This window comes from Loxodonta africana, chromosome 2, assembly GCF_030014295.1.
Source record: "Loxodonta africana isolate mLoxAfr1 chromosome 2, mLoxAfr1.hap2, whole genome shotgun sequence".
Taxonomy (NCBI): domain Eukaryota; kingdom Metazoa; phylum Chordata; class Mammalia; order Proboscidea; family Elephantidae; genus Loxodonta; species Loxodonta africana.
In genome coordinates this window covers 164,611,803-164,895,052 of record NC_087343.1, presented here as the reverse complement: position 1 = coordinate 164,895,052, position 283,250 = coordinate 164,611,803, and the positions used below count along the sequence as shown (strand labels likewise).

The 283,250-nt window shown below is 47.7% G+C and overlaps 7 protein-coding genes and 1 pseudogene across 16 annotated transcripts; 4 read left to right on the top strand and 4 right to left on the bottom strand.

The window, feature by feature from the left end:
- Positions 1-11,852: 11,852 nt before the first annotated feature.
- SLC6A7 (solute carrier family 6 member 7) lies at positions 11,853-35,674 on the bottom strand. The gene is made up of 14 exons (XM_003404600.4): positions 35,642-35,674; positions 26,988-27,171; positions 25,028-25,159; positions 24,613-24,847; positions 22,810-22,948; positions 20,985-21,119; positions 19,771-19,874; positions 19,523-19,647; positions 18,505-18,617; positions 18,205-18,336; positions 17,617-17,716; positions 17,328-17,428; positions 16,635-16,802; positions 11,853-12,157 (listed from the first exon to the last, which is right to left on the bottom strand). Exons 1-14 carry the CDS (start codon positions 35,672-35,674, stop codon positions 11,948-11,950), a joined length of 1,911 nt encoding a protein of 636 aa, XP_003404648.2. The 3' UTR covers positions 11,853-11,947.
- An 8,559-nt stretch (positions 35,675-44,233) lies between these two features.
- On the bottom strand, positions 44,234-62,924 carry CDX1 (caudal type homeobox 1). Its single transcript, XM_003404599.3, has 3 exons — positions 62,480-62,924; positions 45,545-45,690; positions 44,234-44,440 (listed from the first exon to the last, which is right to left on the bottom strand). The coding sequence occupies exons 1-3, from the start codon at positions 62,922-62,924 to the stop codon at positions 44,234-44,236; spliced, it is 798 nt and encodes a 265-aa protein (XP_003404647.1).
- Positions 62,925-74,377: 11,453 nt separating this feature from the next.
- Positions 74,378-118,299, top strand: PDGFRB (platelet derived growth factor receptor beta). 2 transcript variants are annotated; one of them, XM_003404598.4, is made up of 23 exons: positions 74,378-74,988; positions 92,767-92,812; positions 94,031-94,354; positions 94,875-95,138; positions 96,046-96,173; positions 96,293-96,467; positions 97,050-97,242; positions 97,927-98,042; positions 99,713-99,836; positions 100,424-100,635; positions 103,879-103,973; positions 104,837-104,969; positions 105,542-105,646; positions 106,154-106,264; positions 107,772-107,931; positions 108,984-109,144; positions 109,705-109,823; positions 110,058-110,180; positions 111,047-111,158; positions 112,261-112,360; positions 113,029-113,134; positions 114,356-114,585; positions 115,872-118,299. In XM_003404598.4, the coding sequence occupies exons 2-23, from the start codon at positions 92,773-92,775 to the stop codon at positions 116,131-116,133; spliced, it is 3,393 nt and encodes a 1,130-aa protein (XP_003404646.2). In that variant the 5' UTR covers positions 74,378-74,988; positions 92,767-92,772; the 3' UTR covers positions 116,134-118,299. The 2 variants fall into 2 exon arrangements, with proteins under 2 accessions (XP_003404646.2, XP_023406380.2); XM_023550612.2 differs by lacking the exons at positions 74,378-74,988; positions 92,767-92,812; positions 94,031-94,354 and having other exon boundaries at positions 95,025-95,172.
- Positions 118,300-139,751: 21,452 nt separating this feature from the next.
- CSF1R (colony stimulating factor 1 receptor) lies at positions 139,752-175,301 on the top strand. 2 transcript variants are annotated; one of them, XM_003404597.3, is made up of 21 exons: positions 139,753-139,954; positions 144,275-144,532; positions 144,949-145,233; positions 146,996-147,129; positions 147,803-147,962; positions 152,342-152,528; positions 156,331-156,446; positions 156,626-156,746; positions 156,889-157,076; positions 160,202-160,317; positions 166,280-166,406; positions 166,537-166,641; positions 167,134-167,244; positions 167,970-168,132; positions 170,426-170,517; positions 170,620-170,717; positions 171,732-171,854; positions 171,936-172,047; positions 173,126-173,225; positions 174,128-174,233; positions 174,331-175,301. In XM_003404597.3, exons 1-21 carry the CDS (start codon positions 139,906-139,908, stop codon positions 174,499-174,501), a joined length of 2,922 nt encoding a protein of 973 aa, XP_003404645.2. In that variant the 5' UTR covers positions 139,753-139,905; the 3' UTR covers positions 174,502-175,301. The 2 variants fall into 2 exon arrangements, with proteins under 2 accessions (XP_064134188.1, XP_003404645.2); XM_064278118.1 differs by lacking the exon at positions 166,537-166,641 and having other exon boundaries at positions 139,752-139,954.
- Positions 175,302-175,367: 66 nt separating this feature from the next.
- On the bottom strand, positions 175,368-229,522 carry HMGXB3 (HMG-box containing 3). Of its 4 annotated transcripts, XM_064278112.1 has the most exons (21): positions 229,112-229,220; positions 226,049-226,187; positions 224,730-224,904; positions 221,105-221,602; positions 219,900-219,998; positions 211,757-211,888; positions 205,664-205,810; positions 205,392-205,567; positions 202,566-202,738; positions 202,333-202,430; positions 198,747-198,845; positions 195,510-195,659; positions 191,528-191,829; positions 190,889-191,016; positions 188,625-188,756; positions 187,546-187,730; positions 183,421-183,640; positions 181,925-182,058; positions 181,085-181,201; positions 177,977-178,186; positions 175,368-176,865 (listed from the first exon to the last, which is right to left on the bottom strand). In XM_064278112.1, the coding sequence occupies exons 2-21, from the start codon at positions 226,183-226,185 to the stop codon at positions 176,398-176,400; spliced, it is 3,780 nt and encodes a 1,259-aa protein (XP_064134182.1). In that variant the 5' UTR covers positions 226,186-226,187; positions 229,112-229,220; the 3' UTR covers positions 175,368-176,397. The 4 variants fall into 4 exon arrangements, with proteins under 4 accessions (XP_064134182.1, XP_010590130.2, XP_064134181.1 ...); XM_010591828.3 differs by having other exon boundaries at positions 205,392-205,810; positions 229,112-229,522; XM_064278111.1 differs by having other exon boundaries at positions 195,516-195,659; positions 205,392-205,810.
- On the top strand, positions 201,450-202,356 carry LOC135228895 (peptidyl-prolyl cis-trans isomerase NIMA-interacting 4-like; annotated as a pseudogene).
- Positions 229,523-229,599: 77 nt separating the features above from the next.
- On the top strand, positions 229,600-235,605 carry TIGD6 (tigger transposable element derived 6). Of its 2 annotated transcripts, none has more exons than XM_003404596.4 (2): positions 229,600-229,820; positions 233,207-235,605. In XM_003404596.4, exon 2 carries the CDS (start codon positions 233,290-233,292, stop codon positions 234,862-234,864), a length of 1,575 nt encoding a protein of 524 aa, XP_003404644.2. In that variant the 5' UTR covers positions 229,600-229,820; positions 233,207-233,289; the 3' UTR covers positions 234,865-235,605. The 2 variants fall into 2 exon arrangements, with proteins under 2 accessions (XP_003404644.2, XP_023406373.2); XM_023550605.2 differs by lacking the exon at positions 229,600-229,820 and adding an exon at positions 229,827-230,144.
- A 7,040-nt stretch (positions 235,606-242,645) lies between these two features.
- SLC26A2 (solute carrier family 26 member 2) lies at positions 242,646-274,256 on the bottom strand. 4 transcript variants are annotated; one of them, XM_064278126.1, is made up of 4 exons: positions 270,028-274,256; positions 257,091-257,223; positions 254,459-255,191; positions 242,646-252,656 (listed from the first exon to the last, which is right to left on the bottom strand). In XM_064278126.1, exons 3-4 carry the CDS (start codon positions 255,161-255,163, stop codon positions 251,142-251,144), a joined length of 2,220 nt encoding a protein of 739 aa, XP_064134196.1. In that variant the 5' UTR covers positions 255,164-255,191; positions 257,091-257,223; positions 270,028-274,256; the 3' UTR covers positions 242,646-251,141. The 4 variants fall into 4 exon arrangements, with proteins under 4 accessions (XP_064134196.1, XP_023408461.2, XP_064134192.1 ...); XM_023552693.2 differs by having other exon boundaries at positions 254,459-255,188; positions 270,028-274,255; XM_064278122.1 differs by having other exon boundaries at positions 254,459-255,188; positions 273,916-274,255.
- Positions 274,257-283,250: the final 8,994 nt, after the last annotated feature.

Here is a 283,250-nt window from a genome sequence, read left to right as displayed (position 1 = left end):
GAATTATCTGGACTTTTCTTTGCTTCCCTCCCAAACCGAGCTTCCCAAGGTTTCATCCATCTGTCCCCTATGTCCCCCACCCACCTCTGGGGGACCATGAAGCTTGCGTTCCCCTTGGGGTCTGACAGCCAAAGCAGACACTGGGAATTTCTCCTCTCCATGCCTCATCCTGAGCCTTGGGTTCTCATTCTCTCCCTTCTCCTTTCTTGTCCCCTCTCCCCTGGGACTGACTGGTGTGGAATGCCTTGGCTCATTCACCCGGACCTACTGTCTGCACTGTTTTCTTTGCATGACTTTATATGCAGTATGTTGAAAAAAACAAAAAGAAGAAAAAGCACTCAACAAAATCAATCTTTATGTTTTGGACAAAAAAAAAAAAATAGAGGTTGTATTCTCAGTGTCTGACTCGGGATTATGTTGCTGCCTCTCTGTGCTTTTGGCCTCTGTGTGGCCGTGTTTTGCCAGCATGAGATACTGTCCCCTCTGGAGGGCTTTAGGGGAGGAAGAGTCATATCCCCAGTGATTTGGAGGAGGCTCTGGTTCCCCCAACCCTCCAGGGAGTCCCCAGGGGGTGTTGGTCAGAGCTGGACTGATGAGGATCTTTGATCCAGAACTTTCTGAGTTTTCTCTGGTCACGCACTGTCTGCTGGGCACTTTCTCAACTCCTGCTGCCTGGGCCGAGGAAGTGAGAGGGTAGGTCAGACAGGCTGGGCTGGAGCTGCAGGCCAGGAGGAGGCACCCAGGCCCCCTAGTTTCTAAGCTGGACCCTCATCAGCCTCTGTCCTTGACAGAGACCCTGCTGCCCAGGCTAGGGGTGAGCACTTGGTGTGCTCTGGGCCCAGAGGGCTTTGCAGTAAGGCCCATCCATCACAGTGCCCCAGCCCACAACCACCTGCCTCGCCTGTGTGCCCTCCACTTCCCACAGCCATCCCCAGGCCAAAGGTGGGGTGTGGCCTCCACCAGGGGATGCTGCAATTACCATGGCAAGGCCTGGTCCCCCCTCTTCAGCCTCAGTCTCCCTATTGGCTAAAAGGGTTGAAGGTTCCTACCCAGCCTACACTGCAGGGCTAGTGGGGGATCGGACAGCCCCACGGTGTGAAGCCCAAAACAGCTGTGAGGGCTTACAAGGTTGGCCACTGCCTGGAGTCCTGTTTCACTCTGGGCCTGGCCAATCCCCTCCTCTCTCCCACCTGCGGCCCCTTGTTTCCCCTCTTTGGTGCTTGTCAACTGCTTATTAGCAGTGGACTGCAGGGGAAAGAGCAGTGGTTTGGGGGTTAGTAGGCTTCGAATTCCAGCTGTGTGACCTTGGCTAGGTCCTTTCCCCTCTCTGGGCCTCGGTTTCCCTACCAGAGGAAACTGAGCTGGAGGACTCCAAGGTCCTGCTTCTCAATGGGTGACACGCCTCCTGTCCACTGTGTCCCTGTCTTCCTCTTTTTTCTCCAAGTGCCAGAGAGGTGGAGGCAGGTCCCTACCCAGGCTGAGATGGCCCCACTGTGAAGGCCACTCCTGGGCTAAAAACCAGGATGAACTGGTCACCCCAAAGCATGCCCCACCCAAGAGACCCAGACCAAGGGCATGTGCCCATGGAGCCCACACCCCACACTAGCCACCTGGTGTAGACCACAGGGCACTGGGCATTACCTGGAGGCAGCAGGCAGGTGACACTGGCAGAAAAAGCCACCCAGAGCCCACCTAAACTGAAAACTCTGTGCTCCTCCAAAATATCCTTTAGATGCAAAAAATCCAAACCCAAGCAAAAACCTAGGCTCGGGCCTGCAAATGCGTTTATGGGAAAGTATTCTTTTGGGCTTGTGCCCACTGTGTGGCACATCCTGACCCCTGGCCTCCTGTCTCCCTTCAAAGGGAGACCCTTTTGCGGGATGTATTTGCCAGACTTCCCGTGCTGGCTTCTTTGTTACTGTTTGTTTGGGGGTTTGTTTCAGTTCCTTTTTTTTAAATATGTGGCTGTGAACTTGAATGACCACTGCTCAAACTTTCTGCTACTGGGGGGCTGGGTGGGGGAGAAGGGGCGTCTGTTTTATTCTTGGTGTTTTCAGTGCAATAAATAGCTACAAACTTCTGTGTACTTGGTGTCTGTCTGCAGGGGGCACTGGGAGGCTTTTTTTTTTTTTTTCTGTTCTAGGTTCCACCACCCCCACCCCCACCACCCCCCACCCCCAGTTGCAAAATGGAAGACCTGGTCCTCGTTTCGATTGGATCAGCTTAGGTCACATGCTCAAGGATTAGCCAATCATAGCGGCATTATACCGGGACCGCATGACCTAACCTTAGAGCCAGGGATGGGCTCAGCTTCCTGGGAGGCACCTGGGGATGCCCTGAACAAGAGGAAAGGGAATGAATACAGGTCGCCATAAACAGTCAACAGCTGAAGTCTTCCTTGGGGGCACTGGGGCAAGGTCCTTCTCCTCAAGGCTTCAGTTTCCCTTGTACAATGAGGGGGTTGTTCCAGGAGAAACATCCCTCCAACCACCACCATTCTCTTCTCTCAGCCATTGAGCCTAACAGACAAGCCTTCAGCCTCACAGCTCCTGGAGAGTGGTTTGGAGAAAGAGGAAAGAGAGGAAGAGCCTCTTTGCCCATAAAAGTAGTTGTGGATCAAGTGCCTGGGGCAGGGGTCTTGGGCTTGGAGAAAGAGGTGTGGAAGTGAGGCCAGTTTGGTTCTCTGAGCCCAAACTGCTCGCCTCTGACCAGGCCTGGCGAGAGTGGTGATGCCCAGAGGCTATGGCCCTCCCTGGGCCGTGTTAGGGTGGCTGACAGCCCTGGTTTGCTCGCAGGGGACTTTTAGTGCTAAAACCAGGATGAACCAGTCACCCCAAGCCATGCTCCACCCAAGAGACCCAGACCAAGGGCATGTGCCCACGGAGCCCACACCCCACACTAGACCACGCTGTGTGCATCCAGGGCTCTAGAGGTCCTTGCCCACGGCCTGCACCTGCCATGTTCCGGGTCTGTCCTCACTGCTGGTGTGAGGATGTCCAGGGAGAGTGTGCCCCCCACACACACATGAACACCTTTGCAGTGAGAGCAAGGCCAAGGCTGGGAAGACAAGAGGGCAGGCTGCAGAGAGCCTGGGAGCTTCCATTTGCACTCTTGCCCTGGACACCACAAAGGTTAGTGCCAAACCTCCCTCCAGCTCCGCCTTCACACACCTCAATGAGTGGTTTCCTAGGATCTCTCCCCTGGGCAGTTCAGAAGGGCTTGAGGGCTTAGGCTGCTATTGCAGATACTGGCCAGCTGGTGGCAGCACAGGAGAAAGTTACAGGAGGTCCTTGAGCCCTGTGAATGGCTTCAACTCTCAAAAACTATCAACTCCATTTTAAAACACAATTACACAGGTGCAAGGCCATTTCTAAGTTCACGAAGTGCTTTCACACAAAGTGCTTATCCCAGTTATTCCTTACAAAAGAAAGAGGAAGACACTGAGACTCAGGCAAAGAGGCTTCTTTCAAGACTCAGAGCCAGGACTCAAGCCCATCCGCCCAGCCTTCTAACTCTGAGGACAGGGCTCTGTCCCTTCCTGGGGCCTCCTTGCCCTACTCTGGACTGGGGTGATGTTAACTGTGTTTCCCTGTCTCTGGGTGGCCAGCAAAGAGTGACTGAGATTCTTAGAAACCCTCCTCCTTCAGCCCCCCACCCCGTTCCCTTCCAGCAACTTGCTCATCTCTCAGTTGTCTATACCTGCAGTCTCCTCTGCACTCTCCAAAACCCACTGCAGAGGGCTGCTTCCCGCTCGTCTCTGCTCAGCACACCTCCTCAGCCTTCCGGACACAGCCCCGGTACCTCCTCCTCCTCCTCCTCCTCAGGGAAGCAGGGCCCTCTCCCTCCTTAACCTCAGTTGGGTCTCTCTCTGGGCTTCCACAACACCCTCTACCCACATCACCCGAATTCTGTGGTTTGAAGTCACCTGGGTTCAAACCCACCCAGTGGCTCTGTGGGAGTAAGACCTGGCGATCTGTTCCTACGATTACAGCCTAGGAAACCCTATGGAGCAGTTCTACTCTGTCACATGGGGTGGCTGTGTGCCAGAATTGACTCGACACCCCCTAACAACAACAAGCAAGTGTCTGCAAAACTGTGTGCTCCCTGAAGGCAGGATGGTGTTTTGCTCACGCTGAGGACTCACACAGCAGGTACCGCTGTTCTTGCCCAGTAGACCCCCAGCAAATAAGTGTTGCTGGCCTGGGGAAGGAGTGGGCGCCCTGTGGACATGAATATCAGCACCTTCCTCTGTGAGGGTGGCTAACATTTACTGGGCACTGACCACATGCCAAGCGCACCCCACCTCCTTTATTCGAGCTCTCTCTTAAGCTGTGGGCACTATTACTCCCTTCATTCTATAAATAACCAGCCTAGGGTGCAGAGGGTGGAGGAACCTGCTCAAGACAGCCCAGGTTTAGACTTTCGGCTGCCATACCGCAAGCCTGCTTCCCTGGGCACAGACCTGTTTGTGTGTCTAGGTGAGATAGACCTGTGTCCTGCCCCTCAGGAATCCCTGACATCACCCAGGAGAGCAAGAGACTTGCAGAGAACCAGAAGCCAGGCATGCTGGGATGGGGGCTAGATCTGGAGTTCAAGGGTGCCGGAGCCCAGAAGGAGGGGGCGAGAGAAGTGGTGACTGTAGGTTCTGGGGAGCGTTTGCGGAGGCTCCCAACAGGTTGAGGTGGGGGGAGGGGGGGAGGCAAGGGTGAAGCCTGAGGGCCCAGGGCAGTGGTTCATGTAGATGTGGGGAGAAAAAAGGTAGGAGAGGAGGCGGAGGCCAATAGGGGGCTGTGATGTGGGCGTGCCCTTCCAGGGCCCAGGTGAGCTCTGTCTGCCACAGGCGGTTCCCCCAGCAATGGGAGGTGGCCCTCCCAGACCCAGGCTGTAGTAAATTTTTTAGGAAACATCCCCAGCAGGTGCTGGGAGTATTTGAACTAGGCAGGGTGGGGCAGGCCCAATCCTATGGGAATGCCCCCCTCTCCTTTTTCTTCCTCCTAGGCCAGCCCCACCCTCCCGTTTTCTCCACCTGGGCCTGCCAAGGTCTCAGAGCCACTTCCTCAGGGCAGCCTGGCCCAGTCATCCCTTCCTGGAACCAGGGTCACAGCTGGGAATGGAATGGGCAGGGCCATCCAGAGGGGTCTATTCCTTTCCTAAAGAAAAAGGTGGTCATCACCATTCTCTCCTAGTGCGGCTATGGATGAGTGATCGTCACCTTTCTGGGCCTCAGTTTCCTCATTATTACAACAATAGGGTTGAACCTGTGGTCCCCCAAAATTGTGAGCTGAACTGGCTGCTGCAGATTCACCCAGGGAGTTTACCAAAAATGCAGATCTTTCAGGCTCCGTCCTTAGAGAATAGGATATACTAGGGCTGAGTAATGGTTTTAATAAGCACCCAAGTTTGGGATCCTGCATCGAGCACCCCTTTCCCAGTTCCCACAGTCAGACTGGGAGCCTGAAGATAGAGTTATCGCCAAGCCCCACCCCAGCCTTCCGCTTCCCCATCCTCCTCCCCTGACTCAGCTAGATCAATATTGACCATTGGCCCCTCCCCTGCCTCTAGTTCCCCACCACCTCTCCAGCCTCCAAGTTCTCTGAGATCCTGACCCTGGGTCAGCAAAGTCAGGGTCCGAGCCAGCCCTGGGGCCCACGGATTTTACTGCTGTGCCCACTCCCTACCTCTCACTTCCATATGCCTTCTGGTTTGGCAAGGAATCCCTAGGTGGCACAAATGGTTGATATGCTTGGCTGCTAACCGAAAGGTTGGAGGTTCAAGTCCACCCAGAGGCACCTCAGAAGAAAGGCCTGGTGATCTACTTCCAAAAAATCAGCCATTGAAAAACCTGCGGAGCACAGTTCTACTGTGACACACATGGGGTTGCCATGAGTAGGAGTAACTATGACAAGTGGTTTGTTTTTGTTTTGTTTTGTTTTCCCTGGTTTGACAGGGTGTCCCAGCTCGCTGGAGAAACCATCAGGTCCCCTAATCATTAACCTCATCCTGCAGGAGGAGTGAAAACTTCCTTCCACCAGGTGCAGGCAATCCCCAAGTCCATCTCAGAAGAATGGGACCACTGCTTCCCTCCATAGCTCTCCCCAGCATGGCACCGAGGGTGGGGGCATAGAGCTCCCTCTTGCCCATCACTCTCCCTCAAGGTACCTCCATGGAGCACTCTGACCCTGTTCAACCCTCTCATTTTACAGGTGAGAACACTGGGGTCTGGCCCCCAAGATGCCTTACCATGGGACTGGGTGGTGTGGGCAAGCCTTGGGCCTCAGTCTCAGCCTGTCCCCTGCTCCAAGCACGCCAGCCTCTTGACCACCTTCTTCCTGGGCTGGTTGGAGGTGGGAGCCAGGCCTGAGTTTTCTCATCTGTGCAAGGGTCAGCTGGCTAATGACAATCACCCCACACAGAGGACTTCATGTCACACTTTATGCTAAGCACTTGGATCATTTTTTAAAGTATGCATTGAGCATCCAGGTTATCTCATTTAATACCCTGCAATTTACATGCGCAGAAGCTGGAGCTCAGAGAGGGGAGGCAGCAGATTCAGCTGTGTCACATGGCATGTAAGCCACGGCTGTGTGGCTCTGGCCAGCAGATGTCCAATTCCACCTTGGTTCCTACTGCTAAAATTCTTTAGGGGTTGCAACTCACAGATGTCGTGGACTTTAGTGGGAAAGGCCTTCTTTCTCCCACACAAAATGTGATCCTGGACGAGGTGCTGGAAGGAGGCCTCTGTGTGGCCAGAGGGGGTGGTGGTCACTCTGTCCTGGGGGAGAAGGTGGCAGGAAGTCAGACAGAGATGGGGCAGGAGGGGCAAGGCTGTCCAAGGACCAGGGGCAGGCAGCCAGCCCTGGACACCCTCTCAGAGTAGGACCAGCGTCATTGAGGTCTCAGGCCTGGAGGGAGTGGCCTGGTTCTTGAGGAGCCAAACTTTCCGTGAGCCACCAGCAAAAAATGAATCTGGAGGACAGCATTCACCGCAGATCCGAGACTCAGCAACCAAGGGTCATATGGAATTCGAAGAGGCCAGAGGCTGGATATCCCTAGAGCCAACCAACCACTTTCAGTTTGATGTTCCTTTGTGTGGAGCTGTGGGCTGGCACTGTGGGGTCAGGGTGGGAGGTCCACAGGTCAGAAGCCCTGTCTCTTCCTTAGAGGAGCTGGCGGTGGGGAAGAGGTGGGGATGCAAACATAGTCCTTCAATCAACAACTGTATATCCACTGCCCACCAAGCAGCAGGCCCTGTGCTAGGGCCCACATCGTCTTAAACCTGGGTGACATTGCTGCTGTAGGAGTCCTTAGCCACATTTTGCTGGTTAAGAAACTAAAGCTTAGAGAGGTTAGGTGACTCCCCAAGGTCACACAGCCAGGGAGCGGCAGAGCTGAGACCAATCCCAGATCTGAGTGACAGAGTGACCCCAGCCCTCCGCTAGTGCCCTGTTGCCATCCCAAAGAGCTCCGGGGTCCATGGAGCAAATTATGAGTCTCAACTGCTGCCTCAGAAGACCATGAGTGCCCCGTAAAGGCAGGGCGGGGCTGTCAGGGCTCACACACCAGTTGTAGGACTGAGTCAGACCCCAGGGGTCCACACCTGGTTGGAGACTTAAGGAAGGAATATTTAAGAGGGAACTAAAAGAATGGATGGATTCCCTGGGTGGTGCAAAGGGTTAACACATTTCGCTGCTACCTGAAAGGTTGGAAGTTCAAGTCTACCCAGAGTTGCCTCGGAAGAAAGGCCTGGCAATCTACTTCTGAAAAATCAGCCATTGAAAACCCTATGGAGCACAGTTCTGTTCTGACTCACATGGGGTTGGCTTGACGGCACCTGGCTTAAAAAGATGGAGAGGATTCTGGCAGGAGGGTGGGGAAGACACGCGATCAGGGTGGGAGGCACTGCCTGAGCAAGGTCGGGAGCCCAGCCTGGGCCACTCGGGATAGGATGGGAGTTTAAGTTGCTTGGGTGGTGGAGGGGAGCACAGCAGCAGAGCTTACTGAGGACCCAGCACCAAGGGAACCACTGGGGCCACTGGAGTTGTCTGCTGACCCTCACTTGACCTTAGCAATGTGGCTGACCCTGATGGTGTGATGAGGGGCCCCCACCCCAAGGTTTGCTCTTAGAGCCACTGAATAATAGGCTGGAGGTCACTGCAGACGCCCCAGAGCCCCATGTCACTGCTTCCCAGGCCCAAGAGCTGCGGTGGATGCCCCAGTACACCCTCTGACACACCCTAGGGGGCCCTATGCCTCCCTGGGGCACATGGATCAGCTGTGCCCAGGAGCTGAGGATTGAGTGAGTCAGGAGCCCTGGGGCTGGCCTCAGCTCCGGCACTTTCGCCTCGGGGGACCTCGGGCAAGCCCCGCTGCTTTGGGCTGCTCATCCCCTAACTGCAGAATGGCAGGCCTGCACATAGAGGCCAATGGGAGGCCCTGTTTGAGCGGCGCTGTTTTACATCTTCCCATGCGTAAAACTGAAAAATTTCTCATAAAAAACCAGGCTTCCATCTGCTCTTAAAAAGTCAGGTGGCTATGTGTCCACACTTCTGATGGGTAGCCTCCTAAGCTAGGTGTGCTTTCTTCTCTAGTTTGCCACAGTCCCCCACTACTCCCTCTTAACTCTCCAACGCTTTCTCAGTATCAGCTGCCACTCATCCTCCATTCACACCCAAAGCTTTGCTCCCTGCTCTGGACAGGGCTGATGTCCCCCTCCCCCCGCCCCGCCCCATCCCGAGGTGCCTACAGCCCTGTCTCGAATTCCCCCAGCTGAGGTAGCTGGTGCACAATAAGCTTACACTGCATTGGGGCCTGGCTGGAGTCTATTCTGAGCAAGGAAGACCCGTGATCAATAAAGGAAATGGGAAGGATGGTAGCAGCTGGGAGATGGTGCAGGCGGCAGCAGGAGGTGGGGGTAGCAGGAAGGGCTGTCTGGGAGCAGCGGAAATGGGAAAAGCAGGCAGATTGGAAGACTGGGCCAGGGAGGAGAGCAGCCCAGGAACCGCAGACCGAGTGGCAGGGGAGGAGGCAAGGAGGCAGCGGAGGCGAGGCAGGTGAGATGAGGCAAAGGGAGGTGAGGCAGGGATAAGTGAAGCTGTTGGATTCAGACTCCTAAACCATTGCCATCAAGTCGATTCCGACTCAGAGAGACCCTATAGGACACAGTGGAATTGCCCCATAGGGTTTCCAAGGTGGATTCGAACTGCCGACCTTTTAGTTAGCAGCCGAGCTCTTAGGACCCTCCAACGTCAGACGTGGACTCTGAGGAGAGAACCCTAGATAGACCCCAGGACCTTCCATTCCTGAATCCTGGGACACCTGGCAGCAGCTGAGTGGCTGGGTAAGGAATACGGACCAGATCCTAGTGCCCAGGCCTGCCCTCGAGAGTCCATAGCCGCGAGTCAGCCTCCTCCCCCGACAGCAGCACTGCTGCCAGGGGCCCTGCTAGCGGCTGGAGCCTGCCCCCAGGGTATGGGAAGAAGTACCTTGAATCCTGAAGGCTATTCCTGTATCCTCTACAAATTTGCAAATTCGTCTCTCTTCCCCCACCCAGAGCCCCAAACAAAGGGGGGTGGGAGGGGCAGCCTGGTCCTTTGTTAGGGGAAATTTATTAATATTCGAAATATGCAGGGCCCTTCATTTCCAACCCCAATCAAAGCCTTTGCAAACACCTGGACTTGCATTTAAAAGATCCTGGAGCTCTTTTATATGATAGGGTCCTGCTGGGAGCGGGTGGATGGAACCTGGAAATTCTTCCGGCCTGGGAAACTCTTGGCTCCTCCCAACCCTGGTCTTCCAACTTGGCCTTCACCTTCGGGGTGGGAGGGGGGAAGAGGGAGGAGCTGGAGAGGGAAAGAAAGTTGCCCAGGGCAGGGGAAAGGAAAATGCTGGTGTATTCTAGTTGCCCCGTAGCTCTGCCCCTTTGGCTGAGAGTAAATTTAGTCTCTTCTCTCTAGACCTCAGTTTACACACACGTGTATGGTGGCACGAATGGTTTGTGCTCTTCTACTAACCCATAGGCTGGCAGTTTGAACCACTCAATGGTGCCAAGGAAGAAAGACCTGGTGATCTGCTTTCATAAGGATTACAGCTAAGAAAACCCTATGGAACAGTTCTCCTGTGTAACACATGGGGTCGCCATGAGTCCAAATCAACTTGATGGCAACAAGTTTGGTTTTTTGGTAGGTGGCCTCTAAGGGCCTAGAGTTTGTCTTCCTTCCTTAGTCCCACCCACCCACCGCTGCCATGGGAAACTGCAGAACAAACATTAGAAGCCAGAAGAGCAGAGAAGGGAGGTAGGTGAACCTCCATTTCCTCATTTGTCCAGTGGGAGCTGGAAAGCCCTATGCTGCCCACCTCATGGCCCTCCAAGGTGAGGCTCCGAGGAGACAGGGCAAGGAGGATGACCTTGTTTGGTGTTTATTAACAGTGAAGCAACAGAGCACGGATGTGGGGGTTGGAGGGTGGGGAGACAAAAGGAGAGAGACAGGTGCAGAGTCGGGGCAGGACCCATAGGCCACAGCTGAGAGGGTGCCCTGCCCCCTGGGAGGATGCTTCGTGTGAGAGGCCTGGCCAGGCCCACTCTCACTGTCCTCTCTTAGGGAAAAAGGTACCCAAGGGCAGACCCCCCACACACACACCTGGGGGTTGAAGGTGCCAAGGACTGGCCACAGGCCTGGGATGCTGGCTACCCTCTTCTCTCTGCCTCCACCTCCATGCATGAGCCCAGGGTGGGCAGCATCGGATAGACAGCCATGTGGGGGGACCATGTCAGAGTCTCTTAGATGCCCACCTTTGCCATTTACAGGCAAAGCCAGTTTCCTGGCAGCCCTGGAGTTGGAGGAGGGAGCGAGGACGGGGACGAGGGCCAGGACACGGGAGCAGGGAGGAGAGGGGCCCTGGGACTTGACAATGACCCCTCATTCTCACCTCCATAGCTTGTGCAGCGAGGCACCTGTCCCCTTCCTAAACATGGCCCAGGGCTCCCTGCCCGCCACCCAGGGCTGTGATCCAGTGAGTGAAGGTGGGTCCTCACCCTCACCCTATACCCCAGCTCAGGCCAATAGCACCTCTTACTGTTCCCCCACAGAACTCCCACTTCCCTCTGCCCCAGCTAATCCACCCAGCACACAGACCCAGAACAACATTCTACCTAAAACACAACCAGATCATGCAAATACCCTCCCTGCCCACCCCCAGGTCCCTACTCCCACCCATTCTTCACCAGATGAAAAGAATCTTGTAAGCTGGTAACACCTACTCCTCCAGCCACTCTGCCCAGACAGGTCACTTTTGTGGGGCCTGGCTTCCCACCCACCCTCCTCCTCTCTCCAAACCTTCCCCTCTTCCAGGGCCCTGCCAGGCCCCACCTCCTTCAACCTGGGCTGTGCACACGGACCCCAGGTGCTTTCTCCCCACTTAACTAACCCTCGATGCCCAGGGCCTCTGGTCGCCCTGAATCTCCCCGCCCCAGCTCTGGTTGTGTTGACCTGTGTGGGGACAGGCTCCCCAGAAAAAAGAGTGCGCTCTTCCCTGAACAGAGATGGGTGGTGTTGTTGGCTGCCACATGGGAAGGGGAGCTGGCTGGGCAAAAGGTCTGGCGTCAAGTCCTCTCTGCCTTGTGACCTTAGGCAAGTCCCCTCTCTCCAGCCTCAGTTTGCCCATCTGTAGGGTGAGGGTTGGACTGGATCATCTTGGCTTTGAATGGTGAGTGTGTATATGTGTGTGTGTGTGTGTATGTGTGTGTGTGTGTGTGTGTGTGGAGAGGGGTGACAGAGATTTGAGGAGAGGCAGAGACCACAGGAAGAACTGGCACTGGGGGACACAGCAACCTCCCACAGCCTCTGGCCTCTCCAAACACCGGAGGGCACAGCTGCCACGCGCAGCCCCAGGACAGGACTGCCAGGCCCGGCTGGAGCCTTCATCTGCCCGGAGGCAATGGCCTGCCGCCTCACATCATGGACTCCTCTTCCTCAGCAATCTCGCGGTCCACCTCGATGGCTGTGTTCTCAAAGCTGGTGATGCCTCCGTACTTGCGCATGTGGACCATCAGCGGTTTGGGCGACTGGCTCCCGGCCAGCGTGGCCACGTACATGCCCGTCCGGTTCTCCTCCAGTGATGGGCCCCAGTCCATGGCTGGCCGGCTGGCTTGCTGGAGCCGCTGTGGGCAGAGCAACGACAGCGGTGAGAACGGCAGCATTTGGAAGCATCCTGCCAAGACCTGACCACCTGATTGAGTTCTTATAGCAACTCAAGGGGGCTGGAGGCGGCCCTATTACTTCCCTAGGGAGTGATTCGAGCTCACCCCTTGATGTGAATTCTACTATGCCACTTACAAGTTAAATGGCCCTCGGGCACAACACAGAAGTCCTCAGTGCTCTGCTTCCTCTTTAACTTGGGAATAATGATCCCCTCATGGGGCCGTATAGGAGTCCCTGGGTGGCACAGATGGTTAAGCACTTGACTGCTGATTGAAAGGTTGGCAGTTCAAACCCACCCAGAGGCACCTTGGAAGTAAGTCTTGACAATCTGCTTCTGAAACATCACAGGCTTGAAAATCCATGGCATGTGGTTCTACTCTGCACACACGGGGTCACCATGAGTTCAAATCAACTTGACAACAACTAACAACAACATAGGGCTGTTGCAAGGACAATGAGGTGATGCACTCAGCACAGTGCCTGAGTTGTTGTTGTTAGCTGCCATCGAGTCAGTCCCTAACTCATGACCACCCACGCACAATGGGATTGGACTCTTAGGATCCATAGGGTTTTCACTGGCTGATTTTTGAAAGTAGGCTGCTAGGCCTTTCTTCCTGGTCCATCTCATTCTGGAAGTTCTGCTGCAGCCCGTTTAGCATCATAGCAACACACACACCTCCACTAACAGGTGATGGCTGCACATGCGGTGCACTGACTGGGAATTGAGCCTGCGTCTCCTGCATGGAAGGCAAGAATTCTACCACTAAACCACCACTGCCCCACTGGAACAGTGGTGAACAACCAAAATTACCCAACCCGTTGCCATCAAGTTGATTCCAACTCCTAGCAACTCTATAGGACAGGGTAGAATTGCCCCACAGGGTTTCCAAGGAGCGGAAGTGGCTGCTGGAGTTGAACTGTTGACCTTTTGGTTAGCATCCATTGCTGTTAACCACTGTGCCACCAGGGCCTCGGAACAGGGTAGGAGCCTGATAAATAGTGGGTTTTGTCATGACTGCACTGTGGACCACTTCTCTGAGCATCAGAAGGTCAATCCAGGAGCTTACTCTGTGCCCCTTCTCCTAAATGGTGAGTCCTAAGGGGCTGGGGAGGGAGCCCTGGTGGCGCAGTGGTTAACTGCTTGGCTACTAATCAGAAGGTCATTGCTTCAAACCCAACAGCTGCTCCACTGGAGAAAGATGTGGCAGTCTACTTCCATAAAGATTTACAGCCTTGGAAACTCTTTGGGGGCAGGGTCACTATGAGTCAGAATCGACTTGACGGCAGTGGGTTTGGTTTTTCTGGAAGGGGCTGGGGCTTTTGGGAAAGAACCCTGGACTGGGAGAACTGAGATGGGGACAGCAGCTGGCCTCTAGGTCCCTTCCAGCCCTGGCATTCTGTCTCGTTCTGACTCCGAGGTCTGACCTTCCCGTCTCCAAGCCCCAGTTTCCATGGAAGTAGGGAGCTGACTAAGATGACGACTAATCCTGGACATTCCAGGATTTCCTCTTTCTGAAACCTCAAACCACATTCCCAAAGCCCACTGCCTGCCCTGCCAGAGAGGAGAGCTCTCAGACCCTTAAATTAGGGAGGCAGCTAACATTAAGTGGAGCCCTACTGGGTACGGGCTGCAAGAGACATAATGTGGGTAATGCCCTTAGTCAGGGTCTAGCGCAGCTTGTACTCGAAGCATGGTAGTATTTATTAAAATGTATTGACAGCATGTCACTCCACTGCTCAGAAACCCACCAGGGACTTCTCAACTCACCTGGAATAAAATCCAAAGTGCTTACATGGCCTACATGGCCTGGCGCATGGCTACTGCCCTGACCTCAGCCCCCACTTCTCTCCCTCCACTCACTCCGCTTCAGTCACACTGGCTTCCTTGCTGTTCTCAAGCAGCCAGCTCCTCCTGCCTCAGGGCCTTTGCACAGGTTGGTCCTCCTGCCTAGAATGCTCTCCTCCTGGATATCCACATGGATCATCCCGTCCATTTAGTCAAGTCTGTCACTCCCTCAGAGAGGCCTTCCCTGGTCAGCTTTGCTGAAATACCATCCATCCTCCATCACTCTATTTCTATACTCTGCTTTGCCTTTTTTTTAATTAATATAGCACTTACCACTACCTTTATGCATTAATTTGTTTATTTCCTGTCTCCTGCATTAAAATGCAAGCTCCTCAAGAGCAAGCACTTGTCTTTGTTTCCAGCTGAACCGAACACTAGAGCCTCGACCACGGCTTCTCAACCTGTGCACCACTCACATTTTGGGCTGGATAATTCTGTCGTGGGGGCTATTTTGTGCACTAGAAGTCAGTAGCATACCTCACCCTGCCCTCCCCATGACAACTAAAAATGTCTCCAGACAACGCCAAATGTCCTCTGGGGGTAGAATCACCGCCAGTGAGAGCTCTTGGGCTAGAATTGAGTCCTCACCATGTTCCATTCTGAGCTAAGCTCTGACTTATTTAATCTCTACACGCCCCCTACGCAACCAATTGCCATTCAGCTCATTCCGGGTCGTGGTGATCCCATGTGTGTCAGAGCAGACAGTGCTTCTTAGGGTTTTTAGTGGCTGATTTTTCAGAAGTAGACTGCCAGGCCTTTCTTCTGAGGAGCCAAGCATGTTAACTATTTGACCACCCAGGGACTCTATGTCCTTATGTTAGGGGTATTATTACTTTTACCCTCCCCCTCCACAGATATTATCTAAAAGTAAAGCTCAGAGAGTTTAGTTAAATCGGCCAAGGTCACACAGAGTGGGAAGTGGTGGCATTGGGACTTGAACCCATGCAGTCTGACCTCATCCTGGACTTTTGAAATATTCTGCTTTTCTACCTCCCACAGTGCTGGGTACGTTGAGGAGCTCATTTTCTTCTCACAGCAACTCTATCGGTAGATATCACTGCCCCCATTTTAAAGATGGAGAAACTGAAGTTCAGAGAGGCGCTGTAAGTTGCCTAGAGTCAAGCTGCTGCAAATGGCAGAACCTGGATGCAGATCCTAGTGAGTCGGTGCTGGCAGCCCTGGGCTGGGAAGGCAGCACTCCTGAGATGGCAGTGACTGCAGTGCTCACCCCACACCCTCATCAACATGCCCTGTGGCTCCTGGGGAGCCCAGCATTCCCGACAGCTCCCTAGCAAGGCTTGAGGATCATTAGCCTCCTGGGAGCTGGGGCCTTCCTCCTTGGGCAACTCCCTCCACCCCCAGGACACCAGGACACCCTCTTCTCCTTCGCTTTACGGACACCCTGGCTCTCGAGGGAGGAGACAAACCCCACATTAAGTAACACAGGTGGGGCTCCTGAGGCTCAGATAAGGGTTTCCCCACGTCAAGCAGCAGTTGGAGGCAGGGCAATGGCTGAACTCAGAGCGTGGACTGGGAGACGTGGCCACAGCCACTTCTGCCAGGGCCAGGGAGGAGCTCTAAGCTTCTCTCTGAGTGGGGACAAGAAGGTGGGGAGAGGGACAGCCGAGGGGCAGTGGAGCTGTATCAGGAATGGTGAGCCGACTGAGGATCTGATTTGTACTTGCCGATGTCCATGGTGTAAGTATCCCCACTGTGGTCAATTTCATGCTATCCATGGTTTAACTACTCACAACATTCCTGAATAATTATCAGTTAGCTCCACATCTAGGGCTTCCCAAGCTCTCTCCAGGTTCCAGGAGGCTTACTCCAGGACCGCGTACCATGACAGCCTCTTGCCACCAGAGGGCTCTATGCTCAAGGCAGCAGAAGTGGAAGACTGTACAGAGAGCACCCCTCACCCCACTTTGAGGAGGCTCAGATAGGGGCAGGATCTTGTGGTGGCCACACAGCATGTCAGCTGGCTCACAAAGGGTCACTATGCCCATCTTCTGAGCCCTGCAGATCCCCGTGCCAAACAGCTTGCTCTCTAAGCTTTCTGGGTCTCTCCACAAATCCCTGGCCATAGGCAGGGATTACACCATCATACCATCCCAGGCCACACATGGGTCACAGCAGGGCTCCTGGGCAGCAGAAGGGTGACAGCCTACTCCCTGGGGTCCCTCAGTGTTGAGTCCCAAAGGGAACTCTGGGCTGGTGACCCAAATATGAATCCTGATCCCTACCCCACTCACTGTGGGACCTTGGGCAAGTCCTTCGTCCTTGCAGGTTTCCCCAAGACTTGTGGAGATTGACTAACATCAGTGGTCTTTGAATTGTGCCCTCCCTCAGAGGCCCCATGTGGTGTGAGGGACTACAGGGCAGGACTCCAGCCTTTGAGCCTGCCTAAGCCCAAGCAGGTCTGAGTTGATCGATAGCTCAGGCTACTGGTTAGAAAAAATGGTTCGGGCTAAAGGAAGTTTGCAAAAGCCCAGGTAAGGTGTTGGTCCAGATGTTTTCTGTTCCATTGGGTGGGCCCAGGGCAGGCCCACAGGTCAGGGAGGCCAGGTGTAGAGAGGGTGGGGCAGACTCACCTCCCAGAGGGAGCCCTCCTCTCGAAGCACAGCCACCAGCATGCCGGCTGGGATCATGAGACAGGACAGCAGGCCCATGAGGATACCCAGCAGCTCCGCCCAGGCTGGGAAGCGGTAGCTGCCATACTCTGAGGGCTGGTACTTGACGATGCTATACACCAGCAGGGCCTGTGGGGTGGGGGGCTCACAGCATCACGATGGGCCACAGGCAGGCCCTAGGGCTTGGGATAGCCCAGGTCTGAGCTAACTTAAGGCCTGAAATAGCCCAGCCTAGGACCATCCCAAGACCTGAGAGAGCTCAACCCAGAGCTACCCAGTGTCCGAGAAGGCCCAGTCCTAGGCTGCACCAGAACCTGAGATGGTCCGGGCCTAGAGCCTTTGCAAGGCTTGAGATGGCCCAGCTCTGAATAACCTAGATGCCCGAGATATCCTATCCCTGAGCTGTTCCCACCCCAAGACCCAAGAAAGTGCAGCCCCAGGGTCCCAGTCCTGAGGCCTGAGAAAGCCCCACCCATTTTTGCCAACCACGAGGCTAACCCCAGCACAGCTACCATTCTGGTGCCCACCCACCCCTCAGCCCTGAAAGAGGCTCCACTCACGCCAAGGCAGCCCTACCAGGCTGAATGCCCAGAGGGAACCCCTGCTCTTAGTCCTGGAGCCCCAGCCAGCAACCTTCCCTCCCACCCCAATTACCAGGAGCGTGGCTGGGGACAGGAACAGCCAGCAGGCCCTGAAGTAGAGGCCGGGCTTGAAGCCCAGCATCATGTGGATGTCGCGGCAGAATCTCTGGATACCTGCACAGGGGAGGGGAGGAGGAATGGCCCCACCCACAGCCCCACAAGCACCAGCAGCCCCTCTTCCATCCCAGTTGCCCCGGCCAGAAACTCTGGCCCCAGGGACCCGGTTCCAGAGGGACTCCAGGGGAGACTCCTACTCCCCTACTATGGGGAACCTTGGCACCACCTCCCACAGCCTCTCTCACCATACACCCGGGTGACGGCAAGGCACGTGGTGATCACCACCACCATTAGCCCGAAGCTGGCGCTGTAGTCATCCAGAAGGACCAGCCAGTACATGCCTCCCTGGAACACAAGTCACAGCTCTGGGGTCTCTCACCTGGCCGCACTCTCTGCTGCAGCCCCCTTCTCCAAGCAGGAAGTGACCAGGCAAGCAGCTAGGTCCGCTGGGAGAGCAAGATGATGCCGGTATGACAGCTGACAGCTTTACATGCTCCATCTTATTCGACTTGCACAACAACCTATACACTGAATCCTCATTTTATTGATGGGGAAAAACAGGCTCAGAGACATTAAGTCACTTGTACCGCAGTCACTCAGCAAGTGCAGGAGCAAAGTTTCTATCCAAGTCTTTCAGACTGCAAAGCTCAGACTTGTAATCATAAGGCCAGGCTGTCAGCCCCTCCTTGGGAGATGGGGCCTGGGGTGGGGTAGGGGTCTCCCAAACAGGAAGATGTAGGTGGTTCAATGTTCGCTCAGCCCGGCCAGAGACACTGCTCCAGGCATCTGCCCCAGCCTCACCCTGGCTGGCCACCCCCTGCAGCATCACTCACATCCGTGGTTAGGATCAGCCCCATCAGGTACATGGCCACACAGATGAGCCCGGAGAACACAGCCTTCTTAGGCCGCAGGTAGTAAGGGAACTCGTCCGTCACAGCCGTCACGATGGTCTCCAGGAAGGCAAACTACGGGGGGATGGATTGGGGGTCACAGCTCTGCCAGACACACACGCACTCACACACACACATGCACACTCACACGTGCACTTTTTTCACGTAGCGACTCGCATTTGCATGTACACACACTCATATGCAAACACACTATATATACCCCGAGATGCCCACAAGGCTCACCTGGCTGTCCAAGCCGAGAGTCAGAAGCATGAAGAAGAAGAGGAAGGACCAGAAGGGCGACAGAGGCAGCATGGTCATGGCCTGCGGGTAGACAACAAAGGCCAGGCCGGGGCCTGGGGCCAAGGGCACAAGGGGTCAGCAGCCTGGGGCACGTGGCAGCCCCCACATTCACACTCACACATGCACAGTCACTTACACCCACTTGGGCACACTCGTTTAACCAACCCAGAGATGTACACGCAACACACACTTTCTACACTTTAACTCCTAGGACACAGGCTGGCAGATTGTAGGCGCTTGATAAACAGAGGTTGGTAGAATAAATGAATTAATAATGAGCACATGAATAAACACAAGACCCAAATCTAGAACCTCATTTGAACCCATTTACGTACACAATAATTTATGTAGTATCCCTGGTGGTGCAGCGGTTAAGAGCTACGGCTGCTAACCAAAAGGTCAGCAGTTTGAATCCGCCAGTCATTCCTTGGAAACCCTATGGGGCAGTTTTACTCTGTCCTATAGGGTCGCTATGAATCAGAATTGACTCAAAGGCAACTTTTTTTTTTTGAATGTACACAATCATTTGCACAAACAATTCCACTAACACGTATACTTATATACATCCATGGGCAAAGCCACGAGACACACTGATTCTCAAGATCCTTTGCACCCTCCATTGATCTGCACATAGACATCCTGACACAGGATAGGACTCACCTGGACGAACAAGGCGAAAAACTTAAGACAATCTCATACACAAACTGTTTACCCCCTCACACAGGCTGATGGACATTCATTTGCACATCTAGACCTTTTGCACATGGACACCCAGAGACCAGCTGAGACGCACTAGGTTTTGCACATGCATGTGTGTGCAAATATGCACACATGCACACACACAACCATGGCACGCTCATCACAACCTTGCTGGTCCACACATATATGCTCATTTTCCCAGCCCTGGCTGTGCCCCAACACACACCTTCACCCCACCAGGCCCTGGCAGTTTGCCCACCTGCTTTGGCTACTTGGTCCACAGGCACGCCCAGCTCCTGAGACATGTAGCCCAGCACAGAGAAGATGGCGAAGCCAGCCAGAATGCTGGTGATGGCATTGCCCAGCGTGACGATGAAGGTGTCTCTGCCAGCAGAAGTCCAGGCACAGGCCAGGGTGAGCCAGCCCCATCCTCACCCTATGGGGCCCTCCCAGCCATGGTCCTCTACCCCTCTCACCCCTGGGGTCTGGGAGGCTGCAGGCACTGACCTATAAATGTTCTGGTGAAACGTGTTGTAGGAGGCAAAGGTGAGGAGACCCCCAAAGCCCACACCCAGGGAGTAGAAGATCTGAAGGGCAGCCTCAATCCACACCTGTGCCGAGGAAGGATGGAGAGGAAGGACAAAGGATGAGTCGGTATGTAGTGGTGCCCATGGGGCCAAGGAAAGAAAAGAGAGGGGGTAGGGTGAGAAACAGTGGATGTGAGATGGCAAGGGAAGAGTCTGGCTCACAAGTCACACCACTGGGAGCAAGCGCCTGCTCCAACACTTACACTGCAGGAATTGGACAAGTATCTTCCCCTTTCTAGGCCTCAGTTTCCCCATCCAGGGTCTAGAGAATGATCTCTAAGCTTGGCCCAGTTCTGAAGGAAGTATTGTTTAATGTAAATTTTACAGTAAATTCATACTGACAATAATACCATGTAGCCCCTTTACTTTCTCCCTGGAGTCAGAGGGACCTAGACTTGGAACCCAGCTTCACCACTCACTAGCTGTATAACCCAGACAAGCTGCATTGCCACTCTGGACCTCAGGTCCCTCCTCTGTAGCAGGAGGATAGTACCAGTACCTACTTCATAGGGTGGTACAGTTGCTGTCAAGTCAATTCTGACTCATAGGAACCCCATGTGTGTCAGAGCAGGAACTGTGCTCCATAGGGTTTTCAAGGGCTGAGTTTTTGGAAGTAGGTTGCCAGGCCTTTCTTCCAAGGCACCCCTGGGTGAACTCAAAATTCCAACATTTCAGTTGTGGCTATCGTGGAAACCATTTGTACCACCCAGGGCCTCTCACAGGGTGGTAGTAAGGATTAAGTTACTACATATCTGTAAACCAGTAGAGCAGGGTCAGGCACAGAGTCATGGTCAATACATAATAAATGTGAGCTGTCATTACCATTATCGTTACCATTATTACTATTAGTGGTCTCATGGGGTTTTGGAGCAGACAGATGTGGTTTGAAATCCCAGCTCTGCCAGTCCCTAGCTGTGTGACCTTAGCCTTATCACTAACTGAGCTGGCCTCAGTGCCTTCATCTGTACAACAGGGAAAATTATGTCTACATCATGGGGGTGTTAAGAATAATATATGAAAAAGACACATAGGAAGTGCCTAGCACTAGGTGCTCACCACATGAACAATTCCTACCCTTTGCACCTGCTCCCTCCTTTCCCACTCCCTCCCCCACCTTAGCCCTAAGGGCCTCACCTTAGAAGACAGCAGGTGGTGGAACTGGGGGGTGAGATAGAACTGGATGCCCTTCCAGGCTCCTGGAAGGGTGACTCCTCGGACCAGCAGCATGAGCAGGATGAGGTAGGGGAATGTGGCCGTGAAATACACCACCTGAGACCATGGGTGGGAGCGAGGGCAGTGTGACCTTCCTTCTACCCCGCTCCTCCTCCTGAAATCCACATCTTGGTTATTCACCTCTCCACTCTTCGTCTCACCCAAGCTGAGAATCAGCCGTCATCCATGATGCTTCTCTATCCCTCCCTCCCTCCCTTCCTCTTTCCCTTCCTCCCTCCCTCCATCCTTCTTTCCTTCCACATATCCAACCCATCAGCAAAGTCCTGTCACTCTGCTTCCAAAGGCCATCCCAAATCCATCCACTCCATCTTCCTGCGGGCCTGGTCCAGGCCACCATCATCACTTGCCTGAATGACTATTGGAGCCTTCTTGTGGTCCCTCTCCCCTATGTCTACTCTCCCCCCTCCCCGCCCCCACGCAGCCCTTGCAAACCTAGTTCTAATGGTCATCAGACAGTCAATATTCCCAAACTCCCCTCTGCCCCTTCTCCTTCTTTTCCCATAGCTCCAGCCACTCCCCATCCATAAAGACACTATCAAGTCTCAACATCTTCGCTTGGCTCAGCCATGATTACCTCTCCTCTCTAAATGGTTTCTACTCTGTCTTTTCAGTCTTCCTTTTAATGGCTCTGTTCCTCTTGGATAACACTTCTCAGCACTTTGTGGATGGACAAGTTCTAATTTATAAATGATTGAGTAAACCCAAGCCTTCCAGAAATAGTTTTAACTCTTTCTTGCTCCTTCATAACCTAAAGTAGACATCTGTGGCTTTGCCCTTCCAGCATCTAGTTCACCTTCTTCAAATAACCGTACCCCAACTTCCTTTAGATGGGGCTGACTCTACCTCCAGCTCCAAGGGTGGGCACATGGCCCGGGCCCAGCCAATCAGATCACTCCACTCTCCTGTCTACAGTGATTGGTTCAGGAATGGGTACATGACCCAGTCTACACAATGAGACTCAACTCTGGGGCATTTTCAAATATGGGGGAAGAGAATTCTTCATTAAGCAGATAAAATGCAATCTAAGGGCTTTTCTCCAACCACGTGGAGAAATGCAGCCTGAGAAGAAACCAACCTAGAGAAAAGCATTACTGAGAGACTATGAGAGTCAAATTCCTAATAATATCCCCTGAACACCTACGGCTAGCTATGCCTGAAGCACGACCTTTGGACTTCCCAATTGACTGTGACAATTGGGTTCCAGTCACTTGCATCTCAGAGAGCCCTGACTCACATACCTACCCTCCAAGCACTCAATGTATATTTGCTAGGCCCCTCCAAAGTGCCAGAAACCCTGGTGGCATAGCGGTTAAGTGCTACAGCTGCTAACCAAGAGGTCGGCAGTTCAAATCCGCCAGGCGCTCCTTGGAAACTCTATGGGGCAGTTCTACTCTGTCCTATAGGGTCACTATGAGTTGGAATCGACTCGACGGCACTAGGTTTGGTTTTTCTGGTTTTTCCAAAGTGCCAAGCACTGGGTAAGGAAACAAACTTGAATAACACATGGGTCCTGGACTTGGCAAATTTCTAGTCTAGTCAACCAGCCTTGCCCACCATACATCCTCACCTCCACATCTTTCCTCAGGCAGCACTCCTCCTTTCAATCTTGATGCCCTCTCCCTTCCCTTCTTTTCAGTTGAAATCTGTTCACCCTCTCAGGCCAGTTCATGCACCACCTCCTCCATGAAGCCCCCACCCCAGACCTCTGGGGCCTCCTAGGCTTCACCTTGCCTGAAGACTTGACTCCCTTGAGGATGCAGAGGAACACGATGAGCCAGGCGAGCAGCAGGCAGAGGCAGAGGTTCCAGCGGATCTCCCCGGGTCTCCCGATACCCTGGCTCCCTTGGATGTGGAGGACGTATCGGCTGTGGGAGACACATGTGGAGTAAATCTGTGTCTGGCCTGCGAGGCTGTACTGGCGATTCTCCACGTGCCATCCCTCCCGATTCCTCTCTATCCTTCTCCAACCAGCTCTGTGCCCAGGCAGCTGGCCTCTATACCACCCAGATTCCCTGCCTCTTTGGCTTCCATGGGGGTTTGGCCAATGGCAGGCATCAGCAGGAGACTGGAGGGTGGGAGGAGTAAGGGGCTGGGGTATTTACTTGCACACGTGTATACACACACCATCCAAGTTCTGGACATGGTTTCATTCTTCTGTAGCCATGGCTCCTGTTGGGCAGGCCCTCTTCCAAGGCTCCAGTTCTCACCTGGTTCCAGTAACACAGTTTCCTACTCTTGCCTCTTTGGTTTAAGGGAGGGAATAGCTAATCCCTGGTGCCTCACCTTTCCTTGTTGATCTCCTTAACTTCTGTAAAGGTCCTTCATTAAACTCTCTTTAGTTAGACCCTTTGAGAGTGCCATCTGCTTCCTGCCTGCACCCTGATAGAAGCAGCCCGCTATGGTATTTCCATGCAGCCTCCAGCAGCTGCCAATGACCATGTCTTGTTCTTTGACTTTAAGCTGCAGACCTAAGCTGGTCCTTCTTTCTGGTCAGACATGCTCTTCAGCAGGTGCAGGCACTCGGATGGATTTTGAATGGACAAATCAATGTACTAAGTAATAAAGGCAGGTTGGAGATCAAGACATGGGCCCACAGAGGGGAAATTCCTAACAGCGGCCCTTTGCAGGTAAAGAGTTGGGGGTATCTGGTCTTTGTCCTGTGGACAGCCAATGGCCCTTACCTAGGGACCAGGTTACTCTGGATTATTCTAGAACAGGATCAGAATCTAGAGTCTTAGGCTCCCTGTCCCTGCCACTGCCACTAGCTACTAAGCAAGCCTCTGGACCTTGTTTTCTCAGCTGTGAAGTAGGCGACAGGATGGGTTGGATGGTCAGGGATGTCCTTCCAACACTCACAGTCAGGGGGCTGGCAGTGTTCACTGCAAAACTCTTTACCTGCATTACCTGTTTAATCCTCACAATGATCAATTACTGTGTTACAGCATTATCTCTCCTAGTGGATGAATTGGAGATAGTCCTTACTATGTATGGTTCAGGCCCTATGCTAAGGGCTTTACCTATTCATATAGAAGGTGCCCAATAAACATTTACTGAAAGAACGAATGAGTGAGTGAGTGACTTGTTGAAAAACATCCTAAGATGTAGGAACCAACACTATGCCCTTTTATAGAGGAGGAAACTGAAGCTCTGGAAGGTTACTGTTACTGCTGTCATCATCATCATCATCAGCTAGCATTTAGTGAGCACTTACTATCCACCAGGCTGAGCTGTATAATTTATATGGATTCTTTCTTTTAATCCACACAACAACCTCTGAAATAGCTCCTATTATCTCCCCCACCCCCGTTTTAAAGATAGAGCAATGGGAGCCAAATAAATCGTTAAAGGTCACACAGCTGGTTAGTTGAAGAGCTGGGATTAGAACCAAGAGTCCACCTAACACTAGCACATGAACTTGGCCTTCAAGGTCCATGGTGAGCCCCTTGGGATGCCAACTCACTCCTTCCCTTAGCCCACCCTTAGCAGTGCAGGGGGGTGGGTGTCGCTATCACCAAGGCCTGGGCCTGACCTCCAGTACTCCTCGCTGGGGCTGACGGTGCTGGTGAGGTTGAGGGGCAGGACCCCGTTGCCGCCCTTGGAACCTCTGTGCTCCAGGCAGAGGTCTGTGTTCCACCAGTTGCCGCAGTGCTCCCAGGGCAGATTACTGGTGAGGGAGGCGAAGAGGTAGAAGAGGACGTAGGCGATGATCATGTTGTAGTAGATGGCCACCAGGCCTACAATGAGCAGCATGGCAGCGCCGGCACCTGGGGGAGGGCAGAGAGGCTACTGGGCTGCTCGGTCAGGCCCTCCTCTGGGCCAGGCTGGGTGGCCTCTGGAAAGCCTTGGTGATCTTTCTAGGTCTCCCTCTCGCCTTGAGGATAGTGAGGGGCAACGTTTCAGCCTCCCCCAGGTCCAACCCCACCCTGGGAGCACTGAGGCCTCACCTTTGAAGAGGGGGCTGATTTTCCAGACAGCCAGGGGTCCCAGGCTGGAGAACTGGCCCAGAGAGAGCTCCAGAAAGAAGAGGGGGATGCCACAGATGGCCAACATGAGGAAGTAGGGCACAAGGAAAGCGCCTGCAGAGAAAGGGTGGCGGGCCTCAGGCAGGTCAGCTCTCCCCACACCCCAACTCAAGCTCTGCCCCTTCCCTGATCCACAGAGACCACCTGGGGCCCTGATGGCACACCTCTCCTCTGGACTGGGACTGTGCATGCAGGTCTGTCTTCTCTTTTACACCTGGAGATCACTGAGGACCCAAGAGGGTGGGGAAGGGTTTACTCACCTCTGTAGTCCCAGTGGAAACCCTGGTGGTGTAGTGGTTAAGTGCTATGGCTGCTAACCAAAAGGTCAGCAGTTTGAATTCACCAGGTGCTCCTTGGAAACTCTATGGGGCAGTTCTACTCTGTCTTCTAGGGTCACTATGAGTCGGAATTGACTCGACGGCAGTGGGTTTTTTTTGTTTTTTGGTAGCCCCAGTGCCCAGAACAGGGTAGAGCTTAGAGCCCTGGAGAAATACCCACTGAGTGAGGGGATGAACAAATGAGTGAATGTATGGGTGAATTTCCCACTGAAGAAAATGCGAACTCCTCAGGATAGAAATCAATGCCCTTCGGAATCTGGCTCCAATCTACCTGTCCTCCACCCCCTCCCCACGCTACTTGTGGTTTCACTGGCCCAACACCCCTTCCCCTTTTCTTGTCACATTGGCTCCCACCTCCTTTAGCGCACTGCCCACCGTATACCCTATATGGCTCTGGAAGGGCTGGCAGTCACACCAACCAGCTCCCTGAGGGCACGGAGCCTAAGCCAGGCCAACTGGAGACCTTCCCTGCAATACATAGATCCATTTAGAGAAAGGAGCTCTGGCCTTCCACTGGGGTTACTAAGCATGGATGACGATGAGGTCATTCCAAAGTTGTCTGTGGCCACGGCCCCTCCCCACAGCAGGAGGGCTGCTGTTTCAGGACAGAATGAGGTCAGCACACAGACAAATAGAGTTCAGAAATGGGGAGGGAGAGCGTCGAGAGAGAACTGTGGCCATTATTGGGTTCCTGGAGCTTCAGAGGCCAGCTCCAGGGCTGCACTTTCTGGTCGTATAAATTCACCTTTTCTGTGTTTAGTCTAGTTTTATTTGGGTTTCTGTCACTTTACCAGTATGGAGTTGTTTAATGTGTTTGGTAGAGATGAGAGGAGATATCGCTTCCTGGCAAGAGCACGATGGCTCTGGAGAGGACAGTCCTGGGTTGGAATTTTGGGTCTGCCACTGTGTCACCTTGGATAAGGTATCAGGCCTCTCCAAGCCCCAGTGGCCTGTCATCATAAAGGTACTTGCCCAGGAGGATTGTCTTCAGAGTTAAATGAGAAGGGGCATGGAAAGCACCAAGCCTGGGGCCTGGCATATGGCAAGTGCTCAAACCTAGCTACTGTTAATGAGACTCAACTGTAGCTGGATGGAGAAATTAGGATAAAAGAGAATTCTGTTAAGATGGGAGGGACGTAGCGTTTGTAGTCTAAGTGGAAGGAACCGGGAGAAGAGGAAAGATTGAAGATTAAAGGGAGACCAAATGATTGATGAACAAGGCTGTAGAGGAGGGGGATGGGGGACATTAAGAGCACAGTCATCGTCGGCAGGCAGACACAGCCCTGTATCATGAGCAGAGGCAGCCCCTTCTGGACCTAGCCTTAGGGAGAAAACTATGCAGGCTGTCTATCCCGGGGGTGACAGAGGGGGAGGAGGGGCTTGGGAGATAAAATCAAACAAGGCAGCCTCCCTCTTCCCAGCCCCAGGTCATTATAAACCACTTTCAACTAATTCTGCCCAAGGTCATGGCAAGGAGATAAACCTCGCTCCCAGAGCCTTGCCCATCACCCTGGTCACCCTCAGGCAGGACCTCAGGCCCATACCTCCCCCGTTGGTGTAGGCTCGATAGGGGAACCGCCAGACATTCCCCAGGCCCACGCAGTAGCCGATGCAGGACAGCAGGAAGTCCAGCTTGCCCGTCCAGTTCCCCCGATCAGCAGCAAAGTCCACATCCAGGTCTACATCACCCTGGTCACTGGGGGTCATCAGCAGGTCCGGGGTGATGGGCTGCCAGTGAGAGACAAGAGAGGTGAGGGAGAAGGGTGCGACCAGGCTGGAACTGTAACCCTAAAACAAGAGTATGAAATCGAGCAGAGCTAATGGTAAAGACAGTAGTCCCTAGGTAGTGCAAACAGTTAGTGCTTGACTACTGACCAAAAAGTTGGCAGTTCAGATCCATCTAGAGACACCTCAGAAGAAAAGCCTGGTGGTCTACTTCCAAAAAATCAGCCAATGAAAGCCCTATGGAGTATAGTTCTACTCTGAAACACATGGAGTCACCATGAGTTGGAATCAACTTGATGGCAACAGGTTTGGTTTTTTTCTTTCTTTTTTTTTTTTTTAAAGGTAAAGACACTGTATTGGTTCAGATAATCAATTGCTCTCATCTGCACTGACTACAAAATTACTGGACCGACAGGGTAGTTCAGAAATTGAGAAAGCTACCTTCACCTTAGCTTGGCTAATGCAGAGGCCAAATCAAGGGCTGGTCCTATTTTGATGGTGATGATGATGATAATGGTCTTAATAACCAAAAAAAGAAAAAAGAAACCGCATTGTCATCAAGCCAATTCCGACTCATAGAGACCCTACAAAACAGAGTAGAACTGCCCCCATAGGCTTTCCAAGCTGCAATCTTTACAGAGGAGCCCTGGTGGCAAAGTGATTAAGAGTTCGGCTGCTAACCAAAAGGTCAGTAGTTCGAATCCACCACCCAGTTCTTGGAAACCATGTAAGGCAGTTCTACTCTGTTCTATAGGGTTGCAATGAGTTGGAAAAGACTTGATGGCAAAGGGTTAATCTTCAAGGAAACAGACTTCTACATCTTTCTCCCTCCTAGTGGCTGGTGGTTTCCAATCACTGGCCTCTTGGTTAGCAGCCATGTGCTTAACTACTGCATCACCAGGGCTCCTCAATCTTAATAACAGCTACCCTTTATTAAACACTTACCCTGTGTTCACTGAAACTTGCTGTTGAAAGTAGAGTAGCTAAAGCAAATGGAAGTAATGATGAAGTAAAAGAGCTCAAGAAGACAAAGTATTATAATGACATGTGCAAAGACCTGGAGTTAGACAACCAAAAGGGAAGAACATGCTCAGCATTTCTCAGACTGAAAGAACTGAAGAAAGATTCAAGTCTCGAGTTGTAATAATGTAAAGAAGATAAAAAGAATACATAGAGTCACTGTACCAAAAAGAATTGGTTGACATTCAGCCATTTCAGGAGGTAGCATATAGCCAAGAACCGATGGTACTGAAGGAAGAAGTCTAAGTTGCACTGAAGGTGTTGACAAAAAACAAGGCTCCAGGAACTGATAGAATACCAACTGAAATGTTTCAACAAATGGATGCAGTGCTGGAAGTGCTCACTTGTCTATGCCAAGAAATTTGGAAGACAGCTACCTAGCCAACTGACAAGAAGAGATCCGTCTTTGTGCCCACTCTAAAAAAAAAAACCAAAAACCAAATCCAGTGCCGTCAAGTTGATTCTGACTCATAGCGACCCTATAGGACAGATTAGAACTGCCCCATAAAGTTTCCAATGAGCGCCTGGCGGATTCGAACTGTTGACCCTCTGGTTAGCAGCCGTAGCGCTTAACCACTACGCCACCAGGGTTTCCATTCTAAATAAAGGTGAAATTTCCAACAAAATGCAGAAATTATCCAAAAATACCATTAATGTCACATGCAAATAAAAATTTTCTGAAGATAATTCAAAAACAGTTGCAGCAATACATCGACAGGGGAATTCAAGCCCATTCAGAAGAGGACTTACAGCGAGGGACATCATTGCTGATGTCAGATGGATCTTGGCTGAAAGCAAAAAATACCAGAAAGATGTTTACTTGTGTTTTATTGACTATGCAAAGGCAATTGGCTGTGTGGATCCTAACAAATTATGCATAATATTGTGAAGAATGGGAATTTCAGAACACTTAATTGTGCTCACGAGGAACCTGTACACAGACCAAGAGGGAGTTGTTCGAACAGAACAAGGGGATGCTGCATGGTTTAAAATCAGGCAAGGTGTGTGTCAAGGTTGTATCTTTTCACCTTACTTATTCAATCTGTATGTTTTTGTTAGGTGCCATTGAGTCAGTTCCGACTCAGAGTGACCTTATGTACCACAGAACGAAACACTGCCTGGACCTGTGCCATCCTTACAATAGTTGTTATGCTTGAGCCCATTGTTGCAGCCACTGTGTCAATCCATCTCATTGAGGGTCTTCCTCTTTTCTACTAACCCTGTACTCAATCTGTATGCTGGGCAAGTAATTCAAGAAGCTGGACTGTATGAAGAAGAACATGGCATCAGGATTGGAGGAAGACTCATCAACAACCTGTATTATGCAGATGACACAACCTTGCTTGCTGAAAGTGAAGAGGACTTGAAGCACTTACTGATGATGATCAAAAACTACAGCCTTCAGTATGGATTACATCTCAGCATAAAGAAAACAAAAACCCTCAGAACTGGACCAATAAACAACATCATGATAAATGGAGAAAAGATTGAAGTTGTCAAGGATTTCTTTTTACTTTGCTGTACAATCAATGCCCTTGGAAGCAGCATCAAGAAATCAAATGACTTATTGCATTGGGCAAATCTGCTACAAAAGACCTCTTTAAAGTGTTAAAAAGCAACGATGTCACTTTGAAGATTAAGGCATTCCTGGGACCCAAGCCATGGTATTTTCAATTGCCTCATATGCACGGGAAAGCTGGACAAGGAATAAGGCAGACCGAAGAAGAACTGATGCATTTCAATTATGGTGGTGGTGAAGAATACAGAACATACTATGGACTGCCAGAAGAACGAACAAATCTGACTTGTACGGCCAGAATGCTCCTTAGAATCGAGGATGGCGAGACTTCATCTCACATACTTTGACCATGTTATCAGGAGGGACCAGTCCCTGGAGAAGGATACCATGCTTGGTAAAGTAGAGGGTCAGTGAAAAAGAGGGAGACTCTCAATGAGATGAACTGACACAGTGGCTGCAAAATGGGCTCACATACAGCAATGATTGTAAGGATGGCTCAGGACTGGACAGCATTTCGTTCTGTTGTACACAGCATCACTATGAGTCGGAACCGACTCAAAGGCACCTAACAACAACAACAACAAGAGTACTTAAGTCATATGGTTGTTTGGAGAATGAAATCCGGGAACATGAGTCAAATGTTTAGTGCAGTGAGTGCATGTTGTTGCTGTTGGGTCACTGGTCTTACAAAATTCTACCTTGTGATCTCCTGTGTTGTTTCTATCACCAAGGCTACATATTCCAAATACTTCTTCTTTGTTTCCAATCACCAGTAATTATCAATGAAACTTGATTACATGTTTGATCAATTTCAGACTGCAGAAGTTGATAAAAATCTTCAATTTCTTCATCTTTGGCCTTAGTGATTGGTGCATAAATTTGAATAATAATTATATTAACCGATCTTCCTCGTACGCATTTGAATATTATCCTATCACTGACAGCATTATACTTCAGGATATACCTTAAAATGCTCTTTTTGACAATGAATGAGATGCCATTCCTCTTCAATTTGTCATGCCTGGCATAGTAGACCCTATGATTGTCGAATTCAAAATGGCCAATACCAGTTCATTTCAGCTCACTAGTGCCTAGGGTATCTATCTTCGAGCATCCCATTTCATTTTTGCCATCTTCCAATTTTCCTAGATTCATACTTCTTACGTTTCACGTTCCAATTTAATGGATGTTTGCAGCTGTTTCTTCTTGTTTTGAGTCATGCCACATCAGCAAATGCAGGTCCGGAATGCATTACTCCATTCACATGATTAAGGTCGACTCTACTTTGAGGAGCTAGTTGTATTTTGAGTGCCTTCAAACCCAAAGGGCTCATCTTCCCACATTATATCACACAACGTTCCGCTGCTATGCCTAAGATTTTCACTGGCAAATTTTTTTAGAAGTAGAGTGCCATGTCTTTCTTCCTAGCCTGTCTTAGTCTGGACTCTCCACTGAAACCTGTTCACCACGGGTAAGCCTGCTGGTATTTGAAATACCGGTAGCATAGCTTCCAGCATCACAGCTACATGAAAGCTACCACAGTAAGACAAACTGACAGACATAACAGATGAGTGGTAGAGTATACTCTTCTTAGCTCCATTGTAATTTTGAGAAAACCTAGTCTCAGAGAGGTATCATGACACACCTAAGGTTTTTACAAAGTTGGTTAGCGGAGAATGGGGGCTCGAGCTCAGGTCTTCTTGATGTTAAAGTCCATGTCCTCAACTGCCAGTGCCAAGTGTTGTTACTCCACTCTAGGCACCATATTTTAAGAAAGACTAGGCAATTTGGAACATGTCCAAAGGGTAGGTGACCAGGCTGGAGGATGTTCAGGAAAAGAGGTCAGAGGAGGACAAGGGGAAGAAGCTGGAGCCCTTAGCATAGAAAGAGGAGGACTTGGAGGGCACACGGGCTGCCCTGAGGGAGGGATTAGATTTATGCTCTGTGACTTAAAGGGGCCTATCAGGCGCTATTTTTTTTTTTTTTTATCAGGCGCTGGGTAAATTTTGGCTCAGCAGCAGGAAAAGCTACTTAAGCCCAGTCTGCTTCAGAAAGTTGTGATCTTCCTGTCACTGTTGAAGAGATGAGTGCATGGAGGGGAACAGAGGCCAGCTGTCTCTCAGATCACTTTCCATGATTCGAGGAGAGGGAGAAGGTCCACTGGGCACTCTCACTTTGGGCTGGGGCTGGGAGATGGAGGCCTTCCTCAGTCACTTGGGATCCTAGCCCCGAGGGATACAAGTTAGAGTGTCCATGAGTTACCTGGGCTTACGGCTAGGAAGGAAGGCCAAAGATACCAGGACAACTGTCTGAAATTCAGACAGCAGTTCCCAACAAGTGGCCCCAGGGATGGGTTGGGGGAAAGGAGCAGTTGCATCTTTCTGGCTGTCTCTGAGATTCACACCCTACGTCAGAGAAGGATGGAACTGTGAAGGAAACTGATTATCAAATAAAGTCCGTGGTTTCCAGAGAGGAGAAAGGACCTCCTGCTTCCTGCTAAGGAATGCTTGTAGGAAAACAGTGATACCACTGGGCTGGGAGTCAGAAGACCTTGATTCTAGGTCTGTGCCAATTTACTGTGTGACTTTAGGAAAGTGTCTTCGGAGCCTCAGTTTTCACACCTGGGTAATTAGGGCATTGGATAGATCAGTGTTTCCAAAAGCATATCCTTTGGGATGTTCATTGGTGTTTGGCAGAAAAGGGTTGTGGGGTCAAAAATGTTTGGGAAAAACTGCATTAAAACAAAGTAAAATAGGTTTCTTTACTGCACGACTTGTCAGATCCTTTAATGGACTAATATGCATTGTGACCCTCCAACTAAGGGCTAGAATAGGCAGTATTCTCAAATTCTATTTCAGCAAAGCATCTCAAGGAGCAAGCATTCCGGGAATGCAGGTCGCAGCCATCTTTAATGAGCCTTCTGGCCCTGATGATCTGAGGCAGGATTCACCAAACAGACTTCACTGGAGACACCTGAGGTGGCTGAGGACTAGGGCAGAACCTAAGACAGGGACTCAGTAAATACCTACTGACCAGATTTGTTCTTTCCCCAAAAGTTGCCCTTTCTGGCACCAGACCAAGTGTGTGTCTACACACAAATCAGGCGGTGACAGAAGTGGTGTCACTGGGACTAGTCATATGAGCACAGCCCAGATGATGATGGTGAAAGGGGGGGAGGGGTGACATTGTGTTACAGGACTGAAGTGTCTGGCATGGCGACAGGGTTGGGGCAATGGGCTCGGGTGACAGAATTGGGGTAATAGTGCTGGGTTGACTCAGTGATACTGATGACAATGGTGGCGATCTTGCCTGAGGGCCACAGGGCAGTGGTGATGGGGACAGCCTGGCATGGTTATGAGTGACGGTGACAGAGATGAAGAGCATGATAGAGCTGTTTTTAAAGTAACTGAGCTCCAAGGCTTAAAACAAATATGTGCCTGGTGGTTCTTTAGTTGAGATCTCACACATGCTGGGGTGAGGGTAGCTACACCTCTGAGACCTATCTGAAACCTGCTTCCTCTCCATCTAATGCCCCGTTTCCCCAAGACTTCCTCTCCAGATGCGTGAGCTTCAGCCCTCTGGAACCACTCCCACCCAGGTAAGATCCAGGGGGAATGGGAGAACAGCCAGGTGATGCTAGCTAGCCCCTGGCTTTGGGTGGTGAGGCAGGCCTGTCACCCTGACACCCACCTGGCCCCATTAGGCCAGCTGGCAGGGGGGCCTGGTAATGAGGCTCCTCTGATCCCTCCAGAGAAGCTGCCCTTTCTATGCTCACAGAGCGGGTCCTGGCTCTCCGTTTCCATGGTGACAAGAGTTCCAAGAGCAGGATGCTGGCAGCTCATCCCCCTCCTCCCCCAATCAGACGGAAGCCTGTTCCTACTCCAGGGACAAGGGATGGGGTCTCCCAAAGCTGAGCCAATCAGGAGCCCACCTGGGCCCCCCAGCCCACTGCAGGACAAATCCCAAGAGGCTGGCACAATAAGGATGGGACTGGTTCGGAGATAAAGGGAAGTGACCAAATAAATGAGGCAGGGCTGGAAGCTTAATGAGTGGCTTCACACTCTGCCTGGGTGTGAGGCTCCCACTCCTGATCCCCCACCCCACTGTCACACAGAAACATTTGCCTGAGCTCGCCAGACTTGCCGTCACTCTTTTAGGGACCAGCAGATATAGGTCACCGCCAGTGGCAGGGGCTGGGAAAGGGGCTGCCCAAGCCCTAGGCTCTCTAACCTTCAATAGGAATCTGGTCTCCAACTTTATCATCGTGCAGATGGGGAAATTGAGTTTCAGGAGAAGGAATGAGCCCAAGGTCAAAACAGCATGTTGAGCCCCTGCCTTCCAGTCTGTGCTCATCTCTGAACAATGCTGCCCCTTTGCCGATATCTAGCATTTTCTCACTCCCTGTCCCCTTCTCCTTGAAAGCCAAGGAAGGGGACCCTGAAGGGAGGTGGTCCTATCCCTGCCCTATTGGCTCTAGAATGCTTAGCCCATCTTTGGGAAAGCAGTGAGCTACACCCCCTCCGTACCTCAACTTCCTTGTCTATAAAGTGGGGATAATAAGACCTAGCCCCAGAATTACCAGAGGATTAAATGAGATGGGGCTTGCTAAACTCTCAGCCTGTATCCAGCCAGTTCTTCACAGGACAGAGCTATTAACATAATGTTTGGACTAAGGCAATGAGGGGATAGGGCTTTTATGGGGAAGAAGAGCAAAGCGGAGAGAAAGAGAGTGGGAAAGAATGAATGAGGGCAGGCTCCAAGAGATTTACCCACAAATGGCCCCAATAAGCCATTCGTATCTGCCAATAAAAAACAACCCACACTCATCACAGTGCCTCTGCGCTCAGCTGCCCAAGGGCGAAAGCTTGAATGAGTGTGGCGGGGGGGTGGGGTGGGGTGGGGGGTGGACAAGGGGGATATCCATTAACACCAGCCCCAAGGAACAGTCCTCTCACACCTACCACCCCCTCGAGTTCACAACACCTCCCAGGAGAGTGGGGCTTGCTTTGGTGCCCCCACTCTGAGGATGGGCCAGTGGAAGTTCAGATTAGAAAATAGGCTTGCCCAAAAGTCACAGGGTAAGTAGGAGCAGCAGAAACTGCACCCAGGAGTCTAACTCCTTGGCTAGGACTGTGACTTTTAAACCAAAAGCCAGAAAACTTCCCCAATATCCCCCTCCCCCCCCACACACAAACAACTTGTCTGTGAAGTCCAGTCTCCACAGAACAAGCAGGGAGAGGCTGCCTTCTGGGCCCAGGGCGCCAGGAACGCGTAGGTTTGATTGCTTATAGCACAGCCCCCCATTTCCCTGAGGTCTCCCATTTCCCCCTCCCTGCCTGTGCCACCTTCAACCCTGCTGCGAGGCAGCCTGGGGTCCCAGCAGAGGAAGCTAAAGCTGCCAGGAGAATGAAGGGGGCGGCGAGGAAGCAGGTGGTGGGCCCCGCAGGACAGGAGCTGGGCAGGCAGGAGTGGGGGTTCCCTGCAGGTCCAAGGAGCTGCTTCAGTGTTAAGTACACGGATGGAAGCCAGGTCCACACTCTAACTCCCCAAATTAGTCCAGCTCAGGGCTGGCACTTGGCTATTCTAACATCACCACCCCCAATCAGCCCCTGGAGGAAATAGGCAGGGGAATGGGAAGGGGCTGGGGTCTGGCCCCAGCCAGCCCCTGCCCCGCGCCTCCTGGGACTGCACACACCTGTTCGCAGGGCCTGGCCCAGCGAACCCGGGGTCCCACCCTACTACAACCCGACCCCTAGATGGGGGGTGGGGTGGGAAGCCGGGTCGTACCCCCGCCCCTGTCCGTAATCCAGTTTAGCCGGCCTTCCCCGGGGCCCTGAGCCGGTCCAGGTGCCCTCTCGGACCCTCCGCAGGAGCCTCGATGGAGGCGGGCCTCTCCAGATCCCCCTCAGGTGCGCCCCCGCCCTCGGACCCTACCTTGCGGAGGTGAGCTCCTTGCAGCGTCTTCATTTTGGAGGACCGGTTGCTGGGGCTTCCCTGCTTGCCTGCCCCTGAGCGCAGGGAGCGAGCGACGCCGAGAGATGGTGCCGACGGCCGGCCACCGCGCCTTTGCCCCGGCGGGCTCCGCACACCTGCTGGGAAGGGCGCGGGCGCGGACACTGCCTTCTGTCGGCTGCTAGAGTGGGGCGCGGGCTGGCGCTGCGGACGACCTGCTTCTCCGTGCGCAGCGCCGGAGGCTGAGGAGGGGTGCACGGCTGCGCCCGCGTAGGTACCCAGACAGACTGGCTGACGGATGGACGGCGAGGGGATGAGCGCGCCCCCGCACGCAGAGCCGCGGATTGGAGAGGCCGGGGCTGAGGAGGGGGGGCGGGGGTCCGCGGCGGAGAACTTCTCAGATTTGCTGGCCTTAGTCACCGTCTCCTGTGTGACCTTGAACAAGTAACCTGCGCTCTCTAGGCCTCTTTTTCCCTAACTGGACAAGGGATGCCAAGCAACGCTCATGGACCTGGCCTTGGGCTCCGGCCGGGCATCCCAGCGCCTCCTCTTCCTTGCCGTGTGACCTTGTCAAAGTTACTTAAGCTCTCTGTGCTGCCGCTTCTTAGTCTGTAAAATAGGGATAAAAATCTAACTTCCCTCACAGAGGTGTGAAGAATTCGTGGACATTGTGCATAGAGAGCATTTAGCAAGGGGCCTGGCACATAGTGGGTGCTCAGCTAACATTTATTGGCCAAACGTAGGTTGCCCCCACACACCAAGGAAAGACCAGCGGTCATTAGTCAGATACCTATCCAACCACTCAGTCCATATTTGTTGAGCACTTAAAGTGTGCCAAATCACAAGCTAGGTGTCTTATTTACTGGATACAGTGACCTGATTTTGTTGTTGTTAGGTGCCATTGAGTCAGTTCTGACTCTTAGGGACACTTTGTACAACAGAACATAATACTGCCTGGACCTGCACCATCCTCACAATCATTGTTACGCTTGAGCCCATTGTTGCAACCACTAGGTCAATCCATCTAATCTTACGTATGAGGAAATGAAGGCAGAAAGAGGTTAAGCTACTTATCCAAGGTTCCAGAGGTCGTGAGTAACACCAGTGACAGAGCCAGACATGATGGACCTTTCAGGCTAGTGATCGTCTTTGACATCCCTCCTTTACCAGGGATGATAGTGAATTGGGGAGGATGTTTGGGTGAGGGGAAAAGACAGGGCAAGCTCCACTGTAACTTAGATGGTCAGCCCCTGAGTTCCTGTCCACCAGCATTGTGACCTTGGGAAAGTCACTGTGACTCTTCTGTAAAATGGGCCAACAGCCAGTGCCTGCTTGGTTGATCTCTCAGAGTGTTGTGAGGGTCCAATGAGCATATGATGAGGATGAGAAATTGTTAGCTAGAGTGACTGTAGGCACCACTGCATGTTAGTGGACCCTGCATCATCGAAGTTGGTGTTCCCCTCACTCTCAAAGGGGCCCCAGTCTAGAGATTAAATCATATGGTCCCTGTGATGGTTAAGGTTGTGTGTCAACTTGGCTGGGTCATGATTCTCAGTGGTTTGACAATTGTATGATGTTGTGATCACGTCCATGATGAGATTTGTTATACTGTGATCACCTCCATGATGGGATTTGCTGTGAGTAGCCAATCAGTTGAAAGGGAGTTTCCTTGGCCGTGTGGCCTGCATCGAATATATGTAGACATTCTGGCAAGGCTCATGGGCATTTGCTCACAGTGAGTCCTGGAGCTGGCTCCTGTTTGTCCAGGTTCTTGGGACTTGAACTAGCAGCTTATCTGCGGTTTTGCCTGCTGATCTTGGGATTCATAGATCTTCACAGCCTGTGAGCAAGAGCCCTGCTCTCTGACCTGCAGATCTTGAGTTCGCCAGGCTATGCGGCTACGTGAATTAGGAGAAGCCTCTATGCTGACCCACAGATTTGAACGCTTCAGCCTCTACAACCGCGTGAGCCATTTCCTTGATATAAATCTCTCTCTATATATATTTATACACTTTACTGGTTTTGCTTCTCTAGAGAACCCAGCCTAAGACAGTCACTGTACCATCAGGAGACATGATGAGGCCTTTGGGAAGTGGTGAGGATGAGGGGCTGCTGCTTCTCAGTCCCTGGGTTCTCCTTGGAGCTTGGGAGGAGGTGGCGAGGTTTTTAATCAAAGGCTGGGGTGTTCCGTTCTCATCTGTTCTCCCAAGGTCCTGTGCAGTTGCTTCTCCTTTTAAGCCTGGCCCCACAGGGACTCCTCCACCTAGATATGGGAGCTAGGAAGGGAAGGAGCTTTTATTGAATCCTACTGTGTGCATTGTGATGGCCTTTTCCATCCAATGTGGAATTCATAATTCTTTCCAACAGCCCAGGAAGACAAGTATGAGCATCCCCATTTTACACCTGAGGAAACTGTCTCAAAGGGATGAAGTCACATGCTCAAGGTCACACAGAGTACTGAGTCTCTGTGTTGAAGCCAAGAGGGGCTATGGGCCATGCCTGGGGAGAAGCAGAAGCTAGGGTTCCTGAATACCCGCCCTGCCCCTCCCCCAGGGCTGCCACAGGGTCTGTCACCACATCCCTCACAGAAGATGTGGCTGCCCTTCTGAGCCACCCCCTCCCACAGCACTTGGGCTTTATTAAACCCTTTGGAAGGCATAGAGAACCACAGGAACAGGGGGTAGGGTTGAGGTAGTTGCCCCAGGAGCCCAAGAAGACTGTCCTCTTTATGGTCCCCTCCCAGCAGCACCTGCTCTCTCTACCTAGAAGACCCAGTCCTGGAAGAGTGCAACCCTGGGGGGGCAGGGAGCAGGGCTGGGACTTTAGCCTTCCTTGAGCAAACACATCATGCAATGACCACGGAGCATAAGTGGCTGTCACTGGGGCTGTGAGGTACAAGTGGGTCCAGGCCTATGCCTTCTAGATGGCAAAACTGAGGCCCAGAGGAGGAGGGTGGAACTTGCAAGGTGATCAAAGATTCTATATAAGAATCCTGATCAAAAGGGGGAAAATGTAGAATAGAATCTCATACTCTCATGGAATCCAGACTTTCTGGAGCCACATGGGCTATACGAACCCCTAAAACTATTGCCCTGAGATAATCTTTAAACATTAAACCAAAAATATTCCCTGAAGTCTTCTTAAAATCAAATAATAGTTTAGCTTTTAGTAAAGACTGTCCACCTTAAGCATTGTGCTCTTTTAATGGGATGAAATTGACAACAACAACTTGAAAGATTAGACAGGAACCTTAAGGGGTAGTAAGTTTGTGTTAATAGGTGAGGAACAACTCAGAAAAGGAGGGTGAGAATGGTTGCACCACTTGAAGAGTGTAATCAGTGTCACTGAATTGTAGGTGTAGAAACTGTTCAATTGACGTGTGTTCTGCTGTGTATATTCTCAACAACAAAAAGTAAATTATTTAAAAAAAAAAGAAGAGGCGGGGTCTGGCCTGGAATCCAGGAGCCTGAGCCCACCCAGCTATGCTCTCCAGATCACACCTTTCTGCCGCCCTCTCTCATCTTGTTGGGAAAGTCTGCATTTCCATAAAACAAACAAAACGCCGAGATGTTCTAGAACCTACTTATCACAGCACACTGCCTGCGTAAAGCAATCTACACACTGAAGCCCCTTACAATCCCACAACTGGCCGTGAGTTCAGTTACCAAGCATGTTTGACAATCGCTACATCGTCCTCTCTGCCCCATCCCAGAGGGAACTGGGGTACTACTTGGCGAAACCACCACTAGTAATCCAGATCGGTGCACAATCTCCCTTTCCCCCTTCTCTGTTTCTCTTGGGCTCACATCAGACCAGGAGTGAAATGAAGATGCGTGATAATTTAAAGGAAGTGTTAGATGAAAATGTACTTTCTTTTATTATATAGGGAGATATTTTTAGATGCATATAAATAAACATTTTTAATTTGCTTAAATGCTGAGATTTTGTCACTGTGGAGCATGTGTTTTGCTACACCAGCAAGTGGTGACTGTGAAAAATGAGGTTCCAGGCTGCTAGTCCATCTGGTGCGATTCAGAAAAAGTGGTTCCGGAGCAAGCTTGCTGGAAGGGGATTACCCTCCAAAGCCGCCCTGCTCAAAGCCTCCCCCACCCAAGCTGTGCTCCCCAGTTCTGCATCCCACTCTCTGAGCATCTCAGCCACCCATGCCATGGCCAGACTGGTTTCCTCGAGCTCCACGGTCCTCCCATCCACCCCCATTACAGCCCAGTCAACACACACACACACACACACACACACACACACACGCACGCACACAGAGGCTCTGTGAGAGCACTCTACTCTTGATCCTCAGCCTCATCCCCAGAGTTGATATTGGCCTGCTCCGCTTGATCCACAGCAAATCCTTGGCACTGATGGGGTTGGGTCTTCCATGGGTTCTCAAAGTGGGGTTTTGGCCATCTCTGGAGCCTGAAATTGCATGCAAAACATAGGGCTGATGTGTAGCTTCTGCTTTGCTAGGGCCATGGCCAGGATGTGGGCCTTCGAAGACCAGGCCAGGTCAGATCTGATCTTCTTCTGCATCTCCCATCTCCAGCACCAGTGTGGGGCCTGCACCCAACTGGTGCCCAGGGAATACTGGCTCTACTGTATCAGAACTCAAACAATGGAGGCCTCTCGTTTATTCTCACCTTTGTTTCCTATCTGATTCTACCATGTTTATTGGCAAAAGAAGAGGAAAGAATAAAATCACTATATGCAAAGCAGCATTGGCCATTCCTGATAGGACTGGAACACCTCTTAATACTCAAGCCACTGCAGGGTCTGATGGGACCTGAGGGGTTGCTTTTCTGAGCCATTATAATACCCTAGCCTCTGGTAGAACTCTCTGGGTGTCAGAGAACTCACTACCTCACAAGGCAGTCCATTGCACTGTTTGGAAGTTCTCTTAGGTAGATTCTCTTTTTGTGGAGCTCAAACTGTAATTGACAGGTATCATCAAACTAACCCGTGGCCCCTCCCAGTCCCCTGACCTCCCATGTGGGCATCGGCTGCCGTTCATCTCACCTGCCAGGCCTGGCCACTGACCTCCTGCCAGGTGGAGATCTTCCTGTGGCTGGGGACAGACTGGTCCTGCCTCAAATCTTTGCAGGCACCATCTGTCCTCAGCACTGGGGATGGGGAGTAGTTAGAATATCAGTCGGGCCTGCCAGCATTGCCACGCTAGGACACAACAGCCCCATGAGCAGGTGGGTAAAACGCAAATACTATGTGCTAGGCCCTGTCCTGAACACAGCTCAGAGTATTTTGTTTCCATTTTGTAAATGAGGAGACTGAGGCTCAGAGAGGCTAAGTAAGTTGCCTGAAGTCTCACAGCTTGGAAGTAGAAACCCAGGCCATCTGACAACAAAACCTCCTACTAAACACTGAGTCACCACTGAAGGTACAGCCCTCTAGCTCAGAGCATCGAGGAGTGGGTGGATTTCAGTTGGATGCTAGTAGACATCAGTAGGGACTCCTGGATAGAAAAGTGTGGAGAAAGCTGGATTAAAGAAAATTCAAGGAGTTTCTTTGCAGCAAGACTTGTCACAGCCTTCGATGTGCTAATGCACCACTGTGACTATCCCAGAAGAGTTGAATCTGCAGGGCTTCCCAAACTTACTTGACCAGACCATTTCTTCCTTTTTTTTAACTTCCATTGTGCTTTAAGTGAAAGTCTATAAATCAAGTCAGTCTCCCACACATAAACGGATACACACCCCACTATACACTCCTAGCCGCTCTCCCCCACATGAGACAGCACACTGCCCCCCTCCACCCCCTACCTTCGTGTCCATCTGGCCAGCCCCCAACCCCCTCCCCCACCATCTCCCATTCAGACAGGAGCTGCCCACACAGTCTCACACGTCCACTCAATCCAAGAAGCTCACTCCCCACCAGCATCATCCTCCATCCCATAGTCCAGTCCAATCCCTGTCTGAAGAGCTGGCCCTGGGAATGGCACCTATTCTGGGCCAACAGAAGGTTCGGGGACCACGACCTCTGGGGTCCCCCCAGTCCCAGTCAGGCCACCAAGTCTGGTCCCTTTACGAGAAACCAAGGTCTACATCCCACCACTCCCCTGCTCCCCCAGGGGCCCTCCGCCACATTCCCCATCAGGGCAGCTACCAGCTGGCTGCAGCTGGGCACCATCCAGCCCCTCTGGTCTCAGGCTGGTGCAGTCCCCAGTGCACGTAGCCCCCTGTCTCCCGGGCCCACAATTACCCTGTATCTTTGGTGCTCCCCACTCTCCCCCACTCCAAGTGGGCCGAGACCAACCAATGCATCCCAGATTGCCACGTGCCAGTGCCCAAGACCCCAAACGCCACCCTCCAAAGTGGGATGCAGAATACTATCTCAACAGACCCCTTTATGCCAATTGACCCAGACGTATCCAGAAACCACAGTCCCCAAACCCCTGTCCCCGCCACGCTGGCCCTTGAAGTCCCCAGTCCATCCAGGAAAGCCCCCTGCCCCTGGCCTAGCCTAGCCATGAGGACTTCCCCTGCACCGCATGCCATTCCCCCCCAAAACAGCTCCCGTCCACCACCCAACCAGTGAACACCCCTCCGCCTCTCTCGCCCCGGCCCCCACAACCATCAAAGAATACCCCCCTCCCTATCCAAACCATTTCCAGAGTTCCCACAACAGTAGACCATTTCTTTTTAATAGACCTACTCCCTAGCTTCACAGATGGGGAAACAGAGACCCTGAGAGGGGAAGCAATTACCCAAGGGTCACACAGCAAATGTTTCTGAAGATTAAAAAACTATATTCATTCACTACCAGATACCCTTCCACCAACCCTTCTCTGTCTCCTCTTGACACCCCTGGCCCCTCTCTCTAGTACCAACTGGTTCCCATGCCTTAGTGAAGGAGAAGCCATGGGTGTCCCCCAGCTACTGGTAGGAGGAGAGAGAGAAGCGCCACGCCGCTTGTGCCAAGATTGGATCCATCTCATGTGTTGTCATCCCAAGGGCAAAGGGCAATGGCAGGCAGGCTGTGCAATTTTTACGGCCTGGCCACCTCCCAGAACAGTAAACAGAGAGGCAGGCAGCTGGCATGGGGAGCCCTCTAGGGAGAGGAGGACCCAGGGTGCAGACACCTCTGAAAAGCAGTTGAAGACAGCAGCTTCCCCCAGAAGTTCTAAAAAAAAATATTGCTTAAGTTCATATTGCCTATATTTTTTAACCTTTCTTCCCTTCTTGGCCAGACCACGGCTCATTAGTCCTTCAGGGCCTAGTTCAAGCATCAGCTCCTCCAAGAAACTTCCAGACCCTCCAGGATAAGCTAGGAGCCCTCCCTGTCCTCCTCTGATGCTCTCCTTGGCCCTTCTCCTGTTGTAGCAGTGTCATCTATGTACCAGGCAATCTCCCCACTGGACTGGGAACTTCTGGGGGCCAAGGACTGTGAACTCCCCAGGCCCAGTTGTGCCTGGCACATGGGAATACCCAGTGGATATCGTCTGTTGAAAGAAAAACCCGAACTGAAGGTATTCAAAAAATTCAAAGCACTGATATATTGAGTGTGATGATTCCACTCATAAAATAGACTCATAATTTTTCAGTCTAATAGACTTACTCTAACAATGTCCTGTTTTGATCTTTCAAATGCATTTTAAGATGACCTTGTTGTAGGCCTACACAGACTACAAGGGAATAAGCAGTTCTCTAGGGAAGGGTGAGGAGGATTTAGTCTTCTTTAAAATTTGTCTTTAATGCTACGTATGATGATTTTTATGCAATACATTTTTTAAAAGAAGAAAAACAATTTATTCTTGGAGCTGCATTCGAGCGATCCCACTCTATGTACACTTGTCCGGCTGTGACCTCTGCTTGGTCCAGAGAAAGTTCTCTGGGGATCCCTGAGACTGGGCCCTGATGGTCAACCTGGTGGGGTGGCAGGCACCTGGCAGGGTGGATTTTGTCCCCTGTTCTCCCTCCAGGCTCCTCCTTCCCTACCTGGAGGCCCCGCTGAGAACGGGAGGGAGGGGAGATGGTGCCACAGCCCAGAGAAGGGGCAATCAGGGCCTCCTCCTCAGCCCTATTCCTGTGGGCTTTATGCTCAGCACCCACCTGGAAAGGTTTCAGGGCATTTCACCATCGGGGTGGGTGAAGAGGCATGTGTGAGCAGACCATACTCTTCCTCCTCCTTCAGGTCAGGTCTGCAAGTATTTCATCTTCTCTCAGCCCCATCCCCTTTCTTCAGGGCCTGTTTGCTTCCTAGTCTGGCCACCCACCCTACTCCTTGAACCAATGGAGAAGGAAATGGGCTCTGGGGCCTTGAGACCAGCCCCTTGGGGCTTGAGTGCCCCCCAGGAGACAGACCCCCTCCCTGGGCTCCGCTATCCCCAAGGCCTAGAACCCAGGGGCTGGAAGAGCTCCTTATCCAGAGGCTCACTGCACAGATGGGCCAATGGATGCAGGGGCTGGGTGGGTGACTGGTCCAAGGTCACCTGTACAGTCAGTGGTGGCTGGGCTGGGCTGGGACTCAGACCAGACCTCCTAGGCCCGCAGCTGGAGCCACAGTTCCAGCACTGAGTCCTCAGGTCCCCAGGCTGGTGAGGCTGGGTAGGGGCTATGGCAGATACTCCTCCTTGACAGGTATGGGGGAGGAGGTGCCCAGGAGGCTGGTGGAACCGGAGCACAGGCCCTCCAAGGGTGGCCCGGCTGGGGCGGGGGTGACTTCCAGGGTGGGTGGTGGTGGCTGTGGGGGTTGCTGCTGCTGCTTCTTCTTGTTTACTTTGCGCTCCTTTGCCCGCCGGTTTTGGAACCAGATTTTCACCTGTGGGAACAGAGAGCAGAAATGGGGAGATACAGTGACAGTGAAAGGGGAAAAGAGGGAGGATGGTTGAGACTCATATTCATCAATGTGACATGCGAGGCCTCCCTCCAGTCACCAGATCTCAGGGATGATGAACACACTCTCCCCCCTCTAGACCTTGCTTTCTCTACTCCCCTACCCTCCACCCTTCTTTGTAGTCTTCTTCCTTCCCATCTTCCAAACCATGTTCTAATACCTCCTCCTCCAGAAAGCCTTCCCTGCTCTCCCTATAACTGCTACCTCCTCTAGATTTAATCAGCAATTACCTCTTACAGTACTGATTACAGCTTGCTATAGCTTATAGCTGGAGCCCTGGTGGCACAGTGGTTAAGAACTCAGGCTGCTAACCAAAAGGTCAGCAGTTCGAGTCCACCAGCTGCTCCTTGGAAATCTTATGAAGAAGTTCCTCTCTGTCGGTATCGACTCAACATCAATGAGTTTGGTTTGGTTTTGGTAGCCTATGGCTACTTGGATCCCCTGATTCCCCTGTTTGGGGGCAGGGGCAGATTATCCAATAAACAAGGTAAGCATGGGCTTACTTGTGCTTACTTACTAATCTGTAGTGAACAATTTCATATGGTTTCACCATTCCACATCAAAGTGAAACCCATGTGAAATTATTTGGTACAGGTTAGTAAGTAAGCACAAGTAAGCCCATGCTTACCTTGCTTACTGAGTCATCCGTTCCTATCAGGGACTGTAAATTTGAAAACAGGCTTTGATTCTGTAAGAAGGTGCTGTGGGGTTGGGAAAGAGACATGCCAGCCATACTTAGAAGCAGAATCTTTGGTGTGGTGAAAAAAAATGTGAAATTGTTCACTACAGGTTAGTAAGCACAGATAAGCCTGTGCTTACCTTGCTTATTGGATAATCCACCCGTTTGGGGGCAGGGACTGGGTTGAGTGAGGGGTGGCATCAGCTAGGTTTCTGCTGTGCTGTGTGACCATGGCTAGGATACTCAGCCTCTCTGTCCTCCTCCCTTGACTAAGCTCCCTGATCTGTCTAGCAACCTGGAGGCCAGACTCCCCCACTGCTCCTGTGGCTGAGGTAGGAGGGCCCACACACCTGCCGCTCAGTGAGCCCCAGATTGGCAGCCAGCTCTGACTTCCGCCGGATGGTGATGTAACGGCTGTAATGAAACTCTTTCTCCAGCTCCAGGCGCTGGTGGTCTGTGTACACCACGCGGTACTTGTCCTTGGTCCGGGTCTTACCTGAGAAGCAGAGGGGACAAGGAGGGGAGATGAAGGGGAGAGGGACCTGCAAATGGCCTGGTCAAGACCCCCAGGAGAAAGAACAATACAGGCACCCCTGAAGGAGGACCCCAAGGTGGGGAGGGACATAAACCCCAGCTCTCTGACTCACTCCCCCAGGCTCAGGCTTGGAGACTGACAACCTGGGAGGTTAAGTACTGCTCTCACGCCCATTTATGAAGGAGGTGCTGAGGCTCGGAGAAGGGAAGCGACTTGCTCAGGGTTACACAGCAAGTTGCTGATGGAGTAGGGGCTTCAGCCCACTGACCCAGAGCCCTAAGCTGATGGCCAGCTCCACCAGCTTTAAACCAGCGGTTCCCAGAGGTGGCCGTGCAATGGGCTCCCTCCAGGGCATCCCTGACTATTTGAAGGAGACAGTCTGGGAGTGGAGCCTGGAATCTGCATTTTAACAAGCTCCCCAACCAGCTGCCATCAAGTCAATTGCCACTCATGGTGACCCCATGTGTATTAGAGTAGAACTGTGCTCCGTAGGGTTTTCAATGGCTGATGTTTCGGAAGTAGATCACCAGGCCTTTCCATGTTGTGGACTCGAACCTCCAACCTTTCAGTTGGCAGCTGAGTACATTAACTGTTCGCACCACCCAGGGACTCCAACAAGCTCCCAAGGTAGTTCTGATTTGGGAGTTCTCAGACCTGGGGGTTGAATACCAGTGACGTGGAGGGGACAGCAGGCGGGCAAGGCGAGGTTCAGACCAATGAGCCGATAGCTGCTCCTTCTGCTGTGCATGAGAAGGAGAGCAGGGAAGAGCCACTGCAGGCACTGTTCTGAGGTGCAGGCTCCCCAGTTCCTGTGGAATGGCTGGTGGCTGCTGCTAGACCCCCAGGACCCATCAGGAACTGCAAGAGGCCCTAGTCCCAGATACCAGGCCCTGAGCTGGGGCTGCACCCACTCCCTGCCATCCACTCCCATCTGTGCCCCATGGGAACCAGGGAGGCACAGAGCAGGAGTGACTCAGCTCACTCTACAGATATTAACTGAGCTCTGCTGTGAGCCAGGGATTGGGGTACAGCAGGAGCTGAATAAACTCCTTGCCCTCGTGACGCTTAGGCTTTAGTGGAGGGAGGCAGACAAAAACAAAATAAATGTGGAAAACATTTGGTACATTCATGGGTGATAAGTATTTCAGAGAAAAGAAAGCAGGGAAGGAGAACTGAAAATTTAGAGAGGCAAGCTTGTGATTTCAAATAGTCAGTGACACCCTTACTGGGAAGGGGACATTTGAGCAAAGATCTAAAGGAGGTGAGGGAAAGAGCCATACAGAGACCTGGGAGGGGAAGAGAGCCCCAGGCAGAGCGAACAGCAAGTGCAAAGGCCCTGAGGTGAGAGCATGTCTGCCATGTCCGAGGACCATCGAGGAGGCTGGGGCTAGTGAGCAAGGGGTAGGGTTTTTAGTCCGACTGGTGGGGCTCAGCCTCAGGACAAAGGCTGGGTTTGAGGACCATCCAGGGTTAATGTCAGGGCTCTCTTTGGGGCTGGGATCAGAGGTCCGTCTGGAGAGAATATTAAGAGTCATGCTTGGCCTCGGCTGGTGTGGGGGCCTGGCTAAACCCAGTTTCCTTTGTAAGATGCTGAGCATGTGGCTATAAATAGGAGGCACACGCAAGCACTTCCAGACCCACACACGCATCCCACCAGGCAGTGCGGGTCTCTGAATAACCACTGACCCCCATCCCACACCATCAAAGTACCACCACAACAGCCTGGCTGCCACCTCCCTGGGTCACGGCTCTGGCCCTGCTTATCCCTCAGCTCCCCAGCACTAACTCCCCCTATCCCACCTCTGCCCCCTCCACCAAGCCCACGCAGTTTGGCAGAACTGCCACTGGGCTCTCCATGAGCCAAATGGTTTTGTGGAGAACAGGAGACAGCAGATGTTCCTGGGCTGCTTTTCCCTGGGTTTTCTGCCAAAGCGGCGGAACCAAACTGGACGCGACCATACTACTGACCTCAGCCCGGCTACCCGATGCAGCACAGGACAGCCTTGGTCCTTGGCCAGGCCGAGCCCAGGCATGAGCCAAGGGAGTGGCTGCAGAGGCCTTGACTCCAGACAGGGTCCCTCCTTGGCCTAGAAAATTCAACGTCGGGCTCGAAAACAGCTCTGCCTAATGCCACCACCAGCAGAGCCCAGCAGAACTCTGAATCCACAGCCCTACTGGGTCACTGGGCTGAGGCCATAAGGAGTCTTGGCAGTTTAGTCTCCTCCCAATTTAGAAATGAAGAAATTGTAGTTCAGGAAGGTTACGTGGCAGTCTGAGGTCCAAATAAAAGATGGCTGTTGAGTCCATTGGAGTCCTTGGGTAATGCAAACCGTTAATGCACTCTGCTGCTAACTGGAAAGGTTGGAGGTTCAAGTCTACCCAGAGATGCTGCAGAAGACAGGCATGGTGATCTACTTCCAAAAAATCGGCCACTGGAAACCCTATGGAGCGTAGGTCTACTCTGACATACATGGGGTTGCCATGAGTTGGAGTGGCTCAGCAGAAGCTGCCAATGTGAATTCATTTATGCCAACCTCCCTGTATAGTCAGGTCACCAAAGCCCCAGGCAGTTATGCCACCTGGTCTAAAGCTCTTGCTGTCTCCTGCAGTGCACAAATCTTCCCTACATCAGGCCCACAGAGCCCACCATGGAGCTCTCGCTAAATGCTGGTGACAGAAGCTCAAATAGCAGCCCCCGCCAACTTCTACTTCTGGGAAGGGGGGACCAGCCATGGGGAGGGTAGGCCCCTGAAGGCTGGGCTGGGGCAGGCAGAGGTCCTTTAAAATGCCCAGGAGACTCGAAGCCACCCCCAGGAGGAGGATGGACCTGAGACGAGGGATGAGGCTCCCTGCCTACCCAAACCTCAGTCTGAGAGGTAATAACCAGTGATATGGAGACACCCTTTCCCTCCGGCACCCAGCTTTTATCCCATCCTTTCTGATGAGTGAGTGCAGAGCCCATTACAGCCACGTCATAGGCAGGGAAGTGAGACTCAGAAAGGGGCACTTGCTGAGGGTCATCTGCCTGATGATGGTATGAGCTAGGACCCAGGTCTCCTGACCTGTGGCCCGGGTTCTTTCCACAGTGGATTGGGGGACTAGATGGGAGTGGGGCTTTAGCTGCACAATTGTTGCTTTCTGTCCTGCGTGGCGGCTGGTTTAGTCCAGGTCCCATCACCCTCTCTGGGCCACGGGGAGGGGTTGGTGGTTTAGGAACTCACCGGCCAACGTCTTTCTGGGAGAGCTGCTCGAAGTACACAGTTTTATTGCTAAGAGAATGACTCTGCCAAAGAACATAATGCTTGATGTCACACTGTGTGGCCCTGGAACCAGAGAATCCCACATGCTGGCCAGGAGTGATGACTAGAGCATCCTCCATGGGGCCCACCTTGGTGCTCTCTAGCCTCATGTAAGATGCACATACCTTTTGACCCATTAATACCATTTCCAGAAATTGAGCACACAGATGAATGCCCAAAGCCACAGCTGTTTCTAACAGCAGAAAACTAAAAGCAACGTGTCCTTTTACCACACTTATTCAATCTGTATGCTGAACAAATAATCAAAGAAACTGGACTATATGAAGAAGAACGAGGCATCATGATTGGAGGAAGACGCATTAACAACCTGCAATATGCAGATGACACAACCTTTCTTGCTGAACGTGAAGAGAACTTGGATCACTTATTGATGAAGATCAAAGACCACAGCCTTCAGTATGGATTACACCTCAACATAAAGAAAACAAAAATCCTCACAACTAGACCAATAAGCAAGGATTTCATTTTACTTGGATTCACAATCAACAGCCATGGAAGCAGCAGTCAAGAAATCAAAAGATGCATTGCATTGGGCAAATCTGCTGCAAAAGACCTCTTTGAAGTGTTCAAAAGCAAAGACATCACTTTAAGGACTAAGGTGCGCCTGACCCAAGCCTTGGTGTTTTCAATCGCCTCATGTGCGTGCAAAACCTGAACAATGAATAAGGAAGACCAAAGAAGAATTAACACTTTTGAATTATGGTGTTGATGAAGAATATTGACTGTACCATGGACTGCCAGAAGAACAAACAAATCTGTCTTGGAAGAAGTAGAGCCAGAACGCTCCTTAGAAGCAAAGATGGCGAGACTTCATCTCACGTACTTTGGACATGTTGTCTGGAGGGATCAGTCCCTGGAGAAGGACATCATGCTTGGTAAAATAGAAAACAAAAAAAAAAAAAACCAAACCCAGCGCCGTCGAGTCAATTCTAACTCATAGCGACCCTATGGAACAGAGTAGAACTGCCCCATAGAGTTTCCAAGGAACACCTGGTGGATTTGAACTGCTGACCATTTGGTTAGCAGCCGTAGCTCTTAACCACTACACCACCAGGGTTTCTGGTAAAGTAGAAGGTCAGGGAAAAAGAGGAAGACCCTCAACGAGATGGACTGACACAGTGGCTGCAACAAGGGGCTTAAACATAGCAACGATTGTGAGGATGGCTCAGAGGACCCGGCAGTATTTCGTTCTGTTTTACATAGTGTCACTGTGAATTGGAACTGAGGCGATGGCACTTAACAACAACAAAAACAATAGAAGTGTCTACCGGAGGAGAACTGGTTAAACGAGCTAGGGTACATCCACGGACAGAAGTATTATGCAGTCATTAAAAAGATACGATAAAGCTCCATAGGTACCAAGAGGGAGCAATTTCTAGGATACACTGTTAAGTGAAGTAAAGCAAGACATTGAACAGTGTTACCATTTTTTGTATTAAAAAGGGGGGCAGGCTTACACACACACACACACACACACGCACGCACGCACGCACCCAGGCACCCAGAGTTCCTTCTGAACGGATACACCTGTCATTAAATAGGGGCTGCCTCTGGCTGAAGGGCCAGACATAAGAGGGAGACTTTGGGGTGTTTAAATTTTTACCATATGCAGACATGACTGCATTTTCAATGACCGTCAGGTGCACTGGGCTCCAGTGCCAGCTCTGGGCCAGAACTGCACACTGGCCTTCCCAAGCCATCCTCCCCTCCCCGCTTCCGTGAGCACCCATGCTATGGCTACAGCCAGGGAGGGAGGGCACAGGGAGGTGTGTGAGAGCGGAGGGGTGGGGAGAGGGCCCGGGATGAATGATTTACAGGCTCCTGGGACACTGGGATAAGGGGGAAGTCCAGGCTCTTGTAACAGGTGTCTGGTGAAGGGCCAACCACTCCCAGCCACCTAATGAGTAACCCTCCTGGCCAGATGCCAGTGTGATCAAGTGGGAGGGAGGGGGAACCCCCCAGCTCGTCAGAGGTGAGCACAGGTGAGGAAGCTCTGGATAACTCACCCAAATGAGAGGCTTTCTCTCTGCTATGGCTTTGGGACATGTGGGATGATCCCGGTGATCAGGTTGCATGGGAGATAGCAACCTCCCCAACCCCTAAAGCTGTGTGGTAGAAGCTCTGGAAACCTCAGGCTGTTGGCTCCATATGCCTGACCAGCAGCCTCAGAACTGCCTGGGGAACTTTTGAAAAGAACAGATTTCTGGTCCCAGAAACTCAGATTCAGTGGGGCAGGAACGGGCCTCAGGGATTTGACGTTTGAAACATTCTCCTGATGACCCTGACCTCTGGGGTTGTGCAGTACAGCTTCTCAGTTGGCTGGGCAACCTATGACAGCCATCTCACCTCTCTGAGCCTCATTTTCTCTATCTGTAAAATGGGGATAATTGTTAGTATAAGAATGGCCAATGAGTTCTGAGCACTTAGCGCATGCCCCAGACTTTATTTACATCTCTCAACAACCCATGAGGTTGTGCAACTGTTTTCTCTATTTTACAGAGGAGAAAACCAAGGCTCAGAGAGGCTCACAAGTTTGGCAGACAGGATTCAAAAGCAGTCTGCCTGACCTCAGAAACAGCGCTAAAACCTATCACACTGTGCAAGGTCTAATTACCTCTAGCCCTCAGGTATATGGGGGATCGCTTGAGACGGGAACCTGGCACGTAGTAGGTGTGCAGGCAAGGGCAGCTCTTATTCGTTCCCAATAGTGGAGCCATGGCCATCTGGCAGGAAAGCAGAAAATGGATCTGAGCAACTGGCGGTGTGTTGGACGAGACCGCTTATTTATAAGGCCCCTTCCAACTTGGAAACCTAAAGCTCCCAATGTTTATTGATTCTCTGATTGTGTTTGTTATTGTTGCTGAAGAATTCTATGACCGATTTCCCAGTCTGAGCGTCTAGACTCTGCCTGCTCAGCGGGAGGATGGGGCCCGGGCCATGGCGGCCTGCAGCGCGCGGGGCCTCCCATCCAGCCGGAGCCAGGCAAGGACAGGGTGGGGCAGTGGCTACAGGAAAAACAAATTGGCCTCTGGATCAGCACTTCCTTTGCCCTCTTCCTGCTCGGTTTGTGGCCCTGAGGAATGACACAGCCAGCTCTGGTCCTCAGAACCTGGAACACAAATCCAGCTCCAAACCCTCCCTGACCTCTCACTGGGTGGTCAGCCCCTACCAGCTATGCATCAAAATCCTCTCCAGCACACACACGCACGCACACGCACACTCATGCGCAAGCAGGAGCGTGCTAAAAATACATGTTCTCAGCCTTACCCAGGGTCTGCTGCATCCTAATCTCCTCCCAGGACATGCTGGACCCCCAGCTAGCATGAGCAGGTTCTGGTCCCAGCTCTGTGTCATTTGGCTGTGTAGCCTTCAATAGGGCTCTTCCTTTTTCTTGGCCTCAATTTCCCTTTGTGCACCAGGAGAGGGTTGGGGTGCCCCCTCTGAGGCCCTCTGGACCCACCTAAGGACCACCTCTGGCAGCACCCATGGGGAGGGCATCCTCCAGCTCAGTGCCCCAGAGACCCACATCAGTGGAGTAGGAGGAGACTGGGTGCTTGCCATGTCTGTGGTGTCAGACTAGGGGTGACAAAGAGAATAGCCAACTATGGGCCTTTGGGAGCCCAGGGAAGGGAGGTGAATAGGGTCATCAGAAATTTCTACCTCTGAGTCCTTCTTTTCCGCAATGAGAAAATAGATGCAGAGAAGTTGTTAGTCACTTGCTGAGGGTAGCTGCAGGGCCAACAGACAAAAGAAGGAATGGGAAAACAGAAGGGCCACTCAGGAGGTGCCGGAGGATGGGTCTCCCCTCCTGCACCCCTGGAGTCTGGGTATCTTCTGGCCCTTGCCTCTCTCCGGAACCTGAAGGAGACTGAGGGAGTGCCCCAGGGGAAAACATTGGGCTTTAGAGGTGGAAGTCTTGAATTCTTGTCCCAGCCTGCCCCCTGACTCCAGGTGGGACCTTGGCCAGCCCATTCCCTGCTGTGGGCCTCAGTGCCCCCATCTGTCCAATGGAGAGCATGACTTGCGTTCTGGCCTGCTGTGAGAGGGATAAGAAAGCACAGAAACTGGAGTGAGGAAGGGATGAGAGATGTACTTCATTGAAAGGATAGTAGGCATTTTTAAAGTATATGATGATAAGCAAAGAGCTGCAAAGAGTTAAGCATGCAAGTGACTTTAATATAAAATCAGTGAGGTGTTATCCAGATACCATACGTAAGAGGGCTGCAAAAGTGGCAGGGGGTGGACTTCCTAGCAGTTTTAAACTCTCCTGAGATTTGGGAAAAGCCCAGGGTACAGCAGCTGAGTTCCCAGACTTTTTCCAGAGCCAGAGGCTTGAGTGTCATCCAGCCTGGCCACCCTTAGCTGGAGGATTACTGAGCCACTGAATTTCTCTGGGCTTCCCTTCCCCCTGAGGATCAGAATGGACGTGAAAGCAATTTGTAAAGGGCAAAGAGCTACAGAGACGAAAAGGAGAACTGAGCTATTTGCGGATGCAGATGTTGGAGGGCTCCCTTGGGAAAGGAAGGAATGTCACCTAATGGGGATCCACAGGGGAAAAAACACACTAGCCTGGGAGTGGGGTGATCTGGATCGGCCACCAGCTGGACATGTGATCCCAGCCTGGACACATTCCAACCGCCAGGGGGTGGGACCTCTGCTGTGGCAGCCTGTCCTCCCACTTCCATGGTGGGCCAGTGCTGGAGCCCTTTCTGGGGCCATGAGGCTCTCCGCTGGGCCTCCTACTGGAGCCTTGCCCTGGCTGGTTTGGTCCTTTCCTAGGCCCTGCCCCAGGCTACTCTATCCTGATTCCTCACTCAAGCCCTGGAGCAGGCATGAGGCTGGCGGGAGAGGGAGAGGAGTGGGGAATGGCCAGGCCAAATACATGCAGGAGCCCTGCAGTCTTAGCCAGGCCTCTTTCCCCCACTGTCGTGCTCCTTCCTACTCAGTTCTCAGTCAGCGTTGCACCCTCCTCCTCCTGGGCCACCTTTGCATCATCTCTGCCCTATCTTCTCCAATGAGGTCAACTATCTGACCTGGTTTTGGAAAGCAGCGAAGAGGATGGAGACTTTAAGGACAGATAGACCTGAGGGCTCTAACCCAGCCCAGCCATGGTTTGACCCCGGGCAAATCATTGAACCTCTTTGAATCTCAGTCTATTTATTCATCTATACAATGAAGACATGAATGCTTCCTTTGTACAGTTTAAATAATTAAATTGATATGATAATCTGTTTAACAAGGTGGGTATTAATAAAAGCTAGCTGTGATACTGATGACCATGAATATGCTGATGATGGTGAAAATGACTGCAGAGACGAAGGAGCCAGAAGAGCCAGGAGAGATTCTTCAACAGAGAACAAGGAGCCCATCTGGAACAGGTTACCATTTCAGGAACCCTTGAGAAGGATTTTCCTGCACTGTCCAATATGACAGCCCCCAGCCACATGTACTAAAAGATGTTTACCTGTGTTTTATTGATTATGCAAAGGCATTCAACTGTGTGGGTCATAACAAATTATGGAAAACATTGCGAAGAATGGGAATTCCAGGACACTTAATTGTGCTCATGAGGAACCTGCACATAGATCAAGAGGCAGTTGTTTGAACAGAGCAAAGGGGTAGTGCATGGTTTAAAGTCAGGAAGGGTGTACCTCGGGATTGTATCCTTTCACCGTACTTATTCAATCTTTATGCTGAACAAATAATCCAAGAAACTGTACTACATGAGGAAGAATGGGCATCAGGATTGGAGCAAGACTCATTAACAACCTGTGTTATGCATATAACACAACCTTGCTTGCTGAAAGTGGACTTCAGGCACTTACTGATGACAATCAAAGACCACAGCCTTCGGTATGGATTACACCTCAACATAAACCAAAACCCAAACCAAACCCAGTGCCTTCGAGTCGATTCCGACTCATAGTGACCCTATAGGACAGAGTAGAACTGTCCCATAGTTTCCAAGGAGGGCCTGGTGGATTCGAACTGCCGACCCTTTGGTTAGCAGCCGTAGCACTTAACCACTACACCACCAGGGTTTCGCCTCAACATAAAGAAAACAAAAATCCTCACAATTGGACCAATAAGCAATGTTAAGATAAACAGAGAAAATGCTGAAGTTGTCAATGATTTCATTTTACTTGTATCCACAATCAATAGCCATGGAAGCAGCAGTCAAGAAATCAAAAGATGCGTTGCATTGAGCAAATCTGCTGCAAAAGATCTCTTTAAAGTATTAAAGGCAAAGATGTCACCTTGAAGACTAAGGTATGCCTGACCCAAGCCATGGTGTTTTCTATCGCCTCATATGCATGGGAGAGCTGGACAATGAATAAGGAAGACTGAAGAAGAATCGATGCCTTTGAATTATGGTGTTAGCGAAGAATGTTGAATATACAATGGACTTCCAAAAGAATGAGCAAGAAGTACAGCCAGAATGCTCCTTAGAAGCAAGTATGGTGAGACTATGTCTCACATACATTGGACATGTTATCGGGAGGGACTAGTCCCTTTGCCTACTACCGTGCCTGGCACACAGTGAATACTTGGTGAATCCTTGCTGAATATATAACACACACCTACTATTTTCTTGTCTTCCTCATCTTGGTAAGTAGCACCTCCCATCTTCCAGCCATTCAGGCCAAGAGCCTAGGCAGCCCCTCTGAGGAACTCTTTTCTTACTTCCCACATCCAATCCATTGGTCTGGTCAGCTCAACTCTAAAAGACATCCTCTGTTCGTCTCCACTGTGTCTACAGCCTTAGTCCCAGCTACCAATCTAATGAAGAAATGTGCTGTCCTGGGGTCAGAAATACCTGCCTTTGAAAAAATGCAGAGCATATGAGGAGTGCTCAATAGGTGTTAAATAGATGTTAGTTCATATTATTATTATTACCATGGTAGACACTCCAAACTCATTGTCGTCGAGTTGATTCTGACTCATAGCAACCCTATAGGACAGAGTAGAACTGCCCCATAGAGTTTCCAAGGAGCGCCTGGCGGATTCAAACTGCTGACCTTTTGGTTAGCAGCAGTAGCTCTTAACCACTACGTCACCAGGGTTTCCTATGGTAGATGCTCAGTACTTATTTATAAATCATTCATTCCCCCTTTTCATTGGAGGAGGGCAGATTAAAAACAAACCAGCAAAAGAGATCATTACAGATAGTCATCAGTTGTATGAAGGAAAATGAGCAGGGAGCTAGACTAAGTGGGGAGCAGGGAGGAGAAACCATTCTTTACTTAGCTTCGAAGAAGTCTCCTGGAGGAGGTGACATTTAAGCCAAGACCTGAAGGTTGAGAAGGAGGTTTCCACGTCAAGACCAGGGGAGATTATATTCTGGGAGAGAGAACAGCCTGTGCACAGAGATGGGCAGAAAGTGTCAGCTCCCTAAGGGTGGATTCCGGCTGCAGTGTCCAGGCTGTATCTCCAGCACCTAAAAGAGCATTTGGCACAGAAGAGACACTCAGAGAATATCACTGCCTGAATGAATGAATGAGCAAATGGGAAATGCACCAGATGAGATGGGACAGCTCAGCAGGGCCTTGAGCGCCGGGGTCAGGGGTTTGGATTTGCCCCAAGAGCAAGGGGGAAGTCAAGGAGGGTTGCTAGGCCCGGAGCGATAACCTCGGCTTTCACTACTGCCTTGTCCATTTCTCTGTGGATGCTGAGGTGCCTCCTATAAGCTTAAGGGGTGAGCACAGCAGGGGTGGGGAGGGTTTAGCATGTTAACATGATAATGAACCTGACTCCAGACATCAATATTGTTTGCAAATCACAGAAGTTCTAGGACATGAACTTGTGAAACCAGCCCATTAAGATAACTTCCTACTGACAAGCTAGACTGAGCTGCTAACAAAGCCATTTTGGACCTTTAGAATTATTCCCCAAGCTCTAAGCAGCAATATCTGCCAAAGTAGGGGGGGAAAAAAACGCTCAACCAAAAAAAGCCTTCTGCCATCTCCTAACTGGGTCATTCCCCTTCCCAGCTACATCTGAGAGACAAGGTGTCAAACGTGGCTTCTGCCTGGAGAACCAGTTTTAAACAGCCTGGCCCCCACTGTGCATACCACCCGCCCCCTCCCCCGCCCCCTCAGCCTCTCATAGCTGATTCCTGACTGGCCTCCTGTTCCACCACCTGGGCTGGGAGGCTCATGGGGAAGGCCTCAGGCTCCTGTTCCTGAGCATGTTGCTGTATTTGACAGATACCTGAGGGGCTGTATAAAGTGATAGGCTGGGTTTGAGCCCTGTGCTACCACATCCTAGCTGTGTGAGCTTGACAAGCTACCTTACCCTCTCTGAGGCTCATTGACATTATCTGTAAAATGAGCCCAATAATAGGTCCTTACACCTCTTAGTGTTGTCATGAGGCTTAAGTGAGATCAGGCATGCAAAGCTCTTTGGCACGGTGCTTGGCACATGGTAACGACTCAGCAAACACCACAGTTGTTAGCCTTATCATGCACTCCCATTATAGGCAAGGCAGAGTAAGAAGGATAGAACAAAGGCTGGTTCTTGAGGGGAAAACAGATGGTAGGTGGTGGCTGCAACAGTGGTTTGGGGCCAGATCTTGGGAGGGGTCTGAATGCCACAGTAAGGAGACTGGTTTTTATTTTATGGCCATGGGGAACCATGGAACGCTCTTGTGCAAGAGATGTGCCTTGAGAAGGCAAAGTTGGCAATGGTTTAGAAGACAGATGGGACAGCAGAGAGAAGCTGAAGATGAGAAGTTGGTAGCTGTGGCCGTGGGCCAAGGGAGAGAGCCTAAAATGTGGTAGGGGAAGGATTCATCCCCTCTGTGGGCCTCAGGTTACCCATCTGAAAGCTGAAGGATCTGGATCAAGATCTGAACATTGCTCCAACAGTTTCATCACCTGAGTGAACACCTCCTTTTTGTGTGGGGTCTCAGCCACCTAATGGGCCATTAACTGGCTTTTTATTTATTCATAAGGAATTAGGGGCTGTTAGTTTTTTTTCCGACAGAAAGATGATTTATAACTCTCCTAATGAAAATGCTGATATTTATAGATGCAATGAGTGAAGATTTAAAAAAAAAGTAGAACTGCTTATAGCTATTTCCAATCCCAGCCACAGTCAAGTGTTACTAATCACCGGGAATTGATTAATATTTTGTTTATAGATTAAAACCTAATAGCCTGTCCTTCATCTTCCCCAATTTCACCGCCCCCTCCTTGGAATAAAAAGGGAGTTAGTCGGGGGCCTCAGCTACTCCAGCTCTCCAGGTGAGTCCAGAGCACTGTCTGAGCCAGGAGGAGGGAAGGCTGGACAGTCGTGTGTTCCAATCCCACAGCCAGGACCTCAGAAAACTGTCAAAGCCAAGACCCCCACCCATCCCTGCTTTTCCTAGGGTCTAACTGCCCCCACACTTCCCCCATTCACTCATTGAACAAAATTTATTGAGCACTTACTAAGTGCCAGGCACTGAGCTGGGTGCTAGGTATGGTGGGTAAAATGAATCTCATAAGAGTTTACCTCAGTGGGTGGATGGGGAAGAGACAATGGACAAACACACTTGTAAGGAAGTGAGTAAACTGAAATTGGGATTACTTCTCTGAAGGAAACATGGCAAAGATTATTGATGAGTTCCTGGGTAGCACAAACGGTTAAGCAGACAAACCAGATACAAACCAGAAGGCTAACAGTTCGAACCCACCTAGAGGTACCTTAGAAGAAAGGCCTGGCAATCTACTTCTGAAAAAATAGTCATTGAAAATCCTATGGATCACAGTTCTTCTCTGAAACACTTGGGGTCACCATGAATCGGAATTGCCTCAATGGCAACTTTATTTATTTGCTTATTGTGGAGGAAGCCTAATTAGGGCAATCACAGGAGGGCCTCTCTCAGGAGGTGACCATTAAGGTAAAACCTGAAAGGTGAGAAGGAGCCAGGCTTGCAAAGAATCAGGGAGAAAAGCTTCCCAGGAAGAGGGATCAGCATACACACAAGAGCTGAAGTAGGACTTGGCAAGCCTGAGGAAGTGAAAGAAGGCTGGAGTGGCTGGAGCTTCGTGGCCAAGGGGAGAGTGGCCTGAGGAAGGTCAGGGAGGCAGGCAGAGGCCACGGGCTGCACAAGAAGGAGTATGGATTTTGTCTTGTTTTTATGATGGAAACCATTGGAAAATTGTAAACCGACTCATCTGACATCTATCCCAGCTCAGCCTCCACTTGTGTGGAACTGAACAGTCCTCACAAGCCCTGGGCCTCATTTTCCCCATCTCCGTGACCGGTCTGTAGCTGTCCAATTCAGAAATTCTAGAATGCTGGCGGCTCAGAAAAGGGGAAGAAGGGGCTGGCCAAGAAGGATGGCAGGCTGAAGACCTAAGACTTGGTGGTCAGTGATGGGGTGGGGGGCATGCACCGACCTTCCCTCTGCTGTCCCAGACAACCCAGACAATAGAATTACACGGAAATGCGCTCAGAGACCTGTGCTTCATTGCCCAGATGGAGAAACCTAGGCCAAGGAAGGGCAGGTCTTGGCCTCTCTCCAAGGGAGGATCTGCACGCCATCCCAACTCTGCCCCCACCTCTGGAGCACTGGTTAGAGTCAGATGCCCTGAACAGACAGGCAGAGCTACTGGCTTCAAGAAGGCCAAGGCGCCTACGTCCTCCACAAAACTGATCTAATCCAGCTGCTCAGGCAGTCCCTTTCCTGGAGCCTTCAGAGCTCCCAAACCTCCCGTAACCCTTCCTTCTACTCTCTGGGAATAAAGGGGGAAAAGCTTTGCTTTTGGGTAGAGTCAGTCAGGAGCCCTCTATCTGCTTGGGGACAACAGCTTACAAATGAGTTTCAAGACCAGAGACTGAGTTGGCTCAGCAGCTCTTGTGCCCACAGAGACCAGGTGAGGCCCATCACACATCCTAGAAGCTTCCCTAGGGCTCAGGCCAGCCCTTTAATTCCCACCGGTCCATCCTTTCCCCCTCATGCAGTGGTGATTTCTCGCCAAGTCCTCGTCCACGGGGAAGCTCCCCATCCGTCTCCAAAGTGTCTGATGAGCTGGAAGCAGCAACTGGAATTGAGGAGCAGGAAAAGGGAGCTTCCTTCTCCAGGGTCTCCCAGACGCAGAACTGCAGGATCCCAAGGGTCAGTGGCCCCAGACACCTCCTCTCATGTAATCTAATGTAGTATTCTTAACTCGGGATTCATGGATACGGCTTCTGGGGGTCTCCAAAGGCCCTGAAATTGTCCATCCAACTACACAACATTTTTTTTCCTAGGGAGATTTGTATTTTCCATCAGATTTTGCAAAGGGATCATTTCGTAACCCCAAACCAAACCCACTAAACCAAATCTACTGCTGTTGAGTCGATTCCAACTCACAGGGACGCTATAGGACAGAGTAGAACTGCCCCATAGGGTTTCCAAGGCTGTAATCTTTAAGGAAGCCCTGCTGACACAGTGGTTAAGGGCTCAGCTGCTAACCAAAAGGGTGGCAGTTTGAACGAGGCAGTTCTACTCTGTCCTGTGGGGTCTCTATGAGTCGGAGTCAACTCAACGGTAACGGGTTTGGAATCTTCAATCTTTATGGAACCAGGCTGTCACATTTTCCTCCTGCGGAGCAGCTGGTGCATTTGAACCACCAACCTTTTGGTTAGCAGCCAAGAGCTTAGCCATTGCACCACCAGGACTCCTTAATTTTGCAACCCAAACAAGGGTACAAACCACTGCATAACTTCCCTTGCCTCTTATTTCACAGATAGGAAAACTGGGACCCAGAAAAGATGACTGATTTAAGAGAAGTGTGTGGTGAGCCTGCCTGGGTTCAAATTTCAGCTCACCACTTACCAGTTACATGGCTTTGGGCATTATTTAACCTCTCCATGCTATAATTCCTTCATCTTAAAAATGGAGATAACAGTACCTACTAAGTGGGTTGTTACAAGAGTTAAATGGGTTAACACATGCAATACCCCAGGTCAGTGCCTGGTCCACTGGCAACTGTTCCATGAACATTGTTATTGCTGTTGGTTGCCATGACTTGATTCCAACTCTTGGAGACCCCATGCGTGCAGAGTAGAACTACTCCCTAGGGTTTTCAAGGCTGTGAGCTTTCGGAAGAAGACCGCCAGGCCTTTCTTCCAAGGCTCCTCTGTGTGGGTTCAAACTGCCAACCTTTCGGCTGGTAGTTGAGCGATTAACCACTTGAGCCACCCAGGGACTTGTCCATAGACATTAGCTGGTATTATGTAGCCAAGGTCACAGAAGCAAGTGGCAGAGCTGCAGCATAAACCCCAGTTCCCTGAGGCCTGCAGGAAATAGGAGGTCTGTGTCCCTGTGACTCCCAAGAAGGACATATAATTACACCCAGACCTGTAGCTACTGGTCAACCCCTCCCCAGCATCTGCCCCTGGGGTGGGCTGGGTGTGTAAGGGGGAAATGGGGGAGGGGGAGAAAAGAGGTGGGGCAAATCCCAGGCTCACTCCCAGCTGGGGGAAGGGGAGGAGGGGCCGGACATCAAAGGGTGGGCAGGCCAGCTTCCCGCCCCCAAGGCCAGGTGGCCTTTGTCAGGACAGGCCGCACACGGTCGGCACAATAGGGCGTCGTGTTCTTTCCGGCCAACAGGAGTCACTAGCGAGTCAAGGCGCAGCGTATTACATGACAAAGGGGGGGGTCCATAAAGAAGGTCAGGCCACCCCTCATTAAAGCTGGGCTTTTGTCTTGCCCCCTCTCCTGCCTTTGAAGAGGGTGGATCAGAGGCCTGCCTGGGGGCAGGAGGTTCACAGGCTCAGGAGCCAAACAGTAGCCACCTTCCCAACTGCTCCTGCTTTCCCCTCCCCCAGGGTCAAGAGTTCAGGGAAGGCCGTGGGGAGGTAAGGTAAGGCCCCCCAATCTAACCAGAGAGAACTCTTTTTGAGCCCACAGGATATGACCCATCAATCTCTTCACTGTACAGATGCGGAGACTGAGACCTGGAAAGGAACGGGACCTGCTCATGTTCACACAGTCAGCGGCTCATCCCTACTGGGGCAGGTTTTCAGCCTCTGCTTGGGGCTGGGACAGGGAGTGGAAGAAACGCAGGAAGACCAGAGCCAGTGTTGCTAAAAGAACTCTAGGATGAAAGTCTAGGGGTTTGCGGTTCTAGTTCCGGCTCTGCTAATGCAGCCACAAGGCGCGTGTCTTCACTTCGCGGGCCTCAGTTTCCCTATCTATAAGAAAGAGGGTTGGGTTGTGCTTACCAAGGCTCCCTCAAGCTGGGATTCTGAAAGCAGAGAGTCGGCCTGAGGAAAAAGGAAGGTGAGAGAACAGTCCCCTAGGTCAAGCGTGGTGGTGGGGGGAGGGGGGCACTCTCCCCAGAACCGAAACAAGGCCAGGGCAGAGGTCAAACATGAAGCAGCCGGAGCCGCTCCCTAACACCTGCTGGTGCCTAGAGGAACCGTCTGGAGAAGCAGGGCGAGGGAGGGGTCCTTACCGCCACCACTGCCTCCTCCGGCCGCCACGCTGCGCCGCATCCACTCGTAGGGTGTTCGCCTTTGCGCTCCGGGCGAGGACGGTGCGCCCGGTCCGCCGAGAGGCTGCGCCAGGAGGCCCGGGCCGGGCCCAGGCGGTGCAGGCACCGGGCTAAAGTCCGGAGGGGGCCCGAATGCCAACGGGGCTGGGCTGACGGAGGAGGCCGCGGGACCCGGGCCATAGGCTGCAGCCCAGTCGTCCTTGGGCCCAGGGAAGGGCGCGCTCCAGGCCGTAGGGGGTGCCGGGCCCGGCTCCACGTGAGAATAGCCAGTGAAGTCGGGGTACTGCGGAGGCGCGGAGGGCGGCGGCGGGGGCCCATAGGCTTGTGGGCCGATGCCAAGACCCGCGGGCCTGGCTGGGCCAGGGTACACAGGAGAATCCTTGTCCAGCACATAGCCCACGTACATGGTGGCTGCGGGGCCCCCCGCGCATACTGGGCCTGGGAGCCGCCGCCGCCGGCCGCCCCGACGAGCAACTGCTCACCTGAACTCGCCGGCCCTGCTGCGGTGCCAGCCCCACCCAGACCTTTTATAGCTCCGGGCGGGCTGCGGCCCCAGCCGAGGCTGGTTTGCATTTCAAAGCGGGGTGAAGCCTCCGGGCCGCGAATCAAAGGGGGGAAATCCGTCGGGGGCGGGGGGTTCAAAAGGAGACAAATTGCCGCCCCAAGCGGGAGGTGGATGGACCGGGGTCTGCAGAGGGTGGGGGGCGCGAGGGTGAGTCCTGGGCGAGGGTCGAGGCTCCTGTACGAGTGGGAATCTCCTGCGAGGCGGGCGACTTTGCTACGGAAAACCTTGCCCTTCCCGCCCGCGGCCGCGTGGATCGCCGCTCGACCTCATTTTGCAAGTGGAGAAACGGGCTCGAGAGGCTGGGGAACCCCGGGCCAGCGTCGCATGCCCAAACCTGGCCTGTGGCGCACTCCGCAGAGACCGGCTTGAGGTGAGGGGGCAACGCAGACTTCAAACACGGCTCCGTGGTAAGGCAGTGGAGCCCTTAGTCTTTTTTTGTTTTTGGAGGAGAGGGCGGGTTCCGACCCAACGGAGCCTCCGATGAAAGCTGTGGTTGCTTTTCCCCGGGAAAATGTACATATGCACATACACGAGTCTGCATAGAGTCGGAGGGCCCAGGGATTGCCCGAGGGGGTTCCAGAAGAAAAGTTCTGAAAGGCGTGGGGTAGACGCATCTTCTGGGAACGTTCTGGGGCAACTTTACACAAATTCTCACAAAGACTCCCACCCTCTTTTTTTAAATCAGAAGTTTCAAACCTACACAAAAGTAGAATTGAATAATAAATTTCAGTATACCTATCACCCAGCTTCTACAATTGTCAAGACTTTGTCACACTTGTTTCATCTACTCCTTCTTTTGCTAAAGGATTTTTAAATAAACTTCAGAAGTCATGTCGTTTTATCCCTGCTTACGCAGTATGCGTCTCTAAAACGCACAGACCTTTTCTTACCTAACATGCCATTATCACATCTAACAAAATCAACACAAATTCCTGAGTATTAGCTAACACACAGTTTGCATTCGGAATACTCCAATTGACTCAAAAAGGTCTTTTTAAACAATTGGTTCATTTGAATTAAAATTCATCCAAAAACCCTGATCCATTTATTATACCTGAGGCCCCCTTGATAGCTTAAATACACAGTGTGCTGCTTCCCCCCAAACATTTCACAATTACCCAAGTGGAAGGGTAACCTGTTAAGAGGGGAAATCAATCACCAGGGAAGGGGGAGTAATGTTGAGGGGTTTGGGGGACACCTTCTTGAAGGACAGGGCTCTGGGTTAGGAAGCCTGGGGGATGAATTCCCTCCCCTTAGAGGGCTCAGTTCCAGGGAGCTGTGCAGAAATCCCCTGTGAAGTTCGATCTGCTGACTTCACAGGGGACCCCGCCCCTCAGTGTGCAAAGACACCTGATCTTATCAGTTCCAGCCTCTCTCCCTCAGGTCATATTAGCTTGTGCAGGTCGGCTCCATCCCTGGGCTGGGGGCAGCTCCGAGATGTGTCAGGATCCGGACCAGCTATGTAACTGGCAGGTCTAGTGCAAAATGAAGATGCGAGGTCCCTTGTTCAAAAATGATTAAGGATTTCAAGACAGCAACAGCAGAACATTGAACCAAGTGTGGGGCTCTTCCAAGCACTGGGCCCTGTGTGGCTGCACAGGTGACACATCTGTGAAGGTGGCCCTGGTCAGAGTCTTGCCCTTCTGGGACTCTGATGAAGACTAATGAAGCAGGAGACTCACTAAGCCCAGGGCTCCCCTCCTGGCTCAAAAGAACCCTTTCCATTGTACAAGTGGAAGCACTGAAGCTCAGAAAGGGAAGGGGCTATGCCCAAGTTTACACAGCAAAATGAAGGTCTCCCCTTATGGCAGAGCAGAAGAGGGGCTGCCTGAATCATCCCTGACCCAGATGAGCACATCGCTGCCTTGGAGGAGCACAGAGCTACCTCAGCAGACAAGGCTGTTTCCTAGGTCAGGAAGTGGACGCATTGGCGGAATTTTGCTAGAAGTCACCTGGAGCTCTGAGCTCCACTCAGGACCCAACTTTTCAAGGGTCAGTGATAAACTGGAAGTGTGCAGAGGAAGGAAAGGAGGCCTTAGACTGGACTCACCCCCTGAGCTGAAGTAATTGGAACTGCTTGGCTTGGAGAGAGAGATAACCTGCCGTGGGGCTTGAAGGTCCGAGTTTGGGGAGTGGGGATAAGGCAAACCTGGGACCTGCGTAAGGAAGCTGCAGCCACAGAGGCAAATTTCAACTCACCCGTCTTAAAGTGCTCTCCATCCATCATAAAATGGGCTATCATGAGAGAAAGTGAGCTCCCCATCACAGGAGGTATGCAAGCGACTACTGATGGTCCCTGGGCAGAGGTCTGTAGGCCTATCCTGGGAATGAGAAGGTTGGTGCCTTCTAGGTTCTCTCTAATTTTGAGAATATATTAAATCAGATCTTGATGGCAGGTTTATAGGTTGGGAATAGGGATTCATTTGCTCATTTATTCATTCATTTATCAAGTATGTATTAGCATGTCTATTTTGTGCTGAGACCGATTGTGTTAGGTGCTGCCCTCAGGGTGTTTTCAGCCTAGGTGGGGTGGGGGAAGCAAGTATGAATCAAATACTCCCACAAATAAAGGTAAGATTATATCTTGGTGAGGGCCAGGAATAAGTAGATTTGACCCAGAGGGAGCAGTCAGGGAAGACATGCAGGAAGAAGAGAGTCAAGGCCCTGCAGGAGTGGGGAGGGGCATTCTGGGCAGCGGGACAGTGTGAACAGAGGCCGTGATGCTGTGGGGACGCACAGTGTGCCTGGAACTGAAAGACCAGTCTGGAGTTCATGATGTGGTTATGGCAAAAGATGTGTCTGGTGAGGGGCAGAGCAAGGCCCTGTGGAATCACTGGCCTGAGGGGTTTGGGAAATTAGTGAGAGTTTAGAGCAATGAGGAGGTTGAAATATGACAGTGGCTAGTATGTGGGGAATGAGCCAGAGAGGTGGGGGAGCCCGGGGGCAGTGAGGAAGCTGGGCAGGGGTCCAGGAGTGATGAAGACACTGGCCGGTACTTAGGCTGTGGCCTTGAGATGGAGCCCAAAGTGGCAGGGGGCTTCCTGGGCAGAGCAGGGACTGTTTCAGTGATCAGAGAGAGGGCAGAGCCAAGGCCTGGGGGGAACCATCCAGCTGCTAGGTGGTCCCAAGACTCCCATCCTCTGGTCCAGCCCCTTAGCACTGTGCTCTCCAGGGTGGAGGTTTGATGTGCCTTGAGACACATCCCAGGGTGGCCCTCAACCATTCTTACAGGATCCTCCCTTTGGGCCCTTTTTTTTCGCTGAGCCCTGGGCATTGGGAAAGATAGGGCAGACTGGCCCTATTTGCTGGATGAAGAAAGAGGTCCAGGTTCCTGGCCAAGGTCACACAGGCACAGGGCTGAGCATAGAAGTTAAGTCTCTTGACCACACTGGCTGTGCCCGCTGCCCATAAAGAATGCTCAAGAGACCCTCAGCCCAGCCCTGCTGATCCCCCAACCATCACCCCTGGCCCACCCAGAGTCGGAGGGCAGGGACATCATAGGTTTCATAGCATCCTGACCGTGGAAGATCCTTAGAAAACCAACCCACTCATTTTACATATAGGGAAACTGAGGCCCAGAGGTTCAAGGAAAGAAAGGATTTTCCCAAGTTCCCACAGTAAGTCAGTGGCAGCACTGGAAGTAGACCAAGGTCTACTGACTTGCTTTCAGTGCCTCTCTCTGAGGTCGCAAGTTTTGGCCCTTTACTCTGGGCTGGAGTAATAATAATAGCAATTAGTTTAGTTAGTTGCGGTTAAGACGGCTGGGACTCATGGCAACCTTATGTACAACAGAATAAAACATTGCCTGGTCCTGCGCCATCTTCACGATCATTGGTATGTTCAAATCTGTTGTTGCAGCCACTGTGTATTTTGAGTGCCTTCCAAACTAGGGGGTTCATCTTCCAGCACTATATCAGACAATATTCTGTTGTGATTCATAGGGTTTTCATTGCTAATTATCAGATGTAGATCACCAGGCCTTTCTTCCTAGTCTGTCTTAGTCTGGAAACTCCGCTGAAACCTGTCTACCATGGGTGACCCTGCCGGTATTTGAAATACCGGTGGCATAGCTTCCAGCATCACAGCAACATGCAAGCTATCATAGTATGTAAAGTAAACTGACTGGTGGGTGGTAGAATAACAATAAGAACACTGATGTTAACAGTGAGCGTTTACTAAGTGGCTTCAGGATTGGAGGAAGACTCTTTAACAACCTGGAATATGCAGATGACACAACCTTGCTTGCTGAAAGTGGACTTGAAGCACTTACTGATGTAGATCAAAGACCACAGCCTTCAGTATGGATTACACCTAAACATAAAGAAAACAAAAATGCTCACAACTGGACCAATAAGCAACATCATGGTAAACAGAGAAAAGATTAAAGTTGCCAAGGATTTCATTTTACTTGGATCCACAATCAACGCCCATGGAAGCAGCAGTCAAGAAACCAAATGACACATTGCATTGGGCAAATCTGCTGCAAAAGACCTCTTTAAAGTGTTAAAAGGCAAAGATGTCACCTTGAAAACTAAGGTGCACCTGACCCAAACCATGGTGTTTTCAATCGCTTCATATGCATGTGAAAGCTGGACAATGAATAAGAATTGATGCCTTTGAATTGTGTTGGTGAAGAGTACTGAATATACCATGGACTGCCAAAACAAGGAACAAATCTGTCTTGGGAAAAGTACAACCAGAATGTTCCTTAGAAGCAAGAATGGTGAGACTATGTCTCACATACATTGGATATGTTATCAGGAGGGATCAGTCCCAGGAGAAGGACATCATGCCTGGTAAAGTAGAGGGTCAGCGAAAAAAAGGAAGACCCTCAACGAGATGGACTGACACAGTGGCTGCAACAGCCAACGATGGGCTCAAGCATAACAATGATTGTGACGATGGCACAGGTCCGGGCAGTGTTTCATTCCGCTGTACATAGGGCCGCTATGAGTCGGAACCAACTCAAGGGCACCTAACAACAACAACAAGCACGTTGCAGGTATTCTCAGTTCTTCTTCACAACAGCCCAGTGAGGTACGGTCTATTGTTATCCGCAGTTTGCAGAAGAGGCAGCTGGAGCTCTGAGAAGTGAAGTGACCTGCCTGAGACCACAGAGCAAGTCAGTGGCCTGTCTGGGAATGTTTCTCTTCTCCACAGCCGAGCCTGCCTGCAGGGAAAGTGGGCCTGTGTGTGCTTCCCCCGTTAGCTGGGTTTTTGCTTAAACAAATAGCTGGTTCCTTTTCCTCCTCTGACTTCTTCCTGCAAAAGAGCCTCAGCTCTTCTCTCTCCCCTCACTCCTAGGTGGACCCCCTAATCAGAGTCCTCAGCCAGTCGTGATGGGACATGCTGAGCTTCCCCCTCCTGAGGATGACACTGTAAACACACACACGGAGAACTCAGTTGCTGTTGAGTCAGTTCTAACTCATGGTGACTCCATGTGTGTCAGAGCAGAACTGTGCTCCGTAAGTTTTTCTTTTAGAAGTAGACCACCCGGCCTTTCTTCCGAGGTGCCTCTGAGTAGACTCAACCTTTTGGTTAGCAGCCCAGTGCTTTACTGTTTGCACAATCCAGGGACACTGTAATCTCTTTTAAAAGTCCCAGTCTGAAATTGCAAGTCCTTCCCTACCTTGGTCTCTGGCTTGCCTCAGACAGTGGTCCAGTGTGGCATGTGACTGCGTGTGGGCAGAGAAGCCCCGTCCACCATGTAGGCAGCTTCTTCCTCTCTCGACAGTCCTTTATCTCTGGGAACGGTTGTTTATTGGACCTCTCCTTCCCCCGAGCTCCCCGGGTGGGCCCCTCTTCCCCCTAGAAGCCCTCCCTCCTGGCTGCTCTCACACGTCTGACCAGGGCCTCCTGGGGTGCGGTGCAGAGACGATAGCCTCATAAAGATCTTGGTGATAACTTGGGTTTTGAGTTTATGGCCCTGGAAGAGAAAGAGTTCTGAGCTCAGCTTTCTGTTGGAAAGAGTGGGCACCAGCGCCAGTGCTAGGCCTCAGGCGCCCCCACCTCCAGCCTCTTGAAATACTCCCTAGGCTGCATTGGCTAGACAAGTCCCCAGACTCTGACCTTGAGCAAGTAACTCCCCCTTTCTGAGCCCTCTCTTCCACTTCAGAAGCTGCAATGGTAAGACCCACAGACGTGAGACCCACAATTGAGTGTCGGGGCTCCTGTGAGGCCTCTGTGCCTTCCAGACCCCCTCTCCCTTCCTCTCTCCTCCGGGTTTCCTTGCTTTTCTCCAGTCCCCTCCAGAGGCTGGGATCGCCACCTGCTGGCACTCAAGGGTACTGGAAGACTCGCTGGCCTAAAAACAAACCCATCGCTGGCAAATCAGTTCCAACTCATGGTGATCCCATGTGTGTCAGAGTGGAACTGCTCCATAGGGTTTTCTTGGTTATAATCTTTATGGAAGCAGATCGCCAGGCCTTTCTTCCATGGGGGGTTCGAACTGCCAACCTTTAGGTTAGAAGTTGAGAGCAAGCCACCATTTGCGTCACTCAGGGAACTTTCAATGTTGGCTAGTCTCTGTAATGATGGAATGCCATTCATTCCTCTCCGTGTGGGGAAACAGAAGCCTAGGGCAGGGGGACAGTTCATTCTCCGGTACACAGCCCACTTAGGGAGCAAAGGGGACAGTGTGTCCTCATCAGAAGGAACACCACATCTGACTCATTGTTCCCAGGAGACACAGAGGCCACAGAAAGAAAGAAAGGCCACACGGTGAGTCTGTAGTAAAGCACGGACAGGGACCCGAAGTTCCAGCTCCCTGTGGGGATGCCAATCCTGCAGCCTCTTAGATGGGTAGGGAGGCTGGGCATAGTCAACACCAACAATATTAGCCCCTGCTTCACCTTCCACCCCTTTAGCCCACCCTCCAAAATTCTGCAGTGGCCCCGCCAACCACTAGGCTGAAAGTCAGACTTCTCTCTGGGGCCCACAAAGCCTTAACGCCCGACCTGAATTCTCACCAGAGTTATACCCCGCCATAAGCCCTCTCCTGCTCCAGCCATTCTTTTGTTTCTGTTCATACACACCAAGCTCCTTCCAGCCTTCCTGCTTTGGCACATGCTGTTCCCTCTGCCTTGAACACTGTTCCCCCTCACACCTCACACCACTAGCACTGCATCGTGCGTGGCCTCTCAGGTCTCAGTTGAAATGTGTCTTCCCCAGAGAAGCCTGACTCTACCTAAACAAGGATCTCCATCCACTTAACCCATTATTCCTTACATCTCGTTGATCACAATTCTCAGAATTTGATATTATGACTTCATTTGCGGTTTCCTTGGTGTTTGCTGGTGAGCTTGATGAGGGCAGGGCTCATAGTAGGTGCTCAACTAATTTCTGTTGCATGGCTAGACAGTTGGAGGAACAGGGCTGCCTGGTAGTCAGAGGCCCCATCCTAAACTTGCTGTGTGTCCTCAAGCAGGTCCTGACCCTCTCTGGATGTTAGGACCCAGTGCGTCCAGTGGGTTCTACTGTTCTTATAATCCTTGAGCCATTTGTGTGCACCAAAAGGCCACGCTCCAGTTCCCTATGGTCACTGGGCACTGAGAAGAGGACAGAGGTGGGTGAGAGGTGGGAAAGCAGTTCCCTCCCTGTGCCTCTTCTGGCCCCCTGACTGTAGATACAAGCATCTACCTGGACGAGGGGTGAATTGGTGGAAAGGTAGTGAGGTGAGGGTCAGAAGTCCTGCATTCCAGGCCTCTGTTTCTCCACTAATCTCAGACAAATCCCCTCCACTCTTAGGGCCTCAGTTTCCATGCTTGTACAATAGACACATTCTTAGGGCCCCTCTGGCCCTGACATCCAAAATGATTGCTTCGATGCCTGGGATGTGTGTGCTGTTTCCTCACCTCCTGATGGGGGAGCCTGGGGAGGGGCCAACAGCTGGGAGCGTGGGAGAGCCAGATGTGGTGGCCGCTGGCCCTGCCTGAGTGAGTGCTGAGCTGGCCTACTGGGAATTCTCCCACTCAGGCTCCCTTTCCGGGCACCCCCTCCTTCTCCCTCCACCCCACTGAGCACTACGGCTTCCGGCTCAAACAAGCGTGGGTGAGGGTCTTAGGAGAGGAGTCAGTTGAGCCTGGTTCCCTCCTTTAGGGAAGATCAGGGGGCCGAGAGTCTAGACAAAAGCCTCGCTTCCAGTCCCAGTGCTGCCGGGGACACACCGGAAAGCCTTGCCCAAGTAGCTTTCCATCCTTGGGCCTCAGTCACCTGGGCTGTAAAATGAGCTGGTTGGAGAGCTTCCTCCAGCCCTGACTGTGGACTTGTGTGACAGCAGCTCCTGGTGACCCCTGACAACTAGTGGTCTCGGGTGGAGCTTTCTTACTCTGCTCTGCTCCCTGCACAAAACACCTTCTGTGAACCATTTTTTCAGGCTTCTCAACCACCCCTTGAAGTGGGCACATTTATCCCTTTTTACAGTTGAAGAAACTGAGGCTCAGAGAGCTCAGATAATATACTTTGTCCAGGGTCACACAGCTAGGAAGTGGCAAAGCTGGCTTGAAACTGCCAACCCCAGAGCCCAGGCTCTTAACCCTTGAGCAGTACCACTGTTCTTTGGGGAGGTGGTAGTGAACCCGAAGGCCCAGAGCTCTTCTCTCCCTCTGCACCCCCTGCCAGTCCACCTCAGGCAGGGCTCTCCAAGGTCCACGTTCTGCCCACCCACTTTGAGCCCAGGATGGCCCGAGGCCATGAGCAGGGGAGGACTGGGCGCCCAGCATTTGGACGGGTGGGAGAATGCTCGTGACATGCTGTTCATGGTGAACACCTCAGCATGTCAGTGTTGCGTTGCCCACATGACACCCACCCAGCCCCTCAGAGTGCACAAGGAGAAACTGAGGCCCAAAGGAGGAAGGGCTCTGACCAGAGCACACAGTGATGGTACGCAGCTTGAATGAGGGGAACTCACTATTTCGATTACATTCTAGGCACTGTACTAAGCCCTTTACATACATTACAAATTCACAATAATTTCACGAGTTAGCCCTCTTATTATCCATCCCCATTCTCCAAAAGAGGAAACAAATGTACAGGAGTTTAAGTGACTTGTCCAAAGTCATGCAACTTAGAAGTGGAGAACCTGGGATTTGAACGCAGCTCTGCCTTTTTTTCTGCCTCTGGCTCTAGAACTTTCCCTGTCAATCTCCACCCTTTTGTCCCAACTGTCCAGCCCTCAGTGAGTGCCCTGTGGTGCTCTCTGTGGCTCAGTACCCACCCCTATCTCAGCTGAGAGGAGCCATGACAGCCTGGTGCCCACCAAGGGTTAATGGTGGTAGGGGCTAAGTGCTTCCAGATGGGCCAGCCGGATGGCTGCGCTGGCCGGAAACTGGCTGCCGCCAGTGTCCCTGGGGAGCCACCACCAGCCGCCCCCTCCCCTCTGTACTGCATCGCTGGCCCCCAGCTGTCCCCCTGCCCTGGGGCCCCCCAGCCTCCTCTATTTAGCCAGGGTCCAGCTCTAAGGGGAACTGCAGACAGACCATCCTAAGGGCCTTCCAGCACAGTGAGTCCACCCTTGTTATGTACAGATCGAGAAACTGAGGCTCAGGGAGGCCAAGGGACCTAACCAAGGTCACTCAATAGGTCTGAGACTAGGTATCCTGATTCCAGACCAGCTTTTCTGGGAAGAAGGGAGTCGAAAAGCTCCATTGCTCCATTGCTCCCTCTGAGCTCTCCTGGCCCCAGCAGTTGGGCCAAATTTTCAGAGGCGCATGGCCAGCAAATGCTAGGAGTGGAGCTGTAAATTCCTGGTGAAGACTTTGGGCACAAGCAGTCCCTATGATGCCTGACCCTGTGGCCTCTGGGGTTCTCTCACATGAATCCGCTGCCACCAAGCCCTGCTCCAGGCTCTCTCTCTTGGGACATTTTCACAGTCCCTGTCATGTGCCTGGGCCAGTCTGTGGATCCTTCTTCCTCTATGCAGCCCAGCCCAGATGCCCAACTGGGGAATCCCTTTTGCAACAAGACCAAGAAATGGTTTCAAGATAGATTACTGCAGTTGGCCTGGAATTCCAGCTCAAGCAACTTCCCTGTCCATGAACAGTGATCTGGGGTGGGGGTGGGGAGGAGAAGGGGGTAGACAAAAGTACAGAGTGCATAGTGGAAGTTGCTCTGGGCAGAGTCAGGCTCTACCTGTGGACCTGGGACACATTTCTTCCTCTCTCTGGTCCTCAGGTCCCCCACGTGTATAGTAGTGGAGGCACAGGTTGGCTTAGCTTAACTCTAAGCCCTTTTAAAATAATGCCCCTTGGCATCGAAGGGCTAGGAGTCTGCCATCTTCTGAGCTGAGGAGGTAAATACGGAAGATGAGTGTGGGGGATGAAAAGCCCAATGTGGAGACCAGGAGCAGACCCTGGTGAGGAAGGAAGGCAGGAGAATGGAACATACCAGCTACTCAAAAATACTTGTTGAGTGACTGAATAAATAGAGACAAGGAAAGAGGTAACCTAGGAAGAAGGCAGGGCAGGAGGGCTGGTCTACACTGGAATATGGGTGTTGGGTCAGAGTCAGATGACCTGTGAAACTTTGATCATGTAACTTATGAAACCCAACTCTGCTCCAGCTCTGCCATTGCTGTGTGAGCTTGGGCAACTCATTTCTCTCCTCTGGGCCTCAGTTTCCTCACCTACAAAAGGGGCAAATAATCCTTCCCTGGTACCCCAGGGGCTCTGAGATAATAGAAAGAAACATGTCTGGAAATCTGGAGTGTGCTGGGTGACCTCGGGCAAACTGCTTTCCCTCTCTGTGCCAAGCCATGCCTGGGCCTTAGTTTCTCCTTCTGAAAGTAACAAATAACCCTGGAGAGTCTTTTCATCTCTTCTCTAATTTCCTCAATCATCAGTTAGGTGCCCTCTAAAATGCATCCCAGCTCCCTGTCCTCCCGTGGGGTACCTGTTTGCACATTGTCTGTCACTCCCACTAGTCTGAGCTTCCCTGAGGTCAGGGACTGTGTCTTACCACCGCACCCTGGAGCCTAGCACAGTGCCTAGCACATAGTCGGTGCTCAGTAATGCTTGTTCAATGAATGAATGTTGACTGAATCAATCATAGAGATTATCAGAGCTCCCTTTACAGATGGGGAAACTGAGGCACAGAAGAGCCGCCCCCCCAGGTGCCATGGCAAGGAGAGGCCACTGGTGACAAACATCGAATGGGGACGGGCCACTTTTTAATAAAAGTGACTCAGCGACTGGCTGGCGTGGGCTTCGGAATTTCTAAACATCCCCTCACGTCCTGAGAGAGCGGGAGACGGGAGGGAGTAAGAAGAAGGAAAAGAGGAAGAAAAACAAGAAACTTGGGGAAAAGAAAGAGAGGGGGGAAAAAAGTGAAATTGAAAACAGACGCACGCGTCCACCCTCCCTGCTCTGCCGCCCCCCTTCTCCCAGCTAGGCCAATCAGAAGCCGTCTTGCGGCCTTTCCCCCAAAGTGGAGGGGGCGGTGGAAGCAGGGAAGCCCACGGTGGTGTGAGCTCCTGGGGCTGCCAGCCGCCCAGCAGTCCCTACCCGCCCTGTCTGGGATCCGGGATCGCTCCGTGAGCAGCTCAGAGAGGAGGAGGACGCCGAGGAAGAGGAAGCCTGGCCCCTCAGAGCAGCCGCGGAACTGAAGCCCGTGCCCTGCGACCCAGCCAGCCAGACCCAGGGCGGCCCCTCCTGGCAGCTTGACTCCTACGGAAGGATGCTTTGGGAGTGAGGCGAAGCTGGGCTGCTCTTTACCGCTGCAGCCCCCCACTCTCTTGTTCCCCGAGGCTCTGGTCTACAGCCACCCTTCTTGCCCCCCTACCCAGCCACTGGCAGTCTGGAGTCCAGCAAAGTCTCCAGATAACTGGGAGAGGGCAGTGAGGAGGACTTCCTGGAGAGGGTGGCAGCCCAGAGCCTGGGACTGTGCTAACATTAGAAGACACCGCAGCAAGGTAAGTGCCGGGAGAGGGAGGACCCTAGCCCCTTGCCCTGTCCCCTTGTCCCAGCCTGAGCCTCAAAAAAATGAAAAATATTTTTAACAAAACCATATGGAAGGAGGCCTGGAGGCGGAAGACAATGTCAGGGCTGGAGGAGCTGTTTTTCTCCTTTCCTCTGCTCAGGCCGCTTCTGGAGGGGGGTGGTCCCTGCCTTCCCAACTGTGCTGCCCCTCCCCAGTTAAACAAACCCCAGAGGTTTCTTGGTGCCAAGTGGGGGCCTTCAAAGCACAATGGTGTCTACAAGAGGTGGGGAGAGCTGCAGGGGGCGAGAAAGTGGAACTGGGGGATGGCATGTAGGGTACATGGAAAGGGGACCTAGCAGGGGACTAGGGACCTCAGGGCCACAGCCCCTGCCCCCAGGCCTAAGCCTTGGCTCTAGGCCAGTCAGCCGCCAGGCAACCTCTGGGGATTTAAATGGATTTGCAAATTTTCCAGATTCCTAACATGTCCTTCCAAACCCCCAGTGACTGGGAAAGTTCGAGAATGAAGGGGACCGGGGACCGTGGCTGGGGGCAGGCTCAACCTTGCAGCTGGGGCTGAGGGTCTGGGACCAGGCTGTCAGATCTGGGGGCCTCCTGTAAAGAGGGGGTTAGCCAGCTGGACTCTTTCCTTGGGTCCCAAGTGACTGCTCGGGCCTCCTTGCTGTCTCCCCGTTTCAGGGCTTGGCTTCTTTTCCATTCCATTCTAAAATATAAATCTGGTGAGGCCACCTTCCTGCTCAAAATCTTTCTGTGGCTCCTCAGTGCCTGTAGAAAACCCCGGCTTCTAACAACGGCTGCCACTGATTGACACTTACTGCACGCCAGGCACTGTGCTGAGTGCTTCATGAGAGTGATCTCATTTAACGGTAACCAGCAGACCCAGAAGCAGGGACTGCTTTTCCCTTCCCTTTACCCACAAGGAAACTGAGGCTCATGGTAGCCACATAACTACAGCCGCACAGCTAGTAAGTGGCAGACCTTGGAGAGGTACTGACCCTCCACCCCCATTACTGCAAACTTGGGCCTTTTGTTCCTTCAGTCAAATCTCAGACATCCCAGAAGGAATTTGCATGATCCTGCCTGTGAGCCTTTGCCTTCCCCATTCTCCTGCCTGAAATGTCTTTCCTTATCACCTCCACTTTTCCTTCAAGGATCCTCCCTAGTCCTGCCTCCTCCAGGCAGCCTTCCTGGGCCCTTCCAGTCCTCAGAGCTTGCTCCCTCCTCTGAGCTCCCAGGCCACTGCTGCGCACTACATGCTGGGACCTTGTTGCTTGGCCTTCTCTTCCTGTTTGTGTTCTGTCCATCCACATGACAGAGAGTGTTCAGGCCCCAGGCCTCCTCATCTATGTTCTGTCCCCACTGCCCAGCCCTGGGCAGGCAGTAGGGTTGAGAAAATGTGCTGGTGAAAAGGAGGAGAAACTGGCCAGAACTCAAGCCTCCTGCTTTCCTTCACATGCCCTTCCAGACCATCAAGGGCTCCTCTAGATCACATTTCCCTATTTCAAATGGGGGTGGGGGTGGGGGTGGGGGGGAGTCCCTGCCTACTTCTGTGATCCCTGAGCACACAGGTCTCCAGCGAGAACTGCAGAGGTCAGGCAGGCCTCTCCTGCCTCCAATAGGAGCACCCTGACCCATAGCATTCATGGATGTGACCACTGCACTGATCACCATCATAGAGCCTTTGCCCCATGCCGGGCACAGAGGCTGGTACCTCACACACTTTGTAATACTCAGCGACTCTTTGACATCAGTATTGGGAGTACTCCTATTTTACAGATGAGGAAACTGAGGCTTAGAGGGGCTAAAGTGACTTGCCCAGGGTCACACAGCTAGTAGAGTTGGTATTTGAGCCATAGTCTGCCCAAATACAAAGTCTTAACCCCCACCCTACCAGGGAGCCGCTGGTCAGAAGGGGGAGAGTTCCCATTCTCTCCAAGGGCTGGACCCTGGCGTCAGCATCTTCCCCCACAGAAAGTTTAACCTCAGGTCTGATCGGCTTCAAGGTCTGCCCAGGCCCTGGCTTGGTCTTGAATGGGGAAGGGGACCATCTGTTTGGCATCCTCCTTTCAGAACAGTGGTTACTGCTTGAACATGGTTATCAGGCAGCCTCCCTCCTCTGGGGGTGGCAGCTGTTTCTGTGGGAAGAAGAGTTGGGACTTGTAATTGCCCACAGATGTGGGACAATGGAAAGCACCGTGGATTCAGCATCACGAGATCTGGTACTGGTCCTGGCTCCACTCCACTCACATTCGCTGTGTGGCCAGCCTCAGCCTCTGTGCCCTCTCTGGGCTGCTCCCTCATCTGAGAGGCAGTGGATACTGTGAATAAACAACACCAGGCTTCGGCACAGACCAACCAAGCTTTAGTCCTGATTCTGTCGCTTTGCCTCTCTGGGCCTCAGTCTCCTCATCTGTGAGCGGCAGGGCAAATATGTGAGCTCTATGAGATAACAGGAAACCCTGGTGGTGTACTGGTTAAGTGCTACGGCTGCTAACCAAGAGGTTGGCAGTTCAAATCTGCCAGGCGCTCCGTGGAAACTCTACCAGGCAGTTCTACTCTGTCCTATAGGGTCACTATGAGTCAGAATCGACTCAACGACAGTGGGTTTTGGTTTATGAGATAACAGCTTAGCCAAGCTCTGTACCTAATGCCATTCGCTACAAGGGGGCTACTGCTCTCCCCATCTCCCACACAGGACCACTTGGCTGTGAAACTGGTCTGTAACCTGTAAAGGACTGTGTCCAGGGAAGGGGCTTTGACTACTAAGTGCATTATAAGGGCCCACTTCCGTCCTCCATGCACAGTCCATAGCCTGGGTCTGAGGCCAGCTGCCTTCTGGGCTGGAGGAAGGGACTATGGGAGTTATGCTCAGGACAGGTTGCTCCATGTGGTGAGGAGGAAAGAAGGAATGAGAGCGTCCCTGGACACCTCCGAAATGCCCAGCACCTCCCCTTTTCATTTCTTTCACATGGTTCAGAACCTTGCGGCAGTGGGCCCTTGGAATAGAAGGAAATCTTTCCCTACTCTTCCCACAGCACCCTTCTCCCAGGAGGGAGAAGGGATGGAAGAAGTACTGGGTGCCTCCCCAGCGTCAGAGCTAGGAAACTGTGGACAGGATAACAGTGCCAGTAACTAACAATTTTTGAGCACTTTCTATGTATTGTCATTGTACTTTACATAAGTTACTCTGTAGTTCAGTGCTGTATTCCTGAGCACTTAGAACATGTCTGGCATTCAGTAAGTGCTTAATACTTGCTGAGTGAATTCATCACCATAACGACCTCAGGGAATAAGTATAAATTCTCCCCATTTTACAGATGAAGAAATGCTCAGAGAGGTTGAGTCAGTTGCCCAAACTCCCACAGCTGGGAAGTGGTGGGGCTGGGATTTGAACCCAGCATTTCTGATCCCAGAGCACCAAGGAAAGGCTGAATGGGGCCTGGACCACCCCCGGGGACCCAGTGTAAACTCTGTATAAACCTCTCAGCTATGGGGGCCTCTCAGAATTCCAGAGATGGTCACCAGACCACGGAACACATCCTGTGTGACTGTGGGCAAGTCAGTCCCACTCCCGGCCTTAGTTCTCCCAAAGAGGGGGTTGAACCAGAGGATCTCTAAGCCCCTTCTAGCTCCAGAATAATTCCAGGATTCCAAACCACACCAGGCCAGATTGGCAGCCGCACGAGCCCTGCTGTGTGCTCAGGATCATGCATATTTAACTGCACAGTGAAAGGGTTTCTCCTGCTCTTTCTCTACACATTACAGAAAGAGGTCGGGATCGATGACCACTAATGGAAAACTTTAACCTGCAATCATGAAGAGGAACTTTCTAACAATAAGCACAGCCAGCTAAAGGACGTGGCTTCTTGGGAAGCTCGAGGGTCTGGTGCCTACGAGGTTCCCACAGAGCCTGTGTGCCCATTTCCTGGGGAGACTGAGGAAGGAGGGCCAGGGAGCTGTACCTGTTGGGGAGTGACCTTTTGGGTCCCTTCCAATGCTAAGTTTTTGAACCACATGTGCTCTGCTTTCAAGGTGAATGAGACTAAGGGCATAGGTGGAAATTGGTATAAGAGGAAGCAAGGTTAACAAATGGTAGACAAATGAGAGGATCCAGAGACAGGGAGGAATGGACATAGAGACCCAACCCTGGGGGGAAGGGGTATGGAATCCGCATACTCAGAGTGTCCAGCATAGAAGCCCACCTCACACCGTTCTCAATCCTTGGGTCCATAGCCCTCAGGCAGAAGAGCTTCCTGAACCCCCAGACCTTGGCCCCAAGCCCTCCCTTCCCAGACGCATTTTGGGGCACCTCGCCCCCAGAGAGTGCAGGAGATTTAAAATCAAAGTCTACTGCTTTTGCTGCATTAGTGTCCTCTCTTCTCACTTCAGTTAAGGGCTATTTGATGTCTCAGGTGCCGGAAAGCTTTCATCTGTCAGAGATACCAGCTTCTCCACCCTGTGATAGAAAGGGCTGTCCCTTGGGAGCAGAGCCAAAGGATTGGAAAGTTCCAGAAGGTCACAGATTTAAAGGACTTTTGGGATCACCTGATTAAACCCCTTTATTGTATGGACGGGAAACTGAGGTCCAGGGAGGGGAAAGGAGGTACCAAAGCTTGTTCAGATCATCCCCGAAAGCACTGGGCTGGGACCTGACCTGCAGGCCTGGGCTCTTATTTGTACCACCACATATGCCACAGCTTCACCATCTCGTTACAGGCCTGGGAGGCCCAGGTGCACCTCTGTCGTCAGGGCTCCTCCTCCAGGTCTCTGGGGAAGTTGTAGGTGCTGCGGTGGGTGCGGTGGGTGAGACCAGGGGAAGAGTTGAGCTGAAGTGCAGTGGATGACATCCTGACAAGGGTGGGTACCCCTTGGGAAATTCCTGTACCGTGGAGCCTTTAGTCAAGTCACTTCTCCTCTCTAGCCACAGGATCCTCTTATGTAAAAGTGACCCAGAGGTTCCATTTATCTCTGCCCTTAGGCCTTGAGAGGCAGGGTGCTCATGGCTGTTCAGCACATCCTTGTTGCTGCCCTGGAAGTGAAACCCCAAGGGCTGTGACTCCACCAACTTCTCCACTCCTGAGGTTGGCAGGAAGGGCAGGTGATTTCCAAGGTCAGCCAGAGAGGGGCAGGGCTCAGCTTTATAAACATGTCACAGAAGCCCTGGCTCCTCCTAACCCAGGGTCACTGGGCTTGAGGGTAAAGGCCCAGGTGTGACCTAGTGGATTGTGGGAGACTCCCGTCTTACCTGTGTTTGTGTTCTTGTCAGCTCCCAGCCCACAGTCTGCTGAATGGCTAGTTAAATAGTGAATAGATAAATAAGTGGATGGAGAGTTGGATAAATGGATTAGTGGAAGGATGGATAAACAGATGGCCTCTCTTTCGTCACAGAGGGCCTGATGATTAGAAGTCCTGGACTTGGTGTAAGCTCTGTGGTCACCATATTGAAATGCTTAATAATTGTTTGAACAGGGGACCCTGCGTTTTCATTTGGCGCTGGGCTGGTCCTGTCCAGGAGTTCAGGCTGGGTTTGGAAGGGCTTCATCCCTGAAACTGGCCTTGTTGCCTCCATGTCCCTAACCTAATCCACATCCTCTCACAAAATGCCAACATGTTTATTTATGTCTCTGTCCTACGTGAGGTCCCCCTCCTGCCATTTTAGTGCTTGAAGATATACCGTTATTGCTGCCCACCCAGCAGCTAGCCACTCACTGTCATTGTCAATGCCTTGAAGAGGTGGCTTCCCAGTGCCTCTGGGCCAAAGCCCAAACCCTTTTTCAGAGTGACCTCTGCCCTCCTTCCCTGCCCATCACCTACCTCTTTGCTGAAGAGCCCCATTTTCTAGCCAAACAGATCTCCCTGCCATTTCTCTAACACGCAATTTCCCATGTCTCTAACTTGGCTCATGCAGAGCCTCTGTGGAATACCCTCTCCAGCATTGACCACAAAGGAACCCAACTGGACCCTGGAGGCCTAGCTCAAGACCGCCTCCCTCAAAAAGCCCAACCCCCCTCCCCACTGGAATAATCATAAAATCCTAATAGTTAGTGTTTGCTGAGGATATATTATATGTGTGGTGCTTTCGATCACCATCTCTAAAGCTCAAAGCCACAGAAAAGAAGGTCTCTGATGCTTTTTCCAGGAAAGTGGGGCTCAGAGAACTTAAGCTCAGAGAGGTCCCACAGCTCTATGACTAGGACTTGGACTCTGGATTAAGTAACTTCAAGCTGGAACTGCTGCTCCTAACCTGGCCAGGTTCCCATGCACTTTCCCCGTCCCAAGTGGCATCAGAGTCCCATATGTCTGTTCTGCCCCCTCACCAGCCCATCTCCATCACCCCCCTGGAGGGAAAGGCTCACCATCCATCACCTATCATCCCAGTCCCCCAGCCTAGTGAATCCTGTGTTAGGGGTCAGCCAAGTCCCTAGGCCTGAGGACCAGAACTGACCTTATACAACCATTCAGTCTCATGCTGCATAAGCATCAATTGAGCACCTACTAGGAGGTTAATCCCATATTCAGAACTTGCAGAGATCCCAAATAATTGTTAGGTGGGTTTCCCAATCTTGTGGAAAATAAATGGAGGGACTAAGATGAGTGTACAGGGAAGAATGAGTGGACGGGGAGTCATTAGGCTTGGACTCTGGTCCTAGGTTGACCACTAAATCCAAGTACTCTAGGGCAAGACCACCCCCCCACCCCCAATCTTCACTGTGCTCCTCTGTCAAATGACTAGGAAGGGCTGCTGCTGACAATACAACAATAATAGCAGCGACTCCTTCCTCCTTCCCAAGGGGCCATTTTGGGGAGAGGCTTTTCAGTACTGTCTCCTTTATCACGTGCTGCTCTTTGCTGACACATGGCCTAGCCCAGCATGGGCTCCAGCGGTGTACTCGGGGCTGAGGGAATGAGCAATGAGTGACATGTTGTCTCGTGAGTGAATGAATAATAATAATAACGTGACCACTAACTTTTCAGAGGGCTGTGTGCCAGGCCCTGTTGTGAGTGTTTTACTTGTATTAACTCATATGATAGCTTCGGCAACTCAATGACCAGCCCCAATTTACAGATGAGGAAACTGAGCCACAGAGAGCCAAGTAACAGTAAACGAGAGAATCAGAGGGTGAATGACAGAAGAAAGGGGCGGGAAAACACAGACTGAGAGAGAGGGTCAACGAGACATGGGAGTTTTCTCCCCTTCTGCTCTGCCGCCCAGGAGGGCTCTGAGGGGAATCTCAATGCTCCATAATTGGCACCAATTAATGGCAGGTTTTCTCGTAAGCTAACTGCCCCTGCCCGGCCTGTGGGCTCTGGGCTGGCAGGGGAAGGACACGTGCTGGTGGGTCAGTGCACCCTGCCCCCTGCCCACTTGGCTCTGAGGCCTCATTCTATTTCAGCCCCCACCCCAGCCCAGGGCTGATCCTGGGCGGCAGCAGCCCCGGGAACAGAAGGTTTGCTTGTCTGTGCCTGCTGCACTCCCCTCCCCTGCCTCAGCCTGGGACCCCTCTCAGGGGCTCCTTTGGCTGCCAGGGCCTGGCGCTCTCCGTTGCCATGGCACCGGCCAGAGATGAGGCCTTGGGGGGGTGGGGGGCAGGGAGGACGGCATCAGGATGGTGGAGGCCTGGAACCCTGTGCTGCAGAGGCCCTGGGTCTCTGTGAACAGTGGCAGGGCATGCTGGGGCCCTGGGAGGAGCAGACCTGCACCTGAACTCAGCAGGCCTAGGACAGAACTGGCCAGGCACCTAGCCTGACTGCTGGATACTCCACCTCAGAGGCCCTTGGGAAAGGCCTGATCTGTGGGAAATCAAATTAAGGGACTAAGACAAAGGTACAGGGAAGAGCTAGTTGACGGAGAGTAGACTGAGAGTCATTAGACTTGGGTTCTGCTTCTAGGCTGGCCGCTGAATCCCTGAGCCCCACTGCAGTCCTGGGCCCCTGCTCGACATTGTGCCTGACAGACCCAGGCTTTCCTCAGAAGGACACTCTCCCCGACCTTGAACTGACTGACTTTCAGACTCTGCGGTGAAGTTGCAGAAGGGTTCTGAGTTCTACCTTGAGTTCAACTTTCAAGTTACTGGGCCACCTGGGGCAGGCCCCTTGCACACTAAGCCCCTAAACAAGGGGAGGGGCAGGACTCTTTGACCTCTGAGGATCCACATCCGTGAGAGTAGAGATTCTGATGGACCCCATCAGGGTATGCCCCGTAAGAAAGTTTCTCTGTGGACAGACCTGTTTCTGGGCAGGGGACAGGCAGCCTAGTGTGGTGATTAAGAGCGCAGGCTTTGGATTCAGACAGGCCTGAGTTTGTATCCTGACTCCTTCGCTTATCGGCTGTGTGACCTTGAGCAAGCTGCCAAGCCTCTATGGGGCTCAGTCTTTTCACCTGTGAAGTAGGAATAATGACTGTATCCTCCTCACCTGGTTGTTGTGAGGATGAAACGAAATTCCCATGTTATCTCATTTTGAAGAGTGCCTGGCTTACAGCAAGTGCTCCAAATCACTAGGGCCTTTTGCTTGTTTTCAGGTTAGGGGGCATCAGAACAAGGAGTGGGAAGAAAGATGGTGACCTGGGTTGGGGGGTGTGGTAGGTAGAAGCAGTACCAATGCGTAGAGGACACAATGAGAGAGATCGTGCTCAATGTAGTGAAATTTGTTTCTACGGGCTGACCTCTGAGGAGCCTGAGCTGTCCAAGAATGGAATGGACTGCCAGGCGAGGTGATGAGATCCCCGTCAAGGGAGGTGTGCAATTGTAGGCTAAGCAGCCTCTTTTTTGGAGAAGGTATTAAAGAGATGGGAATAGGGGTATTTATCACCCCTCCCAGCCCTTACACTGCCAGGCTCTGTGAAAGATGGTGTGACTATCTGACTCCTCAAACTGTCAGCTTCAGGTTCACCCAGTTGGGAAAAAAAAGCATGCACAATAAAAACATTATAGTAATAAGTAAAGGGGGAAAACATAAACCCACAAAGTTAAAAAAAAAAAAAAAACATGAAATAATGAAAGAAGAAGTCAGGAAGCAAAGGGTGAAAGAAATCCCTGGCAACTGGTTAGCATGTGTGAGCTCGTAGTATGTGCTGGTCACCTGGGCTGTCCTCCCGTAGGCTCATCATTGCCTCCTGCCTTAGAGAAAACATCGCATGGGTGTTGAGCCTATGTGCTCTGGGGCCAGTCTTCCCAGGATTGAACCCTGGTTCCACCACTGCCAAGCTTTGTGACCTTGGGCAAGTGATTTTAACTTCTTTGTGCCTCAGTTTCCTCATCTGCAAAATGGGGAAATGGCATCTACATGTGGTTGTTTTAGCCAGAAGCCGGGTAACCAAACCCATTGCCAAGTCAATTCCAACTTATAGCGACCATATAGGACAGAGTAGCACTGCCTCATGGGGCTTCCAAGGAGTAGCTGGTGTATTCGAACTGCTGACCTTTTGGTTCAGAGCCAAGCACTTAGCCACTGTGCCACCAGAGAAGGTGGGTAATAAGTACTAAATCACAGGTAGCTTTTAAAAATTTTTTTTTATTGTGCTTTAAGTGAAAGTTTACAAATCAAGTCAGTCTCTCATACAAAAATTTATATACACCTTGCTATATACTCCTAACTGCTCTCCCCCTAATGAGACAGCACACTCCTTCCCTCCACTCTCTTTTCGTGTCCATTCCACCAGCTTCTAACCCCCTCTACCCTCTCATCTCCCCTCCAGATAGAAGATGCCAACATAGTCTCAAGTGTCTACTTGATCCAAGAAGCTCATTCTTCACCAGCATCTTTTTCTATCCCATAGTCCAGTCCAATCCCTGTCTGAAGAGTTGGCTTCAGGAGTGGTTCCTGTCTTGGGCTAATAGAAGGTCTGGGGACCATGACCTCTGGGGTCCTTCTAGTCTCAGTCAGACCATTAAGTCTGGTCTTTTAATGAGAATTTGGGGTCTGCATCCCACTGCTCTCCTGCTCCCTCAGGGGTTCTCTGTCGTGTTCCCTGTCAGGGCAGTCATCAGTTATAGCTGGGCACTATCTACTTCTGGTCTCAGGATGTTGTAGTCTCTGGTTTATGTGGCCCTTTCTGTTTCTTGGGCTCATAATTATCTTGTGTCTTTGGTGTTCTTCGTTCTCCTCTGCTCCAGGTGGGTTGAGACCAATTGAGGGACCTTAGATGGCAGCTTGCTAGCGTTTAAGACCCCAGATGCCACTCTCCAAAGTGGGATGCAGAATGTTTTAATAGATTTTATTGTGCCAGTTGACCTAGATGTCCTCTAAAACCATGGTCCCCAAACCCCTGCCCCGATAACACTGGCTTTCGAAGCGTTAGTTTTATTCAGGAAACTTCTTTGCTTTTGGTTTAGTCCAGTTGTGCTGACCTCTCCTGTATTGTGTGTTGTCCTTCCCTTCACCTAAAAATAGTTCTTTTCTACTATCTAATTAGTGAATACCCCTCTCCCTTCTTCCCTCCCCACTCTCATAACCATCAAAGAATATTTTCTTCCCTGTTTAAACTATTTCTCAAGTTCTTATAATAGTGGTCTCATACAATATTTGTCCTTTTGCAACTGACTAATTTCACTCAGCATAATGCCTTCCATATTCCTCCATGTTATGAAATGTTTCATAGATTCCTCACTGTTCTTTATCGATGCGTAGTATTCCACTGTGTGAATACACCATAGTTTATTTATCCATTCATCCGTTAATGGGCACCTTGGCTGCTTCCATCTTTTCGCTATTGTAAACAGTGATGCAATGAACATGGGTGTGCATATATCTGTTTGTGTAAAGGCTCTTATTTCTCTAGGATATATTCCAAGAAGTGGGATTGCTGGATCGTATGGTAGTTCTATTTATAACTTTTTGAGGAAGCACCAAATTGGTTTCCAAAGTGGTTGTACCATTTTACAGTTCCACCAATAGCTATTATTTTTTATGCTGTTGTTCTCAAGGCCTTCGGAGCCCTCATCTTTTCTAAAGGGACTGTTGGGGGCCCAGATGGGACCCAGAGAATCTAGGGATCCACTGGGCCTTGGCAGAGCCAGGCCATATGGCCAGGAGGTGGCTGTGGGGGCTGAGAAGGGAGGCCAGGGAGGCGCCGCAGGAGGCAGGAAGTGCTTGCTCGGGGAGGCAGAGCATGCAATGGCCCCCCTCCCTTCTCAGGCCAGTTCCCAGCCTGTGTGAGGACCCAGGCCACCTCCCCTGGGCCCCCAGCGGCAGTGAGGCACACACTGAGTGCTTTCCCACGAACCGTTCCAAGTAGCTGGGCCCACCCCCACCCCCAAGCACACATGCTGTGACGGGTGAGGGGGTGTGTGCTGCAAGAGGGGGGCTCAGGCTGGGAGGATCCGTCCGTTCTTTATCAGCCTGGCTCCAATCCAGACAAATGTTTCGCTTTATTTTGAACTTCCAGAAAATAGGTCATTTCTTTCCATTGTGTCCCTGGGGAGGCTGCCTGGGGAGAAGAGCACACAGTGAGTGACGAGTGTGGGGGCCTGACTCAGGCCCTCAGCAGCTGGGAGGGCAGCAACCTTCCTCCCTTAGTCGTGATGAAGCTGTCGGCAGGGTAGGGTGTGAAGGTTCCTAAAGGCTGAACTAAGAAGCCAGCCTTTACCTAAGGGCGATGGGGAGCCATGGAGGGGTGGGTGGGGAGAGCATGGTCAGATATTTTAGAAAGGTTCCTCTGGATGGGGTGTGAGAACAGGTTAGAGGGGGCAGACTGGAGGTAAGGAGACCAGGGAGGAAGTGAGTACAGGGGAGCAAGCCAGAGGCAACGAGCTTGTGTGGAGGGGCAGGGCTAGGAGGATCAGAATGACAGCACACGACAGTATATGTTCCTCCATCCACTTGGACTTGGACCCAGAGTGACCAGAGCCTGTGCCATTTCTGCTACTTTTGTCAGGGGTATTGTGTAGGTACCCAAAACATGAAGGCCCCCTGGGTCAAGAAGCAGCATGGCATAGAGAGTTGGGCCTGGGTGATCAGGCTCCATCACTGCGTGACTTGGGCTAGGTTGCTTACCCTTTCTGGCCCTCAGTGTGATCCTCAGGCTTGTGGAGAGAGTTGTTGTGAAGAGGTGGAGTGTTGAGCCTTCACCAACAGATGGAAGTGGGATGTAGGATTGAGGGGGCAGGTGGAAACCCCACAGCCTCAGTCCCTTCTCATTTTCCCCCTGTCCCTACCTCTGTCTTCCCACCTTATGGACTCTGCTCCCCTCCCTGGCTCCCAGGATGGGCTTCTGCCATTCATACTACAAGATAACACCCAGCTCTTGCCCCCTCAGCCCACTTGGGGTAAGGCCTCATGGCCCAGACCCTGGGCCAGGTCACTCTCAAACTCTCCTAGCTCTGGCAGGAGGACTCTGTCCCTGGCTCCAGATGCCTCTTGCCTCACACTCCCAGGCCTGGAGCTGGCTACCTTCTCTGAGCTGAGTCATGACATCCCAGCTGGGCCCCTCCCCGGCACCCCCACTCCAGCATTCCAACTCAGCATAGCTGCCTTCACAGAAGGGTCACAACATATCAGCCCTGTAAGTGTACCCAGGACAGCCTTGCCCACCCCACTGTGCTGATGAGAAAACTGAGGCCCAGAGAGGGGCAGGATGGCACTACAAGGAGGTAGAAGAGCTGAGACCAGAACCGAGGTCCCCTGAAGTTTATCCCAGGGGCTGTAAAAAGCCCATGGTGTGGAGGCAAGAACACTAGACTATGAGTCAGGAGGCTGGAGTCTGGGTCCCACCTCTGCCAGTAACTTAGCAAGTCACCCCTTCTGAGACTCAATTGCCAATCCTTGCCTGGCTGTGAGCGGGGAAAGTGAGTTTGATAACAAAAGTCTGTATGTAGCAAAGAAAGAGGTGTCCTGTGGGAAGCAAGGGGGCAGGAGCTGTAGTCTGAAGCTCTGGGGCCTTGAGCCACCAGCCTCACGTCCCCTGACCCCAGCCCCTTGCCCAGGAGCCAGGCCTGGAGGCTGGGACTGTCTGATCAGGTGAACTTCAGCTCGCAGCTCCCCATTGGTCATCTTGCCTAGGCTAAAACAGTGGGGCCTGTCCCTTTCCTTCTCTAGGCCTTAGTTTCTTCATCCGTGCAATGGGACACGGGAAGTGGGATGGATCAGATAGATGGCCCCCGAGGGCTGTGGAGCTCTGACATTCCAAGACTGACCCATGATCCTGTGGCCAGGCCTCCCTCCTCCTCCCTGGGGCATCTTGTTTATTCAGAGCATCCCTGGCCTGAGACTGCCTGTCCCTAGCACCCCTCCTCCCTGCAGCACGCCTTCCTCCATCCGCATCTGGCTGTTATTTCTGCCCAGCGTCTTCCCCACTTCCAGACTGAGCGTCCCACTGTCCTCTTGGGGGTCCACAGATCTCTCCACATCCTAACCCAGCTCCGCGATTGCTGCCAATCCTGCTATACCGCCTCATAGTCATCTCAAAAAATGGCATTCCCCCAACACACACACTCTTGCCCCCAGCATCCCAAACCAGAGACAGGAGCGGGGGTCATCTATGATACTTCCCTCTCCAGCCCCCAACATCTAATCACCATATTCTGCCAATGCTCAGCCAAGTAAACCTCAAATCCGTCTGTCTCTATGGGCCCCCACTGCCCTCTCCAGTCCCATCTAAGTATACACATAGCTCAGAAGGGTGGTAGAACAGGGTGGCAAAGAACACAGGTGCTGAAGTCATGCTGACTCCATTAAAATCTCTGCTCTGTCTGTACTAGTTCTGCACTCTGAGGCAAGTGTCTTTAGCACTCACTGCCTCAGTTTCCCCACCCATAAAATGGGCACGATCATTGGATCTACCTCATAGAGTTGACTGAGGAGCAATGAGTTAATACGCAGACATGCACATGAGAGTGCCTGGTGTACAGCGAATGCAGTCTGTATTGGCTTTGTGGCTTGCCTGTATGCATACATATGCATGTGTGTTCAGTTTGGGGTCCTGTGTGCACACTGCGTATGTTGTATGTGTAACCCATGTTTGGTGCTGGGTGTGATTTGTTCACTCGTGTGCCTCTCAAATGGGCATGTGGTCAGGCACACGGGCGGCAGTCTGTGGTGTGTGTGTGCTGGGCATGACTGGGAGCTGTGTGCATGTGTGTTTTGTGTGGGTGTGCAGATGTTTCGTGCCTGCGAGAGGGTTGAGTACACATGTGGGCTGTGGCACACACATGTGTTTCAGAGGAGCGTGTGAATGAGGAGTCTGTGCTGTGTGCACGTGCTTGCCGTGTGCAGGCCACACCTCCTGGCAGGGGGGCAGACCCCCCTCCCAGGCCTGCCTGTGTCGTGGGAGCCTCAGGACCCCGAGGGAGGGAAGCTGCGGCTGGCGGATGTGGCCAAGATGGACTGGATTTATTTAGATTAAGACGGTGGGAAAGAAGTGGGGATGTGTATGTACTGGAAGGAGGGGAGGCTGGGCTCTAAGAATGTCGCCTTACATGCCTGCCCCTTGGACTTGGTGTCCTCATTCTTCCCCCTGACTTGGAGGTCCTATCTCTGCTCCCTGGACATGGGGCCCTCATTCTGCTGCCCAATACTTGGGGCCTTCGCTCTGCCCCCCTGGACTTGGGGTCCTCACTTTATCTCCCTGGGCTTGAGGTCTTTGCTCTGCCATCCTGGACTCAGGGTCCTTGTTCTGCTTCCCCGTACTTGGGATCCTCACTCTGCCCCCTGGACTTGGGGTCCTCATTCTGCTCCCCCAAGGGGTCCCTGTGACTCACTGGGGGGAGTGAGGCAATTCCTCAATCTTTGCACCTCTATCTCACCCAACCTGGCCAAAATGAAAGACTGATCTTGAGGGCTTCCTGGCTCATAGCACCCTCCTCATGGGCAAAGGAGGGGCCCCTCACTCTCTCTGCTCCCAGGGCCTCAAAGGAGAGTGTAGCAGGTGGGGGGGAGGGGGTGGTACCTGATCCTAACTGTGACATGCACCTTGCCCCAGGTGGCTCCATCCCAGAGCTCAGCCCTTCCCCTGAAGAAGGGAAATTGTCCTGGGCAAGCCCAGGACTCCCAAATCAGCCACCTGGGCTTCTCTGGGGTTGGCTCTGGAAAGCACAAAGAAGGCCATTAAGCACTGGGGCAGCACTTGTGGGTGTCAGGAAGTCATCGGGGATGCTCTGGCCCTTCCTGACCTCTGGCCTGTTGTCTATGCCACCCTTCCTCCTGCTACATCCTGGGCCTCCATGTCACCAGTTCATTAGACTGGAAGTCACCTGAAGGACCATTTTCTAACTCCTAATTGAACTAACGGGGAAACCGAGGCCCAGAGAGGGAGACAACTTATCAAAATCCAAACAGCAAAGATGTGACTGAGACGAGGGAAATTCCATCCACAGAATGAGATGGATTTATGGATTCTCATGTGACTCCAGCCTCAGGAATGTGCCCCCCGCCCTCTCCCCAGCCCCCATCTCCTATAACGAACCCGGAGAAAATATGGTGACTCGAACCTTCTCTGTGACCAGTCAAAAAGGCAGAGTTTTAGAACAGGGACAGCTCTGTGAGATAACCCATCCAAACCTCTCTGTGTATGGATGGGGAAACAGAGTCCCAGAGAGGGCTGGGGACTTGCTGGGCTTATCGTGAGTTAGAGGCATCTGGGGATGGGAGCTGAAATGTTCATTTAATAAAGAGGGAAGCCAGTCCAGGACTCCGGGGCGTCTACACTCTCCCTAAGGTCTACACTTTCCCAGAACTCCTTTACCCAGTCTATCCTTCCCCCCACCCCAGCCTGAACCTGCCTTTCACTATGTGCTTGGGTCATGATTCTGTTTCTTTCTGGACCCCTGCTGCCCCTTCAGGAAGGGTCCCTCTCAAAGCCTCAAGGACTCTAAGCAGTCCCTGCCCCAGGCCCAGCAGAAGAGGGCCTGACTGAGATGGGCAGAGCCACGCTGGAGCCAGGGTTGGGGGCTGCGCACCCGAGGGCTCAGCCCACACAGCCCAGCCTTCCAGAGCCAGGCCCAACCCAAGTTGCAGTGACCTCCCCTCTCCAGGCCGGCCAAATTCCTCCTTTAGAATAATAAACAGTGTGGCCAGCCAGGGAGGCTGGGAGGGGAGGGGCAGGAGGCTGAAATCGCCCCCTCCCCCAGCGTCAGCCGCTAATGATTTTCCTTGGCTGAGATCTCTGGCCAGAAGGGGGGTAGCGAGAGGGGGCACCCATCGAGGGGCAGATGGGCCTCTGTGGGGGTTGCTGGCTCCGCCTCGGCACTGCTCCCTCCTGCCCAAAGGGAACTGGCGTCCAGCTGCAGGGGCTGGGCAGGAGGGACGCGAGCGGGGTATGCTGTGGAGGGGTGTCCAAAGGGCTGAGCATTAAGTCTGGAGCAATTAGGAGAGGGGAAAGGGGAGGGATGAGGGGGACCCTTAGGCAGGCAGGTCTGAAGGGACGGGGAGAAAGAGGTGGAGAGGAGCAGATTTGCTTAGAGAGCTTCTTGGGTTGATGGGCAGAGCCGGAGCTGGCGTCCACAGGCCTCACCACTATGGATAATACGGCCCTGATAGGTGGTATACTCGCCATCATCCCATTTTGAGAGCTAGAGACTGAGGCCACAGAGATAACTATGGCCCAGGATGCAGCAGGAGCCATGCTGGGGCTCTATCCAGCTCCCCAGCCCTGAATTGGATGCTGGAAAAGGGTGAAATGGGAGGGGGTCAGCTGGGCCAGCTGGGCAGTCCTCAAGAGGCAGCAGCCCACAGCATCAGAGGTTCCTTGTTGCCTTGTCATGTGGTCACTTCCCATGTTTATTGCTCTGTGACCCATCCACTCTGGCCTCCTTTCCATTGTTGCTGCAGGCAAACCCTTGGCACACCTGGTTATTGATGGTTATCTGGAGCCCACGGTGCAGCTGCCAAGGGCAGGGAGAGCAGAGACCAACCAGTTCATTCAGTCTGCCTCTCTCTTTCTGCATCCCTGCTTCTGTCTCTTTCGGCCTCCATCGCTCTGTGTTTCCATGCATCTTCTCTCTCCCTGTCCCTCTGTGTCTTTGTCTCTCTGCCTCTCTCGTTCTAGTCTCTGTCTCTCTCTCAGGCAGGCTCTGCTGTGTAACCTTGGGGAAACATCTTCCCCTCTCAGAGCCTCAGTTTCCCGTCTGGATACTGGGGGTGGGGATTCAGTGGTGCTCAAGGACCTTCACAGCCTTGCTGTTCTGTGGGGCCTGTCCTGGGCCCAGCCCCAGCCCCTCTCCCCTTGGGCCTCTGCGTGCTGCTCTGGGCTGAGTAAAGGGGGCCAGGCCTGGGAAGGTGGCCCCCCACACATTCCACAGCCCTGACTCCCCCACTTCCCTTCCCACTGCCGCCTCCATTTCCTGTTGTGCTTGTGGAGCTGCAGGAGTTCGCTGGGTTCTGGTTTGCCCCCTCCTTTTCCCCCAGGCCTTTCATCACACTTTCCCAAATATTTGTCCTGGCAGATAAGAGGCTGGTATTGGAGCTGTCACCCAGAGGACAGGCTGTCAGAGCTGGCAGGTCCCCTGACACTATCCAGCCCAACATCCCCACCCCCACTGTATATTCAGGGAAACTAAGGCCCAGAGAGGGGGCAGGGGACTCTGCCAAGGCCACCTGAAAGTTAGAGGCAGAGCCAAAGCAGGGTCCAGGCCGATGTCTGTGGGGAGGGAAGGGGACCTGTGGTCAGGATTGCTCTCTCAGCTTTGAGATGCACATGACCTTTAACCCCAGCCCCATGGACACAAAGGCTGGGTGGCTCTGCAGGACTCAGGTGCTAAGGTAGGCCCTGGCACTGCCTCTGCCCACCCTGGGCCCTGACCCCTGTTTAACTCTGCAGGACATCATGAAGCCTCCAGGTGTGATGCCAGCAATGGTCCTCAAAGGTAGGTAGGCTGGGGGCAGGGGAAGGGGCCCTGGGGAGCTGTCAGCAGCTCCCTGGAGCTGGCAGGGCTAGTGTATGCTAGCCCAGGGCATGGGAGTGCAAGAGCGTTGCTCTGCTCGCCCGCCCCCATTTCTTCTGTTTTGAGTGGGTCTCAGTGGAGGCTGCCTTCCACGCCCAGCCTTCAGCTCAGAAACCTTCAGTGAGTCCCTACTTGCCTGGGCCAACAACCCAAATCCTTTGCTTGGCCCCCATATCCCATAACTACCACCAACTGTCCCTACCCTAGCCCACTGTTGTCACTCCCATCTCTTCTCAGCACTCACAGGTATCAGTGCCTGGTCCTGGTCTGGGTGTGGAACCCCCTCACTTCCCCAGCCTTTTTGAGTCCCCTCCTGGCCCAGACCCCTTGCTAGGCTGGGAGCACCCGCAAGCTGGGCTGGGCTTCTCATTTCATCCACACCCTTCCCCTCACTCCTGTCCTGCCCAGTACATGCAGTCAGCTCCCAGTGACTGGCTGGTTGACCAAGCAATCGAGGGCCAGCCAAAGGTCTGCTGGACAGACTGTCAGATTGTCTGGCAGGATGTCTGACCAATGGGGCAGACCACCCACCCACCTACGTTCTGCTTTATCTTCATCACCATGGAGCCCTCCCTGCCCAGGCGGGGTGAAGGGGGGGCGGGAGGGAGGGGCTTGTCTTCTAAGATCATTCTGCAGGGCAAGGGGACCAGTCACTTAACAACCCCCCTCCAGTCCCCAGGGGCCTCAGCATCTCTCCTGCAACAGCCTGTCCCCTATGCTGAATTATCTGAGGCTCCTAAACAGGGCCACCTCTGGGCTTTGGGAGGAACCTGGGCAGCTGCAGGAAAAAGGCTCAGAAAGTGACCTGGGAAGTAATTCAGGAACTAGAGGCCTGGGAATTGCTTCCCGAGGATTTCCTGACGCCTTCTCTTGCCCATGGCCTATACACGGCACTTCTAAAGGATTCAGAAGCTGGGGGTCTAAAGAGACTGAGATTGGGAGGCCAGAGGAGTCCTTGGGGGATGGCACTGGGTGAGTAGGCCTCAGGGCCATGGGGGGAGCATTCCAGTCTGTTTTGGATAAGAGAGGTGTGCTTTGCAAGACTTGGGTCTGTGCATATATGACCTCTCCCCAGGGTCGGCTCTAGGGAGAGATCCTGAGGCCCCTGTGCCCTGACCTCTGATTCCTCCTCTCCCAAAGGCCAGTTGCTGTTGTTGCCCCTGCTGCTGCTGATGGGTCCACAGGCCTCTCAGGGCCTGGTTATCACACCCCCGGGGCCGGAGCTTGTCCTCAATATCTCTAGCACCTTCATTCTGACCTGCTCGGGCCCAGCTCCAGTGGTATGGGAACGGCTGTCCCAGAAGCCCCCGCAGGAAGTGATCAGGACCCAGGATGGTAACTTCTCCAGCATGCTGACGCTGACCAATGTCACTGGGCTCGACACAGGAGAATACTTTTGCACCTACAATGACTCCCATGGGCTGGAGCACGATGAGCGAAAGCGGCTCTACATCTTTGTGCCAGGTAAGGGGCCCTGGCCTGTGTGTCTGCACCCTCATGCCCCTTCTCAATTGCAGGCACCTAGGTGGGCGGTGGGCGGGTGGGGGGATCTCAAAGAAAGCTTTAGTGACATCGTGAAGCGAACCTAGAAACACAGCCGAAACATAGACCAATCAGTCAGTCCAGGAGTATAGTCATTCTATCCCTTGGTCTGATGTCTGCTCCTCAAGAGTCCACCACAGTCCTGGCTCCAACAGCTCTGAATTCTCACCTGGTTCCAATCTGCTCCTGCTTAGTCCCCAACTCCATTCTCTGCACTTCACGTACCAGCTGCCCTCAATTTCTGGCTTGTCTTCTTTCTCTCCCTGACATTGTCAATATCCAATGTTTGAGCTGGAAGGGACCTCTGACAGCATCCTTATTCTGTAATGGGGAGACTGAGGGCCAGAGAGGGGAAGGGACTTGCTCAAGGTCACACAATGATTCAGGGGATAGCCAGGTGCCTGGCTTCTCTGACCCTCAATCTTGGCCCCACTCCTGGCAGATCCCACCGTGGGTTTCCTCCCTACCAAACCTGAGGACTTATTCATCTTTCTCGTGGAAGTACCTGAGACAATCCCATGCCGGGTGACAGACCCACAGCTGGTGGTGACACTGCATGAGAAGAAAGTGGATATCCCACTGCCAATCCCCTATGACCACCAACGGGGCTTCTCTGGTATCTTTGAGGATAAGACCTACATCTGCAAAACCACCATCGGGGACAGGGAGGTGGATTCTGACCCCTATTATGTCTACAGCCTCCAGGGTAAGCCCCCTTTCTGGCCTAGTGCTCAGCAAAGGCAAGAATAACCCTTTGCAGAGGTATAGCTCTTTACAGGTTATAATGTATGCAATTGCATTTTTTCAATGGATTCTCTCTCACTATAGCCTTGGAAAGGAGGTAGTTTTTTTCCCCATTTTACAGATGAGGAAACTGAGGCTCAGAGAGAGGATGGAGTTTTCCCCAGGTCACACAGTGCTTAGTGACAGAGCTGGGCTATATAACATGGTGGGCAAAGGGACAGGTTTTGCAGCCAGCTGAGTCTGAATGCTAGCTCTCTTGCCATCCAAGGGATTTTGCACGAGGCACGTCATCTCTCTGAGCCTTCTTCTTCCTCTATAAATGGGGGTAATAATGGCTGCCTACCTCAATTTTTTACCTCAAGGGATTATTGTGGAGATTAAATAAAACAAAAAATGGTGTGTACTCAATAAATTTCTGCTGTACTTAGATCCCCAGGGAGTACTTTGATTTCCAGACTGTTAACCCTTCTAGAATGTCTTTTGCACAAGGGCAGGGATTTTGTCTGTTTTGCTCACTGCTGTGGAAACCCTAGTGGTGTAGTGGTTAAGAACTATGGTTGCTAACCAAAAGGTTGGCGGTTTGAATCCACCAGGTGCTCCTTGGAAACACTATGGGGCAGTTCTCCTCTGTCATATAGGGTCGCTAAGAGTCGGAATCGACTCGACAGCAATAAGTATCAGCTCACGGCTGTAGCCCCTGTGCTTAGAATAGTGCTTGACTTATAGTAAGTAGGTGGCCAGTAAATATTTATTGAATGAATGCATCTTCCACACCAGCCATTCCTTCCCTCTTTGGACCCCACCCCATCCCCCACGTGATGGTGGCCAGTGGCGACCTCCCCAGCCCTAAGCCAATCTCCCTCCACCAGTGTCATCCATCAATGTGTCTGTGAACGCAGTGCAGACTGTGGTCCGCCAGGGTGAGAACATCACCGTCATGTGCATTGTGACTGGAAGCGAGGTCGTCAACTTTGGGTGGACATATCCCCGCATGGAGGTAATGTCGGGCCAGGGGCTGGAGGAGGGGCTAGGCAGGGAGGGACATCTGGGTTTGCAGCCTGACTTCTTGCAGAGCCGTTATGATTTTTTTGGGGGGTGTCCCACCTGTCCCTGCAGAGTGGGCGGCTGGTGGAGCCAGTGACGGACTTCCTGTTAGATGTGCCCTCCCACATTCGCTCCATCCTGCACATTCCCAATGCCGAGCTGGGTGACTCAGGCACCTACGTCTGCAATGTGTCGGAGAGTGTGAACGAGCATCAGGATGAAAAGGCGATCAATGTCACTGTGGTCGGTGCGTGCCTTGGGCTCAGCCCCAATCCCCAGTCTAAGGTGGACCCAGACCCTGTCACAGTCCCAGGGTAATGTCAGTTGCACCCCTGGTCAGTGCCAGCCAAAGCCCTGTGTCAGCCCCCAATCCAGCCCTAACTCCAGTCTAGACTTCTCGCCTATTTCCAACCGCAGCTCCAATCCGACTCCAAATCCCAGCTACCATCCCATGTCCAGGCAGCCCCATCTCCAAATTCAACCTCGCGAGTCCCAGGCTCCAACTCACCGCAGCCACAATCCCGAGCCAGAACACGCCCATCGTTGTAACTGAAAACCACAACTTCAGTCCCAACCCCGTATGTAGCCCCAATACCAAAATCAGCTCTACATTCACCCTTGCTCGCAGACCCAGTCCCCAGACTTCAACCCCTGCTCTAATGACGTCATCGCGGGTTCACGCCCCACAGCCTGAAGCCCCGCCCCCAGAAAACTGGGTTCCTTTGGTTTTCAGTTGATGCCCCGCCTCCCCCTCCAAAAGGTACCTCCTCATTGGTGGCCTGGCATAGCCCCACCCCGGGCCCCGCCCCCTGACTACCCCCTCTTACAGAGAGCGGCTATCTGCGGCTGCTGGGAGAGATGGACCCTGTACAATTCGCGGATCTGCACCGGAGCCGCACACTGCGGGTGGTGTTCGAGGCCTACCCACCACCCACCGTCATGTGGTTCAAGGACAACCGCACCCTAGGTGACTCCGGCACCGGCGAGATCTCCCTGTCCATTCGCAATGTGTCTGAGACCCGGTGAGCAGCCGCTGGCCCACTCTATTCTTGAAGCTACAGCTCACTGCAACTGCCGGGCATCCCACGGCCTTCAGCAAACCTGGCCCGGCCTTTCCTGAGAGCCTACTACTTTCCAGGAGATGGGCAAGGCTCTGGGCATGCCACAGAGACCAGAGCAGACACAGTCCATCCCTCCCTGAGTTTCTGGTCTAGTGTGGGAAACAAACAGGAGTCAGATGAGCGCCCAGATGTTTAATTATCCTTGTGATGGGTGGAGCCCTCGAGGGAAGCCGCCAAGGAGAAGGCGGCCTGGTGATCCGGGAGGAGGGTGCCAGACGGGCCACGGCCACATTTGGATGATAGCCCTGAGGCTGGAGAGAAGCAGCCAGATGTAGGGTACAGTATGCTAGGATAAAGTGGTGTTAGGTCTTTCTGAGGGGATGAGATGTGGACAGGGCAGGAAATGGTGCTCCCACCCCATCCCTGCCAGTCCTCCCTCTTGGCTCATGGAGTTGCCCTTGGGTAAGGATTCAGGAGACTATGGGTTTGAGATCTGGTGCTGCTACTGACACCCATGGGACCTTGGCAAGCCCCTTCCCCTCCCTGGACCTTGCTTTCCTGTCTATACAATGAGGGTGGAGAGGACTGTAAGGGCACTTCCAACTCTGACAGCCGGGTCTCCTGGCCTGTCCTCCTGCTCCTCAGGTACGTGACGGAACTGACACTGGTTCGGGTGAAGGTGGCTGAGGCTGGCCACTACACCGTGCGGGCCTTCCACGAGGACGCTGAGTTGCAGCTTTCCTTCCAGTTGCAGGTCAACGGTGAGAAGCCCACCTCTCCCTTCCCTGCCCCTGCCCCTCCCTGCCCCCCTTCTCTCTCTCTTCCTGCGCTGTCCAACACCCTCACAGGAGGAACAAGAGAGGAAGCCAAGACTCAGGACCTCTAGACCCAGCTCTGACACTGACACACTGCTGTGGGACCCTGGCATGCCCTCTCTCTGGCCCCAGTTTCTGCATCTGGACAAGGAGCCTATCCGGCAAGATTGGTGTTTCCAAAACCTCTGGCATGCATGTAGCGCTACTACTTACTCTATACTGTTAATTTGATAGGTATTTACTGAGCACCTACAATATGCCAGTCCTGTTCAAGATGCTTGAGACCCTGCCTTTGTGTAGCTTGAATCCTAGTGGGGGAAGGCAAGCATTAAACAATAGCGGTGGGGATCAGGAAATTATATGGAAGATTAGTAGATAACGAGTGCTGTAGAAGAAATAAAAAGTAGGGCCGGAAGGATAGAGAGTCCTGTGGCAGGGAGGTGGTGAGGGTTGCAACTTTAAATAGAGTGGTCAATGTTGGCCTCATTGAGAAGATGACATTTGGGTGACAACTTGAGGAAACAAACAAACAAAAAACCCAAACCCAGTTGATTCCAACTCATAGTGACTATAGGACAGAGTAGAACTGCCCTAGAGAGTTTCCAAGGAGCGCCTGGTGGATTCAAACTGCTAACCTTTTGGTTAGCAGCCATAGCACTTAACCACTATGCCACCAGGGTTTCTAATGACTTGAGGAGGTGAGAGCATTAGCCAAGTAGGTGTTTGGGAGAAGGGTACCCCAGGCAGTGCAAAACCAAAATCAAACTCATTGCCATTGAGTTGATTCCAACTCATAGGGAACTTATATGACAGAGTAGAAATGCCCCATAGGATTTCCAAGGAGAGACTAGTAGATTTGAACTGCCAACCTTTTGGTTAGCAGCTGAGCTCTTAACCACTGCGCCACCAGTGCTTTTGGCAATGCGAAGGCAGGGGTAAACTTTGGAGGAATGGCAGAAAGGTCAGTGTGGCCAGAACAGAGTGAGGGGTAGAGTGGTGGAGATGAGATCTGGTAGTTACAGGTGTGGAGGGCAGTAGAACTTTGACTTCTACTGAGTGAAATGAGCAGCCCTTGCTTGCAGGGTTTTGAGAGGAAGGAGTGACATGATAATGACTTAATGTTTTGTCAATTGGCTTTCTAAAAATAAATTTATTTTGAAAGAAAAAATTCAATCTTGCAATTGTAAATGGAAAATCAGCATCACATGTCATAAAGTAACCACTAAAATAAACTCAGAGAACACAAAGTAATGTTATTAAATTCTAGCTTCACGCTCTTGTCTGCCCAGGGCTCTGGGCTTGAGGCCGGCTTTCTCTTTGTTAAAAGGGGAGATTAGCAACTCCCAGCCAGAGAGGTGTTAAAGACAGACTAGCATCCTACTGAGGCTTTCCCTTTGAAGTTAGCAGAAGGGGAATCCATCGGTTTTCACACTGCAATTCCTGGTATTTAATGTTCACCTGCAGTCTACAGCACGCACCCCCACCCCCACCTCACCAGGAGACTCTGGGCCAACCAGGTCCTCCAAGAGGGCCTTTCCCGTTTTTTTCCCACCGACTGTCTATTCTGACAGTCCCACCCCCACTCTTCCACCTGACCCTGTCTCTTCTCCACGCAGTCCCTGTCCGTGTGCTGGAGCTGAGTGAGAGCCACCCAGCCAGCGGCGAGCAGACAGTCCGCTGTCGTGGTCGGGGCATGCCCCAGCCGTACCTCACCTGGTCTACCTGCAGCGACCTCAAGAGGCGAGTGGACCCTGGGCTTCAGTTTCCCAGGATACCCAGGGCTGGCTAGAAGGACCCAGTGAAAGTCACCTAGTCCAGCCATTTCCTCTGGGCCCATTGTTCCAGGCTAGAACCATATCTAGAAGACAGCCTCCCACCTCCATGAAGCTCTGCATGACCTAAACTGTCCGTTTTCCTTACCTTGACCTCTGGGCTGTCCTCAGCCCAGCATAGTGCAGGGTCTGTGTCCCAGAGACCTCACCCACCCAGTAGATCTGCTCTGGACTCCTGGTCAGGGCAGATTCTAATGTAGTGGACTGAGGCAGGGTTGCGTTCAGGCTCTGCCTCTACCCGCAACACACTGTGTGACTCTGAGCAAGTAATTTCACATCTCTGTGCCCCAGTTTCCAAGTCTAGCAAATAAGAGGAATGTTTTGCAATCCGGTGTTCAGTTCTGGAGTGGGAGCGCCACCTGCTGGTCAGTTGAGGGACCGCAGGAGGAACGAGCTCAGGACAAGATGGTATCAGGGACCGGCCACGCCCTACCTCTTCCTGCTTTTAACCTCAGGGAAGGGGCTGGAAGGTGACGGGGCTGTCTTTTTTGGCAGGTGTCCGCACGAGCTGCCACCCACATCCCTGGGGAACAGTTCGGAGGAGGAGAGCCAGCTGGAGACTAACGTGACGTACTGGGCGGAGGAGCAGGAGTTCGAGGTGGTGAGCACGCTGCGCCTACACCGCGTGGATCAGCCGCTGTCCGTGCGCTGCACGCTGCACAACCCACTGGGCTACCATATGCAGGAGGTCATCGTGGTGCCACATTGTGAGTCGTCAGCCTCGGCGGCCCCTGATGATCCCTCAGGCCCACCCGGGCCCCCCATATTTGGGACTGTGTCCATACGCTCACAGAGGGCTAAGCGAGTCACTATTGGCACACAGGAGCTTGTGAGACACCAGAGTATGTCTCTAAGCACGTATAACACCCACCCCCACCCACACCCCCCCCCCCCGCCAAAAAAAAAACCAAACCAAAACATTGCCATCTGGTAGATTTCAACTCACAGTGACACCATAGGAAAGAGTAGACCTGCCCCACAGAGTTTCCAAGGAGAGCCTGGTGGATTCAAATGGCTGACCTTTTTGGTTAGCAGATGTAGCTCTTAACCATTACACCACCAGGGTTTCTAAGCGCACATAAGCACACACAACATTGGTACACATGTGTACATCCACTGTACACGCACAAGTATACTTCTATAAGCCGTGTATATAACTAGCACTGTCTCCTTAAGTGTTGTGTAAACTTTGTATGTATGTTGTAAGCCACATACATGAGGATACTTGATCCATGGACATGGGTTCAAATTCCCCAGCTACAGATTTGTAAACCATGTATGAAGAATGCCCAATCACCAGATACATGTGTAAAGCTAGAGTCTGTGTCTGTGAGCGTGTACTCAAGCATGCACCATCCCTGTCCATATGTGAAAACCCACTGAGTGTATGTTTGTAAACCATGTACATGAACGTGTCCAATCCCCAGAGATGTATATAAACCCTCAGAGTGTGTGTCTAGATGCACGTACGCACAGAACGGGTACACAATCCCCATACACATCTGCAAAGCTGTGCCCTCTCTGTGCAAACTGGTGTAGTACATGTCTGTAAGTATATAATTGTAGCACACCTGTCTATAAAAGTGTGCAAACACAAGTCCCATACACAGACACATGTCTGTTAGCAGATACACGTGCATGCATACTTCTTGTACAGATGAGCAGAGTGCCTCCCAGTGCCCAGGTGCTTTTGCATATCTCCCTGCCCTTCCCTGTGTGTGCATGTACCTGTATGCATGGCCTTGATTTATTCGTCTGTTTCTTCATTTAATACGTAATTACAGGGACCCAACTTCCCACTGCAGGCATAGAGATGAAAAGGCCCAGCCCTGCCAGCCCTCCTAGGATATACAGTCCAGAGAGAGGGGGCAGACAGGGAACTAGGCATTCCACTCTGGGGATCAGCACTTTAGGGGAAAGTCCGAAGGACAGAGGAGCCTTGTACCCAGCTGTGGGACTCAGGAAGGGGTCCTGGAAAAAGGAAACTTCAGATAACTAGGAGTTAGCCTGGTGAGGAATAGTGGTCGAGTCAGAGGGAACAGCCTGTGCAAAGGCCCAGAGACAAGGTGAACTCAGAGAAATGAAAAGAATTCAGTCTGGCTGGAGCATAGAATGGAAACCCTGGTGGCTTAGTGGTTAAGTGCTATGGCTGCTAACCAAAGGGTCAGCAGTTCGAATCTGCCAGGCACTCCTTGGAAACTCTATGGGGCAGTTCTACTCTGTCTTATAGGGTCGCTATGAGTCGGAATCGACTCGATGGCACAGGGTTTGGTTTTTTGGTTTTGGTTTTGTGTGTGTTTGTGTGTGTTTGGGGCGTGGGAGAGAAGAGATAGAGGGGAGGGGAGCAGTCAGAGATCGCGCTAGAGAGGTAGGCAGAAAGCAGATGAAGCAGGGCCTCGAAGGCTGTGTAAAGCATTATGGACACACTTATGCGTACACGTCGGTAGGTCCATGGGCTTGTGTGTGCCTATGTCTGTCTGCACGTGTGCAAACGTGTAAGTACACGTTACACTGCACCTAGATCTCCCTGTACCCAGCCCTGCCCCTTGCCCCTGCCCTCTAGTGGGATGAGCTGGGATTTTTAAATACCTTTATCTTACTCATAAGGAGCCCTGGTGGCGCAGTGATTAAAGTGCTCAACTGCTAATCAAAAGGCCAGCGGTTCAAAGCTACTGGCCGCTCCATGGAAGAATGATGTAGCAGTCAGCTTCTGTAAAGATTACAACCTTGGAAACCCTGTGGGGCAGTTTACTGTGTCCTATAGGATTGTTATGGAACAGAATCGACTGGACAGCAATGTGTTTGAGGTTTCTTTGTTGTTGTTTGGTTTGATCTCATGCATACGCCCACATATGCACATGTATCCCTGAGCAAGTGGGCCTCTGGCAACCAAGGTGGAACAGCCCGAACTGCAGACCAGCTCTGACCAAAGGCAGAAGTAAAGCTTTTGGGTGCTGCCTGATGGGCCACCAGCCCACCTGGCACTAGGATGCCTGGATTGAGGGCCCCTCCTTTAGCCAGAGATGGCTCCCTAGAGCCAGAAAGATGTAGGCTTCCTTCTGAGGACCAGGGAGAGGAAGGAGAGGAGTGAGGTTGGTCTGGGGCTCTGAGGAGGAGGAACAGGGCTCCTTTGGGCGCAGAGAAGGGCAGGTGGGGGACAGAGGAGGAGGACAGCTAGTCCTCTGGGGAACGTGTGGGTGGCCAGTAGGGCAGAACAGAAGAGATAGATGAAGGTCTGGCCTGGGTGGGTGTGGAGGTCTAGCCAGGCAGCTCAGGGAGCAGGAACAAACAGGAAGCTGGGTGGCGGAGAATCTGGGGCCTTGGAGATGGAGGAGACTCAAGGCTTGGGCCCAGTGTTAGCCCCACTTAGTTACCCCAGTTCCCTGGGGGATGCACTTTAGAGCCCCTATCACTACTGCCCCAACCCCACCTGGGGATTCAGAGTGAAACTGGGGGTGGGGGATGGGGGGAACAGCTTCACTTCTGCAGACTGGATTCCTCAGCCTGTTGGGGGCTAAGCTCACTGCTCCCTCAGTGGTCAGTCACTCCACCCCTTGGCCTGTCAGTCAGGCATAGAACATAGAGTCTTGTCCTGGCTGTGATGGCCTCAGCAAGGGCATGGCTCAGAGGAGAGGCAAGCCACAGCCCAGCTCTCAGGGACTCATGGCCTAATGGGAGCTCTAGGGAATGGAGCTAGGGCAGACAGGCCCAACTGACCCCAGCCAGGGAAGAAGAGATATGGAGGCTGATGGAGGTCTGAGCCGGGGGCAGTTCATGACGGGTATTTGCAGGAGAGGCTGCAGAGCTGAGAGTCTGACATCATGGGCCATTATGGGGTGGGACTTCTGTTCCAGGCAGAATGGGCAGATTTGGGGTGTCAGAGGTGTAGGGGGAAGGGCAGCTGCCAAGTACTCTGTTTGCTTATGGCCTGTTCTCGTCTCTGCCTCCAGCACTGCCCTTCAAGGTGGTGGTGATCTCAGCCATCCTGGCCCTGGTGGTCCTCACTGTCATCTCCCTCATCATCCTGATCATGCTCTGGCAGAAGGTAAGCCCCTCCTTGCCTGTGGGGTGCAGACTGACATACCATTTGCATGGACCTCCAGCCCTCTGTGAATGCTGCATGAGTTGACCATGTCTGGGGCCCACAAGGAACCCTGCTGTAGAGTGATGCTGGGTGTCTGAGCTGCCTCCCCTCAACAGCCTGGGCAACACCGGCCTGGTCCAGGCAACTTTGCCCATCCTAGCGGCAGAGCATGGGACCTGTGGGGTGTTCTATATGGGCTTCAGGATTCTTCCAATTCTTACCCACAGGCACTCCCATGATTCTACTGAAATGCATTCTGATCCTATTAACTTGTCATTTCAATGTTCTGGGATTTCACCGTTCTATGATTTCTGAATGATGACTGCAACACCCCATGATTCCATCATTCTAAGACTCTAGTTCTGGGATTCCAACATTCTATGATTTCAACACTCTTAGGTTACATCTTTCTGAGATTCCTGCTGTGACTCAGGCCCAACACCAGGAGGGGTCCACCTCCAGCAGGGTGTCCCTGCCTCATCTCACTGTCCTTTGCTCCCATCTGAGGAGCAGCTGAGGCTCTGGGAGTAGCTGGTGAGGAGGTTCTGATGAGCCAGACCCTCAGCTGTCAGCTGCTTCTCAGCCTGCCAAGTCTTGAAGGCTTCTCGGCCACCTCCCAGCCGGGGCCTCTTGGTGCCTGTTCCCTCTGAGCTCATGAAGGCCTTGGCTCTGTTGCTAACTTGTTATGTGACTTCAAACATGCCTCTGCCCCTCTCTGGGCTTCAGGAACACTTGACCATCTGTCCTATAAGGGGTTGGACCTAATGGGCCTCCAGACCCAGACCTCCCCTTAATGATCCATCGCTAACATCTCGGGCCTGCAGAAGCCACGTTATGAGATCCGCTGGAAGGTGATCGAGTCAGTGAGCTCCGATGGACATGAGTACATCTACGTGGACCCCATGCAGCTGCCCTATGACTCCACATGGGAGCTGCCGCGGGACCAGCTTGTGCTGGGTCAGTCCAGGGAGGCCCCATGTGGCAGTGTGGGGCCTTGTGGCAGGAGGGAAGACACTGGGGTCTGGTCCCAGCCTTGTCATGACTAACTTTGAGAACCCGGGCTGATGTCTCGCCTTCTCTAGGCCTCAATTTCCCCATCTGTACAATGGGGTGGATGAGATCCTCCAGAGACCACCCAGCATTAAGGTCCTATGACCCTGTGTCTCTGTGAGATGGGACCCTTGCTTTCAAATGGGGTGAGAGAGGAAGTATTAATTGAGAACAGGCTGAGAGCTTGGTTAGCTGGGGAGGTAGAGGGGCTACAGAGGAGCTGTGCTTGTCTGGGGAGAGAGGCTGGCTTCCAGGGACTAAAGATGGGGCAGAAAGCAAGCAGGACTTAGGTGACACACCAGAAGGACTAGAAAGCATTGTGATTTCAGGAGCCTTCTTGTGGGGAATGTCTTAAGTCCAGGGTGGTTTGAGGGATGTCTGGGTTGACCTCAGAGGGTGGTTTTGCCACCCTTGGGTGGGAAGGGTAGGGGACGCACCTTTCTGGTGGGCTGGGAGCTGAGAGACTGCCTCTACCCCAGGACGCACCCTTGGCTCTGGGGCCTTTGGGCAGGTGGTGGAGGCCACGGCACATGGTCTGAGCCATTCTCAGGCCACAATGAAGGTGGCTGTCAAGATGCTGAAATGTGAGTGCTGGGACCCTGCCCCCTCCCCTCTCACGTGGGTCCCCACTTCTCCCCTGCCCTCCCCACACATTCAGGCACTCCCAGAAAAAAAAAAAAAAAAAACCCATTGCTGTTGAGTCAATTCCTACTCATAGCGACCCTATAGAACAGAGTAGAACTGCTCCATAGAGTTCCCAAGGAGTGCCTGGTAGATTCGAACTGCCAGTCTTTTGGTTCGTAGCCATAGCTCTTAACCACTATGCCACCAGGCACTCCCACAGCGGGTCTGATTTCAGATATTCTTGGTGCCAGAAAGGCTGCGCCTCGAGTCTTCTTCCCCACCCTCCTCCTCCTCCCCTCCCTCATCTCCCTCCACCCTCACTCCCTTCCCCCACGTGTGGGTCCTCACCACCCTAGACTGGCTGGGTCCTATAGCACAGGGTGGGGTTGAAGAGCCAGAATAGGCTCCAGTGGGGCCTCCATGGGGCCTCAGTGAGGGGTCCTGCCTGAGGCTCCCCCTCCCCTCAGCCACAGCCCGTAGCAGTGAGAAACAAGCCCTCATGTCGGAGCTGAAGATCATGAGTCATCTCGGGCCCCACCTGAATGTGGTCAACCTGCTGGGGGCCTGCACCAAAGGAGGTACCAAACCCACTCCTCCAGAGGACTCTGGGAAAATGCCTGGTGGGCATGGCCTGGCCCCTACCCACCCCCTCCTCAGTTCCACAGACAACAGGATGCTCCAGCTAGAGGTACGCCCATCCTGTCCCGCCCAGTGCCCTCAGGCCACAGACCCAGATGGGCATGGAATTTAGAAACTAATGAAACTAAAAAAACAAAAACAAACGTACTGCCGTTGAGTCAAATCCGACTCATAAACGAAACCAAACCCGTTGCCAATGAGTCAAGTCCGACTCATAGTGACCCTACTGCACAGAGTAGAACTGCCCCATAGAGTTTCCAAGGAGTGCCTGGTGGATTTGAACTGCCGACCTTTTGGTTAGCAGCGGTAGCACTTGACCACTACGCCACCAGGGTTGCCATCCCACCTACTAACAACCCAATAAGACAGAGTAGAACTACCCCATAGAGTTTCCAAGGAGTGCCTGGTGGATTTGAACCGCCGAGCTTTTGGTTAGCAGCAGTAGCACTTGACCACTACGCCACCAGGGTTTCCATCTCAACTATTAACAACCCAATAAGACAGAGTAGAACTACCCCATAGGATTTCCAAGGAGTGGCTGATGGATTTGAACTGCCAGCCTTTTGGTTAGCAGCCGAATGCTTAACTGTACAACACCTTAAAGGCCACTGGTTCCAGTGCCAATGGTTCTCAGACTTTTTTTTTTGCTTCCGCAATACAATTTCAAAAGTGTAATCAAGAATAGCTCACACGACACTGAGATGAGTTATATACGCTGTGTGTGCACATCGGGGATCACCTGTGTGCTACCTTAGGAGCGGCTTTTCAGATCGTGGAATAAAGTTGCTCCTGCCAGCTGTGTTTATTGGAAGAGTAATCTGACTTCAAGTCAGGCTGCAAAACATGTTATTGTCATTTGCAGCTGGTTATTGTGTGATTTTGGGATTTTCCTCAGTATTGTGCAACCAGAACAAAATACAGAAGTACATTGCATGCATAGGACAGTTTGTGTCTGCAGTGACCACCCATTTCAAAATTTTTGTTTTCATCGATAGTTTCAAGCTCCCACCGGTTGGCTTTTAGAAAATGTCTTGTATTTGAATTGAAACAGCACACCGATAATAGTAAATCCTTGCTTTTATCTGCTTTATATAGTGGGCTCCAAGACAAGCTTTACTTTGAAAAAATATCAATAAAAGCTAAAGATCAATAACAGTGTATGCTTGCAAGGTGCCAGGCACTGAGCTCCTTTAGTCCTCACAACAGCCCCAGGAGATGGGTATTATTAGCCCCATTTAACAGACGGAAAAGGTAAGGCTCAGTGAGACAAAGTACCTTGCACATGGCTGCAGAGACAGGGAAAAAATCTCAGTTGGCCTGGTGCCAAGACTTCTTACTGCCGTTCCAAACTGCCTCTCTCACATCCAGCCTGTTCTTAGCCCCGTGGCCCTGTCGAGTAGCCTGAGCGCCCCGCCCCCAACCATCCCTGATTCTGTCCCTCCACAGGACCCATCTACATCATTACTGAGTACTGCCGCTACGGCGACCTGGTGGACTACCTGCACCGCAACAAACACACCTTCCTGCAGCACTGCTCGGACAAGCGCCACCCGCCCAGCGCCGAGCTCTACAGCAATGCCCTGCCCGTCGGGCTCCCTCTGCCCAGGTACCAGGAGGGAAGCTGGACACCTGAATCTTTGCGGGTCCCTGAAGAGCACTGACTCACTCCTTATTGTCCAGGATTAGAAACAGGCTGAGGAGGAGCAGTGCTGCTTCTGGAGCTAGGACTGTTACATAAGTCAGTCCAAGACCTGCGGGCTTGGCCACCCCAGGCTAGAGAATAATAATAAGGACAATGATAATAGTGGTGGACTTCTGCAGTGTGCCCGGCCCCGGCACTTGGCAGACGTGTCCTTCTTGAGTCCTCACACCTTCCCTGTGTTCTGGATGTCTTCCTCCCCTGAGCTGCTCCTGTCCCAGGGCACAAGGGAGTCAGAGGCAACGATCAGGCTCCCACTCACACTCCTACCCGCACTCCACACCAGTCTCTCCATTGCCCCCACCCCCGTGCCCCTCAGGCAACTCCATGCCCCTCTTCTTTCCAAAAATAACATTTCTTATTTATTTTGCTGATTACAAAAGCAATATGTGTGAAACTTCTGAAAAGAATACGGAAGACAGTAAAACTCTCTCCTGTGCTCCTCAACATTCTGGTCTGTTTCCTTCCAGTCTTTTTTCTACCTGTAGAGACACGTGTGCATGTAGTCGTGCAGCTCTTTTGGGAGCTGATGCAACAGGCAGAGACATTAAGGCAGCTCAGTGCCGCCCACACTGAGTTGTGGCCAGGCACTTGGGGGGCATCATGGCTGGATGGTGCGGAGAAGCCACATATAGGTGCCTATGTTCACACCCATCTTGTACTCCTTGTCCTGAGCTGATGTAATCGCCCCTGGGTGTGAGTTCTCTGGCTTTTATGTCATCTTGGCAGCCTGGGGCCCAGCTTGGGGCCTGACAGGGTTGAAAGGGCTCAATCCATGATCATAACATTATGACAGACTGAAGGAGGTGGGTGAGTGAGTAAGAGGAAACACATGAGTGACAGGGCCTCATAGGCCCCGGGGGTGAGCAGAGGGCCAGGAGGGGAAGGGAAGGGAAGAGAAGGGAAGGGAAGGGAGAGCTTTGTGGCCTCTCCCTTTATAATGCTCCTCTCACCCTCAGCCATGTGTCCCTGACTGGGGAGAGTGACGGTGGCTACATGGACATGAGCAAGGATGAGTTGGTGGACTACGTACCCATGCTGGACATGAAAGGGGACGTCAAATATGCAGACATCGAGTCCTCCAACTACACGGCCCCTTATGACAACTACGTCCCCTCTGGTTGGTGGATAGTGTCCTCATCTCATGCCTGAGCAGTGAGGCATTCTTTCAAAGCCTTTCACGTGCCCAGCCTTGTGACAACCCTGGGAGGAGGGCCTATTGTGCCCATTTCATAGATGAGGAAACTGAGGCTAACCACCTGCCCAAAGCTGCTGTGTAGGAGCCACAATATGAACCCCTGTTCATGGGCCTTGGATCCAGAGGCCTGCACACAGTCCACAGGGAGGGAAGGAGCTAGGGTGAGGCGCGAACCCGGCCACCTGGGGCCTCGGGGAAGAGCGATGTGCTCAGAGCAGCCCCCGGCTGGTCTAGTATCCCTCAGAAGCAGGCAGGCAGAGCAAAGGTGGCCCCAGAACTAATGCCAAAAGCTTTTCTGGCCAGTGAGGGTTCTGATAAAGTAGGGAAGGGTTAAGTTAGATATTAGGAATCGTTGTCTTTTCAGGGAGGCTTAGTGGTTCAGTTTTTTTAGTGGTTCAGTAGTCACCATTCAGTCTCCATAAGCCAGAGGGCAGGGGACCTGTGGGCAATAGAAAGGTGGGTGACCCTTTGCTCTCCTCTAGCTCCCGAGAGGACGTGCCGGGCAACTTTGATCAATGAGTCCCCAGTGCTTAGTTACATGGACCTTGTGGGCTTCAGCTACCAGGTGGCCAATGGCATGGAATTCCTGGCCTCCAAGAACGTATGTGTGTGTAGCTGGGGCAGGATGGGGGTGATGGGAGGTGGGTCACCCAGCCAGAGACCTCCATTACATGGTCCCATACAACAACTGTGTCCCCTCTGGTGGGCGGGAACAGTGAATGCTCTCATACTTGTGTGGCCCCTCACACCTGGACGGTGATATGTTTTTCCCAAAGCCCTTGGGTTCTTTTCCTACGATTGCCCCCAAGGCCTCAGCCCCTCTCCCCCAACCCAGTGTGTCCACCGAGACCTGGCGGCCAGGAACGTGCTGATCTGTGAGGGCAAGCTGGTCAAGATCTGTGACTTTGGCCTGGCTCGTGACATTATGAGGGACTCAAACTACATCTCCAAAGGCAGTGTGAGTACCTTCCCTGGTCCCTGTGGGGTGTCAAAATGGAGATCTGAGCCCAGGAACAGAGTCCCTCTGGTCGGTGTGACTGAGGCTCATGGAACATCAGCACTAGGCCTCATGCCCTGACCTGCCCAGATGGGATGGGCTCTGCCTGCTGAGTTGTGTGCGGAGGGATGGGAAGGGAAGCCACCTAGAGACACATGGAGTGGGAAGAGGCAAAGATACTTCAGGCTTGGGGGTGGGCAGGCTCAGATTTGCTGGTCAGGGCAAGAGGTGGGTAGAAAGAAGGAGCCAGCCAAATGTGTTCTAGCGGTGGTGCCAGGTGTGGCTGAGAAAGAAGCCCAGATGACATAAGAGACATGATTAGATTGCAGGCAGTAGCTGGGATTGATTTGGTTAAAATGTGGCCTTCCTGACCTCCCACGCATCTTCCCATTTTCCAGGTGGGACAATAGATCCCAGAGATGGAGGGGACGTGAGGCCCCCAGAGATCTAAGGCAGCCAGGATGAGAGCTGGGTGGGGCCTTGGCATGTCCCTGGCTCCCCTGCCCTATGCCCTATCCTACAAAGAGAATCTACTGGGGTCAGGATGGGGGACTTCTTCTGTGAGGAACCTCAGACTCTGGGTTTTTTTTCCCAGGGACAAGGGTTGCATGTCCCCTGCTAGTGAGAGAAGAAAGCCAGCTTCCTGTTCCTCTGGGCAGCACTGGGTTGGGTGTGGGAGCTGTGTGCAGTGGAGATGGAGCCCTCACAGGAACTGGGGAGTAAGAAAGAATCAGGGGTGGGAATGTCAGGCCCCTCCAACCATCCCGGGTGCAGGGAGCGAAGGGCTTTACTTCCTTACACTGAGCGTCTGCTCTGACCACCCACAGACCTTCCTGCCTCTCAAGTGGATGGCCCCCGAGAGCATCTTCAACAGCCTTTACACCACCCTGAGCGACGTGTGGTCCTTCGGGGTCCTACTCTGGGAGATCTTCACCCTGGGTGCGTTTCCTTCTTCCCCAGCCCTCAGTGCCTATGGGCACATCTGCCTGACCACTTATACCCCTGCCCTCCTGCCCACTGGGGGCTGGGGCTGTGGAATGGGTGGGTGCTGGGATGGGGTCAGGGGCTCTGGTTCAAGTCTCTGCTCTGCTACTTTCTCACTACTGTGTGAGAAAGTGCCTTAGCATGTGCCTTGCCCCATCTGAGTATTGAGGGCTTTGCACAGCGGTATCAAAACTCCAAGGAGCCCTGGGGACGCAATGGTTAAGTGCTCGGCTGCTGACCAAAATGTTGATGGTTCACACCCACCCAGTGACTTCATAGGAGAATGACCTAACAATCTGCTCCCAGTAAAGATTACAGCCTAGAAAACCCTGTAGGCAGTTCTGCTTTATCACATGGGGTCACTATGAGTTGGAATTGATTCGATGACACCTAACAACAACGATCACAATGCCCACCTGGCTTGGCTGTTCTCTGGTTTTCTAATTCTGGGGAGGGTTCCAGTCTATGTTCAGAGCCCATGAAGGAGCCCACTGTATTAGTTTTCGTGGGCTGCTGTAAACAATACCACCAACTGTGTGGCTTAAAACAACAGAAATTTATTCTCTCACAGCTATGGAGGCTAGAAGTCCAAAATCAAGGTATCATCAGGGCCATGCTCCCTTCAGAGGCTCTAGAGAAGAGCCCTTCCTTGCCTCTTCTAGCTTGTTAGCCCCAGGCATTCCTTGGGTTGTGGTAGCATGATTCCAGTCTCTGCCTCTGATTTCACATGACTGTTTTCTCTATCTGTGTCTGTGTCCAAATTTTCCTCTTCTTACAAGGACTCAAGTCCTAATGGATTTACGGCTCACCCTCCTCCACAATGACCTCATCTTAAATTGATTATATCTGCAAAGACCCTATTTCCAAATAAGATCACATCTGCAGAGTCCAGGTAGACATGAATTCAACTGTGAGCACTCATACTTCCCAATGTCGACTCGACGGCAGTGGTTAAGGGTCACTGCACCCTGACCCCACACCAGGGCTTCTCCCTGTCCTGTAGAAGAGGTACCCTGCCACTTTTCCAACCAGTCCATCTCTCCGACCCCCAACACAGGTGGCACCCCTTACCCGGAGCTGCCCATGAATGAGCAATTCTACAATGCCATCAAGCGAGGTTACCGCATGGCGCAGCCTGCCCACGCGTCAGACGAGATGTGAGTGGAGTCTCGTGCGTTTGAGAGGAATTTTGGGGTGCAAACAAGATATCCAACTCTAACCAGCTTAAACCAAAGATAAATATATTGGCTCAGAGATATGGAAAAGTCTAGGTATAGCTGGATCTAGGTATTCAAATGATGTCATCGGGAATCTCATTTTCTGTCCCTGGGCTCTGTTTTGCTCTGTACTGGTTTCATGTTCAGGCCAGCACTGCCCAGATGGCTATACCAGCCCCAGCCGTACATCCGTGCTTCTTCCGTATGGTCCTAGCAAAAGTCCCAGAGCTGACTTTCATTGGCTTAGCTAAGATCACATGCCCATCCAAAGCCAATCACTGAGCTGAGGGGTTGAAAACGCCTATTGAAACCTGAGTCATGTGCTCACCAAGGTGTGGTCAAGCCCACTGGAACCACGGGATTGGGATAGAGGGAGCGGTTCCCAAGGAAATATTCAGGTAGAGTAATGGGAGAACCCCAGGGAATATTCGGGTAGATTAACGGGAGAAGAGACGCTGGCAAAAACAGCACTATCTCCCATCCCTCCCAACTCCGTTGTATTGCTCAGCATGTTCTGAGAAGTGGCAGCCTCCAACTCCCCCACCTCAGCCCTGCCCCCCTGCACCCTGAGCCAGAGAACCTGACCCTCCTCTTCTGTCTCTCTGTAGCTACGAGATCATGCAGAAGTGCTGGGAAGAGAAGTTTGAGATTCGGCCCCCCTTCTCCCAGCTGGTGCTGCTTCTTGAGAGACTGCTGGGTGAGGGTTACAAAAAGGTATGTTGAGTCTGGTCCAGAAGTCAGGCATGGGTATAAGTCCCCCTTTGCCCTCTCTGGGCCTCAGTTTCCCTGCTGGTACTAGGAAGGGTTGGGTTGGAGCTATGTTTTGAATTGATTTTTGCAGCTTATTGAAACGAAATCCTATGTGATTGATTTGAAGCAGGGAGGGGAGCCTATGGCCCCATTTGTTGTGCATTTTGCCACATGCCTTTGTGCCCTTGACAAATCCTGGGGCTCCTCTGAAAGTTTGAACAGCCCCAGGCTAGATGACCACTAGGGGCCTGATCACTAGGACCCTGTTGCCGGTGCATACAAGGCAAATGGAGCCAGTGAGGCCTTAAACCCTCCTCTGCCCCACAGCATGGATTAGAGTGAGAAGGAGATGCAGATTCCACTTGGCACCAAAAAAACTAAAAAAAAAAAAAAACCTAAAAAACCCAAACCCATTGCCATCGAGTAGGACAGAGTGGAACTGCCCCCATAGGATTTCCAAGGAGCGCCTGGTGAATTCAAACTGCTGACTTTTTAATTAGCAGCCTGAGTTCTTAACCACTACACCACCAGGGTTTCCCCATTTGGCACAGACACAGAGCCTAACCTGGTCCCTCTCTTACCGCCGCCCCCACCCCATGTTGCACTACGGCTGAAGGGCCAGTGAGGTGCACTAGGGTCATCACTACCTCATAGCGAGAGAAACCGAGGCCCATTGAAGGAGTCTGAGACAAAATGGGAACACATACCTGTCTGCCCTGAAGTAGGGAAAAGCATTAGGGCCTCGGGTGCTGGTCTGCTAACTGCCCCCTCCCTAGGCAATCTGAGCTCACCTTGTCTTGTGAGATGCCAGTTGGGCAGACAGCTCAGCACCTGGCCTTGGGTAACTCCTCTCTGAGCACCACGCCCATTGCCATTGAGTCGATTCCGACTCGGTGACCGTATAGGACAGAGTAGAGCTGCCCCGCAGGTTTCCAAGGCTGTAACCTTTATGGAAGAAATACTGCCACATCTTTCTCCTGCAGAATGGCTGGTGGGTTTGAACCACCAAACTTTTGGTTAGTAGCTGAGCACTTAACCACTGGGCCACCAGGGCTCCTTCACTGGGCACCAGTTACTTTATTTACACAAGAAGAAAGGGGCTGGATTAGAACCTATATGATCTCAAAAAGCATTTCTTGTTCTGACTGTCCATGTTTCTCTGACCCTCTCTGCCCTACGGAGCAGAAGTACCAGCAGGTGGATGAGGAGTTTCTGAGGAGCGACCACCCAGCCATCCTTCGCTCCCAAGCCCGCTTGCCCGGATCCCGTGGCCTCCACTCCAGCTTGGACAGCTCCGTCCTTTATACTGCCGTGCAGCCCAATGAGGGTGACAATGACTACATCATTCCCCTGCCTGACCCCAAACCCGAGGTTGCTGATGAGGGACCATTGGAGGGCTCCCCCAGCCTTGCAAGGTAGCCACCCTGGCCTGGGGCCCAAGGCAGTAGTGTGCATGGTGTATGTGAGTGTGTCTGTGTGCTGTCAGATCTGCCCCAGGAGTAGCCAGTTACCCAGGATTAAGTACTTTTTCCTGCCAATGAAGAGTACTTTTTCCTGCTCATTTGACCTGTGATGTCCTTGGGTGGAAAGGACAGGCTGGTAAGAGAAAGAATGGGCTGGGACTTATTTGCAAAATAGTTGTTTCCTTTAAGAGCCCCATAGGCCATCTGTTCTTCCTCAAGGAGAAGGAGAAAACCTACTTAGCACCCCCAGTGCCCCAGTTGTTATTCTGGGGTCATGGCCAGCCCTGGGTCTATGGTCCATCCTTCTGCACCAGGCCTTGAGGGCCCCACGGAGCCTAGCATAGTTGTAGGAGGCAGAGACACCTGTAAGAGCTCAGGCCAGAATTCAGACTGGAAAGGAGATTCGTGCTTTGTTTTTGCCTTGAGATGTGGTCAAGTTCCAGTGTGGTAGGGATTTGGAGGAAGGCCCAGCTATTGCTTGGACTTGATGTTCAGACAGGATCTCGCCTTGGCTAGGGAGAAGAGCACCCCGAAAGGCCAGGCCCACCCCAAAACATGATCCACCCCATGGTGCAGTAGCCAGGCTGTGTTTGAGCCCAGCTCTGCCACTAGCTGCTGTGAGACCTGGGCAGGGGCCTTCTCCTCTTCAAGCCTCAGTTTCTCCATATGCACTAGGAGCACACAGGGCTTAGAAGGCCCCTGAAGGCCTCCAAAGGTCCTCTCTGCGCTGTTTAAGAAACTCACATTCAAAGACGCCAGGTAAACAGCGTGGAGTGAAGTTAAGCTCAGAACTCAAACAGCTTTGGGGTGCGGATAATGGCCCTGTTCTGTCCCCTCAGACAAACTGCTTCACTGCTCTGAACCTATTTCCTCATCTATAAAATGAAAACCCTAAGAGTGCTTCTGTTTGGGGGTTGTTGTGAGGATTAAATGAGGTGGTATACCTTCAGGGGAAGGACACTGAGGTCAGAAGGAGCTTTGGAGCCACCTGGATTTGCTCCAAAATCCCAGTCCCAACACTTTCCAGCTGTGTGATTCGGGGCAATTATGTAACCCCTCTGGGCTGCACGTTCCTCACGTAACCTGCCTTGCATGGTTTTTACAAGGATTAAATGAGCAAAAGTGCGTAATGTTCATGGCGCAAAGTCAGACTTAGAAAGTTCTTCACTAACGCTGCTATGATCTTACGTGGTTCCCTGCCAGCATTCCCTCCTCACTCACCTGCCTTTTCCCTCTAGCTCCACTCTGAATGAAGTCAACACCTCCTCCACCATCTCCTGTGACAGTCCCCTGGAGCCCCAAGAGGAACCAGAGCCGGACCTTCGGCCCCAGGAGGAGCTGGAGCCGGAGCCGGAGCCGGAACCAGAGCCGGAGCCAGAGCCGGAGCCAGAGCCGGAGCCAGAGCCAGAGCCGGAGCCGGAACCGGAGCCAGAGCCGGAGCAGCCACTGGGTTCAGGCTGCCCAGGTCCTCGGGCTCAGGCGGCGGACAGCTTCCTGTAGGGGGCTGACCCAACCCTGCCTGCCTGAAGCTCCCCCTCTACCTCCCAGCACCCAGCGCCTCCTGGCCTGTCCTGGCCCGGCCCCCTGCCAGGCTGCCCTATCAGCTGCCCTCTTTTGGAAGGCTTCTGCCCCGGTGTGTTGCGCCCCAACCCCAGGGGCTGAGGTGGCAAGAAAACTGCAGGGGCCATGACCAGCCCTCTGCCCTGGGGAGGCCACATGACTCTGAGCCAGGGTTCCCCCCGGGGCCATGGTTTCCCCATCTCTAAGAAGGGAAAGTTGGGTTTGGTGACCCACAATCTGAGATTGTCTTTCTGGCTGACAGGTGAGGAGACTGGAATCCCTGGAGAGCTTCTTGGGGTTAATGAGGCGGTAAATAATATTTTTTTCTCTTCAGCCAGCCAGCCTCAAGGAGCTGCAGTCTGTAGGCATTAGTTGATTGATGAGTTTCTCCTCGCACTTTTATCCACTCAAGAGCTGGGGAAGGGGCTTGGCGTCCCTCGCTCCTGGCTGGGCTGAGGCCAGGACAGTGTTGCCTCATCCGGAAGGCACCTCCCCACAATGCCAGTCTCTTCTTTCCCAGGCCCGAGCTGGTCTGGGGCCATCTGTGCTTAATTAATGCTGTTAATTAATGCTGGGCTTGGGCCAAATATAGGACAATCTGGCCTGTAGCTCCTGCCCGTGGCACACCCCCACCATGGAGAGTGCCAGTGTCACGTCTTCTGGCACTGTCAGTCCCAGGGTCTTGTCTTTAACACCCTTAGTCTTACTCCACCCACCAGAGTCTCCAGGGCAAAACTGGCCCTGTGTCTGTGATGCATGTTGCCATACCTGCAGGAAGTGTCCGTATGTGGCCCGTGTGTGGCACTGACTCTGCATTGGACCTGCTATGAGACCTTGGAGGAATCCCTTGCCTTCTCTGGCTGTTAGTTTCCCCTTTGAAAAATGAACAGGTTGGACTCATTGACTCCTAGTGCTCTGCAGCTTCCTGTAGGGGGCTGACCCAACCCTGCCTGCAGCTCCCCCTCAACATCCCAGCACCCAGCGCCTCCTGGCCTGTCCTGGCCCGGCCCCTTGCCAGGCTGCCCTATCAGCTGCCCTCTTTTGGAAGGCTTCTGCCCCGGTGTGTTGCGCCCCAACCCCAGGGGCTGAGGTGGCAAGAAAACTGCAGGGGCCATGACCAGCCCTCTATTCTAGCATTCTAGAATATTCCAGGGGGTTGCACACTTGCTTGACGAATCAGGGTCAAACACCCCAAACCCCTATCCTAGGTTGCAGCTGGTGTCTGGGAAGATTCCAGATTTCACATCACTTTCTAGGGATTTAGGAAATGTGCCCCTTCCCCAGGCCCTTGGCAAGTCTCAAGAACCCAGCTGCCGAGGCCTTGACTTGGAGTGACAGCCAGTGTCCTGGAAAGCCCCCGGCACTGCCCTAGGGGTGTGAGAAGACCACAGGACCCCTTTCGGCACCCGCAATGACCTCTCTGGAGCTATCCTGGGCCAGGGGGGCAGAGAGGACAAATTAAAAACCACCTCTGCGGCCCGCCCCTCCAGCACCTGCTGTCCAGGCCTACAGTACAGACATATGGGCAGTCAGGGAGCCCGGAGGGCCCTGTAAAGGACAAGACACCTCGCATGTGTGACCTGGGAAAGGGGTTCAACAGACGGAGCTGCGTGAATGTTCATCAGTCCTGTGGCGCAGTGTTTTTGTCACTGTTGTGGAACACTTTGGGGGTTGCCCACTTGCCCTCCAGCTGCCCCCTTGCCCTCCAGCTGCCCCAATCCCTGAGACAGTACCCCATGGGGGGTGGTTTTGCCACTGCCCAGGCCTGCTCTCCTCACTTGCTCTGCCAGCCACACCCCAACCTAGTGGGCATTGGAGGTGCCAAAGGAGTGAGGGCTTCAGCAGCGAGAGATGTGGAGAGGAGATACTCTGGGCACCAGCACCCAACCCCTTACTGGTTGGCCCAGGACCCCTAAAGCCTGGTGCAAGAGGGGAAGTGGATTCTCACTACGGTACCAAAGATGTAATCACCTAGGTTTACAAGTATTTTTAGGACTCACATTAACTCACATCTATACAACATTTTGTACGCTGTCAAGTTTTCCTATCTGTGTACTTTTTTTTTAAGAGAGATTTTAATATTAAATATGGTGCTTCTTACTCACAGACTTAATGGTCTCTCATGGGTTTGGTGACCTGTGCCCAGCTTACGGGCCTTCCTCCTGGGAAGTGGTGGGTGTGGAGAGGGGCAGACGGGCTCACCCTGGCCATAGACGCCTCAGACACGTCCCTTCAGCTCTGAGTCTCATTTTCTCCATCTATGTGGTTGTTAGGTGCCATCAAGTTGATTCCTACTCATAGTGACCCGGTGTACAACAGAGCAAAACACTGCCAGGTCTCACGCCATCCTCATCATCGTTGCTATGCTTGACAAGCTTATCGTTGTAACCACTGTGTCAACCCATCTCGTTGTGGATCTCCCTCTCTTTTGCTGACCACCTGCTTTACCAAGTATGATGTCCTTCTCCAGGGACTGATCCCTCCTGATAACATGTCCTAAGTATGTGAGATGAAGTCTCGCCATCCTCGCTTCTAAGGAGCATTCTGGCTGTACTTCTTCCAAGACAGATTTGTTCATTCTTCTGGCCATAACCGGTAACCCATTGCCGTCAAGTCGATTCCGACTCCTAGCGACCCTATTCTTCTGGCACTGCATGGTATGTATTCAATAGTCTTTGCCAACACTATAATCCAAAGGCATCAATTCTTCTCTGGTCTTCCTTCTTCATTGTCCAGATTTCACATGCATAGGAGTTGACTGAAAATATCATGGCTTAGGTCAGGCACACCTCAGTCCTCAAAGTGACATCTTTGCTTTTCAACTCTTTAAAGAGGTCTTTTGCAGCAGATTTGCCCAATGCAACATGTGGTCTAATTTCTTGACTGCTGCTTCCATGGGTGTTGATTGTGGATCCAAGTAAAATGAAATCCTTGACAACTCCAATCTCTTCTCCATTTATCATGATGTTGCTTATTGGTCCAGTTGTGAGGATTTTTGTCTTTATCTTGAGGTGTAATCCATACTGAAGGCAATGGTCTTTGATCTTCATCCATAAAATGGGAATTTTCATACTTCTCCACCCCTTAGGCCTCTCACTTTCCCAGGCTGTAAAATAGGATGGCTTTTCTGGCTCTGCAGTGCTAGGCTTGGGGTGGTGAGGAGAGCGTGGGTTGGCAGGACTGTTGGGAGGCTGTGGTGCTGAGAAGCCTGAGCCCTTCCTGCTGCCCCTGCCCCTGCCCCTGCCATGTGCTTTGGCTTTGGCCATTAATCTGGGTCACCCTCCCTGCCGTCCCCTCTACTCCGCTCTTGGGCCCAAGTTGCAGCTGGTGTGGCCAGCGAGAAACATCTGCCAGAGCACAATTCCAGGCCCAGGTGAGTAATGGTCGGGTCCTAGGTAGGAGCAGAGCAGGCAGGATGCCCAAGGGAGGCAGAGAGCAGGAGGAAGTGAGGAGAGAGGGCAAAGGAGAGAGAAGAGGAAGAGGAAGAAAGGAATGGGAGGGAAATGTGGCTAGCAGGCAGCCGGGGGAGGTAATGGGGCCAGGCTGTGACTCTGAGGGCAGAGGGCAGAGGGCGGTGTCGGCTGCAGCAGCTTTTGTGGTTTGTGGGGCTGGCATGGGTCGACATCCTGGGCACTCCTGGTCAGCCCAGTACTGGCCATAGGCTCCCACACCAAGCCCAGCCCTTTGGGCCTCTGGCAGCTGCCCAGGGCCAGGGGCAGCCAGTGTAGGTAATAGAGCTGTCAGGGGCAGGGGACAGAGGGCAAGAGTCCTGGACCCAGGCTGGAGCTTCCTGGCCCTCCCACCTGGCCCCTTTGGGATGGGCCGCTTTAGGTGGGACCAGTTTCAGCCTGAAATGTACCAGTACCTCACTATGTGACCTTGGGCCAGTTCCTTGGTCTCTCTGAGCAGGAAAAGGGGCATCTTAGTTTGTACTTCATTTTGGAGCCTCAGGTCTCCCTGGACTGCATCCAGGAGTCTGAGGCTGTGGCTACAAGTGGGGAGAGGAACAGAGACATAGGGCAGCTCTGACTCACAGACCCAGCCGCCAACTCAGGGACAGCTGAGCCATGCCAGGGGAAACCCCCTGCCCATCACAGAGCCTGGCCTTGCAAAGCCCACCCTCGCAGGTATCCTGGCTTTAGAGAACACCTGGAGCACGTGACCTCTTTTCTCCTGGCTGTGGGAGGAGGCGAACAAGCCAATACCCAGATCTGCCCTGTAGAGAGGATAAACAGCCCACATTCCAGGCAGAGATTATCCTTGCTCATGAAAAGTCTCCATCTGGAGGCTGGGAGACCTTGGCTCCCTCCATCTCAGGCCTGCTCTTTGCAGGACCTTGGGTGAATTATATCACACAGGGCCTCGATTTCCCCAGTTGTAAATGGAATTAGGAGTCTCTGAGTGGTGCAAATGGTTAAGGTGTTCAGCTGTTAACCAAAAGGTTGGAGGTTTGAATCCATCCAGAGGTGCCTCGGAAGAAAGGCCTGACAATCTACTTCAGAAAATAAGCCATTGAAAACCCTGTGGAGCACAGTTCTACTCTGACACACATGGGGTTGCGGGAGTTGGAATTGACTTGATGACAACAGGTAAATGGAGCTAATGATGTCACTGCAAGATTAAGGATAGTAAAACATTGGCTACTAGTTAGTTACTCAACAGTTGCTATGTGCAAGGGCCATCCTGTTGCTTCAGACACATTTTCTTGCTTAGTCCTCACAACAACCCAATGAGCCAGTACCTCTATTAGACCCGTAATACAAATGAGAAACGTGCTCAGGGAGGTTTTGAAGTGACTTGCCCAAGATCACCTGGTTGCTGTGGCAGGATGGGTGCGATAGGAGCCTGGGCCTGGCTTCAAACTCCTGTTCCCTGACTCCAGACTACTCTGGTGCTAAGTGACCCCAAACAAGAGAATTAGGAAGTGCTGGGTAAGAGGAAAGAGTTTAGTGAATCTGCCGTCAAATTGGCCCCAATTCTTGGTGACTCCATGCACGATGGAATTAAACACTGCCTGGTCCTGAGCTTGTGACTGGTTGCAAATAGGACCACTGTAACCCACAGGTTTTCACTGATTGATTTTTGGAAGTAGATCACAAGGCCTTTCTTCCTAGTCTGTCTTAGTCTGGAAGCTCTGCTGAAAACTGTTCAGCATCACAGCAACACGCAAGCCTCCACTGACAGAGGGGTGGTGGCTATATACGAGGTGCATTGGCTGGGCATTAAACCCGGGTCTCCTGAATGGAAGGTGAAAATTTTACCACTGAACTACCAATGTCCAATGAGGGTTAGATAAAAATAATAATAATAAAAAAGCTTGGTGGGGGGTTCAAGACTCTCAGACCCTTGTGTAGAGGGGGTGTGGGAGTTGGCGTAACCATAGGTCAGCTCCTGCTGGGCTCCTGGCTTTGAACTTCTCCACTCAGGGGGGCTCAGGGGAACGGGTGAGCCAAAATTTTCCTCCCAGACAGATGAGCCACTTGGACAACACAATTCTTCCGTCGCCCCACTCATGGCCAGGATCCTTGTTCCTGGAAAAAGAGGGAAATACTGAAAGGGGCTATTCTTGCTGGGGCCCTGATCTTCAGCTGATGAGGTACCTCACAACCCCCACTAATGTCCCTTCTTTGAATTAGGGCGCTGCCTCTAAAAGGCCTCTTTTATTTTAGCCTATTGCTCAGCTTTATAACAATTAAAAAATCAATTTTCTAAAAGTATTTCCGTAACACCTGCTTGTATTTAAAAAAAAAAAGGCCTATTACCAAAATGTATGATATAGAAATAGAAAGTCTTGTAATTCTGCTTCCCACTGTTAGTAATTTAGTACATTCTTGTAGTGGTTTTCTTCCCTGTGAATGCATGCTAGTATTTGCGTTTCTTATCTGTACCTATGTATATAAACACATAATCATAGTTTGAAACAAAGTTACCACGGATGCCATTTTGCACCTTCTTGTTTATCACTCAGCTGTGTATCATGGACATGCTCACAGGTCAGGGGTACCTAAGACCTTCTTTATCCACTTTGAGAGCTGCAGATAATTTGAAAGCATGCATGTACCATAAATTATTTGATAAATCCCCTATTGTTGGACATTTAGGTTATTTCCAATTTTTCAGTTACAAACTATGCTGCAGTGACCATTATGTTTGTGTATGTGTGTGTGTGTTTGTACATTTGAGTAAGTGTTTGTTTCCACAGAATAAAATCCTAGACACAGGCTTGCTGAGTAAAGGGAAGGAATATTTAAAATGCCACTGGAGTATAAAACGTCCTTTAAAACACGAAAAATCAAAGAGCTTCTGGGAGGCTAAGAAAATCAAACATTAAAACAAGAAAAACAGCCTTATTTAATTCTAGCTATGTGCCTCCTGGGAGAAGTCTTGCTTGAAGACCAGCACAAAACGTCTTCCTCCAAGAAGCCTCCCTGACCCCTCAGCCGGAGTTGACTTGTCTTCCCACCTCCCAGTCCTTGTTGGTGCCTCTTATTGGTCTTCATGATTGTTCAACACCCTCAGTCTCTGATGCCTTGTGGTCCTCCCGCCTCCAGGCCTTCGTCTGTGCTGGTCCTCCCTTGGAACATTCCCTGATCCCTGCACATCCTCAACTCCTCATCCTCAGGCTCAGCTTAGGCAGTGACTTCTGTGATCTCCCCCACAAGCTGCTTGGGTCACTTCCCAGCCTTGCCCCAGCTGTGAACTCCACAAAAGGCAGGACCCTGCCTGCCCTGTCCCCCACTGCATCCCCAATGCTGGGCACAGAGTAAATCCTCCATGAATAGCTGTTGACTTCACTCTCCCTGGCGTTATTGTCTCACTAGATCCGAGTCAATAACCTTTTCCCCACTTTACTGATGAAGAAGCTAAGGCCTCAAAAGACCAGGGACCTGGCTGTGGTCACACAGGTAGGAGTGGGGAATGCAATTTTTGTCTGGCTCAAAAGCCCAAGCCAGTCCCTCTACACTTGACCTTCTTGAGAGCCCCAGCCAGTGCGGAAGTTAAGTGGTTAACACGTGGGCTCTGGGTTCCCGAGTTCAAATCCAGCTCCACCACTTACCCGTTGTGTGACCCCTGGAAGGTCACTCAGCATCTCTAAACCTGTCTGTCTTTCCTCATCAGTAAAAAATACCATGCGATAACTATAGCTACCTCATAAGGTGGTTGTGAGGATCAAATGAGGTGAGCTGCGCAAAGAGCTGAGTCCATAGCGTGGCACAGTGGAAGTGCCCAGTGAACAGGGTGACTCAGAACTGTCCCTCTTTATGTGTCGCTTTACCCAACTGCCATTGAGGCAATTTCGACTCATAGCTACCCTACAGAACAGAGTAGAACTGCCCCATAGGATTTCCAAGGCTGTAAATTTTTACAGAAGCAGACTGCCACGTCTTTCTCCTGAGGAGAGCCTGGTGGATTTGAACTGCTGAACTTTCAGTTAGCAGCTAAGCTCTTAACAACTGCTCCACCAGGGCCCCTATGCCCTGCTTTATGCATTATTAATAACATCCCCTTTTGATCTCCAAGTGTCCCCAGTTGCGTGATTAAATTGTATCAATACTGATTTTGTTGTTAGTTGCCCTCAAGTAATTTCTGACTCATGACGGCCTTATGTATAACAGAATGAAGCACTGCCTGGTCCTGTGCCATCTTCATGATCGTTGCTATTTTTGAGTCCGTTGTTGCAGCCACTGTGTATTTTGAATGCCTTCCAACCTACTGGGTTTGTCTTTCAGCACTATATCAAACAATATTCTGTTGTGATCCATAGGCTTTTAATTGGCTGCTTTTCGGAAGTAGATTGCCAGGCCGTTCTTCCTAGTCTGCCTTAGTCTAGAAGCTCTCCTGATACCTGTCCACCATGGGTGACCCTACGGGTGTTTGCAATACTGGTGGCATAGCTTCCAACATCATAGCAACATGCAAGCCACCACAGTATGACAGACAGTGGTGGATCAATATCATCACCTGTGATGTAGCACCACATTTAAGTACTTGTCTTACCTCCCACCAAGCCTGGGAGTGCCCTGTAGGCAGGGAAGGGCTCTGAGCTTAATTAATTGATTTCTGAGAGCAGAGAATTTCCCCTACTCTTTCTTCATTTGTCCATCCGTTGATGGATTTATTCACGCACCCAGCATTGACTGAGCTCCTGCCATCTGTCAGGCCCAGACCCAGTGCAGAGGGTGTAAGGATGATCGGGAGAGATGCAGAGCCCATGCTTATGGGAGTGGGAAGTGAGAAAGAGGGTGCTAGTAACCACCCTTGCAACTGTCCTTGGGCCAACAGTAAGAAGAGTTGTGGAGCTGAGAGGTCCATGAGAAAGGATGGGACAAAGAAGTAGTCAGGTAAAGAGAGGAGGGATAACACATCCCAGAGAGAGGCAGTAGCATGTCAAACAGTAAGAAAGCGGTAAGAAAGAGCATGGTGAGTTGGGGAGCTGAAAGTGACACATTCAATATGGGGGGGGTGTGGTAGACGGAGAGAAGAGGAAGCAGAGATCAGCAGTGGACAGATTGTAAATGTGCCTCGGTAAGCTTCAGTACAGAGTTTGGACTTGATCTTCATTACTATGCTGGAAGGGACCCTGGTGGTGCAGTGGTTAAGTACTGTGACTGCTAACCAAAATGTCGTCAGTTCAAATCCACCAGCCGCTGCTTGTAAACCCTAGGGGGCAGTTCCACTTTGTCCTATAGGGTCATTACAAGTCAGAATTGACTCAATGGCAACAGATTTGGTTTGGTTGTGGCACTGGACTGGAATGTAGATTGATACAAATACCCACATAGTACTGTAAGCCATATACTACCAAAAAAAAAAATCAGTGACTCCACATGCGTAGAGTAGAACTGCGTTCCATAGGGTTTTCAAGATTGTGACCTTCCAGAAGAAGATCACCAGGCCTTTCTTCCAAGTTACCTCTAAGTGGCCTTGAACCACCAACCTTTAAGTTAATAGTCAAGTGCTTAATCGTTTGAGTTACCCAAGGACTCCTAGCCAGATATTAGAATTCATTTAACCCTTAACCATGGAGGTAGGTGTGGTGGAACCTCTCTGGCTTGGGGTTGAAGTGGAGCCAGCTGCCAAACTGCCCTGGTGCTTGCTCTCTGGCTCCTGGCTTGGGTCCTCTAATCCTTCGTGGAGAACTGCCTGGGTCTCAGGGCCTGGACTGGGGCTGCGGTTGAGTGGGCAGGAGGGTGGGGGTTAAGCTATCCCTGCTGTGGGTCAGGAGGACTCAGAGGCTAGGAACCAGGCAGGGAGATAAGGGCCAGCCCCTAGAATGTGCAGAGCATGACATGGCCCACGCTTCAGGATTTCCTAACGTGTGGGCTGACACATAACAAGCCAGTTACCATTGAAAGTCCCTCTCAAAGTTCCTCAGCTGAAGGGGTGATGTCAGTCTGGGATCCCTGCTCATCATTTTCCCGGCAGCACGATTGTGGCTTTCCCAGTCAGGGGTCACTCCACTGAGCCCCAGGGCACTTCTACCCATGCCTATGGACAGCATGCTCAATGCTGGGTCACTCTGTACAGTGTGGTAGTCACTAGCACAGGCTCTGCAACCAGGCTGCCCAGTTCCAGTCCCAGCCCTGTCACCCACTGGCTCTGGAGTCCTGGGTGAGTGACCTAAAGTGAGCCTCAGTTTCCTCATTGGCAAAATAGAGGTAATGAATAGAACCAGACTCAAAGGTTGAGAGGATCAAATGAGATAGATGTACAAAGAGCCTGTCATGGTGCCTGCACATAAACAACACTCAGAAAATGGTAGCCTTCCAAATGCCACATTCCCAGGAAGGCAAGTGTCTTTCTGCTCGTGGGCTTTTGGACACAGCGTTTATTCCTTGGCTCATTCATTCTTCAAACACCTGGAGACAGTGGAGCAGAATGTTAAGTATAGCACAGGCTCAGGAGGCAGAAATATTCTCACCTGCAGTGTGACTTTGGGAAAGTGACTTAACCTCTCTGAGCCTTGGTTTCCTCTTTGGTAAAACAGGCATAATAACCACAGCTACCTCTAGGGTGGAAGCCCTGGTGGCGTAGTGGTTAAGAACTACAGCTGCTAACCAAAAGGTCGGCAGTTTGAATCCACCAGGCACTCCTTGGAAACTGTGGGGCAGCTCTACTCTGTCGCGTAGGGTCACTATGAGTCGGAATCAACTCGACAGCAACAGGTACCTCCACGGTTGAGGATTCAATGAAAAAAATAACCCAAAAGTGCTTCGGCATGCTGCCTGATACATAGTGAGGACCCGATAAGCCTTTGAGGCCTGAGAAGGAGGAAAATGCTGCAATGGGGTGGTCCAGGAGGCCTGGAATGCACAGGAAGGACACCTACCCACATGGTAGGAACAGGAAAGCCTTCCTGGAAGTAGGGAGTCAGAAGGAGGCATAAGCGTTGGCTGGGCAGACAGAAATGACCAGGTGAGCAGTGCCGTCTGACCTTGAGGACAGAGGCGGGTCCTGCCAAGATGACCTGGGCCAGCCCTCATAGCTGCTGTGGCCCTCCCTCCCTTGCCAGTGACATCCCTTCTTCACCTAAACAGCCCCCACCAGACAGGGGTCTACACCAGCCCGGGTCAGGAACTTGGTAGGGATCACAAGAAAGCTAGGCTACCCAACCCAAAGCCAGACTAAAGCTTTGCATATGTGTTAGGGGTCTTCAGGCTTCCTCAAGACCATCCACAGGCTTTTGAGAACAGCAGCCTCAGCCGTGAGTGAGCATCAGAGTCCCCTGAAAAGCCTGCTTGTTGTGCGTTTTCCCACCCCTGTCTCTGATTCAACAGTCCTCTGATGGCCCTGGAATTTGCATGTTAATAGGCACCCCTGAATTCTGAGGCTGGGGTTTGTGAACTGTACTTGGAGGTAGACCCCTGAGAGGTTACCAAACCATTAAAGAACCATGGTCTATAGGAGAAAGCCCAAGCTCTTTGGACTCGCAGTCGAGGCCCTTTGCACTTGGCCTTTTGTACCCCCTGTGCATTTCTACCCTGCTCCATTCCTCCACACTTCTGGTCTACCCCAACCTGTGCCCCCACACCATTCCCTCTTTTGGAATGCCCCATCTGCCTGGCAGATTCCTGCTCCCACTCCGAGGCCCAGCTCTAATGCCAGGCCGCAGGACACCCTGACAGACTCTCCATCCCTCGCCCCACAGCACTCTCGGCGGGCCAGTGTCGCCACACACAGGGGCCCGCCTCTGACATGTTGGACTTTAAAAAGATAATGGCAGATTGATGACCCTGCGTGTTGTTGAAGATGAGGGCGAGGATGACAGATGTGCAGGAACTTGGAGACCATGTCCCAGGAAGCAGCCAAGAAACTGGATGGCGTGCTCAACCTGGAGCCGTGGTACCTCCGGGGGCCCCAGGGGAACTGCCCCCACATTGCTGGAGGTTCGTCGAGGGTCTTGGGGTCCAGGATGCAGCCCCAGGAGTGACAGGTGGAGTATGAGGCAGATCTAGCCCTCACTAGGGCAGCATGGGCTAACACCGTTGCAGCCACAGGAGGTGTGCGGATGACCTTTCCAGGATGCTGTAGAGGATACAGGATGGCGTTGGCCATGTGACCCAGGCGGCAGGGAGTAGTGCCCTAGAGCCTGAGAATTCTATTCTGACGCTGAGTCTTCCCCAAATTAGCTGTGTGACCTGAGATAAGTCACTCACTCTCCCTGACCTTCCTTTTTCTTATCTATAAAGTGCAGATAACACACACTGCACTGAGTCCCTGTGACCCAGGCCTACATGAGAAAATGGAAACGAAAGTGCCTTGTAAACGATAAATGGCTCCATCTTCCTAAGCAAGACACGGAACCCAGAAGCCAGAAATGAAAAGACCAACAAATTTGACTACAAACAAAGTAAAAACAAACTTCTGTGTAAGTAAAGACACCAAAAAACAAAAAAAGTTAAGAGAAGTGGCAGACTGATGGGAAAGTTTTCAGCGTATATAATAACAAAATTCATAGACGTAGTCCTGAATATAAGTAGTCACAATAAATCAATAAAAGGCAAAAACCAAACAGAAAAAATGGACAAAGGATATTTGTAGAAGAAATAGCAGTAGCCAATACACAGATGGGAAAAAAAAACATTTATTTCACCAGTAATCAGGGCTTGCTGCATATTAAAACATCTATGAAATAAACTTTTTTCTTCCTATCAGGTTTGAAAAAATTTTGGCGATATATAATATCCAATGTCAGTGAGAATATAATGGAGCTGGGTGTCCCACACACTGTTGGTGGGAGTGGATGTTTATATAGCCTTATTTGTATGACAATTTAACCATATCTCCAGATCTTAATATACTTACCCTTTGGCTATGGAGTCCCTGGGTGGTGCAAATGGTTAGCATGCTCAGCTGTTAAACGAAGTTTGGCGGTTTGAGTCCACCTGGAGGCACCTTGGAAAAAAGTCCTGGTGGTCTGCTTCAGAAAAATCAGTCATTGAAAACTCTATGGGGCACAGTTCTACTCTGACACACACTGGGTCTGGCAACTGGTACTCTTTGACCCAGCAATCCCTCTCCTAGAAATGGATTCTGCTCAAGTGATCACATATGTGCCTAAAGATTCGTGTGCCAGGTGTTCACTGCAGTTTCATTCGTAATGGAGAAAATTCAGAAGTAACTGAAGCATCTATACGTTCGAGAAAGGGTGAAGTCAATTATGGTAAATTCATCCCTTTGAATATAATGCAACAATTTAAAAATCAAGGTAAATCTCTACATACTGACATGGGAAGATCTCTAAGATACATTGTTAAGCGACAGAAACCAAGCTTCAAGGTAATAAACAAATAATCATATGGAAATATGATATTATTATTTAAAATGACAAACTATGGATGGGTAAAGACATAGATGAGCATGTACACGCAGGAGCCAGCATCATGAAGGGTATATACAACTCTTACAAGTGGTTACTGCTGAGAAAGGGTCTGCGTTTGAAAGGAAAAGGGGCTGGGGGACTTCCATTTTGAGGGGCTATAGCCCTCTTTATGGAGCCCTGATGGTGCAGTGGTTAGTTAAGCATTCAGCAGTTCGAATCCACCACCCACTTCTTGGAAACCCTATGGGGCAGTTCTAGTCTGTCACTATCAGTCAAAATCGACTTGATGGCAATGGGATAGCCCTCTTTATGTATAAGCAAACCAGACTGTAGAACATGGTAGGAGTAGGAAATTATTCCCATCATCTCCCTCCCCTAGCTTGGGTCATATATCTGATAAGGGACTTGTATCTAGAATATATCAAGAACTCTTACAACTCAATAAGAAAAAGTCAAATAACTCAATTAAAAAATGAGCAAATGACTTGAAGAGACATTTCTTCAAAGAAGATATGTAAATGGCCAATATGCACATGAAAAGATGCTCAGTGTCATTAGTCAACAGGGAACTACAAATCAGAACCACTACTTTACAACAGTAAAGATGAAAAAGACAGAAGCTAACAAATGGTGAGGTTGTAGACAAACTAGGAACCTTCATACATTGCTGATGGAAAGGTAAAATCGTGCAGCCACTTTGGAAAACAGTCTGGCAGTTCTTCAAAAGGTTAAACGTAGAATTAACATACGATCCAGCAGTATACCCAAGAGAAACGAAAGCATATGCCCGTGCAAAAACTTGTGCACAAATGTTCATAGCAGCATTATTCATAATAGCCAAAAGTAGAAACAACTCAAATGTCCATCAACTAATGAATGGATAAATGAAATGTGATATCTACATATAATGTAATATTATTCAACAATAAAAAGAAGTGAAGTATCGATGCATACTACAACATGGATGAACCTTGAAAACCTTATGCTAAGTGAAAGAAGCCAGACACAAAAGGTCATACATTGTGTAAACCCAAAAACCAAACCCATTGCTGTCGGAGTCGATTGTGGAACTGCCCATAGGGTTTCCAAGGAGTGTCTGGTGGATTCGAACTGCTGATGTTTTGGCTAGCAGCTGAACTCTTAACTACTACACCACCAGGGTTTCCCATATGTTGTACAATTTCATTTATATGAAATGTTGAGAATAGGCAAATCTATGGATATAGAAAGTAGATTCATGGTTATCCAAGACAGGGCTGGGGTTAGGGGTGGGGAAGGATAGAGAGACTGATAGCTAAAGGATATGGGGTTTCTTTAGTTGAAGATAAAAATGTTCAAAAATTGATTGTGGTGATGGATGTACAACTCTGTGAATATACCAAAAACCATTCAATTGTACGCTTTAAAAGGGGGAATTGTTTGGTATGTAAATTATATTGCAATAAAGTTGATATAAAAAAAAAATCCAGAACATAGAAAAGAGATGGGATTCTACATGGAAAAAAAGTAAAACTCAACCCCTCCTTTAACTAACGCACAAAAATCAATTCAGATGAATTATAGACCTAAATGTTAAAGTAAAGAAAATTAATGTTTTTTAACATAACATGGAAGATATCTTCATGACCTCAGGGTAGAGAAAGATTTCTTGAACAAGACACACACACAAGTAACTATAAAGAAAAATTGACAATTAATAACAATTAATGATTTTCATTCATCAAAGGACACAACTGTATTTTTATGCAAATAACACACACCTCCTACATTTGTTTAACTGTCGCCACCCCTGTGAGGTATTTTTGTAAGTGCACTATGCTAATTTTTACAGCAACATGTAAAAAAAATTGGCATAATTGCGCTTATGAAAATACCTCACAGGAGAAGGTCGTGGTTGGCAAACAAACATAGAAGGTGGGTGTTATTTTGGTAAAAATACAGTATATATATATCACTTAACTTTTGTCACATAACAAAGAAACCCCACAAAACCACAGTGGCATATAACAGTAAACATTTATTTTCTCTTGTCTATAGTATTCAGCTGATCTAGCTGAACTCAGTAAGGCTCACACATGCATCCACAGGGCAGCTAGACATGCTGCTTTAAGCTGGGCTTGGCTGGGGCACCTTAGTGGTGTTGCTCTGCTCCATGTATTTCTCCTCTTCGTCCTTCTCCTCCTCCTCTTTGGGCCAGTGGGCCAGCCTGACAACGTCTTTCTCACATTGATGTTAGAAGTATAAAAAGGCAAGGGGAAACATGCAAAGCCTCTTGAGGCCTAGACTCAGAACTGGGACATCCTAACTTCCACCTCATTCTACTGGCCAAAGCAAGTCCCATGATCAAGCTCACATTCAAGGGTTGGCGAAACAGTCTCCACCTCTTTTCTGAGAGGACTAGCCAGGTAACATGGCAAAGGGCTTGAGTACTGGGAAGAGTGAAGAAATGAGGTCATTAATGCAATCTACTTCAGACATAGAATGGGATTTCCAGAACACTTAAATGTGCTCATGAGGAACCTTTACATAGATCAAGAGGCGGTTGTTCGGACAGAACAAGGGGATACTGAGTGGTTTAAAGTCAGGAAAGGTGTGCGTCAGGGTTGTATTCTTTCACCATACCTATTTAATCTGTATGCTGAGCAAATAATACGAGAAGCTGGACTATATGAAGAAGAACAGGGCATCAGGATTGGAGGAAGACTTATTAACAACCTGCTTTATGCAAATGAAACAACCTTGCTTGCTGAAAGTGAAGAGGACTTGAAACACTTACTAAGGAAGATCAAAGGCCATAGCCTGCAGTATGGATCGCACCTCAACATAAAGAAAACAAAAATCCTCATGACTGGACCAATGAGCAATATCATGCTAAACGGAGAAAAGATTGAAGTTGTCAAGGATTTCATTTTACTTGGATCCACAATCAACAGCCATGGAAGCAGCAGTCAAGAAATCAAAAGACGCATTGCTTTGGGTTAATCTGCTGCAAAAGACCTCTTCAAAGTGTTGAAGAGCAAAGATGTCACCCTGAAGACTAAGGTGTGCCTGACCCAAGCCATGGTATTTTCAATCGCATCAAATGCATGTGAAAGCTGGACAATGAATAAGGAAGGCCGAAGAAGAGTTGACACCTTTGAATTGTGGTGTTGGCGAAGAATATTGAATGTAATGGACTGCCAAAAGAACGAACAAATCTGTCTTGGAAGAAGTACAGCCAGAATGCTCCTTAGAAGCAAGGATGGCGAGACTGCGTCTTACATACTTTGGACATGTTGTCAGGAGGGATCAGTCCCTGGAGAAGGACATCATGCTTGGCAAAGTACAGGGTCAGTGGAAAAGACGAAGACCCTCAACGAGGTGGATTAACACAGTGGCTGCAACAATGGGCTCAAACACAACAACGATTGTGAGGATGGCTCAGGACAGGGCAGTGTTTCGTTCTGTTGTGCATAGGGTCGCTATGAGTTGGAACCGACTTGATGGCACCTAACAACAACAACAAGAACAAGACTTCAGACACAGTGTTGTTGTTAGGTGATATCGAGTGAGCTCCGACTCATAGCCATCCTGTATACAACAGAACAAAATACTTACCTGTCCTCTGCCATCCTCACAATCGCTGTTATGCTCGAGCCTGTTGTTGCAGCCGCTGTGTTAATACATCTCGTTGAGGGTCTTCCTCTTTTTTGCTGACTCTCTCCTTTACCAAGCATGATGCCCTTCTCCAGGGACTGGTACCTCCTGATAACATGTCCAAAGTATGTGAGATAAAGTCTCACCATCCTCACTTCCAAGGAGCACTCTAGCTATAGTTCTTCCAAGACAGATTTGTTCATTCTTCTGGCAGTCCATGGTATGCTCAATATTCTTCACCAACACCGTAATTCAAAGGCATCAATTCTTCTTCGGTCTTCCCTATTCATTGTCCAGCTTTTGTGTACATATGAGGTAACTGAAAATACCATGGCTTGGGTCCGGTGCACCTTAGTCCTCAATGTGACATCTTTGTTTTTCAACAAAGGTCTTTTGCAGGAGATTTACCCAATGCAATGCATTGTTCAATTTCTTGACTGCTGCTTCCATGGGTGTTGATTGTGGATCTAAGTAAAATGAAATCCTAGACAACTTCAGTCTTTTCTCTGTTTATCATGATTTTGCTTATTGGTCCAGTTGTGAGGGTTTTTGTTTTCTTTATGTTGAGGTGTAAATCATACTGATCTTTGATCTTCATCAGTAAGTGCTTTAAATCCTCTTCACTTTCAGCAAGCAAGATTGTGTCATCTGCATGTCGTAAGTTGTTATTGAGTCTTCCTCCAATCCTGACGCCTTGTTCTTCTTCATATAATCCAGCTTCTTGAATTATTTGCTCAGCATACAGATCGAATAAGTATGGTGAAAGGATACAACTCTGACACACCTTTCCTGATTTTAAATCATGCAGTATTCCCTTATTCTGTTCAAATGACTGCCTCTTGGTCAATGTATCCACATGAGCACAATTAAGTGTTCTGGAATCCCCATTCTTTGAAATGTTATGCATAATTCATTATGATCCATACAGTCGAATATCTTTGCATAGTCAATAAAACACAAGTAAACATCTTTCCGGTATTCTCTGCTTTCAGCCAAGATCCATCTGACATCGGCAATGACATCCCTCACTCCATGTACTCTTCTGAATCTGCCTTGACTTTCTGGCGGTTCCCTGCCCATGTATTGCTGCAAATGCTTTTGAATTATCTTCAGCAATTTTTTTTTAATAGTGTACTTGCATATAACACTAATGATATTATTTGATATCAGAATGTTCCGCATTCTGTTAGATTGCCTTTTGTTGGCACGGGCACAAATACGAATCTCTTCCCGTCGGTTGGCCAGGTAGCTGTTTTCCAAATTTCTTGCCATAGACAAATGAGCACCTCTGGCGTTACATCAGACACTGCAGAGGGAAAAGGCAAACCACAGAATGGAACAAGGTATTTGCAACCATATAACAAAATATACGTATTATTGTGTGTAGCTGCATTAACCATTAGACGCATTTTTATTGATTTATATTGTTCCACTGTATAAAATACTGCTTTTTATTTATTCTCTTATTATTGATGGATATTCAGGGGCTTCCAGTTTGCAGCTATAATGAAAATGCTACCATGGATCTTCTACATGTATCCGGGAACACACATGCGCGCTTCTCTGTTGTATATCTGCCTAGGAGTGGAATTGTTGGGTGATAAGATAGGTATGTTTTCAACTTAAGCATTTAGCACTAAACTTTTTCTCAAGTTGTTGAGTCAATGGACAAGACTTCATGTTACTCTGTACCCTGGCCAACACCTGGCAATGAAATCGACTTCTGTATATGGTGTTAGGTAGAAATCAATTCCTCTTTTAAAAATATGCAGATAGCCAATTATCTCAGATGCGTTTATCGGAAAGACTGTCCTTCCCGGCTACCCCCACCCCCTCCCCCACCACCTGGGCTCTGCAGTGCCGCCTAGTGTCGATATACATAGATCTATTTCTGAGATCTTTATGTTGTTTATTGGTCTGTTTGTGTTAATCTGTAAGCCAATATCAAACAGTCTTAATCATCTTATGTTGATAGTAACTTTTGATATCTGGTAGAATGAGACTTTCTATTTTATTCACTTTCTTCAAGACTATTTTGGTTGTTCTTAAAAAAAAATTTTTTTTTTAACCTTTTATATTTTTTTCCCATTTGTTTCATGAAGGTTTAACTGGTGGTGTAGTAGTTAAGAGCTCAGCTGCTAAGCAAAAGGTCAGCAGTTCAAATCCACCAGCTGCTCCTCGAAAATCCTATGGGGCAGTTCCACTCTGTTATATAGGGTCACTATGAGTCGGAATTGACTCGACAGCAACGGATTTGGTTTTTGGTTTTAATTTACGTACAGGAAAATTCACCCTTTTCATTGTGTAGTTTTGCTACTTTTGACAAACATATATAGCCTTTTTACCACCATCACAGTCAGGAGATAGTTCCATCATCAAAAAAATTCCTGTGATTCTTCGTAGTCAGTTTCTGTCCACTGCATTCCCTCGAAACCAATCATCTGTTTTCTGTCCATTTGCAAAATGTCATATATATGGAATCATCAGTATGTTGCCTTTTGAATCTGGCTTCTCTCACTTAGCAGAATGCAATGAGATTCATGTATATTGTTGCATATATCAGAAGGTAGCTTCTTTATTTTACTGAGTATCATTTTACTGTATGGATTTCTCCATTCAGTAACAGGGATACTGTATGAATTTATCCATTCAGTAAATGCTGTATGGATTTCTCCCTTCAGTGTGTTTATCCATTCAACTGCTGAGGGACATTTGAGCTGTTTCCACTTTGGAGTGATTACAAATAAAGCTGCTACAAACATTCATGTAAGGGTTTTGTAAATTTTCATGTCACTTGGGTAAATAGCTAGGAGTAGGATTGCTAAATAATATGGTAAATATTTTTTAACTTTATAAAAAAACTGCCAAACTGATTTCCAAAATGGCTGTGTCATTTTTCATCCCTACCAGTAATATGGGAAACCCTGGTGGCGTAGTGGTTAAGTGCTACGGCTGCTTACCAAAGGATCGGCAGTTCGAATCCGCCAGGTGCTCCTTGGAAACTCTATGGGGCGACTCTATCCTGTCCTATAGGGTCGCTATGAGTCGGAATCGACTTGACGGCACTGGGTTTGGTTTTGATTTTTGACCAGTAATATAAACAGTAAAACCCATGAAAGCCAGAAACTGTGTAAGGTGGAAACCAGTCAGAGAAGGAAAACTCAAGTATTTTCCACTAAGAAGAGTAATGGAAAAGTGGTAAGACGGCACCCTGTCAAAAGTGGAAAACTTGCGAGACTCGGAAAAACAAGGCAGTCCCATCGAATACCAGCTCTCACAGGTTTCACTACATAAGAATTTTAGTTGCTTGCTCTGCATCCTTGTTAGCACTTGGAGTTGTCAATTTTATTTTATTTTTTTTTCCTTTAGCCTTTCTGAAATGTAGTGGTATTTCACTGTGGCTTTATTTGTATTTCTTTAAAAAATATTGATGTTGAACGTCTTTTCAGGTGCTTATTTGCCATCCATATATCTTCTTCGTTTGAATTTTTTGTCCATTTTTTGGAGCTATTTGTTCCCTTATTGTTGAGTTTTGAGAGTTCTTTATGTATTCTAGATATAAGTCCTTTATAACATACAAGATTTCAAATATTTTCTCCTAGCCTGTGGCTTGTCTTTTAATTCTCTTAGCATGTCTTTAAAAGAGTAGAAGGTCTTAATTTTGATGAAGTCCAATTCATAAAAAAAAAAAAAAATTAAAAAAAAAACTTTTTTTATAGATCATGCTTTTGGTGTTGTGTCTAAGAAATCTTTACCTATCTCCCAAGGTCACAGAGATTTTCATATTATCTTGTGATCGTTGTATCATTTAACATTTAGGCCTTTGATCCATATGAGCTAATTTTTTGTATAGTGTTTGAGATATGGATCAAAGCGTTTTTTTTTTGTTTTTTTGCATATGAATATCCAGCTGTCCCAGCTCTATGCTTTGGGAAGACTATCCTTTCTTTGTTGAATTGTCTTTGCAACTTTGTGGAATCTCAGTTGACTATATATATGTGCAGATCTGCTTCTGGACTCTATTCTGTTCCATTGATGTGTACATCTATCCTTTGTGCAGGTAGTACAAATACTCCGACTGTGTTCTTCTCTTCCTAAATTGTTATGGTTATTCTAGCTCATTTGTGTTTCCATATAAATCTTAGAATCAGCTTGTCAGTGTCTACAAAAAAATTTCTGCGGAGATTTTGATTGGAACTTTGTTGCGTCTATAGATCAACTTAGGAGAGAGTTGACATGCTTAATAATATTGAGTCTTCTAGTCCTGAACATGGTATATTTCACTATTTGCTTTAGATCAGGAGTCAGCAAACTATAGCCTGCAGACTGTTTTTCATAAATAAAGTTTTATTGGAACACAGCTACGTTCAATAGTTTCTGTATTGTCTGTGGCTGCTTTTATACTATAATGGCAGAGCTAAGTAATTGCAACACAGACTATATGGTCCACAAAACCTAAAATATTTTCTGTCTGGTCTTTACAGAAAAAAAAAAATGCCAACATCTGCTTTAGATAGCAATTAAAAATAAGATAAAAATATTTTTATATTTACTTTTATTTATTCCATTTCCAGGACTCTTTATTTTGTGTGTATGTGTGTATCCAAGTTTCTGTCAGGTATCAATTCCTTTTGGCTGAAGAACTTATCTTTATTTTTTTTTTTGTACTGCTGATCTGTTGGCAATGAATACTCTGTTTTGTCTAAGAAAGTACCCCTTCTTCGGTTTTGAAGGATATTTTTACAGGGCATATAATTCTGGGAAGAAAGGCCTGGTGATCTAGCTGACAAAAACCTTAGGGATCACAAACAGACTTTCCCAACTCACTTCCTTTGGACACATCATCGAGAGGGGTCAATTGCCAGAGGAGAACAGCATGTTTGGTGAAGCAGAGGGTCAAAGAGGGTGTGAGAGAGTCTCAGTGAGATGGATTGGCACAATAGTGGCAACAATGGACTTAAACATGCAGAACCAGGCAACATTTTGTTTTGTTGCACACAGGTTGCCCTCAGTCAGAGTCAACTCCATGGCAGCTAACAATGACAGATACAATTCTGGGTTGACAGGTGTGTGTTTGTTTTTTCCCCAGCACGTTAAATATGTCACTTCGTTGTCTTCTGGCATACATAGTTTCTGATGAGTCCACTACAGTTCTTATCCTTATTCCTCCCTATGTAATGTGCCTTCCCACCCCACCCCATGCCCTGTCCCCAGCCCCACTGCCTAAAAGATTTTCTCTTCATCTATACTTTACAACCGTTTGAATACCATATACTTACGGGTGCTTTGATTTTTGTTTGTTTTGGTATTTGTCTTGCTTGGTGTTTGCTGAACTTCCTGGAGTTGTGATCTGGTGTCTGTCATTAATTTTGGAAAATTCTTGGCCTTTGTTTCTTCGAATATTTCTTCTGCCCTATTCTTTCTTCTCTTGAATGTTCTGCTCTGTGTTGCTTGCTTGTTTGTTTTGTAGTTCACTCATTTTTTCCCTTTTTATTTCAATTTCGGTAATTTCTTTTATCTGTCTTAAAGTTTACTGATTCTTTTCTCAGCTTTGTCAAGTCTACCGATGGGCCCATCTAAGGCATTCTTGATTTCTTTCACTGTGTTTTCATTTCTATGTGATTCTTTTGAATAGCTTTCGTATTTCTGATGAAATTATCCATCTGATCATACATGATGTCTACTTTTTCCACTAGAGATTTTAACATATTTATCATAGTTATTTCAAATTCTGTATCTGACAATTCTGATATCTGGATCTGGTCCTTGTTTTTTCTTGCTTGTTGGTGTGCTTTGTAATTTTTTATTAGAAGCTAGACATATTATATATAATATAAATACTATCACGTAGAACACTTGAGACCGAGATTAAGTTTTTATGCCTGGAAGTTGGTAACCATCCCTTCTGCTAGGTCCTTACTGTGGGAAATTAAGTTAATCTAGTCAACAGTCAAGCTGGGCTTTGCAATTGTTCTTGCTAAGGTTATATTCAGAGCACCAAACCAAAAACCAAACCTGTTGCCTTCAAGCACTAGGGGTTTTAAAGTCTTGGTGGTGCAGTCGTTAAAAGTTCAGGTTGCTAATCAAAAGGTTGGCAGTTTGAATCCACCACGCACTCCTTGGAAACTGTGTGGGGCAGCTCTACTCTGTCCTATAGGGTTGCCATGAGTTGGAACCGACTTTATGGCAACGGGTTACAGGAGCATTACATTGTATTTAGGTTGGGGCTTTGACTGCTGGCAAAGTTTTCTTGATTTCTGTTCCAACCTTAACTTTAGGTCTTCCATTTTCCCTGTACCTCATAGAGGGTCTCTTTTCACTCTCCCAATAGTAGTCTGCCGTTACTTGTTACTTGACATTTGTTAGCCTAGTGATGAGGAGTGGAGAGAATTCTCTGTTGTTCTGATTAAGCCTCACTTTGAGGTAGGCTCTGCATTCCTGGGTCTTGGGGGTGAAGCTTTTGTTTGGGGGCGAGGCTTTTGTGGTGATCTTGTGTTACCCCTTGCTGTATGTCTGGGCCCAATACGTATTCTTGAACTTTTCCCAGGGTAGAGGGGTTTTCTGTTTCCTTTCCCTTACTGCATTGGGTTTTCAAATCCCACCTCCATCATTGGTAGCTGTGTGACCACTGCAAATTCAAGTTGTCTGATCTCTCTGAGCATTTGTTTTCCCATCTGTGAAATGGGAATAATCACAGTACCTACCACATAAAGTTTTTGCAGGAACCAAATGAGTAAATGAATGTAAAGGGCTTGACTGGTGAGTGTCCTATAGATGGAAGCTTCTTGCTGCTATTATCAGGCTTTGTCAAACCAAACTAACCTCCCTTTTGGCTCATTGAGAGTCCCCTGGCCACTCTAGAGAACACCATTTGTGTTTCTGACTGACTACCTGATCTCAGACATGCCTTTTCTCTCAGAGCCCCTTGGAGGTGGCTTCAGAAGGGCCCCAAACTTAGCAATATCCCCGCAGGCTCAGGCCATCCCTGCCCAGGCTCCAACCCCTCCCACTGAGGGTCATGACTTTGTTTTCTTCTAAAGACCCAAAATTTCCAAACACTGTGGTTGCCTTGCCTAGTAAAAAAAAGAGGAAGCAGGAGATCAACCCAAGGAGGAGGAGGAAGACAACAACCAGTGCAGCAAAGAGGAACGTGTGTCCGGTGGTCCCGATCCCCACGGAGCTAGTAGCTGGGAATCCAGAGCCTTGCTCATCCTCCAGACTTGCATCAGCCTGGCCTCTTCACCACTGTGGCCATGGGGCCATGGGCTCTGCTGGTCCTGTTGGTGGCAACAGCTTGGCATGGTAAGAACAGAACTGGGGGACTTGGGGGAAGGAATGTGACAGAGAAAGCCCTTGCAGAAGGATTCTGTGAGCCCCTATCCCTTACTGAGTATCTGCACTCTATGCTTCCATCTCCCCAGCACTGAACCACAGGTATGTGAGTGTCTGCTTCGGAGAGGCAATGGAGGAAAAAGAGGGTGGGGGCGGGGCGGGACTAGCTTGGCCCAGAGCGGTGCATCCATCCCAGCTTAGACACTGACTCTCTGTGTGTCCTAAACAAGTTCCCAACACTTTCAGAGTTTCAGTGTTGACATCTATTCAGTGACAGACAGAGGGGCGGTGATGACATAGACTAGAGAAATACTTTTCAAACTTTACTGTGGGGATCTCGTTACCATGCAGATTCTGACTCAATAAACCTTAAGTGTAATCTGAGATTCTGGATTTCCAGCAAGTTACCAGGTAATGTTGATGCCGCCCTGAAGGGGCAAGGAGCAGAGCAGTGAGCCTTGGTTGGAAACCTTGGGTAAGATGTTGGGAAGGGTAGACGAGGGGTTGGCCTTTGGCCAGGGCTCAAGAGAGGGAAATTTGGGAATGGAGAGGTTTAGAGCTGGAGGAAGGCCTGGGAGGTAGGGCCCCAGGACGGGAAGCTGTGTGGGAGACCCCATCCCTACCCAGGCAGCAGCAGTGACTGCACAATTTCCATCTAGGAGAGGCCAAAACAGGAGGCAAGGGACTAGTGTGTTTGTCTTGTAGCTACAATTGGCCCAACCAAAGTGGTTCACATTTAATCATATGCTTATTTGTAGGGGGATTGGGGGATGAGGGAGATTGCGGGAAGGTGGCTAAAGCTCCAAGTCTCCCCTTGGCAGTACCACTGCAGATGACCTTAGCTCTGGCCTCCAATAGTCCCAGGGTTGTGAGGCTGCAAGGAGTTGGCATGGCTCGTCCCTGATGAGGAGATGGGCCATTAAAGTCCTTTTCTGGCCCACTTGATCCCAACTGGGCTGGAGTGTTTGTTCTTTTTTATTCAAGTACGATTTACATGCAATAGAAAGCACAAGTTCTTAAGTATATGGCTTGATGGGTTTTGACAAATGTATACACTTGTGTAGCCAGCATTACAATCAAGACAGAATATTTCCATCACCCAAATGGGGATCCCTGGGTTTGATTTTGCTTCCTTGTCCTGTCCTCGCCCCCAGAACCTGTCTGCAGGCAGCTGTGGGGGGTTGTCCAGTACCCAGCTCCAGGAGAGATGGGGGGCACGGGCTAGAAAAAACCTAGGCTTTCTTCCCAATAGACCAGTGGTGAGTAAGTAGGGGTGCTCTGAAGGAGTCAGAGGATGGAGTTGGAACACTCTAAAGACGGGGAGAGGCTAGCTTCTCCTGGGCAGTGTGATGAGATGCTGGGACAGAGGAGGGGCTAAGTCCTAGGCCTTGGTGCACTGTGTGTGTCTTGGGGGGAGTGAAGGTAGGGGCACATCCTGGGAGCTGATGACGGAGTGGTCTGATCAGCCAGTGGGCAGGGGCAGGGGGACGCTAAAATGAGAAGCAAAGGTGGTACAGGTGCAGAAGGGGGACGGGGTTGGTGTTCTCCAAGCCCCTGCCCCTCACTTCAGAGAGGAGAGGAGCTGACCAGGCTTTCCCTTCCTGCCAGCCACGCCAGCAGGGGGAAGTTGGAGGTGGAAGTTGAGGGTGTCAGCCCTGTCCTGCGTGAGTATCCGGGACAACAGGATAGGACCAAACAGGACAGATGCCTCTCTCTGACCACATTTCCAGGAGGCCAAGGCAGGAGCTAGAGGGACAGGCTGGGGGAGGGGAAACTTCCTGTGTGGCCAGCAGGTGCAGAAACAGAACACAGCACAGAATTGCTGAGTCCAAGGACATGGGATATTATAGTCACAGCCTGTGACTTTAAAGGTTAAATAAAGTCTTTAGGATCAGAATTTCAGGGCCAGAAGAGATGTTAGAAATGTAGCGACTGAAGCAGTAGCCAAGAAGCAGGGACCATTGACTCTGGGCCAGGGGCTACACATTAGCTCATTAAATCCCCCAGGACTTCTCAGAGGTGGGAGACCATGGGTGGTACAAATGGTTAACATGTTTGACTGCTAGCCAAAGGGTTGGAGATTACAGTCTACCCAGGGGTACCTTGGAAGAAAGCCCTGGAGATCTACTTCTGAAAAATCATCCATTAAAAACCCTGTGGAGCACAATTCTACTCTGATACACATGAGGTTGCCATGAGTGAGAGCTGACTGGCTACTGGTCTCAGAGGTGGGAACTCAGATTATTCTGTTTGAACAAAAGAGGAGCCTGAGGGTCAGAGAGGTTAAGCAATTTAGCTAGCTACTAATGAGGAGAGTTTAATTCCAAGCTCTTTCCTGCAGTAAAAACCCACTTGGGGGCCTGAATTGCCTTGGCAGTAATGGGCAGTGGCAACTCCATTCAGATTTTCAGAAAGCCTGCCAGAAATGAAACTTGTCCCCTTCCCTGGTGGTCACCACATGAGGGCTACTGATAGCCCTCAGGGGTTGGCTTTGGCAGTATTTATGGGTTCACTTGATCTCTCACGTGGATCAGAGATGCTACACATCCTCCTCCTTTTAGCTGACCCTCTACTTTACCAAGCTCTATGTCCTTCTCCAGGGAATGCTCCTGACAACATGTCCAAAGTACATCCCTGGTGGATACAAAATCAAAACATAAATTAAGTCACCCAAGAGTTATTTGACAGAGAAGCTCTTTCTAAACCTGGGATCTCTGTGGAGGGATACCCATTTAAGGAACTGTTATGGAGAACAATGGAGAAGCCCTGACTCTCCAGGGCTCAGAGGCCAGCACCAGAAGGGGCTAGAGCAGAGGAAGTTGGACTTGCCAGGTCACCCAGTAGGCCAGTGGCAGAGCCAGGCTTCATAGTCCAGGAGCCCAAGGTGTTTTGAAGTCCAGCAGGTGGCACCCCATCTCTGGGGGGTCTCTCTCCTGGAGAGGTGACGGTGGCCAGGAGGACCGGGAAGCAGAAGTGAGAACACCCCCATTAGAAGGCTGTGGGCTGAGAGGAAACTGGGGGCTGGGCCAGGGCGACAGCAATGTGTTTCCGCCCACGCGGGCCGGGGCGCCTGGCAGCCCCTCCAAGGCCTTGAATCAGCTCTCACTTCCCTCCTTTGGTCTTATTTTAGGCCCGGGAAAAATGCTGACACTGAAGAGGCAACGGGCCTTCTTCCCGGAGGGCCCGGTATGGGTTTCAAGTTCTCTTTTCTCCTTCAAGAAAATTTTCCTTAAAAGAGATTGGCTCTCCTGAATTGATACATAGATGTTAACGGTGATTACCCCTAGCTGGTGGGATGTTGGAGGTTTATTTTAATCTTTTTTCTGTTCTGTATTTCCTATTTTTTTCCATCAATAAAATTGCATTGCTTCAAGAAAAAAAAGAGATTGGCTTTCCAGTAAACACAGCAGTGCTGGGGCTTAGGAATGGGCGGACGGGGACAAACGAGGTAATAAACATGAAAGTCAATCTCTGTTGAGTACTTACTTGGTGACAGATGATGTCCTAAAGCTTCCCATGCATTTAAGCCTCCTAACACCCCAATAAGTGGGTGCAATTATTGTCCTTATTTTATAGATGTGGAAACTGAGGCCCAGAGAGGTTAGGTAACGTGCCCAGTGTGCACAGGTATTAGCGGGGGCCTGGGATTGAAATCCAGGCAGCTTGACTCCAGAATCCACACTCTAAACCATCCCACTATGCTACAGACCAGATGACCAAAGGAGGAAGTGGACACAACAGAGGACTCTCAGAACCTTCCCGCTCTGCTGGGCTAAGAGCCTGCATTCCTTTTCCTATCTCCATCTGAATGCAGCCAGAGGAATTGGCCATCAATGCTTCATTCATTTGTTTCTTCATTTGCTTGTTTGAGCCTCCTATTGTGAGCTGGACCCTGGGCTGGGCGCTGGGGATCCTGAAGGACCCGCTTTGTACAAGGGGCTGAAGGAGTCCCCTCCTGGAGAGAAGAATGATGCAGCCGCAGCTGGGAAGGAGGCGAGGGGGAACCCAAGTTGGACCATAGCATGGGTTGGGGGCTGAAAAAGGTCCCAGTCCCCCTTTCTCAGAGGAGGGGCCTGTTGAATATCAGAACATCACCTCACCCCCAACAGGTTTGGGGTTGGGGGCTGGGCAAATGACCAGAGAAGGGCAGGGACTTGCTCAAGGTGATCCTGCAGGTTACAGCGGAGCAGAGTCTTGGCCCAGTCCAGCACTCACACCACCATCTCAGAGGCAAGGGACACCCTGGGGGGCACCAAGGCCTCATTTTATCTGCAATTCCATTCCCCTTAGGTCAGGGGGTCCCGGTTATAGAGCCCCGAGGCCCCGAGCTGGTTGTGGAGCCAGGCACAGCAGTGACCCTGCGATGTGTGGGCAACGGCAGCATGGAGTGGGACAGTGCTACCTACCCTGGCTGGACCCTGGACCCTGAGGCTCCCAGAAGCATCCTGACCACGACCAATGCCACCTTCCGAAACACAGGAACCTATCGCTGCACTGAGCCTGGAGAACCCTCGGGGGACAACGCCACCATCCACCTATTCGTGAAAGGTGAGAACTTCGCCCCCATGACCAAGAGACCTGTCTCAGCAGGCCCCAACAGGAGTGGGCAGTGGCAGTGGGGCAATATTAACAGTCAGAACGACAGCACCCTGCTTGTTGAGCAGCTACCATGAACAAAGACCTGTGGCAGCACTTCTAATTTAATGTGGTCCTCACAATAACCCTGGGAGGGAGGTCCTAGGAGGATGCCCATTTTGCAGATGCTCAGAGGCGTTGAGTCATTGGCCCAAAGTCACACAGCATCAAGTAGTGGGGCTGGGACTAGAACATCTGATTCCACAGTCCCTCTAAAGCATCAGCTCATCTGTCCTCCTGTTACACCTTCCCTTTGCCCTTGTCCAGGGACTGCTTGGCTGGCTTGGTGGAGAGAGGGCAGTTATAACTCTGTACCCCCTCTACCTCAGACCCTTTACGTCCCTGGAACATCCTGGCAGAGGAGGTGACGGTGTTTGAGGGTCAGGACACGCTGCTGCCCTGTCTGCTCACCAACCCGGAGCTGGAGGCTGATGTCTCACTGATGCGGGCACGGGGCCGGCCTGTCCGGCATGACACCGACTACTCCTTCTCACGCTGGCGTGGCTTCACCATTCACAAGGCCAAGTACCTTGACAGCTCGGTTTACCAGTGCAGCACCCTGGTGCGTGGTAGGAAGGTGCTGTCCATCGGCATCCAGCTCAAGGTGCAGAAAGGTGCGTGGGGCAGGGTGGGACAGGTGAGGCACAGAGGGCAGGGTGGAGAGCTGGCAGCTCATGGCCAGTGGCTGGGAGCCAGGCCCGATGGGATGTCACAGGTGTCCTCCTTCTTTCACTTCTTCCTTCCAAACATTCTGCAAACATCTATGGGACACCTGCTGGGACAAGATGGGCAATGGTGTAGGGGTGGAGAGACAGACCACAGGCAAGTAAACCACTTAATGGGCAGGAGTGTCTCTGATAATGAGACATGCTATGAAACGAAGAAAAGAAAGGAATGGAATGGAGAGGATGTGTGGGCAGAGGGGGGATCTTGGAGGAAGGGACATTTTATCTGAGCTGAGACGTGGCTGACGGGAAGGAGGGAGTATGCCAAGATGTGCTTCTGAGGAGGAGGCAGCAGGAACCGGCTCTGAGTGTCCAGGAATTAAGGGAGGCCTGGAACTCTCCACACCTTGAGATGTGGGCTTGCCACATGGTGCCAGCCTGGTGTGGGGTCCTGGGCACATGAATGGGAGCAGGGTGAGCCAAGAGACAGGGTTGGGTGGGCACACAGGACAGCTCTCGATGTAGGTGGGGAGTGGTGGTGGGAGGAGGGAGGAGTCTCACATATCCTCTGCCCTCAGTCTCCTCCATCCCAGACTGGGGACACAATTTTGGTTCCTAGAAGAGCTGGTGACAGCAAGCAGAGCCCCAAGCTCAGAACCTGGACTCGAGATAGGAATTAGGACTTTAAATGAGGGCTAGGGTCAGAGTGCTGCAGCTAGGTCTGAGGTGGCTAAACCTGCCCAGGAGGTCAAAGGACCCAGGTGTGTGGGCACAGGTGACCATTGGTGCCCCTTCCTGACACCTCCATCCTGTAGATCCCTGGCTGGCTGGAAACTAAGAGCCCTGGGCCCTAGTTCTGCCATGACTACCTTAGTGACCTTGGGTGAGCCCCTTGTTGTCTCTGGACCTCAGGAAACTGGACTACAGCATCTGTTAACAATAGTGACAGTCACAAATGTTAATTTAATGCCTACTATGTATCAGGCACTGTGCTAGTTGCTGGGGAGATTGCTTTCACAGACTTGACATTCTACTAGGGGAGACAAACTCTAAAGAAAATAAGTACGAATTGTGATAAACAAGAAATCAAGCCAGAAAAAGCTGGGAATGGAGGCGTAATTCAGCTAAGCTGGTCACAGAAGGCCTCTCTGAGAAATTTTTGAGCTAAAAAACCTAAGGATGAGAACAGCCACTCATTCCAGCATGAGAGGAAAAGCATTCCAGGTGGGAATGGCAAGTGCAAAGGCCCTGTGGTGGGGAAGACGGCCAGTGTGGCTGCAGTGCAATGGACAAAAGGTGGCAGGTGGCAGGTGGTCAGTGACAAGGCATGGGGGTATGAAAAGGACTTTGGCTTTTATCCAGAGAATGACAGGAAGCCACTGACTGTTTAAACAGGAAATGGCATGACCCCATTTACATTTTTAAGAGATTACTTTGGCTACCGTGAGAAGTCTTGATTGTAGGGAGTTGAAGGGCAGGCAGAGAGGCCAGCAAGGTGGCTGTTGCAGGAATCTAGAGCAGAGGATGATGGTGGAGGCTGGGGAGTGGGCGGGGGTGATGGAGGACATTTCCATCTGGACACAGGACTTGCTGTCAGAGTGGCTGAGAGAAAAAGCAAGGGACCAAGGCTGCCTCCCAGGGCTTAGGGTGGGAGAGTGGCCTGGCTGATGGCAGGGAGCAGGTTGTTTATATGTCCCTCCCTTGGTCTCAGTCTCAGGGTTCCCAACCTTGATGCTGAAGCCTGCCGAGCTGGTGCGGATTCAAGGGGAGGCTGCTCAGATTGAGTGTTCAGCCAGCAATGTGGACCCCGTCTTTGACATCTTCCTCCAACGCGGAGACACCAAGGTTAGTCCCTGAGGAGACAGCAAGGTGAAGTTGGCCTGCCCTCCCAGCACACCAGGCCGTGCAGGTTGGAGCCTGCAGCTCCACCCCAGAATGGCTCTCTGGGCTGAGGCCCAGCCCAGGCCAAGAGGAGAGCAGAGTTGCCCAAGATCCCACTGACAATAGGTAGCTGATCTAGAACTAGAACTTAGGTTCATGGTGATGAATCTTGGTGAGGGGGGAGGGGTACTCTAGCCTCTTAACCCATGGCCTTTGCCCCAGTCTCTAAAAAAGGGGCCAGATGTCAGCTCACTCGGGACTAAGCAAAGGGTTCCTAGCCAACCCTTGAAGCCCAGGGAGATGAGGGCTATCCCAGAATGACTTTGGGAGAGAGGGAGAGTACGCTGACGAAGGAATAGCACTAGGCTGCTGCTAATGATAGACCCCCTACCCACCCACCATGCCTACCATGTACCAGGCACAGTCCTAACCATTGCATACATTATCTCATTTAAGCTTCACCACAACCCTAGGACTAATATTAGTCCCATTTTACAGATAAGGAAACTGAGGCTCAAAGTGCAGTCCCTTGCCCAAGACGGGAACATAGTAATCCACAGAGGCTGAGAATTTGAAATCAAATCTTTCTAATTCCCAAATAACCTTGGTAAAACATCTCCATTCCTTTTGGTTACAGCTGACAGTCCATCCAGAAATTGTTTACCATGAAGGCCGTTACCATAAAGTGCTGATCCACAGCCTCGATCACGTAGGCTTCCAAGATGCTGGCAACTACTCCTGCGTGGCCACCAATGCCCAGGGCAGCAACTCTGCCTCCATGGTCCTCCGGGTGGTAGGTGAGCATCAGGACGATGGGAGGAGTTGGCAGGAATCTTGGAGTGGGGGTACAAAAGGGGTTTGGGAAAGAGGGAGCTGGTAGCAGAGGAGAACACCCCCATTAGAATCCTTAGGGTTTGCCTAGAGAGCCACGAGTCTCTTCCCAGAATCCCTCTCTCTTTCCTTGGAGTTCCCACAATGCAGTGCTGCATTTTGGTCTAGCACTTTTTTTTCAGCTTTCGGGTTGGTGTCCAGTAGCTCACTACTAGACTTTATTTACTCATTTATTCATTCCTTCATGCCTAGCACTGTCCTGGGTGCTGGCACTCATGTCACATGGACAAGTGGACAGGATATGATAACCCAAGACGATTGTGGGGGAAGTGCAGAGTGTCATGGGAACACCAAAGGGGTCCCCAACCCAGGCTTGGAGAAAGTGGCCTCTAAGCTGAGACAGGAAGGATGAAGGGGAGTTAACCAGGCAGTGGGATGTGAAAGGAAGGGGAACAGTGCTTCTGGCAGAGGAAACAGCATGTGCAAGGCCCAAAGCAAACAGCACTGTGTATTTGAGACACCATAAGAAGGTGACAAGAGCAGGGATGTGGAGTGGTGTGAAGAGTGGCCCAGGGAGGCAGAGATGGAGGTGGAGGCTAGGTGGTAAACAAGCCTTAACTCAATTGGGAAGTTTGCATCTTATCCTGTGGGCAGTGGGAGTCACTGGAGGTTCTAAAGAGAAGAATGATGGGATCATATTGCATGGAGAGGGCACTGCATGGTGGTCAGGAGCACACACTCCCGGGCATGTTCCAACCTGGCTCCACCAATGACTAGTGGGTTGCTTAACCTCTCTGTGCCTCAGGGTTCCCACCTGCAAAATGAGGATCATAATAACAGTAACTGCCTCATAAGTTTGTTGTGAGAATTAAATATGTTGTTATTGTGTGTGTGTATCCAAAGGCTGAAGAACAGTCAGGGCAGTTGATGCAGTGATCCAGGCTCGAAATGGTAGAGGGTGCTGCTGGGTCATAGTGGGGATTGTGGAGAAGGAGTCTGTCCTCCAGAACCATTTAGTAGACATAATCAACAAAACTCTGTGATTATTGGGATGAAGTGGCGAAGAAGGGGGAGGAGCTAAGGATGATCTCCAGGTCTCTGGCTAGGGTGATTGGGTGGGGGCAGTGCCAGTCACTGGACTGAGAATCAGGAAGCAGAGCAGAAGCTCCTTAAGGGTGGGGACAGACTCTGAGTCATTTCAGCCTGGCCATGCCTCATGTGTTGACAGAAAGGGGTGGGGGGAAGGGGAATGAGAATTGCTGCCCTGAGTGTGCATGCAACACACTGGACTTGCAGTACAATGTGAGCTCTACTCTGGGCCCCATCCTGTGCAAGGGGGTTTATAAAGGGGAGGAGGAGCAAAACACAGAGTTATCCCCTCAGTTATGGGTTCTAATCCTATCTATTTTCTAGGGCAGGATACAGCAGTCACTCAAAAAATGTTCACATTCATTCATGCTTTTTGCCAGACACTGTTCTAGGTGCTGAGAATACAATTGCCAATGAATCGGATACAAAAATCCCAGTCCTCATGCAGCTTATGTTCTGCCTGAGGGTAGATAAGCAGTGAGAAAAATAAATAATATAGGGTTTGCAGTGTAAAAGAGGGTAGTCATCAAGGAAGACCTCATTGAGAAGTTGACATTTGTGCAAAGACTTGGAGAGGAGATAAAGGAGAAAGCCACACAGATATCTTGGGGAAGAGAGTTCCAGGCAAAGGAAAGAGCAGAAGTCTTAAGACAGAACTATGCTTGCTGTGTTCAAGGAACAAGTTGGCCAGTGTGCCTGGAGTGGAGTGAGCAAGAGAAAGAGAAATACAAAAGGAAGTCGCAACGGGCAAGGGAAGAGGGTGACAGATCATGTAGGTCCTCGTAAGTCAATGTAAGGACTTTGACTTTTCATCATGGGGAAGGTGGAGAGCCATTGGAGGGTTTTGAGCAGATGGGTGACATGATATGACTTGGGGTATAACAAGATTTAACAGGGCTCTCTGGTGCTGTGTTGAGAACTGGCTGTTGGGAGGCCAGAGTAGAAGCAGGCAGATGAATTAGAAGGCTACTGCAACTGTACAGGCTAGAGATGATGGTGCCTCAACCAGGGTAGTAATGGAAGTGGTGGGAAGTGGTTAGAGCTGGAGTTCAGAGGGATGGATGGATGGATGGATGGATGGGTAGGTGGGTGGATGGCTGACTGACTAAGAGAGAGAGAAAACAAAAACAAACTAGTTGGAGAGAGAAGATAGCTACCTGAAGGGAGAACTGAACCAGAAGAGTAAAGTATTCTGGGTGTGGTGCCTAATGAGTATGCAGCCTGGGTGGGCAACAGGAGTCTAGAGGAAGGAGATCCCCCTGTGGCTTGAACTGGTCAATGAAGACTCACTGGAGTGGGGGTGAGTCTTGAAGGATGATGAGGATCTAAACAGAAGAGAGGAAAATGTTGGGGTTGCTAGTGAAGGAAATGGCTTGATCAAAACCTCCAAGGTTGGAGTGATCATGCTGTGTTCATGGGACGGAAGGGGACCCAGATGGGTGGAGCATTGAGTGACTGAATGCGCGTGAGTGTGTGTGTGTGAGAGTGCATGTGTGAGTATGAGTGAGCATGTATGAGCATGTGAGAATACATATGAGCATGCGTGTATGACTGTGAGTGTATGTGAGTGTGTACAAGCATGTGTGTGTGTGTAGAAAGGGGAGAGAGGATTGGATGGACATAGGGAGTCCTGACTGAGGAGAGCCTTGGATGCCTAGTTGAGGAGTGAAGGTGATGGAGAGTCATGGAGGGCTTTTGGGCAGGCATGTGACAAGGTAGAAAAGTAAATTTTAGATTCATAGTGTTGGTAAGGAGAAGACCTTGTTGAGATCATATAGTCTGGGGCTTTCTACAAAGCCCTGGGGTTTTCAGGAAACGTCTCAGTGGCTTCCATGAGAGGAATGAAGAGGCTGAGTGAGAGAGGATTCTTGCCACATCTCCCTTGCCTGAAATTCAACCAGAGAAGCTTGATTTTAATTCACGCAATATTTCATTAGAAGAAGCTAGTCAGGCAGGACTCTTTTAGGTACAGGTAACAGAAACCAACTCTAACTGGCCTAATCAAAAGAGGGACTTTATTGGCCATTGTTATGGATTGAATTTTGTCCCCTTAAAATGTGTGTCAACTTGGTTAGCCCATGACTCCCAGTATTGTGTGGTTGTCCACCATTTTGTGATCTGATATGATTATCCTATGTGTTGTAAATCCCACCCCTATGATGTTAATGAGGCAGGATTAGAGGCAGTTATGTTATTGAGGCAGGTCTCAATCTCAGGATGAGGTTGTATCTTGAGGCAATCTCTTTTGAGATATAAGAGAAGCGAGTAGAGAGGAGAGGAACCTCATACAACCAAGAAAGAAGCATCAGGAGTGGAGCACCTCCTTTGGACCCAGGGTCCCTGTGCTGAGAAGCTCCTAGACTAGGAGAAGATTGATGACAAAGACCTTTCCCCAGAGCCGACAGAAACAGAAAGCGTTCCCCTGGAGCTGGTGCCCTGAATTTGGACTTCTAGCCTCCTAAACTCTGAGAGAATAAATTTCTGTTTGTTAAAGCCATTCACTTGTTGTATTCCTTTTATAGCAGCACTAGATAACTAAGACAGCCATGTAGCTCAAAAGTCTGTGGATACCAGCTTCAGGCCCAGTCGGATCTAGATGTTCTGACAATGTGAACAAGAATCTATTGCTCCTCTACTCTCAGCTGTACTTTTTTTCTTTTTGGCCTAGTCCTCAAGTGGGCTTTCCCACTGTGACAGCAACACCCCTAGTTTGGCAACCCCAGTGAACTGAGGACTTTTCTTTTCCCAGAGTGCCAACAAAAATCTTACAATTGAGTCTCATTAGACTCGTGGCCTCATGTGCCTTTCCTGAACAAATCCCTGGGTCCAGAGGGGATAGATTACCCTGACTGGCTGAACTCTTGCCAGAAAAAGGGGACAAGTAAAAAACACCAGATTTTTTTACTGCTAAAAAGTTTTCCAGAAATTAAGTATCACAGATATATTCAATTTCTTCATTATACAGAGAGGAGATGGAGGCTCAATGGGGATAGGAATTTGCCCACATCAAAGGAGGATAGGAGTTTTCCCAGGGCCTCAGTGAAGAAACAGTTTTGAACCTTGGGCTGCTGAGGTGGGTGGTAGGACAAGAAATGTCAGAGGACAAGTTGTGTTTGAGGGTGGGGACTGTGTGCCCAGCATATAGTAGGTGTTCTGGTAGGGTCTAGCTGAATGAATAGATCTGTAAGTGGATGACCAAATGACCAAATGGGACATCTTCCCATAACACCAGATCGCTGCATGTTCTGACTTTCAGAGGGTGCCTACTTGAACTTGACCTCTGAGCAGAATCTCCTCCAAGAGGTGAGCCTGGGTGAGAAGTTCAACCTCAAAGTCAAGGTGGAGGCCTACCCGGTTCTGCAAGGCTTTAACTGGACCTACCTGGGACCCTTCTCTGACCAGCAGACCAAGCTCAATTTTGACATCATCAAGGACACATACAGGTACCACCTATCAGCTCCCATCTGCACAGCCTCACAACCAGCTGGGGAATACTTAGCCAGGGTTCCAGACACTTGGGTCATGCCTCAACCTTGCTGTGTGACCTTGGGCAATTCCTTCCCTGTCTAGGTCTCACTTTCCCTGACTATGTATAATCTCGATATCAATCATCCTGTGTTGGAGATTTGGATTAAACTGGCTTACCCTCCTGTCCCACATCTTTGGGAAACCCAAGACCCTCCTCAGAATTCCACCATTTCTTGGGGGTGTGCATTCTTGTGGTCACTCAGAAGCTCTCAATCTCGTTTTTTCTCCTCTTCCGTGGCCAATCCAGATGTAGAAAACAGGCTCCCACCCCATGATTTCCACTCATATATATACTCTTAATAGTGATTGCACAGGGTATCTGCCACATACATGGGTTTGGGGGGTAGAGGGAACTAACATTGCACAATCGCAGATACTCAAATTTTTTAAAGGGCTGTGGTCACTACCCTGAGAATTTCTCACTGGTAACTTTTCTCCAGGGGCTCAAAACTCCTCTCAGAATGTGCAGCCTGGCTCCACATCCTCTCTCCGTTCTTCTGTCATCTCTCCACCCCAGAATCCTGTTTATTCTACATGTACTACATTTCATAAATTAATTTTTTCCTGTCCACTTACGGACTATGTCCTCATGAGCTTATCTCTACCATTCAAAGTGGCCTAACTTTTATTACTGGTCATTTTCTAAACAAAAAAATTTCCTCACTAAGGGGAACACTGATTGCAAGTGTTAAATAAGCATTTCTTCACTCTGTTCGATTCGAATGATCCAGTTGCACACCACAACTTACCCTCCCTCACTCATGACACACATCCCTAATCCATTTTCTTCCAAATCCATTTCTTTGAAATGAACATAACCTCAAGATGTTATTGTCTTCCTAATAAAACAGATGAAGCTTAGAGCTAGATCACTCGGCCCTTTCTCTTCTTATCCCCTCTCAGTTCAAAATGCGTTTTATCTCTTAATAGCCAGCATTCTCTTAGATCTGCAGTTGGGCTGAATGCATTCAAGCCTCAATACAATCTTCTTTGTAGTTTCTTTCAGAAAATCGGCTTAGTCTCTGCCCACCATATCCACGCTGGTTCCCGTCATAATGCTGCTCTCCCTGGCATACAAAGAATCCTTGCCCTTCTTGTACTGTGTTACTTGTGGGGTTGGCCTTCTTTCAGAAAGTCCTGTGGGTTTTAGGAGCTTTCACCTAATCCATTTTTGGACTCATTCCCCGTAGAGTCTAAATGCAACCTCAGAATCTTTTGCCACACAGCCCCTCAGGCAGTACTTCCATCCTACCTGGATCATGACAGGAGACCTTTTTGCCATTCCTGGGCTAGATAACTCTGGGGTTTTCTAGTACCTGAAGCCCAAACCTCATTGATTCCTGGATCCTCCTCACTTGTCGATTGTCAGAAGGAACCAGGCTGTTGCCCGGTCCTCTTCCTCCTCCTCTAGTTCCCTTCTGGTTCTTTCTGGCCAGGGTTTCTGTCTTCCTGTAATCCACAGCAGAAGTTCTGAACCTGGAATCTGTGTCCCTGATAGGGAATTGGTAAATGGATAGGCTTCAGGGGTCCATAGATACAAAGGCTGTAGAAAGGACACGTGGGGATCCCCTAGAAGATACATGGGGATCCCCTGGAACACAGTAGTCTTGGGCCATCAACGCAAGAACAGACAAGCCTGGGCATCAAACAGCCACTGAAAGCATCACTGAATTTTAGCTTCTATGAGGTAGCGCTCATAATGGTGACTTTAAGTCATCGAAAAAGGTTAAGTTCTTTTTGGTTTAAGGGGTAAACGTTATTTATATTGAGTTATCTCAACAACTGACATGTGCAGAGGGGTGCTGTATCCCAAAGATCTGGCTCAATGAGCCTGCCCTTTGAATGCCACGGATTTTAGTCTAGTCATGGCTGCAGGTATTTTCCAGGCAAGAGGTTGTAATTTGCTATAATTTAGTTTTTCAAAAAGGCCTTATTGAGATATACAGGTCCCTGGGTGGCACAAATAGTTTGCTCTCATCTACTAACCAGAAGGTTGGTGGTCTGAATCCACCCAGCAATACCACAAAAGACAGGCCTGGCCATCTGTTCCTGTAAAGATTACAGCCAATAAAACCCTGTAGAGTGCAGGTCTACTCTGCAACACATGGGGACACCATGAGACAGAACTGACTGAACAGCAATGGGCTTAGTTTTTTTTTTTTTAACTGAGATATCATTCATACACCGTATAACTCAACCATTTAAAGTTTACAATTCTGTGGCTTTTAGTATATTCACATATATGAGCAACCATCATCACAGTCAATTTTAGAAATTTTCATCACCTCAAAAGGAAACCCCACACTAATTAGTTATTATTCTTCTATCCTCTGACGCCCCCATCTCCCAGCCTAACCGATCAGTAATCTACTTTCGTCTCTATAGATTTTCCTATTCTAGACTTTCATATAAATGGGATCATACACATGGTCTTTTATGAATGGCTTCTTTCACTTGCGTTTTCGAGGTTCTTCCACATTGTAGCACATATCAGTATTTCACTCTTTTTCATGTCTGAATAATACTCTATTGTATAGATATGCCACATTTTCTTTACCCGTTCATCTGTTAGTGAACAATTGGGTTGTTTCCACCTTTGGTAATTATGAATAATGCTGCTGTAAACATTCATTTACAAGTTTGTGTGGACATATGCTTCATTTGCTATGATTTTTAAAAACTTATTTATTACCTAAAGAATACAAATTGATGATGGTCAAATTATAAAACAGATATCAAGAAAATAATAATGGCTGTAAGAGAGCACTGCGAGGTGGAGGGAAAAAAAAGAAAATAATGAAATAAGAGTAACCTGCCATCTCAATCAGCCAAGAAAAATTTTGTTAGTATTTGATCCCAGGCCTTTTCGGTAATGAAAAAAACCTGTTGCTACCCAGTCGATTCCAACTCATAATGACCCTATAGGACAGAGTAGAACTGCCCCATAGGGTTTCCAAGGCTGTTATCTTTATGGAAGCAGACTGCCACATCTGTCTCCCACAGAGCGGCTGGTGGATTTGAACAGTTGACCTTTTGCTTAGCAGCCGAGTATTGAACTGCGCCAGCGAGGCTCCCTTTTTGGTAATAGAGGGGATCATTAAATTGAGTGCATGCAATACATATCCCTATAATCCTCAGATCAACTCTGGGAATTAGTTACTATCAGTATCACCCTCAGAAAAAGAAACAGAAGATCAGAGAAGTTAAGTACTTGCCTGAGGTCACACAGCTAAGAAATGGCAACGCCAGGACTTGAACTCCAGGCTCTCTAGCCCCACAGCCTGGAACCCAGGAATGTACATTCTACCTCTTGTCCCACTCACAGTCTCTTTCAGCAGGGTTGGTGTATGAGGGATGGCAGCTGACTTGGATGCTGGCGTTTACAGCAGGGATTGCTGCTGTCTTGAAGGTGTAGCCCAGGGATGGTGGTAAAAGTAGCTACAGTCTGTGAGTACCTCTGAGGTGCCTCAGTGTCAGCACTTTAGAGAAGTCACCTCTGCTAAACCTCAGGACAAAACCACTTTACAGATAAGAAAATCAATTAAGGAAATAGGGTTAGTGGTTTCGCCCATGCCTCAAGGCCCCCAGCTTAGGTGTGCTGGACATGTTATCGACAATACAATAAACCCCTTACTGTTGTTGTCTGAGCCATGATGTCCTGGTGGGGGCCATGTCGGGGCTGGAGCTCACCCCAGATCGCTTGTTCCAATCCTGCAGGTATACCTCCACCCTCTCCCTGCCCCGCCTGAAGCCCTCTGAGGCCGGCTGCTACTCCTTCCTGGCCCGAAACACAGGAAACTGGAAAGCTCTGACCTTCGAAATCACCCTTCGATGTGCGTGATGGGCAGAGTTGGGGGCATGGATCCCCGGGCTGCCTGGAGTGATGACCTTGACCAGGGGATGGGGTACTGGAAGGACTGGGCTGAGCAGGCTCAATGGGAAAGGGTGGGACGAGGGGACTTGGGGCCTCTGGTCTGATCCCTTCCTCTTCTGCACCTTCTTTCCTCCTCAGACCCCCCAGAAGTAAGAGTCAGCCGGGCCTTCATCAATGGATCTGATACTCTGGTCTGTGATGCCACCGGGTACCCACGACCCAACGTGACATGGCTGCAGTGCCAGGGGCACACTGATAGGTTAGTGGGCTTGGCCCACCTTCCTCCTGGCCTGAGGGACTGGGGCAGGGCTAAGCACGCCCTCCATGGGACGGACATACCCGGAGTCCTGCCCTGGGTGCTGGACACCCCACAACTCTGAGCCACACTCTACTCATCCCAGATGTGATGGGGCCCAGGAGCCAGTCTTGGAGGACGCACACCATGAGGTTCTGAGCCAGGAGCCCTTCCACAAGGTGACTGTGCGGAGCCTGCTGGCCATTGGAGGCCGGGGACACAACACGACCTATGAGTGCAGGGCCCACAACTGGGCAGGGAACGCCTCCGATGCTTTCTGGCCCATCTCTGTCGGTGAGTCTCCCCTCCCAGTCCTCTCCAGGCAAGGACAGGAGGGGGCCCAGGAAACTGCCTCCAGCCCCCAGGGGGACAGGGCCAGATGGTCAATTGGAGCAGAATCCAGCAACACCGAGTACCACCCCTCCAGGCCCAGCTCCGGGCTCCTCTTGCCACCGGGTCCCCTGAGGCAGCAGGTCCCCTGAGGCAGTGGGCTGCACTGTGGGGGAGAACAGCAGAGGCCTGAAGCAAGTGCGAGTCAACCTGGCTGCCTCAGCTCATATTCCTGCACTTCATTAATTCCTTCAAAATGTGTACTTGGCATCCACTCCGCACCAGGCTCTTGCTTGAGGCAGGAGATTCTGTGCCTCCATGGAGCCTGGAATCTGATCAGGGAGATGGGCAATAAGCAAGTAACGGGCTATGAGCCCTCCTCCCACCCAAGGCCAGCCCTTAAGAACCCCCTCCGCCTCCCAGCTCCCCTCCTGCCCTGACTCCCAGTCCCATCCGTTCGGGGACACTGCTCATGAGGCCACGTGGGCTGAGAGCCAGGCTGCATCTGGGCCTGCGTTTGCAGGCAGGTTCCAGATGGGTTAGTTCTCTGGTTCTGAGAGGCCACAGCTGCAGAGAACTGCAGTACCCCTCAGGCCTTTAACAAACAGCTTTCAGCACCCACGGGGTGCCAGACCACAGTGAGGCTCTCTGGGCCCAGAGAGGGTCCCTGGCCTCAGCCTGGCTTGGAGATTGTCACTCATGTGCCCTAGCTGCTGGCCTTGGAGCGCCTGTGGCCAGGGTGGGGACCCACACAAAGCTGGCTGTGGCTGCTCCAAGTCTGGTTGTATTAAAGTAAAGGAACCAGCCTTTTATTGATGCTTGCCCAGGGCCAGGCATTGTACATTCTCTTATTAGCTTTCACAGCCCTAGGAGATAAATGCGATTTTCCTTCCCATTTTGGAGATGAGCCTGAGGCTTAGGGAGAAGTCACAGACTCGATGTCACACAACTCCTGCCTTAGTTTCCTAGTACTGCTGTAACAGAAATACCACAAGTGGGTTTTTTTTTTTTTAATTTTTATTGTGCTTTAAGTGAAAGTTTACAAGTCAAGTCAGTCTCTCATACAAAAATTTATATACACCTTGCTAAAAAAAATATACTCCTAATTGCTCTCCCCCTAATGAGACAGCACACTCCTTCCCTCCACTCTCTCTTTTCATGTCCATTTCGCCAGCTTCTGACCCCCTGTGCCCTCTCATCTCCCCTCCAGATAGGAGATGCCAACATAGTCTCATGTGTCTACTTGATCCAAGAAGCTCATTCTTCACCAGTATCGTTTTTTGTCCCATTGTCTAGCCCAATCCCTGTCTGAAGAGTTGGCTTTGGAAATGGTTCTTGTCTTGGGCTAACAGAAGGTCTGGGGACCATGACCTCCGGGGTCCTTCTAGTCTCAGTGAAACCATTAAGTCTGGTCTTTTTACGAGAATTTGGGGTCTGTATTTTTTTTTTTATCCCACTGCTTTCCTGCTCCGTCAGGGGTTTGCTGTCGTGTTCCCTGTCAGGGCAGTCATCGGTTGTAGCCGGACACGATCTAGTTCTTCTGGTCTCAGGCTGATGTAGTCTCTGGTTTATGTGGCCCTTTCTGTCTCTCGGGCTCATAATTACCTTGTGTCCTTGGTGTTCTTCATTCTCCTTTGCTCCAGGTGGGTTGAGACCAATTGATGCATCTTACAAGTGGGTGGTTTTAAAGAACAGATTTATTTTCTCACTGTTTAGGAGGTTCTGATTTATAGTGACCCTATAGGACAGAGTAAAACTATCCCACAGGGTTTCCGAAGAGCAGCTGGTAGATTCAAACCGCTGACATTTTGGTTACCAGCCGAGATCTTAACCACTGCACCACCAGGGCTCCTTTAGGAGACTGGAAGTCTGAATTCAGGGTGCTGACTTCAGGGAAAGGCTTTTTCTGTCAGCTCTGGGGAAAATCTCTCTCAGTTTCTGTAGATTCAGCCTTCCGTGATTCCTTGGTGATCTTCACGTTTGTGTTTGCTTCTCTGTGACTAATCTGCTCTTTTTACATTTCGAAAATCAGTAGGTTTAAGGCACACCCTACACAGATATGGCCTAATTAACATAGCAAAGAAAACCCTATTCCCAAATAGGATAACATCCACAGGTATGGAGGTTAGGGTTCCAACACTTATTCTGGGGGGCCACAATTCAACCCATAACACTTCTGAGTGGCAAAAGTGAGATTTGACCTCAGACCCAAATTCTTGCCCTGGGTGTCGTTGTTATATGTTGGTTCTGACTCATAGTGACACTATAGTACAGAGTAGAACTGCCCCATAGGCTTTCCTAGGCTGTGATCTTAATTTATGGGAGCATATTTAAAAAAAAAAAAAATTTTTTTTTTTATTGCCAGACCTTTTCCCCCAAATTGCAGCTGGAGGATCTGAACGGCCTACCTTTCAGTTAGCAGCCAAGTACTTAACTCTTGCGCTACCAGGGCTCCTTGTTAACCTGGGTAAAAAAAAAAAAAATAAGGAGATGGAAATTATGTCGTTTAAACTACATCTAGAGAACTAAGGCTATGATCCAGGGAAGAGGAGTCCCAGGGACCACGGACATAGGCCCTGTGAAGGGCTGTGTGATCCCAAAAGGTACGCAGGGAAGCTGCAGAGAAGACATGGGGGAGGCTGATCTCAGTCTATCCTCTAGGAGGTCTTTCTGACCCAGCTTCCCAGAGTTGTAGGAGGTGAGGACCCCCGGCCCCTGTGACTGGGAGCGTGTATGCAAGCAACAGCTGGCACTAGGCCAAGCTGCTGCAGAGGTGTTCCTTGTACTGGCGGGGGTGGGGCTGCATGACCCCAGCCAGAAGAGGCTGTGATTCTGGGCAGAATTTGGGTCTGGGGATGAGCAGAGCTGGAAGGGCTGTTCTCCCTGTCCCTGTCTGGGGTGGGGGCTGGGGCTGCCAGGAGAGGCTCACTGAGGTTCTGGATTCTTCTTAGTGATGGAACAACTTCGTTCAGTCAGCAAACATCGTTGAGCACCTGCTGCATTCCAGGCAGTGTACCGCCCTAACTTCAGTGTGGGGAGGGACGCAGAGGCCCGCCTGCCTGCTCATTGCTCCATCCCATACCTTCCAGAAGCCAGTAAGCATCCCATTGAGGAGCCCCTCTTCACACCGGTGCTGGTTGCCTGCATGTCCATCATGGCCTTGCTGCTACTGCTGCTGGTGCTGCTTCTGTACAAGTACAAGCAGGTGAGCCGGTGGTCTTGGTAGGCAGGGGTGGGGGCAGCCTGTCAGCCAAATCCAGGACGGGACCATCAGGCCGTGCAAAGCCACAGACACTCACTTATTCTGTCAATCAGCCATTCAGCCAATAGCTCTCTAGTGAGTGCCCGTTGTATGCCAACCTGGTGCTAGGCTTTGGGGTAGCCAAAATGCAAGGACCTCTGAGGGGTTTACTGTCTGGTGCAGGAGGCAGCTGCTAATCAAAAAACATGCAAGTAAGGGCACAGATTATAGAGAGAGAGAGATGTTACACGTTGACAAACGTGAAAATGGAAACATGGGCTTCTGTCCCAGGCTGGGGGCTCCTTGGCATCCAGCACAGACTAGGGGAAGCTGGGCACACAGATAGGACATCCACAGGGCCAGGCCTGTGTCTCATCTCCCGTAGTGAGTAGTCTGGTAGAGGAGGCAGAATTATTTAATATTATTAATCAAAGCTGGCGTTTATTGCACACTGTACATTTAATGTGCAGCCTGTCACTTTGAGGGCTCAGTAAGTGATAGCATATTAAGGGGCATTTTTATAGAGTTTTAAGCCCTGCTGGTACAGTGGTTAAGAGCTATGGCTGCTAACAAAAAAGTTTGCAGTTTGAATCCACCAGCCACTCCTTGGAAACCCTGTGGGGCAGTTCTACTCTGCCCTGTAGGGTTGTTGTGAGTCACGACTCAAAGGCAATGGGTTTGGATTTTTTGGTTTATAGTTTGTCACCTACATCTTTTCATTTAATGCCCTCAACAAGCACGTGATGCAATCAATGTCACGAAACAAGCTGTGCATAAATTGTTGAATGGGAAACTAATTTGCTCTATAAACTTTCACCTAAACAACAATAAAAGGTGCAAAAAAAGAACAAAAACAAGCAAATGATAGAGACAGTATTGTTAAACCATCTTACAGAGTAGGCAGCTGGGGTCCCCAAAGGTTGAGACAGTTAGTTGCCCCAGTCTATGGCTAGTGAATGGTAACCCTGAGGGACTGACTCCAAAGCCGTATTTGTAACCATTATGTGAAACAGTCTCCCTTTGAATCATCTCATTTCATCCTAGCCACCACCCAGAGGCTGGGACTACAATAGTACACAACAAGGAGACTGAGGCTCCGCAAAGTTAAAGAACCTGCCAGCGGGAGTGAGGGGTGTTGTGGAAGCTGAGTCCCAGGCACCTCTCACCCAGCACTGTGGTTTGAACCACCTGCAAAGTCCAGTGGGATCAGCTGCTAAGAAGGGCCAGGCTAGAGGGCTGTGGGAGGTCAGAGGCAGAGGTGGAGCAAGGGAGGCTGGATGGAGGAGGGGGCATGGCGGGATAGCCCTGAAGGATGGGGAGTATGCAGGAGGGGAGGTGAGACGTAGGGAAAGGTATTTCTGGGGAGATGGCCATGTGTGCAAATAGGCGGTTGAAGGCAACACTGGAAAAAGTTTCAGAAATGTTAGTGCCTGGAAGAGGAGGCAGAAGTGGGTGGGGCCAGGTTGGGAGTCTGAGGGGTGGAACCCCATCCTGTTAAGTCTAGGGCCATCAACAGGTTTGAATGAGGGAGTGATATTATTTCAGGGTGATTAACCCACATTGTGGGCCCTCTCTTTTTTGCCTTTTCTTCCCCACACCTGCCTTGGGGGTTTTATTGTGGGAAGAAGATTTGGAGTGGGATTGGGGGGCAGCCATCCCAAGTGTTCATGGAGGCTGGACTCTCTCTGCCCTTGCCAGCACCCAGCAGGAGGAGACTGCTCCAAGCACAGCCCCCAAGAAAACAGAGCCCCATATCAGGACTTCCAGCTCTGACACTGTTTTGCCATGTGACCTTGTTGAGTCACTGCCCCCTCTGGGCCTCAGTTTCTCCACCTGTACAATGGGAATGGGTGATCTTTAACAGCTCATCCACCTCTGATATTTCAAGAGCCTACCAATGTTCTAGTATAAGAGCCTGGGGTTGGGAGACAGGTCTGAGCTAAATTCTGCTTCTGCCAGGCTCAGGCTATGGGATCCTGGGAAAGTTGGCATCTCTGACTCTGTTTCTCCACCTGTAAAGTGGGGTTTTAATGGCAGCCACTGTAACAAGCTGTCATGAGGATTCAATGACATAAAGTGTGCAGAGGACTTAGCCTGGTGTTGGGCATAGTGAAAGCCACATACCCTCATCCCAGAAGGGAAGTGGGCTGGGGAACCAAAGTTAGCTCATACATTTTGGGATTGAAGGGATGTCTGAGGTTGGGCATCTCTTTGACCACACATCCAAAGTCGTCACCCACCTCCAGCGACAGGACCTTGCTCACTTGTTCCTTCTTTGAGCAGCTCTGACTGTTGGAAAGTTCTTCCTTATATGGAGCTGAAAACTGTCTCCAAGTCACCCACAGAGCAGAGGTTCCAGAGAAGGGCTGGGTCCCCATCGTCGTCAAGCCCTTTCTGTCCTGGGTTGGGCAGCCCCCTTGGCCGTGGATTGGGGATGCTGTCCCTTCTCTCCATGGTGCCATTTCTGGAAGATGCATTCCCAGTCACCTCTTCATTTCTCACCTTGTAAATTCAATTGCTCCTGAGCCATCTCCAGGCCAGAGAAGGAGGGCATGCCATGGGACAAGATCTTGAGGGGTCAAGATGGCCATTCCCCTGCCTCAGGGTCTCCCATCCAATACTCCTGCTTTGCCCCATGGGGTTGTAAGCCTTGGCCCTTCACTGGGGATACTCAACCTGGCCAGTCCTCACTGACCAGGCCTGGGGGAGGTGCCCTAGCCCCTCCACTCCCCATCTGTGGGAGGAGTGTTTCTGCCTCAGGGCTGAGTCATCGCCTTTCTGGCCTCCAGGGAGACCACAAGGGGGGCCCAGGGGGAAGAGAAACGGGCAGGAGTCAGCAGGGTGGGAGGAGGAGGGGCATGGGAAGGACAGGGGAAAGGGGAGGAGGGAAGGGGATGGCAGTCCACTCCAGAAGCCTGGATTCTGGGGCCAGAGCTGAGCTCTGAGGGTTGGGGTGCATCAGAGGTGGGCAGGAGGGTTCCCCAAAGCCTTCATGGGAGTTGTTCAGGTCTCCACCTTCCCATGGCGGAGAAGTCCCACCCACCCAGAACCAGCAGGCCCAGCTGGAGAGGGTCTTTGATGATTGCATCCCCACCTCAGTCCCTGGGGGAGTGGGTCGGTGTGGGGATGGGCTCAGGCGTGTTGTGAGGAGAACATGAGATGCCGCACATTGAGGGTCTAGTCAGCGCCCTGCTCACAGGAAATGCTCCTAGCGCTGCTTTCATTACTGTCGTACTATAATTATTAGGAAATCTGGCCTGGGGTGGTCCATCAGGACCTCTGTCTAATGGCTCTCCTGGGGAGGGGGCACCCCTCTGGCTAGAGACCCTGGGAGCCACACATGAGATCAGGTTGAGGAAGCCCTTGCCAGTGATGGCCCAGGCCAGCCTGGGCGCTAAGCATCCAGCCCTGGTGGTGGACAAGCAGAACAGAGGAAGAGGGGTGAGGAGACCCAAGACAGGGATAGGGCCCAGTCTTCCTCCAGGTACGGTAGTCTAGAGCCCCAGATCTGAGATTCCAGCCAAACAACCTCTTGCTCCTTTGATCCTCCCCTTCCCCCAAATCCCCTGCCCTGCTGGGGGCAGGAGGGGGCTGACTCAGGCCCAGCTGCAGAGCGACAGAGGAAGGAGAAGTGGTGAGGAGAGAAAACAGCCTCGGCCACAGAGGCTGCTGGAGATGGAAGTGGCCAGGAGAGGTCAAAGACATCCCTCCTCACGCTTGGTCTCTGTCTCTCTGGTTGGAAGAGCACCCACATGCGGGGCTGGAATCCTCGGTGACTCTGAAGTTCTTCTTTATGTCTTATTCCGGAGTGTTCTCCCAAGCCATAACACAGATGTTCTTAAGTTTACCTTCTAATCAGAACTTGGACGTTCATCCTTATGTCTAACTATAGTCTTTTCTCCCAAACTACCATCTGAAAGTTCTTTCTGATAGCTACCTGGAGTCTTTTCTCCTAACCTGGGTAAGACTTGTAGCCACAGGCCACTTAGCCACCCCAACATCTATTCACACACCGTTAGCTGGCCTGGAGCTGGAGGTGCCCAGGAAGGAGCCCAGCTACAAGCACAAGCCAGCTGGTCCCCATCCCCAAGGCCTGACCGGAAAGCAAGTAGGTCTGCTGACTGAGGGCCTCGGTGTCCTCTACTGCCCCATCTCAGCTTCCACTTTCCCCCTAAACTCAGTCTTCCATCAGCACTTCTCATGGGCACCGCTGGCAGGATGCCCCTGTGCAGCTGCCACCCAGGGTAGGACAGAGAAAGGCAGCACTCCCGCTTCCCAGATCCGGGCTCTGCCTCGCTGGCTACGTGTAAAACCTGAGAAGGAATTCCAGTCTTTCCAAAGGTCCTGGTCCTCCAGCTGCTCACTGCCTAGTGGGCATGGTCTCTCTGTACATCTCTCTCTAGTTTACAAATGTAAAGTCACATCACGTTACTCCTATGTCCAAACCCTCCAGGGCTTCTCACTGCAGTTAGAATGGAATCCACACACATCACAGCCCACAAGCCACTCCAGCCCCTCTAACTTCCTATCCCATCCCTCAAGCCACACTGGCCACCTTCCCATCCCTCAAACTTGCCAGGATCTTCCCATCTCATGGCTTTCACATTTGCTGTTCAGGGTCCAAAACCCAAAACCAAACCCAGTGCCGTCGAGTCGATTCCGACTCATAGCGACCCTAGAGGACTGGGTAGAACTGTCGCATAGAGTTTCCAAGGAGCACCTGGCAGATTCGAACTGCCGACCCTTTGGTTAGCAGCCATAGCACTTAACCACTATGCCACCATTGTTTCTGCCGTTCAGGGTGCCTGGAAAATTCTCCCTCCTGATTACCACATGGCTGGCTCCTCCTCATTGTTCAAGTCTTGACTCAAAGGTCACCTCCTCAGAGGACTTCCCTGACTTAAATTGTACTCCACCCTCATCATTCTCTATCCCCTTAAAAAAAAAAATTCTCTGTCAAGTTGATTGAATCCAATTCATGGCAACCCCACGTGTCTCAAGTTGAACTGTTCCACAGGGTATTCAATGGCTGTCATCTTACAGAGAGGTCCCTGGGTAGTGCAAACAGCTTGCATTTGACTACTCACTGAAAGATTGGCAGTTCAAACCCACCCAGCAGTATGGTGGAAAAAAGTCCCGGAGATCTGCTTCTGTGACGATTACACCCAAGAAAACTCTATGCGGCAGTTCTACTCTGTAATACATGGGGTCACCAGGCAAAGGGGTTGGCTTTTGGTTTAATCTTACAGAAGCAGAACTCCAGGCCTTTCCTCCACAGTACCACTGGGTGGATTCAAACTACCAACCTTTCGGTTAGCAGCCAAGTGCAAACCATTTGTGCCACCCAGGGACTTTCTATTCCATTACCTGGCTTTATTTTCTTCACAGCACTATTTGAAAAATCCCTACATATATCTTTATTTGAGGTTAATGCTGTCTCAGCTACTAGAATGCAAACTTCATGAGGGCAGGGACTTTGTCTTGTTCAACTTTGAACCAACAATGCCTGACACAAATAGGTGCTCAGGAAAATACCTGGGTGGATGAAGGGGTGGGAGGAAGGATGGGCAAATGTTGGACGGATGGGTAGATCTCAAGTTCCACCCTCCCTCCTGGCTCAGGAATGACCAAATTCCTGTCAGGCCCCTCAGAGGTCATCCTGCACAAGCCCTTCAATATACAGGTAGGGAAACTGAGGCTCGGAGAAGGGAAAGTCACACAATAAGGTAGAGTCAGAACTGGGATTGGGCCCTCAGTGGAGTGTTCATGAGATAACCTGGCCCTTTTCACCACATGTCAAGCTGCCCCCAGCCTTCTCTAGCCCAGCACCAGGGAACTGCCCACAGGCCCTGCTCTCGGGGGATGAGATCCAGGATCCTCTAGCCAGACCTGGCTGACATATGCCTTCCTCCCTCTCCACCCACAGAAGCCCAAGTACCAGGTGCGCTGGAAGATTATCGAGAGCTATGAAGGCAACAGTTATACCTTCATTGACCCCACCCAGCTGCCCTACAATGAGAAGTGGGAGTTTCCCCGAAACAACTTGCAGTTTGGTGAGATGGGCTCTCAGCATCATCTATGCCCCTCCTGTCACAGGGCCAGTGGGGATGCAGGGAGCCTGTGGGCCCTTAGAGAAAAGGCCCTTTGGTGCCCAGGGACCTAAGGAGTCTGTGTATGTGGTAGGTAAGACCCTTGGAGCTGGTGCCTTTGGGAAGGTGGTAGAGGCCACAGCCTTTGGTCTGGGCAAGGAAGATGCTGTTCTGAAGGTGGCTGTGAAGATGCTGAAGTGTGAGTGAGGGGAAAGAACTTGGAGAGTAATGGGGAAGGGGTGGAAGGTGGGTATGACTTTTCATTGTAAGAGGCATTACCCCCATTTTCTGCCTGTCCAGAGCTGGGGGCACAGAGCCTGGGGTTGGAGATGAGGACTCTTGGCTTCTCTCATGAGCTCCAGGCTCCCCTGGCTCCTGGTTCTGAGGAGGCCTGGGTCAACTTTTGGGTGTCGAGGGGCTTCTGGCTGAGCCCCAATGAGGCTGGAGTGGACACAGGCCACTTGGGACCATGGCCTGGCCACAGCTTGACTTCCTGTCACCCTTAATGCAGCTCAGTGAAAAGCCATCCCTCTCCTCTAACTTCCAGCCATGTGTCCGTTCCTTCACCCCTTTGGGCCTCTGGATCCCTCTGGGTCTCCGCTCTTCCTCCCATGGGTCTCCTGTCTCTTGCTGTGATTCTTCATGTCCTTCCCTCTTGTCATTGGTGGGATCTGTGGGTCTTATCACCCAGCCACAGCTCACGCTGATGAGAAGGAGGCCCTCATGTCGGAACTGAAGATCATGAGTCACCTGGGCCAGCATGAGAATATAGTCAATCTTCTAGGAGCCTGCACACATGGAGGTGAGAGGCCCTGGCGGGTGTAGGAGGTCCGTGGCCTTGGGCCTCTCAGAGTGTACGAGAGCACCAGGGCCATCTGGCTCCATCTTCTCCTTCCCATCTCCTTCAGCGCCCTGCCTTAACATCCCATAAAGCCCTAGGCTAGACTCCTCAATGAGTCAGAAGCTACTTTTGGGGATGCAGACAGTTCTGCGGAGCTCTAAGCAGTGGTTCTCAGACATCAGTGGACATTAAAATTGCCCAGAGAGGAAGATAAAAGTTCAGGTTCCTCAGCCCTGCCAGGAGTCCTATTTTGTGAGTCTGGAGTAAACCCCACAGATCTACCTTTTAAGAAGTTCACATCCAAAGATGCTTGGACACTTACCCCAGGGCCCACAGAGGGGTCCCAGGACTTGTCAGGACTCCAAACCCGCCCCCACCCTCTTCACGTATAACAGCTTTGATTTTATTTGAGTTATGTTGCATCACCATACATTTCCTTTGAAAGGAATTCCTTGGCTAAAACAAAATGTGAAGTTCTGCTTTAGACAGTTGGTGTGACTGAGACACAGAGAGTAGAGAAACCTGCCCATGAAGGGTCAGGATTAGAGCTCAGGTCTCCCTGAGTCCTGCTCTGGAGTGCCTCATTACCCCAGCCTCATGTTCCTGTTCACATGGCGGGAGAGGGGTTGTGGGGACAAGGGGTGAACTCACATTCCACCCATGCCCCACTGTCTTGGCTGCTCTAGGCCCTGTCCTGGTCATCACTGAATACTGTTGCTATGGTGACCTGCTCAACTTTCTGCGCCGAAAGGCTGAGGCCATGCTGGGACTCAGCCTGAGTCCAGGCCAGGATCCCGATGGGGTCACTGGCTACAAGAACATCCACCTGGAGAAGAAATACATCCGCAGGTAGTGCCCTGGCAGAGAGCAGGACGGGGAGGTGGAGCACCTGGGTCTGCCCCCAAAGCAACCTCAGGGTTGGGTGTGGGTATGGCCCTCACATTTCTGTCTGTGCTATGAGGAGCAGCCACCCCAGGTTATATGGGCAACTCAGCATTTCTTACTATTTATACCCATCACTCCATAAATATTTGAGTACCAGCAATATGCTGGGAGTTTGGAGGGCAAAGATGGGCAGCTCATGGCTTGGTGGTTGTTGCTGTGTGCTACCGAATGGATTCTGACTCATAGTGACCCTATATGCAGAGTAGAACTGTTCCATAGTGTTTCCTAAGTTGTAATCTTTATGGGAGCTGACATCCAGGTCTTTTCTCCTGTGGAGTGGCTGGTGGGTTCAAACCACAGAACTTTCGGTTAGCAGCTGAGCACTTAACCATTACACACCATCACCTCACTATCTGTAACAGATCAGATTGGCAGGTCATGGGGCTAACCACCTCATCTTTCCCATGGCACGTGCTGTTTGGGGGCTGCAGGGCACCCATTCTACTGAGGACTAGCCAACATCACCACCTTGTCATGAAGAAGTGGGGCAGAGTCTGGGGTTTGTTGGGTGAAGGGGACAAAACAGTAGAATTAGCTGCATGACTGTGGCCAAGTCCCCGACCCACCTAGACCTCAGTTTCCCCAGGCGAGCCATCAAAGGGTTGAATGAGATGGCCTTTCAGGGCCTTTCCGGCTTTGCCATTCCGTAATGCTGTGATTCCTGGAAGCTACACAGAGGCAGATGGACAGAGCCACAGGGGGAACCAGAGGGGGAAGTGGCAAGTTTTGGTTCACACATGAGTCAGGGCAGAGGCAGGGCCTGGGCTAGAATTCTGCTCTCTCAACTCCTGGTTCAGGACTCACTCACCTGAGCCACACTGCTCTCTGGAGGTCTCAGTCTTGGGGGTTTGTGGGGCCTCAGAGACAGGCTGGGGCCAGACCAGAACAGGTAGTGTTCTGCACAGGGGGCTCTTACCCTGCCACTGTTGGCTGCCAAGCCTGCGCAGGCAGAAGAGGAAGGAGGCCATTTCTCTCCATTCTCAAAAATGGGGACTCAGTAGGCCTGCTTCCTCTTTTGAGTCTCTGACTCCTCTCTGTGAGGGAGGCTCACATTGGGCCCCTGCAGGCTGGAGCCTCAGGTCAGATCAAATCAAAACAAAAACCAGAGAAAAGTATTTGCTTCCATCACGGAATCTGCAGGTAGGGAAAAAAACTCAGGGGGTGGGGTGATTTCAAAATCAAATGACACATGAACCAATCCTGCTAGTGGGATCCCAGGCTACATTAATAGAAGTGGTATTTCTAGAACGAGAGGGGATGGTCTTGCCACCGTTGGACCATAAATAAAACACTGGGTTCTCTTTCTGTAAACACAAGACTATGGACATTGTCAAGGAGCACATCTCTACAGCAGAGGGGACAGGAGGGTGAGAAGTGTCCAGAAATGTCTGGTTGGAATATTATTAGGGGTAGTGGCTATTTAGTCTAGAGCAGTGCTTCTCAAACTCTTGCTACTCAAAGTGTGGGGGTGTAGGCATCGCCTGGGGGCTGGTAGGAATGCAGACTCTCAGGCCTAGGCAGCCCAGCTGAATCACAATCTGCCTTGTAATGAGATCCTCAGGGTGATTCATATGCACGTTGATGACAGTGAAAGAAGCCTTCTTCTAGACCAGTGGGTCCCACCCTAGCTGTGCCGGGGAATCACCTGGAGAGATTAAAAAATTGCAAATGACTGGGTTTTGCCCCTAGAGATTCTGAAGTCATTGGTCTGGCGTCCTGGGTCCTGGGCATAGGGGTTATTAAAAGCTCCCCAGGGGATTTTAATGTGAAGTCAGGGGTGAGACCCTGGTCTGGAGGAGAGACAGCTCAAAAAAGGGGCCCTAGAGTATGTTCAAATCCCTGCAAGGCTGCGTCGGGGAAGAGGGAGCCGACTTCTTCTCTGTTGGTCCTTGAGGGTAGAGCAAGGACTGGAACGAGGAACATCCCAGGGGCAGATTTGCCATAGGAACAATGAAGAACTCTCTAACAGGTACAGCTGCCCAAAGATAGAACTGGTTGGAAGCTCCCGTGACAGGGGATGGTCAAAGATCAACAATGACTTAGAGAGAATGTGGCAGAGGGGCTCCTTGTCAGAAAGGGGTGTTAAAGTTGCTCCAAGGTCCCTTCCCTTCCCTGCTGAGGGGCTCCTGCATGGGCTGAGCTCGGGCAGTGCAGCGGTGGGGACTGACCCAGCCTCCCGGCCCCCTCTCCTATGTAGGGACAGCGGCTTCTCCAGCCAGGGTGTGGACACCTACGTGGAGATGAGGCCTGTCTCCACTTCATCTTCAAACGACTCCTTCTCTGAACAAGGTAAGGAGGTGCCAGGGTGGGGGAGAGAGGGAGCGCTGGGGGCTGGGTCCAGGGAGGGGCAGGGGTGTGCTGGTACAGTTCTGAAGCCTCTTTCCACTGCAGACCTGGACAAGGAGAATGGGCGGCCCATAGAGCTCAGAGACCTGCTCCACTTCTCGAGCCAAGTGGCCCAGGGCATGGCCTTCCTCGCTTCCAAGAACGTGAGTCAGATCTTGTCCTCGTGTGTGGCCACCCAGGCCCTGCTGGAGGGAGGCTGAACACCTGCAGGGCTGAGAGGATGAGGGGAGGAGAGAGGAGCATGCGAGGGGGCAAAGGAAGAGCCAGAGTGCAAGGGAATAAGTGGGCAGTGGCCACAGGGCATCAATGGGCTGCAGGACTGAGTGGGAAAAGGGGTGCCCAGGGTTCCTTCAGGAGGGGCAGAGCCCCCACCTGAGCAGCTGCCTGTGTCCCCAGTACGCAGAAGGCTGGGAAGAATACCATTTCCATGAACAGGCTTCGTCCATTCACTTTTACACAAAAGCACGTGGTCTCATGGGCTGTAAAAACCTTTATTAGCTGGGAAAGCCTGAGTCTCTGCTCAGGCCCCGGAAGCAATGAGCCTCCCTCCCATTCTGTAAGATGGGGATGATAATGGAACCTCCCTCATAGAATTCTCCTGAGGATATAAGATGATATATATACTCAGGAAGTATATGCCCAGGGAGTGGGACTTTTACCATCACCCAAATAACACAGACTTGAAAGTCCTGGGCTTGATTGCTGGCTCTGCTGCTTGCTATGTGACTTTGAGCAACTATTTACCTTCTCTGATCCTCAATTTCTACATCTATAAAAATGAGCATAATCATAGAATTGAGGCTAAAACAGGGTTACAGCAGGTGCAAACACTTAAAGGAAAGGGCTGGCATAGAGCGTGACCCTGAAGGTAGTAGCTACTCACAGCACGAGGGGCTCATTGCTTCTGCAGCCTGAGCTGACATCCTTGCTCTAAGCCAGCCCCTGCTGCTTGCGGACAAAGAGTCAGAAGGGTGTGGCAGCTCCAGTGATGGTGGTTTCTAAACATAAATTGTCTCATACCCAGGCCCTGATAGAAGGGAGGAGGAGTCTGAGGGGGATCCCAAAGACTCTGAGGCCCTCCCTGCTCCTCATGCACCTTGGGCTCAGGTAGGGAATGGGCCCAGACTAACCTTGTGTTGCCTCCCCCCGCAACCCAGTGCATCCACCGGGATGTGGCAGCCCGAAATGTGCTGTTGACCAGTGGGCATGTGGCCAAGATTGGGGACTTCGGGCTGGCTAGGGACATCATGAATGACTCCAACTACATTGTCAAGGGCAACGTGAGTGCTGGGAGTGGGTAGGCTGGGCTGGGGAGGGGGCGGTGGGCCAGGACCCAAAGTGACAGGGGACTGCCGTGCCAGGCCCGCCTGCCCGTGAAGTGGATGGCTCCAGAGAGCATCTTCGACTGTGTCTATACGGTTCAGAGTGATGTCTGGTCCTATGGCATCCTCCTCTGGGAGATCTTCTCACTTGGTAAGCTGCTGGGCCCAACCCCCGTGCCCTTTACCTTGTGGGGGAGAATGCTAGTCAGGGTTGCTTTGTGCCCAGGACAAAGCAAGGGCCGGTGGGAGTGAAGGGATGGGAAAGGGCTGAGCTAAAACCAAGAGCCACAGCTCCCATGCGGGCTGGGCAGACCTTCCACCCCTGACATGTGTCACTTGGTCCCTCTGGGCTGTTGCCATATTTGTGACTTTGCTCGTGCAGTTTCTGCTAACTAGAATGCTGCTCTTCTTTGAGATGTTTATTTTCTACTCATCGTGACCCTATGTATTACAGAGCAGAACTTCCCCAGAGGCTCTTCTAGGCTGTCATCTTTACAGGAGCAGATAGCCAGGTCTTTCTTTCACAGAGTGGCTGGGTGGCTTTGAACCGCCAACCTTTTGGTTAACAGCTGAGTGTTTAACCACTGTGTAACTACGGCTCCTTAGCCTTAAAGATGGGGCTGGAATTATAATGTCACTAAATTGTACATGTGAAGAATGCTGAAATGACAAGTGTTCTATTACATACATATTTACCACAATAAACATACCACCCAAGGGGCCTTGGCTTCATCCATAGAGCTTATTAAAAAAAAAAAAAAAAAAAGGTACACTTTGAGTGACCCTGCTAGCTCCCACTTCCTGAAGACTAGCACAGGGACTCACACTCTAACAACTTCAGGTGGCACAGGTAACTCTTGTTGGCCACATTTAATTGATAACAAAAAAAAAACCCAGTGCTGTCGAGTTGATTCCGACTCATAGCAACCCTATTTGTGTATTTAATTGATACACAACTGAAATTTTTGTCTATCTGACTCCAAGGCCTGTGATGGAGCTTTGTACTGTGTGAGAAGGCCCAGGTGAAGACTCTTAATTTCCTACAAACTTAAGCCCTTTGCACAGTGCCTGGCACATACTAAGTACTTGATAAGGGGAGCCTCCATTCTAGCACTACCACCGCCCTGGTGGGAAACCTGGCACCTCAGCTTCACCAACAACGTGGGAGTGTGGTGGAAGGTGAAAGTGAGCTCCTGAGCTGGCCTCTCATGTGATCTTGGCCGTTGCAGGGCTGAACCCCTACCCTGGCATCCTGGTGAACAGCAAGTTCTATAAACTGGTGAAGGATGGTTACCAAATGGCCCAGCCTGCGTTTGCCCCAAAGAACATGTGAGTGAAGGGGTCTCAGGGAGGGAGGACAACTTGATCTCCAATTTCCATCGGAGGGGACAGGAGGGGGTGTGGCCCTGGTTTGTCCCTCTAAAAGGTCCTGGGGTCAGGCTTCATCTCCCCCACAATGGACTCTAAAACAAGCCAGGGTCTCCACTGGTTTCCTAGGTAGCATGGTGGGGTGGTGGTGGGGGTGTTCTCAGAGAAGAGTTTTAACTGAGAGGTGAAAATGGGGCTGGTTCTAACTCCAACGACATTTAACTCAGACTCTGTTACTATGGTGACCCAGAGGAAGGCTCTTCTTTTCTTCTGTCCGGGTGATCTGTGCAGTCAGCCTTTCAGAGCCCACAAGCTGGCCAGTCCCTGCAGTCTGACAGGCAACTCACAGCAGTGGACCCACCAGAAACTCCTCGCTCGCTCTCAGCCCCGAGCCAGCCAGCAGCCGTCCCCACAGCCTCTGCACTGGCCAACTGGCCACTAGTTCACCCACTGCAGCTGTGTGCTCAATACAGCCACTCCTGCATCTACCCAGCCACTCCACCGAGGTGGACCACCCAGCTGGCTAGCCAGCCTACCAGCCACTCCCTTTCTCCAGCCAGCCCCTCAAACCTACCTGCAGGCTTCAAGATTGTCCCTTCTTAGTTCAAGACCTTGGGCAATATACTTACCATCTCAGAGCTTTTTTCCCCTCATCTGTCACAACAGGGATGATGAAAAGTACATTTCCCCAAGGGTTACTGTGATTAAACGAGAGTGCATGCAGAGGACTTAGCACGGGTCTTGTGCTAGGCTCACTTCTGACTCTGTCTGGAGACCTCTGCTGGGTAGGACTCTATTGGGGGTGGGGGAAAAAATCCCCAGACCCTGGGGAGCCTCTCACAGGCAACCTGTCCTGCCTCCAGATACAGTATCATGCAGGCCTGCTGGAACCTGGAGCCTACCCACAGACCTACTTTCCAGCAGATCTGCGTCCTCCTTCAGGAGGTCAAAGTGGACAGGAAAGAGCAGGTGAGTGGGGCATGGCTCAGGGCAGGGGTTGTTAAAGCAGGCAGGCGTGGGCTGCACAAATCAGGACTGATGACCTCCTGGCCTCTCTTGCTCTCAGGACTACACCAACCTGATCAGCAGCAGCAGCGGCAGCAGCAGCAGCAGCAGCGGTGGTGGCAGCGGCAGCAGTGAGCCAGAGGAGGAGAGCTCAAGTGAGCACCTGGCCTGCTGTGAGCAAGGGGATAGTTCCCAGCCACTGCTGCAGCCTAACAACTACCAGTTCTGCTGAGGTGATGACAGGGAAGCACTGCCTCTCCCTTCCTCCAAGCTTCAGTTCCTCCATGCATGGGCAACATGGGGAGAACATACAAACTCTGCCCTTGGTCATGTCACTCAACAGCCTGCCCAGCTCTGAAACTCCGGAATGTCAATGACTCACAGGAGGTCGGAGGACCCCACTTCTGGAGCCTGGGCCCTCACTGCCATCCAGGGGCTGGGGGCTGAGCCCCTATCGCCTCCGCTACCGTTCTCAGTGCTGCCAGCCTCACATTTGCTATGCCAACTGGTAGAACCCCCAGCTCACTCTCAATCTTGTTCCCACTTCCAGGAACCCCTTTCCCTAGCCCTGTTGTGTCTCAATGGTTTTGTGCCTAACAAGTCCTCAGGAGCTGTCCTAGTATTCAGAAAACAAGGCCCCTCAGGACTACACAGACTGGCAGAGTAGGAGCCCCTTCACTGACCGGGTGGAGCAGCAGAAGGCAGCTGGTGCTCGGAGGCTGCATTCAGCTCCGGCCCTCAGGACAAGGGGCTCCTCTGTAAGAATCTAACAGCACCTCCTGATCTCTGCCTCATAGAAGCCTCCACCCCCACCCCTGCCCGGATCTGGTACTGCTGTAATAATGAGCCACATGGCAGCTAAAAGCTAGGGGTGTTCTGCCCAGTACTCTGTCATTCTGGGAGGGCAAGCACAGGACCTTGGCGTGTGGCTGGCCACACCAAGCAAGCACACACTCCCCCCAGTTGACTCATCATAACTAACGGTCACGCTGCGGGATGTCTCATCAACATTAAACTAACAGCATTAACGAAGCTGGCCCTCTGGTTCTCTGTGCCATACCCCGCCAACCCCCAGGACCTCCTCCACGTGCAGTGCCGACAGCTCAGTACCTCTGGAGCTCGGCCACATGTGCCCCACACAATGACCATGGAATTGACTCCTGCTTCACCCAAACCAGATAATTTAATAAACTTTATTCTTGTCAGGGGGAGAGGAAGGGGAAAAAGCCACCTACTCCACTCCTCTTAATAAATTAAATAACACACGGCCAATTCCCGTGCCCTAAGCAAACCTTGGGCACTTGAGCCAGTCCTGCTGTTTCCTTGTGGCCCAGTCTGCTTCCCCTTCACAGAAGGGAGTTTTTCCTACTGCTGCCAGGTTGTGTCATGACCATGGGCCACATCCCCTCTGTGGTGAGGGTCCCATGGCCCAGGAGGATGTAGGGTGCAGCAGTGGCAGCCAGGGAAAGGAATGGATCCTCTTCCTCAAAGCTCAGGGCAGAGAACAGTCCTGGAAAATCTGTGGCTATCTCTCCCTCCTCAGCTTCCCCCAGATTTGGGTGCAGGTAAGAGCAGACTGTTGAGAAATGCATCCCTCCTCTGGGGAGAATCAAGTGCCCAAAATAAACCCTAGAGCTAATGAGGTCCTCAGGGCCCAAAATCAAAGGCAACAGGCTAAGGAATGCATGTGGCTGCAGGGGCTGGGAACAGGGTTCCTCAGTGGAGGGAAGAGATGCCTCAGCAGCGTCCCCATCTAGTTCCGGGATACCTGTCTTGGCCTAGTCCCAGGACCTTCGCCCTGACCCACAACAGGCCCCAGGGAAGCCACCAGGCGGCAGCCTTTCCCTCAGCCTCCCTTCCCTTCTGTTGAACAGACTATGCTCTCTCAGGGTCAGTAAAGGGTTTCCTGGTGCCTCTCCTGATGCCCTAGAGGTGGTGGGATTCAGGACTAAGGACCCTGGGCCCCACTTTGCTCAGGAAATGGAAGCTCTTTGGTCAGTCCCAGCAGTCAGAGGCCCTCCTCATAGGTGAACACTTCCACCGGTTTACCTGGATAGATCTGCCTCAGGCAAGACCCTTACTATGGCTTGAGAGAGATGGTGCAATCCCTGTACAACAGCAGCCTGGCTTATTCTGCCGAGGCAGCCACCTCCTCTTCCTCACCCTCCTCCTCTGTCTCTGTCTTGATCTGAGCCACCCCAAGGCGGTAGAGGGTGTCCCGGATGACCACCTCGCCAGGCTGGCAGCTCTGCACAATGTCATGGATCTGCCGGTTGACAATCTCACGGCTGGTGAGGAAGTCTATGAGGCGGTTGTAGAGGTAATAGTGGGTGGCATTGTCAAAGGCAATGGGCCGCTGGCGGACACTGTTTGGTTTACTGTCTGCGATGGAGGCCAGGATGGTTGTGTAGGGTGCCAGCTCAGGGCACAGGGTTAGGGAGTGGTGCCCAGCACTGGAGGTGCCAGGACTGGGCTGTGTGCCCGCATGGACAATGCGCCGTGTGGCTGTCTTGGTGACTGGATGCTGGACAGAGTGCTCGGTTTCCGTCATGTCCACAGTATAGTGCTGGTCCAAGAGCTCTGGGCAGGACACACTCTAGAAGAGATAGAAGGCGACACTTGGTGCGAGAAGGAATGACTACGGTAGATCCTGTGTGGTGGATGACAGCAAAGGCTGTGGGGTCAGACAGCCCTGGTTCAAATCCTAGCTTAACCACTTACTGTGACTCCTGGGGCAAGTCCCCCTCCTCTCTGTGCCTCCATTTCCTCGTGTGAGAAGAGGGACAGTAGCAGCGACTACATGCACTCTCAGAGCTGATGCTGGGTTACTTGAATTGCTGTGGTTATTGTGCCTAGTCAATCCAGGCTGGGGGCTGTGGTGGAAGTGGGGAGGGACTAGCTCTGACTGAGGCTAAGACACCTTTCTGGAGTCCCCAGGAAAACTTGCAGAGCCACTGAGCCCAGGGAGTAAGGAAAAGGTGAGTGATGACAACGCTGTCTCCTCCAAGGCAAAGCTAGTGAGGACTTACCCTCCCACAATGCACCCTGGCAGAGGTGCTCACTCATTTCTTGAGTACCTGCCTCCCAGTGACAGTCCTAATGTCTCTTCCAACAAAGAGCACAAATGGTCTTGGGAGGGCCAGTGCCTCTCTGGTAAGAACTGCTGGTACGATGTGCAAAGGCTCATGACTTGGGCTCTGCCCCTAACTTGCTGTGTGATCCTGGACAAGTCTATTCTCCTCCTTGGGCCTTAGTTTCCCTTTTGAATAAAAGGGGAAGATAGGGTAAGATCTGTGTTTTCTAAATTGGCATGTCTCTAGATCACAACAGACATGCCATGCAGTATATTCATGGTCAAACTGATTGAAGACGTGATGAGTTCCACAGTGCACTCCAGGGCTGGCAGGGGCCTGTTGTATGTCAATGTGCACACGATTCTCAAAGGCAGCAATTTTCCAGGCGTATCTAGAAGGCAACCCCTTTTACCCCACAACCTATGTTTGGGACAGCCCAACTACTAAGTGACATGCTGTGGCCTGACTCACTAAGGCTGATAAGTAAATATTTGTATAGTAAATGCTGGTTCCAGAGCCACAAGACAAAACACTGGTGCAGAAAGAGAATGCTGGGGATGCCTTCCTGAAGAATAAGAGGGTGAAACATGGTCGGCCTGAGAGATTCATTCCAGTTTCTCAGGAGGTACTCACCACAGGCGGCTCCATGGGGCTAGAGAAACAGCCCTGGTTCCTCCCCCACATCTGCTTGGTCAGCTCTGGGTAGCATAGGTCAGCACACAGGGCCACTGGTGTGGCCATGTCTACCACGTAGACAGGGGGCCAATGGCGGGAAGAGGCAAGCAGGTCTACATGGTCGCGGGCGCTCTCACCCCGCACGAGGTACTTGGAGCCACAGACCACCTGGGGTGGGAAGGAGGGCACAGCACAGGGTTAAGCAGATCTGCAGGCAGTCCTCAGTCTTCCCAGGAAGAGCAGCAAACAGGTTTCATGACTGAAGCCATGACCACCCTGCCAGAGCCATGGCATTCTGCTTCCTCCTACCTGTGTCCCTAAATGAAGTAAATGAAGCCTCCTTGCCTTCCTGTGAGAGGAGTTGGAAGTGCCTGTCTGCAACTGAGGCAAAGAAGCACCTCAGGGCATCTGCTCCAAACATCCCCCAACACATCACCTACCCAGGAATAACCTAGTTCATGGTTCCCAATCCTGACTGCACAGCACCGTCACTAAGAGCTGGTTACAAATGTAGATTCCTGGCCCCAGCCCAAACCTAAGGAATTAGTAGGGCTTATGGGGTGGAGTCTAAGCACCTGGGTTTTTAGCAAGCTCCCCTGCAGACCCTGAGGTGCTGCCAAATGGGAGCTCCTGATGGAGTCTAGTAAACACCCCAACTGACAGGGTACCCAGGCACCATACACAGCTGGGGAACTCTGTGTACACTGGAGAATTCTACCCGACTCTACTCCCCACCTTTGCACCCACTGACCCCCCCATCACAGCCCTGAGTTCTAAGCTCTCACATCCCTGTGAATCTTCAACTGCTCCTCATGAGATGGTCCCCAGTCACATGAACACATCCCCTGAGCAGGATCTAACCTGCCCAGGGTAGAGGCAGCATAAGCACCTACTTCAGACACAGGATTTATTAAAGGAGTTAGTCACCTGACTCCCTTTTGAGCCGCCAGGTCACCCTGTCCCACTCAGTGCTTGCTCAGTGGGCTTTCTGCCCCCAATACCTTCCTGGGCTTACCCAGTCAGATAGAACAACCTGTCCCACAGGTGATCTGGTGGCTACCTGCTGTTATGGGTTGAACTGTGTCCCCCTAAAATACGTGTTTTAAATCCTAACCTCTATGCCTGTGGTTATAATCCCATTTGGGAACAGATGGGGTTTGTTATGTTAATAAGGCAGGATTAGTGTAGAAAGTATCTTGAGTCAATCTCTTGTAAGATATAAAAAAGATTAAACAAGTGGCCAGAGAAGAGATGGGCTAAGATAGATGGCAAGACACATGGAGATCCTCAAGGAACCAGGAAGCAGAGGCTCAGAAAAGGACCTTCCTGTAAAGCCGACAGAGAGAAAAAGCCTTCCCCTAGAGCTGGCGCTCTGAATTCTGACTTCTAGCCTCCTAGACTGTGAGAGAATAATTTCTGCAAGTTACAGGCATCCACTGTGGTATTTCTGTTACTGCAGCACCAGATCTAAGACACCAACCCATACCCTTCTTCAGGCAGAAAGAGTGAGGCTTCTGAAAGCCAAAGCCAGACTGTGTCACCACTCCCATTCCTCATTCACAACTGTCCAACGGCTCCCTTACGACTCTCAGAATAAAATCCAAACTGCTGCTCGGGCCTATAAAGCACAATGTGATCTGGCCTCTGCTGAACCCTCCAACCTCCCTCCTCTTGGCTCACTGTAAACTTTCCCACTGTCGTGATTTCTCATCCCCTTGCCTGGAACATTCCTTCCCTGGTTCATCACTAAGGCTCCTCTCCATCCTCCAGGTCTGGCTTCTCTGGCTGCCCCATAAAGAACAGTTCCTTCCCTGTTACTTTCTACTTCAGGCCCTTGTGTATTTCTTCAGAGCCACAAGCTGTGGTGACTTTACCCCCTCACAAAAACATGAGCTCAATGACACTGGTGGTTCAGTGGTAGAATTCCTGTCTTCCATGTGGGAGACATGGGTTTGATTCCCAGCCAATGCGCCTCATGTGCAGTCAGTGGGGGCTTGCATGTTGCTCTGATGCTAAACAGGTTTTGGTGGTGCTTCCAGACTAAGACAGACTAGGAAGAAAGGCCCAGATCTACTTCTGAAAATCAGCCTGTGGATCACAGTAACACAATCCACAACCCCTCATGGGGACAGCACAGGACCAGGCAGCATTTCGTTCTGCTATTCACGGGGTCGCCATGAGCCGAGGGTCAAATCAATGTCTGCTAACAATATGAGCTCACCCCTGTACCCTCAGCAGCTGGTCCAGTACCCAGTTCATGGTCAGAAGATTAATAAATACTCACTGATGAGTGACCGAGGTTCCCTCCCTAGCCCACAGGTGTGCACCAGGCCGTGGGCAGCCAGTCCACAGGCTGCTCAGTGTCCTAAGCCTGGCAACTGAAGGATGAGCTGGATCAATGAGACTCTCTGTATGGGCAGTCTGACCTGGGAAATCCAAAGAAACTAGACCAGTATGCAGCAGAAAATGCTAATAGGAGTCTGAGCTCAGCCACAAGGAGTCAAATTACAAGCCAAGAGATAACAGAAAAACATAGATGCTAACATTGTCTCTAGAGTAGCCTTGGTTCTTGGCATTCCTCTAATTCTCAGGTATTTTTGAAAACAAAACAAAGCCTTCCCTTTCCTTGAGGTAACCTCATGTGCGTCTATCCCAGCAGTTCTCAACCAGGGTGGGTTTGTTCCCCAAGGAACACTTGGAAATGTCTGGAGACATTTTTGGTTGTTACATCTGGGAGGAAGGGGCTGTGCTGCGGGCTATCTAATGCACTAGAGGCCAGGGATGCTGAAAAACATCCTATAATGCACAGAACAGACTTCACAAGGAATTAACTGGCCCAAGATGTTAATAGTGTTGATGTTGAGAAACCATGGTATACTCCTTGCAATCAGACCCAAATCCCATCTCTCTCACTCCATGTCATTCCACCCCTCCCTTACTGCTGTAGGTTACAATCAGTTTGCCTTCCCTGTGAATGAAGAACAGGAAAAGCCACCTGTCCTCAGGGCAGCAGGTAAGTCTGACATGAACAAATTCACCCCAGGCTCTCCCTTGCTACCCTCTTACCTGATGGGGGCACACTTTGTAGATTTTACCCCCCGTGAGATGAGGTGGGGGCTGTCTAGCTCTGGCTCCATTCTGCACAGATTCGTAGAGGGCCAACAAGGAGAAGCAGAGCTGGTCCTGGGGCAAAAGGACAGGTAAAAAGCAGGGGTGAATGCTTAGGGGCTAGGCCAGTGCTCCGCTTAACTGCTCACTTTAACACCCAAAGCAAAAGGGCCAGAGTCAGCCTTGTAGCCTCCTCTAGGTATAGATGGGGACCCTTAGGCCTGGGTCTTTCCTATTTTTTTACTGGCCAGAAAAAGGTGCAAAGATGAGCTAACACTTTAATTTGGACTTGAAGAAGCATAAAATCTTCAACAGCCCAGAGGCATGGAGGAAAGTAAATAAAGTAACACACTCTCTCTCTACGTATGTAACAGCACCTATTTTCTAAGACCTTGGATAGGTGATAAACAGACACTGTATAAAGTGCATTTCTCACAACAACCTCATGAAGTCAGTATTTTGGTGGTTTCCAGAATCGATAGCACATTATTTCACAAATGAGGAAAACAAGGCTCAGAAGGGTAAGCAGCTTATCCGAGGTCACACACAGTAAGGAGGAGAGGCAGGCTTCCGGACCCCAAAGTCTAGGTTCATTACCTTGAACAGGAGGAAATGACTGGGGGGAAAGGCCTCACGTGTTGCCATGATCTGGCTATTCTCTCCCAGGCCTCCTTGACTGCTAGCACGCTCTGTCCAACACAAGTGACCAGTCACAGGTGTCCCTATCTCTGCCCAGAAAAGCGGACCGACCAGCCTGCTCCCAAAGCTTGTGTCTCCCCTGCTGTCCCTGACACTCACCTTTGAGTCTTCTGCCCCAAAGGGGATGCCACACTGGCTCAGCAGTTGCCGCAGCTCCTCCTCACCGTAGGAACCAATCTGCTCGAGCTTGCAGGTACCCTCCTGAAGCAGCCTCACCAAGGCACTACCATTGCCTGCAAGAGATGATCGTGCTGAGGGGAGGGTGCCGTTGCCAGCTAAAAGAGGTCACAGGTAGCCCCTCATTTGGACGATAAGCAGAACCTGGGGCTTAGCCTATGCAACAGCAATGAAGGGGAGCAAGCTCTGCAGTGAGCACCCCTTAGGGTGCTGGAGAGGTGGGACTCATGGCAGGTCTATGACTTCCACAGGTATCTGCGATTTCTCAGAACTGGCTTTGTACCCTGGAACAGTTACAAGTGAGACATCCAGCAGACAGCCCTTGCAAAAGAAAAGACCCCAGTATGGGCCAGCTTTTAACCCAAAATCTCCTGAGGTTTTTCAGAACCAAGATCTCATAGGCTTAACCCCAGCTGCAGTAACAGCTCTCATTTTAGAAGTACTCTCTACACACTATGTGCCTGAGTCCAGCTAATCAACAAGCAAGCAAGTCATTCCTGGGCCTTGAAGCTGCAAATAGGAGATGAGGCCTCAGTATCTAATGTTGGGAAACATGTCTGAGAAGCAGTGTTTTTAAACTGGGGATCACAACATCTTAAGCACTTATGAAATCAATTTAGCAGGCCATAATCAGCATTTTTTTTAATGAAATAAAAAATAAAGTGTGCTGCACTTGGTAAGAACAAGTACTGTTTTGTGAACATTTTGTTTGAATTACAAGTATACACACACATACATAAACATGGGTATCATTCCCAGTCATGACCCAACACCTATTTTTTACTGAGTTACAGTTAAAAAAAAAAAAAAACGTAGCAGGTCATCACTGTAACCATGTTATTGGCTCACTTAGTCTACACAACAGCCTAGGAGGTCAGTAACGTTATTTACAATGCCCTCTTTGTAGATGAAGCAACAGAGACTCAGGGCAATGAAGAGACCTGCCAGACGTCACACAGCTACTGAGTGGCACAGCTGGGAATCCAACCCAAGTTGTCAGAAACCTATGCTCTTAAGAGCTAGTCCAGGGTTTCTCAACGTATAGTCCACAGGCCACCTGCAAAACTACCTAAAAGACCTACTTAAAAGGCAGATGCCTTGCCCATCCTCCCTCCCTTCACGTACTCAATGGCAATCTGCGGGCTTGGGGCCACCACGTCAGCATTTTTCTCCAGACTTCCAGCACTCAGTGTAGTCCTTCCCAGGATGCTGACAGTGAGCTGTGTGTGCCCTGTCCCATACAATATGGCTGGCAGCTCTCGGAAACTGCACTATGACTTTAAACCTCTACGAGATGTTGTCACGGGTTATCATTATCTTTCTATAATTCTGCAGCCTTTGTGCTGTCTTGCCGTGGACAACATCCCAGTCTGGACCAGGCCCTTCCCTGACCCCAGTCAGCCACCAGGTGGCCTTACCAGGTGCTGGCTGCACATCCAGGTTTTTGTCTTTCTCAGTGTTGACGACCACAGCTCCTCTCATGAGTGGTGGGAAGAAGGGGGCAATAACAGAGGCATCAAACTTGGTGATAGGGATGCTGGCAGGGAACGCCACCTGCTCAATCACCTCTGTCTCCATCGTGGCCCAAAAGTCCTCCACGTTTACCTCACTAGAGCCCAAGAACTCAGGCCAGGTGAACTAAAAGGTCAGGATAAAAAAGGTGAAACTGTAGGAGCCACAGACTATCAACAGCAGAATAATCTTTACCCCTTCTTTACACACATGGGGAAACCAAAGCTCTGCTTCTGAAGGCAAGGAGTCTCACAGCCATGCACTGCAGGGCCCCCCCGAAATGTCACAACTTAGTACCCAAGTACCTTTTGGTCACATGTCTTTCCACCATACCATGGCACCCCCAGGCCTGAAGAGTTCCAATGCCCCCTTCCTGCTTCTCTATCTTCAGCCCTGTCAGTTTCCCTGCCTTACAAGGAAAGGGGAGCTACAGTAGTTAACTGCTCAGCTGCTAATCAAAAAGTTGGTGGTTCAAATCCACCAGCTGCTTCACGGGAGAAAGATGTGGCAGTCTGCTTCATAAAGATGACAGCGTTAGAAACCCTACGGGGCAGTTCTACTCTATCCTCCTACAGGGTCACTGTGAGTCGGAATTGACTTGATAGCAATGGGCTTGGTTTTGTATTTTTTTATACAAGCCTGGGAGATGTCTGAGACGAGACTATTAGAGAAAGGGTCAGAGCAAGAATGAGTACACAGGTCTAGTTCCGCAGCCCAAGCCCTTGATCCCTATACCTTACTGGCAGAAATACTTCCTACCATCAGAATTCTGTTTAGCGAAATTCATCCACCTTCCAAGGTCCTGTTAACCCCTCACCAACTCCAGAAAGTCCTTCCAGACCTCGTCAGCACACAGCTACCTCCTCTATCTTACACGCATCTACTTATCTATTGCAGGCACCTAGCACTTGTGCTTTTAAGTATTTCTTCTTGTACACCTGCTTCTATGTGTGACCCTGATCATGCTACCTCTATCAGTCACTTGGATTATTTATTAGCAATGCAAGTATCTGTCCCCCGCCTCAGTCTGCTGTGGCCATGAATCTGCATTCCCTCAGATGGTGGCTCTCAAAGTGTGGTCCCTGGACCAGCAGCATCAGCATCACCTAGGAACTTCTCAGAAATGCAAATTCTTGGCCCCCATCCCAGACTTACTGAATCAGAAACTATGTGGGTGGGGCCCAGTAAGCCCTTAGTTTGAGAATCCCTGCCTTAGGTAATTCTTATGCCCACTAAGTCTGAGAACCGCTGCTCCACATAACCACCACCCCCATCTTATTTCTCTTTGTTCCCACCTCACAAGGTGCTTAGTGCATGGTGTGCGTGTAAGTCACAACTCTCCCACCACACTATTACAAGGCACCTGCTCAGGGAAGGTGGCCAACTGAGCCAACCTGCTCCACAAAGAGCACGGGGACAGAAAATGCCAACTGAGTATGCTGTATGTATCAACGGACATGGCTACTGTCATCAGTCCAGTGTCCTCCTCTACACAGCCCCTGAGCAGAGGGCCAGGCAGTCTCCCTAAAGACAACTGCATGTTTACGGTTTGTTTAAAACAAAACAAAAACTTCCTGTTTTACTTCATAGACTTTGGAGTTACGCCCCTGCCCACACACACCCCTCTCCACACACAAAAGAAGGGGAAAATAAAGAAAGCCCTGGCTTCTGAGAGAGAAGTACCTGGTATCAAAGAAGGGCAGAAAACGCATACTGAAAGTGCGGGAATGTTACTTCACTTTGTGAGGAAGGAGCCATGACAGGGCAGATACCAGGCAGGACTAGATGTGAGCTTGGCACGGCGGTGGACTTCCGTCTATTCTGGTAACTAAAGTTTCTCTGTGGCCAGATCTGATTAGAAAAATCAGAGCTCAGAGTCCCAGGAAGTACTGGTGAGCACGGCAGTGCTTAGGAGCTCAGGCTCTGGAGTCAGACTGGCCGAGGTCAAGTCTCAGCTCTACTCCTTCCTGGCTAGGTGGCCTTGGGCAAGTCTCTCTGGGCTTCAGTTCTCTCATCTATAAAAACCCCACAGGGTTAGGGTGAGAATTAAGTCACGTAGTAAAGCACTCAGAACAGAGTATGACCATGGCGTATATAATAAACACTCACTGATCTTAGCTGCATTATCATCAACGTTACTATTAGGCAATCAGATTTAAATGTGTCTGGAAATAGCCTCTTGATGAGAAAACACACAAAAGCAACAGTTCACAGAAGCAAATTTTTTGATAGCAGTTCATTTTATCTGTAAGAATACTTCGATAGCTCTAGGAGATATTACACTTATTTTTATATATCTTGTTACGCACCACCATGCTTCAAACTGAAATCAGCATTTGCTCAATGTATATGCTTTTTTTTTTTAAAACTGGGAAGAAAAAGAGAAGAATATGCATTAAATTCCTAATATGCGCAGCAGGCCATGGCAAAGTACACCAAAGCTGTTCTGTGAGGTCCCATACCTCCCCAGGGGGTGAACCCACGAGATGCAGGACCAGTGCCTGAAGAGTCACTTCCCGCCCCAGTCCCTCTTGCTCACTAAGGCAGCGTTCAGAGATGGAAACCTTGCATTCCAGCACAACTCCTGGTGTACTCACAAGGCTCTCAACCAACACCCACCCACACAATGCAGACCAGACCTATCAGCATGATCACGGCAGAGTTACAGGCTCCACAGGATTTTTTTTTTCCTTAACTCTGTACCAGGTTAAGGGAGAGTCCCTATTATTCCCAGTTTGCTGAATCATATTGAAGATGGTTTTTACATCTAATGAGATCACGTGGGTTCTCTCCCTTAATCTATTAAATAATGACTTACATTAATATATTTTTTAATGTTGAAACAGAGCCCTGGTGGTGCAGTGGTTAAGAGCTCAGCTGCTAACCAAAAGGTCAGCAGTTCGAATCCACCAGCCGCTCCCTGGAAACACTACCAGGCAGTTCTACTTTGTCCTATAGGGCCGCTGTGAGTTGGAATCCACTTGACGGCAACAGGTGAATGTTGAAACAACCTTGCTTTCCTGGGGTAAACTCAGCTTGGTCGTGATACATTACTTTATTCATTGCTGGATTTGGTTTACTACTATTTTATTCATGACTTTTACGTCTATTACTCATGACTATAATCAGCCCCAATTTTTTTCTCCCTAACATTAATAATATCTAGTTTTATTTCAAGATTACTCTGGCCTTATATAACGAGTCAGGGAAATATGCTGCTTTTGCTGTTCTTTGCCTATGCCTAGGATTATACATTTCGGAGTATGTGTAATATTAATCTATAAAGCCATCCGAGCTTAATGTCTTGTTTACATCCAATTATTTAAGTCCAAAACCTAAGTCAGATCAGGTCCCTTTTTTCCTCAAAACCCCTCAATGCTTCTTCACTTTCGCTGCAAGGCCTTACATGTAGAGTCTGGCCTCCTGCAACCGCTCCGAGGTTCTGTATCCCACCACTCCACCCTCACTCCTGTGCTCCTGCCACGCTGGCCTCCTTGTTGCTGCTCGATCAGGCCCAGAAAGTTCCTGCCTCAGACCCTGTTCCCGTTGCTCCCTCAGCTGGTAATCTTGAAGCTACACGTCACCTTAACAGAAAAGCCTTCCCTGACTACCTCATACAAAACAAGACTCCCCTTTTCCAGCACAGCTTCTTCTTTCCCTTATCCTTCAAAGCAGCATTCATCACTACCTGATATATATCTGGTTCCGATCCTGTCTCCCCTAAACCAGAACGTGAGCTCTGTGAGGGCAGAAACTTTACCTGCTCTTTCCTACTGCCTAAAAAGTACACCCAGTTTGTGCTCAATGAATTTATTGAATGCATAAGTGAATAAACAATGCTTCTATTTCCCATGGCCTTCCCTAGATAAAACTCCTGGACAGTGGCAGAAAAAAGCCACTTACCTCGCCCAGGACAGCACTGAAGCCCCAACTGTTTATCTACCCCTGGGGACTTCATGCAGGAAGGTGGCTGCCAAAGTGTGAGGACAGCTCTTCTGAAGGTGCACCCACAGCGGCTGAGAGGCACTCACCTCCACACTCTTCAATGCCAGCACATTCTCTTCACTCCTCTGGGCCATTTCCACTTTGGGGGCCACGCCACAGATGCCACAGATCATGTCATTGTAATCTCGGACAGTGAGGCACTCGAAAGCCCAATAGCCATTGCACAGCAGCTCCTGCAGCTGGCTCAGCTCCTCCGAGGTCAGAGTCTTCTCTGGAAGGAGAGCAAGAGCACTGAGGAGGTCACAGAAGAAGGCTCTGAGGCCACTAGGGATGAACCAGCAAGAACAGTAATTCTGAAAGATTACCTCTCCCCTAAAAAACTCAAGAGTATTAACTAGTCTGAGGGGGGCACCCTGGCCTTCAGTGGCTCAGCTGGCAACTCAAAGAGCAATTCCAACCACAGTCATGACTGCCACGTATTAAGTACCTACTAGGTAGAAAACACTGTGCTGACAGCTTTCAATATATTATCTCATTTAACTCTCACAACTTTACGAACCAGGGGCTAGGATTAGCCTCATTTTATAACTGGAGAAATGGAGACACAGAGAGTAACTTCCTCAAGATCACACTGCTATTAAGTGACAGACTAAAGACTCGAACACAGGTTTCCTGGCTCCAGTATCTTTGCTCTATTCCATCTGTCCTCACATCAGGCAAGATACAGGGGACTAGGAGTCCATAGGAATGCAATAGGAAAACACAAACAGAAGGAAAGACCAGGAGAAGTAATTTCTAAGTAGTAAGGAGGGTGGCCTCAGGTCTCAGCATGAACCACTGGGACTCATAGCAGACATCCAGAAGCTGTGTATTCAGAATGAGTCTGACTAACAAGCAGTGAGGCCAAGTATACCTGCTATCAAAGGATGTGCTGCTAAAAGTCAGTTCTGATTCCTTGCTAAGGGCTCCTGGCTGCATGGAAAGACTCACACTTTCCAGAGTTAGGTTTTGCACTTGGAAAATTCGAAAGGATGAGTGTATTAGGCGGCCATGAATGTCTCCTTTTCAAAACATCAGACTCTCCCTCTCCCCCCAAAGGATTCTTTTAACCAAAGCGCGTCACTAGGAATTTCCTGACCTCGGGAGGGAAGGAGTCAATTTTTACCTGTCTGCTCCTGTACTGACTTCAGAACAGTGCTGATGGACACTCTGGGATCCTCTCCCAGCTTTATCTGGTTTCGGATTGCAAAAAGCAAGTCCAGGCTCACTAGCAGCTTGTTCCCCACATTAAAGAGACCTGCCAGGTTAAAAAGAGGCAACAAGAGATTCACTGTAATATCATCCACTATGACAAAAAACTGGAAACAAACTAAACATCCATCAGTAAGGACAGAGTTAAATTATGGTGCATTCATATAATAGAAAACTACGCATCATTAAAAACAAGATAGGCCCAAATGCTCTGATGTGAAGTTGCCCAACATGGTATTAAATGAAAACAGCATATAATGAAATATGTATAGTAGAATCTTTTTTTTTTCTTTTTTCCACATAAATTCCACAGTTCCCTACCATCCAGGTCAATCTTCAAGACCAAAAGGGTCACTCTTCCTCAACTTTAAACAATTGCAGCTTGGGGAAAGGCCAGGAGCATCCTTTACCTCAGGGACGCATAGGAGACATAACAAAGGCTAGATCATCCCTATACCAAATCCTGGAATAAAAGAGTCAGTAGAATTTAAATGTAGTCAATTTAAGTCAGATAAAAGAGAATGATTTTATATGGCACAAAAGGTAATTCTGGAACATGTGTCTTCCCTAAAAAAGGTACAGAGGAGCGGTAGGGAAGGCCTTTCTAAGCAAGACACCAAAGGCTGAAACCACAAGGGAGAAGATCAAAGCTCTGATTACATACAATTAAAACAATATAACACTTTGTGTTAAAAAAAAAAAAAAAAAACCCACCATGAGCAAATTTAAAAGACAACTGATAAATTGATGGAAAAGTCCTAGAAATGCACAGTGGTGATGGCTGCAAAAAAAAGGCTACATACTATATGACTATATATGATATTCTGAAAAAGACAAAACTCGGGACAATGGAGAGCTGACTCAATGGTAGTCAGGGGTTAGGGATGGGGGATGGGTTGGACTACAGAGGAAAAGTGTGAGAAGATGTTTTGGGATGATGGAACTATTCTGTATATTGACTGTTTTTGCAATTACACAATTCTACGAATTTTCAGAACTCACAGAGCTGTACAACAACAATAAAAGTAAATTTTACTATATGTAAATTTAAAAATAAACTTAAAAGAAAAAAAAATGCCCCTAAAATTATAATCCTGAAGGCTGCCCTACACTGCAAGGAAATGGGCACTCCCATTAATGGGTGACAAAAGCATAGATTAGCACAAACACTCATTAAAAGCAAAATTCAAAATAAGGCACCATGATGTTCTGAGAAGGAAGAGAATAAACACTTCGTCATCTTCGGCACTCTATCCTCTATATGAAGGGCAGGATTCAGTCAAACTCTCACAACGGCTGGAACGTAAGTGTTTGAGGTTGAGGAATAAATAGGGGAAAAAAACGATGAATATGTAGTAATTCCATTTTTAAGCCTGCTGATCAGCTGCCATTGAGTCAATTCTGACTCAAAGTGACCCTACAGGACAGAGTAGAACTGATCCACACGGTTGCCAAGGCTGTAAATCTTTACAGAAGCAGACTGCCCCACTTTTATCCTGTGGAGCAGCTGGTGGGTTTGCATCGCCGACCTCTCAGTTAGCAGCTGAGCACTTTAACTACTGCACCACTGGGCTCCTTCCACTTTTGAGCCAAGGCAAGAATTAAGGTGTACACAAAGATTTAACTGTAAATAGGGCTGTAGAACGGAGCACCATGCACTCCTCGAGAATGGTAACGTACTTCTCCACTTGCCAGCACAGGAAGATGTCCGTGATACACCGCTAAGTCTAAAATGCAGGTTCTAAAACATCTAGCACAGACATACTCTCATTAAAAAAAAAAAACCATGAACACTTAAATCCTTCCACACTTCCTTATGCTCCGCACTGGTTTTATGTGTGATTTTATGTACGGAGTAAGCTCATCTGGAAGATGAGACAGCACAATGTTAAGTGTTTTTCTCCCGGCAGTAGGGTCACTATTGATTTTAATTCCTTCTTACTCGTCTGCATTTTCCAGTTTTTCCACTATGAAGATCTGTTATTTTTAAATTTTGTTTTAAAGATCCCAGATTACAGAGTCCTAACACTGGAGAGGAAAATGCAATCTTCTGGGGCTAAGGCATTCAGGAGGAAAATCCCCTCCTCCCCAGTGCTCAAAGGACCAGAGGTCTGACCCATAGAGGCTGTGCTCAAGGCTGCTTTGGGGCCCTCTGCAGGAAGAGAGGCTGACACCCACCTGTGTAGATGTCCATGAAGCTGTGCAGGGCCAGACAATGCGGGTTCAGACACATCTTCACTTGGGCGGTCACCACCTGCAGCCGGCTGGCTGTCAGTAGCCAGCACTCCTGGGGCCCGGCCAGAGAGCTAGTTATCAAAAAGATCACAACAAAAAAAAGGAAGGGCAATTCTTAATGCCATTCCAGGGCTCAGTGATCAATGACAAAATTCTTAAGACTTGAATGCAGTAGGCAAATGAAGGTGGTGGAGCTTGGGCTCCAAGGTTTTCTAGGTGGGAGTGATCACACAGGTTGAATCTGGTCTGTGGAACATGCTTAAAGTTAATATAACTCTCAACTTATTTATAATTTAAGCAATTCTGCTTAACCCTCAAACCCAAACACTGTGCTGGGTGGCCTAAATATAAACTAAATCCTAAACTGGTAATAAAACACTTTCAGGCATTTTCAATGGCGATGATGATAGTAACTACTAATTATTATCATTATTATTTCAGCAATTGGAAAGGTAAAGGAAACCTAAGAGTATCAGAGAGTAACACCTTCAAAGTTACAGCTTCGAGGTGTCTGAAGAAGGGGCATGGGGCCCAGTGGAAAGGGACAGCTAAGGCCAGAATAAATTTGGAAGGGCTGCTTACTTTTGTCCCCCTTTGAATAACGAGCTGCTACAGAGAAGGCACTGCGTGGATGGAAACTCGTAGTAATTCGACCAAGAGGTTTGCTCGATGGTGACTGTCTCCTCACTCACATTGGATAGGATGAGTCGAGAGCTGTTGAGTTCATGAATCAAGGCGAAGACCTCAGTCAGCTCTGACTCATTCTCAGGAATCTGCAGGACTTTGCGCAGTAGCTGTAGAGTGGACTGGCGCTGGATCTCCCTCTGGGCCACACTCAGGGGTTCCGTGGCACTGAGCACATCTGGGAGTGGTGAGCTCGCCTCCTGGGAAGAGTGAATGGATCACTAAGCACGCAGGGCAGAAAGGGTTTGCATCAGGTCAAAATAATGAGAAGCTGCAAGCAGCAGAGGGAGGGACCCATGACTGAGAGATGGGAAACCTTGGTTCTTGACCAGCTCAGCTAATAACTCACTGTGTGACTTAAGGTAAGTGTTTCTCTCTCTGGGACTCAGTTTCTCTATCAGTAAAATGAGAGGTTTATATATATACCTCTTGGTAATGGATTCAAGAGTCAGCTTGCGTGTATAAGGTAGGAGCTTTAGGGGATAAAACACTTGGGCTTGAGTTCTGGCTATGCCACTCAGCAGCTGTACATGTGTGACCAAACGCCATTTACTTAACCTTTGTCAGCCTTAATTTCCTTATCTGTGAAATAGGGATAAAAATACTACTAATCTCACAGAGTTGTTGTATGGTTGAATGAGATACTACAAGTAAAGCACTTTGCACAGTATCTGGGGTGCAAGGGATACTCTGTGAATGGTAGTTTTGATATATACACAAATAACCTGTACTGTAAGTTCCTGTCCCAACGAACACCAAAGTATTTGTCTCTAATTCTTTGCAGCTTCCGGGTACAAGGCAACTTTATACACCCGTCAGAAGTTTCCAGAAAAAAGGTTCTAAGATGTCGATCAAAAAAATAAGTCCTTCTCAGGCAAGACCCTTTTCAAAGGAGGCTCCTCCAAAATCCCTCTCACCAATGCTGAGTTAATCATGCCCTCCTTCAGGCTCCCAGAGTGCATTCCCTTACTGCAAATTCAATGTCTCACAGTTCATAAACAACTGCCTCCTCTCTTCAGTGAGGGGAGGGTTGCTGCTTATTTATTGATTCCCAACACCAGCATGAGACCTGGCACACAAGAGATGCTGGTTCTCATTTACTGGACATATTATATACATTGCTTTGTACAACTTAATTATAATAATCTTCCAATTAATTCTGCATACCTATGATAATTCTTGTCTCACTGGGTCTTTAATAGCTTGGTCACTTATCTTTCTCCCTCACTAGACTATAAGCTTCTCAAAGGAAGGGGCCATGTCCTATTCATCTTTGTATCTCCAAAGGCCTGGGCCACTGGAGGCATCAACATATGCTAGCTGAAAGAAGGAACGAATGAATGGCTACAGAAGAGCTGACTAACACTAGGCTGAGCTGTCCCTGGAAGCTGTCTGTGCCCTGTTATGGCTGTGTTGACCATGGGCTGGAAGACCACCTGGGAGGAATACCATTCTTTGACTCCAAGCCAAAGACAAAGGATGGAAAGGACCGAAGACCATTCCAGCCCAGAGATATTGTAGTCTTAGTTACAGCAGCTGAAGACAAACTGCTTAGGTAATGGATGGCCACCAGAGGGCTCCAAAGAGCAATAAGCAAAAAGGCCCCTGGATTTCAGATCAGTGTTTCTTGGAAAACATATTTCATTCTCTCTAATGAAAAGATTCAAGGTGGGAGTATGTCTGAAGATGAGGGAAGGTCTGAAGGTGAGGGTTCTAGGAGTGGGAAGCTACCAGTCAGCCAAAGAGAGAGGCATATAAATAATAGTTGGATTTGAAATCAATTGTTAAGAGGTCCCTAGACAACTCCTGCTGGACCTGGAAAGTTAAATCACTTCATTACTAACTCCTACGAGCCTTGGTGGTGTACTGGTTAAGAGCCTGGCTGCTAACCAAAAGGCTGGCAGTTCAAATCCACCAGCCACTCCTTGGAAACCCTATGGGGCAGCAGTTCTACTCTGTCCTACAGGGTCAGTATGAGTTAGAATCAACTCGACGGCAAGGAATTTTTTTTTTTTTTTTTTTAAATCATTGCTCCTAGAGCTAGAAGATAACATCCATTTCCATACTGCAAACAACACAAATAAGCCACAATGAAACAGAAGGAGAAAGGAATGCTCAGAGCATCTACCTACACAAAACTCCATTCCATCTCACAATTACTGATCAACACATTGTGTATGCAAGCTTATACCTGCCCTAAAAGAGATTATGGTCTTATAAGGGAACTAAGACAGCAGTCAAGGTAGGGTATGATCCAATACTCTGGCAAGAGGAGCACAGTAGGCACGCGGAAAATCCAGGTGAGAAAGCTCACTTCAGCAGATGGCACCCAGTAGAGAAACAGAGAACATGATGGAAGCTATGGATTCATTCTGCCTACAGACTCCCTGAAGCTCAACTCTGGGTGTTCCTGAGACCTACATGGCTCCAAGAGTAACACCCTAAGATCTAATCTACCTTGTCCATCTTGTTCCACCAATGGGGAAGCTTAAGGCTTAGAAGGGGAAGGCTTCCCATTAAGGCTCACTCCAGCCACATCTCCTAATTCTAGTCTCAATATTTTTTTCCACTAAGTGGGTTTGGTTTGGTTTTGGTTTAAGCCGTCAGTGCCCACACACTTTGAGTTCCACTTCCCATTACCACAAAAACCATAACCTCAGAACAATCCCTCAAGCACAGAAACCAAAGGTGAGATTAACTTGCCAGAAAGACCCTTCCCCATGTGCAAAGAAACCTTTAAGCTTGAAGCAGCTGTTCCCATCTTTCTAGTCCTGTCCACTCCCAAACCCCTATGTCTCCCTCCTGAAGTAACATTATTTTTGGGCTTCTTCCTGGTTCAAGGACATTCAGAAGGATCCCACTGCCTAAAGAACAAAATGCCCAGCCTGACATTCAAGACCTTCCATGATGTGGTTCTAACATGCCTTTCAGGCCTTATCTCCTCTAACACTCTGTCCTCTCTCCACCCTTACTCCTACATACACCCTCTCCTCCAGCCAAATGAACACTCACCGACTTCCTACTCTTGCTTGTCTTTGAGTACCACATGCCTTCCCCTTCCGTACAAATCCTGCCAATGTCCAGCTTCGATCTGGAATGGCCCAGGCTCAGTGTCCTGGATCTTGGCCTGTTCCACACGCCACCCCTCTCTCTACACAGCAGATCAGTAACATCTCTCTTCTTACCCTCGTCCTAGTCACTGCATGAGCTGCCACAGATGTTGCTGCTTTCCTGTTCACTTTATAAAAAACTTGCGTATGGAAATTCAGAGGACCTTTGAAAATGCCCGTTTTTCCTGGTTCTAATAATAAAAAAAAAAGCTCTAAGAAGCCACGCAGAATGTGTTTCACTATGTAACTAAAAAAAAAAAAAAACTAGTTTGGTCCAAGTTCAGAAAGCAGGTTTGACAAGACTGCTAAAAATAAAGCTTTATCATTAGCAGAAAAGCTTTGCAAGGAACCTGAGAGAGAGAGAGAGAGAGAGAGGGTGATCTAATCTACAAAGTCTTGGGACTGGCACCCTCTAACTATTTACTGAAAGAATAAATCAACTCAGAGTTCTTCCACCAGACTTCACAGCTAAGAAGATGCAACACTTTCATCCCTCTGTTCTTCCGAATCCTATTTTAAGGCCTGTGCTGCCATTCTCCTTGGTGAATAACCTCTTAGTCCACAGAGATTAGGGCACCTGGCTTACCCCCTCACCTTAGCAATGAGGACGCAGAGGCCCAGAAAGTAGGCATTTGCCCAGGATCAGAACCTGTAAGCTGGTTCCAGTTCTGGTGCCCTAACTACTATGATAAACTTGTTTTTCCACTAAAACAGGTGGTTAACAGAGCCCAATATCAAGGCCAGGGGTTGTGTTTGGGGAAGGAACTCACAATAACCTTGGTGGTTTTCTCAGTCCGGTCTTTGGCAAGGTTAAAACCACAACTGGGACAAATCCGTGGTTTGTGCCGGTTGGTGTAGACATAGCTACAAGATGGATTCTTGCACTTTCCCCGGCCTCTCGATGTAGCCAGGCCCAAGTCCTAAAAAAATAAGACCAACACTCAATATATCCAAGAAGATAGTAGCAACTGCAAAGCCAGATTTAGCCTAACTCTCAAACAGCCTTGAAGCAAAATCCCTTTTCTATAGTTCTTCCCTTTAATTTTAATACAGGCTGAATAATTTTGGCAAGTCCTTCCCTATCAGTAAAACAAGTGAGTTCACTCTCAAGGTCAGCAATTCAAATGCTTTCAGAGTTCAGCCATTGAGCCTTTTGTAAGAAGGAATGCTAGAGAATGTGGTGAAACAGATTTCAGTTCCTGCCTAAAGACAGAGACTTCTGGGCAACTTAATCCCAAAGTTCTGACATCTATGCTCCTAAAATAAACTACTGTACTCATCAGCTGAAGAGAAGGTCCCCGGCAGTCCCCACCAGATGGTAAACTACAGACAACGGCCACAGTTATATGTGGTAGAAGAGTTGCCTCCTTTATCCCAGAGAACTAGAGGGTGAGGGTGTGGAGGGTATGGGGAAGGTAATTAGATCACTAGAAAAGGGCACTTGACACAACTCCAGGATGTGAGACACATTCCTAGGGATCAGGCCAGAACTAGGCGTTAATCCAACATACTGTGCTGTCTTGTTCACTACTGAATCTCTAGCACAGGGCTTGACACAAAGTAGGTGCTCAATAAACATTTTAAAATGAATAATCCTTTCTGAACATGTCTGCCTTTACCAGGTGAGAATCTTTTAAGCATGTCAACCCCAAGAGTTAGTGAGATACGGAACAATACAAACTCATAAACTACTGGTATGAGTACACATTAGTGGAATCATTTAATAGCATAATTTGATAGTAGCTAGCACAGTTAAAGATGTGCACTCTTCAACTCAGCCATTTCATTTCTAGGTATTTAGTGAAACTTTTTAAAATAACAACCCTCCAATTCCCTCCTAGCCCCTCAACACTTGGTAACCAATAATCTTTTCCCTCTATGTATTCACCTGTTCTAGACACATCATGTAAGTGGAATCATACAGTATTTGTACTTTCGTGTTTGACTTATTTCACTTAACATAACGTTGTCAGGGTTTATCCATGTCGTAGCATGTATCAGAGCTTCATTTCTCTTTATGGCTGAATAGTATTCCATTCTGGATAGAACACATTTTGTTTATCCATTCATTTGTTGACGGACACTTGGATTGTTTCCACATTTTGGCTATTGTGAACAATGCTGCTGAGTGTACAGTATCTGTTTGAGTCCTTGCTTTCAATTCTTCTGAGTATATACCCAGAAGTGGAACTGCTGGGTCATAGGGTAATTCTCTGTTTAACTGTTTGAGGAACTGTTTTACACAGCAGCTGCACCATTTTACATTCTCATCAATGGACACATGTTCCAATTTAGCCACATCCTTGCCAATGCTTATCTGTTGTTTTTTTTTTTTTTTTTAATAACAGCCATCCCAGTAGGTGTGAAGTGGTACCTCAATGTGGTTTTGATTTGCATTTCCCTAATGACTGATGAGACTGAGCATCTTTTCATGTGCTTATTTGTGTATCTTCTCTGTAGAAATGTCTATTCAGGTCCTTTGCCTATTTTTAAACTGGTTTGTTCTTTTGTTGTTGAGTTGTAGGAATTCTTTTTATATTCTGGATATTAAATTCTTATCTGATATATGGTTTATCAGGTGAGAAATTAAAAAAATCCAGCCGTTCTCTCAAAATCTGTACATCTTCCTCAAATCAGAGAACTAGCCAAAAGGATACCTTAAGGATCAAGAGAATTGTAAAATGTTAAGAGTGACAGAAGCCCTAAGAGGATATCTATTATCAACGCAGCATTTTACAGATGGTGAAACTAAGGACTAGAAAGCAAAGACCCTTGCCACATGGCACATTAGTGGCAGAGTTAGAACCACTTTTAGACTAGGTCTTTAACCTGTCTTAGTGTTTATTCTATGGTTTCATGTTGGTTTCCCTGTAAAAGGAGAACCCCAGAGTCATACATTTGTTTACTGCGATGTTAAGTGTGTGCGGTACAATTAATTTCTTTTGTGTGTGGCCTTTCTAGCCATGGTCTTGTAACTCCTACCCAGGTGATTGTGGGATAGGGTGCTTGTCCCTACCAAGGGGATTGGTTAGTTTTACCTTAAAAGAGAGCCAATTTCTGAGCAGGGAGGAGGAGCCCACCACCACCAAGGAAGGAAGACCAGCAGGAGAGACCCAGCAGCAGGAAACAGCACGGTGGGCTTCCCAGCCCACAAAGAGAGAAAGCTGAGTGCCTTTGGAGAGAGGCCTAGGACCAGGGAGAGGTGTGCCTGGGGGCACGGTTGGGAAGAGGCTGTCCTAATGAAAGAACTATATTTTCAGTGTTCCTGAGTCTGAACTCTGTTACTTCCCTAATAAGCCCCATAATCACGGGTGAGGTCTGTGAGTTCTGTGTGGCCACTGCAATGAATTACTGAACCCAGCAAAGAAGCAGAGCGCTATGTGAGGGCTGGCTGGTGTCAGAATTAGTAAAGATGACAGAGAGAGGAGGCTTGCCTGGCCTCTGCCTCACAGGAGGCAGCCTCGTGCTGCTGACCTTGGTTCTCTTTCCCCCTTGTCAGGTTGGAGGAGGTCAGACACCTCCTCCAGACCATTTTCACCATGTGTTATGTTAAAAATAAAAGGGGAGGAAAAAGGGGAAACCCTGGTGGGAAATGCTAGGTTAAACAAAGAAACTAAGAGGCAAACCCTTTAAGTTGCCAGTATTGAACGTGACTCTGTTACAGACAGCAGAAGTGCAGCATTTCCCAAACTCATTTGTAAGAAGACGCTTTGTAGGCTAAAAGATTCAAAGACTGGTAAATGTTAAAACTGGAATGGATTCTCATCTCTGAATACTCAAGAACAATATCCTAATCTCAGCTGGCCTACAATTTATAGATCTCTCTTGGGAAAAAAGAACTTAGCCGATTCGCCCGGTAGCTATCATGTGTACCAGTGACGGGCTCTTTAGCATTAGTGATCTATACCTCACCCTGCTCTCACCACCAACTAGCCCTCCCCTAATGTAGCCTCAACCACAAAATCAAAACACCTCTGTATCAATCCACCACCTGGCCATATACTTACCAGTGTGACAGTACAGCTGTATTTATACGGAGGAAACATATTAGGCTTGACCTCTACGACTTTCACCTGAGATGTCCTGTGGGACGGGCCATTTGGTAGCTGTGAATCAGAACAAACTATTTAGTGTTTCTGAACCTCAGCCTAATTTCTCAGGTCCTGTGTCCTGAAACAGCTTGAGGAAATCGTTTCCAGGGGAATTTTGAAAGAGATATGCTTCAAATGAGTCTTCTGGGCTGCCAGCCAGCAGTCACCTAGCTCACCAAAGGTTGAGTGTCACTTTCAAGTCCAGAGGCTGCAAACTCTTCTGTGCAGCATCTAATACCATAAATTAGAAACACTATGGACTGGATTTACAAACTGTCATCAAGTGATAAAAGCACATGATAGATATACATACAAATCTATGGTTGAATAACAGTGGCACAGAAAAAAGTCTCAAAGACTTCACTAAAATGCTGGGGTGAGAGGGAGATATAGTTGTTTTCTCTCCTTTCACCACTGTCTGTAAAATTTTCAAATATATGAAAAATGAGCAAAAAGATAAAGGAAGTATACTAAAATAAAAGTAATTATTTTGTAATTCTGAATTTAAGTTGATTTTCAGAATATAAGATTTTATGTAACTGTTATTGGTTTAAGACTAGTGAATAGGCTTGTAGCTTTTAACAAAAACCTAAAGGGCCAATCAAAAGAAGCCATTTACAGAGAAGACTGGGAGTTTATACAAGTGACAAAGTAGCACACGGGAAGTAAATCTATGGACTGGAAATCTACAAGGCTGCTGAAGCTGACTCAGTGCGTTCCTTTTATACTGCGAGATCACACATGCACCCAGAACTGCCACCACATCTGGCTGACAAACAGAACAGCTCTCAAGTAAAAGCAGCTGGCATTCTTGTCAGGGAAAATCGAGAGCTTTCAAACAAAGGAACTTACCTCACAAGGCACATGGCAGGGGGGACAGCAGATTGATTGTCCCACAACTTAATCTTTGGCAGTGTTTTTAAAAAAGAGGGTCAAAACTCAATGAGGGGTCATAAAATTAATTTAACAAGCTGAAGCCAGCATTCTGCAAATAGAAACGGAAACCCTAAAATGACTGCATATAATAAGGGAAAAAATGCATTAAGTGTTTGATGTGCATATATATGTATACATATGTTCACTGGACTGTGATATAAAAATGTGCTTGTTACTGAGGGTCAGGTCATTGTCAAAAAAGTCTGCAAAAAACCCGTCTAAGAAATTTTGACCATAACTACTCTAGCCACATATGACAAAGGATCTAAAGTAAATAATTATGAATGTGCCTGAAGTTATGGATACTTCCTAGACACAACCATAGGATTGTTGTACTGGGTTTGAGGGCTTAGAACCATAGTCCCATGTGGCAACTCAGTCAACTGGCATAATATGGTCCATAAAGACAACGTTCTATGTCCTAGTTTGGTGAGTAGTGTCTGGGGTCTTAAAAGCTCGTATGCAGCCATCTAGGATACAACTACTGGTCTCTACTCATCTGGAGCTAAAGAGAAAGAAGGAAACCAAAGACTCAGAGAAGAAACTAGTCTACAGGACCAATGGCCTACATGAACAACAATATCATCTACCTTGAGACCAGAAGAACTAGATGGTGCCTGGCTACCACTACCAACCATTCCAACCAGGGACCCAATAGAAGGTCCTGGATGGAATGGAGAAAAATGTAGAACAAAACTCAAATTCCTAAAATAGGCCAGACTTGCTGGACCAGTAGAGACTAGAGGAACCCCCACAACTATCACCCTGTGATACCCTTTAAATCTGGAACTGAAACCACTCCTGGAGGTCACTTATCAGCCAAAGGACAGAGTGGCTCATAAAATAAGTACCACCTGTGAGTACTGTGCTCCTCTAAACAATCATCTAAATGAGACCTAACGTCAACATTTACCCTAGACCAAAGATGAGAAGGTAAAGGGGGGACACGGAAGCTAGATTAACAGAAACAGAACAACCAGAACAGAATTAATGAGAATGCTGACACATTGTGAAAAGTGTAACCAATGTCATTGAATAATATGTATAGAAATTGTCCAACGAGAACCTAATCTGGTATATAAATTTTCTCCAAATCATAATATTTAAAAAAAAAAAAAAAGAACGAATGTGCTTGAATACATGAAACTTTGACACACGAGACTGTCAACAGTAGTTCATTTTGGGAAGCAGGATCATGAGGACTTACTTTCTTACTGCTTTACCCAAATTTCCCATATTTCCACAACAATCACGCATTCATTTTTAAAAGAGGGCTAAAGGGGAATCTTGGTGGCGCAATGGTTAAGTGCCCAGCTTAACCAGTGGCTTCACCAGAGAGAAGACCTGACATTCTGCTTGCATAAAGACTATTGCCTAGGAAACCCGATAAGGCAGTTCTGTTCTGTCCTAAAGGGTCACTATGAGTCAGAATTGACTTGATGGCACACAACAACAATACCAACAAAGAGGTGTGCATGACAACTAAATCCATTATCTGATCCTAGACTGGATTCTGTACTGAAGCGGCGGAATGCTACACGGGACATAACTGGGTAAAACTGACAAAACTGGAAAACAAGATGATGGATTAAGGTGCTGTGTCATTGTTTCAGTGAGAGCACATCCCCATTCTTAGGAAATACACACTGAAGCATTAACAAGTAAAGGGCCATATAACTTTCTCTCAAATTATGTATATTTTACATGTGTGCAGGTGCGTGGACACATGGACACACACACGGCAAACAGGGAGCAAGCGTGAGAACAAATGATAAAACAAAATGGGTTAATATGTTAACAACAGGCTACTCTGGGTAAAGAGTATTTAGGTGTTCTTTGTACTATTTTTATTCTTGCAACTTTTGGGATAAATCTTAAGTGATTTCTAAACAAAAAGTTTAAAAACACGTATTCATTTTATAATAAAAAAAAGAAATTACTTAAAAAATAATAGAGTTCAACAGCAAGTTTTGAAGATGCTGCCCAAAGGAAAAAGCAGTTCTGGAAGTGGGAGGGGACGGGAGAGAACAGTCTCTGGGAGTGACAGTGCTGACAAGAAGGCTCAGTGTCCCAAGGGTGGCAGCAATGCAGTAAAGGTCAGATATATTCTAGGCAAAGAATGCAGCAGAATCATGGGAGCCACGGAAAAGTTAAAAGTCTGAAACTGGAGTCAATGAAGCGAATGCACAATATAGTGACGATAAAGCCAGGCAAGGGGGAGGCTTGGGTTGGATGATCAGAGGGTCCATGGTAGGACCGTTTCAAGATGCAGCATCTGCCTGGCCTGTAAGCAGACTGGACAAGCCTATATTTATAGACCTTCCAGTTAAGACAAAATTTAGGTATCATATTATTACGGTTAAAGGGAAAAAATAAAATCATGAAAGACTGAATAAATTTTATACATTTTATCTCTTAAAAAAAAAAAGATGAATCATTCATGGTAAACCACCTCTCAGAGATGTGCCAGCATAAGAGTTACAGTCTGTGTTTTGCCTACGGCTTTAATATGCTAAATGGAAGGCCTGTTCTCAGAAAGCTCCTCAGACAGCTCCCATGGCCTTACCTTCACCTCACCGGTGCTAGACGGCTGCTGGATGGGCTGGCCCAGTTGTTTCAGTGTGCTTGGCTTCAGACCACAAGTCCTCACAGAGGAAGTCTTATCTGAGATAACCAGGAGCAAAACTGGTGACTTAAGTGCATTCTGAGCCTCCCAGGTCCCGCATCCCCATTCTCACCCCCATCCCTGCCCCCGTCCTATTACATGGCCCCTCTTCCTGGGTGTGTTCCAGCCATTACCACTCAGGGGAAAGGCCTGCTTGGCCCTGGGCAGTCCCACGCTGCTACCTCGCCCCACACTAGCTGGGGCTGGGAGAATTGCTCTCATGGGTCTTGCTGCAGCCAGTAATGAGGGCTTGCTCCGTGTTCTGCCTTTAAGCTCTGGGGCTCTGGGCCCAGTGGTGAGGTCACCTCTGAAAAAAACAAAAAGGGAAGTCTCCTGGAAATCCTGGACCAAGGGGAAGAAAAGCAAAGTGTAATCTCCAAATAGTACTTTGTGAGAGGATGGCTTACTGGTTAAATGGCCAAACTCTGGAATAAGACCAAGTAATTTCTAACTGTGTAGTCTTAGACAAGTAATTTCAATGTTCTGTTAGCCTTAAGTTCCTAATATATAAAATGAGATGGTAATAACCTGTATTTCATGGGGTTGTTATGAAGATAAAATCAAAGTGCAAAACAGTGCCTACAATGTATAATGCCAACAGCTATTTTTGTAGTTATAACATTTAACCTGCTTCTAATCAGAGCAATTACTTAAAGAGTACCAGTCTCTGACATGAGGGTGGCTTACAGACTCTAAGGGACAGGTACCATGTTTTCTTCACCTCTGTAGTTCCAATACTGAGGCAGAGGGCCTACACCATAAAAGACCTGAATAAGCATTTGCTAAAGTGACTAAACTTACCCAAACAAAAAGGTGTAAAGTACACAGCTTCATTCTTTAGGGATACAGAACCAACTCTAAAGCATATTGTTTAAAAACAAAAACAAAACACTGAGATGCAAAAGTATGTATGTTATCCTATCATTTGTGTAGAAAAGTGGGAAAAAGTACATACATACACATATACGTGAGCATGTGTGTAGTTTATATCTGCTTACCTATGCCTAAAAGTATCTCTAGAAACATAGAAAGTTGAGAATATTTATTGTCTCTGGAAAATGGAAATGGATGACTGAACCATGTGAATATATTACCTATTCGACAATAAATAAAAATCACGCTTCCTCTAGATTTGACAATTAAAAGTGTCTCCAAGCACTGCCCAATATCCCCGGGAGCAAAATTGTTTCCAGTTGAGAACCACCGATAAAAGCAAATAAGGGCCTTCAGTTACAAGAACACAATTGCCTCTGGTAAGGGGCTATCTGTTGAATCCAGTTCCCTCAAGGAGGAAAAGGGGGAATAAAATAAGACAGCCCACACTTACTGACCTCCTCCTATTTGCAAAGCTCTGGTCTATGTACTTTACACACCATCTTTCTTCCTCAATCAGCTGGGGTGGACAGAATTTTTAAATTCCCAACTCAAGATTGTTCAGGGGAGAAAAGTGAAATCAAGAGGCGTGAAGTGAGTATGCTCAAGGTCCAAGAGAAGAGAGTCACAGCTAGAAATGAGTTCTCTGACCAATAGGCCAGGACTCTATCTTGTCGTTTGTTGTTAGGTGCTGTCGAGTTGGTTCCGACTCATAGCAACCCTACGTATACCAGAAGGAAACACTGCTCGGTCCTGCGCCATCCCAACAATTGTTGCTACGCTTGAGCCTGAGGCAGGCAGCCCGGGAGCCCAACCCTTCTAAGAGACTTATCCTCCTACACTGAGCAAAATAAGCTGCCCTTTCTTCTGAAAGTGCCCTTGACAAGATAACCACAGAACAGCTATAGATTGCCTCAACTCCTGAGTGGAGACTTAACACCCTAATGAAGAAAAATTCATCCCTTCCTCTACCCTGGGGGGATCAAACCCTTGTCTGAAGAAAACGCGTAGTCATCCCCAAGCTCTGAGTGCCTGCAATGAAGGTCAATCCCGAGTATTTATGATGAATTTGCATTTCCTTGTCTGCTCTTTATAAAAGCCCATCTCCCCAAGCTGCCTGCGAGCAGAGCAGTCTTGGGGGCAGCAGCCCCCACTGCTCCTTTCCTTGGCGTTTTTCTGATCTTCCACCTCGGCCTCTTGCTTACTGGCTGTTAACAAGTCATGTGGAGTAAAACCTGGGGTTTTCACTCAGCAACGAGCCCACTGTTGCAGCCACTGGGTTGGTCTATCTTTCAATGACCTGCTATTTTACCAAGCTCGATATACTTCTCCAGTGACTGATTCCTCCTGACAACGTGTCCTAAGTATGTCAGATGTAGTCTCACCATTCTTGCTTCTTAGGAGCATTCTGGTTGTACTTCCTCCAAAACAGATTTATTCATTCTTTTGGCAGTCCACGTTATATTCAATATTCTTCGCCAGCATCACAATTCAAAGACATCGATTCTTCTTCAGTCTTCCTCATTCATTGTCCAGCTTTCGCACACATATGAAGCGATGGAAAACACTATGGCTTGGGTCAGGTGCGCCTCAGGCCTCAAGGTGACATTTTTGCTTTTTAACACTTTAAAGAGACATCTCTTGCAGCTGATTTGCCCAATGCAATGGGTCTTTTGATTCCTTGACTGCTGCTTCCATGGGTGTTGATTGTGGATCCAAGTAAAATGAAATCCTTGACAATCTCAATCTTTTCTCTGTTTATCATGATGGTGCTTATTTCTATAGGGTGCCTTAATAAGGCTTCTCTTTCCAAATCCAGTATCCAGTATTGGTAACTCATGGTTTGTAACACTGCCCACAGCCTGTACCAACAAGACCCTACTAACAGCTTTAGGGAGAATAAAAAGGAAAGATGTATAGGGATTTGACAATAGGGCATGGCTAGCAGAGTGTGGAAGGAAAGGCAAATCATTTCATGTCTCTAAACCTTAGTTTCTGTATCTCTAACATGAGAACTATTAGCTGGGCTCTACTCAGGGATGCTGAAAGAACACGGGGTAAATATAGACATAAGCACATTAGCTTACCCTGGAGGTTTTTTGGAAGAAGGGAGTAAACTGGAAGTGCTGGTTCCCTCAGCTGGTGGTGGTATGTCTGATCCAGGGCTGTCATTCTCAGTTGTCCCCAGGCTGACCTCAGGCTGCACACTACTCTTGACGACCGGCGTCTTAGTGACTGCTGTGCCACGATTCCCAGGAACTTCCTTGACCAAAACATGGGCATCTGAGATGATCACTTCCTCCCATTCATTCTCCTCACCCGATTCTCTTAGAGGAGCTATACTTAGGAGCTGGCTTACGGCTTCTGAGTTCTCCAGTGTCAGCTTGGAGGCATTCTCCTTAGGGGAATTCGGCTCAGAAATGATAGGCTGCTGATTTCTTTTAATCACAGAGCCTTTGGAAGAAACACCAGAAGTCAACTCCACTTTGACTTTGGCTGGCTTCTCCTAGAAAAAATAAGAATATCTATATGCATATTGCATTTTATAGTTGGCAACACGTTCACAAATATGTGCTCATTTGATGCTCACAACAATGTACCGGCAACAGATAAGGAAATTGAGGCCTGGAGAGAGGAAGAGCTGAACTTAAGGTCCCAAGGGCTAAAACTGGCTTGAGTCTAAGTCTTCTGACTCCAGGTGCCTTTCACTAATAGTAAAGAACACCTGGGTTAGGACAAAGCTCTTTATCACCCTAACAAATTTCTTACTGATATGCCTCATTAGGTTTCATCAAATGAATGTTGGCATTTTTTAGTTTGACCTTTAATTGCTCAAAGCCTATTTCTCTATATCAAGAAAGAAGTCGACATATTGCCATATGGGCTTATAAGTCCTAAGTTGTTTACCTTGGCATTCCCTTTAGAAGACTCATTTAGCCCCAATCTCAAGTGAATAGACTCAAAGCTTCCAAACTCCTTGGAGAAAACCCTACCTTGTGTCCCAAATTCCTTCAGGTAAGTCTTAAAACATATGTGACAATAGGTATGCCACAACCTTCTCAGTGGGTCGAATTAACTCATCAATATTAATTATAAACTAGAAACATTCAAACTCACTATAAATAGCAACTGCTATCTCAGATAAACCTACTTTCAAAAATTCCTTGGTACTTTAGCTTTCATCTAATCAGCTATGGAAATAATACATAGATAGATGCACTTAAATAAAAAAAAAAATCTTTTTTTAAAGCAGTGGTGGTCCCTGGAATAGGTCTAAACCCAAAAACCCAGTGCCATCAAGTCGATTCCGACTCAAAGCGACACTACAGGACAGAGTCAGAAAGGTTTTTTCTTCCATGTGTATAGTGAAAGACACCATACAATGAGATAAAAAAAAAAAAAATTTTTTTTTTTTAATAAAAGCTGGGTTCCATCCAGGCTCAGCTCTACTCCTAGTTCTGTGATCATCTTCCCATTATGAATAAGAGAGGGATGGGTTCCCATTGTCAGGAGCACTGGCATATTTTGGGTGGCTGAATTTTTCACTGTGTAGGACTTCCCTGTACAGCAGTGAAAGTTTAGCATCTGTGGCCAATGCTACTAAATATCAATAGTACCTCCCAGTTACTGACTAACAAAAACTCCTCTATTTCCAAAGCCTCCCCCTGCCCGCTCTCCAGCAGCCTACTGCTCCTGGTTAGGAACCAATGACAGATGACCTTTAAGAGATCTCCAGTAAAGCATCCTCAGATTCTGATATACAACAGCTCATGAAGACATGAGTAAATATGGAGAAAAATTCCAAGTAAATCACACAGAGCTTATTTATTGCAGGAGAGAGAAAAGTCAGCAAAAAAACAGGAGATGAACTAAACTAACCCCCGAAACGACATCTTCGAGCAGAACACTGCCTTCTAAGCAGGCTATTTTAGATAAAAGCTGTTTGCAGGAAGATTGGGTAATTTAAGCAACCAGAACAGAAAACGCTACGGGGTGACCTCACATTTCCTTAACTCAGCCTACCATTTTTAGATGTTACTTCCGTTCAAGATGGAAGGCAAATACTACCAGGCTCTGCCTGCTCAGAGACCTCAATTACCACCATCAGAGACCCCATAAGAATGAAGCTTTGAGCTAAAGAGCCTTATACGCCACCTTTTGTTCCATCCAACTCATTGGGAATTGTGCCACACGTTTCTTGGGTTAATTTTAGCCAGTATGAATGCTAGAACAATGCAAAAAAAGGTGAGTCACTTCCTGAATGGCATGAACACATCAGCAGCTTTTAGAAACTATTTATACTTGCTGCTTCAAAAATCAGAATTCAAGAAATCTTAGACTCTTTAAACAGCACAGCAATGCCTGAGAAGTGTAGTTTAATAGAAAAGGCATCGGTGCAGTGTGAACTCAGCAAGTCACTTCTCTTAAATCTATTTTCCCCCAGCTGGAAACTTCAAGAGTTGAACTAGATGATCTACAACGTCATATATCTCTCTAAAATTCTAGGTGCACTGATGCTAAAATATTACCTTGTTTTCCTCACTTATTCATTGTGTTTTTATGAGATTTAGAAATCACATTATCTACTCTTTACATAATAATTCTTGCAACAGGGAAAGCAAAAATCTGAATAAGTCAAGATGGAGAGCAAGTACCTAAGGGAAAAAAAAAGTTTTCATGCCGTAAGCTGGATCTCAGGAAGAGAACCATGGCTCAAAAGTTACTTCAATCAAAGCGGGGCAAAAGACATTAGATGAAAAAGAAAATAAAGCCAAAGTAAAAACAACCTGAAGGGAAGACAAGCTCACCGTGATATTTAGCCACTTATTAGCACAAGAAATAAGGTCATTTGACAGGCCTGCTGTATACTAGGAAGAGGGCGCCTAGGTGGATCCCAATTACTACCCAATTCAATCTCCCTACTGCAGCCTGGAGTACATTTTTTTTGAGAATTACAGTGGGAATAAACCAAATGGGTTCACAAAGGTACACCAGGCACCAGAGAAGGTGGGCACAAGAAACCTGAAAAAACTCGCCTAAGAGACATTGGCACTAGGTCCTTCCGGACTCATGAAATGATAACACTAACAGCAACAGTAGAGTTAATAATTATACCGCTTCCAATAATAATGATAGCAGCATTTACTGAGGATTTAATATTTACCAAGAACTGTGACATTCACTTTATGTAGATAATCTCATTTGACCCCTCCAACAATCCTAATGACATAGGTACTAACATTACCTTCCACTTATAGATGAGAGGAAACCTAAACCAAGGAATGGCCATGGAGGATGACTTGCTCAAGGTTACATACCTAAAGACTTGGGAAGCAGGGATTTGAACTGAGGAACTGATTCCAGAATCACACTTTTTTTTTTTTTAAACCTTTTTTTAGCTTTTGCGTCTTGTACCTTTGAGCTGTTCCTGACTCATGGCAACCCTATGTATTACAGAGTAGAAATGCTCCATAGCGTTTTCTTTTATAGAAGCAGATTGCCAGGTCTTTTCTTCCATGGTGCCACTGGACGGGTTCAAACCACTAACCTTCAGATCAGTAGTTGCGCACAAACCTTTTGCATACCAGAGACCCTCAGAAACATTTTCTTAATTATTAGTCAATTCTGTTACTCTTGAACTTCAACACTATCCAGAAGGCAAAAGTCACCACCCTAGTACTTCTCAAAGAGATATTTTGTGGAAACCGCCCCAGAGAAATTTAGTAAGTATGCTGCTATGCAAATTTTCTCTACACAAAAAGTTTAGACAATGCTGACAAGACAAATTCATTTCTCACCTAAGCTATTTTCACAAAAACAATGCCTTCTCCTTCCTTTTCTACCTATCCAAAGTCTATTAATCCTTCAAGACCCAACTCCTCTATAAAACCTTTGTTGACCATTCCAGTCCTTATAAACGCCTCTCCTCTATGAACTAACTTCAGAATTTACTGCCTGTTCTACTCATTTTGACCCTAAGTAATTCACAGTCTCATATAAAAAAGTTAGCAAAAATATGTATTTTATCCAGTCAGTGCCAAGCACACAATAGATGACAAAGACCTGCGTTGACCTGAACTTCAGAGACATGGTTGTGATGCTCCTTTATTTAATGTGTATCTCCAATGGACAAGGGCTGTGGAGGATGCAAAGGTAATGAAGGCGCTCACAATGTGACATACACAGACACCAGTGCTAGATGGTGATGACTGCTAAATAAAGGCACGGGTGTTACAGTCACATATATAGCGAAAGCCATTCATTCTGCCCTGAGGGAACCTAGGGATGTATCATGGAAGAAGCGGTGTTAACAATGAGCCATGAACCATGGTTATGCATTCACATCAGACATAAAAGGGAACAATCATCTAGCTTGGCTATAGGAGATACACAGACAAAATCTTTCCAAATCTGCAAAGTTAGATTATGGAAGGCCTTAAATATCAGGTCAAGGACTTCCACTAAGGATTAAGAAGATGTGAGCTATGCATCTGAATGATAACTTTAATAATAACAGGAAATGCATAAATTAAAATGGTGTTGTCATTCACAGGAAATTATGAATTAGAATGTTTCTGAAGAATCCTGAATGGCATGATTCGTTAAATGAAAAACAAACAAAAAGAAGCAAGATACAGAACTTGTATATTAAAAGAGAAAAGAATGGAAGAAAGTTATAAGTCCTTGACTTATATCCAAGATTCAACAAATTGCACTTATGACCATCCTTTATTCTTTTTCACATATTACCATCAGTAACATGTACCACCTACAACACTGCAGTGTCTAATTTCCTGATGTATCATTCTCAGATGTTCAATTTTATGATTCACTGTTCAAAACACTGCCACATAGTAGGCTATGGCCTGGTCTACAGTGCAGCTGGTGTCGGTGTCTGGAGTCGTAATGGATAGAAAATTGAGCAACATTCAACTCTAACAACACACAACAACTGAACTGCATGCGTGCCTGACAGCTGTTAAGACTCCAACTTCACTGTTATGAAACTGACACCAACTTCACTGTAGACTAGGCCTACGGCATGATCTTACTCAGCATTTTGTACCACAAAAAGCATCAGTTGTTAATTAGAAGCTGAGTTGTTCAAGTTTCTCTAACTGTAACACCTGCAGTGCTCATACCCCCAACAATACAGGTAGCAAAAGGAGCCATGCCACTGAATGTTCTAATCCAAAAAAGAAGGCAAGGAAGGTTCTAGACGTGGAATATAACGATGAAGATCATTAAGACCTATGATAATGGAAAGAAAGTCAGCAAAACAGCATGTGAGGAAGGGCCATCTCATTCAACCATTTCGAAAATTATTAAAGATAGGAACAGGATTTTGGAGGCAGTTAAAGGAGGAGTGACATAAATTCAACAACTTTAACAAAGAGGAGGCAAGGCCAATCCACGAGGTAGAGAAGCCGCTGATGATTTGGACAGAAGACCAAATTCAGAGTATTCCTATGAGTCATGATTCAAACAATAGCAGGTAGCCTTTTTGAGAACCTAAAGGAACAGAAAGGAGAAAACTACCATGTGTACTTTAACGCCAGCAAGGGGTGGATTCATCACTTCAAATGCAGATTTGGCTTACTTAACATGCGTATAACTTGGTGAAGTAGTAAGCTCCTATGTTGAAGCTACTGAAAACTTCTTCAGTGAGCTGGACAAGATGGAAGAGGAAGGAGAGAAGTTGTCAGTAAACTGTACAGTGAACGCATTAGCTGGAGTTTTTTCTAAACTAAACCAGGAGCTTATGGACCCAAATGCTGCTTTGCTGAATTCGACAGGTGAATTTGGGATGCAGCGATATGTTACTGTGAAATATATGAAGAAGAAAAGGGCCATACAAACAACTCTCACTAATTTTCTGACTAGAAACATCATTCCCATTCCCAGGATAATCCAGATGCTCCAGAACCTTCCATAGATGGAGTTACTACCACAGATGACAAAATTCCAAAGTCATCCAACTCTTCTTCATCACTAAATTTTTATGAGCTATGTATTTATGTATACATGAAAATATACCTGTAAGTTTACATGTAATGCTTCCAAGCCCAAAGGACATAAAGATCAGATTTAAAAAGATACTGAAAATAAGAGGCAACAATAATGGGAAAAAAAAAATGAGGTATTAGATTCACATCAGAACTGACTTATGACAAAGTCATCAGAATGGAACTCAGTTATAAGCTGGGGGCTACCTGTACACCAAAATGTTAACTAATAATGAACAGTTTTTCTTTGAAGGTCTAAGATTACAGATGACATTTTTTCTATTTTTCTTTTTTTTTTGAAACAAATCATCTACAATAAAAAGGGCTTATTTACATAGTCGGGAAGTAAAAGTAAATATTAATATTTTTTAAGTCATCTGTTCTTAAGAGCAAAAGGAAGCGTACTTTGTGGGGCTTCCAAGTTAGCAATGACCAACGGACCTTACCTTTGGGATCCACTTCCCTCCTAGGAAGTTACCACATGTAGGGCACTTAGGTGGTTTGTGCCTGGTGACATATGTAAAGGAGCAACCTGGGCTGGTGCAAGTCCCATGGCCCCGGCGGGTATATGTAGTTGTCTGTAACGGAAAGAGGAGGTCACAATCAACACTACAGTCCAACCACTCCTAGACTCTGATGATCATTATAACCACAATAATGCCAGGAGGACACCAGCTTGTAAAGGATAGCCAATTCATGGTATAAAAAGCCAGAGTTGGAAAGATCCTAAGATACAACTAGTTCACTATTTAGAAATGGAGCAACTGAATTCAGAGTGAGGTACCACATAGTGCTAAATACTTTGCCAATGTATCATTTAATAATCTCAGCAATGTTATGATATAGGTGTTATTACTACTGAGGTTCAGAGAGGTTAAATGCTTTGCCTCAAATCAAATGGTGACTCAAGAGCAGAACCAGACCTAAAACCCTGATCTCTCTGATTCTTGGCCCAAGATTCCCTCTATACACCCAGCTGTACCCTCTGGCTCTGAACGTTTCCAAGAATTTGTTTCATCTTCATCCTTGTTAGTCAGACATCAGAGAACCTAGGACCTAGGTTTCCAAGATGTAAAAATAGACCCATAGTCACTGTAAAAATGAGTCAGAAATCTGAAAGTAGAAACCAAGTACTCTGACACTCAAGAGAATTATTTGCATAAAAACAATATATTCCACCATCAGCTCTCACCATCTCCACTGATACCCTTTTGAGCAGAATGTACTACAATGGGTTATTACAATTCAACTATAGATAGAAATTACTCATTCACTAGCCATGCTCCATTTCTAGATTAATGCTGGGAAAAAAATATTTCCCTGTCAAATTTGTGCTATCACTTGTGAATGTTTACTCAGCTATTAATCCCAGCTTCCCTAGCTTGGCCAAACCCACAAACCCCTCTCTTGGGGAAACACCAAGCTGCCACTAGGCAACCTCAGCCTGGAACCATAGAGAAAAGGTGATTATGGTAGCAGTACCAAGTCACAAATGAGTGTGAAGTGGTGTGGCACCATGGGAAGACACCAAGCTTTGGGTTCCAGCTTTGCCACTGACACACGGAATGATCTGAGGGTAAGTCACCTTAGCTGTTGCTCTTGGGTGCTGGGTTTCCTCCTCTGTAAAACGGACACATCACCTGCCGGTGCTATTTCATGGGTGTGTCTTGGGGGCAAATAAGGTAAGAAATGAGGAAATGTATCCCTGAGTAAATTCTACAGGTTTGTGAGGGAATATTACTATTGGGATATAATTACATCTTTATCATTTCTCAGATTGTGGTCCAATACAGACTCTTCACCTTGAACACCCTCAGAAAGTAGCGTAAAAATTTAAGTTAGGCTAATTAAATTATGATGAACTTGGAAATACTCCTGAACAATAGCTGAAAAAAAAATGGCTTTAGAAAAATACACTAGGTGTTTAAGGTTGATGTTTTAGTCCTAAATATTATTCACGTAACACTTTTGTAGAGGAGCTTGTCTGCCACTCACTAGAGCATGGGAAAGAGCAGTAATTATCAGGACAACAAGGGTTCAAGAGAAATAAGCTGTTTCTCCATGGATCAGATTATAGCAGGTGTTCCTAGTCATGACACTACAGCTTTCTCATCTAAGGATATATTACTTATCCATAGAAGAGGCTTTAGAAGATCAGACTGTGATAAATTAAAGATGAACACTATTAACCCTAAAGAAACAACCGAAGTTAATAGCTAATAAGCCAATAAAGAGGGTAAAATGGAATCATAAAAAATACTCAAAATTCAAAAGAGAACAGAATAAACAGATGAGACACATAGAAAACAAACACTAAGATGACAGATCTAAACCTAACCACGTCAATAATCACATTAAATATATACCATCTACCCCAATTAAAAGGTAGCGATTGTCAGATGGGCCTTGCTTTTATATCTAAACTACACGCTGCCTTCAAAAAAAGCACATTAAATACAAAAATATAAATAGGTCAAAAGTAAAGGATGAAAAAGATAAACACTGCTAGTGACAATAACCAAAAGAAAGCTAAATTATATTAATATCAGACAAAATAAATTTCATAGCAAAGAATATTTACAAAGATACGGAAGGTCTTTTCATTACAATTAAGGGGTCAATTCATCGAGAGGACAAAATAATCTGAAATGTTTATACACTTAACGCAGCTTCAAAATATATGACACAAAAACTAATAGAACTGCAAGAAGAAATAGAGAAATTTACAATTATAGCTGGAGACTTCAATATCATCTCTCAATAAATGATAGAACAAGTAGAAAGAAAATCAGTAACAACATAAAGGAGTTGAACAACACTATAAACTTGACCTAACTGTCATTTATGGAACACTCCACCCAACAGCAGAATACACACTCTTTCAAGTACACATGGAGTATTTATCAAGACAGACCATATCCTGGACCATAAAAGAAGTCTCAATAAATGTAAAAGATTTAGGTGTTACGAACCAACAAAGTTCTGACCACAATGGAATTAAATCAGAAATCAATAAGAGAAAGGTATCTGGAAAATCTCCAAGTATTTGGAAAGTAAATAATACACTTCTAAATAACTTGAGGGTCAAGAAAGAAATCAAGAGGGAAATTACAAAGTATTTTGAATGAAAACAACATATAAGCATTTGTGGGCAAAGCCATTAAAGCAATGGTTAGGGGGAAATGTATGGCACTAAGCACTTCTGTTAGAGAAGAAAGGCCGCAAATCAATGATGTCAGCTTCTACCTTAAGAAACTAGGAAGAGAAAATTAAATGCAAAATAAGCAGAAGGGAAATAATAAATATCAAGGCATAAATCAATCAAACAGAAAAACCCTGTAGAGAAAATCAATGGAACAAAAGGCTGGTTCTTTGAGAAGATCAATAAACCTGATAACTTTCTAGCCAGGATTATGAGGAAGGAAAGAAAGAAGGCCCAACTTACCAATATCAGGAACAACAGAAGTGAAATCACTACAGGCTGTACAGATACTAAAATGATAATAAGGCAATATTATGAAGAACATAACTCAATAAATTCGTCAACTTAGACGAAATGGACAAATTTTTTGAAAGACAAACAGCAAAGCTCACTCAAAAACAGATTATTGGAATAGTTCTTTATCTATTAAGGAAATTGAATCTGCAGTTAAAAATCTTCCTACAAAGAAAATTCCAGGCCCAGATGACTTCAACGTGTAAGGAAAAAATAATGCCAACTCTACACAAACTATTCCAGAAAATGAAGAGGAGGAAATACTTCCCAATGCATTCTATAAGACACGCATTACTGCAACACTAAAGGCAGGTAAAAACAGTACAAGAAAATAAAATTAGAGACCAATAACCCTCAGGAACGTAGATGCGAAAATTCTGAACAAAATTTTAGCAAATCAAATTCAACAAGAGAGACCAAGTGGGGTTTATCCCAAAATACAAGGTTGGTTTAACATTTTAAAAACAATTTAACATCTGAAAAACAATCAATAATATTCACCATATTAACAAGCTAAAAAAGAAAAGCCCTATGATCATCTCAAGAGACAGAGAAAAAATATTTAACAAAATCCAACATCCATTCTTGATAAAAGCTCCAAGCACACAAGGAAAACAGAACTTCCTAAATCTGTAAAGGTCATCTATGGAAAACTACATGTAACATCATACTTAATGGTAAAAGATTAAATGCTTTCCTCCTAAGATAACGAACAGGACAAAGATGTCTGCTCTCACCACTTCTATTCAACAAAGGCAAGAAAAAGAAATAAAAGGAATCCAAATTGGAAAGTGAGAACTAAAACTGTCTTTATTTGCAAATAACATGATCATCTATGCAGAAAAATCCAATAGAATCTACAAAAGGTCTACCAGATTAGAGAAGAGCTGACACCAATTCCAAACTATTCCAGTTCATAAAAAAAAGAAAGAATATCACCTAATTAATTCTATGAAGCCAGTATAACCCTGATACCAAAGCCAGGCAAAGCTACTACCAAAAAAAAAAAAAAAAAATACAGATCAATTATCTCTCATGAATAAAGACGCAAAAATTCTCAGCAAAATTCTAGCCAACAGAAAGGGTCACATAAACCAGAGACTCCATTAGCCTGAAACCAGAAGAACTAGATGGTGCCCAGCTATAACCAACGACTGCCCTGACAGGGAACACAAAACAGATTCCCTGATGGAGGAGAACAGTGGGATGCAAATCATAAATTCTCATAAAAAGACCAGACTTAATGGTCTGACTGAGACTAGACAGACCCCAGAGGTCATGGTCCCCGGACTGTCTGTTAGCCCAAGACTGGAACCATTCCCGAAGCCAACTCTTCCAACAGGGATTGGGCTGGACTGTAGGACAGAAAATGATACTGGTGAAGAGCGAGTTTCTTGGCTCAAGTAGACACATGAGACTATGCGGGCAGCTCCTGTCTGAAGGGGAGATGAGAAGCTGAGGGGGACAGAATCCAGCCAAATGGACACAGGGAACAGCAGTTTGGAGAAGAGAAGTGTGCTGTCTCACTAGGGGGAGAGCAGCTAGGAGTACACAGCAAGGTGTGTATAAGTTTTCGTACGAGAGACTGACTTGATTTGTAAACTTTCGCTTAAAGCACATTAAAAAAAAAAAAAAAAAATATATATATATATATATATATATAGCCAACAGAATACAACACCCTGTCAAAAAAATAAATCATGATCAGCTGGGATTCATACCAGGGATGCAAGGGTGGTTCAGCATTAGAAAATCAACGTAATTCACCACACAAATAAAAAGAATCACATGATCATCTAAATTGATGTAGAAAAGATATCTAATGACGGCAAACACCCTTTCCTGATAAAAACTCTCATCAAAATAGACATAGAGGGGATATTCCTGAACATAATTAAAGGCTCATATGCAAAACCAACAACCAACATTATTCTCAATGGAGAGAGACTGAAAGTGTTCCCCTTGGGAGCAGGAACAAGACAAGGACGTCCATTAACACCCCTCTTATTTGGTATTATACTGGAAGTCCTAGCCAGAGCAATAAGGCAAGAAAGGGAAATAATGGGTATCCAGATTTGCAAGAAGAAGTAAAACTATCCCTAGTCACAGATGACATGTTCCTATACACAGAAAATCCCAGAGGTTTCACAAGAAAGTTACTGGGACTAATAGAAGAGTTCAGCAGAGTGGCAAGGTACAAGATGAACACACAAAAATCAGCTGGGTTCCCCTACACTAATAAGAACTCCGAAAAGGAAATCAAGAAAGTAACACCTTTACAACAGCCCCCAAAAGGATAAAACAACAACGAAAAATTCTACCCAGGGATGTAAAGGACCCTATACAATGAAAACTACAAAACGCTACTGCAAGAAACCAAAAGAGACCAACATAAATGGAAAAACATTCCATGCTCAAGGATTGGAAGACTTAACCCTGTGAAAACGTCAATACTACCCAAAAAAAAAAGTTAAAAAAAAATTTTTTTTTTTTTTTTTACCCAAAGCAACCTAAAAATATAATACAATCCTGACCTAAATCCTGACAACATTCTTTAACAAAATGAAAAAAATAATCTCCAACTTTATATGGAAGGAAAGAGGCTCAGGAAAGCTAAAGCAACACTAAAGAACAACAAAGTAGGCGGCCTCACACTTCACCATCTCAGAACTTACTCCGTGGCCATTGTAATCAGAACAGCCCGGCACCGGTACAATGACGGACACACAACCAATGGAACAGAGCTGAGAAACCAGAAGTAAATCCACCCGTCTTTGGACAGCTGGTCTTTGACAAAGGGCCCAAGTCATATTCAATGAGGAAGAAAACAGTCCCTTTACCGAACGGTGCTGGCAGTGACGCGAATAGACACATGCACACCCGTGATCACTGTAGCATTACTCACAACAGAAGAAGATGGGAACAAGTGCCCATCAACGGGTGAATGGATAAACAAACTGTGGTGCATACATACAATGGGATACTGAGCAACGATGAAGAATCATGAGGAGTCCAAGAAACATCTTAAAATACGGATGAATCTGGAGGACATCATGCTGAGTGAAGTCAAACACAAAAGGACAAATACTGCAGGATAAAACTGCAGGATACCACTTTGTAAAAGTGAAGAATGGGTATACCCACAGAAAGCAACGTTCTTCGGTGGTTACCAGAGATGGAAGGAGAAGAAGTAATTATGGTGATGGGAAAGGCTACACACAATATGGGGGAGGTCACCACAACCTGACCAAGGTAAATGAAGACACTGAGTGGTACACAAGAATAAAGGACAACTATTTTTTTTTTATGGTAAATGCTATAATATATACTACCTTGCACCAACAGTAATAATAAACAAAATATATGTACGTCGTTACATAGGTAGATATGTATGGAAATGGATATGGGAAGGTGTATGAGTACACACATGTACTTAAATAGGCGTATTTGTGCGCATGTTTGTATGTACTACACATACATTCATATATCCAATAAAGCATTTGAGGGGGGGTCACAGTTAAGGAAACTTCCTAGACATATCTAAACACCTGTGGGACTGTTTTACTGGGTTTGAAGGCTCAGGACCATAGTCTCGTGGGATAACTAGGTTAACTGGCATAACTTAATTCATAATGTTCTACATTCTACTTTGGTGAGTAGTGTCTGGGGTCTTAAAAGCTTGCAAGCGGCCATCTAAGACAACTATTGGTCTCTTCCCATTTGCAGCAAAGGAGAGTGAAGAAAACCAAAGTCTCAAGGAAGTAATTAGTCCACAGGACAAATGGCCCACTCAAACCATGGCCTCTTCCAGCCCGCGACCAGAAGAATGAGATGGTGCCTGGCTACCACCACCCACTGTTCTGACTAGGGACACAATAGAAAGTCGCAGTTGGAATGGGAGAAAAACGCAGAACAAAACTCAAATTCATAAAAAAGACCAGACTTACTGAACTCAGAGGGACTGGAGAAAACCCCAAGATTATTGCCCTAAGATACCCTTTTAACCTGAAACTGAAGTCACTCCTTTCAGTCAAATAATAGATTAGGCTATAAAACAAATAGGAACACTCATGAGGAATGTGCTCCTTTAAATAATCAACTGTACGAAACCAAACAGTCCAGCATCTACCCAAAAGCAAAGATGAGAAGGTAAGGCAGGGCAAGGAAACTGGATGGCTGGAAACAGGGCAGGCGGGGTGGAAATGGTGAGAGTGCCGACATGTATGAATTGAACGGGGATCTAATTTGCTGTGTAAACTTTCACCTAAGACACAATAAAATATTAAAGAAAAAAAAAAAAAAAAGTCCACCAGAACTAATAAGTGAGTTCAGCAAAGCTGCAGGATACGGGATCAATATATCAAAAAAATCAATTGTATTTACTATATACTAGCAAAGAAAAGCTAAAATTTTTAAAAAATTAAGTATTTATTATACCATCAAAAAATATGAAATACTGATGGATAAATCTGTGCCCAGTTGCTGTAGTGTGTGATGGAAAAAACACCAACTAAGGATCGAGGCCAAGGCTTCACTGTTATGTAGTCTAGTGACCCTGAACAAGTTCTTTCTCATTCCAGGGCCTTTTTCCTGATCTGTACTGGGTACAATAACAGGATTGAATTAAATGTATGGCTTCTCAATTTTTCTAAATCACGTACTCCTCCAAAAATCTGGCAAAAGCCATAGTACCTACCCCAGAAAAATGCTCTCAAGGAGAAAAGTTTGTATATACATGTGAAACCTGTGAGAGCCAGAACTCAATGGGACTGCCTTGTTTTCCCAGGTCTTGCAAGTTTTCCGCCTTCGACAAAGTGCAGTTTTACCATTTTTCTATTTCCCCTTTTAGTGGAAAATATTTGACTTATCCTTCTCTGACAGGTTTCTGCCTTTCACAGGTTCTACCGTAATTTGAAGGGAGTTAATGGCTCCTGTGGCATCCCAATCACAGATCCCCGGTCAAGCACACCTGGACCAGATAATCCCTGAGACCTTTGCTGGTTTAGTGTCCTGAGGTTATAAGACTTTTAGAAAAAAACTTGGAAGAGAATTCTTACAGAGCCCTAATTGCCATCAGCTCCTCACACACTGACCAGTTTGATGGAGGTGGGGTTCTCCACAACTGAGTAGGCAGGCAGAGGCAGCATGATGAACTGTGTGGCTGGCGCCGAGGAGCTATTCTCACTGGAGTCCTGTATGTACACAGAGAGAAATAAGTTTCATTGAAATGAAGAACACCCAGGGCCACCCATAACACTGGAAGCTGGATCAAGTCCAATAATCACATATACAATGTGCTTATCTAGTGTGCTTATCAGAAGATAGAGAAATGACTCTATGATTATCTCAAAATAAAAAGTTTAAGACGGCAGAGAAAAAACCATCACCACAAGGGAGGGGTACTACCATTTTACTGATGAGAAAACTGAGGTTCTACAAGACTTGAGAACCAAGACCACATAAGCAGTTAAAGGAAGAACCCAATTCTTCTGACCCTGTCAGTTACTCTTAGCACCCTATCGATCTACCCTAACCAGGCCAGTGGCATGCTTCACTATGATCAACTAAGGCCAGAAATGATAAAAGAAGAGAAGGCAGGGCTACCTTCTCTAACCCCTTCAGGCCACAAGGGCTGCAATGCTGGTCCTTTCACCTCTTAGAGGATGCCATTCTATCCTGGGTAACAGAAGTGAAGTTACACACTAGGGCATGGTGGCAGCTCCCCCCGGGGGCACCTGGGAAACCAGGCTGCGGGATCACAGAAACTTTCTCAACTGGCCATGAGGCTTAGGCCACTGGAGACAAGACTGGCCTCTTCTTTCTATGATATAGTTCTATCAATCTGGCCTTGAAGAGAGCCTCCTGCTTCCCATACACTCTGCCCAGGAAGACCATTTGAAAATTCTCATATACAGTTCAAGGTGCAAATTTATTTGTTGAAATAGTTGTTAGGGAAAATAAATGCTGACTGATGCTAACAGCCTGAAAGATCTTGGCTCTGACTCATGGATTGCCCAAATACCATTTTCCTTCTCCTGCTAATGTACTTTATATGCCATCTCATGTGAAGAAAGTTCTGGCTAAACTGGACAAAGAAGAGCTGGTAAGAATGCCTGAGAAGCTGAAGGAGGGCTCTGGACTAGGACTAGGACAAAAAGGATCTAGAGGACTGCAGTCCCACTACAAGCGTTACACCAGCCCTCTGTCACCTCTGCTCCAGAATCACGACGTATGGTGGTGGCCACCTTTTTAGTAATTTCAGATAAAAACAAAGGACATCAGTGCCAAAGCCACTTACCCTCATGACTGTTACCACTGACACGCTCTCCCCAACCTGTGAGTGGGGCACGGCCAGGCTTCTGGTGTGGAGGTCTGGTGAGCCATCCACCAAAGCTTCTTCAATCACCAGGCTGGTCTGGTAAGGCTGGTGGCTCTCCCCTACCTCCAGGGAAGCCTCCTCCAGAAGCACATCCTGGCTGAGGATCTCTGAGGTGGCAATCTCCTGTACAGCACCTGGCTGGGCAAGGGCTCCCACCTCTTCAGCCAGGGCCTCCACAGCCAGGCACTGCTCTGCCATGCCCGCATGGCTGGGCACTGTTTCTGGGGCGGTGTTGGACACAAGAGGTGTTCCTTTAGAGGACATCTGGCTCTGGGCCACACACAGCTCCAGCTGAGGGCAGCTCCGGTCTTCCTGCAGGCTGCTCTTGGGGATGATGATGTAATCTGAGCGGGGGAGGATCTTGCGGAAGCCTGGGATGTCCGGAACCACAGCAGTCAGTGTAGAGAGCTTGGAGTTCTGAGAATGAGGAAGCCAGGAAGGAGGAAACAAGCAGAGAGACATGGACTAAGACCACATGGATATATATTTATGAGATCATTTTTTTTCTGCAGAAAGACTCTACTCTCTTGACCTAAGACTCAGACAGGGTCAGTCTCTGACAACGAGGTAAATCACACCATAGGCAATGTAGCTTACTTGCTCAATCATACAGGAAGCAGAAAACAAGGACTGGACTCTGGAGAGGGCAATGATTTTAGCATCTGAAACCCTGAGCTGGAACCCCAGGTGTGGCAGCCTTGAGCAATCCTTTCTTCTCTTTAGGCCTCAGCTGCCCCATCTATAAAACAAGAGGGCTGAATCTGGCTATTTATGAGTTCCTGCCCAGCTCTGATACTTTAGGATTCTGACGGAGCAAAAGACTGAAACATTAGACTGTACAATGCTCAATTAAAATCACAAAAAGCACAAAACACAAATCAACGGGCGGAGATGGAACCCAAGACAGAAAGCAAGGATCCTGGCATCAATGGTTTCTCCCAGGCTTATACGGAAGTCGATGAACCTATCGTGAAGGTTTTGTGAGAATGTGTGTATAAGAAAGAGGTTATCTGATAAGGACCTGAATATATTAGGGGGAAATATGAATATTAACAATGACCTAGGACCTCAACGAAGACCCTTAATAAGATGGACTGACACAGTGGCTGCAACAACGGGCTCAAGTATAACAACAATTAAGAGAATGGTGCAGGACCGGGCAGTGTTCTGTCCTGATGTACAAGGGGTTGCTATGAGTCAGAACTGACTCGACGGCACCTAACAACAAGAACTTAAGGTTTAGAAAATGCTTTCAAATCCATGATCTCATTTTACCTTAAAAAATGAAACTATTAATTAAGTTAGGTACTATTGAGTTGGAATCAACTTGATGGCAACGGGTATTTAACAAATGAGGAAATTGAAGCTGAAGCTCAGGGAGGTAAAATGACTTTCCCCCAAAACAAAAGTAGTAAGTGGCCAAGCTGGGACTGCAGGACAGGTCTTCTAAGTATCAAGGAGACCAGGTACTAGAAGCATAACCCTGCATGGCTAATTGGCCCAACAGAGGGAGTTCAGGCACGAGAAAAAAAAGGTATTTTTGTTTTGCCTTGTTTTTTAAACAGAAAATTACCTGACAAGGAATATAAAAGTTCAAAGTGAACAGTTAAGTGAGAATTGAAATTAAATGGTACAAAAAATAATTTGAGAAGCATCTTTAAAAGGAACGCTGCAGTCAGTTACAAAAGAATCATTAAATCAGAAGCAAGAGGTCGATAAGACTGCCTAGCGCACAAAAAAAGCACTCAGAAATGAAAACTTAGAAGCAGCGCTAAGATGGAACATGACAGCAGATAGACTGAATCATTTATGGAGCCTTTATGGGAGAGGAGATGGGGAAACGACATTCTTAAGTCACCCTTCGAAGCATACAGTTCAGCAGGACAAGGCTAAATGGTGGTTAACTCCATAGTACAGTATGGACTTAACAAATCCAAACACTGCAAAACCAGGATGGCCTGGAAGAACCCATGGGCCCTGCCACTTGGCAGGAGACCTGAAGGACCGCTGAGGAGAAAGCCTGCCACAGGGCTCTGACAGGCTCCCAAGACATGCAGGCAGGAGTGTCTCGCCTTCACACCAGGCAATCTGGGAGAGGCCAACCATAGCCCACAAAGCTTTGCCCAAGCTTGATACGTTGCACGTGCTCAATAAATGTTAACTTTTCTTATCACATGGTCACTGGGTATTTAATCTATTAAAGGTTGATACTCAAGGACCAAGCAAGTGTATGCCAAGAACTCAGCTAGGTGTTTTACATTAGGGTTATCTTAAATACTGAGTAGATACTATTATCCTCATTTTATAGATTAGAAAACCAAGTCTCAAAGGTTAAATGATTCTTCCAAAGTCACTCAGCTAGTTAGTATCAGAGTGCATCTACTCATGCTCTGGGTGGTAGTGGCAGAGACAGTGTTAGGCATAAATAAGCATATAGATAAGAAAGAATTTATTGTGGAAGATATACTGCTGACTATGTAACATGCAAAGCAAAGGGAGTATGTTTGCTTTTCCTACACTACCCCCTTCCTGCCACAGGAATTGTTTCCCGGTCTGTTTATAAACGAATCATCTAGAGGAGGGATAGGACAAGCCATCTCTAAGAATGCAGGTAACACAAAGTTCTTTCGGGAAGCAGAATGCCAAGCCAATAAGGACAAAATAATCTAAATGGTATGGCAGATGGGCGAACACAGCCTGTTCTGCCATAACATAGTTGTTGCATTCCTGAGAAACTTCTGCTCCACATTATCAAAAAACAAGTTAGAGACAACTGTTTCAATTGAAAAAATGGGTTGAGGTTAAACGGTTTCAGCCTGCAATAAAAAGTTATGTTTCCTACAGAAACTCCAGTTTAAACAAATAGCAGTCTTAATAGTTGTCAGTGCATTTTGTTATTGTGAACCAGAAATAACAAAGTGGCTGACTGACACAAACTTAAATGCTTCCTTGCTTGTTCTTTAACTCAAGGCTTAAAAAAGCCTTGGTCTCTTCAATCATCTTGGGCCCTAACCTTGCATTTTTGCTTCTAGCGTAGTTTACAAACCACCAATGTTAACAAAAGAATGGGATACTTCACAAAACAGCTGTATCATCTATGTCACCATCTAAACTGCAAACCTGTAATTCCGATTATGTTGTAACTGACAGCAGCCCATATAACACAAATCAATCATATTACACTTAACTTGTGCTACGAAAACTTACAGTGTAGGAGAAATGTCTATATAAGATATCAAATACCGGCTACCCACAAGGTTAAGGGGTTCCAGCTTACGCAAAAATCAGAAAAGGAACCTAAGACTCACTGCAAACAACTTTGAGAAATGTCAGCTCCATGTACTGCTGCAGCCAAGGAGGACCAGAGAGCGCAGGGCATCACTGACATGGAAACAGACAAAATCACACTCAAGAAAGACAAAACGACTCAACTCAAAATTTTCCTATGGAAAGAAAAGGAAACAGGAGAATAGGAGATTGGTTTGCCCAAGACATTCACCAGTAAATCAACAAGAACTGGTGGAGGAAAAAAAAAGTTACTTACAGGATCCAAACCTTCTTTCTCTAGTTTGGCTTTCTCCAAGTAGTAACTCCTTTCGGCCACACTGAGAAGCCTCCAGCTCTCGCTAATCTTCTTATTGATCTCAGACTGAGGGAGGTGCGGGAGCTCTTGCTGCACTTTCAGGTAGATGTCGTAATAGTAAAGGAGGTAAGCAGACCTGAGGAAGCAATGACTTCTTAGGGATTTCCCCCATTCAATCTGTAAGCACTACAGTGTTAGATTTTGGGTTGTGAAAAAGACCAAATCCATTGCTGTGGAGTCGATTCTGACTCTTAGTGACCCTATAGGCCAGAGAAGAACTGCCCCAAGAGGATTTCCAAAGAGCGGCTGGTAGATTCGAACTGCCGACCTTTTGGTTAGCAGCTGAGCCCTTAACCACTATATCACCAGGGCTCCAGGTTGTGAAGAGGGAGATACAAAACCCAGCTTCTCACTTCAAAGCATTTGTCTAACTAGGGACTCAAGTCAAACAAAAAAACATTTAAATAACACTCTCAGGAAGATGTATGGGAGGAGGGCAAAATGAACGGTAAAGACAGAGTGGCTGTTCTCTTTAGAAATCTGGAAGCAAAGGTTCGTTTGGTTTGCTTTTCCACAGACCACTCTTTCTGTGGGAATGACTGGTTCTTAAAACCCAATATAAACAAAATAAGACACATGTGTCCTGTCATTTCACTGTCAGGGCAAGGTTGCACAGGGGCTAATTCCCCAGTGTGGTTATCATTCATACCCTTCACTCCTCTCCACAGCCTCTAGTCATCTCTCCGGTCAACAGCATCCCCCCAAGAATGGGAGAGGAAAACAAGAAGAACCATCAAAGTGACCCAATGCTGGCAAACTTAGCAAGAAGTTCGGAGTGTTCGCAGACCAGCGGGGGATTAGAGCTATAATTTGGATATTTTCTATAGATATCATTGGTACTACTTGTGATTCCATAATTTTATTTATGTTGTATGTTAAATATTTAAATAAAAACAATAATACATAATGCAGTTCTCTAGTACGTACCTTCTACCATATATATGGTATGATCTTCTGTGACAGCCTAGAAACATGATCAAGATCTGGCCAGGAATGGCAAACACTGGCATCAATCTGGCCACCTTCCCCTCCCCATCCTTGCCCAACCCCACCAATCCTGAGACTCCAACAACTGACGTGACACTCACTCTCAATGAATCTGGATGCAGTGTTAAAAAGTCCTCCTCAGCAACTTCTGCTTATGAGCATTCCAGACTACCTCTTAGCCTTTTGGTTCGACATTTTTAAATGCCAGCAGTAACCAAAAAGTGTTAACTAACCTGGGTTTCTTGGCCTTTTCTCCATGTATTTTGTACTTTTTCTTCTTCTTGGGTGGCCCAGGGGAGGTATAACAGTAGGCTTCCTCAATTTCCTCCATCACGACAGTTACCTCAGTACCATCATATGATGCATCCATGGCTAGAGGAGAGGAAAGTCAAACACAAAGTGTCAGGAATTCACCCTAAAGGGGGCAGCAACCTCCTGATCAAACAATCTCTTACTTCTGCCAGGTCTTAAAAGGCTTAGCCATTTCCCAAAGGCAGAAGGTATTTCTTAGACATAGAGATTCCAGGGCTCCACCTCAGCCCTTCTGAACCAGAATCTCCAGAGGGCATGGAAATCTGCATGCTAGTAAAGTGCCCTAGGTGATTCATTTACCAGACAAATCTGGGACCGCTAGCTTAGACAGCCTTTTCACTTATATTCCCTCACTGGATACTCACAGCCATCTTTCAACTGAGAGATTTATTAGCCTCACATCACAAGGGCTCCATGAAAACAGGTAACAAGAATACTTCTCTAGGAGTCAGAAGTTCTGGCCCCTTCATATATTTCATTATCCTAAGCAAAATGCTTAAATGATTAATTCAGTTGCTCATTCCAGCATGTAGCATCTATGTGTAAGAGGTATCTTTATAGTCTGCCAACTTTAGAGATTTGGGGCAAGTCCATTAGCTGCTTTAGGTTCAGTTCTCTCACTTATAAAAAGAGAAGTCTCACCCACTTTACCACAGATTTACAGTGATAACATGCAAAGAACACAAAAGATGTAACTCTATTCGAGGACACTGAAGTATTATACAAATTTTAATCTGGATGAAATGCTTAATGACCACCCCAAGGCACCAGGTGCAAATAGGAACTGAAAGATACAGATTTTTGACTCAAAAATCCAACTGTCTGAGCCTTCTTTCATTACACTACATTATTACTTATCTCTACTGGCAACCCTCTAAACCAAGGATGTTCAATAAATTTTCTGTGATCATGGAAATATTCTATGCCTGTGCCTCCCAATATGGCAGCCACTAGCCATACATGGCTATTGAGCACTTGAAATACGGCTAGAGTGACTGAAGAGCTGAGTTGGTTTTATTTAACTGTAATTAATTTAAATTTGAACAGCCACATATGGCTAGTGGCTATGACATTAGACAGCACATGTCTAAAGAGTTACCTTACAGACCAACATTAGCTTTTTGGCACTAGCTAAAGAAAGGGAGGATCTACTAACAGCTTTTACGTCTAGGAAAAGGCCGGCACAAAAAAAACTGAACGACCAGTTCAAGAACAAGCAGCTTATTTGTGGCCAAATTCCAAGTTGAAGTTTTACCCATGAAATTTAATCCTTTGAGAGAGAAAGGTTTCCAGAACTCACTTTCACAGAAAGGGAAATACATAGTTGCTCCTAAAATCTGTCAGAAAAGAATTTAGGATTCTGGGAAGAAGGAGCTGTGGTAGTAAACAGAGGACTGATTTTTGTTGTACAAAGCTCACTCACATTTTATTCAGACCTCATTCCACAGATGATAAGGTATCTGATAAGGTATAATGAGGAAAAGAGCACAGAATGTAAAGTCAGGAGATCTGAATCCAAGTCTAAACTTTTTTTTAACCATGTGACCTTGGACCAGTCAAGCCTATTCCCTGTTCTCTAAGTTTCAGTTGTTCTTCCGTGAGATAAGCGAAACTCAATGGTTTCTAACTTTCTGGGAGGCAAGAATTCCTTTACGATATTGTGAAAGCTAAAAAATTCTCCTCCAGAAAAATGCGGACATACAACATTTTACCTATAATTTTAAAGATATACTCCAGGTTGTTATTGTCAACTGCTGCTGAGTCAATCACAACTCATGGTGACCCCATGTGTTGCAGAGTAGAGCTGCTCCAAAGGTTTTTTAAGACTGTGACCTTTCAGAACCAGATCACCACTCCCGTCTTTGAAGGTGTCTTTGAGTGGGTACAACCGCCAACTTGCCAACTAGTAGTCGAGCACTTAAGAACACATTATTCCTAAGCTTTCTTCTAGTTCTGTGTGATCTCTAAGTGATTCCTTTTCCCACTGGTGGTGGTGGGGGGGTTGCAATCTTAACTGTCATAGCACAACCCAGAAGAGAACACAGCCCTCAATAAAACCTGGCTGAGTAAGCAACAGGCCAGCTAAGAGTAAGGGAAAACCAAAACCAGACCAAACCCTCTGCCGTCCAGTCGATTCTGACTCACAGTGACCTTACAGGGCAGAGTAGAACTGCCCCATAGAGTTTCGAAGGAGCGCCTGGCGGACTCGAACTGCTGACCTTTTGGTTAGCAGCCATAGCACGTAACCACTACGCCACTAGGATTTCCAGAGTAAGGGAAAGTGGAGTTGAAATCAAAGTTTACTCGTGTTTTTTTTTTGCTCTTAATAATTGACTTCTCAGCCCTTAAGTGCCTTGTGGAAAACAACAGTAACCGCAGCAGAGTATCCGTAAAGTATAACATGTAGGATTTTAGCACCCAGAAAGAAACAAGTCAGGAACAATTACAGCCACCTTGGGGTGGGTGAAGAAACTGACGTGTGTGTGTGTGTGTGTGTCCCTCTCTCTATTTTGTTTCAAGCTTGGTTATCTCTGACCTCAGTACGGAGATGCAAAGAAAAGCAAGATAATACATAGGTTAAAACCAAGGGCAGAAGTTCTGGGTTCTAATTTAGGTTACACCATTTAATAGCAGAGCCCTATGACCTTGGGCAATCTACTTACTCTCTCTAAAACTGATTTTTTCATCTGCAAAATAGATTAAAGGCAGTGCTTGAAATTTGCAACGCATTCACTGTCCCATCAGATCCTCCTCGGAACCTCATCAGATGACCTCTGATTGCTCAGCCACGGACTACGGTTTGACTCCCGGCCACTTCATTTCTCTCTCTGGGTCTCAGAAGTCCCAAAGGATTGCGGGGAAAAAATAATAAGGCTCGCCGGTCCTGTTTTGTGGAAGAGGCCACAGAGGCTCTGCGAGCCGCAGCACCCAGCCCAAGGTCGCCCAGTGGGGTCCGCAGCGCGGTCCTAGAGGGCAAGACTTACCCAGAGGAGCGTGGAGGCCACGCGGCTCACATTCCCGGAGGCGCTCGGCCCGTGGGCTCGGTGAGGGGGCTGGCCGGCGCACTCGCGCTCCCCTCTGTCGGCGAGAGGCGGCTCCAGTCGTGACAGCGGCAACAAGGAAGTGGAGGCGAGGGCTCGTGCGCGCATCCCGGGGGCTGGAGGAGCCCCGGCCCCGCGGCCCCGCCCGGTGACACACGGCGCGGAGTCGCGACAGACCCTCTCGCTCCCCGCCTGCGAAGTCGCGATATGGAGTCGTGGAGGGCGGGTGTAGGAGCACAGGTTCGTCCTGCAGATCCTTCGCCGACTGCTGCCGAGGGCCCCGGGGGTCAAACCCCGGGGAGCCCGAGGAGGACAGCAGGGACACGGGAGTCGCCGCAGCACCGGTTCACCGGCGGCGGCGGTAGCAGCAGTAGCACACCTTGGACCGCCAGGGAGACTCGTCCCGGCGGCCTTCGCGGCGCACCGGAAGCGTCTGGCGGCGCGTGACTCCGTGCGACCCCTCGCGCAAGCGCAACAGTCCGGCCTTAGCTGGGAGGCGGGCCCTTAGGAACTGTTTGGAGGCTTTGAGGAGGCCCGCTGAGGCGGACGGACTGCTTCCGGCCAGAGGTCCCGGGCGGAGGAGGAAGCTGTAGTTGCCGGCGGTGCGTCCCCCCGGCTGCTCAGCCCCCGGGCACAGTCGTGGGGCGTTCAGGTAACAAGGGCGGGGCTACGCCGAGCGTGAGGGGTCGTGGCTCCGCCTCACCTCTCAGAGCCACGTGGGGCCCGGGGAACCCCCCCACACAGCTGTGTCCCGTACGGTACTCAAGGCCTGACCCCATCCTTCTCAGTCTGTCCCCGTGCATTCAGTATAAGGTTCATATTTCCTAACGCAGCATCAGGCCTCCCTCATCCCGGTCATCTGCAGTCAGCCCGTTTCTCCCACCGCCCCACGGATAGTAATGACATCGCGCTCCTGGAGTGATTGAAGCGGAGCTAAATGACCGTGTGGAGAGACTCCGGGAATCTGATAGGGATGGTATGGTTATTTCCCGCCGATGTCACAAATTGTCCCGCATTTATACACGTTCCCGCACGACCCTCACTATCTTACACACGTATTATCGATCTGCATACTTCTCTCCATCTACCGCTATCATCGTTCCCCACCTAGACTCATGTAGTCTTCCTGCTTCCGCTCTTGTCCCTCTAAATCTGACAGCAGCCACACGGATCTTTCTGAACTTTAAGTCTGATCATGTCACTCCCTTGCATAAAACCTTCCGGTGTTTTCTCCTTCACTTGGAATAAAATTGAAATTTCTTAGCTTGACCTCCAAGACTTTGTCTAGTTTGGCTTTTGCCTGGTTCTCCTTCCACATCTCTCGGTAATACTGGTAGTTCCCACAACAAACTACATAGCACTCTGTAGCGTTCAGAACATTGGCTTTGTAGTGAGCCTCCCTGGGTTTGAATCTCAGCACTGCCACGTGTAATCTGTATTAAGCATATAAAGAAAGGGCTCAGCAAATTACGTTCGCTCAGGAGATCCTCAGTAACCGGTTTCTGTCGCAGTAATTGCACCACCGTTCACTGGGTTGCTTAATGCTCGAGTCAAAGAATCCTCCTGTACCTCACATCAAGTCAGTCAACAAGACCTGCAACAACGTAGCCTAGAAATAGACTACTCCACATCTTCACTATTACAGTTGTAATTCAAGCCACCGTTCTCTCTCACCTGAACTGCTTTTTCTCTGACACTCTTCAATTCCATTCTCCACACAGCGGTCATCTTTTTCTCCTTGCTTAAAATTCTCAGTAGCTTCTTATTGCACTCAAATTAATATTCGAACTGTATGTGGCCTGTTTTTATTTTCAGATTTAGGGGCACCTTTTAGGAGAATGGACTTCATCTATTACGTTCTCCACCCTGCAACCAAAGGACTCCTTAAAAAGTGCAAATTTGATCATGTCATTCCTTAAAACGCAAACCGAAAGAAAACTTCTGAAGGCCTATTATTGCCCCTTGGATCAAGCTAGAATCCTTAATAGGCCATTCTGTGATTTGGCCCTCACTTTCTTCCCCCAAAGACTTTTTTTGTCTTGATCATGCCATTTTATCTTTGATAGTACTCCATTACCTTTACATATATTTCTTTCCATCTCATGAATTCCTATTTATTTCTTAAGGCCTAACAGAAATATTGTTTCCTCTTTGTCCCCACCCACCATTCACCCCAGTTGATCACTCCCACTTTTGTGTTCTCTGTTATAGTGCCTCACACACTGTAGTGTTTGTCTTTCCTGTCTAGATGGTCGAGATGGTAAGGTCCTCAAGGGTGGGCATTATGTTCCATTCATCTCTATATGGCTGGCATCAAGCTCAGTGATTGGCACATAGAAGATGCCATGAATAGATGGATATTTGTGTGGAAGTGGTGGTAGAATCCTGCCCTCAGGAAGGAGTTATCACAGCACCCTCTCTGGTCCTTTGAGGGCTCTGGGTTTTTTTTTTTAATGATAAAAGGTCTAAGCAGCAAATTACCACTGCTGGATCCTGTTCTGTTTGGCCAGCCTGGGAGGTTGGTTGGTTTGTTTTAAATTCTGAAAACCTCTAGGTAGGGCATACAGACCACAACACTCTCTATTAATACCTTATCTACATTTCACTCACTCAAGATGCTTACCTGGTCCCTAAAAGCATTTGAGTTTAGAGCACCTGGTCTAGTGTCCAGTACTTCAACCTGGAAGGGACCTTAAGGATCATCTGGTCCTGTGGTTTGTCACCATGGAGCCTATCAGAATCACTCTGGGAGCTTTTAAAAAATTATTTTCCCTCATAGAGATTTTCTATGAGATTCACTAGGTCCAAGGTGGGGCCTGGAAATGAGATTCTAATATGCCTTCCCTGGTTGAGTCCAGTCTCTGCATTTCAAAATGGGAAAGAGGCCCAGAGAGGGACTGTAATCTGCCTATCACTTTTGCCATCATCCCTCACCTGAATTATCAGCAACAGCATCCTAATATCCTAATTGGTCTCTTTGCCTCCTTGATCCATTTTCCATAAAACATTTTAAAATGTAAAAGCAGATCATGACCCTCCCTTGCTTAAAAATCTTCAGTGGATTTCTGTTACACTCAGAATAAAATACCAACTTCTTGTCATGGCATCTTTGAGTGGTCTGGCTCTCCACTTTTGTCATACACATGTGAGTCTTTCAGTTCAGTACCTCAGTCTCTTTCCAGCCCTCAAGCTTTGCTGATGCCCTGTCCTTTGCTGGGGTGCCCTTACCCCCTACTCTTCATAGAGATTTCAGCTGAAATGCCATATTCTCAGTGAGACCACACTTGGCCACTCTGTGTAAATAGATCTTCCACTTTTATTCTCTATCACAGTGTTTGTCATAGCACATATCACACACTGTAATTATCTGTTTACTTATTGTTTCTATCCCCCACCACACTGTATAGTTCATAAGGGCAGGGACCTTGTTCATCACTGTATCCTTACAGCTTGGCCCTGTAAATAATCACTAAATGAATGTGTGACTACCAGAAACATCTTCCCACAATGGAAATCTTTCCAAGTTAGATGGTGATAGAGTTTTGAAGTTCTCATTTTGGTGTGGAATTTCAAGCAGGACCATGGAATGGCAGAAAGAGCACTAATCTGAGTCAAGAAATATGAGCTACATGAACCTGTAGGCCTCTTCCCTGGGCCTCAGTTTGTGCATCCATAAAATGAGCTGGATAATTACCCCTTGAATTTATACAGTGCATTGCTATTTGCAAAGCTCTTTCACCACCTATTAATGTCAATGTATTCTCACAGTGGCAAGAGCAGACACTGCTATTCCCATTTTTATGGAGTCTCAGAGAGCTTAAACTAGATTATTTATAAGGCCACTTATTTTTCAAACATTCTGTAAGTCTGTAAAACTAGTTTCTACAAAAAATCAGTAGCATGAATCCTGTTTCCTCTTGATTATGGCCTTTTATTATCAGTTCCTAATAGAGTTCTTTGAAAATCTGAACCCTTTTTTTTTTTAAGGGGAATCCATCATCTTTGGTTCCTGATAGGTACTTTGTTTTGTCTTCTCAGTTTTTCACACCTGTGGCAAAAGAAGCCACGAGGAGGAACGGACGCAGCCCTGTTAGCTGTGGCCCAGGCCTCGTTCCACGGATATGGCAAACAAGGGGAACAAGAAACGACGGCAGTTCTCCCTGGAGGAGAAAATGAAAGTTGTGGAAGCTGTAGACTCAGGCAGGAGGAAAGGTGATGTGGCAAAAGAATTTGGTATCACTCCTTCTACTTTGTCTACATTCTTAAAGGATCGCACCAAATTTGAAGAAAAGGTGCGGGAGGCATCTGTGGGGCCCCAGCGGAAGAGGATGAGGAATGCACTCTATGATGACATCGATAAGGCTGTTTTTGCTTGGTTTCAAGAAATCCACGCCAAAAACATTCTCGTGACTGGTTCTGTCATTAGGAAGAAAGCACTAAACCTGGCCAACATGCTTGGCTATGACAGTTTTCAAGCAAGTGTGGGCTGGCTGAACAGATTTAGGGATCGCCATGGAATTACTTTGAAAGCAGTCTGTAGAGAGAATAGTGACAGGCTAATGAATGGTCTAGGAATAGATAAGGTTAACGAGTGGCATGCAGGGGAAATTATAAAACTGATTGCTGACTACAGCCCAGATGATATCTTTAATGCTGACGAGACAGGAGTGTTTTTCCAGTTGCTTCCCCAGCACACACTTGCTGCTAAAGGGGACTATTGTAGAGGGGGCAAGAAAGCAAAGCAGAGGTTGACAGCACTCTTTTGTTGCAATGCTTCAGGGACTGAAAAAATGAGACCATTGATTGTTGGTAGGTCACCCAGCCCACGCTGTCTCAAGAACATCCATTCCCTCCCTTGTGATTACCGAGCCAACCAGTGGGCATGGATGACGCAGGATCTATTTAATGAGTGGCTGATGCAAGTGGATGCCAGGATGAAACAGGCAGAACGGCGGATCCTCCTGCTTATTGACAACTGCTCTGCACACAACATGCTTCCACGCTTGGAAAGGATCCAGGTGGGGTATCTGCCCTCAAACTGTACTGCTGTCCTGCAGCCCCTGAATCTTGGCATAATCCACACCATGAAAGTGCTGTATAGGAGCCACTTTCTAAAGCGGATCCTCCTCAAACTCAGCAGCAGTCAGGATCAAGAAAAGGTGGACATTAAGCAGGCCATGGACATGATTGCTGCGGCATGGTGGTCAATCAAGCAGTCCACAGTGGTGAAATGCTGGCAGAGGGCAGGCATCATCCCTATGGAATTTACAGATTCCGATGCAGAAGAAGCGGCCAACGAACCAGCCGCTGTCATTGAAAAGTTGTGGCGCTCGGTAGCTATTGCCACCTGTATCCCGAATGAAGTAAATTTCCAGGACTTTGTAACTGCAGATGATGACCTCATCGTCTCCCAGGAGCTGATGGACACAGAGGTCATCCAGGGCATGATGACTGATGAAAATACTGATGAAGCCGGAAGTGAAGATGAGGGGGAGATCTCTTTACCAGAACAGCCAAAAATCACCATCGCAGAGGCTATCACAAGTGTACAGAAACTTAGACAGTTCCTTTCCACTTGCACAGGCGTTCCCGATGCAGTTTTTGGACAGCTAAATGGCATAGACCAATATTTAATGAGAAGAGTAACACAAACTCTTGTGGATTCCAAAATTACAGATTTTCTCCAAACAAAATAATGTAGGAATTAACTGCCTCTTTTACTTTAGAATATGTACTTTTATAAGAATAAAGATTTCTTTAGGTAGGATATTGAACTTAAATTTTAAGCAATATTCTTATGACAACATTCCAGTCCCGTACCAGTTGCTGTTGAGTCAATTCTGACACATATCAACCCTACAGGACAGGAGAACTGCCTCACAGGGTTTCTAAAGAATAGCTCATGGGTTTGAACTACCGACCTTTTGGTTAGCAGCTGAGGTCTTAAGCACCGAGTCATCAGGGCTCCAACATTCCGGTATTCTGAAATAATCAGGAAACACCCTTGAGTGGGATTTGGAAGTGAAATTTCACTGATACCTGTGTTCTCTTTTGAGTAACCCAATGGTTCCCAAACTTGTCTGCATGTTAGAATCACTTGACTAGGTCATGTGATTCTGACAATAGGACACAGGCATTAATAGTTTTTGAAGCTCCCCAGGTGATTCAAATGTGCAGACAAGTTTGAAAACTTCTGGGTAAGTCACAGGAAAGTCAAGCACTCCTATGGGCCTGGAGCCAACTTCTTCCCACTGGGGTTAGCTCAGTGGTTTTCAAATTTTAGCACACCTCAGAATCACTTGGAGGGCCTGTTAAAACCCAGATTGCTAGGCCCAACCTTCAGAGTTTCGGCTAGATCCTAGCACTTCGCTCTTCAGCCGGCTGTCTGAGTCCTCCCTATCGCTAATGGTAAAAAAAAAAAAAAAAAAATCAGCAGGTCTTACTCTCAAATCATCTGTGAACTCTTTTCTGCTGACTTGGCAACTCTAGAACATTCTCAACTACTCTCTTAAATAACATCAGTCAGGTGTTCCGTAGAGGTACATCTGTCTTGCCCAAGCAGTTAACAGGAGCCATCTAGCCTATTAAAACGTCCTGTAGTGCTTCAAGGAATCCTGGTGGTGAAGTGGTTAAGAGCTCAGCTGCTAACCAGAAGGTGGGAAGTTTGAATCCACCAGCCACTCCTTAGAAACCCTATAGAGCAGTTCTACTCTCTCCTATAGGGTCACTATGAGTTGGAATTGACTTGATGGCAACGGGTTTTTTTTTTTGTTTGTTTGTTTATAGTGCTTTGGGTTTATTATTAATAGGGAGCTGGAGTACAGGGAAATAAAGTGCTTTACAAAAGAGACATGAATAAGATCTGGGAGGCAGGATATGATAACAGAGGACCCTGTTAATGAGGATCACTGAAGAAAACACATAGACCATTGTATCTGCCACTTTCCAGACAAGGTGAAAGGTAAGTTCATGAGAGAGATGTCACGTGTGAGTGTTTGGATGGGTCCTAATTTGGATCATTCACACTGCTTCTCTCCATCCCTATGGATAACCCAGCCGGTACCATGTAATCAAGATTAAGACACACTACATTTGCCCTCCATGAAAGTGACCTAGAGTCCCTGGGTGGCACAGATGGTTAAATGCTCAACTATTGGGCTAAAGTTGGCAGTTCGAGCCTACCCAGAGACACCTCAGAAGACCAGCCTGGTGATCTACTTCTGAAAGATGACAGCCTATAGAGCACGATTCTACTGTGCAACACATGGGGTCGCCATGAGTTGGAATTGGCTTGAGGCAACCAGCAACAACACAGTGACTTAATAAATCACTCCTTTTTTTCCTGTGTGAAGAACATCTTTTCCCTCCACCCCGTGTGAAGAATACTTCAGAGAAATCGAGAGCAGATCTAATTTTAAGTTATGATTTAGAACTATGTAAATTTCTAATCAGGCTTATGTTAAAACAGTTTTCCCCTATAGAGAAGACATTCTTAATATTCTTTATAACCCTAATATCTATTCCCAGTAAGTCACATTTTTTAGAAGGTACACAGTACCTGTTAATATTATAGTCTTTTGTTGTTTTTTTTCCTTCTTCAGGTTAATTTTGTGGATATTTCAGAAACCCATAGCAATTTTGTTATTTTTCTTTAGTTACTTAATTGAAACAGATTATAAAGCAGATTAGTCATGGAAAGTACTGCTTCCATGTTGAACAAGAAACAACGGATGTTTAAATAGATTTTTTAAAAACTTATTTTGGATATTTTTCCTTTAACAAACTAGTATAATTTGGATTAGACATACTGTATGTACTTTAAATTTTTAACATTTAGGACAGGGAACCTTGTGTTCTCGCTGAGTGCTGTGGTTTTGTCTCACTGCCAACACCTTAACTGATGATCTCAGCACCATCTTGTGTCAGCATTACTGACACAATTTCTAATTTCTTCCCTCACCTTTCTCCAGAAATCCATTTTGTACACATTGTTAGCTCTATTGGCATCATGCCATTTCCTTTGCCCAAGTGTCTGTGTTGGCTCTCAAATACCTACAAAATTAAAAATTAGCTTTTTCAGCTGGGTTTTAGTACCCTAGTGGTTAAGAGCTACATCTGCTAATGAAAAGGTCTGCAGATCAAATGCAACAGGTGCTCCTTGCAAACTCTATGGCACAGTTCTACTCTGTCCCATAGGGCCGCTATGAGTTGGAATTGGCTTGACGGCAGCGAGTTTGGTTTTTGTTTTTATAGTCTGACTGCGACCTGCATTTCCAGCTTGGTTGCTCAGAACAATTCAGTGTGCATGATGCTTCCCGAATAGGCCATTGTCTTCTTTCACTCCATAGCCGTTGGCCTGTGTGCCTTTGCCTGAAAGCCTCACCCTGCTCACTACCAAGCTAGGCTCTGCACATTCTTCAAGAACTCACTGGAGTCCCCCTTCTTGAAGACTCCAGCAGCCACTTCACCCTTTTTCCCCTCGTTGCTTGAGCACTTCTTATCTCTACCACTCAGTTAAGCACTTAAATGCTGTCTCTGTTCTGTGGCTCTTTATCTAGACTGTAAGCTCCATGAGAGCAGGGACCAGCCTGCCTTTGTAACCATAATGGTGCCTAGCACTGTACTGGGAACATCATAGGCACTTTAATAAACATTTGTGTATAAATTGATAGATGCATGTAATGTGTCAAAGCCCCCTCATTTTTAAAGCTGCATCAAGCATTGATTTGACGAGAAAATGGCTGGGAGATAAGGTAGGATTATGCTTTATTTTAAAAGGTTAGCAAAAATTTTCCAGGAATATCATTGCCTCAAATATTATTCCAGTCAACATTATCATCTCTGTGAGAATGAAGAGCTCTAACGCATAGAGTTAAACCTCTTTCTTGTTTTTGCCTCCATATATATCACAGGACTTTAGTATGAAAGGCTTTGTCTAAGTGCCGTAGTAGGTGTTCAGTAAATGTGTGCTTTTATTAAAAAAGAGAAATTTAATGTCCTTGATTCATTTAGATCCTGAGAGATGGAAATCATACCAGAGAAGAGGGCTTTGTGCTCTAGTTTACGTTGGTTAAACCTTTCATTCTATTGGACATTAGGGTTTGTTTATTATTTTCTTGGTCTGTTCTTGTCAACAGACTCTACAGGTTCCCCCTGCCTATCTGGCCACTCAATCTCCACTTGGGGACTTAGTTCTGCCCCATTTGACCTATGTTTATTGAAGTGTCTGTGATGTTTAGGCCAACACATTGGGACTAGGCACCTATCTCAGTTGTGCTGTCATGAGGATAAAAATGTGTACATGCCACAGCATAAATATTCTATAAATGCTATCAGTCACCATTACTATCAATCCCTATATGAACTTAACAAATACCATCTAGAGGCAGGGACCTATCTAACCAAAGAGATGCTGGATATGAAAGGGATTAGCCATTTCTTCCACTAACAGATCTTGGAGTTCAGAGTTCCAGAGCCACCGGCCTGATCAATAGATGACAACTCAAAGAGTTTTCTTTGCTCTATTACTAAGAAGGATTTTTTCATTCGAAAGGAAGATGAGATTTATTGTCTGTTATTTAGCAAGCACTGTTTCACTTGTTATCGTTTAATCTTTCCAGAAAATCATAGAAAGACAAGTTCAGATAATGTAAGTAAATTCCAAGGTTACTAACCTTTTAAACAGCTCAAGAACTAGACCAAATTCTTAGTTATACAGTGCTGCTATAACAGAAATACCACAAATAGGTGACTTTAAAAAAAACAAATTTCTCTCACAGTTTAGGAGGCTAGAAGTCCGAATTTAGGGTGCCATCTCTAGGGGAAGGCTTTCTCTGTCAGCCCTGGAGGAAGGTCCTTGTCACCCTGAGCTTCTGCTCCTGGGCAATCTACATATGACTTGGCATGTCTCTTTAATCTTTTTTATATCTCAAAAGAGATTGACTCAAGATACACCCTACCCTAATCCTGTCTTATTAACATAACAAAGAACCCATTTCCAAATGGGATTAAAACCAAAGGCATAGAGGTTAGGATTTACAACACATGTTTTGAGGGGGATACAGTTCAATCCGTAACATTCCACCCTTTGGCCCCCCAAAATTTATGTCCTTCCCACATGCAAAACACATTTTACTACATCACATCATCCCTAAAGTCCTAAATCAGCGTCAAGCCCCAAATCTCATTTTTTGAATCATCTAAATCAAATATGGGTGAGACTTTAGACATTATTCCATCCTGAAGCACAACTTTTCATTTGTGAACCTGTGAAATCTAGACTGCAAGTTTTCTGCTTCCAAAGTACAATGGTAGAACAGGCACAAGGTAGACATTTCCACTACAAATGGGAGAGACTGGAGGGGAAAAAAGGGATGACAGGCACTAAGCAAGTCCAAAGCCTAGCAGAGCAAATTGCATTAGCTCAAGACCGGAAAATAATCCTCTGTTCTCCAGATTCTGGGTGTTGCCAATGCCCTCTGGATTCTGGGTGGAAGCCCCTAGGCCCTGGGCTTCAGCTCCACCTTCCATGCTATCCGAGGCCATACTTCCAAACCAAGATGAAACCTGTTGCCTGCCATCAAGAGGATTCCAACTCATAGTGATTCTGTGGGACAGAGTAGAACTGCCCCATAGGGTTTCCAAGGAGCAGCTGGTGGACTTAAAGTGGCATGTAGTAGCACCTTCTGGCCACCAGAGGGCACAAGTGGGCTACATAAATCAACCAAACCCACTGTCCTCGGGTTGATTCGGACTCATAGCGACCCTATAGGACAGAGTAGAACTGCCCCATAGAGTTTCCAAGGAGTGCCTGGTGGATTTGAACTGCCGACCTCTTGGTTGGCAGCTGTAGCACTTAACCACTACGCCACCAAGTTTTCCTGGGCTACATAAGAGAGACAATTTAGTCAATTGAAGAAACTAGGAGCAGCCACGTTCTGACACTGTAGAGATTGAGAGAGAAGACGAAGGAAGAGACATAAGATGTGGGACTTGTTCAAACAACCAACTTAGAAATAACTGACAGGAACCACCTAATCCACGCCATTACACACTTATCCCTTCAACAGAAACTTTTTCCAAACTATTGGATAACCAAAGGCCATGTAACTGACCCTGGACAGATAGATATGCTCTGGAAATGAGCTAGTGTTCGATAACTACCCATAGAATATATTCATGTTTGCAACAACCACTTATTGGACCTTTTAATATACCCACAGCTGGCCGTAGGGGCTGTGAAGATGAAGTACAATGGCCTTGTCATTAAGGAGTTCAGTAAGTAAAAAAAAAAAAAAAATTAAGTAGAGGAGATAAATGAGAGGGAAATTAAAATACAAAGTGGTAAATGCCATTTTAGAGAATATATAGAGGTGAAGCCCAGAGGGAATCCTAATTGAGAGAAGAATTCAGTAGGAAATTTTCCCAAGAGCAAGGGGGCATTTAGTGAAAAGATCTGGAGATCGAAGTAGGGAGTTAGGCACACAGGCTGAGAGGCAGAAGGAATAGCATATATAAGGGCCTGGAGGTATAAAACAGAAAATGGCTTTGGTAATGGGCCGTGGTAGCCCGTGTAAAGAGCTTGGCTGCTAAGGAAAAGGTCGGCTGTTCGAATCCACCAGCTGCTCCTTGGAAACCCTATGGGGCAATTCTACTCTGTCCTATAGGGTCACTATGAGTCGGAATTGAGTTGGTGGCAACGGGTTTAATAGTGATGGTTGCTCAACATGATGAACACAATGTCATTGAACTGTACATGTGAAGAATATTGAAATGGCAAGTGTTTTGTTACATATATACTTACCACATAAAAAGGGGGGAAGAAAGCTCATTTGGGAACATCTCAAGTCAGAGGTTGGTAGGTCAAGCAAAGGATGTATGGCCAGACAAGAACAGGAGATGTAAGCAAGGGCAAAGTTTTTAGGGTCTTGTCCATTAATTTTGAACTTATCTTGAAGACACAGGAAAAGCCCTGACAGAGTAAGCAAGGGTCAGATTTTTTTGGAAAATAATTGATAATAGTGGAGGCTGGCTCATAGAGAAGGAGATAAACTAGTTAGGCCGTTGCATAGTCTAGAAGCAAAACGAACACTGAGGGCGGGAAAGAGATACTGGATTTGAGAAACACCAGGTAGATGGATTTGGTCTGGGAGTTGAGTAAGATTCTAGAAATTCCCAGGCTTCTGGCTTGAGTGGCTGGATCACACCATGATCAAGGTAAGTTAACATGGGATCATTTTGTTTTGGGGTGTATTGCGTGTGAGGTGCCTCTGGGCATCGAGGTAGAGCTGCCCAGCATTGAGATCTATATATAGACAGATATGCCAGTTGGCATGCTGGAAAGGTCAGGCTGGAGATCTCACTTGGTTGCTGTTAGCATGTAGATAGTGGGACAATTGAAGCCATAGTTGCAGATGTAGTTACCTGGAGAGAGCCTATAGTGCGAAGTGTTCATGATAGAGTCCATGAACCAATCTTTTTATAATTGTGAACATACATATGCACACGTGGATATTTCTCTAAGAAGAGCCATACTTAAGCCATATTTAAGCAGCGGTGCTAAATGTGAAGAGGCCAAGGGCGCAATCATTGAAATGACGGATGAAGTGGGAAATCCCTTAGAAGGATGGAACGACAGGATTTAGCCTTTATGTGACAATTCTGTCCTTATGTGGCTTCCTTCAGAAGTGGCTGAAGGAGATACTGGAGAATCATGTGAGTGTACTTCTCAGGGCTCTGGATCTCAGGTTATCCCAGGTGCTGTGTGTGCAGACAGGGTAAGTGCAGAGAACAGTATGGCTAGAAGGGCCCTTAGACCAGTCCAACTCCTTCACTGTGGGGTAGAGGTGAGGTTGGGGGCAGAATGTCCAGGGTTACAGAAGTCCTGCAGAAGGACTGAAAAATGTCCTTAACCCTATACCCATACTCCCACTTCCTCCACAGAATTGAGAAGCAGAAGAGGGAGAGACATTCCAGGAGAAGCTTCATGGCAGGGATGGGGAGGGGGTAATGGTACAGGTAATTCCTTAACGAAGTATTGTGCTCCACAGTTAGGAACTTCACTCCCAGTTAACTCACTTTCATGATAAGGTGCTACCGTCAATCTGTGGATGCGAAAAACATGGCTCAAAGGTCACCTGCCCAAATTCAGACTTACTAAACCATGAGCCAGATTTGGGTTTCCTGATTCCAATGTGGTATGGAATAGTGGCCATGCAATGTAGTCCTCCTATCCTCTTTACTGATGGAAAAAATGTGTCCCCAGAGGTTAGCTGACTCAGGGCCACAAAGCAAAAAGAATTGATGTTTTATGTATTTCTATGCGGAGAGATCCCTTCCTTATAGTTGGGAAAAATTAATGACTAAATTACTTTCCAAACGTAGAGAGACAGTATTTTAAAACTCACTGGTGACCTAAATGTGTTTTTTAGTTAGAACCTTGATTGGACTCAAGTAATTTAGACACAGAAATGGAAAATATAAGAATATAGTAACACTTTATTATCAGACAAAAGAAATCACACCTCTAGATGCCAATATACATATTGGATTGTATATAATAAACATCACGAACATATACTTCCAGAAGAAAAGGGTCTGCTATTAAGCAACTTTGCACCCCGCACCCGCAGGGCTGAAATCTAACAATAACCCATCTTTGTCCTGTAAGCGGGTTTACGCATGATTTATGTGAAATAGCATCAAGGCACTTGGCTTTAATTAGAAAAGACATACGTACTATAAAACATGTTCCTAAAGTCATCAGCCTTGAATTAAGAAAAAAAGAAAAGGGAGTATACTTTTTGGTGAATAGATAAGACTGACAATTCAGGTTCATTCACCTGTCCCCGATACAGTCTTGATTTGTATACAAAGTTGCAAAGGAGCCAAAAAAAAGCAAAAAGGCAACATATAGATTGGTATGTTCACAAACACTCATTTCTGATAGATGGAAGTCACGGCAGCTTAAGGACTCAAACCGTAATTTCACAGCTAACTTGGATTGAAAATATAAGAGCCATTTGATTCCAAGTATCTTAGTGTCTTAGGGATGGGGGATGAAATTGGGGGAGAGAGCCTCCCCGTAGTAAGTTTAAAGCTTTAGTTTAAAACGATTTTCTGGCCTACACTGCTTGTGTATTTACTAACTAAAGAACCTTCGGTAAGAAGTTTTTTCATTTGTGTTTTTTAGTAAGACTATTTGGCTTTTTCACTACTATTATTCAAGTCCAAGAAATGTTACATAAGGCTCCAGGGTAGACTTACAAATACACTATCTCCAGTAAAGGCATTTAGTGTCCATCATTATTGGTTTTCAGAATTCAATAGGCTCCCTCCTTCATTAACATTAAAAAACATTAATTTCCTTCTAACTGTATTTAAGATGTGTACTTTAAAATTTCAGTTGTAAAACATTTTTAAAAAAATAAATCTTCCCATTCCCACATTCATTCCACATTTATATTCCCATTCATAAAATTACTAAAATTAAATTTTTAAAAACACTAAAAATTCATCTTTAACTTATTATAGTACTTCTATAGTATTTTTTCTATAGTATTTTACTTTATTTAATACATAGGCTACGATAACAAGTTAGCTGGTGTGGTGTTTTGGCCTGTTCCATTGTGATTTTCATTCTTGGAATTAGCACTCAAATTAATGATTTCATTCGCAAGTGTCTAAAGCCAAAAGCCAAAATAGTTCAGAGCCTAAAAGCTTTCTAGATCCAATTTCATCCTTTTTGCAGATAGTTTTTTAAGCCCAGTTTCAAATAAGTCATCATTAGAACAGATAAAACATTAGACCAAAAAATAAAAATAAAAAAATTAAGCAGTCTAAATCCCACCCATTGGGTTTTTCCCGTTTCGCTGTGGACTCTTTCCATGAACAGACCCGGGGCATCACTCCTCCTCATTGGCCTCAGGTGCCTGCCTCCTACACAGCTCTCAGTCAAAGCTCAGCTCAACTGTCTTCCTAAAGCACTTCTCTACCTGCCCCAGGGAGTTACCACGTAGACCATCTACGGGATTTAGTACCATAGTCCCAGCACATGGCCCAAGACCCTAGTCTCCTGCATAGGTCTTCTGGAAGTATTTCAGGTAATGTCTACATTGGTGATCACCTATAGTAATACATTTCAAAAATTAATTTAGAGGAAAACAATACATTGAGAATATTAATAAGAATCACAGAACTCGAGTTTATCATCATATATTTGAGACTGAAGTTCCAAAAAAAATACACTGCAACCCTTTTCTCACTTACAGCTAACTCTGAAGATAAAAGCTTTTTAAATGACAAATTGCTAAGACAATCTCTGCACAGAATTATCACATTTTTAAAAATGTGGTCATTAGTGTGTCAGAATAGTTCAGTGAACTCATGTAACATCCCTATACATTTTTAAAAGTCACCATTAATCCATAATGGTAAATATACCAGCACATTTTGGCTACGGTTGTTTAAAAGTCAGATCATCTAAATCTTACCTTGTTTTCCTTTGGTCCTACTTAAAAAAAGGGGGAGGGGCAGTTATCAACTAGACACATAGTGCCAGTCACTCCGCTTAAATGAAACACACAGTGCTTCGGAGTAGGTTAACAGAGGCTTTTGCCACACCCTGACTACCATGTGCTCCTCAGCTCTGGTGAATCTGTGAGCCTCTCCTTTCCGGAAATTTAAGCTGGTTCTGACCTTGCTCCCAAACACAGGTGTGCCTCCTAATCCTGATCTCCCTACTGTAAGGGGGGCTAACCAGGGACTGGATTGTATTTAACTGGGCCCCTCTCTTTTCTCCCTCCACTGATCACATAGTCTTCGCAATGGTCTACTCCCCTTGCCCCTCTCTGTTCAACAACAAAAAATAGTGTATAACCACATTTCAATTAAATGATAACCACTTTAAGATATCCAGGATTTTATATTTGCCAATAAGCAATGAAAAACCATTGAGAAAATGCTTCATTTAGACCTTCCGCTTATGAGTAAGCAAGATAGATTTTTATGTCAATACAGTGTACAAGATATCACTTAATGAACTAAAGTTCAAGCCCTTGGGCAAGAAAGCAAATGAAAACATTAGTTTTTGTTGGTGAATTAGGCTTTGGGTCCAGGTCTGATTCCTTTAAATGCCAGCAATAAAAAAATTTTAACAATGTGCAAGTATAGGCAGACCTCAACCCAAGCACGGAGGGTGAAACGTAAATTCTAGTGAAATCTTAAATGTTTTTACAAATGGCTATTAATGAACTACTAAAAGCACAATCTCTTGTTTGTTTGTGTAGAAGAGGTACAAACCAGAACACAATTCAAGAATTTGCTAATTGCATAAAGCTCCACAAATGTTTATATCCACATAAGGACAGAATTGTCACGTAAACGCCAAATCCTATTGTTCCATCCTTCTAAGGGATTTCCCATTCTTTGACTGAACTAAATTTTTCTGCTGTGCTGGTGTTTGCTAAATTAGAGTTGTCTTAAATGTGTACTCATTACCCTGTCACAGGGCATTAAAAACCAAAAACCAAACCCACTGCTGTCAAATCAATTCCAACTCATAGCGACACTATAAGACAGAGTAGAACTGCCCCATACCATTTCCAAGGCTGTAAATCTTTATGGAAGCAGACTGCCACATCTTTTGCCCACAGAGCGGCTGGTGGGTTTGAACCACTGACCTTTCAGTTAGCAGTTGAGCACTTTAACCACTGTGCTACCAGGGCTATTTCACAGGGCATTTGTTATTGTTGTTAGGTGCCATCAACTGACTTCAACTCATAGTGACCGAATGCACAACAGAACGAAACACTGCCCAGTCCTGCACTATCCTCAATATCTGTGCTATGTTTGAGCCCATTGTTGCAGTCACCGTGTCAATCCATCTCCTTGAGGGTCTTCCTCTTTTTCACTGACGCTCTACTTTGCCAAACGTAATGTCTTTTCCAGGGACTGGTCGCTCCTAATAAAACATGTCCAAAGTACGTGAGACGGTCTTGCCATCCTCACTTCTAAGAAGCATTCTGGCTGTACTTCTTCCAAGACAGATTTGTTCATTTTTCTGGAAGTCCATGGTATATTATAATTCAAAGGTATCAATTCTTCTTCAGTCTTCCTTATTCACCGTCCAGCTTTCCCATGCATATGAGGTGACTGAAAATACCATGGCTTGGGTGAGGCGCACCTCAAAGTGACATCTTTGCTTTTTCACACTTTAAAAGGGTCTTTTGTGGCTAGATTTGCCCACTGCAATATGTCATTTGATTCCTTGACAGGGCATTCGATATCTGTAATAGTCTCAATTCACACCTGGCTTGGGGAAGGGGCAAGGGAAATTTCAAACAAATGACCAAGCAAGATACTGTGATTTTACTTTTTTATAAAGCTGGGGAGAAAGAATACTGGCTAAAAATAAACCAAAAAGGGCACAAATGCAAGCAGCAGCAGTTAACATGTCTGAAATTCTAGACCTAAGTTCCAAAAGAATGTAAGGACACTATTACATTTATTCATAAGGTCAATCACTTCAAAGACAGAAATCTACTTTTTCTACTGAGAAACTGCCTTGTGAAAAGGGAAAGGTATTTTCCATTCCACATAAACAGATGGGCAAAGCTCTAACTATAGAAAAGCAACACTGGCACTTCATAGAAATAGCAAGAAAGATTTATGTATATGTGTATATATATATATTTATATGTATGTGTGTGTGTATATATATATAATAGACACTCTACACATACGGTTTGCCTCTCATATTTAAAACTGCTTAAAATGTAGTAGTTTTAAAATGATTTTGCACTTATGCAATTACTTTGTTTAAAAGACATGGTAAAATGTTTCAACCTCACATAAATTAGTCTCCTATTCCAGATATCAAAGGAACTTTTTTTTCTCACCTGTCAAGCTCCAGATAAACTTTCAATGTCAAACATATCTTGCTTTTCAAAGGAAAACTATTCTTTAACTCACAACCTGTGGCCAGTTATCATAAATAATATACCCATAGAGTTTGGGTTGTATGAATATGATGCTTCTATATCCTCTTGCGTAATGGTTTAAAGTGACTTGAAGAGTTAAAAGCTGTCACTGTCATCAATGTTTACTGTACACCAATAGGTGCATGGCAGTAAGCATTAGCTTTGCTTTCACTAAAACATCTAAAATTAATCATTGATGTCCTTTTGGAAGCATCTATCATGCTATGTATTCTTACCCATTGATTACAGTGACTTTTTCTTGCAGAGTAAAGATGAACAGAAGCTTCTATTTGAGAATCCTTGCTGAAATGCTATGGGTGGAGGGGGGAGGGTTTGCTAAGTAAACCAATCCTTATGGGAAACTGTCAATCATTTCTTTTTACAATCTATCCATGACTGTTTGCCTCAAGTTCATTTAAAATGATATAGAGAATTGCTAAGTTGGCGTCCTGCCCTGTATAAAGGGTGTTCTGTATAATGGCACACTGGCTGTCAGGATGTCACAAACCTGCCCAGCCATCTGGAATCCTGATGTGACCATACCCATAGTTCCTTGCCTTAAGGAGAGGAATGGTGCCTTCCTACTAAAAGCCAGATACCCTACTGCTGTCTGGAGAGCTAAGGCTGGGAAAAGAGAAGCACAATAAGAACAAAGCTCTCCGGTTATGACTCTGTGCTCCAGAAACCTCCTGGCCTTCCGGTACAAGAGCAGGTGCAATTTTCTTCCCCTCCTTCCTTTCCCTCCCTCCCTACTGAAAAAAAAAAAAAAAAGAGCCTTGTAAAGGCTCTAGCACTTCTAATGCAAATCCCAGGTTCACCCCTTTACCTGAGAGAAGAGTCCAAAATGCATATCCTCTAAAATAGGATAGTAGTGAAGCATTGGGGCTACTTTACAGTTCAATTCAATAGACAGTTTATTACACTCCAAGAATACCTCGGTTCTTGAGCATATGCTACCTCCTGAAATGGCTGAATGTTGAACAATTCTTTTTGGTACAGTAACTCTGTATATTCTTTCCATCTTCTTTTGATGCGTCCGAGTCATTCAATATTTTGCCCACAGAATCCTTCAATATTGCCAACTCGAGGCTTGAATTTTTTATCAGTTTTTTCAGCTTGAAAAACGCCAAGCGTGTTCTTCCCTTTTTGTTTTCTAACTCCAGGCCTTTGCACATTTCATTATAATACTCTGTCTTAGCAAGCCGTCCTTTGAGATTTTCCATTCATCTTCCTACTTCATCATTTCTTCCATTTGCATTAACTACTCCGTGTTCAAGTTTCAGAGTCTCTTTTGGTCATCTGTTTTAGTCTTTTCTTTCTTTCCTTTTTTTTTAGTGACCTTTTGCTTTCTTCATGTATGATGTCCTTGATGTCCCACGACTCGTCTGGTCTTTGGTCATTAGTGTTCAATGCATCAAATCTATTCTTGAAATGGTCTCTAAATTCAGGTGGGATATACTCAAGGTTGTATTTTGGCTCTCATGGACTTGTTTTAATTTCCTTCAGCTTCAACTTGAACTTGCACATGAGCAAATGATAGTCTTGTTCCATGACCGGCCCCTGGCCTTGTTCTGATGATACTGAGCTCCATCAACTCTTTCCACAGATGTAGTGGATTTGATTCTTGTGTAGTCCACCTGGTAAGGTCCACGTGTATAGTCTCCATTTACGTTGTTGAAAAAAGGTATTTCCAGTGAGTTGGTCTTGCAAAATTCTATCATGTGATCTCTGGCATCATTTCTATCACCAAGGCCATGTTTTCCAACTACTGATCCTTCTTTGTTTCCAACTTTCGCATTCCAATCACCAGTAATTATCAGCATCTTGATTTTATGTATGATCAATTTCAGACTGCAGAAGTTGGTAAAAATCTTCAATTTCTTCACCTTTGGCATTGTGGTTGCTGCATGAATTTGAGTAACAGTCATATTAACCTTGTCTTCCTTGTAGGTGTATGGATATTATCCTATCACTGACAACGCTGTACTTCAGGACAGATCTTGAAATGTTCTTTCTGACGATGAATGTGACACCGTTCCCTTCAATTTGTCATTCCTGGCATAGTAGACCATATGACTGTTTCAAAATGGCCAATACCAGTCCATTTCAGCTCACTAATGCCTAGGATATCTATCTTTAAGTGTTACATTTCATTTTTGACAACTTCCAATGGAAAGAATACTCCCGAGTCACTGTACCAAAAAGAACTGGTTGACATTCAGCCATTTCAGGACTTAGCATACAATCAAGAACTGATGGTACTGAAAGAAGTCCAAGGTACACTGAAGGCACTGGCAAAAAAATGAGGCTCCAAGAATTGATGGAATACCAACTGAGATGTTTCAGTGAATGGATGCAGCGCCAGAGATGCTTACTCATCCATGGCAAGAAATCTGGAAGACAAGCTACCTGGCCAACTGACAGGAAGAGATCCGTGTTTGTGCCAATTCCAAAGAAAGATGATCCAAGACAATGTAGATATTATCAAATAATTTCATTAATATCCCATGCAAGTAAAATTTTGCTGAAGGCAATTCAAAAACAGTTGCAGCAGTACATCAACAGGGAAGTGCCAGAAATTCAAGTCAGGTTCAGATGCGGACGTGGGAACAAGGGATATCACTGCTAATGTCAGATGGATCTTGGCTGAAAGCAGAGAATACCAGAAAGATGTTTACCTGTTTTAGTGACTACACAAAGGCAACCAACTGTGTAGATCATAACAAATTATGGATAACATTGTGAAGAATGGAAATTCCAGAACACTTAACTGTGCTCATGTGAAACCTGTACATAGACCAAGAGGTGGTGTTTGACTAGCATAAGGGGATACTGCATGCTTTAAAATCAGGAAAGGTGTGCATCAGGATTGTATCCTTTCACCATACTTATTCAATCTGTATGCTAAGCAAATAATCTAAGAAGCTGAGCTATATGAAGAACGCAGCATCAGGAGGAAGACTCACTAACAACCTGCGATATGCAGGTGACACAACCTTGCTTGCTGAAAGCAAAGTGAACTTGAAGCACTTACTGATGAAGATAAAAGACTACAGCCTTCAGTACAGATTACACCTCAAGAAAAAAAAAATCCTCATAACTGGACCAACAAGCAACATCATGATAAATGGAGCAAAGATTGAAGTTGTCAAGGATTTCATTTTACTTGGAACCATAATCAACGCCCATTGGAAGCAGCAGTCAAGAAATCAAACGATGTATTACATTGGATAAATCTGCTGCAAAAGACCTCTTTAAAGTGTTAAAAGGCAAAGATGTCACTTTGAGGGCTAAAGTGCATCTGACCCGGCCATGGTATTTTCAATCACCTTGTATATATGCGAAAGCTGGATGATGAATAAGGAAGACCCAAGAATTATCGATAAATTTGAATTATGGTATTGGTGAAGAATATTGACTATATTATAGACTGCCAGAAGAACAAACAAGTCTGTCACGGAAGAAGTACAGCCAGAATGTTCCTCAGAAGCGAGGATGGCAAGACTTCTTGCATACTTTGGACATGCTATCAGGTGGGGAGAACATCATGCTTGGTAAAGTTGAGCGGGTCAGCCAAAAAGAGCAGTACCCTCGATGAGATGGACTGACACAGTGGCTGAAACAATGGGCCCAATCATAGCAATGATCGTGAGGATTGGAGGACCAGGCAGTGTTTCGTTCTGTTGTACGTAGGGTCACTATGAGTCGGAGCCCATTTGAAGGCACCTAACAACAATAGTAAGAATGCCTCATATCTGCACTAAAGCTTGAAGCCAAAAGATTTTATTTTTTCTTTTGTCTAGCCATTAGCTCTACTGCATTTACGTACATACAAAGTGTGCCACCAGGGCTCCATACAAATGCCATTAGCTTCAAAGAAAGAATAACGTCTAGCCAATAGTTTAAAATTTTAAGTGTGTAATATTTTCCACTGTGGAAGTGGATATTTTAACCTATTGGCTGGACATTTTTCTTCCTTCCACCTACATTCTTCATCAATCACTAGAAAGACTCAGACCATTGAGAACACATACTCCTTTCTGATTCTGAGATTCCACTGCAAAGACCATCGCTTCATACACACTATAGAAGAGCAGATTTTCTTCTTCGTTTTTGCAATACTCTCCCCTGGCCAGGGAGTCCCTTACAGAGGGATTGCAGTGAGCCAGCAGAACCTGGATACCGACTGCTTCATAATCTCTGTGAACTTCTTTCAGTGTGTGGATCCCTGCTGTATCTAAAAATTGTATTGCACTGCAGTCAATCACTATTGTGTGGAGCTCCAGGGGTTCATGGGAAAGATGCACGGAAACTTCATCCTGCATTCTCCTGAAAGTTTCCTCTTTGATCTTCCTCTTTGCAGCCTTCCTCTGAGCTGCCTTTATTAAGACTGGGTTGAGAGTTTTTTTGTATAAAGCAGATTTAAAACATTCTTTGTTTATGTAGTAGAGAGGGGCTACAAAGCGGAAAATCTTGATTCCCGGCTTAGTCTGAAGGTTCTGGTAAACAGATGTGGATTCAAAGATCTCAGAATCTTCTACCAGGCCAAGCAACGAACTCTTTGGCTTCTGAGTGCGGAGAATGACACAAAACATAGAGAAACAAACTCCAACAAGCAGGCCTATTTCTGTACTTAGCAGTGCAGAGGACAACATCGTAACAAACCAAATAACTGTATCCATTCTGCTAAGCCTCCACATCTGGGGCAGATCCCTAAATTTAAGTAGGGCTCCCCGCAGATTTACAATAGTGATCACACCAAGGACACATTTCTGAAGGGAGAAGAATAAAGGAGCTATTACCAGGAGGACCAACAAAAGAACCAGGGCTGTTACCACACCAGAAAGTTGAGTTTGGCAGCCTGTCGACTCTTTAACCAGCGTCTTTGCAAGAGCTGCGCTAGTAGTAAAGCAGTGGAAAAAGGAAGGGATGATATTGCAAAAGCCAATGGCATACATTTCCTGATTTGCTTTGACTGTGTAGCCATGTTTCTTGGCAAACATCTCAGAAAGTGATACAGTGATAGCAAAACCAATGATAGAAATAGCTATTGCATCTACAGCCACACTAGGAATTAAGTTCCAGTCTGGTGATTTGGGAGGCATAAACCCAGTGGGAATATGTCCAGCAATACTGGAGTTGTAGTTTTCATTTAGTTTTCCAAAGTGAGAGGCTAATGTGGCTGCTATAACTACAATGAGTTCAGTGGGAATTGGTGCCTTAAGCTTGGACTTGAAGTGCTCGTTGAGTTCTTTGGTTGGCAAAAGAACCAAAAGGCACAAAAAGCTGGTGATGAGATCACAGAGATTGGTCTTATGGATGTTTCTGAAGATATGTATCCAGGCAGTGATAAGTGAGCCCACACCATTACTCCGAGGAAGGCTGAGCCCAAGGAGATACTTGGCCTGAGATGTAAGAATAGTGAAGGAGGCACCGGTGACAAATCCACTCAGCAAGGCATCTGAGAGGTAGACAGAAACAAAACCCACTTGAAAGAAGCCCATCGCTACCTGAAAGAAAGGATATACAAGTGTTAAATATAAATGAAAATGAGCTTCTAAAGCTAGAGTTAACCTGGCCTTTCTTGGCACAGAAATATACTATCAAATCATCACAGAATGCTAGAGCTAGAAAAAAATGCCATCATATATGAATCCTCTCATTTTACAAAGATAGGAAACTGAGGCTCAGAGGGCTAAGCAATTTGTCCATAGTCACACTGTTTGTTACTCATTAGCCCAGCTGAGACAACCTTCTAGCACCAAACCAAAATCAAACCCACTGCTGTCGAGTTGATTCTGACTCATAGCGACCTTACAGGACAGAGTAGAGCTGCCCCATACGGTTTCTAAGGCTCTAAATCTTCACAGAAGCAGACGGCCACATCCTTCTCCAAAGGAGTGGCTGGTGGGTTTGAACCTTTTGTTTAGCAGCTGAGTGTTTTAATGACTGTGCCACCAGGGCTCCTACCTTCTACCACAGTTTCTTAAACTTGAATAAGATCCAGGCCTCTTTTAAAAAGGCAATTCTCAAGGATCTACAGAAGACATCTAAAAACTCAAACTGGAAAAATTCTTTTCATTAAAAGACCACAGTTTCTTTAAATTACAAATCACTGCCATAAAAGTGAAGTTTTATCATAAAACAAAAAATTGGATTTACTTCAAAATATAATCACACTTAAAAAATTACTGCAGAACGCTCTCTAATCGAATCTCATTTTGAGATTGTTTTCATCCAGTATATATATTTATGCCATACTGCCTTCCATATTAATAATTTTACACTCTTCAAAGATTTTTTTTTTCCCTTCCCAATAATTCCTTAGAATCCTATTGCTTCTTTCCTCATTCTTGGTGAAGTGTACTAATGAAAAAGCAAAAATAGACGCTGAGGCGCACAACTCTTCTGTACACTACCTTCCCTTCTCTCACTCGTTCTTCCTCATCCAAGCACCAAATAAAGTGAACCACTCTTGCCCTTCCCTTGTTGCTTCCAAATGTCTGTTATAGAGAAGAGATTTAATGCTAGAAATGACTCCTGGAAGCCAAAATGTAGGGGAATGATAATAATGGCAGAATAGTGGGTTCTATAAGAGATCCAAGAAGAATTTCATCTCTGATCCTTTCTCCTGGCTGATAATATAAAATAGTGAATTTTCTCCCTCCCCGGCAACTCAAGAGAACTACCCTGATCAGTAAGAGTAACTTACCAGAACAGTGATTCTAAAGGAAGGGGCATAGGACATGCATAGTTTGAAAAATTCTGCATTCCTTCTCTCCCAACCCCCAATTTGGTTATCCTCCTGCCTGATTTCTAATGCTGACTCTGCCAATAACCAACTACACATAATCTCAAGCAAACCCAGTGTTTCTTGATGTATAAAATTAATGAGTTGTACTAGGTGGTCTGAGGTCCCACTCTGGGCTATATTTCTACAGACAAATAACTAAAACCTGGCTGACTGAAATTCATGGGTTAAGAGGCAGCCTAGGATTGAGAAAAGAGAAACAGCCTTATCCTAATGTGGAGTCAGGCAGACTAGGGTTTGAATTCTGGCTCTATCTCTCATATACCCTGGGTTTTCAATAAAGGATAGCTTTAATAATTATAATTATAATCTCTAGGATCCCTTATGGTTAACAGTCTGAATCCACCAGCCACTCCTTGGGGCAGTTCTACTCTGTCCTGTAGGGTCACTATGAGTCGGAATAAATGGCATACATCAACAACAAGATCCCTTATAGCTCTAAGATTTTATGTATAGAGATTACTTTTACCAGAAACAATCACTCGTTCCATTGTTTCTTACCTGATAAACTCCAGCCATAAAGGTTACAGTGCTGCCAACTCTAATTGCATAGCAACTTCTGTCACATGTCTCATGTAATGTGTGGTTTAAAGATGTGCTCTCATTTGAAAACACTCCTGAAGAAGGAGCAATATGGGCAGTGTCATAGCCAGCTTTGTGTAGTTCCCGATCAACTACCTCACCAATCATAAGGCACAATACTCCAAAAATGCCCACAGAGATGTGACGGGAGGTACCTAATAGGAAATAAATTATGCTGGCAAAAAAGGACGTGTACAGGCCATAGATGGGTTCTTGGCCAGCCAGCAGAGAATAAGCAATAGACTGGGGCACCAGTAAGATGCCCACAATCAAACCAGACATTATATCTCCTAAAATGTTTTTCTTCAGATCATATTTTGGAAGCCACTGCAAAACAGGAAGGAAACCAAAAATCATGTTTTTTGCTTTGGCTGGGCTGCACTGGCAAGTCTTCCGTAGCTTTTTGATGACAAAGTGTTTGAAGTCAGTATTTGATTTCTGTCGAGGTTCCATATGGATCCTAGAATGAGGTCTGCATTGATTATTGGTCCTAAATTGCTTGAAGTCAGTACTCGATTCCTCTTGAGGCTCCAGATGGATTCTAGACTGAAGACTGTATTGGTCATTTTCTTCAGATGAGTCCCTGGGTGAAAGGACTTGTTGTTCTTTACTTTCCAGGGACATTTCTGGAGACAGGTGCTTCAGCTTCCTACTCCAGAAAAAACACCCATGTTAACTGATAAAGTAATTCTTAGTGATCACACATCTTTAACTGTCCTACTTGTCATTCATCAAAGTTAAGAGGAATTCAGTTTTGGGGTAGCTATTTTACCTCTGGAGCCCTGGTGGCACAGTGGTTAACAACTCAGCTGCTAATCAAAAGGCTGGCAGTTCAAATCTACCAGCTGCTCCATGGAAACTCTATGGGGCAATTCTACTCTGTCCTGCAGGGTCACTGTGAGTCAGAATTGACTTGATGGCAATGGGTGTGGGTTTCCTTTTTTTTTTTAATCTTACATCTCCTTTTCTTAGTTGATCCTCATCTGTCTTAGGGAAAAAAATAGACCAAGTGAAAAGCAACCATTTGATTGAGTAGAGGGCTTCCCAAGAGTATAAAGATGGATTGTTCTCCATCTCTTCCTGGCTCCCCCTGCAGTTCTTTTCTAGAAAAGGCATCAGGGTGGCCTGTGTCCTCCCTTCCTTATGCTATCGACTGTCTTATTCCCAGCTTTTTCACCTCCCAGGTATACTACAAGATAGGATCTAGTCTCAAATCTTCACCCCTACTTGCCAGTCCCTAAAGCAAGGAAAATGGCCCTCTTTCCTTTTTTTTTTTTTTTAATACCTCTTTAAAGAACCCACTAGTTGTTGAGAATAGAAAAAACGTGACAGAGTAGAGATAAATGTTTTTTGGCAATAATGATAAACTCGGGAAGAATGCATTTGGATTTTTGAACAGTATTCTCTTGCTTTCTAAAAAAAAAGGAAAAGAGAAGTTGATAAGAACGTGTTGAGGTGAAACAAATCTCAAGAACATGGGGAGGGCTGATGGGCGCAAGTGTCTAATAGATGCTCTGGAGGTTCTGGTCTGTGCCACTGTGTTCTAGTATGGAATAATCTGCCCCATGGGCAAGGCCCACACTCATGCAAGGAAAGATGTGATTTACTGTTCTTAGTACACAATGAAACACAGGCTGAATAGAGGAATAACATTGCCCTGCACTTCCACTAGGAAGTTATCCAGGTGAAGGATCTCTGGGTCCTGAATTAGTACAGCAAGACCTACCACTAAGAACTACAGGAAAACAATGTAAAAATAACCAAAAAGTAGAAAGGAACAATAAAAAGTAAGTCTTGTAATAGGAGTACAAGAGGAGGAAGAAGAACCAGGATCTCCTAGGGGTAGAGTGTAAACTGTTTACCAAATACATCACACTGTGAAAGCTATTTAGCTTAGAATGGCCATCCACCTCTCAATCTGTCAAGATTGTAACTATTTCTTAAAACCCAGTTAAAATGCTACCTCTTCCACAAAGCACTAGCTGATTTTCCCTAGCTCGAGTGAATCACTATACCTTCTGTGTCCCATAGCATTTTGTACCTCTATTACGGAACTAACCACCCTCCTGCATTAGTTAAGTAGGAGTCTCTCAAGCTCCTGGAGGAAAGGACATCTTGTTCATCATTGTAATCCTCAGTGCCTGTAATATAGTAACTCTGAGATAGCAGGCTTACAAAATGTTTGAATGAATGAAAAAAACAGATGAATTAAGAAATTCAAGACTGTGGCCAGATAGAAATAAAATAGATGGAGGATTCAAGAAGTTTTCTGTTTTGGAAATGACAGAAAAGCAGGCCCTCGTGAGGTTCTACAAACCTAACAGTACCAAGATGCCATAATCCAGGACCCAAAACCCATTCAAGAACACAAGGTACATAGAAGTAACCCACATTATTTCATTTAGGTTGAAAGGGCTATCACAGGTCATTCCACTGAACAAGAATAACATAATAGTTACTCTGACGGTCTGGTGAAGCATACAAGGAAGAAAAGAAGATATTTAGATGGCCACTGACCCTAAAAAAGTCAATCACATATGTAGATACATACAGCAGCTCTTTACTCCTCAACAGGACTGATCTGTAACCGTCTTCCCACTTTCTGCTTTCAGGCCAAGCTGCCTTGAGTGCACTTCTTACATCCTTCTATTCTGGAGCAGCTCTTGGTGGTTTCTTTTCCAAACCTAAGATATACAAAAGAGGCATAAGAAAAAATAACCAAATTCAGATCTTGTCCTATACGGCTGCTATCTGGGAAGGAAAATTAAAATGAATACTAGAACATACAACAGAGAGAGGGAACGTATAAGAAAGAATCAAACAGGAATGCTAAAAGTGAACAACACAATAAGAGATGAAGAATGCCTATAACAGACTCATTAGTAAACTTGACAGAGCCAAAGAAAGAATCAATGAACTGGAAGATAGATCAATAGAAATTACCTAAAGTGAAACACAAAGAGAAAAACAGAGTTAAAACACAACAGTAATAACATAACAGGACACCCAAGAGCTGTGGAACATATCAATTTATCATATGCATAATTAGAGCCCCAAAAGAAGAGAGAGAGAAACAGGGCAGAAGAAATATTTGAAGACATAATGGCTGAGAATTTCCAAAATTAATGACAAACACTAAACTACAGATCCAAGAAGCTCAGAGACTATAATGCAGGATAAATACATAACAAACAAAAAACCTACACCTAGGTATATCATATTCAAGGTACTGAAAACAAAAGATGAGAAAATTCTGAAGACAGATGAATCAAAAACACACATTACATACATAGGAGCAAAGATAATGATTATAGCAGACTTCCTTTGGAAATGATACAAGTCAGAAAATAATGGAGTCGTATCTTTATTACAGAAAAATAACTGTCAACCCAGAATTCTATACCCAGAGAAAATATCTTTTAAAATACGAAGGAGAAATAAAAACTTTCTCAAACAAAAATAATACTGACAGCAGACTAGCACTTAAAAAAAAAAAAAAGTTATGGGAAGTTCTTTAGGCAAAAAAGGATATGCCAGACAGAAATTCAGGTCTATCCTCCGGATATCCTTTTAACTCAGTACTGATTAAAAAAACAAAACAACAAATGCTGGTGACAACGCAGGGAGACTGGAACCCTGCACTACTGCTGGTGGGATTGTAAAATGGTTCAACTGCTATGGAAAACAGTATTGCACATCTTCAAAAAGCTAGAAATTAAAAATACTGTATGACCCAGCAATCCCACTCCTGGGTATATTTCCTAAAGAACTAAAACTACTGATATGAGTAAACATATACACACCTATGTTCATTGCAGCATTATTGACAACAGCAAAAAAAAAGGAAACAACCTATGTGCCCATCAACAGATGAATGGATAAACAAACTGTGGTACATATACACAATGAGATGCTATGCATCCATTAAGAATAATGATAGCTTCTCAAAGTATATAATAACACGGATGAATCAGGAGGATATTATGCTGAATGAAATAAGCCAATCACAAAAGGACAAATACTGTATGATTTCACTGTTATAAAAAGACAAGTTAGGTATACATATAGAAGGCAATGTTCTTTGGTGGTTACCAGGGATGTGAAAGAGAGGGAGGGGAATCACTTTCTAGACAGTAAACACTTGTTAGTTTCCGTGATGAGTAAAACAATACCAAATAAGGGTGATGTCAGCAAAATCTGACCAAGGTAGATGATGACACTAAGAAGTACACAAGAATAACGGGCGATTTTGGTAAAAGCCACAACATACACAACTTTGCAACAACAGTAATAACAGCAAAAATTACGTGAATGGTTACATAGGCAGATATCTATGTTCATGTATGCATAAGTGAGCACGTATGAATATGCAGGTGCACATGTACAGGTGTCTCTGTAGGCAAATATATATACATTTTGTGTGTGCTGCACATATATTCATATATAAAATAATGTACATACGTGATACAGTTACGGATACTTCTAGACATAACCAAATACCTCGTGGGTTTGAGGGCTTAGGACGATAGTCCCGGAGGGCAACTTGGTCAACTGTCATAACATAGCTTACAAAGATAATGTTCTACATCCTAGTCTGGTGATTAGTATCTGGAGTCTTAAAAGTTTGTGAGCGGCCATCTAAGGTACAACTATTGGTTTCTATGGGTCTGGAGCAAAAGAGAAAGAAGAAAACCAAAGACTCAAAGAAGAAACTAGTCTACAGGACTAACAGTCTACATGAACCACGGCTTTGGCTATATCGAGACCAGAACTAGATGGCGCCCAGCTACTACTACCGACTACTCCGACTGGGGACACAATAGATGGTCCCGGATAGAATGGGAGAAAAATGCAGAATATAACTCAAATTCCTAAAAAAGACCCGACTTACTGGACAGCTAGAGACTACAGGAATCTCCAAGACTATTGCCCTAGGATATCCTTTAAGCTTGGACTCAGCGGTCACCTATCAGCCAAAAGGCACAGTGGATCAGAAAATAAACAGTATCACCCGTGAGTACTGTGCTCCTCTAATCAATCATGTAAATGAGACCTAAAGGTCAACATTTATCCTAGACCAAAGATGAGAAGGTAAGGGGAAACAAGGAAGCTAGAGTAATGCAAACAGAACTACTAGAATGGAAATAATGAGAATGCTGACACACTGTAAAAAGTATAACCAATGTCACTGAATAATATGTATAGAAATTGTTAGATGAGAACCTAATTTGCTATGCAAATTTTCTCCAAAAAACACAACAAAGTATTTTAAAAAAAGAAATCCACTTTAAATATAAAGATATTGATAGGTTAAAAGTGAAAGGGCTTGTTCTACCCTTACGTATTATTATGCATTGAACTGTGTCCCCCCCGAAATGTGTGTCAACTTGGCTAGACCATGATTCCTGGTATTGTGTGGTTGTCCTCTATTCTGTGATCTGATGTAATTATCCTATGTGTTGTAAATCCCAACTCCTATGATGTTAATGGAGCCCTGGTGGCACAGTGGTTAAGAGCTCAGCTGCTAACAAAAGGTCGGCAGTTCAAATGCACCAGCTGCTCCTTGGAAACCCTATGAGACAGACAGTTCTACCCCCCTCCTATGGGGTCACTATGAGTCAGAATTGACTCCACAGCAACAGGTTTTTTTTAATGATGTTAGCAAGGTAGGATTAGAAGCAGTTAATGAGGCACAACACAATCTATTAGGATTAGGCTGTATTTTGAGTCAATCTCTTTTTTCTTTCTTTTTTTTATTGTACTTTAGATGAAGGTTTATAGAGCAAATTAGTTTCTCATTAAACAATGAATATACACTGTGTTGTGACATTGGTTGCCAACCCCATGACATGTCCCTCCCCTTCTCGACCTGAATCAGTATCTTCTGAGATATAAAAGAATCATGCAGAGAGGAGAGAGACCTCATACCACCAAGCAAGGAGAGCCAGGAGCAGAGCATGTCCTTTGGATACAGGGTCCCTGTGCTAAGAAGCTCGTAGACCAAAGGAAGATTGATGACAAGGACTTTCCCCCAGAGCTGACAGAGAAAGGCTTCCCCTGGGGCTGCCGCCCTGATTTGGACTGCTAGCTTCCTAAACTGTGAGAGAATGAGCTTCTGTCTGTTAAAGCTATCCGCTTGTGGTATTTTTGTTATAGCAGCACTAGATGACTAAGGCAGGTATATACCCAAAAGACTTGAAAGCAGCAATACAAACAGACACAGGTACACCAGTATTCAGTGCAGCACTATAATAGCCAAAGGTGGAAACAACCAAAATATCCATCAATTGATAAACAAATGTGGCAATACACACAATGGAATATTGTTGTTGTGTTCCCTTGAGTCTATTCCAACTCATAGTGACCCTATAAGACAGATAGAACTGCCCCATAGGGTTTCCTAGGCTGTAATCTTTATGGGAGCAGATCACCAGGTCTTTTCTCCCACGAAGTGGCTGGTAGGTTCAAACCACCGACCTTTCGGTTAGCAGCTCATCACTTAACCGTTGCACCACCAGGGTTCCACAGCATCCATAAAGAGAAATGAAGTCCTGAAGCATGCCATGACATACATGAACCCAAAAACATTATGCTGAGCGGAATAAGTCACTTACGAAAGGACAGATACTATATGACCTCACTTATATGAAATTTGCAAATACATACCAAAAAACCAAACCAAACCCACTGCCATCGAGTTGATTCCAACTCACAGCGACCCTATAGGAGAGAGTAGAATTGCCCCATAGAGTTTCCAAGGAGCAACTGGTGGATTTGAACTGCCGATCTCTTGGTTAGCAGCCGTAGCACTTAACCAGTACGCCACCAGGGTTTCCAAAGCAAATATAAAGAAATCAAAAATTATTAGGGGTGACAGGGAGACGAGAAAGGGGAAGTTTTTGCTTAGGGTGAAATTAATGTATGTTCCTGGTGGTGGGATAATTTGGAAAAAGATAGTGACAATGGTTGCATGACTTGAAGAATGTAATTAATGTCACTGAATTGTACATAAAGAAATTCTTGAACTGCTGTATGGTTTTTTGTGCAACTGAGCCAGGTAGTAAAATTCAGATTTTATGACTTCAAGAATAGTTCTTTTTTGGAATAGTGGTACTATTCTTGCCACCTATCTCATTAAGCTTTCTGTAACCTTAGACACTTCTAAACACCTTAGATTCAGCAACCCTACACACCCTAGTTTCACCTGTCTGCTACCCAAAATGATCCAGCAGTGGTATCTACAAATTTGTCCCAACCCTCTTTTCTCCACACTCATGGCTATAGTGCTTTCCACCTCTAGTTCTCAGAAACTTAGGTTTTCACTTACAAACAGTCCTGGAAGTGGAAGTTATTTAGCCATCATTATGAATATAAAGGCTGTCTATAGTTTCCTTATCCACTCCATTTACCCCTAGAACTCCCCTCAAAACTAAATATTTTTTTCTTTTTCAAACCTATTTAAAAACCCCAAACAATATAAAGCTACATTTAAAACCGTGGAACAACCATACCATAGAATACTACACAGCAATGAAAAATAAATCACAACAATTTGGAAGATCTCAAGGAAATTGTCTTGAGTGAAATAAAGCCAATCTCTAAAGGTTACATACTATATGATTCCATTTATATAACATTCTTGAAATAACAAAATTGTAGACACGGAAATGGATTAGTGGCTGCCAGGGGTTAGGGATGGAGAACAGTGAAGCTTTATATAAAAGAATAACCAAGGAAACCTAATGGTGATGTAACAGTTCTGTAACTTGATTGTGGTGTTGGGTATACAAATCTACACATGTGATAAAATTGCATGAAACTACACATATACACAAACAAATCTGTCTTGGAAGAAGTACAGCTAGAATGCTCCTTAGAAAAGAGGATGGCGAGACTTCGTCTCACATACATTGGACGCATCCCTGGGAGGGACCCAAACCTGGAGAAGGACATCATGGTTGGTAAAGTAGAGAGTCAGTGAAAAAGAGCAAGACCCTCGATGAGATGAACTGACACAGTGGTGCAACAATAGGCTCAAATACAGCAATGACTGTAAGGATGGCACAGGTCCCAACAGCATTTCATCCTGCTGTACCCAGAGTTGCTATGAGTTGGAACCAAGTCAACGGCACCTAACAACAACATACAAAAACACACATGCAGACTCAGAAATGAATGCATGTAAAGTGTTGAAATCCAAGTAAAATATGTGGATTACACCAATGTCAATTTTCTAGTTTTGATATTATAGCTATACAAGATGTTATCACTGGGGAAAAATGAATGAAGGGACCACTGTACAATTTTTTGGAAACTTACTATGAATCTATAATTACTTCAAAATAAAAACTTTTTTTAAATAATTTTTATTGAGCTTTAAGTGAACGTTTACAAATCAAGTCAGTCAGTCACATATAAGCTTATATACACCTTACTCCATACTCCCACTTAATCTCCCCCTAATGAGTCAGCCCTTCCAGTCTCTCCTTTCGTGACAACTTTGCCAGTTTCTAACCCTCTCTACCCTCCTATCTCCCCTCCAGACAGGAGATGCCAGCACAGTCTCAAGTGTCCACCTGATACAAGTAGCTCACTCTTCGTCAGCATCTCTCTCCAACCCATTGTCCAGTCTCTTCCATGTCTGATGAGTTGTCTTGGGGAATGGTTCCTGTCCTGGGCCAACAGAAGGTTTGGGGACCATGACCACTGGGATTGCTCTAGTCTCAGTCAGACCATTAAGTCTGGTCTTTTTATGAGAATTTGGGGTCTGCATCCCACTGATCTCCTGCTCCCTCAGGGGTTCTCTGTTGTGCTCCCTGTCAGGGCAGTCATCGGTTGTGGCCGGGCACCGTCTAGTTCTTCTGGTCTCAGGATGATGTAAGTCTCTGGTTCTTGTGGCCCTTTCTGTCTCTTAGGCTCTTAGTTATCATGTGACCTTGGTGTTCTTCATTCTCCTTTGATCCAGGTGGGTTGAGACCAACTGATGCATCTTAGATGGCCGCTTGTCAGCATTTAAGACCCCAGACGCCACATTTCAAAGTGGGATGCAGAATGTTTTCATAAGAGAATTATTTTGCCAATTGACTTAGAAGTCCCCTTAAGCCATAGTCCCCAAACCCCCGCCCTTGCTCCGCTGACCTTTGAAGCATTCAGTTTATCCCAGAAACTTCTTTGCTTTTGGTCCAGTCCAGTTGAGCTGACCTTCCGTGTATTGAGTATTGTCCTTCCCTTCACCTAAAGTAGTTCTTATCTACTAATCAGTAAATAACCCTCTCCCACCCTCCCTCCCTCCCCCCCTCGTAACCACAAAAGTATGTGTTCTTTTCAGTTTATACTATTTCTCAAGATCTTATAATAGTGGTCTTTTACGATTTTTTTTTTTTGTCCTTTTGCCTCTGACTAATTTCACTCAGCATAATGCCTTCCAGGTTCCTCCATGTTATGAAATGTAAAAACCTTTTTTTAAAAAAACTACATTTAAAAATTATCTCAAACTAAATTGTAGGTATGACTTCCATACTAAATTAAGGTCCATGAGAGCAAGTCCCATTCTGGCTCATCTTTGTATCCCTAAAGTGTCCAGGTATGTGCTTTGCAGAACAGGAGCAAAAATATTTGCTGAATAAATAACTCAAATACTAAAAAAGTAGGATGCAAATCAATATTTATTTTCATTTTGAAATAATTACTTTGGAACATATTTTTAAATGTAACTTTTGTACAAAAATCATCTCCCCTTTCAAAGTCTGTTACTACTTTCAGTTTTAATATTCACCAATTGCTTCAGGAATACTGAGAAATTACAGTGTTTATCATCCCTGGAATATAGTCTACAGCCAGACTTCCATTTTACAAAGATTGGGATATAAATTGTACATTCCATGAAGCTCAATAAAATAGGATTTTACTTGTATCATCTAGGCTACTTTCCCCTGTGTTAGCATAGATAATTGAGAGTGGGCTAACTCAACTGGAAAACACTTAGGCTTTCTATATTACCTTGTAGGAATTAGAAAAAAAATTTTTTTGAAAAATATATTTATATATTAAAGTATAATGGCAATATAAAGGAAAGACATTTCTGTACTTCTTTCTTTAACTGGGCACATGCAGCTGTGACTACTTAGAGAGTGCTCTTATCCAGATGACTAAACAGCAGCACTGGCATTTCCCCATGTGAATTACTAAGAGTCCAAGAGCACTAGACTAGAGGGCAGGACATCCCTTCTACACCAGCCTCATGAGAGGTCAGCCAACTTCTATTTGAAAATTTGCAGAGATAAGAACCCCTCCAACTCATAAAAAAAAGTTACTCTTCCTATCACTAGAAGAAGAGACTAAAAGGAAATAGTGGTAATGAAAGGAGGAACAGGGTGAAGAGTCAGAAATAGAATAAAAGAAAGAAAGAAGATTAAAACCCTGGTGACATAGTGGTTAAGAGCTACCGCTGCTAATCAAAAGGTCAGCAGTTCAAATCTACCAGGCGCTCCTTGGAAACCCTGTGAGGCAGTTCTACTCTGTCCTATAGACTCGCTGAATTGGAACTGACGGCAACGGGTTTGGTTTTTTTTTTTTTTTTTTTTGGTCTTTCACAATAGGCAAGAAGGAGTCAAATTATCAGACATCCTCTACTGGTAATTGTTAAACAGCGTACAAGATGAATCTTAAAAAAATAGTAATTCAATTTAGGGAAAAATGCGGCTAAGACTGTAAAGAGGAACATTTGGTAAGAGACTTCATGGCAACTATTCCACAGGAACAAGGCAGCTGAAGGATAGGGAATTCCACAAGGCTGCAAAGCAACCTGACTGCTAAGAAGTCAGGGGGAGTGCTGATGTCCCCGCCTCTCCTCTGCCCACATGGGTCACATGAAATGGAGCCAAAGGTCTCCCTCCTACCCCCAGCTGGTCACCTCAAAGGGCACAGCCTCTTGGGAATATGGACAAATGAAAACAAAACACAAAAAACGGTTCGGAGGTTGGAGGAAAAGAATAAGAAATGAGAATGGTCCATTTAAAGCACAGGATGCACACTGAAGATTAGTCTGAGAGGAAGCTGCAAAGGAACCTGAAGGAGATTCTGGAGAGCCCTGTATACTAGGTTAAGAAAGTGAAGACTTTAATCTGTAAGAAATACATATGTAATTATATATTATTACATCTTCTGTTCTGATTATCATGCTATTCTTTTTTTCACTAAGCTATTAATATTTCACTTTGTGTTTTATTAATAAAAAGTAGCTTAAGGTTATTTTAAAAACAAAACTAAACAATAAACTAGTATGATCAAGACAAGACTCTCCATTTACACAGTTCCATCTGATCCTCCAGCTCACTGTTTTCAGGCAAGTCCAAGGAAGATCACAGCGTTGTAAGGCCCAGCGAAGCCAGGAATGAGCCAAGGCTTCTTTATCCAGCTCCGTCTCATTCACAGATGCCTGCAACCAGGATGGCTGGAGCCCAGGCCACTGTTCCAGGCCCAGGCCCTAGAGAAGCTCACACTGTTGGAGGACTGGCCCCTGGGCTACTGCCATAGCCTACAATATCTGAACCCCGCCTATCTCTCCATCCTCATTTCCTACTGGCATTCTTACTATTTCCGGAACATGCCAAGGTGCTTCTCTCCTTAGGTCTTTGTACTTACTTAAGTTCTCTTTGCCTGGAACAATCTTCCTCCAGATCTTTGCAGGACTCTTCTCATCCTTCATGTCTCAACTTATATATCAATACCTCAGAGAGGACTTCCCTGACCATGCCAAGTAAAATAGCACCCTCTTCCCATCATTTTCTATAACCTTACCTGGTTTTATTTTCTTCAAAGGCTCACGACTTTTGAAATTACATTAAATATATATATATATTTTTTTGTCTTTCTCATGTCTGCTGTATCCCCATTATTAAGAACAATACCTAGCACACAGTGGGAGATTAGTAAATACTTGCTAATATGTATAAGAAACCCAGTTTCTACTCACTGTTAGTTGGTTAAGACAGAGTTGTAAGCAGATAAATTTTAACACTCTAAATGCCGTAATATAGGTTTGGTGTGTCCTAAGAATAGAGAATAGGTTGAGAGCTAAGGTGACGTAGGAAGCTGCAATGTAAATAAGGAAATGGATACTCAGGCAGGTGAAAGGTCGCAGTGTAATCAAAGATCCAGGAAAAGGTCAGCCTAGAATGTCTATTTCTGAAGTTACAAGATCAGTTTCTTATATAATCCCAAAAGTCTGGACTTCATCCTGTAATCCATGGCTAACAAAGGCCTAAACTCCAGTGCAGGGAGGGGTGAGGGAGGCTTGACATTTCAGTGGTACAAACAACTAGACAAGAGGTGGTACTTAACAGAGATGGGCAAATCCAAGATGAATTCTGAAGCTGACCACACAAGGATTAAAACCGAAGGATTGTGTATGGGAATATGAAGAAAGAAATGGGAAGATAGGAGGCAGGAAAAAAGTCTGACTTTAGGCTTACTAGGCTGGAGATTTCTGTAAGATGTCCCGATGAGCATGTCTAGTGAGCAATTAGAAATGGCAGTCTCGAACACAGGAGAGAAGCCAACTGGAAAAACAGACGGGGAGTGTACTGGTCATCAGCACACAAATGGTATCTCATTCTCACATTCCCACTGCTTAGATGTTCAATAAATGCTTGCTGAATATATGCCTTATCTTTTCACCTAGATTAAAAAGATATTTTATCCTTTTTGTGTACTATCACCACACTTAGCATAGAACTGGACACATAGGCACCTGATAAGTTTTTGATGGATGGACTGGTTTTTATTTAAAAAAAAAAATTATTTCAACAAAAATAAATCTTCAGAAGAATTAACTTTGACTTTTAAAATCTGATTTTTGTTTCTTTAAAAGATAATTCACTTCTTAACAAAAACAGTAACAGTGTATTGTGGGTTTTACTATAACATTATGTAGAAGTAAAACTATGACAACAAGAGTATAAAAGCCAGGAGGGGAGAAATCGAAGTATACTATTTTAAGGTCCTTATACTATACATGAAATGGTATAATATTATTTGAGGGTAGACTGTGGTAAGTTAAAGATGCCTGCTGTAAACCCTAAAGCAAGCACTAACAACAAAACCAAGAGTAACAAAACCAAACCAACAAAGGAGACAAAGTGGAATAATCAAAACTACTAACTAATCCAAAAGAAGGCAAAAAGAGAAGAGAGAAAATAAACAGCAAGATAAGAGCCATATTATCTAACCATACCAGTAATGACATTAAAGGTAAATGGTATCCAAACCAAACCTGTTGTCGTCAAGTCAATTTGGACTCACAGAGACCCTAGATTACGGAGTAGAACTGCCCCACAGGGTTTCCTATGCTGGAAGCAGGCTGCCACTTCTTTCTCTCCTGGAGTGGCTGGTGGGTTCCAACTGCTAACCTCTTAGTTAGCAGTCAATCAGTTGGCAGTTTATACCTTGTAAATGGAATAACACCCCACAAAGGCAGATTAGATAAATAAGGCAAGACCTAACTATATGCTGCCTACCAGAAACACTTTAAGTGTAAAGACACAAATAGGTTAAAAGTAAAAGGGTAAGAAAAGATATACTTACCATGCTAAGACTAATTAAAAGAAAGCTGGAATGCCTTTATTAATATCAGATGAAGTAGATTTCAGGGGAAAGAATACTACTAGGGATAAAGAAGCAACTTCAAAATGATAAAGGGGTCAATTCATCAAGAAGACTTAACAATACCAATCCTAATTGTCTATGCACCTAATAAGAGAGCTCCAAAATACATGAAACAAAAACTGATAGAACCAAAACGAGAAAGAGACAGCCATGATTATAATCAGAAAGTTCAGTGCTCTCTCAATAATAAGACAGAGAATCACCAAGGATTTAGATTTGAACAACACTAGCAATCAACCAGACCTAACAGATAGCAGACATTTGTAGAACACTCCACCCAACAACAGCAGAAATACATTTTCCTCAAGTGCACATGGAACATTTATGAAGGTAAACCATAAATTCTCAATAAATTTAAAAGAATCCAATTCACATAAAATATGTTCTCTGACCTTAATGGAATTAAGTTAGAAACCAAAAGCAGAAAGATATCTGGAAAATACCCAAAGATTTGAAAAGTAAATAGCATAATTCTAAATAATCCATTTACTTTTCAAATATTTGTGTATTTGCATACTTCTAAATAACCCATTGGAAACACTGGCAGGGTAGTGGTTAGGAACTATGGCTGCTAACCAAAAGGTCGGCAGATCAAATCCACCAGGCGCTCCTTGGAAACTCTATGGGGCAGTTCTACCCTGTCCTATAGGGTTGCTACAAGTCAGAATAAATAATCCATGGATCAAAGAGGACATCAAAAGGGAAATTAGCTTTATCGGTAGTAGGCCAAAATTGGGAACAACCCAAATGTTCATCAGCAGATGAATGGATAAATAAATTGTGCTACTAACTGTAATATTACTTAGCAAGAGAAAAGAATAAACTATTGACACAACCCAGATAAACCCCAAAGTAATTTTGCTGAGTGAAAGAAGGCCAGGCTCAAAAAAAACCAAAAAACAAAAACTTACTGTATGTTCCATTTATATACAACTCTAAGAAAATGAAAACTAATCTACAGTGACAGAAAGCAGATCAGTGGTTGTTTGGGGATGCGAAATAGAGAAGGGTAGGAGGGAAAGATTACAAAGGGGCACCAGGAAACTTTTGAGAGTGATGGATGTGTTCTCTATCTTGATTATGGCAGCAGGAAAACATATACAGCATACTTTAAATAAAGGAGCCCGGTGGAACTCAGCTGCTAACCAAAAGGTTGGTAGTTCAAACCCACCCAGAGGCTCTGTGGGAGAAAGACCTGGAGATCTGCTCCCATAAAGATTATAGCCTAGACAACTCTCTGGGGCAGTTCTACTCTGTCACATGGGGTCACTATGAGTCAAAATCAACTCGACAGCACCTAACAACAACATACTTTAAATACGAAGTTTATTATATGTCACTTTTACCACAATAAAGCTGTAAAACAAACTCTAACTTTTGTCTGAGGGGAAAAAGATACATTTGAATTTACCCTATTACACAATTTTGTTTCCAATTACATTTCAATTCCCAAGGAAACCTTCGTAGAATGTTCCCATATTTTGGATATGTCACCTTGGGAAATGTATTTCATAAGTTTTCAAACACACACAATTAAATCTAGGAGAGAGTATCTCAGCCAATGTCTGTCTTCTTTTTGTAATATTTTTCTTAGAACAGTTATATTTAGTTTTAAAATATGACAGCTTCAGCAGATATATCTGATGACATAATATTAATTAGGTACCAGGATTTTCCGAAGAAATCTAGGCCATTGTAAAACTGAGCTTGGCATCCTATTGTGAACACTGTGTGTGTGTGTGTGTGTGTGTGTGTATGCTTGTGTTTGTGTGTTTTAACACAACTGAAAACCACATGCACTGTGGATCAGCAGAAAAACCAACCTGGTTGTCAAGAGTTCTGGAATCCAGTCAGCCACAGCTCTCTTGTCCCACCATGCATGTATTTCTCACTGAGAAAGCTTGTACTGAATGAGCAAGTCATTGAATGGAAGTTTTCCTGGATTATAGGATTTGGGAGATAGGTAAGGCATGCAGATAGCCCAGACCATCTGCCACTGAGTTGACTCCGACTCATGGCAACCCCACGGTAAGAAAAGAATTGTTCTCCAAAGGGTTTTCAAAGGCTAACTTTTAGGAAGTAGACTGACATGCCTTTCTTTCCAGGTGCCTCTGGGTGAACTTGAACCTCCAACTTTTCAATTAGCAGCCAAGCGTTAACAGTCACATCACCCAGGGACTACAGATCATGAACTCCAAACCCCAGATTTTTTAGTTAAAGGAATAAAAGCCCAGGATAGTGAAATCATTTGCTAATTCAAGATAGAGCTGGAGCTAGAATCCAAGTATCCTGACTTGTCACCTTTTATCCTTCCATATGCTGCCTATGCCAGTCTCTCCATGTAGACATATCATCAAATAATTGCAGGAAAACTAGAATCAACCTATAAAACTGTGTAGTCAAGTTTGTGGAAAATTTGAAGTCTTAACATTAACGTAATATTTACGTGAACAAGTCATCTACCAAAAAGCCTCTTCTCTATATGGAAAAATCTCAGTTGAACCAAACTGGAATAGGTGTGGATTGTGTAGTTTGGAAATAATTTTCCAGTACTCTTTTTTTTTTTCCTTTCCAAGTTTACAACCTTTCCAGTAACTTCTCTATGAGTGAGGGCATTGAGAGGTACACTAATACCCTATATTCTTTACCTCTGAGTTAAAGGAATGAAGAAGAGAGGTAAGGAGGGAGGATGAAAAAAGCAAGAAAACCAAAAAAAGTTGTTTTTTTTTTTAAACACGAGCCACTTGGTTAAGGCTGAGAAATGTCTCGATGTTTCATTTCAAAAAGCCAACTGACAGTGGAAGATACCACCATTAACTAATCTATTTTTATGGCCTTTTTTTTTCTTATTGTGGTAACATACATAAGAAAATTCGCCATTTTAACTATGTTTAAGTGTATAGTTCAGTGGGATTGATTACATTCACAATGTTGTGCAACCATCACCACTATCTATTTCCAAAACATTTTCATCACCACAAACTGAAGTTCTGTTCCCATTAAGAAATAACTCTCCAATCCTCCACCCTCTAGCCCCTGGTAACCACTAATCTATTTTTATCTCTATGCATTTGCCAGTTGTAGGTATTTCATGTAAGTGGGACCACACAATATTTGTCCTTTTGTGTCTGACTTATTTCACTTAGCATGTTTTCAAGGTTCATTCATGCTGTAGCATTTATCAGAACTTCACTTCTTTTTACGGCTGAATAATATTGTGTGTATCCCACATGTTGTTTATCCATCTGTTGATAGAAATGTGGGTTGTTCCCACTGAAGTAGGTTTGGTTTGGGTTAAGGATTAAGAGTGAAATTATTTTTATTTTTCAATGTCACACACACATGCGTTGGTAACATTTTCTCTTTTTTTTCTATTAACATAAAATTTACCCATGTGGCTACATTTTAATTAGAATAGTTAATTCTGCAGACAAGAGTCAAACAAGCCAAGAAAGCTCCCACCTCCTCTATGCTTTTGTTAGTCCCTCTAACTGGAATGCTCTTCCTCAGTTATTTTCATGAATTGCCCCAACTTCTAGGTTTTTGCTCAAATGCCACCTTATCAATCAGTTCCTTCCTGGGACCAATACATAAAATAGAACCACTGCAGCCACTATGACTCCTTGCTGGGCCCATCCCTGCCTTGCACTTCTATTCCCTTGACTTCATTTTTCTCCATGGCCTTTCCCACCATCCCAAACTATACATTTACTTTTTCGTTAATTGTCTGTCTTTCCGAAGAGGACAATGATTTACTGTTTTGAACTGCGCGTGGCACCTAATAAGTGCTTAACAAACATTTTTTGAGTGGAAAGGCTGAATGATAGTTTAACGGCTACATGGTAAGGAAAAAGGAGTTATCTTCCCCATTGGTCTCTCTCTAACTAACTCCTCCTCCACCTTCACCACATCTAACCAAGCAAGTGTCAAGACATTATAGTTGGCAAGCATCTGCCTGGGAGTTTACTCTCACTAAGTGTTTTGTCTAGCAGTAAGTCCAATTTGGATCTCCCCAAAGCCCTGAATATGTTTGTCACTTCTAGAGCTTCCCCTAGGAGGCAGCACATTACAGTGCAATGATTTTCAAATACCCAAAACCAAAAAACTTGTTGCCCTCAAGTCCATGATTCCGACTCAGAGCAACCCTGTAAGACAGAGTAGAACTGCCCCACAGGGTTTCTGAGGAGTGGCTGGTGGATTCAAACTGCTGACCTTTTGGTTAGCACCAAGTTCTTAACCACTGCACCACAGAGTGCTTTTGAACTGCAGATTCTTAGGCTCATTCCTGCAAATCCGGGGATAAGATCCAAGATTGCACCCTGTGTGATTCTGAGCAAAGAGCTGAAGACCACACTTGGAGAATCACTGGGTTTGTTCTGGTATCAGACAGATCTCTATTCAAATCCTAGCTACACTGTTCACCCACTGTTCAGCCAGTGGCACTGGGTGAAACCTTCCTTTTACTCAGCACCAATTTCACACTTGTAAAATGAGGATAACACTACCTACCTTGCAGGCTTGTTCTGAGGCTAATGCAAGTAACGTACTTAGCACAGCGCCTGGCACATAGCATTTGCTCAATAAATGATTAGCTATTAGTTTCTGTTCCTTGCTATCTCCTGCCTTGAGACTCCTGAAGAAGCATTCCTTTGCTCATGATGTCCCTTCCAACAGTTACAGCCCTCCGTTTCTTCTTGACTCAATTTTCAAAAACAAGAACTTCTGCTTAACCCGCTACTGGATATCACATTAGTTCCAGATTTTACATAAAGAGCCACGGAGGCAAGGAGAGGAAGATGAGTGTCAGAAAATGGGAATTTAAGTCGTGACTGCTTTCTAACTCACTGTGGTCCTCAATCTGTTCAAGAACCAGGTCCAGCCTAGTAGTCTATGAGTGTGGGAGAGCTGAATACAAGTCCTAGTTCTGCAAATGACTTGCTGTGTAATTTTAGTCTAGGCCCTGGTCCTCCCTATGTTCTCTCAGTGTCCCCACCTATCCAGTGAAAGGATTCCAACTTGGACAGTCTATGAGTGTGGAAAAAGTACAGGTCCAGATTTTGTACCCAACCTGGTGTGTGATTTTTTTTTTTTTTTAATCGTGGTGAAAATATACACAAGAAAACATGGCAATTTAACAATTTCTACATGGACAATTCAGAGACACTGATTACACTCTTCAAGTTGTGCAACCACTATGGCTATCCTTTTCCACATTATTCCACCACCATTAACATATGATATAGGAATTCAGGAAACCGTGGTGGCACAGAGGTTAAGTGCTATAGCTGCTAATCAAAAGGTCGGCAGTTCAAATTCACCAGGCGCTCCTTGGAAACTCTATGGGGCAGTTCTACCCCGTCCTATAGGGGCGCTATGAGTTGGAATCGACTCGATGGCAGTGGAGTTTTTCTGGGGGGTTATAGAAATTTAACAACCAAAATACCTAAATCCTCTCTCCTCTCCAGGCCTGTTTCCCCATCTGTCCGGGGCGGGGGCGTGTCTTAGATCTCCTCGGTCCCACTCCCAGATATCTGGGTTGGAGACTGCTCAGCCAGAACTCCAGTCCCCCGTGTGATGTGTGGGGTGGGGCGGGGGCAGTCTCTCAGCCCGAAGGGCAGGGTCGGGAAAATGGGAGCGAGGGGAGGGGGCCTTTAATCTTTTTCCTGTCCCGACCCCTGCCGACCTGAGGAATCTCCGCGACGCACGCCCACCTCCGACGGCCGGCCGGACTACGACTCCCGCGGCCACCGTTGTCTGGGTTTCCTCCCACGACGCCTGAGAGACACAGGCCAGGACCACCCTAAGGGGCGCCCGCAGGCGCGTGGAGGCCGGCCCGCCCCTTCCCCTCTTCTCCGGTCCCCGCGCCTCTTCTCACCTCTCGGTCTACGCAGCCGCACGCGAGGAGGCCCAGAGGCGCGCCCTCCGCTGTAGCCGGGCTGAGAAGACACGGCGACCGGGCGGAGGCAGCCCGGTCCCTGGCCGGCCTCCCTTTAAGGGGTCCGGCCCATTCCCCGCCCATCGCCCGGCCCCGCGAGGAGGCAGGACCGGGTGGGAACCTACAAGGGGTAAGGCGAGAAGACACCAGCCCAGAGGTGCGGAAGGCAGAGCCGGTGCGAAAGCCCCGCGGCCTTGTCACGTGGCACCGCTGGCGAGCGACAAGGCAACCAGCCAATAACTCCACCCAGACCAGCGGGGGTACCGCCCCCTGGCCACTTTCCTCCTCGCGATTGGCTGCTCTGGGTAGAAAGGGCCTCGCGGTCGGATCCTCGGAGAGGTTCCACACCCGCCCCCGAGGCAGTGAATCTACTAAGTGAGCGGGATTACCACTTCTTGGCCTTATCCCAAGGTAAAGGAGCAGGAGAGACGCGGAATCGCGCTGCCTGGCGCTGTAAAGTGCTCTGTGTTTGTGAGTGGTTAAGACATGGGCGTGTTACGGGCTTCAACCAAAAAGGTCGGCAGTTCCAACCCACCAGCCGCTGTTTGGAAACCCTATGGGGCGATTCTACTCTGTCCTGTCGGGTCGCTGTGAGTCGGAATCCACTCCATGGCAACAGATACAATCATTATTACTGACTCCTTGGGACTTGAAAAATCATCTGCCTGATCCCGTTCCCTCCACCCTCCTTTATAGGTGGGGAAACTGAAGCTTTGAGTGGGAAAAGGTCTGTTAGAAAGTTAGAGGTCCAGACTTAAAACTCATTCTCCGCCAAAGATCCTAATAACCAGAAGGCTGTTTTAAAAATGGAAATATAAAAAGATAATGTCAATCCATATTTAAAACTCTCTGACTTTCCATAACATTTAAACCCGTAACATTTAAAGGTAAACTCAAACCCCTCCTTATGCCCTCAAGGTCCTGCATGCTCTGGGCCCCGACCTCATTTTCCTCCTCACCTCCCATCTCTCCCTCCATTACTACTCTCCACCCTTACCGGCCAACTTACCTGCCAAGCTTGTTTTCATTTGGTGTCTGAGCCCTGGTTCTGGCCACTTGGTTTTTTCTTGTCACTCAAGTCCCAACCTAAAAGCACTCACCTCCGGGAGGCGGTCAGGGGAGGCAGGGCCCTGACCATGGTATTTAAAATAAAATAAGGATATCTTCTGTAGCATCATCTTGATTTAATTCTCTGCCCCTAAAGTTGCCATTATTTGGTATTGGGCATGTATTCATTTTTTCATTCCTTTCCTTCTGCTATTGTCTGCTTGGGCCCACTAGATAGGACTGGAAGAAGATGAACCTCTTCACAGCATTTAAGGAACCCTCTTTCCTATCTAGAGCTGACCTCCAAGTTTCTGTCACCTACCAGGCTCAAAACTTCCAAAGGCCACAGTCATATCAGGAATCAGAACACCCTGATTCTGCTTCTGATGCTGCCTCTTAGGACTGGGAACAAACCACCATACCACAAAGGCATCAATTTTCTCACCTTTCCAAGGGTAGTTGATGGCTTGGCACACAGCATCCTAAGAGAGTCAAGTAAAACCGTAGATGTAAAGTACTTTGTCAACCAACCCTCTGTACGCTGCATAATAACCAGAGTAGCTACAGTTGGCACTTTCCAGATTGACTGCGTAAAACTTCTGCACATTCATTATTTTTTTAAATCCTCACACCAACCCTTTGAGGAGCTACTATATTATGATCCTCCTTTTAAGGTGAGGAAATGAGTCTCAGAGATGTTAGGTGATTTGCCTAATGTCCTACGCTTAATAAGTGACAGAAACATGATTTTAACCCAGTTATATCTGATGCAAAGCCCTCTGTCTTAGCCACAAGGCTATAGTACTTCTCACTGTGCTACTCAGATGTGAGAATCCACCCCCATTCTTGCTTGTAACATTGTTAGCTGCCCTCCAGTCGACTCTGATGCATGGAGTGTGTACAACAGACTAAAATGTTCCCTAATCCTGCATCATCCTCACAACCACCAGGATGTTCTAGTTTGTTGTTGTGGCTGTTGAGCCAGATCATCTCACCGAGGGTCTCCCAGGCCCTCTTTGGCCCTCTCCTTAACCAGACGTGATGTTCTCCTGCAGGGATTGATCCTCCTTGATGACATATCCAAAGCAAGCTAGTCAGACAATGTTTTGTTGTGATCTATAAGGTTTTCATAGGCTACTTTTCAGAAGTAGATCACCAGGCCTTTATTCCTAGTCTGTCTTAGTCTGGAAGCTCTGTTAAAACCTGTCCACCGAGAGTGACCTTTCTGGTTTTTGAAATATCAGTGGCATACCTTGCAGCATTATAGCAACATGCAAGCCACCACAGTAGGACAAACCAAGAGATGGTTGCATGCAATAGACACCAATAAAGAATTTAATAATGGCTATCATTTTCTTTCACTTATTCCATATGTTTTATTCTGTGTTACAAAGATGAGGTCACTGAGGCTCAGAATATTGTTATTTACTAAGGTCATGCAGCTGACAAGTAGCAGAGGGGGATTTCAGACTGGGAGCTGTCAGATGCCAAAACCCAAGAACGTGAGCTGTGCCCCAGCACAAAAGGAAGGTGCTATAGAGGAAGCTTTAGGTCAGTCATTGGTGCCTTTCCCCTTCCCAATTCAGCTTCTTAGGCTCCTATTTAATCTTACGGTCCCCTGCCCCATCACTTCCCCCCACCACACATACACATCCCCAGGGACCCCAGGGAACTGGACTTTGTTTGATTTGCCATGTTTACCTGACCTTCGCTGATGCCCCAGCTCTCAACAGCAGGACTCCAAGAGTTGAAATAGGTAACCGAATTCCTCTGGAGAAAGAGCTAGCTGATCTGCTTTTCCTCAATAATAGCAGGTCAGCAACTCAGCCAGCCAGAATCCAGATCTCTTTACCCCTCTGACTAAGTCTGGACATTTTCCATCCTGTTGGTCTCAGGGTTCATTGGGATGGCTGGCAGCCCGAGGATCAGGCAGTCCAGTATTTTCTTCCACATATGTAAACATTCCTCTGTCCTGGGGTGCTTTTCCAAAGGATGATTAGCTGAGGGCATTGTAGGCCATTTCATTTTATTGTAGGTCATTTCAGGTTAGGGGACACTTTGGGATTCACCTTCTCAGCATTTCCTAGCGACCCCCTCTTCTCAAGTGGGTCGCATCCCTTCCCCCTGAGAACTCCCTGAACCCCAACTGACTCTCACTATTGAATGGTCTATTCCTGACCTGCTGCAATTCACTATTCATTCTCACTGCTGTGAGTGCTTTTCTTTTTAATTTAGCTTGTTTGTTCTTGGAGACAGGTAGTGCATACAAAGACTAAACAAATCCAAGATGTCAAAGTGGATTTGTTTACTTTTTATATGTGTTACCTGTTTACACTGAAAAGTAAATCCTCTCCCATGCTATCCACTCTGAGCCCATGTGCCTCTCTAGAGGCGAACAAAATACCAGTTTTCTGTGTTGCCTTCCAGGTTTATCGTATACCAACCATTTTTAATTCTGGCTACACGTTAGAACCTCTTGGGGAATTTTGAAAAGATACCAGTGTTTGGGCCTTACCCTAGATATTATGATTTAATTGGTATAGGCTGGGCTCAGACATTGATCTTTTTTAAAAAGCGCCCCAGGAGATTCTAACATACACCTAGGGTTTTCAAACCACTGTTCTATGCATTTACAAAGACACACACACACACACATATATATTTTACAAGAGGAGCATAAATACATACTTCTGCATTTAAAAAAAAAAATACTATACCTTGAAGATTGTTCCATACAAGTACATAAAGAGCTGATGTTCTGGCTCTCTACTGTTGTGTAACAGATCACTCCAAAACTTAGTGACTTGAAACGATAATAATCATTGTATTATTTTTCACCATTTCTATGAGTTAAGAATTTGGTAATAGCTTGGCCTCGGGGTCTCTTGCAGCTGCACTCAGATAGTAGCTAGAGCTGGGACAGCTGGAGGTTGAAGGCACCTGAAGTCTGGTTGAACATCTCTTTCTCTTCATTTCTCAGGGTCTCTCCTTGTGTCTCCCTGTGTGGGGTAGCTTGGGCTTCCTCACACTATGGCAGCTTCAGAACAGTCTGACTGCTTAAATGGCTGCTGACGACTTCAAGTGCCAGTGTTCTCACAAGCAAGGTGAATGCTGTATAACCTTTTCAGATCTGGCCTCAAAAGTCACACAACCAAACCATTGGCTAGACTGACTAAAGAAATACAGGAAAGGAAACAAATAACCCGAATAAGAAATGAGAAGGACCACATCACAACAGAACCAAATGAAATTAAAAGAATCATTTCAGATTATTATGAAAAATTGTACTCTAACAAATTTGAAAACCTAGAAGAAATGGATGAATTCCTGGAAAAACACTACCTACCTAAACTAACACATTCAGAAGTAGAACAACTAAATAGACCCATAACAAAAAAAGAGATTGAAACGGTAATCAAAAAACTCCCAACAAAAAAAAGCCCTGGCCCGGATGGCTTCACTGCAGAGTTCTACCAAACTTTCAGAGAAGAGTTAACACCACTACTACTAAAGGTATTCCAAAGCATAGAAAATGACGGAATACTACCCAACTCATTCTATGAAGCCACCATCTCCCTGATACCAAAACCAGGTAAAGACATCACAAAAAAAGAAAATTATAGACCTATGTCCCTCATGAACATTGATGCAAAAATCCTCAACAAAATTCTAGCCAATAGAATTCAACAACACATCAAAAAAATAATTCACCCTGATCAAGTGGGATTTATACCAGGTATGCAAGGCTGGTTCAATATCAGAAAAACCATTAATGTAATCCATCACATAAATAAAACAAAAGACAAAAACCACATGATCTTATCAATTGATGCAGAAAAGGCATTTGACAAAGTCCAACACCCATTCATGATAAAAACTCTTACCAAAATAGGAATTGAAGGAAAATTCCTCAACATAATAAAGGGCATCTATGCAAAGCCAACAGCCAATATCACTCTAAATGGAGAGAACCTGAAAGCATTTCCCTTAAGAACGGGAACCAGACAAGGATGCCCTTTATCACTGCTCTTATTCAACATCGTGTTGGAAGTCTTAGCCAGGGCAATCAGGCTAGACAAAGAAATAAAAGGTATCCGGGTTGGCAAGGAAGAAGTAAAGTTATCACTATTTGCAGATGACATGATTATATACACAGAAAACCCTAAGGAATCCTCCAGAAAACTACTGAAACTAATAGAAGAGTTTGGCAGAGTCTCAGGTTATAAAATAAACATACAAAAATCACTTGGATTCCTCTACATCAACAAAAAGAACACCGAAGAGGAAATAACCAAATCAATACCATTCACAGTAGCCCCCAAGAAGATAAGATACTTAGGAATAAATCTTACCAAAGATGTAAAAGACCTATACAAAGAAAACTACAAAGCTCTGCTACAAGAAATTCAAAAGGACATACTTAAGTGGAAAAACATACCTTGCTCATGGATAGGAAGACTTAACATAGTAAAAATGTCTATTCTACCAAAAGCCATCTATACATTTAACGCACTTCCGATCCAAATTCCAATGTCATATTTTAAGGGGATAGAGAAACAAATCACCAATTTCATATGGAAGGGAAAGAAGCCTCGGATAAGCAAAGCACTACTGAAAAAGAAGAAGAAAGTGGGAGGCCTCACCTTACCTGACTTCAGAACCTATTATACAGCCACAGTAGTCAAAACAGCCTGGTATTGGTACAACAACAGACACATAGACCAATGGAACAGAATTGAGAACCCAGACATAGATCCATCCACGTATGAGCAGCTGATATTTGACAAAGGACCAGTGTCAATTAACTGGGGAAAAGATAGCCTTTTTAACAAATGGTGCTGGCATAACTGGATATCCATTTGCAAAAAAATGAAACAGGACCCATACCTCACACCATGCACAAAAACTAACTCCAAGTGGATCAAAGGCCTAAGCATAAAGACTAAAACGATAAAGATCATGGAAGAAAAAATTGGGACAACCCTAGGAGCCCTAATATAAGGTATAAACAGAATACAAAACATTACCAAAAATGATGAAGAGAAACCCGATAACTGGGAGCTCCTAAAAATCAAACACCTATGCTCATCTAAAGACTTCACCAAAAGAGTAAAAAGACCACCTATAGATTGGGAAAGAATTTTCAGCTATGACATCTCCGACCAGCGCCTGATCTCTAAAATCTACATGATTCTGTCAAAACTCAACCACAAAAAGACAAACAACCCAATCAAGAAGTGGGCAAAGGATATGAACACACATTTCACTAAAGAAGATATTCAGGCAGCCAACAGATACATGAGAAAATGCTCTCGATCATTAGCCATTAGAGAAATGCAAATTAAAACTACGATGAGATTCCATCTCACACCAACTAGACTGGCATTAATCCAAAAAACACAAAATAATAAATGTTGGAGAGGCTGCGGAGAGATTGGAACTCTCATACACTGCTGGTGGGAATGTAAAATGGTACAACCACTTTGGAAATCTATCTGGCGTTATCTTAAACAGTTAGAAATAGAACTACCATACAACCCAGAAATCCCACTCCTAGGAATATACCCTAGAGATACAAGAACCTTCATACAAACAGATATATGCACACCCATGTTTATTGCAGCTCTGTTTACAATAGCAAAAAGTTGGAAGCAACCGAGGTGTCCATCAACGGATGAATGGGTAAATAAACTGTGGTATATTCACACAATGGAATACTACGCATCGATAAAGAACAGTGACGAATCTCTGAAACATTTCATAACATGGAGGAACCTGGAAGGCATTATGCTGAGCGAAATAAGTCAGAGGCAAAAGGACAAATATTGTATAAGACCACTATTATAAGATCTTGAGAAATAGTAAACCTGAGAAGAACACATACTTTTGTGGTTACGAGGGGGGGAGGGAGGGAGGGTGGGAGAGGGTTTTTTATTGATTAATCAGTAGATAAGAACTGCTTTAGGTGAAGGGAAAGACAACACTCAATACATGGAAGGTCAGCTCAATTGGACTGGACCAAAAGCAAAGAAGTTTCCGGGATAAAATGAATGCTTCAAAGGTCAGCGGAGCAAGCGCGAGGTCTGGGGAACATGGTTTGCGGGGACTTCTAAGTCAATTGGCAAAATAATTCTATTATGAAATCATTCTGCATCCCACTTTGAAATGTGGTGTCTGGGGTCTTAAATGCTAACAAGCGGCCATCTAAGATGCAGCAATTGGTCTCAACCCACCTGGAGCAAAGGAAAATGAAGAACACCAAGGCCACACGACAACTAAGAGCCCAAGAGACAGAAAGGGCCACATAAACCAGAGACTACATCATCCTGAGACCAGAAGAACTAGGTGGTGCCCGGCCACAATCGATGACTGCCCTGACAGGGAGCACAGCAGAGGACCCCTGAGGGAGCAGGAGATCAGTGGGATGCAGACCCCAAATTCTCATAAAAAGACCAAACTTAATGGTCTGACTGAGACTAGAGGAATCCCGGCGGCCATGCTCCCCAGACCTTCTGTTGACACAGGACAGGAACCATCCCTGAAGACAACTCATCAGACATGAAAGGGACTGGTCAGCGGGTGGGAGAGAGATGCTGATGAAGAGTGAGCTAATTATATCAGGTGGACACTTGAGATTGTGTTGGCAACTCTTGTCTGGAGGGGGGATGGGAGGATAGAGAGAGAGGGAAGCAGGCAAAATTGTCAAGAAAGGAGAGACTGAAAGGGCTGACTCAAGAGGGGGAGAGTAAGTGGGAGTAGGGAGTGAGATGTATGTAAACTTATATGTGACAGACTGATTGGATTTGTAAACGTTCACTTGAAGTTTAATAAAAGAAAAAAAAAAGGAAAAAAAAAAAAGTCACACAACCTCACTTCCATTGCACTCTGTACGTTGAAACGGTCATAAAAGCCTGCCTGATCTCAAAGAGAGGGGACATAGATGGGAGAAGTGTCAAAGTCATATTGTAAAAGAAGGACACGTGGAGGGGAGATATTGAAACACTGATGGTCACAAGGCCCAGCACCCCAGATTTGGTCTTTCAGAGATGAGTGCTAGGTGCTGTGGGAGATGGTCATGCAAAAGGGACATCACCTTTGCATAGTATTCCATTGTTGGGGAGTACCATCATTTGTTTAAGCAGCAATAGACATTTAAATTGTTTCTGTTCTTTTAATATTACAAATAGTGCTTTGAACAATGATAGCTATCTTTCCTGTGTCACCTCTCCCCCAGTCTCTATAGGGGGCTTGTCTCTTCATGATCACTTGCCTCTCAGGGCTGCTGTGTGGCAGGACAGAAAGCAGTCATTCTCAGGCTCAAGAAGAGAACCCTTCCTCCTTTGGTCTTTGAGGGAAACTATACTGATTTGTTCCACAAGGAAAGAGGATGGAGGGACAAGTAGTCAGGGGGTAAGGAGATTTTTGAAAGTCTCACCCAAGAATGAGAAGGTCAGTGAGCTTTGCAGGGTCCTTGGTGTAAATGTTTAACACACTTTTCTACTAATCATAAGGCTGGAGGTTCAAATCCACCCACAGGTGCCTCTGAAGAAAGTCTGGACAATCTACTTCCAAAAAATTCTATGGAGCACAGTTCTACCCTGACACACATGGGGCTGCCGTGAGTTGGAATCAACTCAGTGGCAAATAGTTTGCGTACCAAGGGTCTGGGCCTACTTCTCTGCCCTGGAAAGTTAGGAGGCTGAGCCAGGAGGTAGGAGGTCTCAGCCTTGGCAGGGACCTCTAAGCCCCAGCTTAGAGCAGAACTGCTGGCCTTTGAAGGTCCATACCAGCTTGGACGAGGGACATACTGGGAGTAGCAGCGTGGATCAAAGGCCAGAGGGCTTTTCTCAGGATGGACATAGATACAGCAGCAGACCTTCACATGACCCTGGGGTAGGGCCGAGGTCTCAATAATTACCAAGATTGAATTTCCTGCCAGTGCTGTGGAATGGAGATTTGGAGCATATACAATTTGATTTGGAGAAAGAAAAGAAATGTAACTCTTACAGCCTGGTGAGGAGTACAAGTCACTCCCACTAATAATATTTGGGTACAAAAAGTGAT

Coding starts and splice junctions, on each gene's coding strand:
- SLC6A7 (XM_003404600.4), bottom strand. CDS start 35,674: ATGAAGACGCTGCAAGGAGCTCACCTCCGCAAG. Junction 25,160..26,987: donor AGCCTACACCAACGGGGGAG/GTATGGGCCTGA, acceptor CTTTCTCTGCAG/GCGCTTTCCTTGTGCCCTAC. Junction 19,648..19,770: donor TTTCACCAGAACATTTATAG/GTCAGTGCCTGC, acceptor TTCTGCTGGCAG/AGACACCTTCATCGTCACGC.
- CDX1 (XM_003404599.3), bottom strand. CDS start 62,924: ATGTACGTGGGCTATGTGCTGGACAAGGATTCTCCTGTGTACCCTGGC. Junction 45,691..62,479: donor CGGAGGAGGCAGTGGTGGCG/GTAAGGACCCCT, acceptor TCTGCTTCTCAG/GTAAGACCCGGACCAAGGAC. Junction 44,441..45,544: donor TGGGGCTCACTGAGCGGCAG/GTGTGTGGGCCC, acceptor CTGTTCCCACAG/GTGAAAATCTGGTTCCAAAA.
- PDGFRB (XM_003404598.4), top strand. CDS start 92,773: ATGAAGCCTCCAGGTGTGATGCCAGCAATGGTCCTCAAAG. Junction 96,174..96,292: donor GGACATATCCCCGCATGGAG/GTAATGTCGGGC, acceptor CTGTCCCTGCAG/AGTGGGCGGCTGGTGGAGCC. Junction 100,636..103,878: donor GGTCATCGTGGTGCCACATT/GTGAGTCGTCAG, acceptor CTCTGCCTCCAG/CACTGCCCTTCAAGGTGGTG.
- CSF1R (XM_003404597.3), top strand. CDS start 139,906: ATGGGGCCATGGGCTCTGCTGGTCCTGTTGGTGGCAACAGCTTGGCAT. Junction 147,130..147,802: donor TCCAACGCGGAGACACCAAG/GTTAGTCCCTGA, acceptor TTTTGGTTACAG/CTGACAGTCCATCCAGAAAT. Junction 166,407..166,536: donor CCGAAACAACTTGCAGTTTG/GTGAGATGGGCT, acceptor TGTATGTGGTAG/GTAAGACCCTTGGAGCTGGT.
- HMGXB3 (XM_010591828.3), bottom strand. CDS start 226,185: ATGGATGCATCATATGATGGTACTGAGGTAACTGTCGTGATGGAGGAA. Junction 221,603..224,729: donor AGAAAGAAGGTTTGGATCCT/GTAAGTAACTTT, acceptor CCTCATTCTCAG/AACTCCAAGCTCTCTACACT. Junction 176,866..177,976: donor GCCCCATGGAGCCGCCTGTG/GTGAGTACCTCC, acceptor TATCTCTTCTAG/AGTGTGTCCTGCCCAGAGCT.
- TIGD6 (XM_003404596.4), top strand. CDS start 233,290: ATGGCAAACAAGGGGAACAAGAAACGACGGCAGTTCTCCCTGGAGGAG.
- SLC26A2 (XM_064278126.1), bottom strand. CDS start 255,163: ATGTCCCTGGAAAGTAAAGAACAACAAGTCCTTTCACCCAGGGACTCA. Junction 252,657..254,458: donor TTATGGCTGGAGTTTATCAG/GTAAGAAACAAT, acceptor CCTTTCTTTCAG/GTAGCGATGGGCTTCTTTCA.